The sequence below is a fragment of the Doryrhamphus excisus genome, linkage group LG9, assembly GCF_037039965.1.
Source record: "Doryrhamphus excisus strain RoL-2023G ecotype Guam linkage group LG9, RoL_Dexc_Guam_v1.1, whole genome shotgun sequence".
NCBI lineage: Eukaryota > Metazoa > Chordata > Actinopteri > Syngnathiformes > Syngnathidae > Doryrhamphus > Doryrhamphus excisus.
Window position 1 is genome coordinate 5,671,982 of NC_136365.1, and position 243,793 is coordinate 5,915,774.

General features: G+C 40.5%; 3 protein-coding genes across 12 annotated transcripts; 1 reads left to right on the forward strand and 2 right to left on the reverse strand.

Moving 5' to 3' along the window:
- Positions 1-21,495: 21,495 nt before the first annotated feature.
- Positions 21,496-178,479, reverse strand: adgrl3.1 (adhesion G protein-coupled receptor L3.1). 5 transcript variants are annotated; one of them, XM_058085624.2, is made up of 28 exons: positions 178,365-178,479; positions 176,632-177,172; positions 155,421-155,501; positions 132,443-132,559; positions 127,454-127,667; positions 108,137-108,246; positions 93,675-93,689; positions 92,060-92,848; positions 75,843-76,238; positions 75,354-75,457; positions 74,003-74,188; positions 70,794-70,832; positions 64,016-64,199; positions 56,256-56,378; positions 55,958-56,163; positions 54,046-54,222; positions 52,107-52,316; positions 45,961-46,181; positions 41,490-41,556; positions 39,239-39,330; positions 35,105-35,273; positions 32,120-32,296; positions 31,648-31,741; positions 28,128-28,256; positions 26,594-26,611; positions 26,049-26,105; positions 25,803-25,982; positions 21,496-23,829 (listed from the first exon to the last, which is right to left on the reverse strand). In XM_058085624.2, exons 4-28 carry the CDS (start codon positions 132,495-132,497, stop codon positions 23,189-23,191), a joined length of 4,653 nt encoding a protein of 1,550 aa, XP_057941607.2. In that variant the 5' UTR covers positions 132,498-132,559; positions 155,421-155,501; positions 176,632-177,172; positions 178,365-178,479; the 3' UTR covers positions 21,496-23,188. The 5 variants fall into 5 exon arrangements, with proteins under 5 accessions (XP_057941607.2, XP_078649414.1, XP_057941614.2 ...); XM_078793288.1 differs by lacking the exons at positions 26,594-26,611; positions 28,128-28,256; XM_058085631.2 differs by lacking the exons at positions 26,594-26,611; positions 28,128-28,256 and having other exon boundaries at positions 25,803-26,105; positions 32,171-32,296.
- On the forward strand, positions 177,962-218,650 carry LOC131137511 (multiple PDZ domain protein). 6 transcript variants are annotated; one of them, XM_058085563.2, is made up of 42 exons: positions 177,962-178,205; positions 179,510-179,609; positions 181,156-181,322; positions 183,306-183,524; positions 183,751-183,819; positions 183,893-184,015; positions 185,128-185,211; positions 185,373-185,477; positions 185,624-185,726; positions 185,808-185,899; positions 186,775-186,988; positions 187,190-187,264; positions 187,737-187,816; positions 188,255-188,401; positions 189,710-189,895; positions 189,995-190,156; positions 190,618-190,827; positions 191,422-191,586; positions 193,433-193,556; positions 195,503-195,701; positions 198,017-198,298; positions 200,315-200,461; positions 202,491-202,668; positions 203,966-204,076; positions 204,170-204,235; positions 205,062-205,146; positions 206,433-206,641; positions 207,156-207,247; positions 207,329-207,437; positions 209,798-209,872; positions 209,952-210,236; positions 210,434-210,517; positions 210,993-211,186; positions 212,882-213,029; positions 213,128-213,199; positions 213,339-213,462; positions 213,770-213,813; positions 213,966-214,088; positions 214,312-214,416; positions 214,837-214,931; positions 215,039-215,162; positions 216,146-218,649. In XM_058085563.2, the coding sequence occupies exons 2-42, from the start codon at positions 179,597-179,599 to the stop codon at positions 216,290-216,292; spliced, it is 5,436 nt and encodes a 1,811-aa protein (XP_057941546.2). In that variant the 5' UTR covers positions 177,962-178,205; positions 179,510-179,596; the 3' UTR covers positions 216,293-218,649. The 6 variants fall into 6 exon arrangements, with proteins under 6 accessions (XP_057941546.2, XP_057941556.2, XP_057941576.2 ...); XM_058085573.2 differs by having other exon boundaries at positions 213,366-213,462; XM_058085593.2 differs by lacking the exon at positions 198,017-198,298 and having other exon boundaries at positions 177,963-178,205; positions 216,146-218,648.
- Positions 218,651-222,169: 3,519 nt separating this feature from the next.
- On the reverse strand, positions 222,170-230,342 carry LOC131137571 (5,6-dihydroxyindole-2-carboxylic acid oxidase). The gene is made up of 9 exons (XM_058085689.2): positions 230,276-230,342; positions 229,452-229,810; positions 228,919-229,027; positions 228,346-228,559; positions 227,952-228,156; positions 225,279-225,446; positions 223,006-223,185; positions 222,783-222,929; positions 222,170-222,471 (listed from the first exon to the last, which is right to left on the reverse strand). The coding sequence occupies exons 1-9, from the start codon at positions 230,287-230,289 to the stop codon at positions 222,266-222,268; spliced, it is 1,602 nt and encodes a 533-aa protein (XP_057941672.2). The 5' UTR covers positions 230,290-230,342; the 3' UTR covers positions 222,170-222,265.
- Between the last annotated feature and the right edge of the window lie 13,451 nt (positions 230,343-243,793).

Consider the following 243,793-nt stretch of genomic DNA (forward strand, 5'->3'; position numbering starts at 1 on the left):
AGTAAAAAAAAAAACAATTCAAATAACATTTCTTAATTTGATGTGATCTAATGTTTAAAGTGCTCCTAAAAAAGGGACATGAGAACATACAGCTGATAGTATGACACTTTTACAGATAAAATTAGACAAGTAATTCAATGCAGAATGTTAGAATTGTAAGTATAAAATCGTGTTTGTGTGTTAAATATATTTTCTGGCCCCCCTGGACAATTTTGTTGACTCAAAGCGGCCCACGAGTCAGAAAGTTTGCCCACCCCTGTACTAGATACACCTCACAAGGCCCACGTGGCGTGAGCATGTTTCCGCACTTTGATTGGTTGATGTTTGAAAGCTTATTCGCCTACACTTAAAGTTAGCAGTGTGCTTGAATGCACATGAAGAGCACTACACTTAATTGATCCTGTTCTAATGCAAATGAAAGAGACAGACACAGACAGACAGACACATTCTGTGTGTGTTAAACAAAATAAACAAATAAGTGAATTCACCACTTCCACTGGAATCTTTCAAGCCCAGTGCTTACAAGTGAGTGTGAAGTCTTTCATTTCATTTTTTGTTTTTGTCACATTATAAGATAAATATTGATTCTGAACTGCTTGATGCAGTGTAGAGGTTTGTCGTTTGTAGTTGTTTAGAGCCAATGTTTTAAAGATAAAAGTGCTAACTGATTTGTTGCTTTGGTAATAATGGTATTCTGCCCCTATTCTGTGATGCACACATTGTTATGTCACATTTTTGTATATTATTGATGGTTTGTACAATTGAGGCGTGATAGTGGTGGCATTGAAGGGGACTTATTATGATCATATAGAGCAGCTACACACGATAATCAGCTCAAAAAGTGTTCCATATTTTCCAGAATATGCACCTATTCCAGCTGTATACACCCAAAGAAAGACTTCCTGTGAGCCATTGCGAACACCGTAAACACAGAAGCAGACCTTGCGGGAGGGTGGTACACAGAGCTTGGGGGAGGGCAGAGAGCTTATCTAAGGAAGCCCGCCCATGTGTGACATCACACACCTCCAGTTTTAGAAACGCCCTCTGAAACCAAGCGTTGAGCCATCCCAAACTTCTTACAGGGCTCACTTATAGGTCAAAAAAGTGTAAAAAGCATAATAGGTCCTCATTAAGAGATGCTTAAGTCCCAATTGAAGGCCCAGGTACTAAATGCACCACCACTGGCAAAACATACAGTAAAGTCTCGTTATATCGATATTCTCAGGAGTCTGAAAAAATACCGATATAACCGGACTATCCATATATCCGATCCTGCGCCGAACTGCATTAAAAGTGGGCGGATCTTTGATATGGCATGTAATTTTCTCCTTGAGTTCATGGATTGCGTATCTAGCATGCTTTTGTACTACAATACATTTTGTACTACAGTAAATAAAAATAAACTTACGCTGTAGTGATTACCGGTTACCGGGACATAATTCACCCCGGAACTATCGATAGGGAAGGTGTTGCCACCCGGAGGGGTAGGCGCGAGGGACGGGTGTTTTCCGCTGTGTGTGCTGCACTCTGGTGGTGGAAGTGTGAAAAATAAAGTTGACTGGAAGCAGCCGTTCGCCGTGTTCTTTTTAGGGCTCGAGCACTGACCAGTGCGAAAGCCCTATTGTAATCGTTCCGTTTTTTATTCTGACGAAAGGACGGCCATTTTGAGGGCCTTAACATGCCCGAAAACTCACCAAATTTTGCAAGCGCGTCAGGTCTGGCGAAAATTTCGATCTGGTGGGGGTCCCGAAAACAATGTTCCAAAATTGACTCTCTAGCGCCACCTTTAATTTTTGAAAAAATTGGCCCCCGCCACCAGTTTCACCTATCGTCACGAAACTTGGTGGAGACGTCTATCGTGACAGGACGGACCAAAAAGTCTCAAGAACCCATATTGGAAAACGAACAGGAAGTCGGCCATTTTGGATGGCGGCGGCCTTTTTCGTGCCAGAAGTTGGGGTCGTATCTCGACGAACTCCTCCTAGGGGGTTTGACCGAATGAGTCCGTTGTTGCATCAACGGACACTAGACGGATGGCCGACGTTAAATTGCGAAGGATTTTGGGATATTCCATACGATGTGGGCGTGGCACGCCCCCAAATTTTGCCCATTTTCATATGTCCGGGCCTTGCACGCTGAGCGTAACTGTAGACGTGAATAACTTGGCTCCACGTGGTCAGATCTTCATCATACTTGGTACATGTGATCATGGCCCCGCCCCGAAGGTCCTCGTAGGTCACTTCCTGATTTCGTCGCAGCGCCACCTATTGGCGACAGGCTAAAGGCGTGTCATCTACATGAGGCCTTTTCTGCCAGGAGATTCATCAGATGAACATCGGGGTCACAAGGTCACTGCCTGACAGCCTGGTGAAGCCTGTTGATGGACCATGATGCAGGAAAAGCGCACGTGGTGGGCGTGGCCTGGCGGCGAATGCTCAGGCCTCGCCATTTACATAGAAAAGGTCATCATTCGCCCGCAAAAGGTCGCATGGGCTTGAAAACTCATAGGGGGGGTCAGAATCCAGGCCTGAGCGGCCTGGTGTGGCCCCCATATGAAACCAAGCCAAATTGACTCACTAGCGCCACCTAGAAGTTTTAAAATAATTATCCCTCGCCTCCCGTTGCACGTATCGGCATGATTTTCGGAGGAGACATCACTCGTGACAGGACGCACAAAAAAGTCTCAATAACCCATGTTCTAAAACCAACAGGAAGTCGGCCATTTTAGGTGGCGGCGGCCATTTGGGGGCGGATGTATGGGTCGTATCTTGACGAACTCCTCCTAGGGGGTTTGACCGAATGAGTCCGTTGTTGCATCAACGGACACTAGACGGATGGCCCACGTTAAATTGCGAAGGATTTTGGGCCGCTCCATAGGATGTGGGCGTGGCACGCCACCAAACTTTGACCATTTCATATCTGGCCCTGCCTGGTGTCTGGCCTTGCCTTGAAGCAATGTACATCAAAGTCAATACACAGTTTGACTGACAGACTGATGATGTCAGTTGATGGACTATGATGTGTGTAAAGCACATGTGGGGGGCGTGGCCACGGCGAATGGTCAGCCTTCGCCATTGACCATCAAAAGGTCATCATTTGCCTGCAGAAGGTCACAGGCTGCTGAAATCTTAAACGTGAGGCCTTAATCCAGGCCTGGGCGCCCTGGTGGTGCTCCCATGTGACACCAATCTAAATTGACACACTAGCGCCACCTAGAAGTTTCAATTCATTATCCCTCGCCACCCGTTACACGTATCACTATGATTTTCGGTGGAGACGTCTATCATGACAGGACGCACCTAATGCTCCAGAAGCCATGTTCAAAACACAGCGCCACCAACTGGTGGAAATGTATATCTGCCGTAACTTCCTGATTCATGGTCAGATTGTCTTGAAATTTTTTTTGGTGTGTTGGGTCAATCTCTGGTCTGTTATACTGTGTGTACATAGACTCTATAGCGCCACCAACTGGTGGAAATGTATATAGCCGTAACTTCCTTCCACATGGTCGGATCAGGCCCAAATTTTTTCTGGTGGTCTGGGGTACCCTCTGGTCTATGACTGTGTGTGTACATACACTGTATAGCGCCACCAACTGGTGGAAATGTATATAGCCGTAACTTCCTTCCACATGGTCGGATCAAGCCCAAATTTTTTCTGGTGGTTTGGGGTACCCTCTGGTCTATGACTGTGTGTGTACATAGACTGTATAGCGCCACCAACTGGTGGAAATGTATATAGCCGTAACTTCCTTCCACATGGTCGGATCAGGCCCAAATTTTTTCTGGTGGTCTGGGGTACCCTCTGGTCTATGACTGTGTGTGTACATACGCTATAGCGCCACCAACTGGTGGAAATGTATATCTGCCGTAACTTCCTTACGCACGGTCGGATCGGCCCCTAATTTTTTCTGTTGGTTCGGGGTACCCTCCGGTCCGTTACCGTGTGGGCCAACCACTCTATAGTGCCACCCACAGGCGGAAACGTATATCCGCCGCAAGGACCTACCGCGTGGTCCGATCGTCGTGAATTTTTTTATGGCGGTTCGCGGTGTCGGACGGGACGTGACCGCGCACCCGCCTCGCCGCCGCTGTCGCCCCCTCCTGGCGGAAAATTGCAAGTGCCGTGACTCCCTTACCGCTTATCCGCTCGCCGCGGTTTTTCGTACGGCGCGTCCGCGCGCCCGTCCGGTCGCGCGCGCGACCCCGACCCGCGCGTACCCCCGACCCGCGCGTACCCCCGAGCGCGTCGGGGTGCTCGAGCCCGCTCATCACTGCTCGCAGTTTTAATTTGGTATTGAAATCCTTAAGCAAAGATTGATTTAAGCTGCTTTTGTATCGATATAAGCAGACCAAATTGGCTGGCGGGAGATGACAAGGGCATCGTAGTAACCGGATTATCATAATAACCGTGTATCGTACTAACGGAGCTAATTATATCATAAAAGACTAGAAATTTGCCGGGAAATGAAAATAGTATCGTAATAAGTAGTAATTCGTTTTAACCGATATCGATATAACGAGACTTTACTGTATGTACTTATAAATATACTGAAGTCTTTACATCTACTATATGAAGACATAATTGATTGACCATAAACGGCAGGGATGACTTTCACCGTTTTCTTGCGTTCCATTGGTTTAAGTTTTGAGTTCAGTGTGTATAGTATAGATAAATAAATACATAGGATGCCTTTCATGATAGTATTTGAAATCGGTGGGGGCTGAATACATTTTTGTCCTTCTGTGGTGGCATGACAGAAAATAATTGAGAACCACTGAAGTAAACCAACATCAGAGTCTTCCCGAAATCCAAAGCACAAGAATAGAGTGACTGGCTCCAACTGTGCAAAGTCTTGAAACCCTTTGTTAAACTCCACTTTTCTGTTTGCTTTGTATAGCGTGCAGTGAGAAAATGGCAACATGGTGGATTAGTGCTTACCACATCTCTGTTCCAGGAGATCTGCGTGAGAATCTCTTATTGCATGTTCTCCCAGCTCTTGAATCTGCAGGTACTCCGGCTTCAACTCATATCCTAAAAGCATGCATGTTAGGTAAATCAGAGTATTTCAATAGTCTATAGCTGTGAAGGTGAGTGTGAATGGTTGTTTTTCTATGTGTCCTGTGTGTACCGAGCTTCCCACCCAAAATTAACTAGGATAGGCTCCAGATCGGCTGCAACCTGATAGTATTCTATAGAAAATGGATGGGCAGCAAATAAGTCCGATAAAGTTTGTTAATGTGAAGTGGATTGCTCAATTTAACTAAAAGAGTAAGTAATTTAATGTCACCAGGAAGCAGCACCCGAGGCGGAATTAGAGCTTATCAATATGCAAACGTCTTTTCTGGAAAGTCTCTCTTTATCCTTTTATGTCATTCGCTGCCACGGAATCAGTCATTCTCCCTGGCTCCTCTCCGAGAATCATTTATTCAAAGCATTCGTCAATCAAAGGTTGAAATGCCCTCCCAGATTCAAGGCTAGGGAGCACATATGGGTGCATGTATTTGTGTGCGCATGAGAATGAAGTTCTTCAGGCGCATCAACCCTGAGTTTTGGTAAGGCGACTAATGGTGCGTGCAGTTGTCGTGGAAACCTTTGTTTGAACATGACAGTACAAGGATCTTCATTCCTGCACTCATACGTGCAGCCCTCTTCCTCTCTCCGTGCACTGTCATCAGAGCATACTTCTTGCATTACTGATTTGAAGAGGCAGCAGATACATAATGAATAGTGCTCCAGTAAACAGACACATTTTTAATCCTTTTCCTGCCTCAGGGTTGAATATCAGCTAGTGTCAGGGTGCCCCACTTTGGCCATGACCCGAGGAGATATATAACAAAGAAAAAAAAATGGTGGATGTTCCCTAAAAATGCACTTTAATCCAAATGGAGCGCATGTGTACAATACTTGGCACAATCACAGAAGTAGCACCTGTGTGACCTCATGCTGAGCGAGTGTTGGTAAATTGTTAATATTGTGAGGTGCATGGCGGCTTATACATTTGAATAGTTCTTAAATTACATTTTAAATTTAGATGAGCTGTTGCAGTTAGCTGACAAATGTGTTGTCCTGTTCACTGAGGGAGCGAGGCTGCAATTGGTGTTGTGGGTTTTATCAGCTGCAGCCGCAACAACCAATCAGAATTCACAATGTTATATTTCTGTTCACCTCACACATGAACACTCCTTTTTCAAAAAGTGTCTGTGTTTGTGTGTGTGCTCTTTGTGAGCTGAATGAAATTAATTACCAGCCTTTCATTCAGGCACATCCTTTATAGCAGGTAATCATGCCGTCAGAAATGTAATCAAATTGAATGTTTGATGATTCTGCTGCAATTTCATGTGCAAACTTCAACATTTACACACCCACTCCTCGCACAAAGTACCTGTTGGTTATTGTCAATACTCCACTGAACCCTCCCTGCTCACCCACTGACTCAATGCAAATAACCATGATCTATGCAAATAATGCGGGAACATGCAGGATTGAAATATGAGCTTGTAAATGTTTGTACCCGATATTCAGTTGCAGAACTACTGAGCCAAGCACTTTGAGGGGATGCTCAGTATTCACGCGGACGAGCTAAATAAATCCTTAATGCTCCTGAAAGCTGACTGGAGTTTTGATATTTACAGCACTGGTGTCTCATATACAGTATTTATAACGCAGAGAATGCATCACATTCCCCGTTGTACTGTTAGGTTAGGTTTTCATTCTGGGCTTGGGCCCAGTATTTAAAAATTCAGAGCATGTTGATAAATAGTTATAACAAAATATAATAGTTATTGGTCTTCAAAAATGAAACTAAACAGGAAGGGTGAGGTATAGGGTATACTGTCATATACTTATGACAAGTGATATACTGTAATACCATGTTTAAACGCATTGGGCTGCTGCTTCTTTTCAGTCTTACTGGTATTTATGTACTGTATTTATTTTCATTTTTGACTGTGCATCTACATTAACTGGTACTATGCAAGATAAGTAGACTTAATAAACTATAAACTGGTTATTGGTTACACACAGCGATGTAGAATGAGTTTTTTAATGTGAGGTTGCTCGTTAAGAGAACAATAAAAAATCACTTTTGTTTAAAAACTTGTTATGACATACTTTTTTGTCCCATTTCTGTATTTATTTTCAAAATTGAAAATTGATCTTACCTTTATTTATGTATGAAGTACATATGACCTATACATCTCCAGGAAAAGGTCTGATCACCTTCCTTTGAGCTTGAATATACAGTATGCAGTGGTTTTCACCTTTCCCGATTTCTTTCAGATTTCTGCTGTTTCAGATCATCTAACAAATGTAAATATTTGTCAATGCCAAAACGACTGAACACAAAACTATTTATTCAGTGAAGCATCTTTTTAAGGTCATGTCACAGCATCTTAATAGGATTTAGGTCACTCCAAAGTCTTCATTTTGATTTTCGTCAGCCAATCAGAGGTGGACTTGCTGGTGTGGTGGAGGTCACAAACAGATGGCAGGACATTCTTTCTCACGATTTTTTGGTAGACGGCAGAATTCATGGTTCTATTTATCACAGCAAGTCTTCCAAGTCTTGAAGTAGCAAAACAGTCGCAGACCATCACACTACCACCACCAAATTTTTACTGTTGGTATGATGTTCTTTTTCTGAAATGTGGCGTTACTTTTACATCAGATGTAAAGGGAGTTCCAAAAGTTTAACTTTTGTCTCATCAGACCACAGATTCCCAAAGATCTTGGGGATGATTCCTTGCAAAATTGAGACAAGCTTTAATGTTCTTTTTTGTTGGACAATAACGGTGATTGTACTGAAATACTGTCTTTCAGATTATGTTATAATCAGCCTGCATATAGATGTAACAGCTCAGCTACTGTAACTCATGTGATGATTTTTTCAATGCTTGCCTTGGTTCCTCGTGGCCTACAGTTTGACAAACTGAGATACTAAGAGCACCCATTTTTGTACCTTTAATCCACAAACGCAAAGCACAACTCTTGCAGCCTTATTCTTTCTTCTATTGTGTTTTGCATCTGTTGTGCAAGAAATGTTCCGTGAAATAAGCCTTCAAATAAAACTCCAGCAGTGAAGAATACTGCGTTTCTCTCCTCAACTAGCTTGTTCCATTGTAGTTGTAAAGACTGTTTCTTTCCTACAATGAGATGGCTAGGTTGTCATATTATTGGCAAGATACTTTACTTTACTTAACTGCACCCAGCGACCATCTGACACTACTTTCCTCAGCACCGAAATCCGACCAGAACTCAGCTCATATTTCCTTATATTATAGAGCAACAGATTTATGCAGCTAATGTTAGCGTTAGAATGAAAAAGTGTTTGGATGTTGCTGCCACTGAAGATGTGGCCTATTCCACCTTCAATTGAGTCCTCCACACATTTGCTTTTTTCACAAGGCACTGGCGAGTCAAGAGCTTTTCGACCACTGACAAAAGAAAGAAGTGTTGTGGTCAAAATTTCTCTTGAAGGTGTACCTCTTAGGCCGCTGTCATGTATTGTATCCATAGCAACAAGCAGCCGGGATGTCCTGATGGGAATAAGAAAAAGGATCAGTGATTCACATCCAGACAAAAGCCGGAGAATCCAAATATACTGAAGTAAACTGCCACCCACAGACTGTGAAGGCTGACAGCTTGCGAGGAGGACGAGGAGGAGGAAGAGGACATGCAGAAGAAAACAAAACGCATTCATTCTTCATTTGCTTCATCATGTGCTCATTGTTTTCATTGTTTGCCTCTAATAATCTCATTTGGACTTCGATTGACACACTGTGTGCTAAATTTATGACCACATTAAGGCATCAAAGTTGTCTGCAGCCCCCTTCATTTGGTGCACTTTCACAATCTTTGCCCATCGGAAATAAGGGAAAGAGGAATACATTCTCTGTCAGTAAAAATCCATCCATTTTCTATGCCACTTATCCTCACAAGGGTCGCAGGCATGCTGAGAGGCGGGGTACACCCTGGACTGGTTGCCAATCAATCACAGGGCACGTATAGACAAACAACCATTCACACTCACATTCATAATGTTGTAATTATTAGATTACATTAAGCTCCAAAGCCCTCCCCTTATCTCTTCAGTTGCCATTGTTCAGTCTCAACGAAGGAAGCTAATAAGCTAAATGCATTAGACACAAAATACAGGTCGTAGTTGCCACTAATGACAAAGTAAAATAAGCGATACAAAAGATGGAATCGTAGTTGCTACAACCGATTCCACCTCCCACTAAAGCAGTTATCAGTAGTACGCACCTCTGCTGGTCTGCAGACCGCTGGGTCATCCCAGCTAGCTGTCAGTTAGTACTGTTATGGATTATTTCTCTCAGCAACGGTGGAAAGAAGAAATTAAAATAAAAGAGCAAACCCACAATTGTCAAATGTAATAAGTATGCAGAAGACCATACAAAATAATATATTAAAGACTATTATTGACGAAGACAGGGATCATACGTATGTAAAGGAAGGATGGGATGGGATGCCATCTTTGTATTTTGCAATGAGTTCTTTGGCCCTGGGGGAGTTCCCTGGCCATGGACCCAAAATGCGGATGCTTTACTTGCTTTATGACATGGTGCTGGAACAAGCATTGTTCATCACCAAACTCTTCCTCTCAGAGTATGGGACCATTCGATATCCATGGCTATGTTCTATATTCCAAATTGTGAACGAGCCCATTCCTTTGGTTGAAAAGCAACCCCTCACATGAATGATTTCAGGGTGGTTTACTGCTGGCATGACTTTTCTTTTCCAGACAAGCTTTGCTCAGGATGCCCCAAACAATCAGAGAGGGGATTCATCAGAGAAAATGGTTTTACCCCAGTCTTGAGGAGTCCAATACCTGCATCTTTTTCAGAATGCCGGTCTGTCCCTGATGTTTTTGCACAAGAGAGATGGCTTCTTTGCAACCCTTTTGACAGCAGGCCATCTTCCAAAAGAATTCGCCTCTCTGTGTGTGTTGGATGCACTCACACATGCCTACCACCTGTTACCATTCCTAAGCAAACGCTGCATTGGTGGTGACCCACAGCTAAATCAGTTTTCGGAGACAGTCCTGATGCTTCCTGGACTTTCTTGGGTGCCTTCTTCAGCAATTAAACGACGATGCGATAAATGCTTGATTGAGGTGCAATCTTACTAACAGTAATATCCTTGCCCATGAAGGCCTTTATGTGCTAGGTAATGACGACTGCCTGTGTTTCCTTGCCAGTAACAACAGACACCAAGCACAACCCGCTTTTTAAAAATTTCAGTCTGTTATTCTCACTCAATCAGGATGACAAAGTTATGTACAACCTTTGTCCTTGTCAATGCTCTAACCTCTGATAACCATCAGTATGATGTCAACTAGTCCTTTTGTGGTAGGGCTGAAATGCAGTGGAAATTGACTTTTTAGGTTTCAGTTCATTCAACGGAGAGGGACTTCATCAATCATCTTATCACTCTTAACATTCTCTAACATTCATAAGTCATAAAAAACTGAGTCAGCAGGCTTTGTGACAATATTTGTTTCATTCTCAAAACTTTTGTCCATGACCGTACTTAACCTTGTATTAATGTACAGTAAATCAAAGATAATGAAGTTATATTCTCATCATAATAAAACACACAAAATGCAAGTCAGACTGTGTATACAAGACCCCTAAAACCACAGCCCGCACAAAGACACACATTCCCTGCCAATAAAAACATAACACATGGGCCAAAACACTTGTGAAGCAGATTTAGCAGAGCTGAGAAGAGCATTCTGAACCATAACAAGCAAAATTGAGATCTCACCCAAAAAAAAGGGGGTCCCCTGGTGCAATGCAGTCATTTTTGCCACATTCCAACTGCTCCTGCCAGGCATCAAGGCCTCCCACCTGCTGGGCTTGCTGTGATGTTTGCTGTTCATCATTACCAATTATAAGAACAGGGGGAGACCAGGATCCCAAGAGACACCACTTTGGACTTCTTTGGATGTCCTCATACTGTCTTGTGTTGTCTGTCTGAGATTCACACTTTGCTTGGGTAAGACAGTGAAAGACATTTCTGTTTCCATTTATTCTTCGTTTTTCCCTCATTTAAACTATTTTTTGGAGACCAATCTTATTTGAAAACCTTTGCCGCTGTCTCTCTTTTAAAACATCATCCTTTTTTTGTCTCTCTTGAAAATGAGTATGCCTCAACTTAAATTTATTCTTAGCAATGTTCTTAGCATCGGGGTCAAATGAATGCTTCCTTCCCACACACTTATTTTAAATGTGTTAATTACTGTGGGGAGTTATTCTAACTTTGAAAAAATATTACAGTACTTTACCCCCGTTATTTTTGCATTGAATGAAACATTAATGCATATCGCTTTCCAGGGAAAGGCATGTATCTGTGAAATTAAAATAGATTTCATGTGATTTTTGTAATATGATTTATGGAAAAACTTCCAGTGGAACTGAAATTTCCACTGAAAAGCATGTACTGTATTTTCCAAATGTTGTGAGTTTAATTTTTTCAGGAAAAAGTATTATTCAGTGGAGATGCATGCTTTGATATTCTACTGCTGTTTACCAAAGAACAGAAAAAGATAGAAACAAACTTTTCTTCTGATGAAAGTGAGAGTCCAATCATTTCAAACATGAGTGGTACCGAGAGGGTGGCTGGGATTGAATGAGTTCATATAGCAGCATAATTCACAATTCTAAAATGAACATTTATGTTTACATTTACCATCCTTTTAGACACGATTCCCAAAGACACAGTGTGACGGTGAGATTAACTCCATCCTATGCCCTTGCAACTTTCTTTGGCTCCATTTTGATTTATTGAGGTGAGAAAACATGAGCAAGACGGGGAGCCCAGTTTGTGCCGTAATTGGCTGCAAGTAACTGTGGCTGGTTGCTCGCCACACTGGGAACGTTTCCCCTTTGTGGCACTAGTCTTCTGTTTATGTTGTGTAAAAATATGTTTACTTGTGCAAATGTATGCCGGGATTTTTTAACAGTCCCACACTGTGCTCCTTCATTTAGAATTTAGTTAGGAATTGAATCCTCCCCTCCTTCATCTTCATCATCCTGTCCACCCCTTGTCTCACTGTATAGTGTGTTGCGTGTATGGATGAATGATTGCACGATTTCTCTAGATCGATAAAAGGGCCATCTCATTCAACAGAAAGAAATTATTAAATGAAGATGTGCTTTTATTTCATGCAAAAAAATATGTCGAGCATACAGTAACTAAGTGTTCAATTTTGAATAGATTTGAATATATATTGTTTTGTACTCATGTAGGTAATATGACAGGTAACGTAGTGTAATCTGTAGGCACCTTTTAAAGCATTTGTTAGTTAGCAGGATAACTAAAAAACCAGTACAAAAAGGTGTGCATCCAATAATGTATCCACCCTTAAGACTACTTTTCTTTAAATCCAAGTCCAACAATGAAGAAAAAACTCCCCTTAATGTTGTTTTCCTTTTTTTGGACTATACAATGTTACGTGATCAAATTGCCACTTGCCAGTGTCTAATGTTGTGAACTGTATATGGTGAAAAACAACCAAATGATTTATAGTTCTAAAAATAAGAAACGTATTTAATGTATGATTACTGACAAACTATAATAGTGCATTTTAAGAACCCATCGAAAGGTTGCAGACATGGGTAAAGTTGTGAACCAGGGCTTTCTCGCATTTTATGTTTAACATTACCAGACAGTTTTTCTACATTTCCTTCATTTATGTAAAACATATATTATCTCTGCACACTAACGCAGCTCCACTATGTTATTCCATCAAAGACAAAAATAGATAATGGCTACCACCTTACAATTACCTTCAGGGTACCCGTATAATGGGGTGTACAACTTATTATTGTCATAGGCTCGGCTTTTCTGGAATTTTTTGCTCACTCTCACCGCCGAAACTAAAACTAATTCCTTTTGTCTTTTAACATAACTTGTGGTAGATTACTAGGTTTGTTTTTTATCCTTTGATGTCTTCTCTCTGAGAGGAAGTCTGCTTTGAAACACTTATTACAAGGTAATATTGACATTATAAAGTCTTTGTAAATCATGAATAAATGACTTAGAAACAGTTCAACAGTGTCAACTCACTATTTGGTGTATTCTGTTAAAATTAATGTGATTTTTTTGGGACATTTGCATGCTATGTACGCTACCAGTTAAAGGTTTGGACATACATTTTTTGGGCAGTGTGTCCAAATGTTTGTAAATTACAGGACATCTACATTAAATGGGAGGCTATTTGGTAGGCTTGTAGTCAGTTCTGCAGCCACATAGTAAATGATCATAGTATTTACAATTTCTTTATTTTTTTTCCTGATTGAGACCATGTGAGGCTTTGATTCCAAACAAAAATAGAAGTCATTTCATACAGCTGTACCTGCACTCAACAAAGGCACAATGGCAGTAGGCCAGTCTATCTATCATACACACCTGACAAGCTCACACGTCCTCCACCTCCTCCCCCTCCAGCCATCCTCGCAATAGTCTAAATGTCAGTGTTTTTTGGGCTCCTAATGTGTTCCTGAAATAGCATCTCTCCATTGCTGAGGCGCCATGAAAAAGGTCCGCTGGAGAAAAGGCTTATAGTGAGTGTGACTCACAGCAGAGGCAGCAGAAACACTGTGCCATCCCAAAGCCAATTAAACATGCATGGGGGTGGATGTGACCTGGAAAAAAAAAAGGCAGGATTGATGTCCCCGTATCCCCCCCCCCTCACACCTTACCACCACCACCGGCTCCTGTGTTTCACCAATTAGAGTGAATTATTCAGGGTGGCCCCTCTCATACCTGTTAAGTGTTTTTCTTCCAATGCGCACTCTGATGGAAAATTGAGGTGAGGAGACAATGAGCGGGAAGTGACATAGACTGACACACACCCACATGCGCACACACACACTGGTCATTGCAAGCAGATGAGGTGGCATTAGGCGTTGCCATGCATGCACACAGAGCAGGGCGGTACGCTCGGGTCGGTGCTGGGAGCCCCGTGTGCATGTTGATGTGTTTGCACAGGTCAAAGGCCACACTGGCCATTCAGAAGCAGACAAGATGGAGCTCCCGGAAATACTAATTAGCCTTCTCCCACAGCAGGATATCTAATCAACCAAGGGATGGCCACAGGGTTACACAGACATGGATGTTTCATTTTAAACAACTAAATTAAGATGCAATTTCAAAAAAGAGGGGAAAAAAATAACAGCGTTACTATTGTTTTCCACTTCCATCCATCTATTTTCTATACCACTTATCCTCACAAATTTTGCAGGCATACTGGAGCCTATCCCAGCTGTCTTTGGGCGAGAGGCGGGCTACACCCTGGACTGGTCGCCAACCAATTACAACCGTTACTAACAGTGAAATGTGGCACTTTATCATTGTAGTGTCACACAGAGCCTTAATTCTTAATAGCCGTGGTCAGTTTCAACAACTTCAATTTTCTGAGTTCTAATCACACCACCATAACACTTCCTCATTCTCCACCAATCACAAGCAAGGGGCTTTTACGTAAATTAACATGTCATTCTCATATGCGCTTGTATGGTAAACCCATTGCATTTATGAAGGAGTAATTCTGTCGCTAATTAACCTAACATGTTTTTGGAATGTGGGAGGAAACCGGAGTACCATTCAAATTCCACACAAAGAAGGCGGAGGGTGGAATTGAACTTCAGTCTCTTAGCTGTGAGGCCTGCGTGCTAACCACTCGTCCACCATGCAGCCTATGATTATAACCACAGAACCACAAAACTTTCTGTCACAATGAGCAAGGTAGCCATAGTTGTAGTTTTGGACCCCAAACTTAGCAAACATACACAAAGGGGAATAAAAAAAGTCGAATAGAACAAAAGGAGTATGATAAACGTGAAAGCAAACTAAAAGGTGAACAAGAGGTGTCTACAACAAAAGGGAAAAACATGTAATAAAAAAAACACTAACACTAACAAGCAAAGCTAGGTGCAGCAAATATCGTACCGCAAGTGGCATGGAATGGCGTCAGCCTGCTGATAAAGGCCTGATTAGCTACTGGCAACAGGTGTGCAACAGGTGAGTGGCACGGTGACACAACATTGCAACATTGCCTTACCTCATTACTTTGAAAGGGAACTGCAGTTTTTTTTGGAATGTTGCCCATCATTCACAATTCTTATGTGAAACACAAACACATATTTCTTTCCCTTTTCTGTGCATTATAACACAATAAAATGAGTTAATATGAGCTAGCTAACAATGCATGTCATGCGCACACAGCTATTTTGACGCTTAAAAGTTCCCCTTTAAGTCGAGTGGTTAGCGCACAGACCTCACAGCTAGGAGACCAGGGTTCAATTCCACCCTCGGCCATCTCTGTGTGGAGTTTGCATGTTCTCCCCGTGCATGCGTGGGTTTTCTCCGGGTACTCCGGTTTCCTCCCACATTCCAAAAACATGCTAGGTTAATTGGCGAATCCAAATTGTCCATAGGTATGAATGTGAGTGTGAATGGTTGTTTGTCTATATCTGCCCTGTGATTGGCTGGCGACCAATCCCAAAGACAGCTGGGACAGGCTCCAGCACCCCCCGCGACCCTTGTGAGGAAAAAGTAGTAGAAAATGAATGAATGAATGAAGTTCCCCTTTAAAGCTTTATGATGGTGCCAGTTTGACCCCAGAAAAAAAAATTCCAATTAGAAAATTGGACGCTAAATTCAAACAAAATGGTAATGGTTGCATGCTGCAACTAAATGGGCTGAAGCTCAGTGGTCCCACAATAATTGAATGCCACAGATTCCAGTTTCAGTCCCAAATGGGGACAAAAATGTTCCATAATGCTTTTTAATGCTTAGTGAAGCCTTTGAGAGAAATGGGCTGGAAATCCTAAAATGTCAGTGTATATGGACACACTGATTTCCGGCATTGAATCAAATTCCAACTCGGCTTTTAAATGTCATAGTTGCCTTAATTAACAGGGAGAACAATGTCTTTGTGGCCTCACAATAGGGAGCTCTTGTTACCATGCCATTCTTTCCACTAGCACGGGACTCTGCTGGCATAGCTTGCATACATCAAGCCTTTACTGGTTTGAAGAAAAGGAGCTCCCACGGTGAATTCAAGTCAATTATTCAAACTTCACTTGCAGAGGAAAGGAAAACAGAAATATTATCAGAGAAAACACTTGTGTTTTTGTTGATATTATTTTGTATCCTGTTATTCAATTAGTGGATGTTTTCGAGCACCTTTCAATCATTTGGAGAGGCTTTTTGGAAAATGCATTATAATTAATGTTGCACAACTGTTTCCATTTATATATTGTGTATAATAATATAATACTGAGTCATTGAAGACATAAGATAATAGAAGACTGACAAGTGAGCACTGACAGTACTTCTTGGTGGTTACTGTCTTATCAATGTTACGTTACTGACACCTAAAGACCAGTGTAGAATACTACTACTACTCTACTGCGGCTGTTTATAATTAAGGAGAAACTCACGATGGGCGTCAATCTCTTTTTTAACAAGCAGAGAACACATGCATTGAACATTCACACAGGAGCTGCTGTCGGCCACTCTCTACTCAGCTAACAATCCACTCTAGCCATCCACTTTAGGCCCCGCTTCTTAAAAGGGACCTATTATGCTCATTTTCAGCACTATTGAGTTGTAGACTCCTATAGAGCAGCTACACACAATAACCAGCACAAAAAGCTTTCTAGATCTTCCAGATTCTGCACCTCTTTCTGCAGTGTTTCCATGGACTTCCTGCTTCCGACCTTTAATTTACTCCACCCCCCACCCCCGGCCCTCTTCTAGGTACACCCACTCTGCCGTGCTTGATCACACTCCAAAGCATGTAGTCATTTTTATACTTGAAATTGCTTCATTTAAGCCATGAATGCATATGAACGCTATATGCATAAATATGCATATATTCTGGTTCGAACTGTGATGTAGTTTTTTGCAACACAAGAAGTGAACAAACTATCAGTAATTGCTGAGGCATGGAGAAGGGGTAGGATTCAATATGCTCTGCTTCTTCCTACTCTTTTTCGGACTTTTCACACTTGTACTTTTGTTGTCAGGTAATGATAGCAGCTAGAAATGTTAGCTGACATTGAATCTATAGTAAGCTGCTATTGTGTATGTGTGTGTGTGTGTGTGTGTGTGTGTGAGGTAACAGACAGGTCCTCAAATACCAACAGCCGTGAGTTCTAAGCCATGAATGCCAATTATTTTATTGAGGCCAATAAAATTATTTACTGAGGTCACAATTGTGACATTGACAAACATTACCATTTTTGTGTAATTTATTTTTTAACTACTATATATTGTATGTTATCCGCTGTTGGCGTTCTTATATTTTTTTGGTTTAAAAAAATAGATTTACACATTAATGGATTTACACTTTAATAGTAGGCACACCTACAAAATCAAAGCAGTTTTTTTATTTTTTTTTTTGAGAAATATCTATCAGTGCGATGCGGGACACACTTAATTTAAATGAATGCAAGCAGTCGTCTGTGTTTTGTGCGTATGAAGCAAATCTAAGACACATGTCACCTTGTTAGACATCCTGAATGCGTTCCCTTGAAGGAAGGAAACAGAGTAACCGGGAAGATAACACAGCCAGGCACCACTAAACGATCACAGTGCTCCAGCAGAGATATGACCCACATAGACCACTGCTCATTTAGTCAGCCTGTGACTGGCAGGAGAGGAGACGGAGAAGGAAGGAGGTGGCAGAGGCAGGGAAACTGTTAGGGGCCTCTGGTGACTTTAAAGACAGCAAACGTTCATTCATTAAAAAAATCATTGAAATGTCATTATTTTATGGCAGAGTTACTCGCCAGAACTGCATCTAGAGCTATTCAATGTGTTGGTGGTGGTAGCTTAATGATCTCATTTGCATACGGATTATATTATTACAACATTGGTTCAACACTGCTGTGTTGTGCAATACATTTGTGAAAACAAGACCATGTGGTCAAAGAGCGTTGTTTTCCTTTCCACTTTCTCATGCACTCCTAATCATTAATAAAGTGCGCTTTATTAAAATTCTGGATTGACCGAGAGCAGTCATAAAAGCAAATACATCTTGGCAAATAATTTTCCCCACCATGTTTTAAATCAGGGGTCTCAAACTCAATTTACCTGGGGGCCACTGGAGCTAGGGTCTGGGCGAGGCTGGGCCGCATCAGGTTTTCCCAAAAAAAAAAAAACAACGCATTTATTAAAAACAGAAAAATGAATAAAATTTGCTTTGGTTCCGATTTTCTACAAGAAAAGCTCTGATAAAACATTCCACTGTTCTCAAATATCTTCATTTTTATTTTTCTACACAAAATAAGATCAAGAATAAAGAAAATCAATCAATCAGTAATAAATAAATATAATAATAATAAAACGGCAAATAATTAAAAATTAAGAAACCACATATAGTTGGTGGGTAGACAAATTATTTTTTTCAGATTAAAATTAACAAAGTATTATTAGAGCCCTGTAGACATGACAAAACACGACTATAGTCACATTTATACTCTTTTTATTTACAACATATTGCGCAACTGCAGGGTCTTGAGACACATGCTAACTCGCAAACTAGAGAGCTAGCAACCTAAATGGTAGCCTCCAAGTTATTTCCTTTAAACTTAAAAAGTGAAAAGATGACCACTTCCACACTGATAGGGAGGATAACTATTAACAGTTATTTAACCTTTAACATGAACATTAATCAAACGTAATATTTTTTTCTGGGTACATGATACCATACAGCATCCATATCAAACTTGCGCGGGCCGCACTAACATTAAACTTTCATATCAAGGCGGGGGCCTCAAACTAGTGTCCTGCGGGCCACAAATGGCCCGCGGGCCGCGTGTTTGAGACCCCTGTTTTAAATGCTCTGAAGTTGTGCGTGGTAACGAATTCCATCAACGGTCTGATGGGATTGACAGATTTTGCGAGCACAACCTGCTGCAAGCTGCGGCAGCGTGCTCAGACAGATGAAGGGCATACATTCCGGATGAAACCAGACAAGCGGAAAGCAGCCACCAAACAGCAGGTACGCTAAGTTCCTATTTTTGTACTTTGAACGACAGCAAGCTTTGAAAATAGTACAATGGATGTTCCCTGCTCTATTTTTATTTACTGTTCAAGCATTGAAAAAGTGTTTTTCAATTACTTAGAATGCCTCCACTACTTCCTGTGGAGGAACCTTGGCTAACCTTAAGGCCCACTTTCGAGTGAAAGGTCCAAAAACATTAGAGTCTTGTGGGGAAAGTGCGGCAATATCTTGCTCTGTGCCTGTAACAGGAAGTACCGGCGATGGGTTCCCGGATGATTTTGTCCAACATACTAATTATTTCTGAGAACCTCGGCTTCTGTGACCAATAGACAGACCAGGTCCTCAGCCATTTCTTTTTTATACGCTGTGTACATCAAGAGAGGATGCCAGGGGCTACTGATGGGCCATAGCTTATTTCCCCAGGAGAAGAGAGACGAGCGGCACAAATCACTATAGCTTTCATTGGACAGCTGCTCTGTCGCCCCATGGCTTGTAAATAAGCAGCAGAAAGGGCATAAATTATGATGCAATATGATCCAGATAGAAAGTAAAGTTTACATGTGTTGTTGTGATTTGTAACTATCTTTGCAAAGTGATAGCACAGTAGATATTTGGTCTGTTATAGAGTCTTTGTATGTACTGTATGTCCTTCGACTCAGTCAGGTGCCACTTATACAGTATATATATGCATATATATATATATATATATTCATACTGACTGGCATACTGATTGACATGTACCAATGAGTGACCATTACTGTTGACAGCTGTGAGAAGACGCTCTAGGCTTGTGACAACAGTGATGTGGAATGGTGTGCACTGCACCAAACATGATCTTTTCTATTGTGCAGTTGTGTCATCACCTCTTTTTTCCTCTTGTGTGAAAAAAAATGTAAAATACATATTAATATACATCTTTTCAGTAATTAATAAATGATGGCTGTTTTGTGGTTAAAACAGATCAAGAGGATCAAGAGACTCAGTTCAAATAATAACAAAATATTTAATGATGCAAAAAGTGTCCTCCTAAGAAGGGCTGACAGGGAAAAATACCAATAAAAAGCCAAACAATAAATTACTATAGTAGCCTTAGCAAAAAAAAAAATAATAAATAACAACATAACACCACTGGGAGAACCCAGCAGGATATTACTTACAAGGTACCACAGAGACAAAAGCCACAAAGCAAGAAAGTGAGCAGGTGAAGCTGGAGGTACAATCTGCCGCCATGCTTAAGAAGCCTAGGTGAATAATTGATTGCAGGTGTGCATCGGCCACACGGCCTGCATCGCAATAGAAGGACAGAAGCAGAGCGACAAACACAGAACATGACTGAAACTGAACTAAAATACAAATAGAGTTTAAGGCAATACAAGACGTTTATGAACTGCAGTCTACATTGGCCACTAGGTGTCACTAGTAACACACATAAGACTGCCAACATTCATTCATTTTCTGTACGACTTATCCTCACATGCTGGAGCCTATCCCAGCTGTCTTTGGGTGAGAGGCGGGGTACACCTTGGACTGGTCAGCGGCCAATCAGAGGGCACATATAGACAAACAACCGTTCACACTCACATTCATACCTATGGACAATTTGGAAACAGCAGGCTTTAATTATTTTATAATTATTCATCACACGATAGGTGCAATAGCATCATAATAACATCATCATGGCTACTGAATCCTCAACCTCACTTCCTGTGTACACATCCTGAAGACATTGATTGAAACACACACAAACACTTATTCAAGTCTTAAATGGCTTCTTTTTTCAGATTATATTGACTATATCTATATACGTTTATATCCATTAATATTGAATCCTACTTTGCAAAAATTAACTAATCGCAGCCAATTAACCACAATTAACGAGGGATAACGGTATGTCTGGATGAGAATAATTTGTCAGTGTTTTAAGACTTCAACAATTAGGGCAGAAATTTGTCAAAATATTCAAACAAATTTCCTTCAGACATGCTGGAATGAACAATACAAATGAACAGCTAGTCATACTTGCAGCTCTTTTCCATTAAACATTTTTCCTCAGTGCAACCTTTCCCTGTAAAATGCTTGCCTGGCTAAAAGCAGCAGAGTGTAAGGTGAATACTCCAGGCCACAACAGGCTACGTGAAACAAGATTACAACGAAAGCCCAGAGGCAGCATGACTCCTGAGGGGGAGAGAGTGGTCGCCTTGTAATCGACAGGTAATCAACGTCAACAAAGTGGGCGAGATATAACGCAACAATGGAAAAGTGCTGTGGGGAAAAAAAAGCATGATATAAATGCACTTGAACTCTGACTGCAGTTACTTTATAAGCACAAAGAAGCACCCTTTGCCATAGCATCCGTGTCATCTTCATGAAGGGATGGCAGAGCCCATTCGGAGGGGGGGGCAACAATGTTTACATTACATCTCCAACAACAAGGCGAAAGAAAAAGTCGCAGCGCTAGTTCAGTAATTTATTTGTTGGCAAACAACTTTCACTGTTACAACAAATATTAGTTATGAGATCATTCAACTTGGTAAACCATACAAAAAAGAATAAATAATCAGCAATAATATCGGAATAATCAACATGATCTTAATAATTTAAAAATAAAGAAACAAATCAAAAGAAAGCACTCCATGTGCCACTTTATTTACTCCTGCATAAAAGTCAGCTCTTTTTTTTTTTTCCTGCCTTCTTTCAACCGATAAACAGATAAATAAATAATTTCTCTCTTGGGAAACTTGGAAGCGGCTCTCGGGATACACGTGGAAGCTACACTTCATACAAACTTTTGAAAATGTCCCTCCTCAATAAGTAAACATTGGATTTAACATTAAACAGTGCTGCAGTGTGCAGAGTTCACATCCTCGGTACACATTGATGGTGTAAAAAATTAAATAAAAATAAAATAAAGTAATGGTATTTCTTTCAATTTTGAATAACATTCAATTCCCATTTTTTTTTAATATTTTATTTTGCACAATGAGTACAGTTAAGTAATGTCAAATGGTAGAATATTTGGCAATAAAAACAATATGCTTTATATATAAGTTACTCCAAAATACCTGGTGTGTTTTACCCACCCAGGTCCCCCCCCCCTTGTGCCTAAAAGAAAAATAAACTTCCAGAAAAAGTGTTTTCCATAGTAAGCACCGCTTTCTTTTTCCCTTCCGACTACACAGTGTAAAATATAGAGTAACAATTTGCAAAATGTAAGTGAGAGTGGTGTGGCTGTAAACGGATCAAAACTGTGCGTCGGCTAAATGCATATTAGTCAGAGTGCGCTAAGAAGTTCCTTACTGCTTCCGTCACCGAAATGTGGCCGGACAGTTCCCAACGGCTCCACAGACAACTGAAAAATAACAACTGGTCATATGCAACATCTGTATCTGTATTCTATACAATACATAGAAATGATTTAGTCACTTTGTCGTAATTCTTTTCATAACTGAAGACTTCTACGGAAGAAAGAAGACGACACCGGCCGCTTTTCGTCCACCGGATCTCCCGCCATTTTGTTATTAGCGAAATAAACAGCAGCCGCAGTCACAAGAACTTGCAGGAACATATGACACCAGCCTGGACACAACTCCCGTTGAGCAGATATGAACAGGAATTTAGAACGTCAGAAAAAGATACGGTTACAGTTTGCTTGCTGAGAGATTTTTATCATACATCCTCCACTTGATTGGCAGGTAGTGGGGGCGGGGTCTTTGTCTGAAGCCAGTCTATGTTGTGGCTGGATTGGCCTTCAAAATGTGTCTTTTAGAGTGAGATCCACATACAGAAACACAGACGATTCCTTGTTAACCAGGAGAGTCGGGGGGTCAGAACCTCAGTCGTGGTAATAGTGGAGACTCTGATCTGCTGGAGGTCCATATTGGAGAACTTTCAGGTCCGACACATAAAATTACACATCCCTCCCTGCTTCTCTCTCTTCCAGGTCCAAGGTTCTACTCAAGGTTTGATATTCACAAAGTGGCTCTCAGCGTCGCCCTCTGATGACAATACATTCAGCCCCTTTATTGTTGTGAACCATGATGAGAGTTACACGCAGCTCTTAGTCCAGGGGCGGACCCGCTCGGCTTGTCAGTTAACAACAGTGGAAGGTTGTGAGCTCAGGGAGGGACAGGAGTCTCTTGGTGGACTCTATAGACTGGTGACCAGGTGGGAAGGGTCCACAGGGGGCTCCTCAGGTGACGAATCAGACTCCTCCTTGCTGCCGGACACCATGTAGCCATCGCTACCTCCACGACCCATGTGGTAGTAGCTCTGCAGCTCGTGAAGGTGGTTCCTGGAGCCCAAGTTGGGCATGCTCTTGTAGTAGACGTCGTCTAACTCTGGCGCGGTGGCGCTCTTACAGGGCTGCAGTTCTCCGGAGCTTTCATCTTCGCCGTCCGTTAATCCATTCACCTGGGCGTCTGGGAGGTCGGTGAGAACCGGCATGCTGGTGTACAGCGAGTCTCTGTGGTTGGGCGAGTGTGTGTGCTCGTCGGTGTGCTCGTTGGTCAGCAGGGGGAAAAAGCTCTCGCTGGTTTCCTGCGGGATGCGGCGTGGTCTGGAGTAGCTGTGTGGGGGAGGCGGTGGCGGGTGGCTATCTGGAGGAGGAGGCCGCGGCGGTAGGAGCGGCGCATTGGATTCCTCACGGATGATTTCCAGGCCGAGGTTCTCCTCGTGGGGGAAGGCCGCAGGGTTGTCCAGCACCATGGGGCCTCCGTCCTCTTTACCGTTGCCCACACAGCCTCCGACTCCACTGCTGCTGGAGCTACTGCTACCTCCTGCCAGGCTCCCTGAAAGAAAACATGTGTGCTTAGGACTTTCACATTCTTCACTCTTTATAATGAAAAACATCTTTTGGCTTCCTTTTCCCTGGACAAACGTTTGCAGCTGCATTCGACATTTGAAACATTACCGAGGAAGTCCACGGGAATTATCAGACTATCTACATTTATCTAGGACAGAGGTGCACACATTTTAGGGCTCAAGAGGCAAATTTGGTTTATCAAACTAACACACAGAAAAAATCTGTACACGCTAACTAATTAGCATATCAGGATTTTAGAGGGGGCTAAAACACTTTAAAACAGGGGTCTCAAACACGTGGCCCGCGGGCCAAATGTGACCCGCAGGACACTAGTTTGAGGCCCCCGCCTTGATATGCTGTAGGGTATCATGTACTCAGGAAAAAAATATTACGTTTGATTAATGTTCATGTTAAAGGTTAAATAACTGTTAATAGTTATCCTCCCTATCCATGTGGAAGTGGTAAGTTTTTGGCTTTTTAAGTTTAAAGGAAATAGCTTGGAGGCTACCGCTTAGGTCACTAGCTCTCTAGTTTGCGAGTTAGCATGTGTCTCAAGACCCTGCAGTTGCGCAATATGTTGTAAATAAAAAGAGTATAAATGTGACTATAGTCGTGTTTTGTCATGTCTACAGGGCTCTAATAATGCTTTGTTCATTTTAATCTGAAAAAAATAATTTGTCTACCCACCAACTATATGTGGTTTCTTAAGTTTTTATTATTTGCCGTTTTATTATTATTATATTTAATTATTACTGATTGATTGATTTTCTTTATTCTTGATCTTATTTTGTGTAGAAAAATAAAAATGAAGATATTTGAGAACAGTGGAATTTTTTTATGTAGAAAATCGGAACCAAAGCAAAGTTTATTCATTTTTCTGTTTTTAATAAATGCGTTTTTTTGGAAAACCTGATGCAGCCCAGCCTCGCCCAGACCCTAGCTCCAGTGGCCCCCAGGTAAATTGAGTTTTGAGACCCCTGCTTTAAAAAGTCATACCCTAAGTAAATGTAAAAGATCCACTTGGAGAAGCATGGCTTTGGCTCTTTTTTTTTTTTTTTTTGAAGAAATGGAAGTTTAAATGCAATTATTAATAGCCTTTCTAGTGTCCTGTCATACAATGTCCTCCATATGTGCACCACCTGATTCAAATAGTCCTTGGTGTCTAGGCATGTGAATCCGTCTTCACTGTCCCTCGCATGTGTTGTTTCCTATTTTAACAAACATCTCAGCATGAATAGTCAAACTCTTAGATTCTATAGAAGCCATCTTTTGGATTTGTTGATTTGTTTTGCATGTACGTTTTCTAAATTGTAGCGCTGATCTATTTTGGAGCAAGCAGTAGATTTCCCTTCAAAATTCAATGACAGCTAACATTTTTAAATATTAGCTGAAAATAAATGTAACTAGTGTGTGTGTGTGTGTTACATCACCGTCTCTTACAGGATGATAATTCTATAGGTACATTTGAACGTTGGAGCCCTCCAGGCAGCTGGAGGAAGCGGCTGCTTACTGTCCCTTTAGACTTTGTTTGAATAGTTTAATGTTAATAGTAGCTAACTTTTTTTCTCCACTTGTATTTAAACAGTTTATAAAGGTTTTATGACTTTATGACAATTTCCCCCAGATGAGATTATTTACATGACTTCTTATGGAACACTAGCAACCACACCATCCTGGTACCAATTTATTGGCTGCTTATTGCCTCCAATTCAAGTCCAGAATACAAGTGAAGATATTTTGAGCAGTCTGACGGCTAATGCCACCCATGATGACAAATTGTTAACTGGGTGGGTGCTGACATACTGTAACTTAGCACGTAACCATCACCACCACTGAGTTTCAAACATGTAGGAGGTGAGGATGGCTTGGTTTCTCGGAGCCAGAATTTGTGTTTTTTTGCCATGCATACCCTGTCTAGGTAGAAGTGACCACATGCAACAATGAAAAGTAAGAGCTCACCTCCATTGGCCATGCTGCTGTTGACGAGCTTGTTCATCAGGTTGTGACTACGCTCGCTAGTGGCCCTCTCATGGTTGTTGAGATAAGACGGGATATAATTGGAGGTAAGCTCTTTCAATATCTTCTTTTCCAAAGTGGTCTCTTTGTGGTTGCTATGGGTGCCATAGCCGCCGCTCCGGTCTAGAATTTGCACACAGTCACTCAAGTATTCGCTGCTGGCCATGCTGTAGTTGTTGCCGTGGTTACCATTAAGCGGCAGCGTGTCCATAACACTGGAGTCTCTTGCGTTGTTCAGGATGCCCTCTGAAGTACAGTGAGAGATGAAAAATTGATTCAAGTCTTGCAGTGGGGAAAATTATTTTTTTATTAGGTGAGTTTGCTGAGGATTTAGCATTAAAGCAGGCTGGAAGCATCCATAATTCAATGTGCTAATTAGTGCAGTGACAAAAAACAAGGCTGTGACTTTAAGAGCAAAAGAAATTGTAAAAGTCACACTTAAGGTTCTTAAATTGAATCAATTTGGGACAAAACGAACGACTGCATTTTAATCCTAGCAACTCATATGTCTTTAAATCCGATCTACAACATTTCACACAAGTTGCACTTAGAAAACGGGCTTAAAGAGACAATAGGATATAGATTTCATACAAAATTAAATAAACCAATGAAAAGTTGCTTTGAAAAGGCTGACAGCCAAACAAAACTTTTCTTTGGCTGGAGAGAATAAAAAAAAGTTATGCAGAAGCCAGAGAAGAAAGTCTAAGTTATTGATGTAGGAACTGAACCCATACTTGTGTCTCGGTAAGATGCTAATGGACGGCATGAGGAAGAAGACAGAAAGAGACACAGATGTCAGTTTGCACATCAGAAACAACAGATAGACAGTAATTGGAGGAGTATCTCATTATCTGCATTTGGACAGTTGATTATTATGCTTGTTTGTGTTATTTCACATCGATATTAGACACATGGACGTTATACAAGACATGCACCAATGCAAAGTGAGCACAAACATTTCAGTGTGCAGACTCCCAAGATGTGCCAAACAAATCAACACATGACTAAGAAACAAATTAGGAAATGTTTTCTGTATGTAATTATTGCATTTTAGGGATGGGCATTTCCCCGACCATTTATGACCTGCTATGGGAAAAAAATAATGACAGATTACCGTACTGATCGTATTTTGTTGTCTTATATTCAGGGGCAATAAAGTGACAGCTTTATTATGTTTTAAAAATATTATTTTAAAAAAGCTGGAGAAAAGTCAACTTCCCGTAGCTGCTGCCGTGTACTTCTTTAGACAGCAAACTACTGCAGTGAAAAATTCATTATCTATTACCGTATTTACCCGAATACCGGTGGTCCTTGGTTTATGGAGTTCCGTGTTACAGTGAAATCTCAATTAGTGCACAATCCAGTTAGTGTATTTGGCGGTTAACGTAAAAAAAGCAAAAAAACAGATTTTGCCTCGGTTAACATACAATGTGGCTCGTGCAACTCTTGTTGTGTTATTAAATGTATTACATTTGATAATATGAGCTATTAAATTAAAAATGTCAGCATCATATTAGCACGGGAATGGGAACCAGAAATCCCCAAAACTTCTGTCACCTGTCTATGATGTCATCAGCGCTTTACTCTGTAGTTCTTTGCTAATTGACACAGTTAATCCATAAATCTCCGCTTTTCTTATTAAAAAATAACCCACCATGGAGCCAAAAAAAATGCAAAGAGGTGAGAAATCCCTTTACATGCATTTGAAATTGTTTTACATATGTAAAACTATAATTGTAAAACTATACAAAAGTTTTTTGTGTTCAAATGTTGGAGTGACTGGAATTATTAACAGGATTATTAATTAAGTGCATTTTTTTTTTAACCGGTTTGGTAGATATACGTATATGCTAGCCAACAGATGGCACAAAACAACCTTTCCCCAAGTGAGTCACAGCTTTTCTTCCAGTCACTCACACACACACCACTGATCTGAATGTTCTGCGCGCCTGTTTTCATGCCACTGTTGTATTGAACACAATAGAGGATTTAACTTCCCATAGCAGACTAAATAGTGCAGTACATTAGCCTCAATTGCTTTAAGACATGATTATCATCGATCAGTTCCATACAGAATTCATAATGATCGATTCCTCAATTACTACGCCCATCCGTAACGCAGAATGATCTGTCAATGGCCTCACTTGGGAGTCTTCACCACATCACCAAGAAGCCTGCATCACAATACAATCGTCATGCAAATTAAAAGTAATGTACTTCCATAACAATCTGCATGCTGTACATTTAGAATAGGAACATCAGGCACACCTTGGGTGTTGTACATGCCCGCAGCAGGGTTGTTATAGACTGCAGAGTCCCCCAGGAGAGTGTTATAAGGGTTGTTAGTACCATGGGGACGAAGGAGAGCATTAGTTATAAGATGATTAGCCATGGTTCCTGGTACAGGCAGATAGAGAAAGGAAGGAGGGAAAAGCAACAGCCGAGTCAAGAGAGAGGAAAAAAAACAGGAGGATATTTGGTGATTGAAGAGGGGGGGGAAGAGAGGGAGCATGTAGATGTGGCTCAGTGGGAGTAAGTACAGCGAGAAAAAGATGGAAAGTGAGTGTGTGGAAGAAAGAAGGAGAGAAGAGGACAAGTGAATCAAACAAGCCAACACAGTTCTGAGGTAAAAGCCTCAGCAAAGCTTAACAAGTCATTCTTGCAGCCGCCACCAGTCATGATGGGGGTCGGGGGTAGGGGGCGCACAAACACAATGGGAGTAGAGCATTGCTTGGGACAACTTGTTGCTGCACTTCAATATGCTTGGATTGTTTGTAATGATATAGAAGAGATACAGTAGATGGATTCAAACAATAAAGCAATATTTAGAGTATCCATCCATCCATCCATTTGCTATATACCGTGTGTCCTCACGAGGGTATGCTGGAGTCTATCCTAGCTGACTTCAGGTGCACCCTAGACTACAACGGCAGGGCACATATAGACAAACAACTATTCACACCTATGGAAATTTAGAGTCTTGTAACCTAAGATGCATATTTTTGGAATGTGGGAGGAACCTACAGAAAACACACAGGGACTACATCCAAACTCCACTGGAACCCAGATGTTCCACATCTCCCGACTGTGTGGCCAACACACTAACCACTATGCCTTATTTAGAGTATATATTTGATTGGAATTATTAAAATGAGGGGTTTGCTACATGCAAAAGTGTAAAAATGTGTTAAATCTGTATTGCCTGTGCGATAATTTTTCTGACAAATACACCACATCAGTTGGATGGACTTGAAATTTCTCACATAGTTCAATGCCGGCTACAAGCCACCCACTGTAACTTTAGGATTTTTAGCAGAATCATTGCAACATTGTGCTTGTGGGACTGACAAGCATATACTACGTATGTGTGTAAAGCTAGCATGTCTTCCAATGCATTTTGAGTAGAACCCATAGGGGGTGCCACAAATGCCACACCATGGGTTATACTAAGTTTTTCACGACTCAATATTATATTCCAATATTACATGATATTACTGTATTTAACAATACGACATGATGATCACTGCAAACATCTATTTAGGATCAATTATGAGTTAACGATGGACAAAATGAAGTATATATACAGTCCCTCTACTACTGTGCTGCAGCACAACTATAGAAATTTCTTAGCAGCCCAACTTTAACATGAATAATGAAAGTATTCTTCCTTTTTTTTCCACTTGCCAAACATCTACAATTCCAACTTCTATCATAATATCTCATTCTGCCTTTGTTCACTAATGCACATTTTTGAGAAAGTTAGGATGTGGCAGCTAAGCAGCTCTTCGCACCTTATTTGTGTAAAGTAATAGTAGGCGGAGGTTGTGTGTGTGTGTGTGTGTGTTAAGCCTTCCCTCAGAATGTGTGCGATAATTCCGATGCTGACACACTGTGTCTGCTTGAGCATCAATCTGTCATGTAACAGCATATTAGTGGCCAAAAGGAAGACAGGGCCACACCTCGACTTGAGAGACTTTTAAAAATTGGACTACGGGAGTATATTTCACAATTTGGATGTACTCAGTAGGACACACACTTCCTTAACAGTTTTACTGTGGCCTTACGAGGAGGGGGCGGTAATAGATATCTTTTAAACACCACCAACTACAGTCGCTTTCTGCTTCAAAACAGTACCTCAGGAAGCTGAGATATCCAAGCCATGTTTGAATGCATTCTTGGGAAGAGACACACACCATTTGACATCTTTTAATAAAAGAAGATACGGTGAAACCTCTGCAGAGAGGTCATACAATTTCGATTTTTTTTTTCAAATAATATACGGTGCAGCTTTAGTTACACACAACCTTGGCATATGAACTCAGAATAGCACAGCCCTTTCTTTGGCTTGTGAATTTGTTTTTACAGAATGGAGAGAAAAAGAGCATAATACAAACGAGTAAAGTGATGAAGTGGACTCACATAGCAGTAAAGTTAAGATTACGGCCTCTATTTCCATGGAGCAGTGCAAGGTGGCGCAGGGTGGCGCACCCTGTGCAGTGCAAATTTCATCCAGTTCACAATTTGCGCAGCCAATTTAGTAATCTGGTAAACGGGGCTGTGCCGAGATGGCCGTGGGAGCACATCAGGGGGAGATGTCCACATTTTTAGCTTGAATTTCATGACAAAACAGTGTGCCGAAGGTGCGCTGAACGCTTGAAAGCTTTGACCGGCACAGTAGTAAATTTGGCTGTGCACACATGTCACCACGTCGGGGTGGGGAAGGGTGAAAATATTTGTCCCCCAATGGGAGACATGACAGAAAGCAATTGAAGTTTTTTTGAGGCCTAAATAGTTTTTATAAGAAACAGTACCACATTTCATATAAAATAATAAAAGGTTTGACTGTACAAACCATGAATGAGCTCAAGAGTATTAATTTGAAGTTAAATAAAACTGAAATAATAATTTAATAATAATTTCTCTTTAGCAAAAAACCTGCAACAGGACATTGTTTACCTTTGAGTAGCGCCACAACTCTCCCATTAGCGGAAAATGTTGTTCTGCTCCAGTATCCAAACAATCCTTGGTAAAGATTGTTCATCATTTGCATGATGCTGTGCTGTAAATTTATGTGGTATGACGCTCGTAGATTTTTCATACTGGACACTACAGTTTCAGAGGATATGAGACATGCCGCTTTGGCACCGGATTCTGGAAAAATGAACACATTTGGTCCTTCCTATGACTTTTTCAATCAACGTCTTACTTTTGAGCAAGCCATGGTTCTAGTCGAAGATAAGTGGCACAAAAAAATGGATGGATGGATGGATGGTTCCCGGCAGGAACCAAACAATGTCCCTGGCTCAAAACGAGTGATGTCACCATGTTTGCTGTCATGTTAACTGTAGCGACTGAATTAATAGATAAGATAAGCTGCCTCTATGATCGACCCGCGCCTTTATTATATATATGTTATTTCCCAGTCATGTAATTAGTCACGAGTCCAGCAAGAGCCATCACTTGGTCTAGATCTGGATCGAGGTCCATCATTTGGCGCACTACACTACACTATCACCAACCCACATATGTTTATTACATTTTATATTAATGATAGTATTTGGAGATAACAAATGATTCCATTCTATGAAACACGATTACTATTATCAATCCATCCTCCAAGCATCCTTCCTACTGAATTGTATATACACCCTAGTCTCGAGTGGAACATTACGCTGCAGGAACCCAACCACTACTAAATGACAACTCATGCTTGACACGCTCTCTGCTGCTAATATATATGATACATTGACAGAGACGGGAATGCAAATGTGTGGTATCCCGCGGTTACCTCTGTTAAGCGTGGCGGAGCTGTTGATGTCTCCCGTGATGAAGGAGGACTCCTGTTTCCTCACAGTGTCGTTCCACATCCGCCTGATTCGACTCTACGGGAGAGGAAGCGGAAGGGAAAAGAGGAGGAAATGGAGCAGCCGTGGTGAGGGAAGGGAGGCGTGATCACATGAAAACAAAAGAGGAGAAGCAAAGTATAAACATAAAAGGGTGTGGTGCACAAAAAAAAAAGGGCAAATCAACAACCAGCAAAGGGGATATGGGAAAACATAACCACCCGTCAATTCCATTGACACTTTAAAGACCAGAATGCCAGCATCCATGTGCACAGGTGTGAGTCAAGGTTTGGGCTAGGTCCACTTTCAACTCCAAATGAACCAATACAACATCTCAGAAATCAATGACTTCATTTCATTTGCAGTTGAAAGCGAAGGACAGTAACCTCAAACCCTCATGGCGTGCACTGGCCTCACCTGAGAGTCTGCTGTGCTGTAGCGTCCAGGTGTGCAGGCAGGTAAGCTCACCTGTGAGCCTGTAGAGTAGCGGCCGGGCGTACGGGAGGTGGTGGTCTTGGAGGAGGAGATGGAGGTCTCTACGCTCTTGCCGCTACAGCAGTGAGTACGCAGACACTTGCCGTACTCTTTACGCACCTACATGGGAGGTGTTAGGTGGAGGTTGTTACTAAAGTATTGCATATTAAGCAATAAAGGCGCAAAATGGGGAGAATTTGCTGGAAATTTAAAGTTTAACCCATAATGGTAATGGTAATGGTAATGGTAATGGTAATGGTAATGGTAATGGTAATGGAAATGGTGATGGTTTTATTTCATTTGAACATGCATCAGATTACAATTGAATGCATCACATAATCAGTTCCCAGTTCCACATGTCTGAAAGGAGTAGGAAGAAGCAAAGCTTATTAAATCCTACCCCTCCATCTGGTACTTTTACAATCAGTAACTGTTACATTTGTTCACTTCCTGCTTTCCATAATACAGTTTAAGGTTTTCTAATCAATTATCATATAATCACACATGCATCAACATATTTTTCTCGACTTCAGTTCAGTGAACATCTGGGTTTTGCTTTTTCTTTGGATTATTTGTCACCTTGTATATATCTTGTATATTTAATGCCTGCATGCAACTTGTTAAACTGTCTTTTTTACTTATGCTACTTTTGTATACTTTTAAACTAGCTCTCCAATCTCGTTTTACATTCTGTATAATGACAATAAAGAACATTTTCATTCTGATTCTGTTATGCCACAGCCACCGCAGAACCCTATGGTTTGGGAAAAACAAATGTTGTTAGCAAGTGAGCAAACAACAGAAAAGGACTTGTGATGCTTATTTTAGAATAATGGCGATGAACAAAGCAGAGCTGTTGTTATTTCACTGAAAAATGAAACCACACTTTTAAAAAGATCGATATCTTTGAGCTTGTCTAAAACTGAAAGAAACTTTCTGAAAAACATGAATATTCAAGGCTGTCCTATACTCCGGTCAAGTTATTCAAGAACGTTTTTCATAGTACAGTGAAGCAAATTAATTTTGACATTGGAGGTTCCAGGGTAATATCGGAATATTGTGGTCCAAGTAAACACATCCAGTGATTAGCAGTGAGGAAAATCTGACCTTTATGTACAATACGTATGAAAGCTTGAATGATTTGACATTTTACCACAACTACCACTGGCAGCTCGCTCTTCTATAACTCTAAAACATGCCCCCCGCCCCTTGATATACACCTAAAACTGAGAATTGGTTGACAAATGTGCAGCATTGACAAAAAACCTTAACAGGTGGACCGAGGCCAGATCCTGCATAGTCTTGCCGCTTCCATGGGACCAAAACAATGTTGGTCTTAATTTGATATATTACCCTCTGGGCTGACTTTTCTTGCTGAGGTTTCTTGAACAAACATCGACTCCATCAAAATGTCCACGTTAAAGGATTAACTTTATAACTTCCTTCCCATTAACATGACCCGACTTTATTACTCGGATTTGTAATGGCGGTATTCCTCCAGGAGTCACATGATGCACTTGTACACACAGAACATCTGCATTTAGATCCCAATCAAGTTAGAACAAATAGCGCAGTAATTGCTTTTTAACAAGCTTGTTGGACTGGCAGGCCTGTTTTGCCACATGCTCTGTTTGAACAGCTGTGTGGTGAGCCGTGCCGTGCATCTTGGGAGAAACCACGTTGGGCTGCAGCCAAAGAAAACCTCAGCACGGTTCTGAGGACATCTCTCTGGACACCTGATCTGATGGCCTAACACATACCTTAAGTAGACTGTGGACACACACACACACATACATACACTCCCTTGCTGGAGTTTACTTGCTGTGCATTTAAAACTGAAGGCTCACAATGGGTCTGACGCCACATTACTATTGAGCATTTGATTAATCTTCTTGCCTCTATCTATTCTCCAAGGTACTGAAAGTGTGAGACTGTGGAAATACGACAGGATGTGTAGATTTCTTCTGAAAACCCCCGACAGTATAACTTCGACTTGGAAATATATGTGCTCTAATCTATGTGTTCATCTAATCCAGAAGGTCAGATAAACCCCAAAAAATGTGTGTGTGTGTGTATCTGTGGTGTGCTATAACGGCCAGCGAATCCTTTTCTGCTGGCCTAAACACGATCAACTTAAATCCTAATATTTGTTTCATGAAATTATATTTATTCCCAACAATCTATTATTTATCCAATCAGATTTCGGTGTCTATGTATTGCCTTGTCAATTGAATCTGTCCAGGGTCTTCAGGATCAGCAGCGATGGCCCATGTCTCTTGGGCTGTTTCTTTAACCAATCAGATTTCAGATTCACTTTGCTGGCTCACAAAAAAAACAGACCCTAAAAATTACCCTAAAATCACACATAGGAAAAAGTGTGATGATAAGGAGTAATGGTAAGAGTGGGAAATCAAACCACAACCCTAGCCTGGCTGCTAAGTACAATATGGCAACAGTTGATAGATAAAAAAAAAATACGAGGAAATGGGGGCACGTTTGTGTTAGCTCAGGCCAACTAAGAAGTAACTATACAAAGATAAAAAGCAACTGGGAACACTAATGTTCCCATGCCTTCCCCTATGAAATCCGTTTTAATTCTCTTACAGTGCCCAGGTGTGTCACCTATGAAAGAAAATAATAGGGTCTCCAATATTGCACAGAAAATATCTCGCATTTATTTCTCTGGCTGTTGGCAACCTGTTGATGTGTGTGTTTTTTTAAATTAACTCCACAAGTTTGCAGTATGAAGACGCTGCATTTGAAGTCTACTGTAATGAGTGGTCAATCATCTAGAAGCTTTGTTTACCTCTGCATGTGCTTTAAAAAGTTGTTAACGTCACCTGCCTCTTGTTGACTAACTTTTTCAAAGTCCCGGCTACAATGTTCACTGTGCTTAAGACATGTCTATCTGGTCTACATCTCGCTCACCTTCTTCTGCAGAATGCAGTGGAAAATAAAGATGAACATTCCCTGCAGTGAGTTGAAGATTGTGAAAAGATAGGCCATGATCACGGTGCTTTCGTTGATGTACATCAGGCCAAAAGCCCAGGTGAGACCCAGCAGACACAGCAGGGCTATGGCCCCAATCACCCAAGACCTGCAGGAAAGGAGAAGATCCGTGAGAAAAACACATTTTTTCCCCTCATGTTGCGCTCAACCAACTCTTTGAAAAGAATGATTATTCTCTTAATGTGTCCGACATAAAGGTCAGTAGTGGCCGTGATAATGGACGGCATGTGGACAGGGTACGTTTCAGCTTGTGCTACGCTAACCTTATCTCTTGCCCTCAATCAGAAAATGCTCTTCAGCCTACGGTGATGCATGTGGTATCATAAAGGATGAGAAAGGGGTGAGGATGGGTTCACCCAAATCCATGACACAGTGGGAGTGGGATGGAGAAAACCAAGGTAGGTATTCCTTAAAAGTACACACTCAGGGGGCATCAAACACCAAATACACAGACGAAGGTAGGAGAGGTGATAAGCGAGCTGATGTCAGTCACGAGAAGATTTTTTTTCCTGAGTGTTAAAAGTGTGTTTCACATTTTCACAAACTCACTGAGCAATGGTCCCACTCCATATTTTGTTCTATTTTTCTTTACATTTACTCCCATGTTCCTTTTTGCAGATATACATTCCTGCAGACCGAGGAACCTCGCTTGATTCATTTTCTGCACAGTACAGAAATGTGTTAAACAGTGACACACTTTTGTACATGTTTAAAATGTTGAACTGTTGTTCTACATGATGTGGAGGTGCCGTATCATGAGAACTTCACAAGAGTTCCACAAGATCTGATGGACTTTGGAAGTCTATTTTATTAACACAACTTACTATAGTGGGGACGGCACGCCGGTTGAGTGGTTAGCGTGCAGACCTCACAGCTAGGAGACCAGGGTTCAATTCCACCCTCGGGCACCGTTGTGTGGAGTTTGCATGTTCTCCCCGTGCATGTGTGGGCTTTCTCCGGGTACTCCGGTTGCCTCCCACATTCCAAAAACATGCTAGGTTAATTGGTGACTCCAAATTGTCCATAGGTATGAATGTGAGTGTGAATGGTTGTTTGTCTATATGTGTCCTGTGATTGGCTGGCGACCAGTCCAGGGTGTACTCCGCCCAAAGACAGCTGGGATAGGCTCCAGCACAGGCCCCGCGACCCTCGTGAGGAAAAGCGGTAGAAAATGAATGAATGAATGAACTTACTATAGTGCCCAACTGGGGTCCAATATCATCATAAAACTCAATGAAATGAGCAGAATCTCTTTTTTTTGTCACACTGGTGAACCTCACTTTCAACCAGTTTGTGCACTGAATAGATTATTTTAATTTCTTAGCTTTAAATGGTCACTAATCTGAATTTTTCTATGCTTACTGTATTGATACACATCGACAAACCCGGATCCATTAACGTTCCACAAAATGGCCCCAGTCCATATTTTACATTTCCTCAGTGGGGAACCAAACTCTCTTTTTGATTAAACTTCTTTTTTCTTTTTAGATTTATATTTGTCTCTATGTTTTTCTATTTATCTTTTCTGTGCATACTTCACTATCCTGGGGAACCTCACTCTATTCACTTTCTCTGTGGAATTTTTCCTGTTTTCCTTTCTTAGTGTTGCTACTCTGATTTTTCTCAGCCACCTGTTTAGCGATCAAAACAGAGAGCCTTGAAGTACTAATTGTGTCTACTGCTGATTTCTGCTTTGTAAAATATACTGCAAGTATATACCACTGTTTCTGTCCCGACAATGGTCACTAATATGATTGGCAGACTGAGCATTCATCAAAAGTCAAAATAGAGATAAATACACATGGGGCGGGGGACAAGGCAAGGATATTAGTGAGATATTAGAAGAGTCAGGAGGAAGGAGGAGAAAGAAAATAGGAGGGTAAGTGAGTGAGACTGCGATGATTGATTTGATGTTGCCCTCTGTGGCACCATTCAGGCGAGACATAACCGCCAATAAAGCCCGTCTGCTGACCCTCTCCAATAAAGGAGCATCTCATCCCTCTTTTCCTTCCCTCCGCCGCCCCCCCCACCACACTCCCCCTCCCTCCCGGTGCTCCCTTAAGTCAGGCTCTCAGCTGCTTCCCCTCACTCACATTTCACCATTGTAACATTTCAACAGCACATCGGGGCGAGTTATATAGGTCAAAGAAACAGCTCACAAATGTCACAAACGTTCAAGTAATTCATATTCCGCGGAGATGAGGAGGCACGTGTGGTTAAAGGAGAGAGGGGGGCGGTTTCTACAGACAAATAAGACAACAGCAAACCAATCAAAATGTCTCAGGGGGAGATGTCGGGGCATCTTGATTGGAGAATGGCCTTACCAGAACCAATCAGCAACAGAGACAATGTATAATCGCTTGGAATTCAAGAGACAAAGAAAACAACAAGGACGAACATAAATGAGACAAAAAAAAGGGCACAATTATGACTCACAAAGAAATGAGACATGACTAATAAAGCCTACTGATTAAAATCTATTCAACCTTCAGCATGCTCATAGAGAGAAAAAGTCATTTAAAAACAAACTGGGGGGAAAAAATCCCAAAGCGTTTATTCTTTAAACTGCTCTTTGATTTTTATCTTTAATCAAGCCTTTTGATTACATCCCCCTGAAAGGCACTGGAGCAATGATCGTGTGGTTTCGCCTTCATTTTTGAAATATTTCCCAGCGCCCTCGCCTAACAGATACGGTGGCCGCAGTGTTTAGAAGAAATAACAAAAACCATCTCTTCACTGACTTTGTGTGCCGCACGTCGGCGGGGCACCCGGCGCTGATCCGCCACATATTGTTCAAATTAAGACTCAAGCCTTTTGTCTCGGGCGCTGCCGGAATGAGAGAATAACACAGTCGTGATTAGTTAGTCAGGCAGACAGAGACACGGCGCTCGGTGGAAATGAAGTCATATTTTCAAGTAACATCCTCAGAGGGTCATATGCAGATAATAATGATGTGCTGCTCAATGAGAGGCATCTTGAGATGATGTCAGACAAAAATAAGACGTGTCTCATGCAAACATACAAAATAAAAAAGGACAATGGATGACTAGATCACATTCAGGCATTATTTTCCTTTGGGCTTGTGCTTTGTGCAGACGGAATCGACACTGCTGAGTCGAATATACTCAGAGCAAATAAACTCAAATGTCGGGCATGGACAGTCGGGGCGTGTACTTTTTGGTTTCTTTTTAGACGTGAACACTAAATAACATTAGATTACCCTAGTAACCTTAATTTAAGGTATGATTCGATTTAAAAATAGGAGTTTAATTTGCACTTCAATGACCTCACCGTTATTATGTTTGGTAAATACTCCATACTGTACTGGATCCCATTAGATCTCCATGTGTACTTAATGTGCTGGTGCTTCCTTAGGGTGTACCTTAAATTAAAAATCTTACTAGGGGTCTGCATTTTCTTTCAAAGCAGTCGTTTCTTTCTTCCAATGTGTTGCTGGGCAACAAGTCTATTGCTGTTTCAAAATTCGCACACTACCATACTTACGCTTAGCCTTTTGAGTGTATAATGTTGCACTCAAAGCTGTAAAAATGGCGAGTGTGCAGTGCTGGACACTTACCGCTCTCGATAGTCACCATCTTGGCTATGTAGCAGAAATGGCAGGGATTCATTTGGAATAGTGGCAGCAACAATGTAAGCTATATATGTTTTATTCTAGTTTTAATTACTGTAAAATGGAGACCTGGGAAAATAATTGCAAATATTGTCTATACTGATGACTTGAGTTATAATTCACCATAAATAGGAGACAAGAAGAAGAAGAAGAATTTACTGTTTAAGGAACTAAGTATACATTGAATACAGTATACTTGCAGTGTAGTGAAGGACAATACGTCTATTTTTATGGCTTCAACAGACAATGCATAATGTGTTAATAGCCTCTAAAGGTGCTGGTCAGGGGAAGGAGCAGTGCCAGCTGTTCTTAGTTCCTTTATGAGGTTAAAAGCTGCCTGTTGGATCTTGCAATATGCTGTACCTCACACTCTAAAAAGACAGTAAATGTCAAGGTGTCCGTTTATCAGGACAGAAACTTACTTGATGTTGTCCAGACATCCAGAATCGGGTTTGAGGATGGCGGTGTGGTGGAACATCTTATATAGTGCGATACCAAGGAAGATTACATTGAGCTGAAACACACAGATACAGTAAATAGATACATGTTATATAGTATGTGGCTCCCAGGTAATGCACAAGCCAACAGCAACTGGTTTGAAAACACAACATCGGTCCAGTCAATGAGTCTAAAAAATTCTAAAAGTTGTTACATCCATTCAGGATCACTATTGGAGCACATATCGGCGCTGCAGTCCCATCTGTTGATGGTTTAATAAAGACGCGGGTTTGCAGTGTCTCTGAGGCTGTATGTGCTACCGCTCGGTCAGATCAGTGATAGCCTCACTGGCTGGTACTTAAAACGATCCCTATGCACAGCAGCATGCATTCCCACAGTCGTCTAATTGGAAACATGCACCCGGCGCTATCATGTCTTAAATTGTGGTGTTTTATCCACATCTGGCAACAGGGACAACTCTATTTTCAAGGTACTAGATGAATGTTTTCTTTGTCTTTAACCTCCAGATAGTGCATGGATCTTGTTTAAGAGGGTTCTTGATTTGATATGGAGCAAAAGTTAATGCCATTTTGAGGCAGCCTGGTTGAAATCTGATTCTGAAATATTTCTTTGACCTGTGACCATCGTCTATTTGTTTACATTTATAGTTGTCTTTATTTAAGGAAAAGGGAACATGCATAATATGCATAATATGCATATTAATCAACATTTCTATATATATATATCTATGCCAGTGGCTAATTTCCATGGTTCGTCCCCTGAGGTTGACGTTAATTATAGTACCAATGACATTTGCTCAAAAAGAAGAGCATGAAGAATAAATAATAATAACCACAGATTTGGGGAGACACAAAGTGCTCAAGTGTTAAAGTACTGGATTATTAAAGTGCCTAAAGTATGAGAACTTGTTGATGTTATTACATAAGCAGAGGTGTACTTTTTCAAAGAATGCATTTGGCTTTTGGTCCTCCATTCCATCTTAATGTGCTTTATTGTTCAAAACCTGTATGATTTTTGCCCTGATGCCAAATAACAGTCAAAAATTAGCAGATGATTGTCGGAGGATGGTCCAGAAAACGTTTACATTTCACAGATTAGCCACCATAGCCCTCTAGTGTGGAAACTCAGTTAAACTAAAAGCATTTTTTTAAATAAGTTTGACATACAAAAGACAGAGTTGTCTTCAGAGGACCAGCAGATGTGCTCTGTAATGGACATTCCAGGCCAGGAGTTGGCAATGTCAGTAAAAAAAAAACATGCATATTAACTTCTTGATTTCCTGTTTGTCAGTAAGTATTGCAACTCTTTTGGACACTGTCCTGGTAAAGAACATATACATTATCTCATGCATGCCTACAATGAACACTATCTAGAAGCAAATAGTCGACTGTTGGTTTCGGAAGAGTCTGATGCAATTACCAACTTTGCAGTTGAATCGCATGAAAATGTCATGTGATCAAGATTGTACGCTTGAGTATGTTTGGGCATCGAGTACTAAATATTGTAGTGACCCAAACATAAATCAGTCATGAAAGACGTAGTATGATCGAGGTCTAGAAATATATACATGGAGGTGGGACCAAAAAACATTTCCTGAAGCAAGTTGGAGCTTTTCTTCCTGTACCTCAAATGCAACAGTGACTTGAAAAATTGGACCCACCGGGAAAAAAAGTGTCTCAGAGATTGATGAAGATAATTGCGATCAAACAATCCACCAGCTGTTATTTCACTGATATTTAAAAAGATCACTGTCTTAAAAACATATTTCTCAATCGAGAGGGGTTGTTTAATATTCCATACATCAATAAGGTAGTGCCCTTGCTTTGACAGAGAAATCCAATCCCAAAAATCAGAAGAAGTGTTTGAAGATTAAGATTATTTCCACTTCAATTATATTTCGGATGCTGTGTCGGCGAGCTTTTTCTTTCTTTCTAGACTCTGTATGGTTTGTCGTCGTTGATGACTTCAAAGATTTTCAACTGGTTGGAATGAATTCCATCTTGAGTTAATCCATGAGTGGGGAGGACTTTTAAAATGACACATTTTTACACTTTTCAGAAGCTGCGGCAAAGGAGGAGGAAGAGGATATTCAGCAACACCTTCACGTAAACCTGCACTAATAATATGGCAGCCAAGTTGACTTTTAACGTGAGCTGCTGCACTGACAGTGAACATTCATGCGTGTGTGTGTGTGTGTGTGTGTGTGTGTCTCACCATTATGATGAGTGTAGCAGGGCCTATAAAGCTCCAGATAAAGTATGTATCCAGTCGCAGCCAACACCTTAAGAAAGAGGAGAGATGCAGGAGGATTAAAATGTGTCTCAGAGGAATGCTGGCTAGCAAAGATTTACCAGCAGATGATAGCGTATGCATCACACACATACAAGCAGGAAGGAGAAAGAGTTATTTACATGACACTCGAATGCATCACGATAGACGTATAGGACAAAAGGAATCAGGAGAGATGTGCAAATGATGGAGCGAAATAGACGATGCACATGGCTCAAACATACATCAACACACTGAGGTTGAGATGGTGAGAGATGATGATGATCACCTGCGATAAATAAACCGTTAATCCCCCCCCACCAAGGGTGCGGATATATGACACACGACCACACAAACGATGTTCATTTGGATACTGAGTTATGGCTTATATGACTATTTATGGAGAAATGTGCAAGGGGAAGGGTGAAAGGCTCATCCTAGCATTTTTTCTGTCCACACAGAAGGTGGGATGTCACACACAGCCCCACTGTATGCAAATCATGCTCTCCCAAAGCCTCTTCTTTTGTAGCAGGTTAAGGATGAGAAAGTGTACCCTCCACTATGGGTGTCCGTGGGGGTCACCTCCTACAAAAAAAAGTTCCTCTGAAGCAAAATAGCCGACTGATTCACGGCCAGCTGCTTTTGAATTATTAATCTTTCCATTTCCACCACATTAGAGACCTCCTCCATTGGGGGGGTGTGGGGTGACACAGTAGCCTCCTTCTCTGAGTCGTTACCCCCGCCTTCATTACGGGACTCAAGCTTCGAATACGGGGACCAGGGTGACGCAGCAGAGGCGGTTCATTATATTTTGTGGTCAAACCGGCAAAAAAGCGGGTCCGTTTTCAAGGTAGTGGTTGATAAATGAGTCATATAACTCACCTTTTGCTCCAATATGAGATACTATACCATGACAATAATTGGATTTATTATCCAATCAATCTGGTTTACATGCGGGAACACTGGCTGTTTGGTTGAAATATTACACTCACTGGTACACCGCATCTAATGGGATCCAGTACAACAGCTGCAGCAAATATTCTGGCCTTACAAATTGGACCATGTTCAGTTGTGACTGACAGTTCTTGCCCAAGTGTTAAATTAGTAAGGTATTTCTAAATTAATAATTTTCTGTACAGTACAAAAGTGATAATGCCTCACTCGGATTAACAACAAATCTGACAAAATATTAAATACAAATTTTTTTTTTTTTTTTTGCCTGATGCTGCCAGAGATATTCATTTACCAATGTGTTTATTGTTGTGGTTGATGTTTATAATGGTAGTGGAATTAACTGAATCACACTGAGAAATTTCATTATTTATTATTAGTACCGGTACTATATTGGATCGTAATGTCTTATTCAAATGTAGGGCGTACTGTGGTGAATATTTTATTTTTCATTTATTTTGAAGGATTAATTTGATTTTTTCTATGTTTAAATTAGCTATTAGTAAACTTTAAAATACTAACGCAAAGTCTTGCATAGTATTTTTTTTTCTATTTACATTTTTAAACACACTCGCAAAACAACCGGCTAAAAAAAGCTCCTTGCGGCTAGCCAATAATAGTACACTGTTTGAACATTCATCTAGATTCATATTTTAATGATCACCCTGAGATGAAATATTGAACTAAGTGGCATCATCAGATCCAACCCTTTTCCACTTGCCCAACTTCCACAGAGTGATGTGCGCCTGGTGGGAAACTGAACTTTTATACAAACGGTCTCCGGAGCAGCAGAGTGAAAATGTGAATGATTTAACAGCTTTATAATGTGCTGTCATTGTTCACCGTCCGTAGGGGCCATTCAATTATGAGACACCCGTGTCAGAGATTGTAAATGTTTAACGTAAATGTGTAAAGTTTGCATTCAAAATGAAGCAATCATGCACCATATTATTTTCTAATGTCACATGCATATTATGTATTGAAAATGCATATGATCACTGTCTAATGAGAATAATCATATCATATTAGCATAACTTATAACAATACCACCGTACCTTAAGGAAAACTGCCCTTTTTTGTCATTTTGACCATCATCTACGATCCCTTTGTAGGACAAGGACACATCTTTTCCTTTTCTGTGTGTTCTAGATAGCATGTACGTACTTGCGGTTCACCTATTCGTCCTATAAAGTCCTCTAAAAAAGCCTCAACCTTAGGATGCTGTAACCATGTAGTAACCATGTAAACAAGCAGATTAATAATAACATGTTACTTTCGCTAAATATTTTAGCCATTTAAAGCAGCACCAAATAGTAAATAGTTATGTGTTTGCTGTGGCAGACTGTGTGGAAGCCCCCTTCACTGACTACTTCGGGACAAATGAGGAAGCAGAATCTGGTCTTTTTAGTCTATATATATACATGGGAGAATGAGCTACAGGTTTTAGATGCTCAGCGGGCAAGAAGAGAGGGTGAAACGTCCGGGCAGACGGGACCAGCATGACTCGGTGGCGTAAATGTGGAGCTTGCCAAGACATGTCGACAGAAATGAGCGGCACATATTGTTGCCATCAATGGGAAAAGGCTTAGTGTATCTGGCGAGGAGGACACTGCTCCAAGAGACTACAATACAGAAAAACAAAGAATAGTACATAGCACTGCAGTGCAACTACCCAAAAACCAAGCAGAAAAGATGCTCCAGACCAGCTGGACCAGACAGACTAAGTCACCATAGTGCTTGATTTCACAGACGTATACATAATAGATCTTGCTGTGTCAATGCAACAGAAAAAAGTAGTTCCTCAGTGTTAGCGCCTACAATAGCAATGTTGCTATACCTTGTTTAATATGGAGGTAATGGTATGTAAATCTCAGTGATAGATGGATGGATGGATGGATGGATGGATGGATCAACAAGGCCTCATCAACAAGGCCCGGAACCCCACCTGACACTCTTCACACCCCACCTCTGCCTCATCCTGCCACTTTGACACTTTCACTATATGCGTTACATTAACGCCCAGTTTGGACTTTTAGGAAAAACAATCAGACTGCACTTCCGGAATAACAAACAAAACACAGACTGTGTACATATATTTATACTGTTATTCTGTATATTTTGTATTTTTTCATTCTTTTTTAATAGATGTGTCTGCACCTACTATACCAAAACAAATTCCTAGTATGTGTTTGATCATACCTGGCAATAAACCCTTTTCTGATTCTGATTCTGATTCTGATTCTGATTCTGATTCTGGATGGATGGATGGATGGATGGATAGATAGATAGATCTCAGTGTCGTTTATCTCATCTCGTTTCATATTATCTGCATACTATATTTGTATATAACTCTGGGTAAAACTGTTGATTTTATTAATACTTAGGTTGTTTATTTTGTTTATTTTTCTATATTGTGTACTTTTGTACTGCTTGACTGATTCTGTACTCTTGCTGCTGTGCAATGCAAATTTCCCCACTAAAGGCATATCTTATCTTATCTTAAATGGAGCGTTGCTGGTGATTTTTGGAGGTTTTATATGCGAAATAGGTGAATCAATTATATGTATGGTTATTGACATACTTATCTACAATTGCATGTGTTCCTGTCTCACATAAAATTACCAAACAAGTGCAGGAACCTAGTGTATTAATCAAGGGCTCCTTTGCATATGAATCAAGCACCCCTCTGCTCACATATGGTATTGTCTGATGATCTAAGATAAATTGAACTAGGAAGTGACATGTTAACACAGAAGGACAGTCATTCTAGATAGCGATTTAGACTGACTCTGTCAAGTAAAGATTGTGTGACGTGTTCACACATTCGAAAACAATTCTATTTTCTATTTTTCAAATGTTCTTGTTCTTGTATGCTGCTGCTATTTTCACAGCCAAAGAAACAAGCAATGTCCCAATTGTGGGCTCAATAAAAGCTTATTCTTTTCCGTTCTATTGTGCAGATTTATGTAATGTTGCGGCCCAGATTAGTAATGTGAAAACCTCTTTTCCAAGTCATAGGTCACACATATTGCAACTTTCATGAGCTTCACTCGTGCATGTGGCGCATGCATATGTTTCATCTAAATGAGGTGTTGGCTGCCTTCTCTCTTGGACTCTCCCTGTGACTCAGTCGAGCATGCATGATTATGTCGTCATGTACGTTGAAGACTGCAAGTGCGCACTCCCTCCGGGGAATCAATCTGCTGCACACAAAGAGGCCAAGCTTTTCCATCCACACCCCTTAAAGCCTTCCACATTCACACGTGTTGTGATCCTGTTGTGCTGGCTCTCCCCATTCTTCAATCCTTCACTCCCTCTCCTCCCATCTCAAGTTCTCTACAGTGACTCTTCACAAGTGCTCATAGAGTCCAGTGCTACAGCCAAAACGACAGCAGGCGTTTTCGAGCTCCCTCCATCCCATCCTCCCTTCTTTTCACACCCCGCTATCCTTCTCTATATCGCTTACACTCGATCTGTGCCGTAGCTCCTGTAGTCCACAGCGGCCGAGACGGCCACTATGACAGCCGGCACGCCGTATCCTGCCAGGTAGAAGTACTTGGTCCTGGAGTGTTCGCTCTCAAACACCTCCACCAGCATGATGTACAGCTGCACCCCTTCCAGGAACATCCAGGTGAAGGCTGCCAAGAAGAAGAAATGGAGAAGGGCGGCAAAGACGGCACAGGCAATCTGGTGAGGAAAAAGAGGAGTGGATTTAGATTTTTTTTTTAAATACAAAACAAAACACTTACATAACAATCGAGATTTTGAATGCTTTATAAAGTTCTATGCAAGCACTGAGGCCATGAGTCACATTCCAAAAACACTCATTTATCATATTCAAAAACAAAACAACAACTGTGGGGGTTTGGAGATGGATTGTTGAAGGCAGGCTAAAGAAAAAAAAACACGCTGACAACAATGTGTATTATAACGACAATTGCAGATGACCCCAAATCAAAAAGACAACTCCTGTATTGTCTCCAGTATAAGATGTTATTTTTAATGATATGGTCAACTTTACTATTCATTTCTCACATGGCTATTTTCAACCATATGAATATCGAGCCATCCATCCATCCATTTTCTGTATCGCTTATCCTCACAAGGGTTGCAGGTATGCTGGAGCCTATCCCAAGAGGTACAACCATTCACACTCACATTCATACCTATGGACAATTTGGAGTCACCAATTAACCTAGCATGTTTTTGGAATGTGGGAGGAAACTGGAGTACCCGGAGAAAAGACACATTTGTAGGTTAAATAAAAGGCAAATAAAGTAAAGAAACAAAAAAGTGTTTTCATTTTCGTCCATATATATAAGTCCATATAATGCCATTTGTTTCATATAATGCAATTGCTTTGTTTCTTTATAATGCCATTGTTTTTTTCTTTTTCAGTTATATATATATATATATACATACATACACACACACACACACACACATATATAAATATACAAGCTTAAAGAAAAAAACATTGTGAGCCTGTACTCCCCCCCAATATATATATATATATATATATATATATATATATATATATATTTATTTTTTATTTTTTTTTATATTATATTTTTAATTTTTGGACTGAACTTCTAAAATATCATTGTCATATCCAGCACGGGGGCAGGAATACTTTAAGCCCTGAATATAGTAGCAGCAAAGGATGAGTAAGAGAAGCATCCAGCCTAAAACAGCATTAACAATTTAGATCATAGTGCAAGGGAAAAGAGTGGTGCTTAAGAAAAGCAGTGGAGGAAAGAATGATCTGTGAGATTTGTACCATCATTTCCACGGCCATCTAAAGAGTCGTTGAATGAAAGCACTCAAAGTGTGACTTTTTATAATGGAAGCGTTTGCAAAAAGAGACAATTACCTAATGTCTGCCAGACAATGAGTTTAGGGAGCCGGGGAGTCGCTCATTTCCATTTCTAATGACGGCATCTTGTGGCTTATGCACACACACACGCGCACACACACACACACGCACACACACACGCAGACATGCACATGCGCACACAGGTACAAAGAAAGAAAAAGTGCATGCTGCTTATGCAAAGTCATTTGGTTTTCCTGATGGATTTACTGGCTTAACTGGCTACAAGCTAAGTGACGCTGAAGATGTTAATGGGGGTCACGAGTAGTCACCGGTAATTAACAGGAGAGAGGCCTACACACGCGCAGCAGTGCGCGTACATACCAAGACACATGATCCTTTTCACAAAGCCACAGAGAAGCACACAATTCAAAAGAAACACGTTGTTTACGTCTCTCCCGTTGATAATTAGAAGCTTTTCCTAATGGATACTACTGAGATGCAAAGCCATTTCAAGGAGAAGAAAGAGGATGCTGCCCACGGTGGTTTTTTATCTTCCTCAGACTGACATGGCATCACAGGCAAAACTTAACACATGTCTCAAAAGCTTAAAACCATATTGGATACACAGTGCTGCAGCAAACTGACTAAAGTTCCACATTCGGGTGACCTTGCTCGGAGGAGTTGCCAGTGTGCCTGATTTTTGTGCTTAAAGTCTCAATCACTGACACATTTGCAGAAGTCTGACAAAATATTAGGGTCATGAACGATAAACGCAGCATTCTTCTACCAATATATTCACTATTTCTCCTCTGGACATGTCCGAACCATCTCAGTCTGGCCTCTCTGACTTTATATCCAAGGCCTCTAATATGTAATGTACCTCTGATGTACTCCTTCCTGATCCTATCCATCCTGGTCACTCCCAATGAGAACCTCAGCATTCTCATCTTTGCTACCTCCAGTTCTGCTTCCTGAACTGTTGACCCCAAGTACATGAAATACTCCACCTTCTGTATCTCTTCTCCCTGTAACCTCACTCTTCCACTTGGGTCCCTTTCATTCACACATATATTTATACATTTACTTTGAAATGTTGTTTCTTTTTCCTTGCCTTTCGCTATTTATTTTTTGGACACATTTTTGCCACTTTTGAAGGAATGTGTCTTTATTTGAGGGGTTTTGCACGATTTATTTATTTCCTATTATTGATTGGACTGCAGGCTGTTGTTTTTTCATTTATATATTTTATGTTTCTATGTTCATTCAGCAGGTATTTTTGTCAGTGCCTTACAGTATACTCGGGGATATGATGTGCTCTTTTACACATATGAAAATACTGTAAGTATACCACTTTCATGTAATTTGCATCTTCATTTCATAATGTCAGATTAATGTATACATCAACAAACATGAACCATAAAATCAAATCGAATGGTATAGTTTGTACACGCTATTGAATTGTTTTGTTTTTAAACTATATTACTTTGGCATTGTCTAAGAGATTTACACCACTACAAAATATCAAATATCAATTCCAGCCCTCCTCTCACCCGGAGACAGCTGGCATAGGTTCCAGCATGCCCGTGAGGATAAGCGGTATAGAAAATGAATGGATGGATAAAAATTGTACATGGTTATGACAAATTGAAAGGCTAAAGAACAAAGTGTGTCTATTCTTTTGTTATCATTTACTGCCACACATCCGTTCATGTGAAGAGTGTGATTGACAGACCACATAGTGACATGTTATTGAAAGTAATATAATTAACGTAATGAGGTGCTGGTACTTGACAGCAAGATGAAATCATCCTGCACGCTCAATAAAGCTTCATTTATTTTGTCTCATCATGATAGTTTACACATAGTGTCCTCATCAGGCTATCTGCCATTCAAATGAAATTCAAAAGAAATAAGTACTGGTACTTTATTGACACCGAATTTAAGACAAACTTTCCAAAGCCTGTTTTTAGCAAAGACTAAAACATGTTTAAAATGATTTGGTTTAAAATCATGTTATTGTTTCAAACTATTTTTCCAACAGGTCTTTGTCTTGTGGTTTCATCCCTAAGGTCACTGTGGTGTGAGTGACAGGAAGAAAAGCTTGGACTGTTTTGAGGAGACGTTGTTTGGCACCACCTTTTGGTTTGCACGTATGAATCTCTAGATCCTGAATATGTAATGACCAGTCTTTTTTTACATGGAAACATCCTGTCTTACATTTGGGTGTATAATACATGAATACGTTTCTCTTTTTCTGCAGTTTTTCCTGGTGATGTCTTCCATCTTGCAATTAAACATGAATCACTTCTACAATGGATTGACAAAGCTATTTTCTCTAAACCCTGTGCAAATGTTTGAATAGCAGATATCCTGATTTAGAAAATATGTAAAAACACTGTTGTTTATAATGATTATAATATAAAAAAAATCTTTTGAGATAAAAAGAAATATACTTACCATGTCATAATTTACCTATAATAATCTAGAGGTCAGACTGTCAAATTGTCTTACTTTTTTCAAAATTGTCATTAATACTGACCCAAATTGTGCAAGACATTAAAGACAAAATGTGAGTGTGTTGAATAAAATTTCATTGTTATATAATTTGCAGAAAGACAACAAATTTTCCCACAGAATCCACCACATTGAATGCATCTATTAATGTCCAATAAGGTTTAAGAACAAATGAGGTTGAAGCTTACATTTCTGTGAGCGCCGGACTGTTGGAAGTTATGTATGCAGACACACAAAAGTTAATCAGCTAAAATGAATATAGTTCAGTTGTGTTGTTTGTGTTGTTGTTAAATGCTGAATGTTAGGTCAGCACTTATAAGATAAAATAAATTCAACAATTCAAAATGCATTGATTGGGTTGGTCAAATGTATTAAATTGTTACATTGTTAAATTGGAATTCCAACGATCACTGCCTTGCATGATTCGACTTCAAACTTAACCCTTTAGTCTTTTTCAGTTTTGACCTTACTAAGTCACAAGGTTGTAGCTTGAAAACGGTTAGAGATAAAGGCATACTTTCAATTAGAAAACTCATCAGTATGACGTTTGTGAGGGGAGTAAATTTACTCATCTCGTGCGCATATTATGACATCAGCGGGCTCAGAATTTGTCATATCTCTGTCTCCACGATACCATCTCATCAAAATGTCTGATCCACTTGTGATACTCATCCTCATCTCTCGAGCACACCCAGCCATCATCATTGTCACTTCTTGAACAGCATTGCTATCTCTACAGCTATTATACATTCTAGTACAACATAGATAGATATAGAGTAAATATATATCTATTATGCCTGAATATTATCATTCGTGCAGGTCATTATATTCTTATTCTCAGGTCCAATCAATCTATGTTTTTTTTTACATTCTGGCTATTCCCCTCATGTCACATAATCAGTAATGCAGGGCTCACATGATTTTTTAGCATATGATTACTTTATTAGGAAATCATTTATTCATTCATTTTCTATACCGCTTATCCTCACGAGGGTAGCGGGCAAGCTGGAGCCTATCCCAGCTGTCTTCAGGCAAGAGGCAGGCCAATCGCCTGCCATTCACACCACACCCACATTCATACCTATGGACAATTTGGAGTCGCCAATTAACCTAGCATGTTTTTGGAATGTGGGAGGAAACCGGAGTACCCGTAGAAAACCCACGCATGCATCGGGAGAACATGCAAACTCCACAAGGAGTTGCCTGAGCGGGGAATCGAACACGGGTCTCCTAGCTGTGAGAGCCGGTGCAGTCGTATTAGGAAATCATTCATTCATTCATTTTCTACCGCTTTTTCCTCACAAGGGTCGCGGGGGTGCTGGAGCCTATCCCAGCTGTCTTCGGGCGAGAGGCGGGGTACACCCTGGACTGTTCGCCAGCCAATCACAGGGCACATATAGACAAACAACCATTCACACTCACATTTATTAGGAAATCAATGTAAGTAATTAAGAATGATAAATTGATTTTCCGTATGGCAATAAGAACATTACATACATAAATACAGTGAGAATGAAGAACTACATAGAACAGGTTTGACATTTGAAATTAGCCGACTATCATTTATTACTAATCATAATGAAGGATTGTTTTCAACGATAAATTATTAGAATCCCTTCAGCCCAGTCAATTGAGATCAGCTAAAAGTGTGGACAGCCTCAACCATTACTAATCAACTGATAGCATGCACTGCATGAGTGAGCCTGAAGAATCCGTGCATGAAAAGGTTCCAGTTCACATGGACACAGTGACAGATTAAATACATGCAAAATGACTTTTGTATTATTTGATCCGAAGTCCGATTCTCTGGTTTAATATGACCACAAATGACTTGGTGTTTGCATAATTTACACATTACGCATTCATCCCTTTCACATCTCAAACATACTTACACAATAAAATATATCTGTGAATAGAAAGTATGTGTACACAGTAGGTAGTAAAATCTAGGCTGAATTGAAATGCATACGTATATCAAAGCTCCTTGGCAGAACCAAATGGATTTTGGGATTAAAAATGAAATAAAATATATTCCTACTAGCCTGAGGGTGGAAAGCTAAACGAAGCAACTGAAGCAGGACTGGGACAACACATTATTAGAGGCTAAGCTAATACTTAATGTATGAGCCAGTTTGCTATGTGTTATATATGGGAATCTGGAGCTTTGAATTTGACCTAAGTTACTACAAAGTGACTTGTCTATGTTATTTAACTCCTTTGCAGCCATATTTCAATACAATACAATGCAATAGCGCTTAGTCCGGTAATATTGACTCGCTTACCGGCTGATCTGCTCGGTTGATTCCAACCAGGAAGAGCGACTCAGCAATGAAGAGGCTGATGCAGAGATTCTTATGGATGGTGTTACGGTCGCTCTGCAGCCCGCGGAAGAAGCAGAAGGTGAAGATGCAGATGAGCAGACAGACCAACGACAGCAGGATCCCAACCCAGGTGATCACGTCCAGGAGGAGGTCGTGGATGCTGTCTGCTTTCTGGAAGCAAAACAATGAAAAAAAGAACAGATATTTTATAAGTATACAGTCTGACACATGGTTCCCACTCCCTGCTGTGAATGATGGGGAGTCTGCCTGTGTGTCATTGGGTGTTCAGGGTGTTACACAGCGTTGCACAGGTGTTCCAGTTCTATCTATCAGTGTCTTGAAAGCTGGCAGGCCGAGCAGTGCTCAACACAGCAGCGGCATGATCGATATACTGCTCTAACCCCACATGCTGCATTCACGTACGGCTGCCAACCTAGCGAGCCTTGACAATGACCTCTTTTTGAAATAACAGTTGTCCTCTAGTTGAGAGGGCATCTATCTATCTACACTAGCTCACACAAGTGTGTATACCCCTCACATCCAAGCAACCCTTTTAACTACAGTATATGTCCTCATGGGACCATACCAAATACAAATTGGGATATAGTTTAGATATAGTTGGGATATAGTATTCATGCAGCTTGTATAGCAGTATAGAGTTACTATCCACTGAAAATGACACATAACCCAGCCACGATTTTATCAAAATAATAGATTATTCTGTGGTAGCATCATGGTCGGCACTATGGAACTAAGAATGGTTCAATGGTTCCAACCTGTTAACAACACTAAATTCGTTTGATGTTGTGTCCTTGCAGGTTGCATGCATGGAATGGCCTGAATGGTGGGTTCATAACCAAGTGGTCGTTTTTAAATTTGGTCATAGGTGTTGCGGAGCGACCACAGGATGCAGATAGATGAGACCCGATTGCAGGTCAAATGTTTATTTTTTTAACAATAGCTTTAATAATTAAAAAAAAAAAAATTAATAGTAGCTGTGCAGTGGCAATGAGCAGTAACAAATACAGTGATACGACACAGGAAGATGTGCACCTGAACTAAATAGAAGAATAACTAAAATTAGCAAGCGATAAAAGCAAACCAGGCAAAAAAATAAAAAGAACTACCAGAATAAGAGCATCAAAAAGGGAACTAAAACAGGAAAAGGGAACATAAACAAACTGTCACTTGGGCTAAATCACAGAGCATGAGTGTTACATCGACACGCTCAACACAGAATGTTACCAAATATAATGTAAATAGGGCTTGGTTGAGAAAAATATAAGTATAAAATAACTAAACAAAAGCAAAAACTACTATTGCCTAAAAACGTATTCACAAACAATACAATATACGTATTTGAACAACATGTGAATGGTTGTTTGTATATATGTGCCCTGTGATTGGCTGATGACCAGTCCACCAGGGTGTACCCCACCTTTCGCCCAAAGTCAGCTGGGATAGGCTCCAGCAGACTCCTGTGAACCTAGTGAGGATAAGCGGCATAGAAGATGGATGGATGGATATTTAAGAAAAGCACATGCGTGAACATAAACATATAATACGTGAAAAATATTGATCTCGTAATGCTGGTATCCATCTGATACCTACATATATTGGGTTACTTTGCACATTTTTACACATCTGATAAGGTGATCAGGATGACTTAATACCGTTTGGCAAATCAGCTGCAACCTTCCCTAAGTATGACATCTAAGCAGTGTGGCCTGGAGAGTGTAAATCCATTTGCCAGATGTTGTAGTTCCTTCACTTTGCTTCCTGTTTCCCCCCCTCATTTTTTTGAAAGATGTGTTATTGCAGCTTTTCCAGCAAATTAGATTATGTAGTGATTCACCACAGAACCCCCGCCGGCTGAGTGCGACCCCGAATCAATACCTACCTTCACCTCCACGTGGGCCATGAGCACGGCAAAGCTGGTGAGGTGTGTGCAGGAGCAGCTGGTGTGGGTGCGATTGGTGGCCAGCAGACGACAGTCCTGCGTGGACCAGAAGCCAGTCATGGTGCGTTTGGAGTAGCTCCAAAAGGAACAGTTTGGATTGAAGTTCTCTTCGGAATGCTGGGGCAGAGAGGGAAGAAAGAAGGAAGATTATATTTAAAGAGGTGACAGAAAGCAGGAGGAGGGGATGGAGCGGGGGAAATATCGGTGTGGAGTCCAAAAAATGTGAGAAAACATTTGGAGAAATGGGTAAAAACAAACAATAGAGAGGAAGAATTAGAGGCCGTCAAAGAGGAACCAGCGAAACAAACAGATGGGACAGAATGTGCGAGTACAGCAACAAATGTCATGTCGAAAGGTGACAGAGCTAAGGCTGTGCTCGCTGTGTCAGTGCTGTTGGTGTTGTGTAAACTGAGGAATCTGTGTGTGTGTTTGCTTTGTCACACTCCTCTCCAAATGAGCACCTGATGATTCTTTTACTGCCAACAAACTGCACTGGCATTTGCTTGCTGGATAAGCAGCAAGAACCGAGTCAATTCCAAAAAGATAGGCTTTAAATAGGATTTCCAATCATATCCAATGTGAACTCTGCAACCTAAATAAAGTTTTAGAAATCCTCCTCCTATTTGCCAGGATAATAATTCAGTTGGAATCATTAAAAAAACAACACAGAATCTTGTTTTTTCATTGCATTATACTATTATTTCCAATAAATAATTATTAGTGTACTGATAATTGTACGTATGTACCATGACTCCCATGGATCTTGTGGGTTCTATCTGTGGGATACAACCAAATAAGTTCAATAATGTCAAATTTTAACAATAATTGGCCAAAAATCTGTCTTCTGCTTTGTGTATTTAAATTGACAGCAATGGTTATCCTTAATAGTGCAACTGGTTGTAAGGGACTAAAAAACGGAAAGTGACATAAAATGAATGGAATATGATGCATATGATACAGTTCCGCACAGTACAGGAGTGGTTAGCGGGAAGCGTGCAGAGCACACAGCTAGGAAACCCAGGTTCGATTCCCGGCATCTCTGTGTGGAGTTCTCCCCGTAATCCGGTTTCCTCCCACATTCCAAAAACATGCTAGGTTAATTGCTGACTCCAAATTGTCCATAGGTATGAATGTGAGTGTGAATGGTTGTTTGTCTATATGTGCCCTGTGATTGGCTGGCAACCAGTCCAGGGTGTACCCTGCCTCTCGCAAGAAGACAGCTGGGATAGGCTCCAGCATGCTTATGACCCTTGTGAGGATAAGCGATATAGAAAATGGATTAATGATTGATATACAGTGGCTCAATGATTGATGTTTTGGTGTTTAATCACAAATAATTAGTGTATTATTATGACATTTGCTGGTAAATAAAACTTTGATGAATCAATATTCAATCAGGAGTAGAATATCTGTTTAATGTTGAACCCTAGAAATGTAGCAGTGCACTACAAATACTTACATTCATTTGTTCCTTTTTTAAAAATAAAATTATTCATCCATTTTCTTTTTATTTAACCTTTTACTGATTATCATTAACTTTCCTTGCTGATTGGTTGTGGCATCCACTTCAAATCAGGTTACCAAATACGCTTCAAACTTTGTAAGAGCAGTTTGAGGAAAGTTTTTCCTGTTTCTGTTCCCAGTGCACAAAACAAAGTCCATAAATAAGTGCTTTGAGGCATTTGGTCTGGAAGAATGTGACTGGATTAAATTAAAACAGGTTCAACATCAGTCCTGACCTCACACTAATTCCCACAGACACACATCAAAGGTCTTCCCAGCAGTGTAGAAGCTATTATAGTTGTTATAATGATGCAGTGTGACCCAATGATGTTGTGCCCTCCCTACTCACCTGTAGGTGTTTAACCGTGAAGATGACAGGCTCGGACAGGTAAACTTTATTGCTCTCCTTGTTGATGGATGCCGTGATAACGGGTGAGTTGACAATAACCGAATAGTTGGGATAGACGGCCTCACTGCTCAGTCTAACGCTAGCGTTCTCCGTGGAGAGATAGGAACCCAAATTCCTGTACAGGACGAAGGCCATCCTGATCTCACCTGTTGGGAAACAACACACACGTGAGTGGGAGCTAGCGTGAGAGATTTGTAGGAGAGAGAGAGAGAGAGAAAGATGGAGATTTCCCCGCTACCGTTTCTTCCGTGCTGTTTGAGAGTGCTGGCTGACAGCTGGATGGAGTTTCCATGTAGCTCTGACTGAGGGAATGTCAAGTCAGTAAGGCTCCCATCCGTGCTAAGCCTGGCCACTTCCAGCTCTGGAACACACACACACACACACACACATACATGCATTAGTTGTTTTATAACCTTGTCTCCAAATTGTTTTTTAACTAAGTGCTGCACAGATTTCATTTCTCAAACAATTCCCACTCACTCCAAACAATAACCAAAAAATGACAGTCATTAAAATAGAATAAAGTAGATTTAAAAACTAAACAATGTCTCCAGGTAGATAATCCTTACATTGTGGGAATCTAATTTGGCCTTCTGGGTTTGTTAGCGCATTCCTGATTAGGGGCTGTGTATCGTATTAGATCAACTTTCTAATTAACATCTAATTAAACCACCTTGTGTTTCAAAGCGATTTGATGATTTAGACATTGCTTTCATGGTGGAAAAAAGCTTCCCATATCAAATAAAAGCACACAGGGACACACTTAGATGAAACGAAGGCGTCGCGGGGGGGTCAAAGTGAAGCGCTGGAAAGGACATAGGTTACTTAGTGGAAATGGAATGGAGAAGTGATGGGAAACAAGCTAGGTGGACAAGGCACAGATAGATAGGAGGGAAGAAATGAATGTAAGTCATAGGTCAGAGGTCTTCGGACTTTTTCCAGCAAGGGCAAAATATGGAGAAATCTAAGGATTTGGGGACGACTTTGATATTCTTAATTTTGTAATAAGCTAAAAAGTACATATATTTAAAGACAAAGGTCATTTATTTGTTATTGGTGATAAAGTGTATTATTAATTATTGATATTACCATTTAAGCTTTTCCTTGTTCCTTCGCATCTTGATGCTCCTTTTTCCATTGTTGCTGTTGTTTTTTTTTTTTTACAGTGTGCAGCAGACCAATAAAAAGCAAGCTGTGAGCCGCAAATGGCACCCAGAGCGAACTTTGATCACCCCTGAGGTACGTGTATACAATACACTGGTCCGTCATTTGCATACACGTAAAATTAATGCTCCTATATTACAAAAAATACTTTTCAATTTAAACTCTGCACCTGTCCAATGCAGGAGATCACATACCACTCATCCTCACGAGGGTCACTGGCGTGCTGGAGCCTATCCCAGCTGTCTTCGGGCGAAAGGCGGGGTACACCCTGGACTGGTCAAACAGTCAAACAACCATTCACACTCACACTACAATTTAGAGTGGCAAATTAACAAACTCTGCACAGAGATGCCCGAGGGTGGAATCAAACTCGGGTCTCCTAGCTGTGTCTGCGTGCTAACCACTTGTCCATCTTGTTATCGCTGCCGTGAAAAATAACCGCAAGGCATATTTTCTGTATTATTATTTCTGTGTGTTTGAATATTGAAATAATTACCACCATTATTCACTAGACAATGTATTTCCTGTTTTAATGCTCTCGTTCTTGGTGAATTTCTGTCATTTGTGATGTACTTTTTTTATATTATGCCCGCTCCATGTGTGGGAGGCTTTTGCTGGAACACTCAAGGAGACAAAGTAAGCCTGTTCACTTTTCTAAAAGACAACATTCGCCTCGTCAGATGTTTCAACACTTTCCCACAGATGGAAATAAAAAGTCAAAAACCCCAAAAAGACGTTAGTCTGTGGAAAAGTGTGCCAAGGCGGCCGTAAGTCAATTCATAATTCTTCAACTAATATGCTCCATAGTGTCCAGCCCAGTGCTGGTGGCTTATGCAGTGTGGATTCCTAACTGACGTGCTAGCTAGACTAGCTAGCCAATGTGGTATCTGTTGGAATATGTCATTTTCTTCTCGCCGTGTTCTATTGCTAGTAAAACATGGCGTGATGTCACTTGCCTTTGTCGCTTATCTTACAGAGTCCATCTGTCAATTTCAGTAAGTAAATCCATATTTTTGACTCAATCTATTCTAGGTATCTTGGAATAATAGTATGGGGTTTCATACCAGGGCTAAATAAGGAGTGATAGCCGCTCACTGGTCTTTTATTTTGCTGTCTTTTGGTCTTTTACTTCTTCTTCTTCTCCTCCATCCAACCTTGTCTTCTGCATCTGGCTCTCTCACACCAAATATCCTCATGTTTTCCTTCACTAGTACATCCATAAACCTCCTCTATGTCTCCTACCTGGTAGCTCTAAACGCAGCTTCCTTCTACCAATATATTCACTATCTGTCCTCTGGACATGTCCTAACCATCTCAGTCTGGCCTTTCTGACTTTGTAATGTCCCTCTGATGTACTCCTTCCTGATCCTATCCATCCTGGTCACTCCCAATGAGAACTTCAGCATCCTCATCTCTGCTACCTCCAGTTCTGCTTCCTGTCTTTTCCTCAGTGGCACTGTCTCTAGACCAAACAACATGGCTGGTCTCACCACAGTTTTGTATACCTTTCCTTTCATTTTAGTTGAAACTCTTCTATCACACATCACGCCTGACACTTTTCTCCACCTGTTTCATTCTGGCTTCTTTTCACAATCTCTCTATAAAATTCTCCACCTTCTGTATCTCTTCTCCCTGTAACCTCACTCTTTCACTTGGGTTCTTCTCATTCACATCTGCAAACATCATCTGCAACATCAAACTTACAAGCATACACTGTGGCCATGTTTGTTATGTGTTATATCATACTCACCACAACATAATACTAATGAGAGTTGTGTTATCGTTATTATTATTGTGTATTTTATGATTTAAAAGTGAATTACATTTTACAATTGAGTTCTTTCTAGTTCCTTTTTTACTGTGGCTTTAAGAACAGAACCTACATAGGGTACATCCACACAAGCAGCAGCGGGATATCAAAACAAGCTGAGTCGAAGCTAATCAAAGCATTCTTCTTGTCATGACAATGCTCTTCTTAAGAACCACACTTGTTAATTATCGTTATCACACGTGTGCACGCTGATACCGCTGTGTTATCCACACCAATCACTGTATTGCCTTTAATAATTAATTCATTTGCCTCTTACGGAATCATGTAGCAGAGCACATTCCATAAAAGCACGTTTGTGTGGCTTTTTCACAATGTGTCATTCCCATTCCTGTTGCTCGCACCCATGAAAGGGAGACTGTAGGAAGGGGAGCTCGATGAGAGGTGCTATCAGGCCAGTTATGAATAAAAAGAAGAGATAATCGCAGCGGATCTGCCCACTGGATTAGCTGGGAGGGAAGATTAACGGCACAAAAAAAAAAAAAAAGAAATGAGCACACAACAAGATTATTTCCTGTTTTAAGTTCTTTGAAGATGAGCTAGACTCCATTTTGGGGTGTATGCGCAGCAAGCAGCACTGGAAAAAAAAATCCCCAAATGACGCAAAATGATACTGCGAGTGATGGGTGTTGATGAAAATGAAACATATTTAACGTGAAGTGGTTAAGGAGTGACTTTAACTGTTATGTGAGAAGCACATTATGTGAATAGCTGTGATTTTATTGCTTAGTGATGTGAAAGAAAAACCCTCAGAGCATCATGTGGCATTCCACCATGCGCCGCCATCAGCCTCAAGCACAGACTCATATAGTCTTCATTGCTTCAGCTTCGTTTCCCTTCCTGTGCTCCTGCTTTTCACCTCTGATAGTGTCACATACAAGCTGAGCAGGGGTGTGGGGAGGGGGGGGGTTGGGTTAGTGATTTGATTTGTGTCGGAAAATTTTGTAAGATCAAACCAGAAGCGGGGTAAACAGGATGAGGAGGGGAAACATAAGAGCGACACTGGATGCTGTGGGCGCAGATGAAACGAACACACAAACTAGAAAACGGTGTGTACTTTCTCTGAAGCTACTGCTGATTAGCAGTGAGCAAAGTCACCAACATTACCTTTGATTCCTCTAACACTAACGCTAAACGAGGGCTACAAGGGTCCAATAAGTGGTGACAACGCACATCTGACCTCAGGTGTTTCTGCCATTCAAAATTCATATGGTGTGTATGTTTTCCTTTAAAATACCTGTATGCAGTATCCACTTTTAATGGTTTTGATTTTTTTGGCAAATATGATATGTCTCGGTAGCTGGGATAGGCTCCAGCACCCGCGACCCTCATGATGATAAGCGGTAGAAAATGAATGAATGATATGTCTGGGTTTTTGTACACTTGGTTATCAAACAGTGCACCTAGGAAAATTATGCCAAAGAAAGCAGTCTCTGTAAAAAAAAAAATGGATAGTAGTTTTTGGGACACTATAGACAGATTACACTTCCTCCCACATTCCAAAAACATGCTAGGTTAATTGGCGACTCCAAATTGTCCGTAGGTATGAATGTGAGTGTGAATGGTTGTTTGTCTCTATGTGCCCTGTGATTGGCTGGCAACCAGTCCAGTGTGTACCCCGCCTATTCATCTGTAAAAAGTTGGGATAGGCTCCAGCATGCCTGCGACCCTTGTGAGGATAAGCAGTACAGAAAATGGATATATGGATGTTTTGTCTTAATATTTTTAGGTATTCAAAAATGTATTCATTATTTGTTTGTCTTAGTTTTCTGACCTTTGTCCACTAGATGGGTGACAGGCACTCCACAGAAATATGTGTATTTAAATATGTATAATCCAAATGAACTGATTATGTTCATTCATTCATTCATTTTTTACCGTTTTTTCCTCACGAGGGTCGCGGGGGTGCTGGAGCCTATCCCAGCTGTCTTTGGGCCAGAGGCGGGGTACACCCTGGACTGGTCGCCAGCCAATCACAGGGCACATATACACAAACAACCATTCACACTCACATTCATACCAATTAACCTAGCATGTTTTTGGAATGTGGGAGGAAACCGGAGTACCAGGAGAAAACCCACGCATGCCTGGAGAGAATATGCAAACTCCACACAGAGATGGCTGAGGGTGGAATTGAACCCTGGTCTCCTAGCTGTGAGGTCTGCGCGCTAACCACCCATCTGCCGTGCCGCCCGAACTGATTATGCGATGCACTCAATTGTAACCTGATGCATGTTCAAATGAAATTAAATCATTACCATTACAAATGTGTCTACATAGTATTTAAAACGTTTTCTGTACCACTTACCTTAGCCTACTATATAGGATATATGTATATATAGGATATACTTATCCTTATCCGACTATTACACCTTAAAAAATGTTCTGCTTTGAATGTCAAAAAAGAGTCAATGAAAATGTATTTGAAGGTTGGTGGACTATTGTGACAACAATCGTTTTGTGGATGTTGGGGTGCAAGGTTCAAACCCTATATAGTCCCATTACATTACTTTAGGATGTGAGCATGGAAACATGGAGGGTTTTCACCCTGCTGTATTTCACCCAACTGCTCAGGACAAAGGAATCAGTGGGGTGGGAGGTGAAAAAGAGAAAGCGGTGTGGACAACACTGTAATAACAAGCTTTGTTCTGGTTTGTCATTTTCTTGCCTAGAAATGTGTATGAGTGCGTTTTATGTATGGAGAAAAAGCAAGTGCATTTGACACATTCATTCCTTTGCCTTGGAAGCCTCAAGGTCATATTTTTGTGTTCACTCAGGATGAGTCTCAGTGGTGTCAAAAGCCTGACAGCATACACGCCTGCTCTGTGGAGCATGTGCGTGTACATGTTGTGTTCACATGACGCCTCTATCAGCCTTACACGTGCCGTCACAGAATTATTCTCGACAGCGTAAGATGATCTCTGAGAAAAAGCAATTAACTGTCTTTATTGATGATTTACTTTTATTTCGGCAGTTCAGGGACTGTATATCAAAGACAAAGTAGCTTTCTTTTTCATTAATGCTCTGATTTTGTTAAAACATTTCACGACCTAAAATTATCAACATTAATCACTTCACAATTGTTTGGGGTGTTTTTTTAAAAAATGATTTTGTATTACATTTTCAGTTCATGACTTATTTTAATTATGAGCTGAATCAGCCCAAACATGAGAGAACGTAACATACCACAGATAAAATGAATGTTGACCAGTAAGGCGTTTGATTGTATCGATGGATGGAAAATCTCTGATACAAACTGACAGATTTCAGCACAAAGTACACCGTGGATGCATTAATAATGAATAATGCAAGTGGATGGATTGGAGAAGGGTTTATAGGTGGATGGACAGTGTTGCCTCACTATTGTGGTTCACCTTTCACGGACTCGCTGTTTCGCAGATTTGTGTTGTGCAATTTTAACGCTCTTTTTTTAGGAAGACCATGATCAATCAATCTCCTTTGCGCTGCCATGTCTCCTGTGTCATCGCTTGATTGACCGACAACACCCACAATGTTGATAAAACATAAACATAAAATGTTGATGTTCTGCACCCAGAAGGCAGAGAAAGATGCTAACTATTGCACAAAAGGTTGGACATCTGGACATGCTACTACTGCACTACTGCAGGAATATATATTAACAAGTATACAAAAATGCTACAGTACAGCGGAATGGTGCCACGACAGAGGAGTGAAATAAGCATTAGTCATTTAATAATTTCTTGTGCCCAACCTTGTAGGTTAATCGTTAAAATTCAAACAAAGGTTTTTGAACAAGAGCGAAATCTAAGAAATCCATGCCTGTCTGCGAAGTATATGGCCGTATACTATATTGATTTAAAAACCAAACAAACAAACAAACAAGTTGGCTACTTTGTGGGGTATTTTGGTCACCTATCCCCTGTGATAAACGAGGGATACTGTAGAGACCAAAAGTTTGGACACACAATACAACGCCGAGGTCCCAACCCCATTAATAAGACAATAAATTCCAATAATTCCACTAACAAGGCACACATGTAAAGTGAAAACCCTTTAAGGGGATTGCATCATGAAGCTCATTGAGACAGCATAAATAAATAATAATATAATATGAATAAAATGTGTGAATAAAATATGTCAGGGCGGCACGGCCGTCGAGTGGTTAGTGCGCAAACCTCACAGCTAGGAGACCAGGGTTCAATTCCACCCTCGGCTGTGTGGAGTTTGCATGTTCTCCCCGTGCATGTGTGGGTTTTCTCCGGGTACTCCGGTTTCCTCCCACATTCCAAAAACATGACGACTCCAAATTGTCCATAGGTATGAATGTGAGTGTGAATGGTTGTTTGTCTATATGTGCCCTGTGATTGGTTGGCGACCAGTCCAGGGTGTACCCTGCCTCCCGCCCAAAGACAGCTGGGATAGGCTCCAGCACCCCCGCGACCCTTGTGAGGAAAAAGCGGTAGAAAATAAAATATGTTTTCATAGTTGCAGGCGGCCCTCTGAGGGTAAGCGTAACTCCAAAAGGGCCCATGGTGAAAACGAGTTTGACGCCCATGGATTAATGGATGGTTGGATAATGTGAGTGAATGGACAGATGTTGAAAATAAAGATGGGTAGATGTATGGGTTGATTGATGGATGGGGTAGATAGATTGATCATACAAGTGGCCGAGTAGATATTTTTTTTTTGGGGGGGGGGTCGTTGAATCAGTGGGTGGTTGGGGTGACAGATGTTGCCAAGCTAGACCGACAAATGAATGGATGGATGACACAAGCTCTAGTCAGTGGCTAATTCATGTAGTGTGAGAAAGGGTAAACCATCAGTCAAATGCATAATTGATAATCAATCATGACTAATTACAATTTGACATGGAATCCTCTTGTCTGATACATACACCAAAACAATGTCAATCAGTGTCTGTATGTAAAACAGGAGCTTAAATGTGTCAGACATGGAAGTCCAATCTATCCACTGTGTTTTGCAGCCTTGATTTGATTTTTTTGTACAATAGAAATACTACTCACGAATATTGTCAGTGGTTTCCTGCACAGTGTCCGTCTTGAGGAGGTTGTCAGCCAACATGAAAGCGCCGGTCTCCACCGTGTCGAGTAGTAGCGTGGCCGAATGCAGCTGCTCCCTGGTGGACAGCTCTCGCCACGCGGTCTGGGCTCGCGGCTGCAGCAAATTATTCACCGTCTCCACCATGGCCTGGAGCGAGGTGGCAAAAAAACATTGATGGAAGCACTTTGGTCACTCTTAATAAATGATTCTAGCATGGCCAGTTAATGCCAATCCATTAATAGTGCATGTAACATTAGTGTTCCGTGACAAGAGCAGTCAATAACATGGACGATGGGGAATGTGTTGCCCTCTCATTTATCATGTTGATAAATTATGCTTAGAAAAAAAAAATATGTTAAGATGCAAATGCAGCATTCCCATGCAGACACTGCAAAATAAACAAAACAATGGCCATCAACAAAAGGCAAATACACATTACTTGTGTGACTTTCACACAAATCAATTAATAGGTTTGTAAACGTCTGTCCGTTTTTTTCCCCCAAACAAACATTTTCATTTTTGAGTTGGCGTTTGTTGTGCTGGATAGTTTCAAGAAGAAGTAATATGAGATATCGTCTGCTGGGTCACTTCAAGCCACGCTGAACAGCCTGGAGTCCAAAAATATTAGCAGAGTAAACAGAAAGATAGTTGGCTCCCGCCTTTCAGAAACAATAGTTATTTTGTCTCCAGCCCACATTCCTTCATGCGCTTAAGAATTCACCTTATCATTTTCCAAACACCACAGACACATTTTGAAAAGACCAAGGGAGGAATGAAGAAACTGAGAAAGAATAAGAGGTGATGGAGGAGGGAAGAAACAGGAAGGGAGTCATGGGAGAGCGATAAAACAGTCCAATGCGTCCATGGTGACAGGCTTCCTCTGGGAGCGAATGCAGGTGCTATGAGACGCATACGTCACACACTCCCGTTCTGTCGCGCTCCTTGTAAAGCAACGTTGCGGCCATCTCAAACGGGTGTGTGCTGTTGATGTGCATTACTGTCGGACAATGTGAAAAAAGTGAACACGAGGAACCCCGCCAAAGTGGAACAAGTTACTCCATTTCCCAGTCTGTCACATAATGCATATATTGATGGCATGTGCAATAAAAAAAAAACACGACTTCTAAATTCAAACCCTCCTGTTTATTTATGACGGGGAAATGAACCACACATTGATATGCCATACCACACACATGAAACAAATGCAAAGTGGAGATGCTAAAATTATATCATAATTAGCTGTGTGTTGAAGGATGGCAACTTGTAAACATAACTAGTTATTCAAATTATTCTGTAGTAAAAGTAGAACTTGGACGTGTTATGATGCACGCAAACTGCATGTGTAAACACAATCAAGCGATTGATTTTTCCTGTCATCAATGTAGCTTCAGTTTAGGAAGATAACACAAACTCATAGGTGACTCATACCTTATATTAAAGCCCACAAAGATGGGGGCTTTCTAGATCTATAGTCAGTTTGTGAAGCTTGTGGAATGGAAATCTAATTTGTTAAATTAACAATTATTTTCTGTCATGCCCACCCTAGGGGCCGGACATGTTATGTCTCTCCAAATTGAAATACTATTGATGAACTGATAATATCCATTTTTTTCTGTACTGTACAGACTGTATTAAGAGTCAAATTGCATGTTGTATATGATACATTTGTACATGTCGACAGGTGTACAGTAACACTGAAAGTACTCCCTGCATCCCCCCCGACAATGTTTTTTTTTCAACAGTTATTTAACATGCATGTTGGGTTAATTAGCGACTCTAAAATGTCCATAGGTATGAATTTGATTGTGATGAATGTGATGTCTGATGTGGCCTGTGATTGGCTGGCGTCCAGTCTAGGGTGTACCCTGCCTCTCACTGTAGGTCAGCTGGGATAGGCTCCAGCCCAGCGACCCAAATGGGTATGAAGCGGCATTAAAAAAAAGGCCTGCCAAACGTAAAACTACATCATTTTTTAATTGTATAATCAAGATTGAGAGTGTTTACTGATGTTAGTTATTTAAGGTTCTGTATTAAAATGGAATTTAGTTTTAAATTTACCAATCCTGTTTAGGTTTCATGTAATAAAAACAAAACAATTTACTTGATTTACAGTTGTAAAGCTGCATTAGAATTAGATTGGTCTTCAGAAGTCATATTTTCTATGCTTAAAACCCAAATCGAGATCTCAACATGATCTCATTTTCAATTTTCAGGATTAATTAATTAATTTAGTTTTGCGTTGGAATGACAAGTTCTACCACGGAGTACACTTCTGGTTACGCAATGGGCAATGCCATATGGGTAATTTTTGTGGACTCCTGTATTGTGGTTCTTTTTTCATACTGGGACATAGGAAACATCTGAGAAACAGTGTGTGGCCGCCTTTTTGTTTAATATGCAGGTTTTACAATTGTATATGTGTGTGTGTGTGTGTGTGTGTTCATGTTGAGGGGGATCTAACGGAGAGGCTTTGCAGTGCATCATTCTGCTCCACTTGCTGAGACTATTCTCAGTGCAGGCTCATGCGAGAGCAGCACTACTGTTTTCCATTCCCTCATGCTGCACTTTGATGTGTTTCAGATAACCACCAACCGAACCATCCACCCACCCACCCTCCCGCCTTCTCTCATTAAACTTCTCACAGCTTTTTATTGAACTTTTGATAATCTTGCATTTTCAATTTCACCTTTTTTTTTTTTGATTGAATATCATTCTCCGCTACAGAGATGGTAAGGTGGAACAAAAAGGGGTGTGATTTCTTACAGGTGCTGACACACAATATAAATCGTGGATTTATAGTGTTATAGTGTTATGGCTTTAGTGACATCGCCATATGCACATTTACAATAACTTAAGGGCTAAAATGGTGACCTTTTTGAAGGGGCTCCTCTCTCATTCCGCAGGATGGGATAAGGGTGTGCATTTCTGCATCTGTGTATGTGCATAATGTGCATTTGTGTATGTCCACACACACACACATATACACTAGTAAATGGGGCAGAAGTGAAATGCTTTGAAGCGTCGGGGTAATCCAGCGTAAACAAGAGCGGTAAGACAGACGAGAGACGGCCTGTTCTACTTCTCGCAGCGAGGCGAGGGGTGTATGTGCATGCGTGGACGACGAGTGTGTAGTGCACTGTGAGGCGGACTTTTTCAACTGACAGCATTCAGATGTAGAAGGAAGGGGGGAAAAAATCTTCACTTGACTGTGCTTTTATCAGAGAAGCACGCATTTCTGTCATTTGTTGTTGACGTTCTGTTCCGTTTTTCCTTAAGGAATGAATGTGGCGCTAAATCAGGCTTTAAATTCACAGCATGCCATGTTTTGACCCACCATCCGTAAATAGAGGGCACATTAGACATTGTCACTGAGCATCACTATGTCTCCTCACTGCCCCTTTTATTGTTTCTTTTGTAAAAATCACATCCATTTAGATGTTTGCATTCATAATTTCCAAATAGATTGTTGTGTATGCATAATTAAGAGTGCACTACTCCGCTGCAACCACTAGAGGCGCTGTTGCAAGCAGTTTGAGGAAGACATATAGCATTCAGAGATGGGTCTCTGTAGTTGTGTGTGAACATGACACAGACCAGTATTAAAATTACAAACTATGCATCAGACGGGCTATCTCTCTCTTTGTACTGTACTGCATTGCAAGTTATTGTCACACACTATCATCATTCACATTTTATTTGGATTTTAATTTAATTTAACACCCACTCAGATCTGTACTATACAATCAACCGAATAATTGATCTTTAATTTTCTCCTTTGTCAATCAAGAAAATTGTGTCCCATACCCTATACTCTTTCCTTCCTTCAATGCACCTTGCACACTCAACCTCCCTCCATCAAGCAGCCCGCAGCATCAAAACCTCCCCAAATAACCAACTTCATCATGAATAAATTGCCAATTTAGTATACATGAAATGAGTCCCCAGTTCCCCGGACAAAAAATGTGTGTGAGAGTGTGTGTGTCTGACAAAGTGAGAGAGAAAGTAGTGAGAGAATTCAATTATTTTTCATCTCTATTAAGAACCCAAACCTCCTGCATGCTCTCCTCACTTGACAATTAGTGCTGCGGATAATTAACGAGGAGAGGGCAGCAACACACCACATCCCTAATCACGCACATTTCTATCTGGCAGACTAAAGGACCACTGGTATAATTTTGTTTTCATTACAGAGGCTAATTATATAATCGATCACTTCCACACCCCGCCCTACCCTGAACGTGTGTGATGTAATGTTTTGAACCTGGAAGGAGCCGTCTGAGGGTATGGAGTCGATAGATCGAAGGAAGGCATCAAAAACTGCACGCAGCTGTGATGTGACAGTGTAAGATCATCAGGGAAGTTATATTTATACATTGGCGACGTGTGTGCCGTGTGTTTGTCAGCTCACATACAGTTCTCAGCCATATTCTATGATGTGACATTGCTGACTAGTGCTGACGTGGAGACTTTTGCAAGGGGTGGGGGGTAGGCTGGGTTAAAAAAAAAAAAAGCCTGCATAAGGAGAAAAAGAGCTAGGGTGTGCGTGTGTAGGGGAGCAAAAATGAGATGCTGTGGGCAGATACACAGATGAGGCAGGTGTAGCGGTGCCTTATTCTTGTGTTATTACCTCCGCCAAGATGGTTTGTTAACAGGAATATGTAAAAACGGCCTTCCTGATTTTTATGACCGTTTTTAATAAGGAGTGTGAGATTTGTCAAAAAACTAACTCATTCACTTTTAGTGCAAAAACGATGTCATTCACAAGGCACACCTACATGTGGCGCTGCAAACAGACTTGCGGACGGAACCATGTGACACACCAAACCATGTTCCGCTTTCCAAGGCTCATCTGGACTTATGACAAAGTGGAATTGCAAATGCATCATATTGGGAGACCACAGAATACTGTGGTGAGTCATCACACTCATATATTAAAATATTATGATGGCTTGTCATCTAAACTGCGATAGGACGGGTCGGTGACGTCATGGTTTAAAAAAAAAAATGAGTGGATCGCTAGTCCATTCGGAAATGAAAGTCTGACATTTTCAGATTTTCCCACTGTGGAAGCCTAAAAAATACAGTTTCAAGACACTCAGAATGCCGCTTGCGTGTGAATGAGAGGCTAAAACAATATTGCCGTTTTGACCTGAAAACGTTTCTGCATGGATAGCTTAACAATATTCAGTTCAGAATCCACATTCTCGAGTGCTATTGTACTTTCTTTGTTCGTTTCAACTTCCACTAAACTTTTTAGTAGGGTGGAACAAGGGCCAATGAAGCATACATAAAATTTTGATGTGACACAGTAAAATGTTTTTTTTCCTCTTGCTGGCAATCCAAAAAGCTTTCTCTTTGCATCTTTTGTTTTTCTTCAGTGAATAGGCTAATCTAGCATTATGTTGCTGTTAAAATGTGACTGTAATGTTGTTATGTACTGTAGATCACATTGCTGTGATTATGTTGCAGATGTTTCTGCGTTTATTATTGGCGTGGAGGTTTTTGCCGGCGTTTATCTGTACGTTTGCGTTCAAAATCACTTGAAAAGTTTAGAATTCATTTGGATGAAATTTGAAGGAATTGTCGGAAATGGGATTTAGAAGAACTGATTACATTTTGGGGGTGATTTGGATCATTTTCTGGATCCAGGAATTAATTTTGTTAACATTGCAAGATAAGACCATGTTCAACATTCGTCCATATAACTTACAAAAATGGTCAGATCACTTGGAAAAAAATACAGGACACGTTTCCAACAGGTTCTCCAAAAGGTCAAAGACTGATCCAGATAATGTACTAATGCTGGATACTATGATCCAGAAGATAGGGCACCTTTAGAATGCAAGAAGACAACAAATGAAGCTCTAAACATGCAACAAACACCATAATATATTGCCACATACAGCAATGAATGACTTTTCTGGTAGGCTACAAAAAAAGCATTTAATTAAAAGTAAAAAAAAATCTTTCTGTGTAGCCCCTTTCTGTATACTAATTATGGCAATTCACGAGGTTATAGATCGATGCGACCTATATACTGATTGTACAAATCTTTTCTTTTCTACAGTACATTAAAATCAATGTTCCTTAACCCAAACCAAAGCATGCCACAATCAACAAGACACAAAAGACATGAACACTGAGCAAACTACACACAAGTTAGTATGATTTTAAAGCCGCGAGACCATGATCAGGAACTAGTTTGCAACAAACTATCCATCACTTCACTCTCTCTGATGCAGCAGCGGCAACAGAGACGACATTTCAATGAATGGAGATGGATAGCAAGTCATTTGCTTCCAGGCAGGCCCGTTTACAACCCAGCACATGGTCCTGCAAAATAGATGAGCTACTATTGATATTGATCATGGTCTCTTATCTGAACCACTGATTGCAAATGCAAAAGAAGAAAAAAAATGGAAAATGAAAACAAAGGAAGCAAACCCTTCGAGGAGATGAAACTATTGTCACCTGTGGATGCTTGATTCTGATGATTTATTATACTTCTGGACCAGAATGGAGACAAATTACCTTCCTCCTCAAAGGGTTTCAATACAAATTGAAAGACATCAGCTGCAGAGTACAATTAGAATCCAACATTGCACATTAGAAATGTGTGATCTCACACACACACAAGCTGCACATGCTGAGTGTGAAACAAACACACACTCTTAAAAAAAAAAAAAAAAAAAAAGTAGGGGGGTGGCAAAGTAATCAACGGATACCAGAAAGCGGAAATACCTGTGTGAAAAACCTGCAGGACCTCTCCCTCTTCTGAAGCTGTAAATTCAAACAATTCAGCTGTTAGCAATGTAACACCTCTCAGTCACACACACACACACACGGAGAGCAAGAACACACACACACCACAAACACACCTATAATGCCACAAATATAGACTTCGAGAAGTTGAAATGATTCATTATTGTTTCTCACTCTCCCTTATTTTCATTTTACATTCTTGTACATACTTTTTGTACCATTTATTTGAGACCTCTAAGTTACTTATAGCTACACTTAAACATTAAGAGATACATGGGCCCTTTAGTGTCATTGTTTTTGTTTTATTTTCAAGCCATGTTGGCTGTGATGAATGAATATACTCAAGGTCAACTTTGCCCGAGGGTATTCATTTTGAAAAATATTGTGTCATCTTTTGTCCTTAAATCAGCCTCAAGTGGCAAATAAACAGAAATGTCCATCTTAAAATAAAGTTAAAAATCAAGTTAAAATGAAATTAGCATATATTAATGTTATGGGGACCTATTATGCTCATTTTCAGCCCTTTGTATTGACTCTTATAGAGCAGCTACAAACAACATCCCACACAGAAAACTTTCTAGATCTTCCAGAAACTGCACCTATTCCAGCTGTATTTCCTTGGATTTCCAAAATGCTCTGTTTTAATTTATTGAACCAACAGCCTGCCTCCGGTCATGCCCACACTGCTGTGACTGGTCCCACTCAGCTTGTACAGCTTGTACCCGGGCATGCCCATATAAGTGAGTCACTGTGATGTGACGCCGTAGATACATAGCCATCACATGACTCACGTCCTAATGTGCGAAAGTCATAATATGAAACTTTGGCATAAACTACATTTATAGGTCAGAAAAGTGGAAAAAGCATAATAGGTCCACTTTAAATTTTATATTTGCCCACTAAAATGTCACATCTTTTACTGTTTAATGTAGAATGCTTCACTATTTATTTTTTTCAATAAATAAACATTGGAGTTGTATAAATATACTGGCCTTTTACATACAAATATAATTTACAATTGGACTGGTAAAAAAAACAAACAGAATATCTAACCATAAATGGGTTTAGTACATAACAACTTAGATTGGTGTATTTATATGTACAGTACACAAAAACAGCATACTGTATTCATAGGACCTTGTTGCTTGCGTGGCAACAAAATTAATGAGAACATCACCATGAGAATGAGATTTTCTGTCACTTTCCACACTCCTTTATGTCTCCTTTATCGTGCTGCCCACTACCCTTTCCTATTATTCCAGACACTTCCGTTCCCAGTCCCGGGTTGAGCCACGAGACAAACCAGATCCCACTTGCTAATCACTGCAGTTCCTAGGCTCTGTTTGAACTTCTCCGTGGAGCATCATCTCACATCTCACATACTGTTTATGCTTGATGACATCTTATAACCTCTTGGACTCGTGTAAGTTATAGGGTTACTAGCATTTTGATGTAGCTCTCCTTTAGCCTTTTTTACTTTCCTGGCTCCACTCAGCCCCGTTGCAGCCTTGCTGGCCTTTAACCTTCTTCTGCCTTGTTGGCCTAACAATATTACAGGAGTACACATTTTTTAAAAGAAGTAATTAATTCATAAATCATTCTGTATCGTAGCTGAAGACGTCCTATTATTAGTTAAAAATATACACATTTAAGCAAATGTATCATATTTTTTTCTTAAATTAAACATTTTCAAGCATAAAAAATGTCCAAATGAACCATAATAGTAATCTAAATATAAAACTGTGGTATGTAGTATTCTCTACTGGTCGTGAGGTGTAAAGCAAAAAAGGTAAACATCAACTCTGAACCCCTGAAATCACTTCCTGATCCCCGCCCACTCATCTCACCTATCAACACTTTGGCAGACGTTTTATTTATGTCTTAAATTGCTTCTTTTCTGGTATTGTATTTATAACATAGATTATGGGGTGTTCTTTCATATGTAGAATTTTTTTTTTTTTTTTTACAAAATATTACATCTCCTACATCATGGAAATTCACTTATCACAGTCTGGATTTGATTTTGTATTACTGTAATCTCAATCATCCACACATCATCTACCATCAGACAAAACCTTGACATTTCCATCATACAGCAACAATACTGTATGAATGACTTGTCTCATTGTCAGGATGTCACCATGTATTTCATTCAATGTCGGCGTCTACAGTAAAGTGCATTTTGGCTTTTAATCTCGCCCACTCAAACACGATAGGTCATCTAGCTAAAATGGAGTGATATTGTCAGGTAATTGCATCATTAATGAGATCAGGAGCGCGGCTTTTCTCCTCTTGTAGTGAGTACTACTTTTGTGAAAAATTCAGCCTTTAATAATAATAAGTAGCCATTTGGCCAACATTAAATCACAGATGAATAGAATCTACTCGCATGTGTTTTCATTCTAAATAACGAAAAAGCACGGCCGGTAGCAAGAAAAAAAATGGAAAAGTAAATGAGGTGCAGACCCCGGCCACTCAGAACGAAAAGTTTAAAAAAAAAAAGTGTGTGTGTGCGTGAGTGTACAAGAGTTGGCAGCATCTGCCAGTCTCGCTCCCCAAGTCGGCCTCTCACTGTTGACCTCAGCAAAGACAATCAACGAACAGTCTCCCATTAAACGAGTCAGCGAGTCAATTAGGCAACCGAGGAAGCCAGTCAGCGAGTCCCGAATGACTTGGCTGACTTTAATGAATGCCTACATGAACAAACTACACAACTAAATTCTTCCTTGTTCGCTGACGATAAAACAGAACCTCTGCATGCATGGACTTTTCCAATTATGTCATTTTAAAGTACAGGCTTTGTGAAAACCAGCTTTGGGAGAATTTCACTCATTACAATAATACTCGGCTATGATCAGTATTCATGTCACGATGTATGTAATTGTTGTTGTCATACTGAGATGTATTTCTAATATTGTGGATTCATACACCCTGGACTGGTCGCCAGCCAATCACAGGGCACATACAGACAAACAACCATTCACACTCACATTCATACCTATGGATTATTTGGCCAATTAACCTAACATGTTTTTGGAATGTGGGAGGAAACCGGTGAACATGCAAACCTCAGCATTAAAGAGTGTATTTGATACACACTGACTATTACACAGTCACATTTTTTTAGCATTTTTTGTCTTTTGGTTTGCATCCCCACATATCAATCCGAACATATTGACCTACTGTACCTTGGTGAGACTGCGGGCAGCGCTGTCCTTTCCCCCCGGTGTCAGGTTCCTGAGCTGAACATCGAGCAGCTCCACTAGTTGGGCCATGGCCCGCACCGTGGAAGGCACATCTCCTGGACGCAGGAGCCCTTTAGTCTGCTCTGCCAGTTCTCTTGCCACAATGGCTGCCGTCTCACCCGACCGGAGCTGGATGCAAACACGGAGCGACACAGAGGGGAGTGATAGGGAATGATGGATGGAGTTGTAGCAAGGAGAAAAAGTTACAGGGAAAGTTGAGGAGGATGGTGAATACAAATATGATGTTTTGCTCACAAAACACATTGGCTATAATATATTAGAATGGGGAAAAAATATGTTAGAATAAACAAATAAATAAAATCTATTGCAGGTCTGATTTGTTCAGATTTGGAAGTTATGGAAATAGAAGCCTCAATCATACACCTTTATTATTACAATACCAAAATTATTACAATTAAAATATTCAATAAGACGGTGTGTTCCCTAGAAAAAGTTTGAAAAAGACTTCTATTTTTATATTTATTTTCTATTCTATAGAGACCTACAGCTCTACAGATTTATACATGCAAACCAACAGAAGGTGCAAAGCGTTTTCTCCACACGAATCAGAGCTTTTCTCTCTGTCACTCACGCACACCCCAGTGACCTGAGATGCATTCAAGCAAGTTATCTTAACTCAAGGGAGTTAAGATAAGAAATATTATCTATTGAAATCTGCATTGAAAGTATGATTTAAGCAAAATTAATGCTGTAATTTTTTGACTTTCTAGTATAGTGTTTCACTAAATCCTCAAATTAATCACAATTAATGTCACAATTATATACTGCATATAAATACAACTATTACTAATATTGAATGATAAATGCAATTATAGATTGATACAAGGCTAAAAGGAAGGTAACTGCTGTTGATAACACAATAATAATGTGTTATGTGACATTTATTGATTTTGACCATTACTATTACCAACTACCTAATTATTTTATGGGGAAAAAATATGGTGAGATTCCAAACTTTTACGGTCTTATGAAGCTTGATCTTGACTGTTTTATATAGATTTAAAAAATCTAGATTTTTAGACCATAAGTGTAGGCAACTAAATAAACATAATTCAAAGCACAGTTTAAGTATGGTCAACAGTGACAACTATATTCAACATTGTCCATTTAAAGCACTAGTTAGCTTGTCAAATGGAGATGGATACATGTGGAATACATCACTCCCTGTGGTCACCGCATCTCTCTGCGTGAGAAATGACACTCCAGGAAACCACCATTCCGGGCATGCCTTCAACTCAAACTCACAAGGGCTGGCAGAAACATCCAGACTTACTTTCTGCATGATGTGGTTGACCCAAGGTGACGTGCAGTTGCTGAGGTCAGGGCCTTGAGGATCCCAATAACCCACATGAGCCATGCACATGTACGTGGCCACGCCTGCAAGACCAGCAAAACTAATAGGGTAAGACAGTGCTGACATTCACCCAAAGACACAAACACTTCATGTGGTGCCCACAGGGGAGAGTGGATGGGGGCCTTTGTCATGTAAGCAAATTAACATGAAGAATGTATCCCATGAAGGTACAGTACGTGTGTGCTGTGAGGAATATTCTATATAAAACACCGGGTCATCACTTTAGGGATTAGTTTACAGATTATTTAAAAAAATAATCCTTGCCTCCAAGAGGATTTACAATGCTACAACCTTGGTTGGAACATGTACATTTAAAAAGAAACTAATAAGTGGTAAAATCCTAATTAGTAGCGCACACTTTGAACATAAAGATTTCAAACAGTGTCATCATCCGACAACGTTTCTTACCAAGTGTCCCGACAGGGCACGGCTGCTTGGCGAGTTGGCCCTGCTGTGTCCGAGGCCATGAAATATCGGCTGTTACTCTTGGACTACAAAAGTCTTGGGGAGGCAACGCTGGGGGCTGAGGGGCCACCGGGGGCAACTGCACTGGAGGGTAGCGTCCGCCAGCTTTGCGGCTTGTGTCTGGAATCTGATTGCTGTCAGACGGTGAACCGCCGGCAGGATTTATGACAGGCTGGCGGACTGTTGTAGTGGTTCGGTAACGCTGGCCGGGCGAAGTCGTGAGGAGAGGCCGCAGGGTGGTGAAGTAAGGGGGTGAGCGAGTTGTGGTGGAAGAGGAAGAGGAGGTGGAGCCCCCACCGACTGCGCCTCTGTTGGGGGGGATCATAGGTGGGCGGAAGTCTATAGAGGAAACAGAAAGACAAAAGTAAGCACAACAAACACAGATTTCAGTACAGCGATGACATCAAATTTACAGTTTTATTGGCAGGATGAGTGGTTAACGCGCAGGCCACACAGCTAGGAGACCCGAGTTCAATTCCACCCTCGGCCATCTCTGTGTGGAGTTTGCATGTTCTCCCCGTGCATGCGTGGGTTTTCTCCGGGGACTCCGGTTTCCTCCCACATTCCTCCCACATACCATAGGTATGAATGTGAGTGTGAATGGTTGTTTGTCTATATGTGCCCTGTGATTGGCTGGGCGACCAGACCAGTCCAGGGTGTACCCCGCCTCTCGACTTAAGACAACTGGGATAGGCTCCAGCACCCCCGCGGCCCTTGTGAGGATAAGCAGTATGGAAAATGGATGGATGGGTTTTATTGACACAAAGTAACCAAATTATGGAATGGCAAAATAATAGGTTTGCATATGAAATATAGTACATGATGGATAGTTGTGCTCGACAACGGGGCTGCAAAAAACTTTCTGGAACAATGATAAAAAGCAACCCTTCCCACTTTGTTTGTCTATCCTTGAAAGCACCATAGTTGCGTATATGTGTTTACTTTTTCGACATTGCACAGATCGATTTATGTTTTTTTTTCCCTTCTGTCACCTTATCCTTGTTCCCAAAAATTGATGCTGTGTGTGAATGCATAAAGGTAAGGTTTGATGCTATTATGCCTGTTTTGAGCACTAATGTGTGTTTGTTCAGTGCACAACCTCAAGTTAATTAATGCTAGACTGCTGCATTCACCCACACAGCAAACAATGTTATAATCTCACTGAAAAAACAAACTCCAGACTCTGCCTTCATTTTGAGCTTTTAATGTGATGTTGTGCTTGTTTGTGTGTGACAGTTGGTTGTAAACCGCACTGACGTCTCAAAAGTCACGTTAGACATCAAGTTGACAGCTCTAGCTTTTAGGTTGATGGCTAAGCGTTCTGGACTTTCACACCGTTGACCCTGTTTCAGTCCCTGGGGGTGGGCAGAGATGGATCAGAAGGGTTACATTGGGTTTATACACAATACAGTACATAATAAATAAATAGCATTACATTACATTATAGTGGAAGAGCTACATCCACTATAGCACAACTCCTCTGGGCAGCTCATACTGTATATAGTATGTAGTGTATAGTATATACTGTATATAGTGTTGCACCAAATATTCTCATATTTTACATTACTATACACTATACTGCACTATACTGTATTCATATACAATACTCATTCCTGCTGTGTCATGCATGATTCATTCTAGGGTGACATCATGGGAGATTATGTGAGATATTTTCCGTGTCAAAGGAGGAAGGACCGCCTCTTCAAGTGCACATACTATCGCAGCGTGTCCCATCGTATCTCCTATAACCTGCTGCTGCAGCTCTGTGTGGTGCAAATCAATATTGCATTATGGAGCATTGGATAAAGAGGAATATTTACACAATTCCCTCATAGAGGCCTCGGCACAGAGAGGACTCACATGTTTAATTAAACATGCTCTTAGACAAAACCTTAACAGGGAGGACTTGTGCTGTCCCTATGTGTATGTCATCTTTAGTGCTGTTTTCACAAGAGATGTGTATAGGAATTGATGAATTGATAACAATTCTGTGGAACTGTTGATTTATTGTGTCTTGAGGAAATATTGGGTTGCAGCTAGAAGAGGCGCGGTTAATTTAATCGACCCACACAATGGAAATAGTCCTCCAGGCAGGATTATTCCATTCAATATACTGTATCACTGAGCATGGAAACAGGAGTTCAGAATATCCATAGTGTGATTCTGTGAAAATGTACTTTTGGGAAACAACTACAATGGCCATCAACTCAATGAGCTTTGTTCAAAGAAATCTATGCAAGGTCATCCAGTCTATTCCTTTTGACTGGAGCGCTTGTTACCATTGATTTAGTGATATTAGCACATTCCTTTGCTGTGAATAAGAGCACACAAAATAAGGAGTAGATCTTTGTTGGTCTTTATATTACATTATTTATAGTGACCATAAGTTGACCCCTTTTTTTTTGGACTTTAATGAAATCCACCTTCCTTCTCTGCTGCTCTCCTCACCCGACTGACAGCCGTGAAACATCCTGCTGTACATTCTGTACACTGGCTCCCTCCGCAAGTCAGTCTACCTAAACTGTGCTGCTGCCTGTTCCTGAATCATTGCTTCCCCTGCCGTATGCATTCTCCACAGAACATTGCCATCAATCATGAGTGTCAGCGGTGGCCTAGGGACGAGCTGTCAATCTTTTTGCGTGTGTGTATATGTGTGTGTGTGTCGAAAAAAAAAAGAGTCTGTGTGTGGGATGCACGATTAGGAGGCTTGCCACAACAGTAATAGTGTGAGTGTGTGTTTATGTGTGTGTCTGCTGAGGGTGATGTCTGCTGTCATTTGAGTACAAGGCTGAAAACACAGGGCTGGCAGCTTGGGGTGAGGCAACACAAAAGCCTGCGAGCATCATAGGCAAGGGGCCATCGCATCTGAGTCTTTTCTTCTCCTCTGCTGCTCTCTTGACATTTTCCACCTGACATTTTCAGAGTTGATTGCTCACTCGCAACTTTCTAACCCATACTTGTTCTTCTCACCGTTCCCATTTCTCCACCTCAAAACCCGACACTCTTTTGGTTGCATTTGCTCCCTTTTCCAGGTCTGTCATTTTGGGTGATAAAATACTTTGTAATGCCATGAATTAATCATTAGCGTGATTCAAGATGCTGTTAATAGACGCTACAGGGAAATAAGGGAACGTGACAAGACATCAAACTTTTATCAAGAAAAAAGCTATGGGCTGCACTCATGTGGACTGATGTTGCTAAAATAAATCAATTCACTATAGCTACGTACGTCATTAAGTCCTTGATTAACACTGATTAACACATAGGACTCTAATTTCACAGGTGCGTGCCACAATGCACGTCATGCACCACGTACGCCACTTCGTAGGACACGTCATCTGTTCCTGAAAGTCACAATAAACATCTTTACCACAAGCATTCCTGCTCTACATCCCCAAATAGGAGAACCGTTGATGGTATATTCATGGTATCTCCTTCTCAGTAAAAAAAAACTGAAAAAAATATATCCTACAGCCATATTTTAACAAACAACTTTATAATAATCGTTGTTTTTAGTTGTTGTTAATTATTAGTTGTCTAATGGGTCACTTTCTCTGTTTCCATGGAGATGAGTGCTTTTTTCCCAGCAGATTTTTCACTAAAATGTTGATTTGGTTCAAATGGTTACATTAAATAGTCGTTGCTGTCATTGTTTTGTGCACGGCACTCTGAAAAAGCTGCCTGGGAGGTTTTGGTGACGTCTGTGTATTGTGCGCCGGTCAGTCAATTTACCACTGAGCAATCTGCGCTTCACCTGCACCAAGCTGAAAATGTGGACATCTCCCCCAGTGCGCCGCCACGCCCATGTCGGCGCAGTCCAGTCTACCAAATTGCCTGCGCACAGTAGTGCACTGAACCAAATTACCACTGCATGGGCTGCGCCACACTCCGCCACCTTGCGCTGCGCCATGAAATTAGAGCCCAAAGAGTGTCAAGAACTCTTAACAAGCTATTAACTCTACACTATACAGCTGGTTGCACATTGGCATTAAGAAATCACAACTAGGACTTTGTATTGTTTACATATTATCCGTTACCAGTGACAACTGTACATTTGAAATTGTGGCCAAATCTGTACTCAAAAAAAAAAAACCATACAACTATTGTATAAAACCAACATCTTAGTAATTTAAAAACTTGGTACATATACTGTATTCACAATATATTGTGATAATTATCACAACAAAACCAGGCCAGCAACAGAACACAGGATATGTGCATGTACAGTGTGTACTTTAAGTGCATACATTGCATTGTTTAAATGTATACATTCAGCACAATTCAAGCAGAATGAGTGGAAGCATGCAGGCATAATTTCCAAGCAAAAACTAGCCCTTTTTGCTTTAGTTTACACTTAACAACTACAGTATAGGTGGAGCCCTCGAACCAGAAAGCCAAAAATCTATATATATATATTCCATTCAGTCTTACTTTTAAGACTGAACCTTGAAGCTCATTTCTTAATATCACATAGATGGGGCATTCTTCACACGCCTGGCAAAAAGAAAGGAAATTCATTCAACTGAACAGACTCTAACTGCTGAGTAAGATGATTTGATAAGATTAGAACCTTCAGATCGGCGGCTAATTATTTTTGATGAGATTGTTTCATCAACTATAATATTGCAGCACAATGTTTTAAAGCAAAGTTGAAAGAAAGTTGAAAAGTTGATATCACCTTGGGGTATTTATTCCAGGCTCTCAAGTTCAGCAGAGTATTGTATAAAAAGCTGCAAACCTTAACCCATATAATGACATTTCAATTCGATTTCAGAGCTGCTCTGCATCGTCTACAAATAGCCTGGGATCTTTATTAAATCCAAAGAGACACCTACATAGTGGCGGAGCTACAGGGTGAACAGGGGTGGTCGAGCCATCCTCGGTCACTCTCTGGCCACCTCCAGTGGCCACCCCCAGGACTGGGGAACAATTTTGACAAACGTAGACAAACTGCGGGGCAGAACATTATTTGAGCCTAATCATAATCTCTGCTTGGATGCATTTCAGAGCTGCACACAACTTTCCGTGCCTATTTTGTGGATGATCTGCCAATAAAACTGCATCTTGCATGAACTGCAAGCTTTAGGTAAGTTTGTCGATCGACATCCACTTTGATATGTCCTGCACAGGTTTCTCCTCAAACGAGCTATAGCTTTTCTTCCTTCTTCATTCACTCACACATTTGGTGATCAATGAAGCAGGCATCTGTCAACTGCTGAAGAGCTACCAGTGATTTCACAACGACTGAAAATATGATTTTTTTGTGTTTGATTTTTCTTTTCGGGGCGGCACGGCGGCCGAGTGTTTAGCGCGCAGACCTGACAGCTAGGAGACCACGGTTCAATTCCACCCTCGGCCATCTCTGTGTGGAGGTTGCATGTTTCTCCGGGTACTCCGGTTTCCTCCCACATTCCAAAAACATGCTAGGTTAATTGGCGACTCCAAATTGTCCATAGGTATGAATGTGAGTGTGAATGGTTGTTTGTCTATATGTGCCCTGTGATTGGCTGGCGACCAGTCCAGGGTGTACCCCGCCTCTCGCCCAAAGACAGCTGGGATAGGCTCCAGCACCCCTGCGACCCTCGTGAGGAAAAGCGGTAGAAAATGAATGAATGAATGATTTTTCTTTTCTTTCAAACATGGGTTGAGTAACGAGTTCAGGGTTGTCTTACGTTCTGGTCAATATGGTAATATATGACCAAATATGGTGTCTGTATCTTATTTACAATGCCTTATTATTTCCCATTGTTTTTGTGCTGACCTATATAGCAAAGAAGGGAAGACAAGACAATGGTAGACTGGCAGTAAACTAGTTCCTGGAGTTGTGTATCTGTCACCTCAGTGAAAGGGCCACACAGTTGCCGTCAGTCATCCTGAGAGGCAAACACCCAATCACCCGAAATGTAGACAGTGTTCTTGTGGATGTGTGCGAGCGAGGTTTCTCCGTGCGGCTATAAGATGGAATATATCTGCCTGCATGCACTCTGTAGCCTGCAGTGCTCTTGCCGACTTCTCACTCAATAAACAGAGTGCCTGCAAATCAACAACACCAAAAAGGCTGAAGGCGGTGGCTATCGGGGGTGAGAAAGTGATGGAGGAAAGACAAACAAGCCTGGCAAGTTTCTCACATTGACAGAAAGACAGAGAGTGAATAAAAAAAGGGGTGAATTAGTATGAAAACCTGAGTTGTTATAGTGGTCTTCACAATTTGCAGTATCCTGAATACTGGCTTCATTCTCTCTATCACAACACACACACACACACACACACAAGGACATACATTTCTTGAAGAGTAGGGAGTGATGCTTCCAAGGCAAAACGATAATCTAACTGGAGGACACAAAGCATTCGAGGCTGCTTGGTAACACAAACATTGGACAGGGCTGCATACTGCGATAACACAATGTCCCTATGGCTGGCACACGCACACACGCACACACATACGCATGCGCGGACAGCTTGTGGCGAGTGGCTCGAGTTTGCTGATAAGACAGAATGGAGCACTTCAAAGCAGCGATACTCTGGAGATAGAAAGCCACCTCAGCTAATAAAGCCTCCTTCCAAATGGCTGGCAGGTCCTGACAAGTTCGACTGCTAATTTTGGATGCAAATGATTTATTTATTTCAGTTTTGCAGACACATTTGCTGGATTTTTTTTTGGTTGCATAAGCATGTCATCTCGGAGTCAGATGTGGTTTGAGGGCCACCCCTTGCTCAAAGCAAAAGGTGAATGGGACCAACTATGTTTTGTTCTTTTATTTACCAAGGAACCATGACTTTGGTGTAGTTTCATAAGCTTACAGTCAGCATAAACATTGAGTCGTGATATGAAATGTATTTAGTAACATGTATACAAAATATACATACAGTCTGATGTTTAAACAGGTAAATGTAACTCATATCCCTAAAATGTATTGTCTTTACCTCTTTCAAAATGTTTACAATATAAACATAGAAATATAATAACATGTAACAAACATGTGGGTATCAATTGATGTGTTTTGTTTTTTAAAAATAAAGTTATTCTAAAAGGAGAGTGCTGAGAATAACATGAGAAACATAAGATCGTACACCAGAAGTTACATAAGGCAGTGATTTTCAACAACTGAAATCGTCAGGTGTGCCGTGAGGAATTATTCAATATCACTTTTTTAATTAACATGTATTAATCATTTTCTGCTAATATTATGTTATTGTTGCGTGTCATTGGTGTAAAGACTGGCAGAGCAATGTAATATTTGTCCGTGTGGCAACACGTAGATGATTGCCTCGTTCCTCTAACAGACTTAGTGATGCACGTGAGAGGTAGTGGTGACATTTTGTAACATTGTTGGTTAAATTAGTATGCGGATCAAAAGGATCTGCAGTGGCGAGTCCGTAATCAGGAAAAAGCTGAAAGAAACAAATAATGTTGGTTATTGGTGTGCCGCAAATTTTTTCCAACGTCAAAAACGTGCTGTGGCTCAAAAAAGGTTGAAAAACACTGACATAAGGTATACTTAATAAGGGTTAAGGTATTTTTACACTTAAATCATAATGAAAATAATTAAGAATGTAGCGTGTGTTCTGTTGTCTTTAAATAGCGCATACACTGTTTAATTTATTTTATAGAGTTGTACACTTAAGAATGTTAGTTAGCCATTCTCTACCAAAGACGAATTTATACACTTTTCAAATGACCGCTTGCTCCCAAAGACGTATTTATACGAAATTTGCTTATTTATTTTTATTTTTTTTTGCGTGAGAGGCACAAAGAGGTGATGTGCAACTCCAAAATAGAAGAAAGCATGTTGATGCAACTTTAAGTTGAAAAAACAGCCACAGGGTGGCAGAAGTGCATTTTGTAAAAACACGGCCTGCACCTTTTCAATTGAAATACCGGCTCCGCAGCAACCGGGAAGTCAAATGGCATCTCACTGTGTTGTGCGAAGGCGGTTACACTTGAAATGTATCTTCTCCCAAAATCTTTGCCCTTTTTTGTTGAGATATTTTGCTGAAACTTACTACTGCTGATTACTAAGAACGGCAAAAGGTAGAAACAAACTTTTTTTTCTGATGAAAGAAACAAGTAATCTTCTTTTTGGTATGTACCAAAATAGCCCAACAACACTTGATGCAATATTCTAATCGGAGCTGCAACGAACAACTGTTTTCTTAGTCGAATAATCTGCAGCTTATTGTTCCGTTTAACCAAGTAGACAGGCCAAATCATGATGAGCCAAATACAAACATTTATCGGTTTGGTCCGCAACATATATCAGAAAAGAAGCAACATTTACGATCATTGTTTTCATTGTTTGGAGTAAAACACAAAGATAATCGGTCTGATTTTATGGATGACTAAGGGAATTTAAAAGCTACTCACATCTGATAAGCTATTTACATGTTGAAACAAAACAACAAACACTCAAATACTCGTCGATTAATTCTAATATATATGTATTTCACACAACTGCTGCAGTAAGTTTGAGGCTGAGGTTTCCAATTTTCTTGACCATAAAAAATCAATGAAGTCCTGCGATCAGGTCGAAGGCTGAGGATGCATCATATAACTTACTACTATTGCTTCTACACCGTCGACTGGTTATAAGCTTGCAATACTTCCTTGTTTATTCGCATCCTGCAAAGCTGTGGGTTTCCCTCTCCACCCTGGTGTTCTGGATATGCCAGTTTAATTTGGCACCGACCGCTCACGAGATGGGGAAGTGGTGTGAAAGCCAAATGCATGCAGAAGGCCTGGCAGGGGCCATACAATCGATAAGGACACACTGCAGGCAAAGAACAGGTGTTCCAGACTCACTAAAGCCGAGTCTCTGGTGAGAAGGCTGCGTGTCGTAATCTGTTTAGCAGAGGAGAAGATGAGGCTGGGAGTGAAAAGAAATTGAAAAAGCTGCAATATAGCAAAAGACTGAACGTACATGGAAATTGAGAAGACGAAGAGAAGAAGTGAGAACACCATCAAGGCCCGTAGAAGAGAAAAGAGAAGGAAGAGTTGCAGTAATAAGGTGCTAGATTACGCTATCACACTTTGTGAGTTGGTAGAATTTAGATGCAAAACTGTTTTTCTTTCATGAACTGACATTTTTGACAGGGAGAGAAGTCGTCAATAGCAGCTCAAGGACACACACGTGCCCACACACACCCACACACACACACACACACACACAATTTTGTGTGACAAGAGCTGTGCTGAAGCCCAGTCTAATCAGTGATATGTTGAAAGGGGGTCTCCAGTCCAGCCATAAGCAGTGCTACTCTCCACTTAAGCTTGTTCCCAACATTTCCTGCTATGCTTATCCCTGCCGGCTGATTGCAATCAGGAAGCAGAGGAGGGGTGGGAGCTTGGAGGAGGAGGAGAGGGTCAGAGAAGAGGAGGTGATAAAAGGACAAGCGGCAACAGTGCAGCTGGGAAGAAGGGAGTAGGTGAGGACGGGAGGGCATAAGGGAGTAAATAAATGGCCATGGGGTTAGGACAATAGCTACTCCATGCTTGACTTCCCAAGGAAATGAAACACAGTAATTCCAGCCATTAAAGGGTTGAGAGGTCAACTCTAAATTTCCGCTAACTGACAAGAGTGACGACAAGGGCCAAGAAGAGGTCAGCCCTGTCTTGCCATCTTTATTAAACAGACTTAAAGGAAGTTTGATTATCATTAATTATGATTGAGGAATCACTTCTATCGGGATGGTGCTAATTGAGTTTTTGTGTACTTTCCTTTTAAAGACCTGACATAAAAAAAAAAAATACTTTGCAGGCTTCGGTAAAGTGGCAAAGAAAAACATTTGAACGCATCAATATTTGAAATGAAACACCACAATTCAAATTTGTGGGAACAGAGGGGACGTTTAAGGGAGGGCCTTTTTCTCTTCCTCGTGCACAACACATTATCTATAAAGTATGATTGTGACGGATCTAAAGGACATTTTCAGAACCTTCACCTTTTGTGTTGACGAAGCAACTATTTGTCAAAAGTTTCCCATTGTGCAAAATGTACTTTTTAATGATGTACGCACAGTATCATGCATCTCCACAGCCTGTTTATGAGCACCAAACCTAATAAAAGTCTATTATCTCTATCATCTCTCGCAGAAAACAGGTAGTCAAACACTTGATTTGGAAGATTTCACAAGGTCACAAAGAAACAAACACCTTCCTTATGGACATGATACCGCTGATCTTACCGCCATGTCTGTTAATTGGATGTTAAATGGATGTGCCTGTCTAACTTTTCTAATGGGATGTCAGCAAGTAAGAAGAATATCTGTTTCTGGCTAAGATGTGTGTTCAAAAATAAATGTGCATCTTGTATTTTTTCACTCGGAACCTTAGAATAAAGCCGTAAAACATAACTCATCGAGCCCGAGTCGCACGTACACAACCACATGAGTGTGCTAAACTAAGCTAGTACCCCTTGCTTGCATTCAATACCAACTTTCATCTGTGTTGATCACTATTTCAGCCTATTTAGTAGGTCGGGAGAGTGCTGAGCGGGAAAATAATGAAAATAATGTAGTGTCAGTCACAAGGGGCTGTACATTAGTGGTAAGAATTTGGTGAATTTGGTTAAAAAATATCCATCCATCCGTTTTCTATGCCGCTTATCATCACAAGGGTCGCAGGCATGCTGGAGCCTATCCCAGCTGTTTTCGAGCCAGAGGCAGGTACACCCTGGACTGGTCGCCAGCCAATCACAGGGCACATATAGACAAACAACCATTCACACTCACATTCATACCTATTAACCCAGTATGTTTTTGGAATGTGGGAGGAAACCCACACACTCATGGGGAGATCATGCCAACTACACACAGAGATTCCAGAGGGGACATTGAACCCGTGTCTCCAGGCTATGTGGCCTGCGCTCCACCGTGCAGTCCGCGTTTAAGAAAATATTTGTTACTGAAAAGATCAAGGCATTCAAGAAGTTGACTTATACATCAAAATATAATAAAATAAAGAAAAATAATAAAACACAAGCCCATACCAGACTAATATGGCTTCATTTAAAGTATTTTAGGCCCTGCAGGTAAACAACTCAATGGCTCTTTACGAAAAAAAAAAGGCAGGGTTTGTTCATTCATTTTCTGTGCATTTTCTGGTATGCTGGAGCCGATCCAAGTTGACTTTGGATGAGACGCAGTGTACATCCCTGGACTGGTCGCCAGCCAATCGTAGAGCAATAAACAAACAATTCACTCAGGTTAGATTCACGCGTCAGAATGCACAAACAACTTTTTTCACCTGATCCAGAATAGAAATTATCACTATAGAAAAAGCGAGAGAGTACGGTCAAATTGTACAAAAAACAGAATGTTGCAAAAGGAGCCAGATAAAACTAAGAAAGGATGCAGCCTGAATAATTTTTGCGACTTTGTTGGTGAAGGAAAAAAATAAAAAAAACTTTAGAAAGAGCAAAGGAAGCCAAGGCAAAGCATACTGGAAGTGTTAAATTATTCAAATGTTTCATCTACGCCATGCTGCTTGCGTAGGCCAGACCTCTATAATATGCATGTAAGAAAACGTGATGAAACACCTCCATAAACAGTTGGGAGTGTGCATCGGGGATGTTTGGAGAGCACGGTGGGAGAAAAGGGTGATGCAGAGAGAAGTGACTTTGACTTTAGACATTCATGTGTCGACTTCTAAAGCGTATACATCTGACGACGCTTCATGAGATAGACTGATGTGATCTGGCAAAAAAGTCTGCAACAGACAAAGAGGCTGCAGATTAAGAGGGGGATAAGGGCGGAAAAGAGGGAGAACAACATTGCTGACTTAAAGAGAAAGATATATGAGAAAGGAAAGAGGAAATTTTCAGATTCCTGCCATTGTGGGTGTTTGTGTGTGAGATGACAAGTGAGAGAATGGGGCATTGAACAGACAAAGACTAAACACAAACTGGCGTGGGACTAAATAAAACGAGGCAGTTCACTTCCCTCCTAAGTGCCGAGAGAGATGAGAAAATATGCATTCCGAAAAATCCAAATTTCTTTCTGCATTGGCAGTCTGACACAATCCATGTGGGTAAACATTTATATTTATGCCACCCTTTGCTTAACCTGAAGAAATTTCTTCCCTGTGATGTTTAAAGTCTGATTGTTAAGAGAAACCTTGTGAGTTCTGGAACAGCGATGGTGCATTTGCATTTTTTTTAATTCTTGGCAACGAGCTGTGGAATGTTTTGTTCTTTTTCCAACCCAAACCTTTAGTATAAATATATAAAAAAGTCTTATATATAGTAGATCAACCTGAATATAGTATATAATATAGATTTGGCAATCTATTTCCGTAATTTATTTTACATAGCAGGAAAAGGCTTAGGTTTTCCCTGGAGGTACCAACATAAAAAAACAACATATATTCTGCATTACCTGCAAAGCTAACTGAGGTAAACATTTTTTGAAGTGGGGTATTTGAAATAATCCAAATTGTAACAGTGGGGAATTAAGATTATGATTGTAATTCACTTGTTTAGTTGATTCGTAGCAAGGTGAATGCAAAAACTGCTTATGGTATACAGTAATCCCTTGTTTATCACAGTTATTTGATTCCACACCCAACTGTGATAAGTAAATTTAGGATTCCATATTTATAAATGGAATATTTTTCAGTTAGCGCATAGGAAACCTGCTTATATCCGACAAAATATTTGGCCATTCTTTTGTCTTCTTTTCTATCTCCTCTTGCTCCGGTCTGGATGCTCCAAATTTGCATAACAAAAAAAAACATAAAATAAAGGCAAATTTTTTACTGACAGACTGAATCTGTTCATAGCATGTAAGGGCATTTGGATCAATAATACTATCTGCCCCAATGGCTGGACTAAGTAAAAAAAAAAAAAATACAGTATATATATATATATGTCATTAGAGCCTTCTAGACATGATCTAACAGCTACAGTCACCTTTAAAGTCGTAATGCCCAATATAGTTGACAACATAAAAGTAAATAATCCATTTAAGACCAAAATAAGACTTACGCTGTACGTGTTACTGTAAATGTATTCCCTATGGGACCTGAACGAGACGTGGGAAGGGAGTGATGATGGGATTAAGAGGTTTAAACTTTGCATGGGTTACGGCTGTAAAAGTACCCCGTGATTTTATTCTTATCAAATATTATTGAGCCTGTCGTGAGATCATTCAAACCTGCAATAAAAGCCTGTTGTTCCGGCGATCAAGTCTGGTGATTGTGTGCCTCACCGAACATTACAATAATATTACTGACACATCATGAATATTACATCAACGTCTTTGAATGTGTCTTTTCTATGCCTTATGTAAGTAGAAAAAATCAAATGTAACATTTTCTTATTCTCTATTCTTGTTCTATTCAACCACAAACTATCATGATTTATTAATTAATATATTTTTGACAAAAGTGAAGCCGTGAAGTGAAGCCGCAAAATCTGAACCGCAATTTGGTCAGGGACGATTCAATTGTCTTTTAAAGACGCGGATTAATGTTGTACCTGGAGTTAGCTGACCGTCTTGTTATCATAAAGGGACAATTGCAGATAATGGCGCTCACCACACTATAGTCAGACAATCAGACACAAACACAATAATGTACCCCCCCCCCCCACGTTATAGTTAATACTTGGTGGAGGTACGCGATCAGCTGAGTACTGTTTTAGTTGAGTTTTGTTTATTTGTTTGTTTGAGCAGTTTAAGAAGCAAATCTCCAAGCAAACAAACCAAACTACTGTTCAAAAACCAGTAAGATGGACCAGCTCAAGACGTCTTTTTCATGTGTTACTCGGAATTTTGACCAGAGCCAATGTGGTAAAACACATAAAGCCAATAAAGCTGATTCTGATTACTTTTCCCTTGCTCATCCAATCACCAGTCAGAATGGTGTGTCGATGCATTCACGGACTTGCAGTGAGTTGGATATTTCATACTGTTTTTTAAAAAGGCAGGTTTCCTCCACTTTGTGGAGCCCAGCGTGGGAGTCGCAACAAGGAGGGGGGGGCTGAAGAGCTGCATGCGGCCTACACAGCATCTTTATTATAGGTACAATCAAATTTCAATGAATCTACTTGTCACCCATTCTCGGCAGAATAAGTAAATGATGCAGTTGAGGTAGCTAATTTATTCCTTGTCTTCATTGAACGATAGAGCCAAGGGAGTCAGAGCGTAAAGCAGCGGGGCTGCATTGATTGTAAGTATTTATCTCTCGCTGGTCAGCAGTCTGCCGTGTTGATGTGCACTGGAGGTCATTCTCCTCACTGAATCCCCATTGATCTCATCTTTAGAGCCTCCTGACATACTCAGGGCTCCATTATGACAGTGATCACACTCAAGTGTACACTGATAAACGTGCGTGCACAACTTGGACGGCGTACCTTAAGCACATTACTCGTTGCACGCAATCGCACATTTTTACAGTGTGGATCGGTACAAACCAGGTTTGATTCTGCCTCGCTCTATAATTCGTTGAACTGCACCTCCTAACTGCATGTAAGAGCATGTGCTAATTCAGACATCATTTAATAAGACAGGCATCCAGACAGTCTTGAACACTCCATTGAAAGGTGATGACAGACAATTACACCCACAAAATCGATCTTATGACCTTAGGCCTACACATTTATACATCCAGAAGAGACAAGTGTGGGCTCAACCATCAAATTAGAGTTTAAAGTCAGCCTCTTTGAGTTAGGTGATACATTTTGACCCTGCCTACTCATGCAACAACATCAGTTCATTCGTCTAGGCCAAGGGGTCCACATCGGTTATCTTTATTTAAAATAAATTAACTCTTTTTTTTCATCTTCTAGTTCAGTGTTTTGAAGTTCAAATCATTTTCCAGTTCAAATCAACAATGCAATACAATATACAGTAGTTTGATTATATGAATTATCAAGTTTTTGTATTGGACCTCTTTAATCCCTGGTCTCAGCCGCCCATTGGAGTTTAAAGTGCCTCTGATTACACAAGTATGCATGCATATTTACAACCAGATACCAGCTTATTATTGCTTCTTTCTTTCTTTGTTGTCTTCAACTAAACTTTGAACCAATCGAGACGGAACCTCTGCCCACACTGGGGGTGAAACAATGTGTTGTGTGGGTGGCTCATTGTCAATTCTGTCTGCTAGTGAGAAAAAAATATATATATATATATAAATAATAAATAAATAAAATTACCAAACAGTTGCTGTGTCGCACTAAAAACACGACTTAGAGGAGGCAAGTGCACATAACAATAACATGACTTATTATTATTATTATTATGACTCTTGGTACTGTATGCTTTGGTATATACATACATTTTGGTGGATGAAGTGGATGAAAAAGACATTTATGCTGGAATACAGAGTATGTTCCACATTAAGGGAAACTGATTGCTTATGGAAAAGGTGTTTGATTTCTGTCTCCAGCCACGGGGTGGGTGGAGCAGTAGTGTGAGACAGGACAGCCTCCAAAACCAGCTGCTCCGAACCGAAGCATGTCACAGTCATTAAAACACCCGTGAACTGTTTTAATCTGTGAATAAATATGTATATCTAAATAGTCTATCTTATGACTTTTGTAGTTATTGCACTTCAGGCCTTTATTACGAGTCTAAGGTCAATGTTACACTGACAAACATTATAAAAAAGTGCCATATGCCATCATCCTATAGAAAAAGAACCAAGACTCATCTCATCTTTTGACTTCTTTAGCTGTAATTACATATTTAAGGCAAGTAGCAAGTGGAATGCGGCATTAAAAGAGTTGTTTCAAAAGGCATGTTTAGGATGTAAAGATCAGAATAACCTGCATATTTTCTTTCAACTTGCTTTTGATTAGCATCAGAGAAGGCAGTGCAATCCAACTTTAAAAGTAATCACAGGTTTTTCTTTAATCACTAAAGATGCTGATGCCATGTTTGGGGGTGTGGAGGGGGGTCATAATTGCGTACCGTGTCGGCACAGATGGCAATTCTTTTTTTTTTTTTTTTCTTTATCATCTTTAGGGTATTTTTGTAGAATTAATTATTGGCAGAAGATTAGTAACGTATCCCTTATGACTCAACAAAAAGAGAAATGTATTAGTAACACGATATAAAAACAGCCTTCCTGAAGACTTATTCCTCTTATCACAGGTGGCACAAAGCCGAAAGCTACAAAGGGAACAGATTGACAGGGTGAAGCAGTGGGATTTGGAACTCACCATTGTTGCCGAAGTCGAGGGAGTACTTGACCACATGGTAGTTATTCCACACGTAGAGGAGGTTGTCCCTCGGGTTGTAATCCACTGCGGCGATGTACTGGTACGAGTTGGGGAACGGTATGTTGATGTTCACTTCCTTGCTCTTATCCGTGTTGTACATGTAGTCGATCTTGTTCCCTGTACCTTCATTGTCGTCGTCTTCATAGACCGTTTTTACGACATACAGAACCCCGCAGATCATGAAAGCGTTGGAGGCGGAGCGTTTGTCGTAGCTGGTGTCCCAGGAGCCTTCGATGCGTAAAGTGTAAGGGTTCAGCTGGCTCACCACAATGCGCCCGTTGTTTTGCTCCGTCGCATAGATCACCCAAAGTCCGTTCTCATCCACCGCTAAGTCGATATCCGACTTGCCCCCCCAGCGGTAAGGTGATGTGTCATGATAGTTGGCGTTGGCGATGATAGCCTCGCCGCTCTTGATGCGTGTGCGGAGGTCAAATTTGACAATGTTGCGAGTGCGCTCTTTGTTGAAGAAAAGCGCACCGTCGTACACGACAAAGCCGGTTCCGTCCACCCGATGCGGCAGTTTGTATGTTGTGGTGGGACGACCTGCAATAAAGTCCTCCTTAGATGAGTACTCAGTCAGGGTGTCTGTGCGGTAGGGCGTCCACGGCATGTAGTAGATTTTGTCCGATGCCTGCAGCGGGTCTTTGCACCAGGCTCCAGACTGGTGGTCGGACTCGAAGAGATGCTCACTTTGGTAGACACCACGTAGAATTCCGGGACACAGAAACACTGAGGGATGAATAACACCGTTTTCACATTAGGGACTTTTTTATGGGAACGCTGTAAAATGCCAACTAGCCTGACTATTTCCTGACACATTTTCATCAATTTTACATTATGTTTCAACTCGGGTCTTAGACTTGAGTTGTGAAGCAGGCGCGGAGATTGCAGAGCTCAGCAACAGATAATCCTATAATGCAGCAAAGACAAAACCTCCCTTTCACCTATTCCCACTTCTCCCTCCGACCACAGCTCCTCATTAGTCTCTTAGCTTCTTTCTTTTTGCCTTCCCCTGCTGTTTCTGCAATTGTTACAACAATTCATTTGCCACTCTCTGTTTGGTATTCCCATCACGGAATACAGAGGTCATGTTTTATGAGACATGTGAGAAAAGCACTAAATTGAGAGAGGCCAGTGTGACTACAGTTAGAGCAATAGCAATTTAAGTAATTTAAGTGGAATGTACAGATATGTTCATATGATCATTGCGGTTTTGCAATTCCTCTCTTCTCTCTCACATAACAGTCTCGGGACTATTAATTGAACTATGGCCGGATATTCAAAGCACTGGTGCCATCATATCACAGGAAAGAATATGAAATATTAAATGTCATAGCCATCCTTTGTTCATTGGCTCATCATAAAAATGTGCTTGACCCTTGGAGGGTTTGTTAAGTGACGTTCCAACCGATATCATGGAATAATGTTAAGTGCAACTAATGAGAACCAGTGTTTCTAAATTGCCTGGACATGCTGGAATCCGGCTGTTTTAATATAATCGCAATGACACTGATGGGCTTGGGCCAAGAATACGCTTAAAAAAACATGCACTTACCTTTTTGTTCAACCTCTGCCAGGGCCATTGGTGAAAGTTGAAGGAGAAAAAAAAAAACAGACCAAAAAAAGAGAAAGTAAGAAAGAGAGAGAGACAAAAATGGATTAATGATGCAATAATAAGGGAATCACCACAATAAAATATCTGATCTCCATAATTGTGCTCGTATTTCATCCTAACCTTATGAGAGTGTACGATGGCTAATGAGATTACATAAGAAGGAGACTGCACTACAGTGTCGAAGTGGATCACTGGATTTTACGTGTTATGCTCATACACATTTGAGATTTTGCATACATACACATCCCATCTTTCAATATATTGGAATTTGAAGGAGGCTTCAATTTGATACAGGAATTTTTTTTGTGGCTGTTTAGTGTGCAGGCCGCACAGGCAGGGTTCGATTCCCCATTCAGGTGTCTCTGTGTGGAGTTTGCATGTTCTTGCATGTTCCGTTACTCCGGTTTCCTCCCACATTCCAAAAACATGCTAGGTTAATCGGTGACTCCAAATTGACCATGAATATGAATGTGAGTGTGAATGGTTGTTTGTCTATATGTGCCCTGTGATTGGCTGGCGACCAGTCCAGGGTGTACCCCGCCTCTCGCCCGAGGACAGCTGGGATAGGCTCCAGCATACCCACGACCCTCGTGAGGATGAGCGGTATAGAAAATGGATGTTTTTTGCACAAATGGTCGACTGAAATGTGTAATTTCACTGCGAAACATACTTTGTGTTATTGGTTTATGAAGACACAAATGAGCTCTCCGACATAGCAAGTAACATTTTCACATTTCAGCAATATATATTTTTTCACGACTCACGGCAAACTGGAGCATACTTAAACTCAACTCAACCAGAGAAACCTGTTCTGCAGTCACCTATATCTGTCTTTTTTGGCTGTTTCTTGAACTTTTCCCCCTTAATTATCTTCTTAATAACTATTTTAGTAAATAACCTTTTTGACAAAATCCCTATTTAAACAATTTCACACATGCATGTGGCATTTTCGCTCAGATTTCATTTGACGTCTAGGTACGAATATGCTTATTTGACTCTCATCTGCTTGAGTTGGTGATGACTGCAACCAGATATGACGTCACATGCAACCCAGCAATAGTGGTCTATATTAGCTGTTCCTTGACAAGCCCTGCGGTCAAGTTACAGCAATCAGTCAAGATGGGCTCTCCACGGTAAGCATAATAAGCAACCAACAAGATGTGGTTGACGCATTTTAATTACGATGATGTGACCTGTACTGTGATATGTCTACTGAATCTGCTGGTGTAGTTGGATGTACTTTTGCATTTAATTTCATAGGCCATGAGTTTGATTGCCAGCCAGGTTTGCATCAGAAAACCAAAACCATTCGTGCGACTGACTCGCTGCGGCAACCCCGTGACAGCAAAAAGATGAAAGTGAGAAAACTGTGATATGTCTATTTAAATTCACACTCTTTGCACAAGATGTCAATTTGCATTGAGGTTTGTATCAATCCGAGTGATTGATGCATCTGTCTATAACGCTTATCCTCACGAGGGGTACACCCTGGACTGGTCGCCAGCCAATCACAGGGCACATATAGACAAACAACCATTCACACTCACATTCATACCTATGGACAATTTGCACCAATTAACCTAGCATGTTTTTGGAATGTGGGAGGAAGCCGGAGTACCCGGAGAAAAACCACACATGCACGGGGAGAACATGTAAATTCCAGCTAGCCAATCGCCAGCCAATCACAGGGCACATATAGACAAACAACTATTCACACTCACATTCATACCTATGGACAATTTGGAGTCGCCAATTAACCTAGCATGTTTTTGGAATGTGGGAGGAAACCGGAATACCCGGAAAACATGCACAGGGAGAACATGCAAAATCCACACAGAGATGCCCGAGTGGGAAGCCATTATATCAAGATAAAATAAAAAGAAAAGTTCCAATGGATAACTTCATAGCCCATGCAGCAATATGAACCTGCACTACAATTGCAAGCTTTTAATGTACATTAATCGCGACTGAACCACAAAACTGATGTGATTAAAGGGATTACATTTCAGCAGACCAGCCCAGATTGCAGCATGAAAAACACTCACTGTGGGTGAACTAATGCTTTGTGGACATCACCTCTACTGCATGACTATATCATTGTGATGCACTTATTGTGCTACTTCCTTGCTCCAATCCCTGCACCCAATTCCCTCTCTATTATAGTCAAAGCTCTCTTTGGCTGAGGGTTATTCACGTCACCCCCTCGGTGAAAATGCACACACTTGCTCAGAGCCTTTAAAACATATGAATTCCATTCCACCTCAGTCTCTAGGGGGCCCGAGTGGTTTGTGAACATGGCAGAAACCTAATCCTGCAGGCAGTTTCCCTAGTGTCTTTCAAGACTGTTAGATACTTGCTGAATGAAACTGGTCCCCGGGGAGGATAGCAGAAGAGGAGGGTGCCTTAAAAGGTAAAACATTTGGAAGGAGTTTGGACTTGTATTTATATACAGCAGAAAAAGCTCTACACATCTCACTGTGTGACCATAAATTCTTTAACACATTAAAGCCAAACTCATCACCGCCCTCAAACACGTGCAACACACACAACCAACACATGGATAAACACACACACACATGCACACCATTAAATCCTTAGCTCATGAAAAATGCATGGTAACTGGTGCGGCTTAGCGCAAGTCCTGATAAATAAGCAATCTCAGGAAGAAGATGGCGTTAAACTTAAAACAAGTGTCTATTTGATTGTGTGTGTGTATGTGTGTGTGTGTGCTGCTTGGATTTAAAATAGGTCTGACATAATCTTCTCCACAATGCTGGTCGATCTGTGATTTGTTCATATAACGCAGCGGCGTCAAAGTCATGCTATGGAGGGCCGAGAAACTGAAGGTTTTCTTTCCAAAGCAGCTGATGTTAATGATCAACACCACCTTCAATTTGTGGGAAGGAGCTCATTATTTAAATGCTTCTGCTCTTCATTGACACATGTGATATAATGAAAACACTTTTTGACCGGAAATAATGGAAAATCAAGATAAGTCAAACTGTGACTATCATGAAATGTATATTAACCAGGCAACAATGTAACATTATTTACTGTAACACAGTAGCCATGTAATGCAGGGTGTGAAAAATAACAGCTATGTAATCATGCCATAATCGTCAATGGTCGGTTTGAAAAACACACAATGTTGTCCACGATACAACATTGTCTGGTATTTATAGGTTATCACATGTTTTGTCTGGTATCAGGCCAGGTATCATGCCCCCAAGTGTCTTCGGTCGAGGGCTGATACTGGCACGCGGGGGCATGATACTGGGCCTGATACCAGACAAACCATGTGATGATCTTATTATCACATACTATTTAATCATGAGCTTATTATCACGTACTATTTAATCAAAAGACCATTTTGCTTCCAGAAAATGTTCAGTTTATTACATGTATTATATCTAAACAGTGTAAACACAACAATTGCAAAAATATTTCAACAATAATATTTTATCAACAGTCTTATCTTAATAATGTCTGACAATTAAAGTTCCATTAATCAAGTTTGGGTTTTTTGGTGACTGGAGAAGCACTAGGCACTAAGCACTTGTGTGCTGTTCTCTGATTGGTTGTTTCACAGGCACGATACCAGAGCAGTGCGCTCTGAGTGGACCGCTACGGGGGCTGATACTGGACATGGTTAAACTCTATATTTTATCAGTATCACTGCCCTGGGCTTTGAACACAGTATCATTTCGGCCTTTTCCCGTATCATTCATGGGCGGTTTCTAGGGTACAGGGCCAATTACAGTAAAGTCTCGTTATATCGATATCGGTTAAAACGAATTACTACTTATTACGATACTATTTTCATTTCCCGGCAAATTTCTAGTCTTTTATGATATAATTAGCTCCGTTAGTATGATACACGGTTATTATGATAATCCGGTTACTACGATGCCCTTTTCATCTCCTGCCAGCCAATTTGGTCTGCTTATATCGATACAAAAGCAGCTTAAATCAATCTTTGCTTAAGGATTTCAATACCAAAAAAGAACACGGTGAACGGCTGCTTCCAGTCAACTTTATTTTTCACACTTCCACCACCAGAGCACAGCACACACAGCGGAAAACACCCGTCCCTTGCGCCTACCCCTCCGGGTGGCAACACCTTCCCTATTGATAGTTCTGGGGTGAATTATGTTCCGGGGTGCATTATGTCCCGGTAACCGGTAATCACTACAGTGTAAGTTTATTTTTATTTACTGTAGTACAAAATGTATTGTAGTACAAAAGCATGCTAGATACGCAATCCATGAACTCAAGGAGAAAATTACATGCCATATCAAAGATCCGCCCACTTTTAATGCAGTTCGGCGCAGGATCGGATATATGGATAGTCCGGTTATATCGGTATTTTTTTCGACTCCCGAGAATATCGATATAACTTTACTGTAATACTGTAGTATGTGATAAAACACTGTACATCACCTCAAAAAACATTTCCTTTATGTGTAATGTTGCATTTATCAACAAAGACAATTCTTTGGACAGTGCACATGGATGAATGCCAACACATTCCTGATGCACATATAATACTTTGTGGTTGCATGAGCACATCCTATGACAGCCTCCATAAAAGGAAAAAAAATGTGTGAGCCTGGTTGCAGGCCACAAATAGACATACCTACAGTCGCTGTGATAACAAGTGTAGCAAATAGTGCATAAAATGTCATACAAATGCCATTCAATTGAATTGTTATTGCTTGTTTTGCTACATTAGTGGACGCCTACGTCAGTGAGCTCAGTGGAGGACATTTTGTTTTCTTTTCTAAGGAATCGCTCACATGTAATTTCTTCTGAAAGGGTGCAAAAAGTCTCACATGAATCAGAGGCTTTTTTTTATGTCAGAGCGAAGCGGATTGACCACACATACTGAGATGAGACCTCAAGGTTTTTTCAAGGTTAAATGTAAAATTGAGCTCTTTTGTGGTGCTGTACAAAGACAGAGGATGGACTCAATTAAGTATACATTTGGGATGGGTACAACTCATCCATAGTGCAGCTGTTCATAGTCTAATGGAATCCAATGGAACAATTCAATCATACAATCTGCCGTTCATTCATTTTCTATCGCTTATCCTCACGAGGGTCGCGAGCGTGCTGGAGAACATGCAAACTCCACACAGAGCGGGGGGAATTGAACTCGGGTCTCCTAGTTGGGAGGTATGCGCGCTAACCACTCAAGCACCGTGCAGCCGTGCCTTTACAAATATGATACAAGAAAACAATAAAATATATACTTCAATTAATACCTCTCAATAAAAAAAGAGTACTATTATATTTTTAAATGCACCTAACGATTTGGTAATGATGTCATTCGCCATCCTTGACTAAGCGACTTCTCAACCACTTCCACTGTGCTTTGGTATTCATTTGTAGTATTGTTTGCTAATATTGCCAGGATATAAATTCATTTTTTTGTGAGAATAAAACATGATGTCTGCTTACCCCCTGCCGCAATGATTTTCCCTTTGACGCAGTGTAAAGATAATTAGCATTTTTATTGAAAATGTATGGTTTATTAAGGGTGTATCAGACTAGATGGAGAGACGTGTATGTGTGTAAATGTAAGGTGTTGTGTTACACATGAGGCACATGTGTGTGTGTGTGTGTGCATTTCTGCAGCCGAGTGGCAACAGCAGCCTCAGCACGATTATCTCTAATCTCCAATCATACTACAATAGCCCAAGGTCAATTATGGACATTTTTTTTGTCTTTCTTGCTTCATTATTATCTTTTTCTTCCTCACCTGACATTCTGCCATTTCATTCTCTGCTTTTCTACTATTTGCCTCCCTGTCCACCTCTCCTCACGTCTTTTATCAGTTAATTCGCTATTTCTGCTCTTTGTCTGCTGGCCTCGTCTAACCTATTTCTCCCTATCTCTGTTTCGGCTGTCACTCTGCCTCTTTCACTCTCCTTCTGTTCTTTTGGTCTAGAAAGAAAACACACACAAACACACACATATAAACACAAATAGCCCTTCTCATGTCATCATGATGGAGTTCTTCCAAGGGTCCAATTTGACAGAAGTCTTTAATTGGACAGACAAGAAGGTGATTTTATCTTTTAATTAGCTTTCCTTTTGCGCCAAGCTCTATTGTCTGAAATAGACAGTGTGGGTATTGCATAACATATCACTAGATTTTTCTGATTAATACACTAAATGTGGTAGTAGGCTAATTGCTTCATAACTGCATTTGGAGAGCCACTGCGTGATTAAGATGAGACAATGGATAGACATTATGCCAATTGTTCCTATTTTTGAACATACCAATAATGATGCATATCATTATGGTTTCCTGTGCTGGAGCTGTAGAAGTGAAGCATGGTCACATATCAGTGCTGCAAAGGAGAAGCATTCTCCAGTGGTGCGTTGATGTGCAGATATTTATACTGGGCCTGCAGCACCACCGGCACCTCCAGTCAGTATACACAGTTGCTAATCGCGGCCAAAGCTCACTGGCTAGCTTGGCACACGGATGTCAAACACTCATGTTGCAGAGAGCCGGCAAGAGGAAGAGCAAAAAGAGAGGGAGAGCACTTGATTTTAGTTTTGGAAAAAGGCCAGAAATCCAGCAGAGCAGTGAGGAGAGATGAGGAGTTGCAGGATGTACTTCAAGCCAAAAAAAAAAAAAAAGACAAGAGTAAAGGCTGAGGATGATGGGATGATGGGGCAAATTTCCCTGAAAACTCAACCGTACATAATGTAATTACCTGTTTTACAACGCTCTTTGAGATTTGCTTACGGTAACCGCAAGGAGGCGAGCATACCTGCTGCTACTCTAACCCACGAGCCCGGGGATCGTGCACAGCAGCATGAAGGGGCGTCTCATTGGAGCGCTGCTCATAACCAAGCTCTGATTAACACCAGATGGCTTCAAAAGGTGATCACCAGGGGTCAAGTGTTCGCAAGCCACAAAACTGAACACTTTCAATGCGTCTCATGCGGGGGGGAGGTACAGTGTGCACCCCCTCGGCACAATGTTAACTTTGTTTCCTTTTCTATATAACAGAATGGTTCCATTTGGGAAGGCTCTTAATCTTACTTATAATCTTCGTAATTTTAGTAATTAGGATTTGCAGTGGTGACGAACTGCTACAAAGAGCTGTTTTAGAAAATTGTCTCTCATTATGCTAAGCCATATAGTAGTTTACAAAGTGACATTTCAGTAACCATTTTAATGACAGTATCTACGGTATTCTAATGGCACAATACTACTCTTGGCATCGGCCATTTTGCATGATATTGATATTGATTTTTCAAGGCAGGTGGCATATTGTGTTCTGGGGCTAGCTTTATATACATGGTAGTATATACCAAACCGGACTCTCATCTTTTACCAGAAAAAAAAAATAATAATAATAAAATAAAAATAAAAATAAAAATAAAAATAAAAATAAAAATAAAAATAAAAATAAAAATAAAAATAAAAATAAAAATAAAAATAAAAATAAAAATAAAAATAAAAATCTTACACCAGAAAAAAAAGGTTTGTTGCTACCTTTTTCCGTTCTTTAGTAATCAGCAATAGGGAGAAAATGTATTTTTGTAAGAAGATACATTTAAAGCATAACCTTAGCCATATATATTTAGCCAACATGTCTAAACAATGATGCCACAACATAAACAACACACACATTGTTGTTTTACATTTAAAAAAATATATATTTTGTACAAATATAACATTATTATGGTTGTTTGTCTATATATGCCCTGTGATTGACTGGCGACCAGTCCAGGGTGTACCCCGCCTCTCGCCCAAAGACAGCTGGGATAGGCTCCAGCATACCCCCGCGAACCTCACGAGAACAAGCGGTATAGAAAATGAATGAATGAATGAATAACATAGTTACAATTTTCAAATTTGCAATTAAGCTCTTTGTGTGCACGGGTTTGTGCACACATGCACACATGTGCGTGCTTTAAATTTCCCTTCGTTGGGTACTACTTGCTATTTCACTTCCTGGTTGCTGTGTATTTTGCTGTGTATTTCAATGGAAGATACGCAGAACAAGTTGCACTTCTGCCACCTCGTGGTCATTTTATTCATCTTAAAACAGCATCAAACAAGCTCTCCTCTTTTATAGAGTTGCATCATGACCTTCCTTCTGCCTCTGATGTAAAAAAAAAACATATAAGATGTATGAATCCGCATTTGGGAGCAAGCAGTCGGGTCTTGGATATATAATCAAACCTTGGTTTTCGATGGTAAAATTTTACCTCCGTTGTAGTTGTAGTTGACCTTTTGGCACATTAATTTCTGTGGTATTAATACATATGTGGATGGCTAGCATTGTTTATTAAGCCATCTTGGATGACCCACTCAATACGTACTTTACACAATATTACGGTACTCTGTAAGACACATTCATTTGGCAAAGTCAAATGAGAATGTTACACAAACTAGTCCTTTTGCCACATCAACAATAAGAAAGCGGGGGTCAAGGAAGGTGATGTTGAAGGGATAAATCGAGGTCACAGATGAAGATGTCGAGGAATTGTTGTTGGTGTGCATCCCATCCTATTTTTCCCCTCCTCTTTACCAACAAGAGCTTCCAATAAATGCAACAGTCATGTTATTTTGCATTGTTTTGTGATTTTAAAATTATAATGGGACTCTATAAAGTTGATTAATGTTGTTTTACCTTTCCTGTGGTCTTAGTAGTACCAGTGTCCAGGGTCTGGGACTGTGAAACTGCAAATTCTAACATGTACTTTGATGTTGTTAAGCATATCCCAATCCCCTGCTTTGGCAAACAGTTTTCAACATGACAAGCCCCGAACACACCACCAAGATGCTGAGTATCTGCTGAGGAAGCTGAATGTGAAGGTGATGGAGTGGACCAGTATGTAGCCACACCTGAACCTAATTAAGCACCTGTAGGGCATCCCCAAGCAGAAGGAAGGTGGAGGAGCACAAAGTGCCACCATTTCCACCAGTGATGTCGTCATGGGTGAGTGAGAGGATTCCAGTAACAATGTGTGTAGTTTTGGTGAGTTAAATATTAAGACCCAATTTGTATACGTACACTGTGAGGTGTATTCACTTGTGCAATTGTTATGCTTGAAAATGCATAAGGCAATTAAGGCATAACATGTGTTAGTATGCGAACCTTGATAAAATAAAGCTGCAAAATTCAAACTGCGTAGTGGTGGGGGGACGACTATATTTGTAAAAGAAGATTTTTTTGTACTAAATTTGTGTATTGGACCTCGTTAGATGGTGCAGTTTGACAAAACGATCTTTCTTTGGATGTAAACATGGCTTGTGAGTGTGGCGGTGTGAGTCCACTCGCACATATTTCACAAAAGGGACCTCTTTCATTGATCTGCCTTGATTTACAGCAACAATTTGGAGATATTTCACTGCTTAATGTCTCGTAAAATTTATCTGGCCAACAATGCCACTGACAGCATTGATTTGCTACGTCAAGCGCAGCGGTTTGATCAAAGACGGCTGGATCTCTAGACAGGAGTATCTTATTCAAAGCGCCACATATTATTGCGCCTTTCACAAGAAATTGATTTCATAAATATTTGAAGGATACAATAACAGGCGTTGTAGGGTTTGTGACAGTGACTCAAGCCGAAGGTTTTCTCGGGCATAAGAACTGTGTGTGTGTGTGTGTGTGTGTGTGTGTGCAGTCGTTTTGTGCAACAGTACTTCTCACGGCTGAACATTGCTGCCACAGCGAGGATATGTATCACACGGCTACCTGATACAGCCAACCACTTAGTTGCTTCACGTAAGCTGTAATGAAACATCAAGTGCTCTCTCTTTTACAAACTGCAGTGTTCTTTTCCCTTTTGCTTTCCTTTCCTTGAACTCCCTGACCCTTCTGGGAATAGGGTTCCAGTTGTTTTACAAGAGGTACTCATCTTGAAAGCACACCATTCTTTATCAGCAACCCACCTCTTCAACGCAGAGGCCACGTCCTTAATATATAAAACGTCCTAATTGAATCATTCATAAAACGTGTATTTTTCTATTTGCTTGACCTTAAGTCCACACAAAACTGCATTTTTGAAAATGGGTTTGAAGAGCTACTCAAAACTCAGCAGTGTGTGTTTTTCAAACTGAGTTTTTCAGCCAGTTCGGCAAGTTAACGCAATTCTTTAGGAATTATTTGTGCTCCTGTAGAGCAGCTACACACAATAACCCACACAGAAAACCTTCTAGATCTTCCAGAATATGCATCTATTCCAGCTGTATTTCACCTATTCTCGCCTCTGGGCACACTCACATGTCCAAAGTGCTTCCGAACTACACACTTTGTCGGAGGCGCTGTTGGTGCCGTGGAGAAGCCGGACGTTAGGGCGCCACGTTTACTAACATCGGTGGTCATTACATGTTTTTTTGAGGGACGACCACGAGCACTTTGGTTCTCTCAACCTCCGTGGACGCACAGCGTGTACAACATTAATGCACTTTTCCCAATGAGAGCGCATTTTGGTGGAAATGTCACGTTCATGTTCACAAAAACTGTTCTGTGTGAAATGCCATCGACGTTAAAAATATTTTTCTTTTGCTGGGAATCACCGATATCACCTACTTGTGACAACGACAGCAACATCTGCAGAAGCAGAGCTTAGGGGAGGACAGAGGGCGTATCTCGCCGACAGCCACGCCCACAAGGATCCCAAACGTGTTTCAGGGCTCACTTTCAAATGCGCCAACCTCATTATCTGAACCTTTGGCAACATTCAAACTGCATTTATAGGTCAGAAAAGTGGAAAAAGCATAATAGGTCCCCTTTAAGATAAAAGTCGGGCCTTGCAGCGGAAATTACGGTAGTTTTGTCCTTGATTCCCCAGTGTAACTCTTTCTATACCGGTATGTTGTTACAGGTTTTGTGCTTTGACGTCCACTTGACAGGCTGTGGATGAATTTCTATTTAGACGGAGATCATTTTTAACATGTAGTTGGCAAGGACAAAGACTTCTTTTTTACACTGGAGTGAAAAGTTTGAGTGTTTTGTTGCTTTAAGTGTCTTCCAAATGTTCTGTTCTTAAGTGGGCATTCATTCACGAGAATAGCTGACAAGTTTTAAAGGGAAAGGCATTAAAAAAATTAAACACACACGCACTTTTGATGCCTGGCATGTGTGTTGCAGCACGCCCAAGCTTAGTGGTGCAGTAAGTGGGTATCAGGTTGTGTTTCCATCTGCTCCAGAGAGGGCTCTGATAGTCCTATTATTTAATCTGCTGGTCATTCTAGACGCCAAGAGCGCAAGACCCGTTTAGTCAGACAAAATTGAATGTTTCAGAGCGGGCGATCACCTTGACCGTTTGGCTGGACTTTGGTGCCTGGGCTCGCTCAGGAAAAAAACAAAAAACAAAACTCCAAATAAGTATCGGGTATCCGGAGCACTTTGGGAAACGTTCAAATCACACACGTACATTTGTGGTACAATATTGGTGACATAATGTATTATGACCACAACCAAGCATTACCTAATTCTAACCCCAAACCCACCCACAGTCTGAACCCACCCTAGCAGCCATTTAACAATGTGTTCCATTTTCTGGAAATTTTCACTATACGCAATAACACATCATATCACATATGCACAAAATACAAATGTAAAAAAAAATACATATGTACCATAAATGTTCCTAGTTTATTCTATTTGATTTTATATTATTATCAATTTGCACTCACTATACAAAAGTGACTAGACATTGCCCTCATTTCAAAGCATTAGCGCGCAGGCCACACAGCTAGGAGACCCGGGTTCAATTCCACCCTCGGTCATCTCTGTGTGGAGTTTGCATGTTCTCCCAGGTACTCCGGTTTCCTCCCACATTCCAAAAACATGCTAGGTTAATAATTGGCGACACCAAAATTGTCCATAGGAGGGTGTACTCTGCCTCTCACCGGAAGACAGCTGGGCTAGGCTCCAGCCCCCCCCCCCGGGACCCTTGTGAGGATAAGCGGTACAAAATGGATGAATGAATGAATGGTTGGAAAACATGGCCACCGTCAAGCAAAACGCCATTAACCATGTGTTTAATGATAATAAACACATGAAGATATCTTTATTGCATACATGCTGGCATGCAACCTATAGGCGGTGCCACAGAAATAATTTACAGTGGTGAAAAAGATGTTTAAAATTCTACTAAATTCTCTTGAAAATGTATTGTTTTACCCAAGCATTTTGAAAATTATACTCAAATCATGCTAGTACTGCAAAAATCATAATTTATGATCCGACTATTGCTTTAATTGAGGATAGGAGAAATAATTGTTCCAGATGTGTAGGGATTGCTTTGAGTTGGACACAAGAAATAATAAAAAATAATGTACATACTGGAACATTACAGAAAAACATTATGTGCAGTAAAATGAAAAACTTTTTCAATGCACTCTTCAGCAGATTCAATGTACTCTTTCATTTCTTTAGTGGATAGCTTTTGTTCCTTGGGCAACCGCCGCTTCCTACCATGTAACACTATTGTCTGCTTTCTGACATATGGCAAAAAAAAAATCAAATCCATCTGGCGGGTGTGCAGCGGTACTTTTAAAAAATCTTGTTTGAAAAGTAAAGCACGGATGGAATCCATTCATAATTGCTTCATAAAACAAAAACAGAAGTTGCGGTGAGAACTGTGCCATTGGACAAACCCTCAAAGCTTGAGTGTGACAAGAAACATCAAGGACAAATAGATGTCTGTAAATCCAAAGAGGCTTTTTTCACTTTGAACTCTAAAATATTTGGATTTTGGAGGTGGGTTGAAAGATTACACAAAAAGGACAGAAAAGAAAAGAGAAAGAAAGTTTCAAATATGCCCTATGAAGGTTTCACTCCAGTGGATACAACCTCCCAGACTGTTATGGGTGGGTCAAAGGTCACATGGCCATCTGTCATCATTGAGCTCTCATACTTCCTCCCTCAGACTTTTCCCAGTGAGCACCAGACCGTCTTTATTTCCCCATCAGCACACTCTGGCACGAACATGCCGGGTTATTCAGGGGCAAATCTACATTTTTATGAATAAATAAGGGATGATGAAGGCATTTGCCATGGGTACTTATGATGCACATTTCACTGGCATTTACATTTTAGCTTACTTGGGAGAAATCAAATGTACACTCACGCATTCCCAAAAGGGGACAACTTTAATAATAATACTGATCACTTTTGATTAAAGGTGATGTCAAAACACATACAAACCACTGGTTATGTTATGTATGAAATGTGCAAAATTTTGCTGAATTTTATGAACAGAAAGATACATGATCACAAAGCTAAATGACGGGTAGGCCCTGTCATGATAATGGTCTGTAATTATGAGCCCACGATAAATTGACATATAAGTGTATGTGTGTCTGCGCCAACCGTCTGTGCTACACAGGTTGGATGACAACAGGGTTCACACTGCATGTGTGCATTGGCTCTGAATGAAATGAACACAGAAGCGAGTGAGCATCTTCTCAGATATTAAGCCTCTTTGTGCCAGTCGGCGGGCTACACGAGTGCTAGCAGTGAGCAAGCAGATGAAAATGAATGACGGCACAAAGGCCATAGTTCAAGTAAGCATTTTTACACTACATAATTGTTTGTGTTTGAAGGTTTTAATTTAAATATAAAACGGTCTATATAATGTTGCGTCGCTGGGTGTACTTTCTGTTTCCAATAGCGCTTTGATGTACAGTTTTTGTAAAAAAAAAAAAACAGGCTGGAAAGCACATGGTTAGAGCTCACATAGTAGTTGGTTAATATTCTGCACTATACATTGGTACTGTATTGTTTGTTTTTATCCACCTATCGTGTTGCCATGTGTGTGTAGTTCTTTTGAAACCAGGAGTAGTCATTGTGACAGGCCTAATGACAGGATACAATTACATATACTATATTTGTATGATTAACAGCTCCAAATGAACTGCAAATTTAACTCAAGCGAAAAGATAACACACGTGTCACAAACATTTGAATTGCACTTTAACCGTGTTATTATGAGCCTTGAAGAGTTGCGAGCAAGTTAAGTTGAATTAATGCTTTAAGTGTAGAGGTATTTTCTGGTAATTCCGAGCATACTTAAATGCATCAAATTGTACTTGTGCATTAAGAGTTAGTGAGTGACAAGAATATCCACTTATTGTTTGTCTTTCTGTTTAATTAAGACAATCATGGGATTTTCAGAGTGTCCATGAATGCATCCCGTAGCTGTCTCATGACACCATTATCATCGTTTGTGTTGCCAGCTACTGTATTTCAGAGTATAATATTTTCAGAGTATAATAAAGCTATACCGCTGTACACTGTCTACTCTCAACATTTCTCAATATATTTCCCTTGAGAAAATATGCTGAAAGATAAGGCATCTCTTCACATTTGTGAAATAGTCCTGTACAAGAGCAGCAAATATAGAAATATACTTACTGTAAGGAACACATTCATACTGGACTTCCAGGTACTTGTATGTTCCAGGACAAGGGTCAGGAAAAACATCAGGGCCGGCTACCACTGCACACTGGGTCCGGTTGTTACATCTACAGAAAAAAAACAACAATTGGGATGTAAACAAACAATATAAACAATATAAACAGACCTTGATGTGTCCTGGTGTAAACTCAGATGCATTGCAAGCACTCAAAACAATCCAACACATAGGCAGCAATGCATCAAAGGGCCCTTTAGATTGGCAAGAGTGCAGACAGAATGGCCTTGGTGGTAGTCGGAGTGAGCGTTCCGCTAATGGAATCATCCACTGGGAAAAGTCATATGCAAGGTGGCCCACAATGGCTCTGAAGAGCTGTTGCACAAGGACACTTCTGTGTTGTGTGTGTATGCTCTTGTCTTTTTTATCTTTGTGTGGCACATCCTTTGTTATTCCACTTTCACTGTCTGGTCCACGCAAGAAAAAATGGTAGACTCTATGTGTGCATGCAGGGACAATAACCTATGCTTTAAGAGTGTTTTGACACACACTCCAGATAATGAATTCCAATTATCGGGGGGGCTCTCTCCTCTGACACAAGGAAGTATTTATCTCTCTTGTTAACACAGGTTCCAAACGGCAGCACACATATTTACACTATGTCTGTGGAACAGCGCTCCCTTGCGTGCATCTGTGTGGTTAGAAAAAAAAGAAAAAAAAAACATTTCCAATGGCATGCATGACCTTTTAAATGCAAATGTTTGCATTACAATGTTTTCCATAGTCATTCATCACAACCAATAAAGATTTGTAGGGCAGTTGGATTTTCATCATTGATGCATGCGATAACACAAGCATATACCTCAGTGGCAACTCCTGGTCTTAAAAAATAATTAGTCAAACTATTTTAGTGAAAAATATGCACACATTGGGAAACATAAAAGCCTATTTTTACGGCAGCTGAGGAGGTATTCTTTCCTCTAGTGAATATTTTCTTTCAATTAGTACAACTGTTCGACTTCTCTGTCTTTCCCTCCCTGTGCACCTGTCAAACAGGCGACATTTACATTAAAAACATTCCCATCTCTCCCATTGAGATATTTTTAATGAGCATGTCAAACCCGCCTCAAGTCTCTTTTGCTACAGTGCCATTGTGCTATTTGCATACTGTAAAATGAAATATGCATGAAAGTTAATTTAATTTTCACCTCAATATTCACGAAGAACACACAGAACTAATGTAGGCATCAGGAATCTTGGAGTCGGGTGTGTGTCTGTTGCTGACTGGTGCACCTATGCCGGTGTTATTGCACTCTAACAGGACTAAAAGTCTGTTTGTTGCAATGTCTGTCATATTCTAATAACAATATCCTCCAGTCCTCATGCTTCTCAGCCTCCCTTCTTTTGTTTCGCATCTCTGCTTTTTAATTTCTTGCCCCGGTGCCTTCATCATCGGTCACCTGTCACTAGTGCAAGTCGTCGCCCGTGTGTGTATGTGTGTATGTGTGTGTGTGTGTGTGTATCATGGCATTGGGGTGACACATGCCATGAAAAGTTGGCTGAGACTCGAATGATTGGCCCACATCAGTGAAAAAGGGTCTTGTTTAACGTCCCGCTAGCTGAACAAATGCTCCCATAGTTATGATGGCAGAGATAGCAGCAACCTGTTGAGCCTCTTCTCAACAGAAATTAGTCACATTTGCACATAATGTACCACATTGCAATTAGTAGAACAATATATTTTTTGATTACTTGTGAAAAAAGTATTGTATTGTTATTAATGGATAAGAAAAAACAATATCTCAACTTATATGTCTCTCAAATTGTTGGCTTTATTGCCATTCTACAACCTCAACCTCAACCTCAACATGATGTGTCCCTAGTTGGCTGTAATAACCTTTACTATGATGGATTGTGGAGCCACATCTCATGGCATCTGTAAAGCTGCAGTTAATTATTGTGGAGTATAAAGATAATATGCCTGCTGTATGCACCCGCTAAAGATTTTAATATTTACTTCAACATAATGACCAACATAATTCTCAACTTAGCTAGAGGGGCTCGGAAGGAAGTCACATTACATTTTCATGTTTGATTATAATATACTTATTGTCATTATATGTCATATATGTATATACAATGTTTCAGAAATGTATTAGCTCCCATAACCAGCGAACTGGACTTTTCTGAGAAGTCAGAAATTTATTTTTTTTGACAGGAATACAAGTAAATAATTACAATGTTGCATTATAATCAATAAAGAAAAATGATTTTTAATTATTACTATTGGGGTTGTTGTGGCATAACCCTAATAATACATAATACATTTGTGAAACACTTTATTTATTTGAAGAAAATAGCTATTTTATTTAATATAATGATATAAAAATGCATTTTTAGTCCATATGCGAAAATGCAGACCAGTATAGAGTTATAGGCACAATATTTTGTCAGTGTAAAGCAAAATATTTTTAATATTTATACATTTTCAGACTGGGTTATTGCATCGTGTGTGTCTGGTTATTTTATCATCCCCTATTAAATGTTTATCAGCACACACTGGCTTGTTTTACTCAGGAGTCTGACTTTTTTTTGCTAACAAGTCTAGTACAAAACATGTACTGAGAAATCCAAAAAGAAAGTGAATGAGAAGAAGCTCTTCTGACACCAAAGTCAAAAGAATGCATAAACAAGTGCACCATATTAAACAAGCAACAATGCAGAGAGAAAAAAAAAAGATGCAAATATCTTTGAAGAGGGCAAAAATGGAGAACAATTAGAGTGCACATGAGTGTGTTTATTTCAGATTCTTGACAGCTTAGGTCCCCGAACTTTTCCCGACTGAGTCATAAAGCACTGAAGGTTATTGACTAGTATTTTAATTAGAGGGTTTTGAGCAAAGATTTGACATAATCTTCCCTGCGTGATCCATCTCTCTCCGCTATCAGCCCTTCCTTCTCTGTCTATTTTTGTCTGCACCATCTTCCTCATCTCTCTGTTCTCCACACGCTCTCTAAGCCAAGATCATAAACCAATTTCTCTTTCTGCCATTGCTTTTATCCTTCCTTCACACTCTTCTCATCTGTGTCTGTCACTCCGTCTGTCTGTCTGTTCATCAGTCTCAAACAAACTTTGCCGCAGCTTCAGTACTAGAATCCTATTGCCCACTTCGCTTGTTGTGTCTTCCCTTCCTACAGTACATCGGAGCGTCGTCGTCCTTCCACCTCCTCCCTCCTCCACAGTCGAGCTCATACTGACGTCACAGTTCAGTCTGAGCCAGCAGTCTGAATCACATCCAAAAATGACTCCCTTATGTCTCCAGCACACCCCCCCCCACTCCATCTCTCCTAATGTGTTCATCCAGCAAAAATTCACGAGTCGCATTTCAGCCTTTGATGAATTGAGGTGCGCGCATATGCACCCATCTTTTTCAACATTCTTCCAATCGCAGCGATGGCTCAATTTCCTATGTCTCCAGTGTTTTGCCTGGTGTTGGCAGAAAAGCCCGCCTCCGTTTTTTTTTTTTTTTTTTTTTAATTAGCATGACCACATCAAAACAAGGCAGTGACCTGGATACAGCCTTGCCTGCTGGCTTTCTTCCCTGCAACACACACACACACACACACACACAAACAAACTAGCAACAAAGCTGAGCTGTGGCAGACAGGCGAAGACAGAGCCGCGCTGCTGCTGCTGCTGCAGTGGGTGCTGCTGTTATCATCTGTGATGTTTTCCACATTGTTTGGCAGGCCTCCCTTCACTCCTTCTCTGCCTCGCTTCCTCACATAAACATGACTGACTAATGATTTGATGAGGCTGATGGAGCGTGCGTGCCCATGTTTGACGCACGTCCTAGTGTGTGTGTGTGTGTGTGTGTGTGTGTGTGTGTGTGTGTGTGTGTGGGAGCAGATGCAAAATGGAATAAATATTTGTGTGCGTATGCATTGGTATCTGCCTGCAAGTGTGTGCGCGTGCTTGTGTGCAGATGTGCTGAAGAACTATGTAATTACAGAGTAAGTGAGATTCCTAATCCTCATGTGTTGGGAGAGGCGTCTGAGAGTGAGTGAGCCACAAAGTCTCCGGAATCAACATTTAAATAGAACAGAGCAAGAACTTGATAACATACCGACGGTTCTTGTATTACTACTTTGTGCCCAAATTCTACTCAGCTCTACTCGACTCTACTGGCCTCGATATTCCAAATTTGATTCAAGGGGAGACTGAGGGAAGTATGAATACGTATAACTTTCATTAACTCCCACATTAGATGATTGGAAGTATGTTAAAATATACAGTTTAAAGTGCCACTGGGAACACGTTCTGTGTATCTATAGCTTTAGGGCTAATGAGCTGTTTGTCTACACCAGGGGTTAGTGAATGTGACTCTTCAGCACTTCTTGTTGCCGAGCTCTGGGGTTTTTTTAACACCTAAGTGGAGAAAATGTACATTTTTATAAAGAGTTAAAATATCTGACTCAGTGCATGTCGGTTAATGCATCTACATTGCGTTCTGAATGCTGACGAGGGAAGGGGGAGGCAACTCAGTGAGACACAAAAAAAGACATCTGAGAGAGTAATATATCCATATTACTTGACATGTGGTAATTAACAAAGAACAGAAATTAGCAAATAACAGAAAATGTAGTGTTGGAAGACGTTTTCAAAAACAAGCACTGGGCTTTTTCTGAAACTGCAGATTAAAAGAGTGATTTCAGAACTATTACAGAATGTTGAGGAGAACAAACATTCAAGATGTGGATGAAGGCTCCAAACTCAAACTCAGTTGCTATAGTGTTGTGGCTAGTGATGTGTGAATCCATACTGCAATATCGATACTTCTGAAACTGGCCATTCGTGCTCTAATAAAAATATTGACATTTTCTCTACTTGTGTGCTTTGATGTGATGTATATCGTTAACAGAAATACACTGGAAACTAACTGAATTATTGAGACCTTGTTGATGAAGTAAATGATTGGTGGGAACTATTTTTCCTTCCGCCTGTGCGTACTCATGCCATGCAGAAGTGGAGTCTGTCAGTCAGTCCAATCAAAAAAAAGGAAATTATTCAGAAAATGAAAGAAACACCTCTCTCTGCAAAGACAGTCAAGGACAGGACCAATAGAATAGCAACAAACATCATGTATGTATATGTATATGTATGTATGTATATTAGAGTTCTCTTTTGATGCTAAAAGTTGCCGATACCTAGTCTGCACGTCTCCAACAGAGTGTGTGGCGCTGGTTGTGCCAAAAAATTTGACAACATTAAAAAAAAAAATAGCTCAGATAACACATAAAAATGGGTGGGTGGGTTTGCATGAGAAAATGAATCGCTTCTTTTATTTCAACCTGTTGGAACTTCCCCTGAGCTCACGCGCAAACAAACATGACATTGATCACATGGGATGCAAATGTGAGATTCCTCATCTGCAAATGTTCTGCAATGTAAGAAAAAAAAAATCACCTGAACTACCTGAAACGACAACATCGCGACAAGGCCCAGGGCTTGTTCCTGTTGCCGTGGAGTTTGAAATTGAAGATAGCAGTTCAGTTTGTACTTGTGAGAATTGACAAATTCAACTTTGTCTGAGTCGTTGTTTTACCTCTAAGTGTGCACAAAGTACAGTTAAACCAATATATATATTTTTTTACATGTGCAGCAAAGCCTGCTTTACTTGGCCGCAAGCAGTAGAGCCACCCAACTAGCATGTGTCCAAAAGACAGAAATGCAAAATGTGATGTACCCATTGATTCTATATGAATAATTCAGTGCACACTGTTCATAAACAATTTAAATAAAAACACGGGAAGTTGAGCTACATCCATGCATACCAATACAGAAAAACAAGAACACACATACAATCGCCTGCTGACTGATCCTGGGCGTTCAATAGTGTTTTTTAATGACTTGGGTGACAATATGAGATGCATCACATTACGTATAAGATTGTTAGGCGGGGGGGTGTGTAATACAAGAAGACACCCATTACTTCCATCCACTGGTGAAATTACTCAGAGCTTCATGTGCTTCTATTTTATAGACTTGTCACTATGCACTGATGCTGTTGTCTGTCATATGGTTTTGGTCCTCTTTGAAATTGTTTCCAACTTCAATGTTAAAAATGCTGTTTGTTGTTTATTGGAGCTGCAGTCATGTCCCATCTTTAGCATTTAGCTGCCACATTCTACCGCATATTTACTTTGGTTTTTTTTTCTTTTCAGTTGCGAGAACATAATGTTACACAGATAGTTCTCAATGTCCATAAAATGCAACAAAGGCACTATTGACAAATCAGTCTTTTGTGAAGCCTTCAAACATTTCCCAAGGTTAAAATCAAGCCCATAGTGTAGCACATTCTGGAAACAAATTAAGCCACAATCTTCACACTGGGAAACATTAAAGTGGAAGGACAGAGCTGTTGGAAAAAACATAAAGCACAGTGCAGTTGGTGAAAAATAACAAATGGAAGGGAACAGTGTGATTATCCTCAAAATCTCCGGGCCCTTTGGGACTCCGGGAAAGCCATTTGACAGCAGACAGTAGATATTTACTGTATCCAGCTTCGGAATAACAGTGCAGTTAGGATGACCATACACTTGTTCTCTCTGTACACACACACTCACACACACCTGCAATGCTATTACCCTGGTGTCTGCTTTATTAACGTCCTGATGTCATGCCATTTGAAGATAGACAAATAGAGTAATGCATGTCAAACAGGAGGAATACACAGCGGAGCAAGAGGCACGGGTATTGTGATTGTCAGGTGTAAGAAAAGGAAAGTATGTGTTGTTGGTGCCTGTCTGGCAGGGGCTAACGTCACATCCTGTGCCAGCATCACCGAGCTCTACTTATAAAGAAATGACAGATCTCTCACACATTCAGAAACACACACACACACACAACTGTGTGGTCCCAGAATGTATTTCTGTCAGCTTTAGAACAGCCTGTCAGACAAGCCACAGGTAAAATAATGTTGTTTTCCACACTGGGAAACAGCTTTGAAATGTGTTCCATTATTAATATTTGGCTGGAGAATGTCACTCTCACAAGTTGTACCTAACTTATTTCTGAGCATGTCGTTTTTGACATACAACATGCAATGCATTATAGATTTAGTAAAGCAGGTATGTTGTTGTATCCCATGTGGTGCTAGTGCAAAATACATGACCTTTTTGCAGCCATGCATAAAGCTTGTGAATGCGAAAAATATGCCAAACGTATATCAATAAGGGTGTCAGCATCTAATTCAATTTGTAAGAGATGCACTCTAATTAAGATCATTTGTAGGCAATCTCCAACAGATTGTTTTTCCAATGCAGTAACTAATACAGGGATGCAAAATGATTAACAAGTGGGCTTATAGCCAAGTGTAGTTTTTGAGCTCCACCATTTCTCCTCCTCCACTGGTAACCATGGCAACCTCCACCTAGTCTGAATCAGGGCATACATAGTTTTCCTTCTCCTTCCAACAACTCCGTTGACATCACGGTGTCTTCTCCTTATAACGGTGTGTCTGTGCATATTTCACCCTCTGTCTCCACAGTTGGATCAGAGACCACCTGCTTGCACAAACTCTAAACCCCACTCCCCATGCTCAAATACTGCTAACGTGTCAGACTGGGAGGTAAGTAGAAAACCAGTGTGAGTTATATAACAGTGTCTTTAGGAATTTTTGTCAACCTGATACATGGGTGCGTCTTCCCAATTTTACGCCGTGGCCTAATTGTTCAGGTCATGTCAGCGTCAAAAGGTGTCAAGTCCATCGCCGTCTGCACGCCAGCTTCTCTGACTGGATGTGTCAGACTACACCTATCGCCACTTGATCCAATATATAAATTTACTTTTTGCAGACTGTGTATAAGTCAATTAAAAGGTATAGTTCTTCATATAAACATTGTCTCAAAGTTAGAATACCCCTCAGATTTACATTTACAGTATATACAGCATATCTTCTCAAGGGCTGAATCTTGGATATCATTTAGAGTAGTCAGTGTACAGCATGAGCAGTGAATTCACTATCCACTGAAAATGCAAGTGAGATATTGTTGCAACAGCAACAAGTGAGATATTAATGGCACATGCATGGCCGTTTGCAGTTTGATAACGAGCCCAAACACATCGCTAAGATGACAAGGAAACTGAAGGTGAAGATGTTCAAGTGGTCAAGTAGGAGATGCACCACAGGCATACTAACTTTCATTCATATTGAGAACGCCCTTTAAAATAATTTACGGTTATATGTTGTTCGTACATGCCGCATGGCGGTAGAGTGGTTAGTATGTTGCCCACACAGTCAGGAGATCGGGAAGACTTGAGTTTGAATCTCTATTAGGGTAGGTTAATTGGCGACTGCAAATGGTGAATGGTTGTTTGTCTATATGTGCCCTGTGATTGGCTGGCGGCCAGTCCAGGGTGTACCCCGCCTCTCGGCCAAAAACAGCTGGAATAGGCTCCAGCATACCCGCAATCCTAATTCGGATAAGCGGCATTGAAAATGGATGGATGGATGTTCATACAAGTTGATGAAAATGATGAATGCTAGCTACCGAACACAATGACATATTGATGTAGTATGAAGTATATACTGGATATTAGAGGTGCTCTGATCAATTCAGCCACCAATCGGTATCGGCCGCTATAAGTGAAAAAGGCACAGAATTGGTATCAGCTGATTCTTGCTTTAAAACGCCAGTCACACGTCAGACAGCTTTGTCTTTGTGAAAGTGATATAAGTTTTGCATCCTGCCGAGCACTTTTTAACTCAAAAAAGCATGCATGTTTGAGTATAAAATAATATGCAGACAGCACTATTCCATATTCCTGACTTGTTCTTAAGAGCTTTTAAAGCAACGTCGGGATGTTACCTCCATAGCCTGTTTTCTGCCGTGTGTCGTGAACTGGTATGAATTAAAAAATATATATATATTGAAAGGCATTTCAGGAAGAAAAAAGGAGAAAATGGTTAAATATAGTTCAACAACATAATGGGTGAAGCTGACATTACACCGTGAGAGGAGGAAGTGGTCACACGCACACACACTGACAAGTGAAAATACACAGGCGTGTGTGTCTGTATTGTATGTACTATGGTCTCTAATTACCACAGTGAGCAATGGTGACAGTGGGACCCCCTAGGATGCTCCAGGTCATTTGCTGTGAGGGTGGTGGCAATACACACACACATAAAAGACTATTTGAAATACAGAACATATTCTGTGTTCGGCATGACGGTTAATGGAGAGAGGAGACTACGAAGAACACGAAAAATATACATGCAATACTTTTATTTTTGTTCCGATCTTCCATGACTTGAACTGAACGATCTAACACTTTTTCCGCGTATATAATAGGCCTATTTCTGTCAAATATTGTTCACAGATCTGCCTCAATCTGTGTTAGCGAGCACTTTTGCTGAGATAACAATGCCTCAGATGTCCTCAAGTGTTGAGGTATGACTGCAGTTCCTGGATGTCACCGATTTGAGTGGAAAAATATTCCTATTCTATTGCATTTTGTACTTTGGAGAGGTGTTCTACTCAAATATGAATCCCAGGGTCAAAGACATCCAAAATATCTACTCAAGTGTAAGATGTTAAACCAATATTAGATTAAAAATCATATATTCTATGTAAAAATGAAGTGTCGAATAGTCTGCTATTCTTGAGCGTATGTGTATAAATAGTGATCTGTTTCAAATGTGTGCACAAACGCACAGAGCAAGGGTGCAAAATACAGTCAAAATGACCAGGTTCTGGAAATGATGCGCACCTCTTCATATTCCATATTCAGTGTGTACGTGCTTTTATGTTAGAGAAATAATGTGTGTGTGCATGCATGCGTTAAAAAGCAGGCATGTCCATGCATGCATGTACTTGCTCACTGGCGTGTGTACACACACACAAGTTATGTGGTTTTGAAGCGCCCGATTTGGTGTGGGGTCATGTGTGACTTTTATATTTTGTAAAGATACATTCCATGTGATACACCCCATAATAAGGCAACACACTTCAACGTCAGCCTCACGTTACCTCTAAGCAGACGGGGAAAAGAGCATGAACAACTGGAAATTCTAAGAATAGTTGACATTGAAAATAATTTTAAAAAATTGACAAATACAAATTTCAAGGAAATAAAAAAGGCTAATTTTGCTTACCTATTGTCAGAATGTATTGCTTGAAATAAGAAAATGTGTCTAATTAATCGGCAGGATGCAAGGACATGATGGCAGGCTGCTTTCAATAAATTCTTGAATTAACAAAAAAGGTCAGCTCACAAAGAGCGGCATGACACACAAAAAGGCAACGTACCAAAATAACAAAGAACGCTAGGAAGCACCGCCACAGCCAGCATAAAACTCACCATGGGACCTGGACACATGAATGCAACCCCCCAAAAATGAACTCTACGAGTAAATGGAAACACAGCTAAAAGATATGCAACTGAATGCATCCAACACACAGGTAACAATAGGCCATGGAAAACTAATGAACCGGCAAATAGCAGAAGCCCCTACTGAACTGAACAGAACCCTAATTACAAATCCAAGACAATTGTACCCCTCAATTCCCTCTCACCTGAGTAAATGTACTGCATTCAGTCCGATTGGAAATAGAGGTAAGGCAAATAAAAAGCAACACACAGGACATTGTCACAGAAAAAGTGATAACACATTTGAAACACCAAACTGTCATGTGGAACACGACAACCATAAAGTAACCAGAGATCCTGGTTACATAATAGACCCGTAGGATTAAACAACTTGAAAATGAAAATTGCTTTTTTTTCCAATCAAAAACTTCCACTATGTCTGTGAAAAGTTCAACTCAATTTAATATCTAAACTATTTCCTATTTACTAAAAATGTTAATGGCTTTATTTAATAGCATTGAGGACAGGGTGGTTTTCAATCCAATATGTTTTATATTTAATACAGATGATTTGATGTGGTTAGCGCGCAGACCTCACAGCTAGGAGACCAGGGTTCAATTCCACCCTCGGAGTTTGCATGTTCTGAATGCGTGGGTTTTCTCCGGGTACTCCGGTTTCCTCCCACATTCCAAAAACATGCTAGGTTAATTGGCGACTCCAAATTGTCCATAGGTATGAATGTGAGTGTGAATGGTTGTTTGTCTATATGTGCCCTGTGATTGGCTGGTGACCAGTCCAGGGTGTACCCCGCCTCTCGGCAGAAGACAGCTGGGATAGGCTCCAGCACCCCCGCGACCCTCGTGAGGAAAAGCGGTAGAAAATGAATTGATTTGATCGAAGTACAGTAAACCTCGGATATATCGGACTCGGATATATCGGAAATTCGCTCACAACGGACAGATAAAAAAGAACCGATTTTTCTGTAATGCATTTCCAATAAAAATTCATTGCATATATCGGATTTTTTATAACGGATTTCGCCTATTTCGGACAAAATCTCCAGTCCCGTTCCAATGCATTTCCATTAAATTTCCCTGGCATATATCGCATGGCCGCATCGTGGCGCTCCGATTCACTGAATCAGGCCGCTATACGACGTCATTTACAGCATTGCCTGCGCGATTTATATTCACGTTTATTATTCAGATTTAGGACAAATATAAAAGTGAGTGACGTCAATAATACTAGCACAGCAGTGAATGAGATCTTAACCTCACTATTTTCCGGTATACGCATATAACGGATTTCGCTTATATCGGACAAAACCAGGGGGACCAATTGAATCCGATATATCCGAGGTTTACTGTATTACCATTTACAAATGATACCTGTCAGTCAAGCATTCATTTGAGTATGGCTGATATGTTTTAATGAATCGATCAAATGGGGCAAACGTGGCCATGGCATTCCTTTCATCTAATTTTGTGACTGGTACCCTGCTAAAAACCTGAACTGGACTATTTGACAGCTTATTAAAAAGTGTCTTTTTTGTAGTTTGCAGCATTTTCAGGAATTGTTTGCAGAGGGAGCAAGCAGACAAGTGTGAAAGGACAGGGAAGGGAGGAAGAGCGCGAGGAGGAGACCTGAAGGTGACAGAAGGTGGGAGAGGCAACACGGGGCTGTCGAGAGGAAAAGTCTGTTTGAAGTCTGCAAGTAATTTCCTAAAACCTACTAGCTGTGAGGGAGGCAGCCAAGTGGTGTTTTGAGTGTGTGTGTATGTGAGTATGACTTCACATTCACCATCATGTCCACAATTTGCGCCTCAAGTGGTCCATCTTGAGAGAGGGAGCATGCTGAAAGGTGGCCATGTAGCACTCAAGAATTGGTAAGGGACAAGTCGTGCATTGTGAAGCGTATCCTTAGAAGCCATCAAGCTAGTTTTATGTCAACACAAGAGCATCACTTGAAGGCATTGCACCATTTCTGCTTGCAGCATTCCGCTATAGTTTGCCGTTGAACTGCAGCAAGCGCCACGCATCTCTGCCGCCTCCATACAACTGCCCCCGGGGACGATTTAATGTGCACCAAACCAATCTATGCCATCAGGGCTTCCTTGAAACACACTAGGATCTTGAATTACAGGAAATGAGTGTGTCGTGGAGGGAACTAAAAAAAAAAAAAAAAAAACAGAAAACCTCAATAGGCATTTTGAAAGAGTTGTCAGTGACTCACTCAAGTGACGCCTATATCCTGCCTTAAAGAAGATAACTTTCATGACTGCCGTTTTGTTTCAACCTTCAACCCAGCGTATCCCAAAGGGGAGATCATCTGGGAAATGCAGCGATATCAGGTCCTCCCTGGGTTGCCTGAGAAGCCTTGTGAGACCCTCTGGTGATATGAGGCTTTGATATCAAGACCAATTATGTGGTATGGGCGCACACACGCACACAAATACAACACATGCTCACACACACACACACACACCCACGCACACACACAAAGAGGCTATTTGGCCTTGGCCAGCCATGGAGGAGGAAACAAAGCGAGGATGTGATAGCGAGGAAGCACTGGGCAGGCAGAACATGCTCAGATTTTATCAGGCAGTTGAGTTGAAAGCCAAAGACGATACAGATGTAGAACGAGAGAAGAAAAAAAAATGGACCAAATGGAACTCAACCAGGGACATTTTGGAAAATAGAAATAAAAATAAAATAAAAAATCAAAAAGTTACATTTAGTTTAGTACAACCATTCACACTCACATTCATACCTATGGACAATTTGGAGTCACCAATTAACCTAGCATGTTTTTGGAATGTGGGAGGAAACCGGAGTCCCCGGAGAAAACCCACGCACACACGGGGAGAACATGTAAACTCCACACAAACATGCCCGAGGGGGAATCAAACCTAGGTCTCCTAGCTGTGTGGCCTGTGCGCTAATCACCGTGCAGCACTAAACAATTAATAGTAGTTCTGAAATATTACAGATGTCACAAGATTGTAAATTAGTCATAAATTAGATGCATTTCTGTATAAACCACAGAGTTCAAAGTTTAGGGGAAAAAAAAGTAGCAGTTTCCACCCCGGAAATTATATCATTGATTGTGACAACATATTCATGATAAATACACACATAGGAAGCAGGAGCTGTTTCTGGTCTGAGTCACCTCCTAACAGAGGTTCCCTCAAGATTATGTTTGGCCTCTGGCTCTGCTAATTGGAGCTTAAAGTCTGGCGTAGCCCCTGGGCAGTGAAAGCTGTGTGTGACACAACATGAATGTGTGTGTATGGTGAGCATGTATATAAATTATGGATGGCAAGTGCTGTAGGAAAAGTGGCCACACAAGCTGCAGCTGCGAGAGCGCGCGCTGAGGGGAAGCAACCCCAATCAGGGTGGCGTCACGTGACAAAGACAGGTGGCTAGATAGAGATATCATGCAGGGGTGGGGCGAGGATTGGAAAGTAGCACAAGTGAAAAAAAATAATAGGAGGGCGGGATGTGATGTGAGGAAATGAAGTTATTCATGGTGCCATAATGAATTAGTTCTGTTTGGACATCCTCATTACACACGGCATTGCTTTTTGTTTCGGCTATAATGTTGCAGTTACTTCACATCAGGACTCTTGTGATGGATTTACACTGCAGGTTTTAATTCCCAATTATGATTCAGTGCCACGATCCAATTTGTTTTTGACTGCCTATTTACATCTGCTTTCAAGTGACTCGGATTCAATATCACTTTGCTTACATTTTATGTATGTAGATAAGTGGAAGTGGCATTATGCAGCGTCAACACTGACTCTTCCCACCAGTTAACCTCAGCATTGCACTACTCAATTTCAAGGGCGTCCAGCTCGCAAGGACAGAGCGTTTCCTTTCTGTCAGCTTACATTGCAGTCAGATTTTAGATCAGATGTTCATCCACATACGATACGAGGGCTACGGTGTTAATGGTAACTAATTAACTCCATTAATCGTGTTAAAATGTTATGATGTCAGAAAGAGGCACAGTCTAGTGTGCCCCCCAGAGTCACACAGACTCTGACACTCTTTTATTTGACTTTGAACGTATTAACAGTAGTGCAATTCCGTCTGTCTGTTAACAACACTTCCACTTTTTCACTGTGCATTTACGGACACTCCGAACAGTGAACATCACAGCAACATCTTTATTATGTCTGTATGTGTGGTCTCAATAAACAGGAAGACAAAAACTAATATGTTATAGGGCATTTAAGTGTAAATCCCAAAAAATACACTCAAAACATGTGACGTCTACTTAAATGATGTGATGTCTTTGAACACAGCCCCTCATCACTCATAAGAACATAGTTATAATAAGTTCAGTTCTTTTGGTGCATACATATATATGTACATTTTTCATTTATCTTTCTGTTAATAAAATTTCATGAAAATGGCATAGTGGCAAATGGTGATAAATCATGATTAAATAATTTGAAAACTGTGATTAATATCAATAACAATTAATTTTTTGGCTGCCCTTACTATTCAAATTAATGTTGTTGTTATTGAAAGTATAGCAGTATTTGCAGTATCATCACTTATTAATTAAAAACTGCTCATTTTGTCATTGATTGGTCGACCAACAATGTTTTTATTGTATTACAGCCGTCCCTTGTTGGTTCCAGACCCCGCCGCAATAAGTGAATTTCCGCAAAGTAGGATTCAATATTAATAAATGGAATACTTTCATAGTTAGAGCATAGAAATCCAGTTTGTGATTTTATAAATATATTTTGCACCATTATTAGAGCCCTGTAGATATGAAATAACACCCCAATAGTCATCTTTATACTTGTATTATTCTTGTTTACACCATATTGCTAATGTGCAAACTACAGGATCACTGCATGGACACAAGAGACGGCCATGGTTTTAAACATAGCATGCTATGGAACTATCTAGTTTGGAAAGAGTTTCAAACGGAGTGAGAAAGAAAGACAAAGCAAAATGCCCAAAACCTACCACTTCCACATGGAATGGGAAGATAACTTTTTTTGTCATGTCAAACTTGGGAATGCAATGCCATCCATCCATTTTACCATTTATCCCAACGAGTGTTGCTGGCATGCCGGAGCGTATCCCAGCTGTCTTTGGGCGAGAGGCGGGGTATATCCTGGACTGGTTGGTAATATAATGCCATACATCAATGTTTTGTGACACAAAAAAAACATTCAGTGCAATGATGTATTACTCCAAACCAATAGGTGGCAGTAATGGACATTTTCAAGCATCTAATCAATTGAAGAAAGACAAACATGGTCGTTTGTTTTCAGTTTTCAGCACTAAAATTTTCTCCAATAAAAATCAGCTCCTTGGCGGAACATAATAGCTGAATGTTCGACCACATAAGTAGTTTGATTGTAGAAAGCGTTAAGTGAAAGTTCCAGTGTCCTCAAGGATGTGTTTTTGTTGCATTTATCATGCAGTCACAATTGTTTTGAGTGTAAACACTTGCCTTAGTTCAGGGGGAAAGATGATAATGGGTTCAGATGAGCGCTGCTGTTTATGCTCCCCCATGCACTCTTATCCACCACTGACTCACTGATGGACAACCAAAACAGTGTGAAGTGCCAAAAAGCAATGCAGAGATCTGCTTGCAAGAAAAGTGGCTATTATTTTTCAAACATCACAAATAGATAAGGTTGCTCTAAGGCACGATTTACATTCGTTTCCAAATCAGATTTGTCCTTTTTTTTTTTTTTCCTTGCATGCCATTTCTGCAGGGGTGACAGGACTATTACCGTGTTGTGACATTTTTTTATGCTGTTTGTTTGCCGTCACCTTCAGAACAGTTAGTTAGCATGTGGGAAGTGCAGTATTTGACACTGAGACTTGAAGAGGATGAATACAAAATGAGCAGTTGACAACGCGCTCACCACTCTCTCTCTCAATGAGACACATTTGTCTGTTTTTTTTTATGGCGTACATATCAGAAAAGACATTTAAACTCCCCCTGTTTTGTAAAAAAAAAAAAAAAACATTTAAGTAAGCTTGTATACCCACAGACAGTAACATACAATAAGTTGTCAGCCTACACTGTAAGCAATTGCTATTAATTTATGGCCAATTTCCAACAATAATATACTGTATTAATGCAATACGGTTTTGGTACTGTTGTTTGCAATGCATTGTGGGCTGGTCACTGTGAAGCAACACAGCACAGGCTTTCAAGAGTATGTTAATGTGATGAATTACAGTAAAATACAATAATATATATATTAACAGTGACAAACTCCTGAAGGAACGTTTTCCTGATGTGTTGCTACATACGAACAAGAACCCCTGCTTCCGCCCCACCTATTAACAAAACGTATATTTGTTTATACTCCAGAAGGATGCAACTAAAAAAAATAATACTGTTCAGCAAGTCATCTATTTCGTGAGTGTTTTTTATTTTTGCATTTGATTTTGACATGGTTAATTTAACTGCTCATCTTCCTCGGAAAAAGTGAAGACTGCTGCTCTGTTAATGCGCATGTTATGCAACCAGGCTGTGCCAGCAAGACGGAGGGTATGAAGAGCGCATCCTTGGAGAAATCAACAGACCAATACTTTGCACACTAACAGACATAGTTTGGATTTTGTAACATAAGTTGGTATTTATTGACAGAAACATAAAATCTGACTGAGATGAGAAATGAGCAGCAAAACATGGGCACTCAAATCCATCCGTCCATCTTATATGCTGCTTGTCCTCACTCGTGGGTCGTGGGTATGCTGGAGCCTATCCCAGCTGACTTAAAGCGAAAGGCAGGGTACATCCTGGACTGGTTGGCAGCACATGGAGAAACTCCGCACAAACTCCGCACGGAGAACAACAGAGATTTGAACCCAGATGTTCCTGTGTGGCCAACATGCTAACCACTACCCCACCGTGCGGCCTGGGCCCAGATCAGGTAACAAAAAGATGTTAAACCTCTACATAAAAAACACATGACCCCTTCAAATGAGAACACAACATGCTTGCTCTTCCTGTCCTCAGATGACACTGTCTAGAGGTTCCAATAGAAATATATGTGATTTTGCTCCAGTAGGTCAAACTTCCAAGATATAGAAAGATGTGATAGGAAAATCAAATTGCAAAATTACATTTTATGATATTACTACCAATTAATTAGTTACACCACGTTATGTTAGAGAACACATACAACCTAAGTATACTGAAGTTTTCCTTGAAATATATCTCAATATTTTGAGCTGTAGGATGATATAAAACAATATACAATTAAAATTCATTGTTGTTCATCGAGTGTTGCATAAAAAGTAAAAAAAAAAATCTTAAGCCATATAATGTCTCAAATTGTAAAACACATGTATTGGTAACAATATAATAAGAAAACACTGCTACAAAATATTCCACAAACTTTCATGTCTATGTACTTGTGATTAGGGAAGATGTAGTCACCCATGCAATTCCAACTGCATACGTCAATATTGTTATGACTCTTGGATAAACAGTTAAATGGCAAATGACACTTTACACTCTCTTCCCGTCTTCAAACAGAACCTGCAAGTCATCCTCGGCCATTGAAAACGCGTCTTACATTAAAGCGGTGAAGATATACTCATCCCATCCTGAGTAACACGAGCATTCTAAACCAAGCTAACCATTCTAGTGAGGTTCCAAGGTCCAGACCAACCTTTGGTGTTGCTTATCAGCATTTCAACCTGTTTAGTTCCTCGCCTCTCCTAACTGTGTGGCCAACATGCTAACCACTAGCTCACCGTGCGGCCACGCATCTCTGATCATGAAAACATATCATTTAAACATGTCTAAACAGAATAAAATGACATATACTTGCACTCACCAGCCACAACATCAACTGCACCTGCATAATCTAACGATCTAACACAAGAAGTAAATAAAAATGCTTTTCTTTTGAAATATTGTGAACATTATGCAGGGATTACCTAATGTTGTGGCTACAGAATATTCTATTTCTGCAGAGCACTTTGCACATTCACTTTCACCAAGGATGCTATGTTTTTATCACATGTAGAGTTTTTTTTTTTTTTTTTTTTTTTGCTGGACCAATCCAAATGAACCCTTTCGTAAAGACGGCCCAGGGACAAACCTTTTGCTTTTCAGGTAATTGAAATTTAATTCAAGAAATATATTTTTTTAACACTGTGAACACTTAAATTTCAAGGATTTTAACGCCAAAGAGATTAAATTAAAAGTTCAGTCCTTTTCTGCATGAACACAGGAATTCTGAATATGAAAATAATTTCTACAAATTTCAGCCATTTTTATGCCAGTTTAAAATAAGCCTTTGTGGAGGCTTTCTTCACTGGAGGTTAAGAATGGAAGAGTATCACCATGTATTGTTACTTTTTATATACTATCAGGTGGAACCTTTAATTTCCTACGGGGGATGCTTTTGTATGTTTTTCTACAATGTCGATTATCCTATGGCCAAACATTGTGCCTGACAAACTAGTCTGTGAAATCTAGGGCCTAAACAAAGCATCCACATGTTTGTGAGTGAGTCAGAAGAATGGATTGTGGTTCCTTTAGAGCTGGGACTCTATATAGATAATAATCATTTGATCATTTTCATTACGTGTATACCGCATACAGTGGTGACGCGTTCAGGAGCACTGAATATTTCTGAGTGTTAGATCAATCTGTGTGTGTTTTTTTTAATTGAATGCAGCTGCAGAAACCTAGTAACAGAACAGTAACAGAGCTTAGATAAAGAACAAGCGAAGAAGAAGGAAGTCATAGCAAAGCTCATAGACAGCATCTGTTATGATCGGGTTATCATAGGAGAAACTTCAACACAGGTCTTATTTAACGGAGACCGTTTAAAGTGAGCCGTTATGATGACTGTTAATGTGAACGAGAGCAGAAATGTAAGACAACAAACGGGGCCAATTATCCACATCCAAGCATTCATCGGACAGACTCCCACTCACCTGAGCGACATAATCTTGTAGGCATCGGGCAAATAGCACCGAGTGTTCTCCATTTGGGCAGGGTCCGAGTCACAGATCTTGTCGTCGGTGCGGCCGTAGTTGGCGCTCTCAATCATGATGACGTCAGTTCCAGGGCAGCGGAGTTCGATGGGGTAGGACTCACACGAGAGCTCCCGGCGCACCACTGCCATGGGGATGGGAGCGCGGCTGGAGGCTGCAACACACATTTATAACAGTACATGTTATATTTGGCTACATACGCACTCTTGTATTGGAGATAGAAGAAAAAAAAATTATCGTAGACATACATATTGTTGTCAGTTTCACAGTTATGATGCCAAATTATGCTGTGTGGCTGCAGATGCAATGCAAGCATTCACCCAACAGGAAAAATGTAATCAATCCCAGTGAGATTGAAAATGACTGATCTGCTCCAGATCTTCTTTTTGTGGCTGCTTTTTTAATTTATTGTATTGCTCACATTCTACTGAGATCTTTCCCAGTGTCATAATTTATATTGCTGATCGTCATACTTCCTTTTTGCCACCATGAAATGCATCTCACACATGTACTACCTATGTACCTATGCATTGCATATACATATACAAATAGTCAGTAATTAAGGTCTTGCATTAAAAAAAAGAGGCTGACAACAGCATCCCTAAAAAGCAAGACACAGAGGCAACTTTTTGCTCTCCCTACTCTTGTAACCATAGCAACCCTGTCGTCCCTCCCTCTCTCGGCTCTGCCAATGGGTGGACGAGTGTCATGGTTACACGGATGCAGCGACGAATCTGAATGAGCTCAATGACACGCTGCCCCGGCTCTGGTTAATGCTGCCCTTCATACACACATAATGTACATACGCACACATTTCAGTGCTGGCATATATAGACGTAAATTCATTCCCCCCCATTGCACTGTTATCTGCATAGTTCTTGAGGGCACTGCAGTGATAATGGCATTCGATGGCTTAGAGATATGACTGATATATAAATGACATTTACTGAAAAGGTCCTCTTCTAATGAACACGCTTGTGCACACACATCCATATAAAGCCACAGGCTCTAAAGCAACCTTAAGTAAAAACGCTGAAAAGATGTGTATTTTAACGGTGTCAGAAGCATTGTGTTTGTGTGTGAGAGCGACATAGTGGGCCAGTGGGTCATTACCGCGTTAATGTGCGTTTCCTTCAATGGCTCTATCATGTCTTTGTGAGAATGAATGTCAATTTTCAAGGGAGGGGTTAATTGAAGCGTGCAGGGATCAATACTATGTATTGTGAGGCTGCTGTCTAGACTGGCTCTGCCTCAGATGTCTTACAGTGTTGCCTTGCAGGGTCTCCACAGGGCACAAAGGCCACATTATAACACAAACACACAAAACTTACACACACATTTCAAATACGAGGTCTTGCAATTAATCTTGAAGCAGTAAACACTGTCTATTAGACACGTTTTTTTTATTAGCAGTCTAGCCTATAAAACTACTTGGTGTTTAACCTGACTCTCAAGGATTCGGTGGTTGCATATTTTTTGTCAGAGATTGAAAACACATCACACTTCATAGCCAATATTTATCTGTGTGTGCATGCGTGTGTGTGTGTGTGTGTGTGGGAGCACACATGCAGCAAGGTGTGAGTGCATGTTAATGTGTCTGCACCAGTGTAAGTGGTGACACAAACTTGGCAGCCACAGACGGCACAGACAATCTTATTCGGACGCTCCCGTCGCCTCGGGGGACTGAAACAAAAGGATATCGATTTAAACATTTGGGCCAAGAACAAGAGAGTGGCGGAAGGGGTGAAGAGATGGAAGGGAGAAGGCGAAGGTGAGAGAGAGGAGGAGATAGACTGAAAAGGTGATTCGCTTGCTTCAACTGCCAAAGTGTTTTGGCCGGTGTTAGTGTCTGAACAATAGATGCAAACACTGTGAAAGATATTTTAGAGGATAAATGAGGTGATAGTGTGTGAATACTGAAGGAGTGAAGCAATTGCGTGGATGTTATTCTCACTGGTTATTCACATAGGGGGCTGTTAAATCATTATAGTATGTATTTTAATATATTTTACTATAATTTCTGTGTGAAGTTCATATGTTGTCCCAGTGCGTGTGTGGATTTTCTCCAGGTACTCCGGTTTCCTCCCACAGTCCAAAAACATGCTAGGTTAATTGGTGACTCCAAATTGTCCATAGGTATGAATGTGAGTGTGAATGGTTGTTTGTCTATATGTGCCCTGTGATTGGCTGGCGACCAGTCCACGGTGTACCGCACCTCTCACCCTGAATCAGCTGTGATAGCCTCCAGCATACCCCTACGACTGTAGAGAGGATAAGCGGCATTGAAAATGGATGGGTGGAGAGCCGCATTTAAGTTAGTTAGGTAAAAATATGACTTTAAAAATCTGATTAGAAACCTCCAGTTCAGCAAAACTCAAAGGGCTGACTTGTTTTGCTTTTCATTTGACTTTTTTTCCTGTTCATGCAAGAAGCTTAGGGCATGATTCAAGAATGATTTACAAAAAATGTCTCATTCTTAACTTTATGCTAAATTTACTGTGTATCTAAAATTCTGCTTTGCAAAAAGTGACTGGTAAATCCTCGATCCAATATTAACATATCATCACCTTTTGTAAAATGTCTACTTCAAGGTAAAATTATGAAGAGAAATCAAGTATGTCACATCATCAAAGAAAGCTCATAGCACTTACTAATAGGGATGTCCCGATCCGACCTTCCTATCCGCTGTATTTTGAAGGTCGGATAATATTGGCTTCTGCTATGAGATTGGGCTCATTTGGTTGCCTTGTAATGTTCGCAACTCTGGTTCAGGCTGCAACGTCATAGGTGCGGTCATAGGTGTTTAATGCTTTGAAGAGCTATTTTCATAACCAATTCCACAAATATTATAAACAATATAAATTATATGTATAATTATAATATATCATAATTGTAAAATTATTATTTTTTTAAAGATTGGTACTTGAAAGGATGGGATAGGCAAGACTATAAAAATAATCGAATCGGAAGCCTACTTAACATCCAATCAGATTGATCTGTTATCCTCAGAGACCCTTGTGGGGATACTTGAATGGTACCTGAAGGTTTATATGTTATGCATTCAAGTGAATTGGCAGCTTCCCAGCATTCATTGTCTTCTGCTTATCTTGTTCAGGGTCACACGTAAACTACGTTTTATCCCAAAATAACCGTGCAAACTCCACACACAGAGGTCTGAGTTGAATGTCCTTGCTATCTGGCAGAGGCTAGTCAAATTCTTCACATCACAACATTTGCACCCATTTTCTGATGGAATTGCATTTTCTAGTTCTAGTTTCATTTTATTGTCAAGAGACGGGGGGATAAAAAAAAAAAAAACGGCAGTGAGTGAACTGTCTAACAAGAGCTAGTCTGTTCGTCTATGTCATGGACCAGACAATTTATGTGTGCTGCAAACTATACAGCTATAAAAGAAGAATAGTTTGGAGCTGTGGTTCAACATATTATAGAAAAACCATTCCTGCATTCCTTGTATGTGCACTTTTATAGAGGCGAGACATTTCTCTTCAGTAGTCCCAAGTGACTGAAACATTGCCTTGGTCCACGGCAGGAAAGTACAGATGCTTTTCCTTACATTGTCAAAAAACTGCTAAAATCACATAAATCAGCTACCCCCCCAGAAACACCCACAGTGTCATTTGGTGGTCACAGCAGCGACACTACTGATGCACGCTCCATCCTCATGCTAATTTAGCAAATCACCCCTGTCAAGTTCTTAGCTTTGGCCAAAAATTGCACATTGTGCTCTCATCAGAATGATAAAACATGGCTCGACTCAAACTGCTCACTTAAAAAAAAAAACACACAATGATTTATGACATGTCAAAGCAGTAGTTAAAACACAGAGGAAGGTCAAGGTTTAAGTAAAATAAACAACACTTTTGTGAAGGTTGTTAAAGTTGTACAACCTTCAGTGTCATGTTTGCAGTAATAAACCTGTTGTTGGTGTTCAGGGAATAATGACCTTTTGTTAAGGGAGTTCACTGTGGAGAAATGTGATTCCAAATGGAAGCCTTAAAGACACAGGATGACTCACACTTTGCTGATACTTCATCTTCAATATGTATACTATGTATAGTGCATTGATGTTGTTAATTTTAATGCAGTAGTACTGTCCCAAAATGATTACTTCCCTTGCCGGAAATGCCAATCACAATGTTTATCTGATTCCCCTTTAGTTCAGAGTATGCCCCGCCTCTCACCCGAAGGCAGCTGGGATAGGCTCCAGCATGCTTGGGACCCTCGTGAGGATATGCGGTACAGAAAATGGATGGATGGATGGAACTGGACAACAATTGGAGTATTACAGGAGTTGGCATGTGCCATCAGTATGTACAGTATGTATGCATCCTAAGGCCGATGACACTAATGACACGCCATGCAGTCAGTGAAGGAAGCACGGATGGAAGTCTCCTCAAGCTAAACAATCTTTGTTTCAACGAATCCCGCCCAAGTACAAACACCAGCATTTGCATAACTCCACATACTGTATTCTTTCAGACATTGATGCAAATACCTTTGACTGAACCTCATCTCTTGGTGTTAAATCTAAAAAGAAACCCCCAAAACGCCTGAGTACCTGTCTGTGCACATTCAGTGTTTGTAAAGGACCTATAAGTCTCTTTTGGTGGAGCACTTTTCATCATTTCAAGAACATCAGCGTCTTTACTGTCAGCACCTGGAGAGATATGTGCATGTGTGCACGTGCACGGTAGCGTTTCCTCACGACGGTGTGATTGACAGAAACCATTAATAGGATTAGGTCCAAGCAGGCCATAGCTCCCTCAAGAACACTTCATAGTGTAGTAGCTAAAGTCACACAGTTAAGAGTTCTACCACAATTTTCAACAAAACTATAAGACCATTGGTGTTGAATCAGAATGGGTATAATTGATCATGAAGACCACTGATGTTGATGATGTGTCTTACCGATGGCAATGGGAGCAAACAAGGTTGACAGGAAGAGAAGGCATCTGGTCCACATGACGTTCAGTTGACCCGGAAGTAGCGGGTAATGTACTTCCTGCTTCTTATCAGCACACAGGCCTGGAAATTGACATAAAAAGAAACATATTGCTTAAAACATTGCAAATCTAAAAATCTAATAAGAGTACAATCAATTACAACTGTTGGATGAGGTCATATGTTTATTATTATTGGCAATGGTGTCCAATGGCATGAGTATTTATAATTATGTTGATGTACCTCTTCAGGAAAAAAAAAAGTTTGATCCAAGCAATTGTAAGCTTTGAGGATTTCTAATTATTTTTGCTTGCTAGTAAAACATTACCTTCCATGCACTTCTAATCCACAGAACGCGTTTAGGATTTTTTAATGCATCGGTAAAGGGGAGAAAAGCAAATACTTATTAATATTTCTGCACTGAACTGTACAAACACAGAAACACTTAACAGCCTGTTCCGCTTAGTGTGTTTGCTTACAGCTGCCGCCCTCTCCTAAAGGAATTTGCTGTTTTATAACCTAATAATAGTGTGCAATATGTTGAATATCTACAGTACCTGGGCAGCAGAGGGTGTTTCAAGGGATACAAATCTATGAAAAGATAATCCGATTGACTCATCGGTTACTGCTAGGGGGTGTAATAGCTTATCTATCATTGATGGCAAATAAACTCATTCTGTCTTTGCACGGAGAAATACTCTGACATTGTTGCGTTTGCAGCTAAAATCTGGCTGGAAAACATTTGCTGAAACACTAATGAGAATACACACATTCCAAGAGGCAAAAAACAAAAAAATCTGTCTTCGGAAGTGCTGATTTCAGTTAAAATATCCACTGGGATGCATTTCAATCGGTGGTCCTAGTTAGCCTTAATGCGTGAAATGTATTGATGCTGCATCTCATTGTCCATTTCATGGTCTAACAACAATACAAAATTTATAAGAGAATGGTCGCAAAAATGTGTTAAAGCGGACTGTATGGCATCATTTTCTAAAGTGGTTAAATTGCTTGGATTTGTTCAGGAAACTCTGCAAACCATCAATGCAACATTTTCCTTCCTGCACTTCTGAATGCCAACTTTCTAACTAATATAATTCCACCAAGTTGTCTCTGCATCAATAAATTCAACATACCGTAATTGCTCCCTCATTCCAGAGAGTTTCCAAGTTGTGTCCATCAATACTACCATTTATGGGAGTCATTTAACAGTAACAGTGGCTAAAATGTTTGTGCTAACATGCCTCAAAGCTCTCGTAGGGGAGGCCAAATGAGGCTGAGATAAGTACAGCCAGGCGGGTGGGACCAATAGAGCAAAGCGGCAAGCCAGAGCCATGGGAAATGTATCATGTGTAACAGAGACTATTGATCATAGTGACCATACAGTTTGGATCCCAGCAGAGACGAAGAGACTGTGAGTGCATCTCCATCATGTCATGCAGTGTAGCCAAACCTAAGTCCCAGCATTACCTCTGCTGGGACTTACCTTATGGATACCACATTTTCATTTTATATATTTAAACTGTCAGGGTTACACACTGACCTGTAAAAACAAGGAACATTTTGCATATGCATAATGCATCCTCTGAGCATCTACAATGACAAAAAGCGTCACGCTGGAGACATATCAGGGACACATGTGGACACTAGAGGTTGTGGATCAGTGACAGCACACATAAGACACAACCAGGATGATCATCTGGCATTGGTGACACTGACATTGTTCTTTCAAGGAGGTCCAAATACATCTAAAAAAAGTCAAGCAAAAGCACAATAATTACTTAACCAAATGATCCTGCAAAGCAGATAAAGAAGAAAAAGGGCAACAATTTTGGTTATGGCATATTGTGAAGAGATTGTGACGTCTGTTCCGAGGAGCATGCAGTTGGCGGGAACCGTGAACCACTTCACTGACACTTTTTAAAACACTTTTTTTGCACTTCGGTGATTATCTTTAAAATCTTGGTAAGCATGACAATACACGCCTTTCAATGATGTATAGACAAATATATGCAACCTGCCTGTTCATACTGCATACATATCCGATTTATATCTACATACAAATGAGTATGTACCTGCAGTGTGAACATAGACTATGATATGTCTGTCAGCAATTGCATCATCCTTCCATCCATACATTTTATATCCTGCTTATCCTCACTAGGGTCACGGATATGCTGGAGCCTATCCCAGCTCGAAGACAGCAGGGAGGTGGGGTACACCCTGGACTGGTCACCAGCCAATCACAGGGCACATATAGACAAACAACCATTCACACTCACATTCATACCTATGGACAATTTGGAGTCGCCAATTAACCTAGCATGTTTTTGGAATGTGGGAGGAAACCGGAATACCCGGAGAAAACCCCACGCAAGGGGAGAACATGCCAACTCCATACAGGGATGCCCGAGCAGAGAATCAAACTGAGGTCTCCTAGCTGTATGGCCTGCGCGCTAACCACTCAGTACCCGTGCAGCCGCAAAAGTCATGCAAATTAATACTCAGTATTTTAATTCATTATTGATTAGCTTCAGTATAATATTATTAATATGGTTCTCATGGAAATACATCTTAATATATGTGGTCTTGGGAAAAACAGGTTTTGGAAGAACTAGGCGGTTGAGTTTTTTTGAATACTCATTGCAGTCGTGAAACATTACACTGTAGTGAGAGATATTGTCTTTATTTTCATTTCATTTCATTCAAACATCAAATTAAGTTATTGAAAGAGGCATTGGAACACACTGAAGAGATGTGCTGAAAATAGAGTCTCTTAAATATTGATGCAAATCTATCAAGGTCCATTCTACAACTTCTTAAAGGCTTGCCAACAGAAACTAAAAGAACGGCAAGCACTTCTTTTCATGCCTTAAACATCTATCGGTTGAATGGCGATGGTGCTTCAAAATTGTTATTATTTTTCAAAATTCTGTAACCTTCATGTAATATTGGAGTTATTCATGTCTAATCAGCTTGGGCTTATGTTAAATTATCTTAGACATGACCTCAAAGGCTCTGTCGACTCTATGACTTATTCAAGGTGATGTTTTCATTGTCGGCTCATTTCATATCTTCAGTACCTGACAAATCCCTAATGGCACCAACAATAGACAAGCGCGCTTTATTCCAGGCTCATTTAAACAACTCAACAAGCTGCCCCATTTTGATTGATTGCTCCCTAACTGGCTTGAACATGAGCAATCTGACCAGCTGTCCCCCAGTTAGACACAGGCGGTATACACTGACATATGGCCGGACGCCACCAGCCACAGCATTCCACTGTTCCATAATTCAAAAGCTATTCTATCACTCCGTATGCCGCGCCACCAACAATCACTCCCCCCCATCGGTTAATTAACCCTCTACATTTCCACCATGCTCACGCTTGACTTTGCAGACAGAAACAGTTGCGTGACAGCCTGGAGCTAATCTGACTTTAAATCATTCAAGTTTATAATTCATAAATACTCACATTCTTCCATATGCTTGGCTAATTATATTAAAGGTACATTGTCCATGTTGCATTCTAGATGGCCCAAAGCATTTTTTTTCATAATTTCATCATCCTAATGTGTTGATTGGTCAGTATATTACGACGTACACAGACAGTAATGGTCCTAATCATGCACGAAATATGTAATGTGTTTACACCCTAGGTTTATGGTGCACGTACACGTAGGCTTTAGCAAACATGGTATGCCTCATCTGAAGCTATACCTCGTGTTAAATTGATGAAATAAATGAGGTGTATATTTGCAATGAGTAACATTTCAACCCTGAGTGCGTATGTTGCAGAACTCACGCAGAGTAACAGTCGAATTTGTTGTAGGAAATATGAAACATAGATAATAGCTCTACGATTCAATATCACAGAAATTATGGTGTTCAACTTTAGAGGTCCTGTCTGTGTAACACACATCTGCTGGATGCATAAGAAAAAAAGAAAAAAAAACAATTCACGCTCTGAGCTGACACTACATAATCTGATCCCCGATAAATTGCATGCCTTAGAGAATTAGTATTTATGGTATGTCCCGTACATGTTCTGGCTCTGAATAATAACTTCTTGCAGGCTGTTGCCAAGGCCACAACACTGACAGCATAGATTGCAAGCATATATGAACTAATTGATGTTGTGCTTATTTCCTGCACCAAAGCAGTCTGACCCCAGGAGCACATGTATGCGCGCGTGTGTGTGTGTATGTGTGTGCGAGTGGCTGCGCGTGTGCATCCTATCCCCTAACGAGAGAGTCCTGTCTGTCGCAGCACTCCTCATTAGGGGATTCTCTCTTCTACTAATGAGCGTTGACCAGACTAGGCTATCTTGTCAACATACTGTAAGTCATGTGCATGCATACGCACATACAAGTTTTACACACATGCTTATCAATAGGAGACCAGATACCCTACCTCCCCAATCAGCCTTAAGGCAGAGATTCTCATATGTGCCCATGCTGTTTTGCAGCATACCCTGCAGCCATGAACCATGAAATAATAGCATCTGTGTTCGTGTGTGTATGTCCCAGTGTGTCAATGTCTCATAATATAAAATGATCAAAAGCTAAAACAAATTCCATTATTTAGTTGCTCATCTGTAACTGTATTTGCAAGTTTTTAATGAGAATTAAATCAAACAAGGCGGAAGTGAGTCGTGACAGATGCAAAGGGGGGAGCGGGCAGCAATGTTGGGGTGCGAGTGTGTTGGGGGGGGGTGTATAATTAGCAATGAACAAGTTTCTGAAATGAATGCCAAAAATATTTAGTCACACACTGCATATAATTAAAGCCTATAACAGAAAAACTGTAAGAGCAGCATTACGTAAACCTGCACGATCTATGAGACCCGCCTTATGCTCAGTATGTCAGCTTAGTCAGAGACGCATTCATTTATCAATGCAATGGAACCTTGGTTAGTGTCATTAATTACTCCGATTAAAAAAAAAATAGCAATACCACAACAGATGGACTTATGCAATGTATTCATAACACAATTAGAGAATCCATAGAACACTATGATAAAATTGTGGTGGAAATTTACAACATATACAACTGTTATGGATGTACCGCCCATGTTCTTCTTCTATTAGATGGACCTCCATCATCATTGGAATCATTTCCAGTGCATTCAGACCACTGTGTCAGAATATTTTGAGGGCCCCTGTTTTTAATTGGGCGGCACAGCGGTCGAGTGGTTAGCGCGCAGACCTCACAGCTAGAAGACCAGGGTTCAATTCCGCCCTTGCCCATCTCTGTGTGGAGTTTGCATGTTCTCCCCGTGCATGCGTGGGTTTTCTCCGGGTACTCCGGTTTCCTCCCACATTCCAAAAACATGCTAGGTTAATTGGCGACTCCAAATTGTCCATAGGTATGAATATGAGTGTGAATGGTTGTTTGTCTATATGTGCCCTGTGATTGGCTGGCCACCAGTCCAGGGTGTACCCCGCCTCTCGCCCAAAGACAGCTGGGATAGGCTCCAGCACCCCCCGCGACCCTTGTGAGGAAAAGCGGTAGAAAATGAATGAATGAATGAATGTTTTTAATTGACTTATTTGATGCAGTGTGAAGGAAATGTAATATAACATCATATCTCATCAATTTAACATCACTGTAACAATGTAACATTACATGATTAATTATAGGCCATAGTCAAACACAAAACTGAGCATTATTATCTTTCTAAAGAGAGAAGTGTAATGGATTCAGATTACATGAATTGTTGAGGGTGTGTGTTTACTTCCATACCGTAACGCCTTCTAACTCTGTAACGTGGCATTTGACAAGAAACGCATATTTTATTTCCCCCTCCTTCCCTCTTCTATCGCCACTTCCAGTCTTCCTTTAGACTGTCGCTCATTTGTGCTCCGATGGAGAGAAAAGTCTATGCGGGCCAAAGCTCAGGGGGCCGTGCGCTGTGTTCAGTAAAATGGCATGTGTCTGCCAAGCTATGGTAAATTACCTCCAGTTGCCTTGCTAGGGTGGGTTAAATCACTATGGACTATTACTGTGTGTGTGTGTGTGACAGAAAAGGATCGTAATGAGGTAATGTGAATAACACAAAGTGAGAGGGCAGTGATGCACATTATCCTGAGCGCCAGACAGGTAGAACAGCAGACATTTGATTAGAGTGACTCACACACTCACACAGGTAGCTGAAAGGAATCATCAGGACGGGTGGGTGGGCGTCACCTGGCCTATAATGGCCTGTAATGAGGGAGATGAGGCGCTGGCACACACAGCACAGATGGACACTGTGTAAATACACCTTGCGCACATTTGAACCACCATGAGTGATGTAGAATGGAGACCCCAACTCCCCATCCATTGTAACGGCTTTGTGATGATGAAGCCAGAGATAATGATTAACAGTGAGGAGCCCCTGAGAGGGACTGGAGGCTCTGAAAGACGGAGAGCGCAAACTGTCAGCTCCTGGTGACATGAATGTCTTGACGTGACGGACACAACATGTATCCATACTGTTGCATGTGTCTGGGTGTAGTACACCCTCATAACAAATTAAAATCACAATTAATTAGGTTATATGTTTTTCATCCTGTCACTTTACTCAAAGTGACAAACGAGGCACGTCAGCAAGGAGGTTCATTTTTGAATATGCAGCCTGATAACCGTAAGGTTGTATAATTTGGATCACATGATCACTTGAGCGAGAAGTTACAATTCCGAATGCATTCTCACTTATTGTCAAACTTGAAAATTATTGTCAAGTTATTTTTTAATAGTTAATATTTTAGCCTTTATACAGCGGTTACTTCAGAATGATTACTAATCATTTAAATACTGTGCCGCTCACGAGACAGTGAGGAAACGGTAGCTTTTTCTGTTGCAAGAGCTATCTCACGCTATAAGTGAACTCACAACGAGATTGTCAACCCATTGGAAATCACAGGAGGTCATTTCTCAGTATAACCATCTGATTCACAGTGATAAGGCTATATTCATCACACAGCAACTTAACACTCAAAAGGAAATATGAGTACCAATATGATTTAAAAAAACTAAACAGCTATGTTAAGTTCTTCCCATGATGTATTTCATTCCAACATAGCCTTCCATAAAAAGTATTTCAAAGATGATTCTTCCACCAGGAAGGGCCAGAGGAGGTGGAGGCAGGAGGTTCATGATTAGCTCATGATTGTCTCCTGTCAAATATAGAGCTGCCTGGTCCTCACAGACGTGTGCACGCCACAATAAGTCATTTAATGATGGGGGCGTGTGCATCTTATAGTCCGGTACGGCTTATATGTGTACAAATGTGTAGTTCTCTCCAAAATTAGTGGGTGTGGCTTACACATTGGTGTGTCTTATACACTGGAAATTGGGGTATTTTACACATGTATGGCAGTGTATTACCAGAGCAGGGGTTTCCAAAAGTTAATTTTTTGTCTTCACATTCTGCCCTTTTGCTACATTTTTTGATTTGTTGGGGTTTTTTGTGTTTCATTTTACTTATACATTGTTCCTGTGGCCAACGATAAACAAGCCAAGGGCAACAAATGCACTTTGGACACGCCTGTTCTAGACGATGTTCACGTTGCTCTAAATTCAGCTGATGTTATAATATCATATGAAATTATGCTTAATGCCACAAATGTATTGCACAAGCTATAGTCAACATTCAAATCATCATTGCTTAATTAAGCATCTGTTTTGTGAGAAAAAACACAAATTAATTATTTCTAATGTGATTAGACATTCCTGGAACAAACTACGGTATTCATATTTGTCTAATATCTTATGGGAAAAAAAAAAACATAGCAGAAGTCGACCAGCATTTAAAAAGGATTGTGTTCCACTCCGCACATTGGCGGGATGCAGCCTGCTGCAGTATATGTCTGCACCCTAAAGCATAAAGGCCCGCACTCATGCACATACACACGCACGCGCACGCACACACACACACACACACACACACACATACGAGTAGGTGGGTGAGGGGGCTGTTTCACTGTAGGAATGCACACAATTGTCATCGTGCCCTGAAGACAACTAACCGAGCTGGCAATTTATAACATACAGTGCTGCTTGTAAATCCTTTGTGTGGCTGTCCAGCAAAGAAGTGCAGGACTTTGTAGCCTTACAGCAATAGGTCACCCCTACATCAGTCTGTCTGACATGCTTTGGTCAGTTTAAAGTCCTCTGTGGTAGTGCCACAGTGTAATCCCATGTCCTAAATATGCCCATGTCTTTTTGATGTATATTTTTGATGCCTCATCTGAGTGCAGACAAGGACTTATACTAACATTACACTAATTTTACTATGTTTTAACTAAACATTTACATATTTGCTATTTTGCATTTAATTTTCGCAAAAACACACAATGCAAAGGATATTACAGCTTGGAAAGCATGAGCAGTCATACTAATTAAATTCTGCAGCAATAAATTGTTAAATGCTAAATTAAAGTGAAACTTCATTATAAATCCTCTGTGTTTGCAGAAATATTGGGGTACATTTCAATATCTTTTTGGCAATGTTTCTCCATTTCTGCAACTGAACAATATGCATGCCGGGCCAGTAATTGCTTGTACCTGCATGCACACTAATCATCAATCCTTAGCCTTCGTATCATACATGTTACATGTTAATAAAGACTTTTGTAAGTAAGTAAGATCCACTGTGGCAACTCCGAAAAATCGGGAAAAAGCCGAGAGGAACAAACTGTGGTGCACATGAGTCTGTGACGACCAGGTAGCAGGAGGTTGTTACTCAATGTAACAGTCCAACCTAACACCCAAAAGGTGTACCTAAGAAATATACATACAAGTACCAATACGAGTAAAAGTGTCCAACAGAGGGAGCCAGAAAAGCCCAGAGCACAGAGGGAGGTGACATCATTGCCCAGATGCAATGCATTATGGCAAAGCTTTAAAATAGTAGTATTTTTTCCCACTTTAAAATTGTATTGGTACTTGTTTGTATATTTCTTGGATACACATGTTGAATGTTAAGCTGCTGTGTCATGAGTTTAGTGTTGTTCGTAACACTGAGTCAGACTGTTACAGTATATTGAGTGGCACAATGTGCTGAGATACACTTAGGGATATGTAACAACTAGTCCTAAGAAAAATACAGTGTTAATTTCTCAACTGTTTTTATACATGCAGTTATCATGCTCATTAGCATTAGCAATAAAAATAGCATGTGCTCCAAATTGCAAAGCAATTGCTATATGTATATTTATGTCTAAGAAGGTTTCTGATAGGCATCTTACTCTTTATATATATGTATATGTGAAATGTTTAAATGTTTATTTCAAAAGATTTGTCAAATTAAAAGTCTGATGTGAAAATGTGGGTCACATAGTCAAGACTACACAGTCAAGCTCATGAGGCAAAAAGCAATGGTGTGATTCCATCATCCATCCAACTATTTCCTTGTCCTGCGATTCCATCACCTCAAAGCATTTTCTCAGCGTATTTTCTCAGTCGGCGCCTATAACATCCCATGATATCCACTAGTGCAGATTAACCAGTACATTTGTTCTCAATTCATTTCTGTGTGGAATTTTTGCCTGATGACAGAACCTCTCAGCATGCGTTTTCTAGGGCAACTGTAACATCTTGCAAAAAAAAGTAGATCTGTCCCTATAAAACTCATTTCCACCTCTGAAATAGTTCAAAGCTATGGCCTCAGCACACCCTCCTCCTCCTCTCATTCCTTGTTAAACATTCTATTGCCGTCAGAAAATTGCATCTGGGAGGGTTTCGGCATTGACCGGACCACTGCGGTTTCTGCATGGCTGCCTGTGACTGCTCCCGAGGACGCTCCCCAGAAATCCGATGGACCCAAAACCACCCTGTAAATCCACTGTCGACCTTATCTGTAAGGCGCTGTGCATTTGGATCGCTCTGCAGCGACACACAATGTTCTGCTCCAATGCGAACTTTCTAATGATCCCACCTAATCAACTCTACCCCATCCCTCTTGACCAGATGGTCATGGGAGAAGGGGACAAGGAGGATAAAAGAAGAAGATAACATATATGGGAGTGGGAGAGAAATGAAGGAGATAAAGAGGTTAGGAAGGAAATAGGCTGAGGAAAATTGAGATGGAAGTGCGGGATAAAGAAGGAGTGACAGAGGGATGGAGGCTGATGGGAAAAAGGGAGTCAGTCGGAGAGGGGGGTGCCAGACGCGATCAGAATCAACATAGAATCTTAAAGCTAAACCTTTGCATCGCTATACTTTTGTACTCTCACATACCCGGACACTGATATGTAGGGTAACACTTTAAGACCTTGCTGACCAGCACAAACAAATAATGAGGTCCAATGCAAGAGCTGAATGAAGATTATGAGGATGGAAAATAAACCTGTTTATCAATGATCAAATAATGGCTATTATTCAAATGCAAAATAATTCTTTAGGCATGTTCAAATATTGTGCTGAATGTCCTAAACATTGATAAACTCTTGACTTTTATTCTGTAAGGGGCGTTGCAAAAAGGGGAGAGCCAAACTTATTGGAAGGAGGTAGAGAGGAAGTGTCAATAACGAGCCTTACTGTACATTTCTTAGTTATTACTGTGCATTTCATATTATAAGATCATTTAACACAGGGGTGGGCAAACTTTTTGACTCGCGGGCCGCATTGATATGACAAAATTTACAGGGGGGGGGCAGACTATATATTTTACACGTAACAGTCCACCTGGTATTATTGTATCTGTAAAATTGTCATGCAATCTGCTATTATTATTTAATATTTTATATTTATATTTAAATATTTTAAAAATAATAAAATATTATAATAATTACAATAAAATTAAAATAATAATTGTTATATTATTATTATGTAAAATATGCAAATATAACAATGATATTATATATAATTAATATAATAATTGGCATTAATATAATAGTTATAATAATCATAATAGTTCTATAATAATTATAATAATCATAATAGTTCTAATAATAATTATAATAATCTAATAATCTAATAATAATAATTATTATTATTATGTGCTTGTGTCCCTTTTTTCAGGAACACTTTGTAAACAACAGACCATGTCAAAAAATGAAATTGATAAAACCATCAAAAGGTTGGCTCAGGCCATGATGCCAGGTTGTATGTTGAGTTTAAATGAAATACTTTGGAAAGATTGGGCGGGCCGTATTCAAACACTTGGCGGGCCGGATGTGGCCCCCGGGCCGTAGTTTGCCCACCCCTGATTTAACAAGACTACCATCTTTATCATTGATTATAGTCTCAGCATTTGAACGGTTTGCTTTGCGTTTCACTTTCACTGTTCTTTTCTTTGATGTGCTTCCCCCATAAGAGTCCTCACAGACAGGAGTCATAATGGAGAGTTTAGAAAGTTATCTTATCCTTCTTCAGTGTTGCCAAGTGCAACTAACATACATATTGTACATATTACTTCGCCTACGTATTTATCCCCCGCACGCACGTAATTAGTTCTGTTTTTGTACAGTATCAATAATTTGTGGGAGTGCGTTGTAACAGAAACCGCCGGTATATAGATTATGTTCAGTTTTATATTCAGAAGTGGACATTTTACCAAAAAGTCTAAATTTGGTATACTTTTTTTTTTATTTACAAGTGAAAAAAATGCTCTAAGTTGGAACATGTTAACAGTGACTACAAATCTGTATCATTATGTATTTATGAACATTTTACTGAACATAAACATTTACAGCTAATGCTATTTTAATTAGGGATTTCGCTGTAGAATATATTTTGATTAACTATTGTCTTGTCAGAATGTACTCTAAAATATTGAGTGTTTTGGGACTATGATATAAGAAAAATGCATGTAAGTATGTAATGGCGGTAAATTCAATCCTCCATTGTTTGCATACAGGAGCACCCAGTCATCTATGGCGTAATCTTTGGCTGCCGTGAGCCGAGAGTTAATGGTTGACAAAATTGCTTCTGATACAATCAATTATGTCAACTAGAAACGCAGCAATCGTGATCCCGATGCCACTGCCATTGTTTTCCTCCCTTTGATCCATCTGCATTCTGAATCACACTCGCTTGCTCACCCCCACAACATCGCCATCTTCCTCCTTTCCTCTGTCACTGCGCTCCAAACCCAGTACTGTCACAGTGGATCCATCAAAGCCCTGCCTTAAAGCCAGCGGCGGGCAGAGGCAAACTTTTGTGTGTGTGTGTGTGTGTGAGTGGGTGTTTGTGGATGAAAGTTGTCCTGTACAGTAGAGAACAGCCACCTCAGCAATGACTGATGCCGCACTGAAGTGGAGGGAGACCAAAACCAGGCACTCGTGGCCTAGATTTACACCCTCAGGAAAGGCCTAGGCCTTGGGAAGCGAGTAAATGGACTCGTGCTTTGTCCACATTATCAAGAATTTCTGTTAGCTTCCTTTCCTTCCATGTCGCTTATCAGGAGATGGCATTCTTGGACTCACTTTTGGAGAAGTACAATATAAATTTAAGGCCCGCCAAGCGTTTGAATCCGGCCCACCAGTTGCTTTAAAAGTACAGTATTTAATTTAAACATCTGGTAACATGACTTGCAAGTAGTCAGTCAGTCAATCTGAGACAGTTTTTTGATGGTTTAGATAGCTTTTACGCAGGGATCCAGACAACTACCTCATCTAGGCCTGTCACGATAACACATTTTGCTGGTCGATAATTCTGCTATTAATTATATAACAATATTCGATAATTCTGTCCTTGTAAAAATTGTAACAAACTATTATCATTAAGATTATCATTCAAAGATCATTGTGTTATGTCATGTTTGATCCATTCCTACTTGTGCATAATATAATATCATATAACAGTTATATATAATATTCACAGTATCCCAGATGAGACATTGAAGGAATCAGGAATTTCAAGAATGCAAGTCTGAGTTCAGACGCTCCTGTTTTGATTTGCTTGTGCTGAGATCAGTCATTTATCCTGGATATGTGCCCTGTGATTGGCTGGCGACCAGTCCAGGGTGTACCCTGCCTCTCGCCCCAAGACAGCTGGGATAGGCTCCAGCATGCCTGCAACCCAAGTGAGGATAAGCGGTATAGAAAACGAATGGATGAATGGTGTGTCCTGTTTTCATGCAACAAGCCACTGTAGGATCATTCTTATCAAATTTGTTTTCCATAGCTTATCTGTCTATAATTTTAAACTTTCATACTAAGTGAGTTATGCAACGTGTTCACATCCCAAATATGGTCCATAGTCATCTAAAGCAACAACTAAAAAAAAGGCTTCGCTTTGCAAACGTCACATTAATCTCAATCCTGACTTTCAGCCTTTTTTTTAATCCCATCCTTTGTATATACGCCGTTTTACAATCCATGCACCTCACCCTTGGAACGCCACAAAACAAGATTAAAAATGTTAGCCATCCGCAGGCTCCTTTCATCTATTGGTTTCCCTTTCCTGGTAAATTGAAACATCTGAAGATTCAGATGGCCTCAATAAAAATAACGGTGTTTTTATTTTCCCAGGAATACTGTCAAAGATTTTAAGTTAAAGTGGTGTGGATGGAAATTCCTCTGATTCAATTGTGAAAATGTGTTTTTGGATGAGATGTTACAGCCCCGTTCCTTGCTCCTTGCGTTACAGAGCAGGTAGGAACTGTGTATATCAGGGTGTTGAAATATTTATTCCAGAAGGCTCTTTCCAGACTGGGCCCTGTTCATAATTCAATAATGCATGAACACCAACGCTGGCATAAAACATCCACTTATCGCTGGAAAGTCTAACTGCTAAAAAAACTGCATCAGAAATATGGAAGAATCCAGCTCCGAGAAGAGTGCATTCATTTTGAACATTGTTGACTTGACTCAGAAGTAAGAAATTCACCAGTGGGTGCAAAAAAAAAAAAAACATTCTATTTGGTGGAATCGCATTAAAACATATTTTGGAGTCATTTTGACAGTTGTGCTGCACAGAGCAACAGTGTGCAAAAAAATGCCTCATGACAGATATCTGCGGTGATATTGGGAATATTTGTCAGCAAACGCGGTCATCAGATATTACATTTTCACTTCTATCTGCGCAAACAAATGGAAATCGGAGAATAGACTTTCTTCAAAGTATACTGGGAGTGGAGCGACGCTGCGGTGGTTATTCAGAAGTGTACCTGGAATATTATCAGATAAAAATCGCCTTTTGTCCCCACAGAGCTGAGTCTAAGCTGTTGTGTGTGCAACTTATGCAACTTGCAGACATATTCTCAAATTGAAGTTCAGATCTTCATAACCGTTAAGGCGAGAGCGGAAAGATGTCAAAAGATTTTATTTTTAGATAATATTATTCAATATTCTTCAAATGCATGCCTGTACCAATCACCCTTTCATGATTGCAGGACCATGTTATTATTGTCTGCATGAGCACCGACCGCACAAACTGTTGCATTTTTGATAAGCTGCATCCATCACTTTTCCTCAAATAGCACAAAACCGATGGTACAATGAGCTCCGGCAGGACATACGGCGAGCCATTTGGAAGCAATCAACGGAGACAGTAAAGGTAAACACGGACGCTAAATGTCAGCCGCGGAGATTGCACTGCTACAATATCACCTCAGGGCACGGGACCCAAATAACCGAAATCAATAATTGAATCATTTCATATTCAAATCACACTGAAAAGAGGTCTGGATCCTATTGCAGTCCCATATCCCTGGTGTGCTGATATATTCCAATCAGGAAAAGAGAGCCGGCATTGAAATTACAGTAATTCAAAGAGGCAGCGGATTGAGAGCAACTGTTAGGACCGCCTATATCCTACCCATATCATCTATATTGTCGGCTTTTATATTAGGCTATATGCGTAATACATAATACTTTACATACACAGTAGGTTAGTGTTTCCTTATATCATCAAAAATCGTTCCTTATCAAAAATGTGTGTTCTCTTGTTGTAATACAGAAGTAAGAGTCGACTTGATGACTATTACACAGTTAATACATCACAACACACAGTTATGTGAACACATAAGGGTATTATTGTCCTAATTTTTTCACTGCACTTTGTCATGATTCTAAATCACAAACTGCTATCGAAATCCCCATACACAATGCAAATACGTCCCTTCTGGCATCATTATGTTGCCCTTGCCTTTTTATAGAAACAGTCTGATATGTTCAACCGACATGCACTAGAAAATAAGAAAATAATCACAAAAATAAAGCAGAATGTAGCTACTTCATTTATTGAGTGTTTTAATATTTCACCAGGAGTACATATCATGAAAATATCTTTTCATTGTGTTGAACCCACAATGAAAGAGAACTGCTGTGTAACAGTATGTACACTGCATGTTTATCAATGTTTAATTGTGCAAGAAATATGTGATCAAAATTTAATAGCTGTGCTCCTCACATCATCTATGCCGTGAGCGGCTTGAGGTCTTCGATGTTCATTCCCAGTCGGGAGTAATTCTAGACAGTGAAGTGAGTGCATACTGACTTGATTTGATCAAAAAACACATTGTTTTGAAGATCATTTTTATATATCGGTGTAAATCCTTGCGCTGATAAAAAAATTGTGTATACTGATAGAAATGATAAACAGAAAGAACTAATTGATGACTTGTTTTTCCTGCGACTGCACTCCACAGCACAGTGTATTGACGCATTGGTGCTTTGTATCTACCACTCATATGGTCAAACGATGGCGGAGAAAGCAGAGAAAACAACAAAACAACCAAAAGAGATTCAGAGAAAATGGTGAAGGCGAGTAAATTGTTGGTGTAGGTACCAATGTAATATGGAAGTGGTTTGGTTTCGGTAGTACAGGTAGTACAGGGAGAACATACGTTTTTTCGGAGGAACACACTGCAAGTGAGTTGAAGGAGTTTCTCCATGAATGACACTTATGGCATAATTATGATTACTATTATAATTATATAATTCAAATTCATTATTATAATGATTCGGGTTAAGGGTTGTAGCTTTTTATACAAGACTCTGCCGAATTAAATTATATTGTCATACATCCCAAAAATATTGTGATGAATGCTAAGGCCCATATCACTCAACCCTAGTTTTTAAACAAGGGATGCTCCGATCAGGGTTTTATGCTGGCAATTCTGATACCGATCATGCAGGGACTGAAATCATCAGTCATTAAAGAGCATCAGATGTGAAAGCGGTGAAACACAAAAGGAGGACAAACAGCGGGGAGGAGTGAGTGAAACTGAACTCGCTTGTTTTGTTTCTCACAGGCACTTCACAAATAAGATGGCGCATCCTTCAAGGAATACAGTGAGCGCTAAATAGATGCTCTCTTCCAAGTTGTTGACAAAAGGCCTCTCTGAAGGCCATTTCCCTATTGTCAAGTGTATGTTTGCATGTGTGTGTGTGTGTGTGTGTGTGTGTGATGGAGCACTGTGTGCCTCACCCAGGTGGCAGTGTATTCATGTTCAATAAGGCATTGATGTGTGTTTGCTCCGCTGGTGCATTGTCACGATCCTTAGAGGGAAATTAAGGCTCCATGGGGGACAGGCTGGTATCTTTGGCACAGTCAACAGGATACTCAGACACATTGAGGGGATCATCACATCAACAATGAACAAAGCAAATAGGATCAACACTAGTCGGTCTTCCTGCCATGACTCAAGTATTGACAAGAGCAGAACTTTTACCTGAGGTAGTGTGGAGTAGGACCACGTTTTAAAGTTGCTGGAATTGCCATTATGTGTGAGGTCCAACGTTGTAATTTCACTTGAAACCCAAAAAGTCAGAACGATTGTGAGTGTGTGTGTGTGTATACATTTTTACAGTGCTTTACTGTACAGTATATTACTTATTTTTACAGTATTATTACTGTTATCACATGAAATCTGTGAATACCAATACTAATCATATGCATGCAGTGTATGTACTACTGGCTATGTTAGGGGGTCACCAAGGTTTTTTCTTGTGAGAGCTACTTTTACAAAATGAAAATGGCCAAGAGCTACTCATTTTAGGACCATTTATTTTCATAGCTTATTTCCAGCCAAACAAAGTGAATATGCTTGTTTTACCAGAACATTATCAAAATAACGGTATCCACAACTCAGGTTTTGTATTTCACTTATAACATTATTAATTGAAAACTCGAATAAAAAGCAGCATCCGCTGCCTTGTGAACCGCAGATGCAGCCGACTCCCTCGCCTTAGCATCCCGGAGAGGAGACAAAATGCCGGCACTCATCCGTCAGCTTGGCACCACTGCTGAAATCAGTGAGCACGTCAATGTCCTTGGAGAGCCGAACTGGGGAAGAGCCGCGACTGCCGTGCACCCACCGCATGCATGCTTATGGAGACAGAAGTGGTTGCTAAAAGTCACTAAAAGTGCTACATAGTGTCTGCATGCTCCCAAAACCATACTGAGGCAGTACTCGTCCCTGAATTGTGCCTTGCAGGTTAAGATCGGGGCTTTAGCCACTGCATGATAAATGATCACATTATGAGACTCAAACTCGCCACACCCTGCCAAGTGCTCGCCCCCAAATGCCACACCAATCTAAAGCTTTTTAAAGCGCCACCATGGTGAGACATTTTTGAGGCACGTTTTGCAGGGTGCAAAACTTAAATCACTCTCACAAAGACAGGAAGTTGAACACATGGCAGACATGGTTGTTCTGAATGCTGCAATGGGGGTGGAACTGATCGGTGGAGGGGCTCTGCTTTTTATGCCACAGTGGCCGATCGATGGGAGAATCCCTAATAAATACTGTATTGCTTTGAATTAGGGCTGCACGGCGGTCAAGTGGTTAGCACGCAGACCTCACAGCTTGGAGAATTGGGTTCAATCCCACCTTCGGCCATCTCTGTGTGGAGTTTGCATGTTTTTGCATGTTTTCTCCGGGTACTCCGGTTTCCTCCCACATTCCAAAAACATGCTAGGTTAATTGGCGACTCCAAATTGTCCATAGGTATGAATGTGAGTGTGAATGGTTGTTTGTCTATATGTGCCCTGTGATTGGCTGGCGACCAGTCCAGGGTGAACTGCGACTCTCGCCCAAAGACAGCTGGGATAGGCTCCAGCACCCCCCGCGACCCTCGTGAGGAAAAGCGGTAGAAAATGAATGAATGACTTTTGAATTGTCCAGTATACCAAAAGAGATTTCTGTGTACCACCTTCTAGTTTTCACTACATTCCACATTGTTGGACTTAAAAGCCAAAACAACGCATGATTATAAGCTCCCAAGTCATGAACCTCATTGAAGCCAGCTTATTGACCAAGATTTGTTGCATGAATGTCTGAGGGGGCGTAGGTTTTGAGAGGAATGAAAAGGTTGGCTGGCGCTCACACATTTTTTTTACCACAGTTGCACGTGGGAACTGCTCAGGAAAAGCTGCCGCTCCCCCACGCTATTGGCCACCGAGATGTTCCGCTGGAACGACGAAAGGTTAAGTGCGGTGAGGTCGAAGCCCTGATTGTAGCTGTTGAGGGATTTCAAGTGCCAAGATTTTCACAGCCGCCCGTACAAGGAGGATTCCAAAGCATGACCTTTCGGTTCCAAGCTCATTTCCTGCGAGCCTATCTGTTACTGCAGGTCAATACAAGCCCAGTGAGAGCTAATGTGGAGATAGAAGACTTACTGTAGATGTCCTAGCTGCAAGGGTGCATTTAGTCATTTGGGGGCCAAAGCAAACCTAGTTATTGTCCATGTAATGGAATGGCAAAAGTTTGTGGTTGTTGTTTTTTTTAAGCCATTTCCTCCTGCTTTTGAAATCTATTAAAGATATTTGTCAGGCTAAATAAATTGCAATATTATCTTACCCCCCCCCCTCAAAAAATGTGATTATTGTCTACTAACAAGTGTGAATATGAAAAAATGTCATATTTCCTTAACTAAATAAAGTCCTTTAAATACCTTTTTTCTCTCAATGTCTTCTGACCCTCCCATTTTTCGGAATCAATCTGAATAATCTGAATCAATATTGAATAGTCCATTGCATGAGATTGGAGGGGGGAGCAGTCAAAACAGTCATCATAGATTACACATTTTGATGTAGTTTTAAACACACATATTAGAATAAGATAGTAATATGTATGAAGAAAAAAACATCAATAATCTAAGAGGCACCTCCCTTTCTGACATATATGTGCCACACCAAACTAAAGCTCTACATGTCCATGTCATAAAATGCTATATTGTAGCCAAATATGCCTCCCTCTGGTTGATACAGCCTAAAGCTAGTCAAATATATTCTTTGTGTTTTCAACTGCAAAAACACTAGTGAAATATAATCTATATAAGAGGATATCTGTGCTATTTTTAAAGAATAAACTGGAAAAAAAAATGCTAGTCAAATATCCGGCAGCCCACTCATCTTTTTAAGGGTCTTCTAGCCAAAGATCATCTGTATAACATGACTGCAGCGCTGTTATTATTCAGACCTACTCTAAAAACGTTATTCAAAAAGCAAACCTGTGAGCCTTGTAGTGAGTATAGACTAGATATCCACGTGTTCCTATTTGTAGACACATGCATAGCCAGACAAACTTGATTGATTGATTGACTTACTCAAACGCTTACTTAACTGTAACTCACTCCCAAGTTTCCACCCCCATCACAGTATCTGTCAGGTGTCATTTTTCAGTAACATCTGCTATGCGTCCTGCTCTAAGTGTTTCTGTGCATATTTCTCTATGAGAATGCGTGTGTGCATATGTGTGTGTGTGTGCATACATATGTGCACACTCGGGGAATGGCTGTTTTTAATTGCACTGGCCCATCTGCTAATTCTTGAGAACAGGCTTGCATCATACAGAAACAAAGAATGTAGACAATACATACACACACTCACGCATGCACACACACACACACCACAAGTTCTTGCCTCAAAGCCTTCAACTTAGACCCTGCACAATCTGTACCCCTTCCTCCAGCAGCTGGAGGGACGGCATTGACTGGCAGGATTTGCAATATGGACCCTATTGTTTTAGGACAAAGGCCTCTCTACTCATGGCAAAGGTCACATTACTGAACAATAAGCTTGTGTTATTAGGGGCTGCTGGCAGGGGAGCAAACCAGCATGTAACGCATGTGTGTGAGAGAGAGATATCCAATAAAATATGTGTAAAGACTGCAAGAGCTGGCATTTTGAATTATAATAATATCATGCCAATGCTAATATACACTCACTGGCCACCACATTTGGTTAATTAGAAAGTGCTCTCAGCATGAAGCAGTTAACGCCATTGTAAACCACAATAATAAAACACATTGCTAAATGAATACATGTGAAAGTGTCAATCAAAGTGAAGGCTGACCTTTTAATGCTATACTCTTGTACTGGGCCTCATTAGTAACTTACATTTCTTCTCCGCAAGGTCACATTTAGATTCAGGAAAAGATCTGATAAGATGCAATCATTCCTTTCACCAAAGAAACGGATAGTGTTTAAGTGTGCTCTCTCGCTGGTAATGTGCCAAAAAGACGTTTGTGTAATTGTGTACACAGAGCGGGAAACACCTGCCTGCCACATATCCCCACACGACGACTGATATGTCCCCCTTCCTGTTGTTCTTTCTTTGCCTCATTGTCTTGGTGAAATGAAACCTTGATATCACTGGATTAGATTTCAAAAGAGAGCCATTCCGACTCATGTGAGAGCTAGGAAGGGAAACAGGAGGTGTGACAGGCCGAACGGGAAATGCACTTTTTGGGAAATTTACCGATGATCCATAATCCTTGTGTGAAAAAAATAGAAATAGAAATAGAAATAGAAATAGAAATAGAAATAGAAATAGAAATAGAAATAGAAATAGAAATAGAAATAGAAATAGAAATAAAAATAGAAATCTTGTTTTACCATATTATATATGTACATGATGTGATCATGCACTAACAGGTACATCCATGATTATATGCAATACTTACAGAAACATTACCGTAATAACACAAGCATAGCATTTGCATGTAACATACAATGCTAACATGACATCAGTCACATTTATAGCAACAACATGCAAGGTTAGCCTCGTTATTAAAAGCAAAATGATCTAACTAACAGCTGCCCAATCTATCGCTGACAGACTGTATTTTAAGATATGTAGTGAAGCCTGCTTTTTGTAATAGCTGGCCTCCAGGAAGTAGTGTCCGTATGCATAGGGCGGGCTCATCTATCTACGGCTGGGTAAAGGTTGCATCATGTCCACATGAGGAAACAAGCATGCATGTACTGCATGTTTGCAAATGTGTGGCAGTCTAAATAAGATATTTCAACAAGAAGATGTACACATTTACTTGCATTAATGACCTTCACCAGCAAATACAAAAGATATATACACAAATGCATGTATGTATTTAAAAAATCATGTCAACAAGGATTTGAAGGCCGTCTGACCATATATTCAAAGAACTGAATCTTCCTCCGTCGTCAACAAATTGACTGTGCAGTTCATCAGGCCCAACTCCCGAAGACGGTATTTCTAATTAAAAAGGCCCTCGTAAATTTGACACTTTACAGGCCTCGCTCAGCTGGTAAATACAGTGTAAATAAGTTGCACTGAGTGGCTTCATGGGCAGATGAAGGTCTGTGTTCGTACTATAACTCCTTTTGATGCCTTCAAGCCACATCAGTGACTGACTGAAATGAAACCAATATTGTTGTTTGTGTGTTATGCATGTAACGTTGGTCCTGGACCTGACTTGACATATTTACATCCTGATGTTGCCCCGTTACCCGCCTCCAGGTCATATTTAGAATGCAGCTTTTAGATGATGAACATGGTCATTTCAACATCTGCAAGCAGGCGCCTAAAACATCTGCGACCAATTATCAAATAGGTTGAGTTACTTCCAAGAGTTAACAACTAATGAACATTTATTGCCTGGCTGTCTGAGCTCCACATGGTGTAGCTTCTGTGTGTCAGACATTGCCTTTATTGAACCTAACCTGTATTCTTATATTACAATAAAATAACTTTGGTTGATTCACCTACAGTAAACGAGGCCTAACATGCAATCATTTCCATCATCTGCTTATTTATATGCTTCTATTGTATGGACGTAAGTCTGGAACAACCACTGTACATCGCACGCTATTTTGTGTCACACCGTCACATCTGATTGCATTACCAGTCTGAGAGGACACATTTGTCGTGCCAATTAGGGCACTTTCCGGCACAGATGGAACCCAGAAATCCCCAGAGAGAACAATGGGTCAAATTTAGGTCCTTAAAAAAATCATCATCATGCATAGAGTGGGTTTTGCAAAAAATAAGTACACCAGGTGCGTGGGTATATTCTCGTGACTATGCCTCGGGCCTACGCTGTACATGGGAGAGCATTGTGGCTTATCATCTCGGTTGAGATGATACAGTAAGTGCAGAGCTTTCACAAAAATTTTGAAGATTTTACACAATGTAATGCATTGTAATTAGTAGGGCTGTCAAAAATAATGCATTTGCAGCAATTTATTAAATTTTTTATGTTAACATTTTTGCCGTAATTAATGCATGCACATGATGGCATCCTCTGTGTTATGATGGCAGACTGAAGCACAGTGCAGAAAGTCTAAGTCTCTTTTTTAACATCAATTTGACCTGAAAACATCAACAACAGTGCAATTCCAACACCATATATGTACAGTGTTTTTTTTTATATGTACAGCAGTGGTTAGCGCGGCACACAGCCAGGAGAGCCGGGTTCGATTCCCCCCCGATCGGGCATTTCTGTGTGGAGTTTGCATGTTCACATGCGTGCTAGGTTAAATGGTGACTCCAAATTTTCCATAGGTTTGAATGTGAGTGTGAATGGTTGTTTGTCTATATGTGCCCTGTGATTGGCTGGCCACCAGTCCAGGGTGCCCATAGTTTTGTAACAATGTTTTGTCTTTTCAGTGCAGCATTTCTAACAAATTCCTAGTGAGTGCTGTGGTAGGTTCTGGCCCTTTTTTAGAGAGCATCTGAAAATCATTTTGCTGCAATAGAAGGCTGTGTGCTGCACAAACCTTGAGAGAATGCACAGAGTCACATTCTTACCTGTTACAGCGCACTTTGCTTTGTCAAAGTGAAATGAAACCCCAGGGAATCACATCTCACTGGCACCTGGACATCCAAGTCCTGAAGATAGAGCAAGAAAAAGAAGATAAAGTAAGGAAATAGTGGGAGGTTGTTGGAGCTCACTGAACTTAAGCTCAAGGCATTTTTCACACCAGAGACAGAAAGCCATAATGTGAAGTGAATATGGGGTGCACTGTGAGAATAATGGCACCCTCCAGATTGTTTGAATACCCATAACCCACTCACAGACAAGAACCATGAGGCCATTTTGGCTCCTGATTGCTTGTTTTAGTGTTTGCAGGGATGTGTGTGCACGAACTTGTACAGCTGTGTGTTCTCTGCCATGTAATGACTCCTTAAGTGGCATGGTATCAAAGTCCATAATGGCATAATGGTCTATCACCATGCTGAGTCTTTATCTCATGCCAGGTTTAAAAGGGCGCCATTTCACTGACAAACGCCAGAGTCCACTTGTCGGCTCTAGTCCTGCTGTACAGTGTAGCATTTATTGAGTTGGTCTATTTTATCTTTTCTATTTATGCCTTGTACTCTGTGCCATATTGCTCTGTTGTCGATCACTATGTGCATCTTTTATTGGTTTCTAAATGACAGTGGAACCGTGTTCCCCAGCTTACTTGTCTTGAGCTAAAGCTATGTAAACTCATTTCTCCAAGGTCAGCCTGGAAGTGAATGTGTCTTAATGGGAATGACACAGTGTGCACTCGCGTTGGCAGTTGTATAGCGTTGTTTACCACGACAGCAGAAAAATGTCTTTAGCCTTGGACTCACACGCTTAACAACCTTTGCCAACGTTCTATTCCAGATTTTGACAAATGTGCAAAAGTCTAGGAATTGCAACTCTTTCAGAAATTCTGTTGCCGATCATGAATGAAGGGAAGAAATTAATTCGGGACAGGTTGATCCAGGTTGGTGCATCACAGCATAACATAGCAAACCCCATACTATTAACTAGAGAGGCTCAATAGTGACTTTCTTACGAATTTTCTAGATGAGCACGTCACCTAGATATATTTCACAGTACATTTGAGAACATTGGAGGAAAAAAAAGTTGTATTCGGTCAAGGCTGCAAAATATAAACGAAGAAATTCATTGTTTTTGGTCATATCAAGATATGGTGATATCGAGACATCACAAATTGTGTTAAATAGTAAAGTACCCTGAGATTTCCAGCCCTACTTGTCAATGTTCTGCACTGCCAGTGTCACTGCTACTACTACTAAAGCAACAACTATGATGCAAAACATTAGCTCAGCTAATTAGCTGGAAGCCAGGCTAACAATGTCATGGTACCTACCAGCCTGTGCCCGGACTCGGCACACTACGCTTGAGCGATTGCCTGGTGGAAGGGGAGTAATGCTGCCCACTGATTCGGCCTCAAAGAAGCATCTCCATGCATATGAAATATACAGGTATATTACCACAGAGAGTGTGCTTTTTGTGTGAGTGAAGAAAATGTACGTATCCTTACATTTATTGATGCAATACATCACTGGACAATTTTCCTCAGTAATTCAGAAACAGATGCAGTTTAGCTAACTTGGGATGGATTTGGAATGCCCTACAATATCATCAACAAACTGTAATGCCTGTGTTTGTGATTAAGGAAGACATAATAAATATGCAATTCCAATCACCTTTTTAAAAAGTGGCAAAAAAAGTTGTAAACACACTCATACAGCCAGAGTCACACTGGTTTCTTCTGCTAACAGTTGATTCCGTTATTGGCCAATTGACAATGAGAAGTTGTTGTTATGTTTCAAGTCAAGTTAAGTTAAGTTTGGGTGGCATCCCTTCTCTTCCTCCCTCTGCACTCCTTACCGCTGCTCCCTTGCTGGCAACAAGTCCAAAGTACAAATGATGCCTAATGCTCATTTATTGTTTATATATATCTATACATATATATATATATATATATATATATCTAAATGTGTTTTTTGTGAATATTTTACAAATTCACAACAACTGGGTCAACTTTATGTTAATTGAGTTTCGGTTTCAGTTTCAATATCTTATGTTGAAATACTAAAGTGTATTGTTTTTAACTCTAAATTCAAACTGTATGTGAGAAACAACACTAAACATTATATCATTATCATATTTTATCTAAAACGACAAATATTTTGTGAATGCTTGTCTTTCAGTATTCACACGCTATAGTGCACATGTGCATATCCGCGCAGTGGACCCGTGTCAGTGCCACGACCTCCATGGAGCTTTCCAGCAGGGCTATGCAGTAATTGGTTCTATTAGGCAGTACAAGAGGCCATGAGCAATACCTTTATGGTTGGGTGGCCAGAGACTACAACAAAGGATGCCTTGGCTGTGTACTGTGTTTGTGCACATGCATGTCGTGTGAGTATGCATGTGAATGTGCTTATGTATGCCCCATGAGTGTATGCATGCACTTTGACAAGGAGAGAGTGCCAGAAGCAACAGATCAGCAAAAGAACTAAGGAAGGCGTGAAGCACACACACACACAAACCCCTCCCCTCACTGCCCATACGGCACCTTAATTTGTGTCTGGCCTCTCTCAGAACATAGAATACATTATTCACACTGAGCTGGTCAACAATTGTGGGAGATCAATGAAAGACGAATGGAGGAACAGAGGTGGAAACTGATCTAAATGCGTAGGTGTGAAAGGAGCAGGTTGGTACACGTTACAGAATAAGATTTTTTAGTAGGATTTGTTTCCATGAAGGAGTGAAAAAGCTAAAAGAGTAGATTAAAGCTGCAGCCATTGCAAATGTTCATGCATACAATAATTGTGTACTATTGCTTGGTTCAAAACATAAACAGAATTTGGACACTTTCTGCAGACAGAAGGCATAGGTCAATAGCGGTCTTGTGGTCTCTCATGTTGCAGCCACATACACCACCGATGTTTAAGGCCAATGCACTGTGAGTGTGTCCTCTATGCGGCCAACACATGGCAGATGGGCTTGTAGTCTGTCTATTTGTTGCACTGCCCGCCTGCACTCAATATACCGCAACTTTAAAAACAATTTATTTTTCCATAACCACCACCTTGCCCTAACCTTAACCTGCATGCACAGTTACTGTCGAAAAAAATATATGTCTCCACTGACTTTCCAGGGTTTTTCAATAATAAATCTAAAGGTCAGTTTTCTTTAATCAAACCAATGTGAGGATGATACATCGTCTCAATTTTCCCATTTGTCCCATTTGCCTTCCCAAAGGTCAAAGTCTTGCAGCCCAGAAATGGTAAACAAGAAATCATAGGGTTGAACATGTTATTCGATTACTGGCCAGTTGGCTAGTTGGAAAATAAAGACAACAAAGTGTCTAAAAATATAAATAACTTCATCTTAAACAGGCAACACCACCTCTTTGAAGCAAGGACTTTTTTTTTATCAGCAGAGACCCAAATAAATTGTGACAAGGGGGTAAATTCTTCAGCATTTGGCCCGAAAAACTTTTTTGAGTACAGTCGATGAAAAACATAGTCATGCATGTGAAAACAATTAAAATAAATTTGAGGTGGCCCTACAAATTGTGGAAGACATGTACCGATATCCTCCAGGTTTTATAATCATTACATGGTCAAATATTTATGGATCCATTACCAAGATCCGCCAATGCCCCTGCAAATGTTTTCCTTGATATCAAACCATTTTTTTCAACCAATCTTGTTTAAACTTACAGAAGCCGTGTGAGAAATCTGCCAATCTGACCTGTGGCGCCAGACTTTGAGGTTTAATAACAGCACAATGTTTGTTTGTTTGTTTTTTGTTTTTTTTTTTCCTTTGTGTTATTTCTACAAAGCGCTGCATGAGCCAATAAAATACAAGCCACAGGCCAAAAATGACCCCTGGGCCACACTTTAGACACACCTGCTTTTATAGCTCTTTATAAGGGTTAGAGCTGTGGGATGTGATGTCAACTTTGTGAGCAACCACAACTCTTGTCTATGATTTAGCTTTTTAGCTTCCCGCATCATGAGCCAACAATGGTGATTAAAGAGAGGGGGGAGCGCTATTTCAGCTGGAATTAATTGATGCTCTGCACCAGTCACTCGCAAATGTTGATCTGAAATCAGAGAAGGCTCTTGTATTGCACTATGCAAGAGAATTTTTTAGAGGGAAGAGTCTAAGCTGGTGTCTCAACACAGAAGACTGAACTTGAAACTTAACAACAAAGCGTCTTCTTAAGTATATTCAAGGGCCAAAATGCATGACAAGAATGAAAATGACATACATGTTGACATCAAGAAGTCTTGAATGTATGGAAATATTTAATGGTGATGACAGCGCATCAATGGGAAACTTAGCTTCCATCGTATTGGCGTCTCAGTGTGTTCTCTTTTCTTTTAGTAAAAGAATTTTCTTCTCCATTACTAGAGCTAGCGGTTGCATTGATGTCCTGCATGTCACCCCCATTTCTCGCAAGCTGGCTGTGTGTAATTAGGATGATGCTACAGCATGCTTTCATGACGCTGTTCTATGCACAACACCCTTTGTAATTATGCCTTACACAACAGATTGCACCACAAGACACCCGAAATGGCCTGGATGCCGATTAGCAGATTTATGCGGCGCGTTCCTTTATAGGGTGTGGTCCCGGTTCATTGTAAAGCCACAACTTTTACCCCTACACTTGGAAAGATTCAATATGCACTAAGGATAAGCAAAATGGACAAACTGTGTGTGTGTGTATATATATGGCCTAGCCGAGCGTAAAATTAAAGACTCTTGTCCCTGTGTTCCACATAAATCTGTGAAAGAGACAAAGAGCGAGGTAGACAGTGATTAAACAAAATTTGTCCGGCGATTGTGAGTCAGTGAACTGTAATCAACAGCACTCAGGCACCGGTACAATGAGACTTTTCAATAAAACGCCCACACACAATCAAATCAATCCCACTCTGGCTATAAACTATATAGACAACAGTATTGAGACACACCTCTAAAATCAATTACTGAATCATTTCGTCATCAGGCTAGACCTAAACCCTAATTATGTATCTTATAGACATTTTGGAATAATCTATGCTTCCAACTGAGTGGGAACAGTTTGTCAAACCGGATGCTCACTCGACACAGTCAGATGCCACAATGTGCCATCTGACCAGAGAATTACATTTGGGGCCTCTTTGGGGAGTTGGTCTGTTCCAACATGACTATGGCCCAGTGAACAAAGAAAGCTCCATTAAGACATGCTTGGATGACTTTGGTGAAAAATGTATCTTGGAATGTTCTGAACACATCTTTCCATGCAAGACTTGGATAAAGGTACTCGCCGATGTAGGTAAATTTTCTTGTCATTCAAAAATGATTTTTTTAAAAAGTGTCACTGAAGGCAATGTCCTACTACTCCTGCCACCCACACTCTCCTTGGGAACATATGTCGCAGAAAGTTCCTCGCAAACTGTCAGAACCAAAAATGTCTCTTTCTTCTTAGTCTCCTACGCAGAATCTAATATTGACTCCCATCGCACAAAATCCTCGAAATTGCACACACACTGCAGTACTCTTTACTTTGATAAACACACACAAATGTGTTTGGTGTGCTGTTGCAAAAGCAATTCACTTCCCGCATGCTTTGCGTTCACATTACCAGGTTACAATTTTTGGTAATGTGAACGACCACATAAAAATCTGATGTTAAAAAAAATCTGAACTGGCCATCATACCCTGCAGTGTGAGTGAAGCCGGAGGTGCACATTCAACTGCTGATATGCAATAACCATAAAATACTTACAGACAAACACTTTCTAAAGCTCAACAAGAGACTGTACCGATACATTCAACATGCAGACTAAAAATTGCTGTTGGTCTTCTTCAATGACAGCAAGTTTCATATCGCACTACTGACGCCTATAGAAGTATTAATAGATGATACCCTGCTGCATAAAAAAAAAAAAATCTGAATAAAAATACAAGTTGAGAATCACTGATTTGGACTAAAAATGTGTTGAAACTGAAGCAGCAGTGCCTCTGCTGGTTGCAGTCAAGTAGTGCCCTCCATTTTCACTCTTTTCCGATAAGATGCAACCAAACACTAACAATATTTTTCATATTTTTACTATTATGCCAATCCCTGTTCAGCATGCACTATAAGTGAAGGTCCTCTCTCGGGTCCAATATTTCTGACATTCAACAGCAGTGGTGAATTTTATTTTACATTTTATATTTAATAATGATAATATATTACTTAAAGACCCATTTTTTATTGTGCTAACAGTATGTCTGTGGGATAATGATTTAAAAAAAGCAGAATGATCAGCTTTATTCATCTTCAATGTCTTTCACTATATTTGCAGTTTTCTTTTCCATCACATTGTTGAAGAGTTTGAACATTGATACTTGCTAGACATGGTTGGGAACAAATGACCTCTATAACGGGAGGTAAATTTGGGGGCTATTTAGAGAGTTAGTCTAGCATGACTATGACCCCAAGCTTGGATAAGGTTCTGTGTTATTTTTAATGTGATGTGACAATCTGAGTGTCCTTCAGTTTTCATGCCAATGTTTTATTAAGCAGAATGAGGCTGCACGGATGCCATAGTGTGGTGTCTCAACTTCCCATCGCTGACGTCCTGTTGGTCTTCAGACCACAAAGGAGCTGAAACCAAGCGACAAAGTATTACGGCACAATAAAATTTCTAAATACTATATTTTTGAAGGGGACTTATTATGCATTTCCACTTTTCTGTCCTAATGCAATTAGAATGTTGTATTATCATGTTAAATGTCAAAGTTTCACATAATGAGGTTTGCGCATTTGGAAGTGAGCCAAGAAAGAGGTTTGGGATGGCTCTGAACGCTTGGTGTCAGAGGGCGTTGTGATGTCACATAGGACTCTGCTTCTCACTGCTTCTCAGAACTTATTGGAGCAAGAGAAAAATGGAGAAAAATGGAAAAAATGTTGGAGGAGCGTCTGCGGTGCCTATTCTTCGAGTTCATACACGATAAGTCAGGAGGTTTCCAGTCAGTACCGCAATTCGCTCTCCAAAGACTTTACTCATTCATTATCAACGCCTATATCCGCAATATTAGAAGATCGGTCCATTCATAGTTAAGAAGTATTTTGGCGTGTGACCAATCACATCGGTGGGGGTGTCTGGATGCAGGCCATGGGTATAATAAATTAAAACAGGCCGCTATAAAATATAGCTGGAATAGGTGCAGATTCTGGAAGGTCTAGAAAGTTTTCTGAGCAGGTTATTGTGTGTAGCTGCTCTATTCAATACAGAAGGTCACAATTCAATACAAAAGGTCAAAACCTTTGCATAATAGCTCCCCTTTAATTAATTATCATGCCAAAACCTATTAAGGAAATCAGACCCTATGTGGCTTTCAACATCATAAATGTTCTTTTAAATGAATAAAGAAATAAAGAAACCAACATTATACAATATATATTGTATTTTACCTTTCCATACCCAAAGGTTGGTTTTAAAATACCAAATGTAATTTGTCAAAGACGAGCTTCATTTGCTCTACAGGAAAGGTCCTGGTCCACTTCCCTCTTGATACATGCAATGGATGCCGTGTCATCTATCATGCATATGCACACTGAGCAACGAGCCAGTCAGGAGGCTCACAGTGCGAGCGCTCTCCTGGATAAACACGCATGCAATTTCTCACATGGTTAGAAAACACATGGTCCTTGCGAGGTACTGCCACAGGCCCGCAGGCCACAGTGGTGCTCATCTGTCTTGGTGTGACACTATCAGGCTCCTTTTACGAAAAAGAAGATACGTCTGAAACAACGTGACGGGCTCTGGTGCATCCCATGTAGAGGGCCGTGCTCTGATTTTTATCTCAAATGACTTGTGCTGTCCTCAACGGACGACCGACCACTGTGCTTATTTTAAAGTCACCTGCTAAAAGTAACCTGGCAGATTTAAACACAGATCTCTGCACACAATTATTCGCCAGATAGTCAAGGGAGATTTAACCTTAGGCCCAACAAGGTGCTATATTTACACTCCACATAAGCACGGTAGCCCAAAGGGGCCAAAACAACACAAATGATCATCAAAGCATTGATCACTGGTCTGATATTATATTTTGCGCCGTCAAGCATGACCGCCTGCTCCTCCTCATTCTCATCCACCTCAACCAATAACACTACGCCATCCACTAAGCTTCAGATCAATACTCCCTGGCACATATTCTTTCTCAAAAAGGCCGGGAATGAAAACACCACCCCGTCGATTTCTATCACTATCTCAGCGGTGCCACCATCCACCAACAAATAAATGAGGTTTTTTTTTTTCTTTTCAATTCATCTTCAAATTACATCAACATAAGTTTGACATATCAGCTTGTTTTCACTGAAAAAAAACAGATGTACAGAGTGAGGAAGATGTATGTAATGCAGTTAAAATAAAAGCCCAGTAAGCAGGAAATTTAAGAGGAGCCTGGGGATGATGGTATTACATCAGACGCTGATTGTGGACTCTTTGCTGAAGAAGGAAAAAGATGTGGAAAATGTCCGAGGTTGCAGTTGAATGGATACCCAAAAGGCAAGAAAACGCATGGAATAGGAGGAAGTTGAAGCGCTACAACAGTTTCTAATATCAATTAATCATTAATAATTTAAATTGAACAGGGTGTTAAAGAAAATGAAGTCAAATTGGATGCACTATTTGGCTGCAACCAGCAGAGGCGCTGCTGATTAATCTTAAAGAGTTTGCTGTAAAGCATAACACGACATGAGCTGATGAAGTTGATTGGGATCAATCAATACCTACAGGGCTCTACATTAAAAACCAAAATGACTTGCCCATAGGGAATCCTTAAGGTGAGAACTACTTGCCCGAACTTGCCCCATGTGAAATGAAAAGACTGCCATAATGATATCATGTAATTTTTTGTGGCATCACATGAGAATCTCAAATTAAAAAAAAAATAAAATAAATAATACTGTAGCGTTGCGTGTGTGTTGTATTCCGGGCTGTAGTTTCATGCATGGACGCTGGGGGGCAGTCATGTTCAGCTCGCGGTCTTGGAGCGGGCGTTTTGGGACCAAAGAAGAGGAACGAGAGGGAAAAAAGGAGAAGTTCGGTTGCCGTGCGCCCAGCTAGTTAGTTAAGTCTGCAACAGGCCAGTAAGTTGTTTTTCATGGTGCCTTGGAAATAAAAACCATGCAACGATAGAGGTTCATCACTTTTTGCTGTTTCCTTTCAGAATTAGACGATGTTGGCAGCGACGCCATGATGGATGTGTTCGTAGTCAAACGATCGCTGATTGGTTGATCGCAAACAACGGGTGTGGGTAAAACGCGGACTGTGGATTACGGACCGCGGTCTAAATAAACGATTCTGATTGGTCCATTGCAAGGATTGCTTTGCAAATTACCACCGGAATTACGCAGTCCGTGTTTTACCAACACCCAACAAGAACCGCTTTAAAAAAAAACTCTTGGCAGTATGGCAAAGTGCACTTGCCCGACGGGAATATCACTGATTAGATTTACTTGCCCGAATTTTGTTTTAACTTGCCCCGGGCCATCGGTACATCGTTATTGTCGAGCCCTGACCTATCTAAATGGAAGGAGTCTTCCTTGTTCAAAATACACTCAACCTGTATTTCTTTTAAGCATGATATCAAAATTAAGAATATCATTGATATCGATATAGACTGGACTTGATACGGAGGGCTCATGTTTCAAAATGGTACCACCCAGTAGCTGTTAGCTTTAAGCATCCTTTCGCTACGCGGAAGGATCGGATATCCCTCGGATATGGAGGTGGATGGCGGGAGTGAATAGCGGAAAAGACAGTATAAAGGTTGTATAAAAACGCCATCAACTATGTTTACCAGTTGTCATGGGTAACGTGAGATGGAAGCTCTAATGGTGTTAACCCGGCTAAGGAGACTACCGTGAGTATATTTAACTTTTTCTATGTTTATTTAAAAAACAGAATACACAATTTTATTTCAGTAGTTATTTTTCTACAAGATTGTTTACATTTTAATAAAACTTTGCACACATACTTGGCTTTGACTTTCATATTGGCTTTGACTTTCATTTGGTCCATATCGCCAAGCCCTAAGTCAGAGCTTTTCTTTCTGTCACCCACACACAAACCAGCGACCCGGAGACATGCAGTTATGACACAAAGAATTTTAATATAACCGTGATTAATGAAAACAGTCATCAAACAGTCGTGTAACAGCTAAGAAAAACCCAATCATGCACGGGAAGAACATGCAAACTCCACACAGTAATGTGTATAAATATATAAAGTAATGTATATAACTGTATGTATTTATACAGTATTTAGGTATCCAAGCACACTTTGTTTATGTTGTTTTGTCAAACTTTGTTCGTCCTCTTTCAATGAACCATAGTTGCTTTGAGACACAAAAGTGAAACATTGAGTTTAAACAGTAAATATTATAAAATTTGTATACATAACGACTTACTTAGTATAGTTGGGGGGTGCTATATCATAATACAACCTTGAGAAACAGTGAAGTATTAACCCATAAAGTAATCTAACTGGTGGTACAATTACTTGATCTGAAAATCAATAATCAATATTTTGTTCGTCGTTCCAACATAATGCAATCTGTGCAAAAAAACGTTATCGTTCAACATCTATTGTTTGAAGTCAAACAGCATAAGTTTATATGCAGCAGCAGCACAGCCAAACAATGCAGCATTTTCCGACTCTTGTTTCCTCCATTGATGGGAGACGCTGTTTTATAACACGGCATCAAGAGATTTATGCCCCCAGCCCTGCCGTGACCTCATTGTTCATTTCCCCATAATTCAAATCTGCTCTGCTGTGTTGCATCACATCGTGGATGACTCATTTCCAAGCTAAACAAGGGAGGCCTCCTAAGCATGCGATAGGCAACAGGAATCCCCCCCATCAATAATGTGGCCAAGGACTAGACAAGACATGCATGGGTGCAAAACACACACACATTCAGTTTAAATTGACTAAACTGGGAAGCGGGGAGAAGAGGGTAAGTGCTCTTTTAAATGATTTCCTGCAGAGACCAAAATAATCAGGTGAGCTTCTTGGACACTCATGGCCGACACTCATCCCGCAGTCAGCTGCCACATAGCACCATATATGTACTGTATGTGTGTGTGTGCGCGTGCATCACTGTACTATACTGTATGAACAGCTGGTCGCCACTTCCACATAGGGTTGTCAGAAATTATGTGTGTTTAGAGCAGGGGTCACCAACCCGTTGATCGCGAGCTACTAGTCAATCTTTGTGACTTTGCCAGTCGGTCGCAAAAATAGTAAAAAAAAAAAATATGACATCAGTGCACGCATTTTGACCACTGAACAAGCCCATAAGTCTCCAAAACCCGCCTAAAAACACAGGGTCCTGAGTTGTTTTTGCACATTAATATATCTCATTAATATCTGCATTTGCTACCTCAAAATTAAGCCACAAATATGATTGATATTGATGTGCACCCCTAAAATTATCTTTAAGCTGCGGGCTGACTATTGTAGCACTGGCCAGTCTTTCTCTTGCAACCATTAAAAGCCTGTTCTACCAGCGATCGAGTTCAATCCTTGTGTGTCTCAGTGAATATTACAGTCATACTCCTGACACCGAGTGACTAGTGTAGAATACTACATAGCATCACATCTTTGAATCTTTTAAATACCTTCTATTTGTATTTTAGTTCATTTAGACATTTTTATGCTTGAAAATGCTTGAAAAATAAGTAACATTTGGTTAAATATGCATAGTTTTTTACTCATACTAGACTGTATTCAAACACAAAAACATGAATTTCTGAAAAAATGTGAACGACTAAAACGGTGAAGTTCGAAACGTGAAGTGGCGAAAGACTAGTCCAGCTTTTTTTCACTGTATGGGGCACCATTGTTATATGTTTACTCACCTACGAATGGGAATCAATGCTGTCACTGTTAAAGCTAGACATTAAATCAATTCAGGGCTCAGTAAGGAACAAATAGAATACCAGGTTAATTGATTCAAATGACACCACAGAACTGTACACACATTTATATATACAGTATATAACATACTGAGGGGCTTTAAAATATGTTTCTATATGCATTAACTTTAGAAGAGGGATCAATTAATTGTTGTACCGCAGTGCCATATACTATGGGAGAGTAATACTTGCAGTTTTGCATACGCAGATGCTTACAGTGGTGTGAAAAAGTGTTAGCCCCCCCTCACTGATTTTTTATTTGTACGTTTCAGATCATCAAACACATTTAAGTATCAGTCAACACAACACAACTCAGCACAAAATGCTCCGGTTTCCTCCCACATTCCAAAAACGTGTTAGGTTAATTGGTGACTCCAAATTGTCCATAAGTATGAATATGAGTGTGAATGGTTGTTTGTCTAAATGTGGCCTGTGATTGGCTCGCCCGAAGTCAGCTGGGATAAACTCCAGCACCCCCACGACCCTCGTGAGGATAAGCGGTAGAAAATGAATGAATGAATGTATATTTGTAAATAAATAGTTATTTTGATGCAAAACAACCCTTTATGTGTTGATGCTGCGTCATCAGTGGGTAAATGTGCTAACTGTGTCAAAGCGCTTTGAGAGTGCCTTGGAGTTGGAAAACCGATATACAGTCAGGAAGTGATATTTTCCTGAAACTTACCGATGTTCTACTGCTGACTATTAAGGAACATGAAAAGGTAAAAACAAATTTAATTTTTTAATTCTGTGTGCCATCAGTCATAATGGTCTAAAATGGTCAGTACTGAAGGGGTTGTCTTTTGAAAAAATGTCTGGGATTGAATGAATTAATAAAAATTAGACCTTTACACATTTATTCTTTAATTTGTCTATTTTATTCATTGACAGAGTAATACACGCCTCAATTATTTGGCATAATTAAAGTCAAAGACGGTAATAATGTTTTGATGGCCAAACAAAAGACAAACCGTTGATTGGGCAATGCATCCCTGCAGATGTTGTTTAACAGTGTGATTACAGTTTCCTGCTGAACAATACAATCATTGAGCAGGATTACGGCGTGTATCACTCGCTGTAGTGCACAAACACAAACACACACACTTGTATACACACACAGGAGACAGCAAGAGTCTGGCCAACAGTTAACGTTCTCTCTAAACGTACCAAAGCTGAGACAGAAAGGTGAAGTGCTTTTCCAGGCTCCCCAACAGTTTGAGCTGACTAAGATAGTTTTCACTGAGGGGTCGTACTTGTCGAGGCCAACGGTGCAATGAGTCATTCCGAGCCCTGAGATTGGAAAGCCAGCCACGGAGTCCGGGGAGAGAGTCCAGCTTCACCCTCAACCGCTTTTAGCCAAGCAAACGTCTAATCAGGTTACAAAGTAATGACGTTGTCCTCTCACGCTGAGTGAACCTCTAATAGGGTTGAATTATAGACGTGGCGAGCTTCACACCATCGGAGAAGTGAAGTGAGTTGAAATGCAGGGAGACGCAGTTATTCTTTGAGGGGTAATAGATGCTCGAAGGAAGGATGTGTTAACACATGACCGAGTGCTTTCGCTGGGTGAAGAAGACCGTCAAGGATTTGGCCTCATTAATTCAATACAGCATAAAGATGTCGTCCTAGCTCTTGAAAAGGCAGCTTTTGAATTAGGTTAAAGTGAGGCTGCTGAGACTGTGAATGTGAACCATCATCACATTACGAGGTAAAGCGCTGAAACCCGGCCTCGCTTTTTCCTCATTGACAGTCTACTATAATCACAGCAAGGCAGTTTTGTTTCACGGCTTAAGCCAAGGGTGACTATTTATTCATACAGGAAAGGTTTGTTGTCTCCATGAGCCTCTGTTTATCTCCAAGGCTCAAACATTTATCTTGACGTGCACAATTTACATGAAAAAAGCACAGGAGCCAGCAAAGTACAGAAATCTTTAAAGAGATTCTTGATAAAAGTGTTTTTTTGTGGAAATCAGCCCTTAAGGTTCTTTGGACTTAGCATCTCCAGTAACCCTTGACTAATAAAATAACGCTTGGCAGAAGTTAAGATAGGGCTAAGGTTTTTTTTTTTTTTTCTTCCTTTTGCAACTGTCTTTCAAAGCGGCCAATCCCTTGTGTTTCTTTTTTTAACTTGCTGAGTTTAATAAGAATAATATGCCGTAACCCAAACCATCCCATTGCTTTGCATCCCGTCGTCATTGAATTACTGTCAAAATACTTCTAAGAGTAAACACAAAATAATGCTGATCAAGTTGAAGTTTGTTCTAAGGGGGGATGATAGATTCTTCCAATAAGAAAATGACTCATTCCGGTATAAATGATAAACGTAAACAAGCCAAGTTGATGACTGGGCAAATGCTGGCGAAAGTTGGTACAGTCTCCTCTAAAAGAGTGTGAATGGAAGCGAGCAAGGGTTCGCTTAGTTTTGCCCACTCTATGTGCAACTCAACGAGTATATTTTCACCCTGTTGTGTTTAACAGCTTTAACATAAATGTTTTACAATGTCCGATGACGGTGTGCGGGTTCTGAGTAAAAATAAGTTTATGATCAATTACTTTTTCTCTCAATAGTAAAACACGCCTTTATTTTAACAACGAGGGGACGCATGGACTTACTGCTTTGTTCACGTAATCTTAAATGTATTCAAATCTTTAATGTAAATGTAAATTTATTCTCCTCCTGACACCACCTCTTGTTGGTGCTTCTGTTCGGAATGAATGTTGCTCACTGCAATATGTTGCTTATTCCTCAAAATATTCGGTTTCAAAACCAAGGTTTTGGGCAACTTCGGGATTTGTAGGACAAATCTGGACAACCCTCAAATGCACTGGATAATATTACAGCATTTGTGATATTTCTTTTCTGACAGGATTTGCCATTTATTGCACTTGAATCTTGCACAGGCACAGTGACACTGCACAAGTTTTTTGTACAATTTCCCAGTAAATTCTCAAAATGAAAGCCCATCCACACTGTCTGATCTTTAGACCCCTTCATCATTGCCAATACCCAGTTTATGTCTTCCGTCACAATCTTATTCCCATTCTCTGATGCCATTAGCTCATTTTGAGTTTCCACTCCACACAATCGCTCAGCGCTCTTGTCACTTCCGCTTTTTGTCACCATCTACCATCTAGAGACAAACTCGAGAGCTTGCCAGGTGATGTAAATGTTTGCAAGGAGTCCTCTCTAATCAGCACAGTATTTCTGCTTCCATAATGTACACAAATCCCACACCGCTGCTGTGATGTTTGCAACAGCATCGAGTACGTCCTAAATTCCAAGCTCAGTAATGTGACAACAATGTAGAGCGAAGACGAGAAGCAGAAGGAGAAGAGGAAAATGGAGCGTGACAAACTGCACTGCAGCAACCCTCTCACTTCCCACCAAGTTAATATTGAGTTGCTGCTATGACGTCTTCACAATGTGAGTCGAGGTTGAAAGCTGTCGCAAGATCATTGCGTCATGTGAGAGATTGTGTTTCAGGGTCAGGCTCCACCCAACGGTGTTTTTTAGACATAAGACGACCCAAAAAAGACGAATGGAGGGTTGTGAAGAAATGAATGCATTGTTGTTCAATGCATTGAACTTGCACATCAACATCCCTATAGAGTTTGTTGAAGATGTTTTTTTAATCATGACAACCAACCGGACCATCCATCTATTGTCTATCCTGGTAAAGGTTGTGTGAAGATGTAGCCCACCCCAGTTGATTTTAGGGAAAGTGGCTGGTCTGGTCAGCAGACAATTGCAGGACACATGGAAACAAAGAACCATTCACGCTCACATTCACAGAAGTGAACTCATGCTTATTTTAAAAAACTCAATAATGACATGCCCTAAATTCAAATGTATTTTAAAGGGCTACTGTGTCTGTACCAGTGCCATATAGAACAGATGCAATAGCGGAGTTCTCCACAAACGTAACATTTCCAACAGCAGCCATCATACTGAATCAACTGCACCTTTGCTTGTTGCAAGCAAGTAGTGTGCTCCATTTTCCCTCGATTGCTTCAAGACACCATTAATCAATGACTAATCAATTCTACATAACAGAGCAAAGTAACTAACGAGCACTTACTCAATTAATCAATTATTATGCCCACACCTTATGTCGAGTGGATCGTCTGCACACAATTCACAATTCAACCAAAATGCTCCAGAAAAGGATGCCTATCTAATCTGCCTATCGTCTATCCTACATTCCCATTAGTTTCTGTGACTATAATGAATACAAATATTTTAACATTAAAACTATGCGGCTGCACGGTGGACAAGTGGTTAGTTCCAAATAGTCCATAAGTATGAATGTGAGTGTGAATGGTTGTTTGTGCCCTGTGATTGGCTGGCGACCAGTCCAGGGTGTACCCCACCTCTTGCCCGAAGACAGCTGGGATAAGCTCAAGCACCCCCCACCACCCTGGTGAGGATACAAAAGGTAGAAAATGAATGAATTAATTAATTAATTAAAACTATGACAAAACAAACCTTACTGCAAATTCAGAACAGCATGTCTTCTATGTTCGTGGAATTGTGTGCATTTAAGTACTACAAAATTCAAGCAAGGTTTTATCATTTATCCCAAGGACAGATCTGTGCAAAAAACATCCCCTAATGTTTAGACTTGCTACTCGCTACTATCCACATCATTATGGAAAATTTGTGCACGATTTAGCTATCATCTGCAATGAACATGCTAATGATGTCCATTGTCTCTTAAACATATTTTTCTCAGGTTCCACATTTTCCTTGTCTGTTGAACAGTCCGACATTGCCACACACAAGCTGAATGCATGCCAGCAGCTTGCCATGATATCCAATCGTGTGTGTATTTGTGTGTTAAAGTTGTCAAATTTTTACTTTCATTATCTGGAGGTTTCATTCAGACCACAAGACAACAAATGACGGTGGATCTCTTATTCAAATCACAGGATGCTTTCAGTACAGGGTTAATATTGTTAGATCACTCACCACAATGTCAACCAAATATTGTGCCGCATTAACAGCTCGGAAACAAACAAAGCTATTAGTCAATGAAGCAGAACAATGCGAATGTGCACAACCATCATAATTTGCACCCTGTTTCCCCCAACAAGCAGCTCCGTCTGCGCTGTGAATCATTACAAGTGAAATGAATCAGTGACCTAATTAAAGAAGCATGGACAGAAAAACAGGAGGAAGAGTGCTTTGCTCACACACATTCCTCTACAGTACACTGCATTATACTGAAAGTGCTTCCCATACATCCGCTATAATGTAATGCTTGTTGCTGTGGACTGTGACCCCCAAGATGCTGGCTGACAACACCTGCAAGGTGTGGTGCCGCACAGAGGCTTGTCAGGGCTGTCAGCAATGTTAAACTCCTGCAAGGATAGTGGGCATGGCAACCACAAATACGAACAAAACAGTAAAAAGATTAAAGTAGCCTCTCCAACATCTGTAACAAAGAATGGAAATGGAAATGGAAAATAAGTGTGTGAACAAAAGAATACAAGGCTTTAGTGACATTTATTCAATCAGATGAATTTTTAAGGCTCAAAGATGTTTTTGCTTGAAGAGGTTCTACAGAGAATGGGCTGTATGGGATAATAGAGATGTATGGATAGTTACAAAGTAGAATTGTGTTGGATTTTGTATTAAAAAAAATCCACTATAATGGATAGAACCAAGACAAATGAAAGGATCTCTTTTAATGGAATAACAAACTGTTTTGTAGTTTTATTTGTAGGGCCCTTTTTAGTTATCATTTTTTGGAAATTCCTTTTTTTTTTTACCTTATATGCTTATTTTACCACCATATAGTGTGTGATTTTTATGTCAGTGAATAAAATGTCCATGAATTAAATGCAAAAATCCTGACATTTATTGATGCAACACATTATTGGACAATTTGGCTCAGTGTTTCATAAACCGGTGAAGCTTCGCCGACTTTTCTAATGGGGTGTCAGCCTCTGCACACATTGTGACAAAATTCTCAACAAACTGTAATGCCCAGGCTTGTGGTTAGGAAATGCATAGTCGCTGATGCAATTCCAATTGCTTTATGAGTGGTAAAACACAACACGGTGTAAACTTCCTGAGTTGCACACACATCTGCTAAACTATGCTAACCCAGTTAGCTACACAGCTAACTCACCTGAGGTGATGAGTAAGAGCAGCAAAGAGTTTCTGCAGCTTCTGAATGAGCAGTCCGCTAGGGAAATATTTCCTGACAAAAACGTTCCTTCTCACAAGGACAGCATTTCATTAACGTTTTTATTGGCCAATTCCGCAATTCCTGTCAAACGTAGGGCCTTCCATTTAATTTTTTCCAAATTCTATTCAATTTTTTTCCATTATTATTTTTTTTATTCCATTTATTACCTTTTATACTATATATTTTACCAGCATAGAGTGTGTGTTTTATGGTTTTGTGAATAAAATGTCCATTAATTGATGCATTGATGCAATATGGGAGACCGGGATAGAGTTCAATTAAAAAATATGGTGAGTATATTGTTAAATAGTAGAATAAAGTTCAACTAAACTCACTGTTTTGCTTCTGTTGCCTTTTTTTTGTAGACTGTGTAGTGCTAGGGGGTTCGTACATACGTACAGTAATTCACTCCAGAACTATTCAAGTTGAAGGTTTAGGAAGATGTAGTCACCAATGCAATTCCAATGGCATTATTAATGGGTAATATTTTTATAGAATTTACAACCAGTGCTTTTGTGTGTGTTGAGAATGTCTGTTGACGGTTCAGAAAAGCTGGGCATAAGAATAAACCTGCACGTCGTCAGCAATCACCGTTAAATGCTCCTTTACATTAAAGCGGTAAAACAACACGGTGCCAAGACTCATCCACTCTGAGTCGCACACACACAGCCGCCCTAGCATGCTTTGCTAAACTAAACTAACCCCGCAAGCTTTCATTCACGCTTTGCAAGAGAGGAGTTTCCAAGGGTTTTCATCAACTTTCGTCGGTGCGTAAGGCAGCCGCTTCGAGGAGTCGGGTTCGTGATTGTGATAAGATTTTTTTTACAACATTAGGGCAATGGGTCACCTAATTATTTAACTGCGATTGTAAAGGACATCCACCGTCATTGTACATGCAAGTGCAAATCCAACATTCACTCATATGTTAAAGTTACCTTCACCCACTTCATTATTTTTCATAATTGTATTTAATTTCCTATGCCTATTAAAGCCACATACACGAGGTGAGCATCTTTGAATCTATCCATCTATGATCTATGCCTTCTCCCATCTGACTTCAGTTGAGAGGTGGGGTAAAACCTGAACCGATTGCCAGTCAATCACAGGGCAACAATGGCCACTTTAGAATCTCCAGTTATCCTATCATGTATGTTTTGGCATGTGAGAGGAAACCAGAATACCCATACATGAGCACAACATGCAAACTACACACAGAAATGCTCCAACGGAGATTTGAGCCCTCCATCGATGAGGCTGAGATGCTAATCACGAGGCAGGTGACATGTTTTAGTGCTATTTTTTCTGATTCTTTGAAATTAGTGAGTAACAGCCGCCTCTCAAGAGGATTAATTAAGGTTTCATGACCGACCTGACATGTTGGCATTATGTGCCATATATATTAAGTGCATTATTATATTATATTATGCAATGACGGCAATGCAATTTAGTGATGTTACTCTGATTTTGTATGTGTATTATATTTGGTTTTGAAGGACTCAAAGATGTGTTTATTTGAGTTGATTTATATAAAATTAGACTTAGCTTGTTGGCATGGTGTGCCTTTTCTTCGGTAAATTTAGTAAGATTTCATACAAAAATTAGTTGACTGCAATTAGTAGAAAATGGACCAGGCGATTGACCTCAGCAGATGTGAGCTTGTGCGATGGTGTGTTTGCCTGAGTGGTTATGTAGACCGAACTTTGCCAATTTAGTAGGATTTCACAGAAAAATGAGTTCACTGCAATTACTAAAAAAAAATGACAAATTAAGCCCCTGAACTGTAGGATTGCTTTTGCGTTACCAGATGTGCTGATGACAGATGTTTTAGCGATATTTATCTCATCCGCAAACATAATGATATCCTCAGAGACGGGTATGCGCTTCAACAGATGCCGCCAAAATGGCAGTCAAGCGAGTCTTTGGCGATAAAAAAAGGCAAAACTCTGGCAAAGACATCCAGACAAGTGCCTACACTGACCATTTCCCCGTTGGCTTTCCACACCTGACACTTTTCTTCCTTTTTAGCTGCAGCATTGACAGATGAGTCAACACATTGTCACCCACTCCAGCCTTAGCGCCTGCATCCATGCCGCCTTTGTAACACACACAAAGAATGTGCACACTACATCCAAGATGAGAGCCATTTGGATGCTGAGTGCAGATCGCCAGTGATTCACTCGTGTCAGTGCGAAAAGAAGAAGAAAAAAAAACACAAAAACATGAAATATACCAACGACAATTTCCAAGTGAGGGTCAAATAAGCATGGACGTTTTTGCTCTCCAATCCACATTTTTCCAGTCAAGAAGTGTTCTGAATAAAAGCATCAACAATGCAGCTTAAAGCTTGTTCGTGTTTCTTGCTGTGCTGCACCTCCAAAGATGCTGCCACCTTTAGTAGTTTTCAGCAACACATCAAGGTCATTTACAACCTAGGGCGCCTCCTCAGTAAATAAGACTCATAGCTTTCACTCATGAATCCGCATGATTGACATATCCCGGGGTGCGCTGGCCTGCTGGATGCCGCTTTGATTACAGAGTGACTGGATTTTGCTCTGGAATTTAAGACTTTCTCGCTCCACCAAAAAGGCAAGACATATTGCATCCCAATACAGTATGTTCAAATGACAGCTCGCTAACATGGGAGAAACGTTGAAGAAGATGAAGACTGCCTGTCATCCATCACTACGCCACAGAGCAGTGCACCCTGCAGTGAGGCAGACACATGCAGAACAGAATAATAATGTGCAGGCTCCATCCTCAACCTGGAATAATGTGATTACACTGCTTCTTCTTTTTTTTATCAGCATCTCGCATCATCCGTGTGACGCCCATGCAGCCACAAACCACTGTATCCCACATATACCAATGCTCCTTTACATCACATTACATCCCAAACCCCCCTCCTTCTCCTCCTCCTCCTCTGCGTCCATGGGGGCCAGTCAAGTGTTGCCTTACAGGCCACATTCCCATGAGAAAGTCAGGGTTACCATGCCTCTCGCATTGCACACAGGTTGATAAGAATAGCAGCATCGTTATAGCCAATTGATTAAATAAAAGCCTTACCGTGCAGTCACTTCCGAAGCACACTCGGAGAATAAAGTCTCTCATACAGTCCTTGGAGCGAATAGGTGAGAAATGATTGCACTGAGTCCTGGTCTTCTCTGGCAAAAAGAAGAAAACGATCGGTAATCTTCAGCGTGTTTGGTATCCCGATCCACGCAAGGGGATGGAGGGATGGAAGTCCACTGGAGTGTGCAGGAGAAGAAGGAGGAGGATAGAGGCGTATTTCTTTTCCGCCTGTCTCCTCCCGTCCCCTCGCTCTCTCTCTCTCTCTCTCTCTCTCTTTATATCGTTATCTTCCTCCCCTGCTTTTCTCTCTTCTTTCTGACTCCACAAGCCACGAATGAGAGAACTCTCCTATGAAGGGTCAGCGATGACAAACCATTTTTTTACGCAGACACTAAGTGGACGTTCGCTTGATGAGAGCGCACTGTTGCAAAGAAGGTTGGCACAGGCGGGCGGGGTGAGCTTGACGATGGGTGGGTGGCTGTTTTGGAGGGGCTGGGAGGTGGTGGTGATGATTTCTGCCTGCCAAGGGGATGCACTGGGAAAAAAAAGAGAGAGGAGAAGGGCTTGAGCAAGTAGGGTATCTGGTGGAAAACATGGAACTGGATTACACTCCGAGATGTCTGGAGTTAGGGCTCCACCTACCGTGTGCACGCAAACAAACGCACACAAGGAAGGAGGGGGTTCTGAAACTTTGGAAGAAGAAATAACTTTGTTTAAAAGTTTTCATTTCTTTGCATTCGTGTTAGTTTGCAAAGTGTAATTAACACACTTTGCATGAAAGTGTATCATGAACACGCTCATTTTTGGGGCTGTCATGAATATGCATGCATGGCAATGTTTTGCAATCAAGGAAAGCGCAGCAAAAATGCAACAAACACGGCGAAGTATCAAAGCAAAGGGTGAAAAATAAGTAAATGTCAATAAAATATCATTTTCCTGCAAAACCTTGCCAGAAAACCAATTGGAATTTATATTAGATTTATAGTAATTTGAAAATTGCATTGCAAATCCTATTGGTGGTTACAGCTTCAGTGTTAAAGGTCTTCAAATAATCATTTGGAAATTCTATATGGCCCGCAGGATATAGTTTGCCCACCCATGCATTTTGTGAACAAGCGGTAAAGAATTTTTATGTTTTTTTGGTCAATTTATAGCCAGATTATAGATAGAATAGAAAAGAAACCACAACAAAACCCCAAATATAATTATTAGACGAATATATCACTTACAGAGTCAAAACCTAGAATTATTATGTCTGCAATTGCCCAACAAGTAAAGTATTCGCTCTGAACAACGGCTGTTGTGTACCTAATGTTGTGTCCAGTCAGGGCAGAGAGGATCAGAGGTGGACATGCGCAGTCGCACTGGCAACCTCTCAACTGCTCTCTCAAATGCCAGACAATGCCTTCTAATGACTTGTTGCCCCTAGAAACTCTCTGTTTTGGTGTGTTTTTTCCTGCATCTAGCGATAAATTAGAGGGGAGTGCGACCGTCCAATATGTCGCGTCGTGGACCTGTTGCTTAAGTCTACTGATGGACCATCCAACGATGACCGTCTGTTCGTCACGGTAATGGACGCAACAAGATGCTATAGCTGTAGACGCTGCATGCCAAATTAAATAGCTAACGTGCCTGTTTAATTGATTTTAATCATGTTCATATTGATGTCGTCCCGTCAGAAAATAAGTAAAATATAAGGCATGAAGGACATGTAGGGCTTTACTCACCTATCTGTGGTCCTTAATTAGCTTTTCAATGAGTCGTTGTCCTTGGACACTTCATTAGGTACACCTGTGCCATATAATGACGTCCCAGTACAACCTGGTACTGAGAATATTCCACGTTTTCCGTGGACAACGTGACGTTTTTGTTTTTCAACACAGTTGTTTATATTGAACGTGTTCTTGTTTGAGGTAACTGCTTTTAGAAAATTACTATAATATCACAAACAGATATCAGTTGCACATGACTGCAGACTATATCCATATTAATAGACATCGTTAAATTAATACATTATGACAGTGTCAATCAAAGCTAAGCATTATTATGACCCCCACCCCTGTCACCATTTATGGTAGTTTAATTCAAACATTCTCAACAAAGTTGTATGTTTTCATTTCACTTGTACAAATCATCATGCCCGAAAAGGAGCAAGAAGAAGCAGAGCTTATTTAAGCAATAATGTGTGATTATGGATATGTTGCTCTTTATATCCCATACAAGCTGGTGCATATAATATTGTGAATTTTAATTTGGCTAATTACATGCTGATAGAGAGAAAATACTGTGTTTACTAGTTATCATTAGATCTAATATATGGCATTGTTTTGTATTATTATATATATTGTTTCTTCTAGTTTCTCCTTTGTAAATAATTTTCCATATATGAGAACAGATTCAGTACAGGTCAACACCACTGCAAACAGCAACCACCATATAACCATATTGTTCAATCAAAACGGAGCTTTATTGTTAGATTTATTGCTACAATGTGCAGGTGTACCTAATGCTGTGGCCAGTTGAGTGAGTGTATTATTCTATACAGGAGTGATTTGGAGTCAGTGTGTCAACATTAATTACCATCAGGACCTGGTAAAGCCTTTTGGTGATTTAAATCCTGCTAAAGAGCATTAGTTGACAATCCATTTGCCTCTGAAAGAATGGAAAAAATAATGATGTCAAGATAATGAAGCGTCTTGCAGAAAAGATGTGAAATCCATTTGGATTGAATATACTGTATTTGTTTAATTATCAGGAGAAGATTATGCTTGTGTGCAGTGGCAATAGTTGCTCATAAGATAGATGATTACAAGGATGCTGTTAACTTCCACAAAATAAATTACAAAATTATTATTTTCTTTTCTTTTTTGAGGTGTTCATGATGTTGGTGCCAGACAGACGATGACATTTAACTGAGACATAAAGTCATAAAGGAAGAGGTCATCTGAGCAAATCTGTGATGGAGATCATGGGTAAGTAGACTGTAGAGTTCCCTGTATGATATGACGCTGCCATGTTTAGAACTTTCTATTAGAGGTGTGTGTGGCCGCACAATGAATGGCTGGTGCTAAGCATGTGGACCACACAGTCAGGAGATCGGAATATCCTGGTTAGGTTTAGGCAGTGTGGAGTTTGCATGTTCTCTCCTTGCATGCGTGGGTGCTTCGGCTTCCTTCCACATTCCAAAAATATGCATGTTAGATTAATTGGTGACTTGGAATTATTCATAGGTGTGAATGTGAGTGTGAATGGTTGTTTGTCAATATGTGCTCTGCGATTGGCTGGTGACCAGTCCAGGGTGTAACAACATCCAGCATACTCCTGCAACTCTAGTGAGGATAAGCAGTATAGAGAATGGATGGATATTAAAGGTGTCAGGCATGGTTGCCATAGTAAAGACTACGCAGGTGTCTCCGTGTCACGACGCTCACAACTTTCTGGTGAAGAGCATCTTATCCTTCTGCCACATGCAATTACTGCAGTTGTGACACATGCTCATTAGCTGCGGCACCACTAAATACACCAGGGCAGCGTGACCCGATATAAAATTTCAGGTCAGCGTGTCTCCTCCCCAGCTGTTGTTTAATGTTGACGTTCACAAATACAGTAGAACCTGTTCCAGTCAAACTGTTGTCCTTTGTTAACTGCAGAGGCAATGTTTTAAGTAGCATAACAGTCTTAATGACCATACAAGTAGTATGTATACATCGGTGTTGTGAGTCTCTTGCTTCTGCCTTCTGTTGCTACTGTGGCGACCACCTCTCTTCATAACATACCTCATGCATCGAAGAGATCTGCTTGACAGTTTAGCGACATGGTCGCTATATTTACAGAGTAGGGATGTACATACATCAAGTGAAAGATAGGAAGTGTTTATTGTGTTATGCATTTATTTGGTCAAGCAGTCAACAAGTGTGAAGTAGAGGCAAGTGGGAGAAATACCAATGTGCAGTGTAGGTCTGAAAGCTGCATAAATCTCTCCACAATGCAACTCAGTCCGTGACCAACGACAGAGTCAAGAAGGCACACTCCTCCATTGCCCACCTGAGAAATAAAAACCCACCAAAAGAATAGAAAGATAGATAGAAAAAGGCATAAAGTAACTAGAAAAAGCTCAAATGTAGATACTAGTAACTAAGAAAACCACAAAGACATGTTTTTAAATATATGTATTTTTACAATTAGAAATACATATCAGAAGACAACTGGACAGCTCTGATATACTAAATAGACAAAGACAAGTGGATAAGACAAAATAGTGAGCTGGATTTGTTCAACTACACCACTAAAAGCCAGGATTTCAAGAAATGCTGCAAACATTTGACAGATAGTACAAATGGCCTGTGAGAAATACATGTTGGAAATTTTGCGACTTTACGGAGTAAAAGATGACTGATCATGTTTTCATTTATAATACCAGACCATGCTAAACATGGGTATTAAGGACACACAGCCAACTCATTCAGGAGAAACCATGTCGCTAAATAATATGCACACAAAAAACACATTTCTGTGCAGATACTCAGCGTGCCTTGGAGGCTGTGGAACGACTTCAAGCCAAACTAAAGGAGCGTGGTGAAGCTCCCGCGCAGGAGAAACTCAGCCTGCTGAAGACCGTTCTGCGGAGCCCCCTCTTCCTTCATATACTCAGCTTACAGAAGGCCCAACGGAAGCCCCCAGCCAAGGTACGACATGAGCGGAAGTGTACTGTGTGTGTGGGGTGGATGTTTGCTGAACATTGAATAGTGAAGAAGGTGCTGGAATCACTCCCAAAATACTGAATGCAGGAAGCAAACCGGATGAGTAATCAGCTTACCTTGGCTTACCACTAAAGCCTGAAGACATAGAGAAGGAGTGAGAAGGAGGGGTGAAGGAAGAAGTGGCTATAGTGTATGTCATGTCAAGGAGTTTTCAAGAGACATACATAACATTTTACAAACAAGTTTTTGTGTGTGTGGGATGTGGTCCTGGTGGGTGTGCTAACAAATAGTTATTGACAGCCATTAGCATTGTACCGTTTTCAGTGTCTTTTTGCATGGAATCGATCAGGATGCAGTGAAGGTCTTTAACTTATGTTGCTTGGCAGCTCACCATTGGCTTAGTAAGTGTGATTAACCCTTAATAGGTTAACACTGTGAGACAAACAGAGGCATTACTACGTTTGAAAGGGAGCATGATTCTGTTAGCTGTTTACTGCTCATATGCCAGAAGGTTTTAGGAGGGGTTTGGTCTTTGGTCTCACCTTTGCACTGTTCTTTCCTAATCCCAGTTGTTACTGATTGATCTACTCTGCCCCAATTATTGAATTGACACAAATATGAGATTATAATAACAAGTAGTTTTTCCTACAAAAAAGTCTGAAAAAGACCAGTTGTCTTCTATTGAGGACCTTGCAAACCAGAAGGTGGTCAAACGATTTCCCGTGTGAGTCAGAGCTTTTCTTTCTGCCACTTACATTGATTTGGAGAGATACAGTTTCAACACAGATACCGACTGGATAAGTGTTCCAAACATTGGGCAAGTCAGCAAACAATAGAGTTGATGCTCATTTGAGGATAACGGTGAACAGAGTTGTTAAATGACTGTACAGAATGAAGTATGAAATATGGTCTTTTTTTAAATGACAGTAACAATTTTAGTTAATTTTTTGATATTCAAAACATAATTTTAAAACAATGATTAATTTTGTCTTTTTGTCATGTCTTTGACAAGAGGACTCATCTTATATGTAGTTGTTGTCTTACATTCAAGTCAATACGATGGTGTACTAGTAATATATTTTTTTACACACATGGTTTATTCTGTTACCTCAAAGCAAAAAGATATTGTCTCTAATTTCATGGCGCAGCGCAGGGTGGCGCAGGGAGCGTACCACTGTGTGCAGCCAATTTGGTAGACTGGGCTGCGCCGAGATGGGCATGGCTGTTCTCCAGTTCATCTTGGCGCAGTGAAAAAGACCGCCAGCTCCAACCTGGTCTATTCTCGGTGCAGGCGAAGCGCACCCTGCGCAGTGGTAAATTGGCTGACAATAGGTGTTCCATGACATCTAAGAGGAGAGTAAATAATGGTAGTGAATGATTTTCTTTTCAGTTTTCACCTTGCTTGAGGTCAGTAGGCCTGGAGAATATCAAATTCTTAAATTTCTTCTCATGCACATCCCTAGTTTTACTATTGGCTGGCAACTGGCTTTAACTTAATACTGATGGTAGACAGAACGTTGCTGCTTTTCACCCAACAGTCTATGTGATCTTTTGCAAAACAAACCATCCAGTGTGTTACCAACTTACAATGGAATTACTATATCTGGAGCTGCAGAGTAACCTTCCTTTTTGCTTTCTTTTAGTTCACACATAAGTACTCTCTCATGTCGGAAATGTCTCTTCTGATGCTTTAGCTTTACTATTTCCATCCTTCAATTACATGTCACACTCATCTTATTTCTCTCTGTCTCCATATATCCCCTCTACAATTAATGTCTCCACCTCCACTATCTCCTTATCACCCCCATCCATTCCACTCTCGATCTTCCCACCCCACCATTGCATCGATCAATCCCTTTCTCGTTTATCTGTGCTTTTCCTATCACAGCCAATCTGTCTTTCCTACCTGAATCATCACCATGGCACACTCATCTGTTTTTCAATCCTCCATGGTTTTCTTACTACCAGGGGAAGGGCCTTTCCAAGTCAGTGTCCATGAACTGTGGCAAGTGCCAGGGCATGTGGATGGACACGAAGCTCAGTCACAGCGACTCCTACACGTGGGCCATGGAGAACCGAAGGCCCAGCAGGTCGCTCCACAGGGACGGAAGCGTCTCCTCTCTGGACTCGCAGGATCTGTCCTTTTCAGACATCTACCCAGACAACTGCATTCACATGGAATCACAGGTACTTCAAATATGAGTCATGAGCACACACTTATTCATAGTAATGGGAAGCAATCTTCTCCCATGGTGCTCACTCCATGAGATGATGCAACACATCGCTTTTCAAAATGTCAATTTGTTAGAGAATATTACTTGAAACGGCATCAGCTCTGCTGGGTATTAAATTGTGTGTGTGATTCTGCTCGGCTTCCTTGATGTCACTTCAGGTTTGTCTGTTTGTTTGTTAGTACTGCACACCCCCTCGAATATCCCGGACCATGTCAATGGGGAGAAATCTGTCTGCAATTGCTCATGAGGTAAACAAAAAAATAATGTTCAAAATAATGTAGTTTGATGTGTAAAACAGCATTCATCTTGTTATTCTTGTAGAGGCGTCACTTGGAGATTATAGAACTGACCAATGATGGGAAGGGACTTGGCTTTGGTATCATAGGAGGTCGGAGCACAGGGGTCATGGTGAAGACCATTTTGCCTGGAGGAGCAGCTGGACAGGTAATTCTTCCTGTATCAGGTGCTACTTTTATGGTGTATCTGTCTGTAGATAGTGCATACAATCGTCCCTCGCCACTGTATCACAGTTCACTGTATCACTGTTTTCTGGTTGAATACGGAAACCACTGCTGTAATGTTTGGTGAGATACACAAACGACAAACTTCATGGTCAGAACAACAGGCTTTTATTGTAGGTTTCAATTCACAAAAAAACTCAACTCTGAGCCCCGTTCTGTCTGCCACTCACTCTGCTCCCCCAGGGAACATATTTATAGCAACATACACAAGTCTTATTTTTGTCGTAAATGGTTTTGTTCCTGGTATTCTGTCTACTATGTTGGGTCATGCAAGTGTAAAGATGACTATAGGGATGTTAGTTGACGTCTAGAGGGCTCTAATAATGTTAAAAAAATAAATAAAAATAAAAATATTTGCATTATAAATACTAGAGAATCCTGCTAATTAACTTATCGTACGGCCAAACTGTGCCCAAACAAAGCATACAAGCATTGGTGAGTCAGTGCCTAGGAAGAATGGATGGTGGTTCTTTTTGTTATTGTTTTGTGTTAACATTTTTGGGTGTCTGGAATGGATGAATTGTATTTACATAATTTCTTATGAGAAAAATGTATTGTGGTTTTGGATGTTTTTTTTCTCTGACTTTTTGGAATGGTTTAATGATAACAACCCAGGTTAAACAGACATTTTCCAGCTTCTGATACTACCTCAAAGTTGCATATCTGAAAATTGCAGGATCAACTTCATTCCACCCATGCCCTGCTGGTGCTGTTTATAGAGAGCATCCACCCTGAAAAAGGCAGATAAATGGTGACTTTTACATTCAAGCGCGAACAAATGTTCCACTCAGCCCGTTGAAAAAATAAAAACCCTCTAACACTCATCAATGAACACCTGACAAATGTTAATTTCAGGTTTAAATGGAGTTTGGTATGATGTTTGTTTCTAATTTAAGCTCACATTCTGCTGCCTCCTGCTTCTCTTTGAATACAGATGTTTTCCTGTTTAATGTTCATGAGAAACCAAGTTCAATGTCTCACCTTTAATGAATTCATTACAGAAAAATGTGTTCTGATTAAATGTTGTCACCCCAGGATAAACGTCTGCGCAGTGGAGATCAAATCTTACGCATTGGTGACACAGATTTGGCTGGCATGAACAGCGAGCAGGTGGCGCAGGTGAGGTCTACTTTTGTCAAGATATGTTTGGGTTTTTCTCGTAAATTAGATAGTTAGATACTAGTTAGAAGTTAGATACTTTACTCATTACAAAGCCAAATTATTGTTTTCTCATTATTTATCTAGAAAGTATTTATTTCTTGTCTTTGCACTTGGACTAGGTGCTGCGGAACGCTGGTAGCAAGGTGAAACTACTCATCGCCAGGGATATCACCAAGGACAACCTGTCGTCTCCTGTCCTCAACCAGGAGTCACTTGATGGCAATGTGTGTTAACAACGACAACCTAAATAGTTGAATTCATTTCAACATATTGTTAAATCATTTTGAAAATTAGCAAATTGTTATTAATACACTTACAAGCACTGTGTGCTTATCAATGTAAACAATATTGTCTTTCTCTTTCTGTGCAGCCCAGTAACTCGATTGATGACTATGAGTACAGTGTGCAGTTCACTAAAAACAGCAGGGGGCTTGGATTCACTATCTCCAGCTACATAGGCGACCTAAACTCAGGTAATATTAATAGCTACTCGAGAAAATGAGCACAGCTAAAAATATGAGGTGTTGTGTTGAGCTTGTTCCTTTCCTCTTCAGTATACAGTGCTGGTGTGACAGTGAAGAGCATTGTGAAAGGCAGTAGTGTTGACCAAGATGGACAAATCCATATTGGCGATGTCATATTATCTGTAAGTAGTAAAACAAAATCAAATCATTTCATCTGCACTAGAACCTCTAAAGTTAACTATTTTTTCCTTTAAGAAATAATCTAAATACAAATAAACAGTCCCGATTTTAGCATTACATTAAATTTTAGCTGGAATGGTTTTCATACAATCTAAGTGTAATAAGGAATTAACCGTTATTACACTCACCCACTTTCAAATTGCTAATTAATATAATAATTATTATAATTTTTAAAAAGACGGACTATAGCATAGCATTGTTAGCCTACATCTTCTTGCATGTTGCTTCTCGAGATCTATTTGTCCAGCACATTTTGTACCGCAAGCTACCCTAAAGTGCTTTTTGCATACACAGAGAAGAGACAGGGAAGGACTGGGAACAAAGAACAAAAATAAATATTCAAACGCAAACAAATAGTTCTCCTGGCATTTGGTCCCACATTTGAGTAGCATCCAAGACCAAGTCAGCTTGTTTAGTTTGACGTCCTGGTAGAGCCGTAGCTCGGTTCGCACAATGTCACAAAATCAGGTTGGTCTTGATTACAACTGGGGTAGCAGCAGTATGGTTAAGCTAAAGCCTTAAAGAGATCTGCTGGCGGTTCATTGCAGTACATACTGTAAGCCAGCTTGAGAGGAGTGCTTCACCACATGATGTTTTGACATCTGTGTGTCTCAGTCTTGTGAGGCTTAAATTGCTATAGGGCTTAGAGTTGTGGTTCCCAAACTTTTTACAGTCTCATACCACTTAACAAACTACCTTGGTGTGAAAATAAAACTAAGGTTACTTTGTTGCCTCTTTGAACTTTTTAGTGCAACATTTTGTAGCATTTCAGTGCTTCATCTCTGTTTTGTCACTTGTGTGGTCATCCTTCACCCAGGTGGATGGGGTGAGCCTGCAGGGCTGCAGTGAGCAGCGTGCAATGGAGGTGCTGAGGAGGACAGGCCCTGTGGTCAGACTGAGACTCCTGAGGAAGGCCGTCCGTCTGAGTCATATCTTGCCCCCAGTACCTCCTTTACATCCCCTCCGACACTCGCACAGCTTCCACGAGGGCAATCCCTACAGAGTGGGCCTGAACAAGATCCATGAGACAGGTAGAAAAGTATCTGGGGCTTCTTTTTTAGCTGATGAACAAACACTACACATCTTAGACCCTTTACCAAGATAATAATGCTCTGTTTTGGCACATACCATCAGACAAATATTTTCAAACAATTCTACTGGACCTCAACTGTATATTTAGTGTATACGGATGGTGTGCACCGTTATGTATTTCATGCCGCCTCTCCTCTCAGGAATATGTTCGCTGCGTGAAATTTCTCGTCGTGCAGCATACGCCAACAGAAGACCCCGCCATGATTCCAGAAACGGTAAACTCCTCTTTAGCTCTGCTACACTGCAGTCTGGAAGTGGATGATGAGACTCGCTCTGATACTCTTAAGTAGGCTCAGGGAAAAGCAATGTAGCGGCGAAGCGTGCTCTTTGATGAAAGTCTATTTATAGTGTTGTGCAATCATGTGTTTATCCAACTCATTCAGCTCCTTCCAGATGATTTTGCCTCTCAGCCAGCCTGCCTGCATACATGGTTTTATTTAGACACTGATCTTTTGGCTTGATTGGGGAGCTCTGTTAAATAAGCCTTGATTGCTGTCATGCATTAAAGATAAAATATTTGCTTGCCAAGAAATCGGATGGTGGGTGTGATACAGCACTTGAGGGTCTTTCATGTCTGTGGACATCTTGCATTGCCACAAAGAGAGTTATAGTGTCTGTTCTGAAAACCTGATTATGATGTGTGTCCTTTAGTTAATTAATTGTGCTAAATGTGTCTTGTGATCACAGGAGTGAAATTGACACCAGCAGAGGAAAAAGACCTAAGGATGAGGTGGCAGCATGCAGTTGGACCAAGATATGAAGTTATAGTATGTCCTTATGTAAAGATGTTAATATTGTTATGGTGTGCATCGGTGTTGTTTTCATTTGATCAGTACTATATGAGTAAATGCAGGTGATTTGTGCAAATATTATCCCACCCAAGTTTGTTTTTGCCATACTACACTAAGTCATACTTTATGATGTTGCGTATTTGGGCGTTTATACTTGCTCCTTGCTACTACAATAGAATTTAATCTGCAAAACATTTGATTACCTAATGTGGGACTATTGTTTCATCACCTCGAGCAGTATGCTGAAAAGCAACAACAATGAGCCTCAAAAAAGTAAAACATGTCGAAAATGTCATAACCATCAAAACTGAATAGAGAGATACAATTTCTGCCCATGTTCAGATGCCAAGTACTGTTACAAACATGCACAGTTTGAATGTGGGAATGTTTACGTATCCACTATGCATACATTAGGTTTGTCAACTGGAGCGTTTCAGTGAGACAAGTGGTCTGGGCATCAGTCTAGAGGCTCGGGCCGGACATCATTACCTGTGCTCCGTTTTACCTGAGGGTCCTGTTGGGCAAAGTGGGAAAATCACAACTGGAGATCAAATACTAGAGGTAAGAAACACATATGTACATAAATATCAGTAATGCTTAACCTTTCAGTTTCTTTTGTTGGTCTGTTTGACCAAAGTAGCATGGCTGGTAATGTGTCAATGGAGGGCCGAAGCACTGCAGGTTTTCTCTCCAAACCACTTTCTCTAGCAGGTGGTTTAATTGATGAGGTCTTTCCCTCAAATCGAAGGTGGTGTTGATCATTAAAATGACCTGCTATGCTGACGGGATAGAAAGAAAACCTACAGGGTCTCGACCCTCCATGGTTTGAGTTTGACATTCATGATAACGTAGTGATTACAGTATATTTCTGCATTTTTGTCCTTATAAGCATTACCGGTGCTTCCTTCCTCCGCACAGTGATTTCACATAGCAACATAGAAACAAATGCTACTCCTCGCTTTAACTTCTCTAAACTCCATCCATTTCCTATACCGCTTATCCTCACTAGAGTCACGGGGATATGCTGGAGCCTATCCCAGCTGACTTTGGGCGAGAGGCGGGGTACATCCTGGACTGGTCGCCAGGGCACATATAGACAAACAACCATTCACACTCACATTCATACCTATGGACAATTTGGAGTTGCCAATTAACTTAACGTGTTTTTGGAATGTGGGAGGAAACCGGAGTAACCAGAGAAAACCCACACACAGGGAGAACATTCAACACTCCACACAGAGATGGCCAAGCGGAGATTCTAACCCAGATCTTTCTAAACTCCTGACTGTATGGCCAACATGCTAACCACTATTGCACTGTGCTGCAGGATGGGCAAGATTTTTAAAAAGTGCATTTTTCCTTTAAGTGGGTAGAGTTTGCACTGCTGCAGTGTGTAAGTTCATCAACCCATGCCTATCGATCGCTGCAAAAAGTGTTCCATGAACAATTCCTATTATCCAAAGCTGTAAGAGATTGGCACGGAACTCTACTGTCCTCCTTTAGTCCAAATCTGTGTCACAGTGCAACACTTTGATCTGTGCCTCACAATTTCACCATGGCAAAGCTGATTCTCCTCTCCATTTCTAAAATCAGGCCCACAATGTGCCTGTGTACTTGCTTTCTGAAGGGAGACACTGTAGTCTGTGACACACAGTTCATCTATTACATCCAGCTAGTATTTCCAGAAAGATTATGCAAAAGATCAGGTGAAACAACGTATTAAAAAGGTTTCAGCAATAGGTAAGTTTTCCAATTAATCATGAAATAATGAAATAACGAAATGGGAGTCCATCCATCCATTTTCTACTGCTTAGTTTTTTTTTTAAATGTGTCCTTAATATGACACACCGAGTATATCTTCTTTTTCAGGTGAATGGGATCCCACTCATTGGAGAGACACACAAAGAAGTGGTCAACATCCTAAAGGAGCTGCCTATGTTTGTTTACCTGGTGTGCTCTCGTATTCTACCCCCTGCCATTCCTGACAGTGACGAGGAAGAGGAGGATGAAGCCCAGCTCACCCTAAAAGAGCTGCTGGCTGAGTTCAATGACAAGGTGAAATATCTGAACGGGTAGATGTGTGGTAGGGAAGGATGACAATGAAGGGCTTTGCTTTTTACAACTAATGTGTATGTTCTCCTTGTGTTGTCCCAGTTGGACCAGGGCTGTGTTATTCCCTGTCCTACAGCGGAGGACATCACAAAGCGCGGTGTGCCCCCTATGTCGCCTCCTTTGGCCATGTGGGAGAGAGAGGCGCAGGTGGTAGAGCTGGAGAAAGGCGAGACGGGATTGGGCTTCAGTATCCTGGACTACCAGGTAATAGACATGCCCCTGAGCCTTTCTAAAAATAGATCAGACACGAATAAGCTGTAGTCTTAGAACATCACGGTGGCTTCTGTGAAGGTAATAAGAAAAGGCAAGCTCGTTTATGTGAAACTCTAAAAGAGAGCTCATCTGCAAAAATGGGCTAAAACTTTTTAATGAAACCACAGTTGCACAGTTAAGAATTTAAAAATGTCATAATCAAAACAACCCAGCTCTCACAGATAATTAAAAATAAATTTAAATTCTTCTTGAAAAAGAAGCCAAAGTCGAAGAAATCCCGGAGATCAGGTGCCTTAAATTGTAAATAAAAACCTAGGCCTCCTGTTTGTAAATCCTTCATGCATACTGTAGCTTGTAAGTGAGTGTGTCATCCATATACATATTCAGTACAGTACACTGCACAACTGTGCAATGACAATGAAGCCTATTTTATTCTATTCTATGTCTTGCAGGATCCGGAGGATGCCACCAAAACAGTTCTGGTCATCCGCTCCTTGGTACCAGGAGGTGTTGCTGACCGAGATGGCCGCCTGCTCCCTGGAGATAGACTCATGTTTGTCAATGAGACCGATTTGGAAGGCTCCAGTCTGGATTACGCTGTGCATGTGCTGAAGTCAACTGGTTACGGCCCTGTGCACATTGGTGTTGCCAAACCACTGCCGGTATGTTGAGAAAGATCTATTTTATGTATATTTAAAGAAGATATAGGCCAGATGCTAACAATGCTTAGTCTCAAGACTACCAGACTATCAATGTATTCACTGTAATACAAACCTTTTTGTCACGTTTTGTGACACTCTCACAGTGTCTATATGCAGTGTTATGGTGCAGTGAAAAAGTGTAAGTGACATGGAAATTCAGTGATGTCTTCATCACAGTCAGCTTCGGGATATCATGAATAACATACTAGTTACTGTACATTCAAATTCTTCTTATTATTTTTAATTATCAGAGGTAAACCAATTACTTTAATAAGTGCACTCTCGAGAATACTCTTTTGTTGTGGACTGTGGCCTAGAAACAAGGAGTGCGGGGTCCAGTTACAGGCCATCTGAATATTTAATGCCGCTCATAGGCCACACACTAGAAATGGAGAGGCAAAAAAGAGGAGGAGGAGCGATGGGTGTCTAATTTACTGCCACCTTCTTCACCCTACTTGCCTCTTGCTGTATAATTCTGTCACTTTTAGCCTGAGGAATTTATAGATTTTTTTAACAAGATTGTGAATTCTTCATTGGGATTTTGTGTGTTGTCAGCTGGAACTTTGCGGTGGCTTGACTCCCATCTCAGAGAGGAGCACGCGAGCGTCCTGCGATGACAACGAGAGCCACACTCAGGTCAGCCTGCTAGCTGAGGCAGCCGAGGCTGGCCCTTGCAACTTGGGCGACAACAACATCATCCGGCCATATTACAACAATACGGTATGTTCTAAAACACTGACTGCTCAGGAGTAATAGTGCCTAATATGCTTATATTATACATGCAAAACACCTTATATGCGATGCTATATATTATATAAATGCTGCAGTCACTGCACTGTGCAATGAGAAGTAATGCAAGACTTGTATCAAAAAATGTCCTTCAGGATAATCAGTAGCAGTGGCATATAATAGTATGCCACTAATCGAGATCTTCATTTATTCATTCATTCATTCATTTTCTACCGCTTATCCTCACAAGGGTCCGGGCATGCTGGAGCCTATCCCAGCTATTTTCGGGGCGAGAGGCAGGTTACACCCTGGACTGGTCGCCAGCCAATCACAGTCCTCAATTTATTGCCATGTGGCACACTGTTTTCCTAGTCTTCCACCTACAAACAGGCAGGAAGAGAGTTCACTCTGTGCATTGGTTTTAGCACCTTGGTGTATGAATTTGAGTGAGCCCTTTTGTCAGTCATAAAGTCACTTTGTGAGTCGGGGGCCGGTAGCATACACATATAGTGCTGAACGCAGTGGAAATTAAATTATGACAAAATATCATCAAATATTGTTTGATATTTTTTTATTGTACATTTCTTAAGAGTAAAGGTCCATCTCGTGGACCCAATCTCATGTATTGTCTTGTCTCTTGTGTCTTGTGACACCCCCAGTATACTGATGAAGAATTGCACATTACAGGTACTACAAACTACAAGCACATTAACCTTAAAACTGAATGTTGCTCTCTGTACCTATTGCTGTGACCGTTAAGGGTGTGTGATCCATGAGCAGTCCAAATTACCATGCACACCTTCTTTACAGTAATCAGATCGTAAGGTCTGTTCTATAGAGCAAGCTCAGAGCGAGCTGTGTCGCTATCATTGGGTCAGGTGTGGAGAAAGTGCTCCATGTAAAAGACTTGTGTCTCTGTTGTAGCAGCCTTTTATGCAGGACTTTACTTAATTGCCCGCAATTGTCTCTTGCTGTAATAGTGTACACGCTGATGGCACCTGGTGCAGCACGAGAACATGATCTACCCTTGTCTCACATGTAGCTCGCTGCACACGCAGTGAGCAGTGAGGTTTCTCATCAAAGATGTTGCAAAGGTAGTATCAGAACTTTAGTGCTGCCTCTGCTCTCTGTGAAGGTTCAAAAACTTCTCCTCACTGAACCTTTCTCTTGATGGAAGTCTCCACCGGGACCTGAGTAGTCTACCTTTGTTGGTGTGCTGCATCCTGGAAGCGCTCCCTAGGTCTGCGCCCAGTAAAGTTATTACTTTCTAAATTATTTTTTTGGTGTCATGCCAGGTTTCCAGTGCTTCTGATGCTGGTATTGTAGGAGTGGAGCTCTAAAAGCTAGAATGTTTATCCATAGGAACAGCTCAATGCTTGCTCTATTTTCTATGCCGTTGGTTCTCTTTAGACCTTGATAATTCCTGACCAGGCAGGAAAGCTCGAGAAAGAATCCTTCGACATCCCTTGTAAGCCCTCTCTAGGGTGCAATTCTCATACAGGGATTAAAGGGACCGGATAAAAGTTACATTTTTCCAACCAAAAGATATAAGAACACCACCACTAGCTCGCCTATGTTACCAATAGTTAACCTTGGTTAGCGTTGTTAATTTGTTCTAGAAGGTCCGACCAAAATGGATGCTAACCGAATACATTTTTCACATAAAAAATAATGCAAATCTAACAATTAATCCAATAATTATTTTTAGCCCATGAGCGGGACAGTTACAATTACAGTACTTCACTGCAAGTCGGTGATGTCTTGTCACAGACTTTTTTGTTTATTTTTAATCAGTTTGGTGATTCATTTATACGCTCTTTGTGTTCGACCCATTCAGGAAATCCAGCCGCATCAGCGTTTTGGCACCATGGATGACAACGACACGCAGCCAGCCCCTCCCCTACCCCCTCGCACAAACTTTGAGAAGACAATCACTGTTGTCCGGGGCAACCGTAGCCTTGGTATGTCCTCTGTCTTACTCATGGTGATGGTGTCTTGGTGTGTGTACATCGCAGGCATGGCAATAATGGCCATAATAGGTGGTGGTGGTGATGATGACCACCCTGAAGAGGAATGGTGAAATTATTCAGTTGTCATATCAGAGAGGACATTATCCACTGCACTGTGCTCGTGTTTGTGTTTGTATATATTCGCACGAGACCAACGCATTCAAAGTAATATTACACGATATGAAGAAGCAATATTAAACCACAGATGGAAGAGAGCCATATTAGTTTTAATGTTAATATATCTGTTTTTGCATGGTTGAGAGGATGTTGTCCTGATGCACAAGCAAGTTCAGTATATTTTTAGTATTGTCATGGCGCAGATAAACTCCCCACCAAAATAACGACACCATAGAATGTTCCAGTCACAGATATTATGTTACTGCAAGTTTGACGTTTTAGTGGAATCTCTAATGTCATAGACAATCTGAATGCAGAAGGCTAGTTGTCCTCTGATTGTGTCAAATTTGTCAAATAATGGAAATAGAATGAATCTAGTCTGTTGTCAAACTGTCACCATCAAAAAGTCAATACCATAAGTAATCCTGTAACAAATTAACAGTCATAAGCATTAAAAAACAAGTTAACCATGTTAAGAGTAAAATTGTATACTCACGCTTAAAAATGCATGGTGCAGGGGGAGTCTTTTCCAAAACTGCACTTGCACTGAGCAGCCTGGACAGCATTTAGCGCTTTCAAATGTCATTATAAACACCATTTTCTGTTCTATGGTCATCATCATATTTCATCACTGGTACCATTCTGTGTTGGAATCAGCCAAATCATTTGAGCACCACTGCTTGTTGTCTCATGCGATATTTGGAGATCTTGTCCACTCAGTACTTTTTTTGTGTATGCAAAATGACTACCAGGGCAACCAGCTTTAGTGGTTCCACTATAGATACTATGTACGTATGTAAAGCTCAATGTGTCTTTATAAATAATACATGTAAATGTAATCTTTATAAAATTGCATGGCTTCAGTATGGTGGCTCCTATAATACTACAATATAGTACTTTTTTGTGATGTATGGGGTGCCATTGAAATTATTTAGCAATATCTGTGTTTTGACTGTTGGAGATGAGACATTTATGTTTGGTTATTATATGGTTGCTTTGAGCAGATGGTTAAAATGAATGCTTTGGTGGATTTTAATTTGCTTTGTTTTGCCTTGCTCTTTAAAAAATAAGTCTATAAGCGTTCTTTTTTAGCAATAGTAACAACGGTATTTATTTGCAGAATTATACAATTTGTGTCGTAGCATTTCAACTCATTTATTACTGAGTCTTTCATTTCTCATGTTTGCAATTTGTTTTGTTCTGTCCGCTTTACTGGTTGTTGATTGTAATTTCCATGCACTATGATTGTATTGTAATTTGAATGCAATATTAAAAATATATATATAATAAAATATTTATTTGATCAAAAATAAATATTTGGTCCATTTCTTTGACCAGCTTCAAATTATGTACGACCATAGTGTGGTGGATGTGTCTTACATTAGACAGCTGTGTTTGTGTGTCCGTGTGTGTGTGTGTGTGTTTGTGTGTGTGTGAGAGAGATTTACCCACTTCTGTAATCAGCCTATAGCACACAAGTGTTTGTGGAAACGAGCATGTGTTACCCCTCTGCTCACCTGTGACCTATGAACCCCGTGTGTGTGTGTACCAGTGTGAGGGGTGATGCTGTGTGAATGTCAAGCATGTGTCCCCATGTTTGTGTGCTAATCTGCCTAGTGTCTGTCTCGATTATGCTGATTATGCCACTGTCAGGTGTCTGTTTGGGCAACTGTCTGTCTGTTTGTTTGGCATGTTTTCAAAGCAGCCTTAGCCAACCCTCCACTCACCTGGGTGTTTGTCTGTGTGTGTGTGGCTGTGTGTGTGTGCATGCATATTGGCAGGGATGTCGGTGAGCGCTATCAAGGACGGCTCAGGCATGCTGGTGCGCAGCGTGGCCCCTGGGGGCTCTGTCAGTCAGGATGGCAGACTTGGGGTGGGTGATGCTATCTTGGCAATCAACAATGAGTCTACGTCCAATCTGACCAACACCATGGCCAGGTCAATGCTACGTAGACAGTCTGTCATTGGGCCAGAGGTCAGGTGAGGCGCCAGTCACTGTCTGACATGACATTATATTTCAGAATATTTCAACACCTTAAACAATTTTCCACATTTCCATGAATCAAATGTTTCCAAAAGGTCCAAAATCTTTTTTTCAACATATTCTGGCACCTTTCTTTTAATGTACCAACCATAGTGGTACACCCCGATCAGGGTGGAGCAGGACACTGTGAAGTGTGTTGATTGGTTGACTTTACAATCCAATAATATTAAGTACTGTACAAGACTTGGCCACCTTAGTAAGCTATGGTAGGGTTGATAAACCTATACAGTAGGTATGTTGAATTGCTGCGAAATACAGTATGTTTAGTCACAATAAAATGGTCATATACTGTACATACTGGTCAATTAAGAGTTTGATTACATGGGTTTTAACAAGGTGAAAATAATAAGCTTTATGCTCAGTTCTCACTAACTGTTGTAAAATTAGAACTAGTCCATAGCAAAACTAAATACATCTAAAATAAAGCAAAACCGTGCACCCCAGATTCTATAGTTATTGTCAGAATTTTTGCTCTGTGACATCACTGGTGTCCTTCTGTAGTGATATCACGAAAAAGTGTCAAGTTGCATTATTAATATTTGAGCTTTTCACTGAGCTGAATTCTCATTTGCATGATAATGGTTTAACAAAACCATTAAACCATTAAAAATCTAAATTTGAATCTAAATTTTTAGGTGTTTAACTTTTGAGTTCCCACTGTTTACTTTACATTGGTGCAGAACTGCTTCATACTGAAAGTTGATTTAAATATGTTCATAGCTACTATAGTATGCTACTATATGTAGACATTGATATATCACCCATCTAATGTAACTAAAAAAAAAGGTCCATGTTACGTACTTCTTTTCAAGCCTGCCACAACAATCAAGTTGAGTTTGCTGGACATTTTCAAGAGCACTTACTAATTATTTCTAGCACTGGCAGTTGTCATTATGCTGATTGAAGATGGCCCTCACCTCCGTCACACTGCTGCTCTGCAAAACACCCACTCATTCACTTTTACCTGCTCATACTTGCTTGTATACACACTCACCCATGCACAGCCTTTCAATGGTCTAACCTCCCAAAACACCTTTTTTCCAGCTATGGGAAATATCTCTGAATAATTCATTCCTCATCTCACCTTGGAAAACTACGCTTCTGACTAAAGTAACGTTTTAAAGAGTTGCCCATAGATGCACGCAAGTTTAACACACATATGCCTGCATACAAATGCTCACACTGCCTCCTGCTGACTGAACCGCAGACAAAAGCCTCTCGATAGAAGACAGACTTGAAGAGGTGAGGGCATGTCACTATAAAAAGTGCCTCTGCTGAGACAAGCCAGACGGTCCACATGGCTCAGCCACAACAGTTTAGTAGCCACATATTCAATCTGCTGTCACGAAGTGGAACCGGGAAATTGGCCCGTTCAGCCGATTCAAACAGCATGTCCACTGGCAACAGGAAGGAAAGTGAGAGGGCGTTTTTAATGATGTCCTTCACACTCATGTTAAATGAAAGGACACTTGGATGGCTGCAGGGTTTCAAAATAAGACATGTAAAGCATTTCCGAGTCGTTTTGTGCGTTGCTTTCTGCAATTTAGTGTGTTTGTTGTACATGGTAAGAGGGATGAGATCTCAATGAATGTTTTTTTTTGTTGTAAAATCAGACACAAAAGGCTTGAATATCTGTCCTGCTTGGTTTGCAACATAACATGGATTTGTGCAAAAACAAAATAAGTCAACATGAGTCACAATAATAACATGTGGTACACATCGTAAGATGATTTTTAGAGTTTAATATGGCCTGAAATTGCCAAAAGAGAAAATGAATTTTCAATGAATGATGTGTCACATTTTCGGGAATTGTTTCTACCGCTTGTATTCTGGGATGGGGGAAGCTTCCATTGTAATCAATAGGCAAAATGAATCATTTTTTTTTTTTAACACCACAATTTAATAAGTTCTTGCTTAACACATGTTGTCATTAATACATTGCGTCTCTTCAACCACATGGACATCTCCATGGTAGGTAGTGCCCATGTTGTTTGATGTATTTGAATTTCCAACTTAAAGTGCTCATACTAAAATGTCATTTAAAAATAGGAACTACTGGTTTATGACTACTCGTATTTTTGTTGGCTGTGTTGACTTATTTATGTCAAATAGTAAATCTATACTGCTATACAAGCTGTGCAGTGACTTATCTAAAGCATATCCAATTTCCATTCCAATGTGAGTAATGCATGTGTTTTTGTGAGTACAATGTTTTCAATGTTTTCATCCCCCCCCCCCCCCCCACCCTTAGTATAACCTATGTACCAGCACATCGTGTGGATGACCATCGTAGCCGCCTGTGTTTGCCCCCGCTGGCCTCCATCCCAGAAGACGAGCCTTCCTCCCCCATCCCGTTTCCTCCATCCCCAGAACCATTGTTGGCCAGATCCCCCAGTCCGGTCAAACCGTCCTCCACTTCAGTCCAGTGTAAAACCGTGGGTTCAGGTCCAGTCCCAGACAAAACCTTCTTAAAAGTCCCATTAGAAGACCCAGCCGTAGTCCCTGGAGTGAGCCCCGCAGCTCCAGACTCGAGGTAATGTAAGCTCCCAGACCTCGCAGCCTATTATTCATGGTCACATAATCCCAGCCTAGCGCAAGATAAACCTGTCTCGGCTTTATTACTTTATTGGACTGCAAGGCTGCTGTTGTATCACATATTGATATGTTTGCTGCAGAGAGACTATGAAATGTGCGGCAATACATTACGGCCAATGTAAATTCTTTAATGTGTTCACCTTAGGAATTTATGAGTGTAACACATCTTAGAGCTTCACTTTCACTTGTGCTAATGCTCTGAGTTATTATCTGACACTTTAATTAGCCCTATCCATGAGTATGCTCACTGTGAGTCTCGAGTCCATATTTTCTCCTTTCCATCCTTTGTGCAAAGCATCCTCGCCCTCTCTCTCTCTCTCTCTCTCTCTCTCTTTCACTCCTGCATGTTGAATCTCTTGAGTTATATTTAGCTGTTCGCTTATGGATCTCATTGCTGACTGTCAGCGAAAATGAATTGTTTCGCTTCTGTCTGTCCCTGCTTTCACTCCGTCTCCCTGCCTCCCGTCCTCTTTCTCTCCATCCAACATCCTCCCCCGCCTCGGTCCCATTTTTCTCAGCAGCCTTTTCTTCACTCCTGTCTTTCAATACATTGTCTCTCCCTGTCGTCTCTCCTTCTTGCCTTCTCTGCTCTCTCTTTCTCTCTCTCTCTCTTCGAAATACCACCCTCCCTTTGGAAGTATTTGTTCTTCCTTCATCTGTATACGTTAGCTAGCTATAGGCTCACTATGTGCAGATAGCAACACTATCACTCACCTCCACAGGCTTAATACAGCCCTCCACTGTTAAATATATTCATGAAAAAATACACTTGCTGGCTTATTCTGTCTCACGCACACAAAGAAACTACTCGCAGTGACCTCACTGGTTGAAAATTACATGTTTTTTGGCTGTTTGCATCAGAATGCACAGTATCCTCCAATGCTAGTCTTTGAGGATTGCACAGATTTAGAGCTTCCGTTTTACATTTCTGACAAGGTTCAAAACTAAATTAGATATGTAGATTACCACCTCACACCTGTGCCTATAAGCGTCAATGATTTGTCCATCCATTTTCTATATCGCTTATCCTCATGAGGGTCGTGGGGGTATGCTAGAGCCTATCCCAGCAGACTTTGAGCAAGACTGGTCGCCAGCCAATCGCATAGACAAACCATCATTCACACTCACAGTCGGCAATTAACCTAGCATGTTTTTTGAATGTGGGAGGAAACCGGAGTACCCGGAGAAAACGCATGCATGCACGGGGAGAACATGCAAACTCCACAGAGAGGTGCCCGAGTGGAGACTCAAACCCAGGTCTTTCCATCTCATGATTGTGTGACCAACATGCTAACCACTTGCAGCCCTCGATTATTTTTCTAAATAGTTTGAAAAATCTCATAATTATGACCAAAACGAGAATAAATCCACACCAAAGTTTAATGGGTTATATTATACATACATTATAGTAAAGTTACGCATTTAAAGTTACCTAGTGACCAGTATAAAATACTACATATCATTCAGTGCCTTTTAATGCCTTATATTTGTATTTTAGTTTATTTAGCCATTTTATGCTTGAAAATGCTTAATTTAAACCCTGATAGACTGAAGCTGTGAAATTTGTACCGCAAAATGGCAAAGAACGACAGTACATGCCAATCAACAGGCAAGTCAGTGCATTTCTTCCTGTCACTCACACATACAGGTAACATGTAGAGATGCAGTCACGATAAACAACAGAGGTGCTACTTCTGAGATAATGGTAATCCATGTTGGCGTAAAGCATAGTTTTCCAAAATCAAGGGTGTTGTATTCAGTATTTTACTGGACAGAAAAAAGGACACATTAATTTACCATCAAAAATGTGTCTCATACTATTCTGCTTTGTGTTTGTAATTCCTATTACATCGAAAGTTATAGTTACAGAATCTCTGACAAAGAAGGGTCAACGTTACGTTTGCCAACATGCATGTTATTGTTTTTTCAACTAATCAAGTATTGTTCTTCTCAGTGGTCGGAATCCAAAATGCTTACCTCACAAGAAGGAGAAAAAGGAGAACTGTTTGGATGGTAAAGTGGTGAAAAGGGTGGATGGAAATGAAGAGGGAGAAGGAGATCTCCGTCCTCACCCCCCGTTGTCTTGGGATCACCCTAGAAGGTCAGTGAATCTGTGATGCTGCTTAATGTCCTCTTTCATTAATATTTATTCATTTTTCTCCCTTTTTTTCTCACATTCCTTTACATTTTCCCATGATGGTGTCGTCTGTATATCCCGCACACTCCCACTGTGTTGAGGTTATATGTTCGCAGCACAGCACAAACTAAACACATTCATAACACCCACACCAAGCTGTTCTTATGGTATTTATGACTGCATCCCACTTGGATAAATCACATAAGCTGCACTGTGTTCAAAGCACTCCTTTTGTGCATCTCTCCTCGGTACGTATGATATGCTATTGTTTTTGACTTAATCTCTCAGACTCCATCCTCAGCCCAAGGCAACGAATTCAGGGGGAGACTGAAAGAAGGGGAAGAGAAAAAAAAATAGCATTGGAGCAATGCTCCATGCTGTTAAAGTTTCAGGCCTCGTGGGCCTCCATCAGGCAGACAAGAGAAATGCATTCACAATTCCTGAATTATTCAATTTCATTGTTGTCGTTTCAAGGTTTGAAAAGTGCTGACGATGATATGCTAACCATTCATTTCACAGTAATTAGCTGTCTAATGCAATTTTATGCTCTTTTAATGCTCTTTTTAGATGAGGTAATAAAATAGAACATTTGGTTATAATATGGCTTCTTTCACATTGGCCTTAAAAGCTGCTTTTCTTTCTGTTTTTTGAAGCGGGCCACTGATGTATAGTGGTATCTCAGGCATAGCATAGGCGTCTAAAAGCGTATTCACCCGAAATGCCAAGGCCAGAGACTCACTTCTTCCTCCCTGCTGATGTTGAAAGTAATTGTTGCTGTGACTAATGGCAGGAATTGCTTTGTAAAATACCTGCCTGACAGCATGTCAGACAGGCAATTCTTGTGGTCACACTAGACATTGGCATGGGCTTTGCCAATTGCACCAATTTTGCAGTATTTCTGTGTGAAAGAGGGTTTATATGTAAAGATACTAGTAATGCCAGTCGAATTGTGGTCTTCATGAATTTTGAAACTATCTTTGCCAATCTAAATCAAATGAATATGAATACAAATAAAATGCATATACAAAAACTGTACATTCAAACAATTAAAAAGTCAGTACATGTAATTTACCACAGTTGTACGGTGCAGGAAAAGTATGAAAAAGTGGATTGTGAAGGGTTTAAAGTGCTTGAATTTGACCTCAGAAAAGGTGTATATACTGTAGATCAGGGGTCTCAAACTCAATTTACTTGGGGGCCACTGGAGCTAGGGTCTGGGTGAGACTGGGCCGCATCAGGTTTTCAAAAAAAAAAAACGCATTTATTAAAAACAAAAAAATGTAAAAATCTTTGCTTTGGTTCCAATTTTCTACAAGAAAAGCTCTGATAAAACATTCCACTGTTCTCAGATATCTTACTTTTTATTTTTCTACACAAAATAAGATGAAAAATAAATAAATAATACAGCAAATAATAAAAACTTAAGAAACCACATATAGTTGGTAAGTAGACAAATTATTTTTTTCAGATTAAAATGAACAAAGCATTATTAGAGCCCTGTAGACATGACAAAACACGACTATAGTCACATTTATACTCTTTTTATTTACAACATATTGCGCAACTGCAGGGTCTTGAGACACATGCTAACTCGCAAACTAGAGAGCTAGCGACCTAAACGGTAGCCAAGTTAGCCAAGTTATTTCCTTTAAACTTAAAAAGACAAAAACTTACCACTTCCACACGGATAGGGAGGATAACTATTAACAGTTATTTAACCTTTAACATGAACATTAATCAAACGTAATAATTTTTTCTGGGTACATGATACCATACAGCATCCATATCAAACTTGCGCGGGCCGCACTAACATTAAACTTTCATATCAAGGCAAATGCCTCAAACTAGTGTCCTGTGGACCACATTTGGCCCACGGGCCGCGTGTTTGAGACCCCTGCTGTAGATGCTGCATTCATCATCTTCATTGCACTTCAACTCCTGCTGGATTTGTTATCCACAATGCAATATCTATGTGTTTACTGCTGTGTTGTAGAGTGCGTCTCACTCGAGCTCCAGGCCAGTCTCTTGGTATTAGCATCATGGGAGGCAAAGGCATGGGCCAGAGGCTGAGTGGTGGCGAGATGATGAGGGGCATCTTCATCAAGCACATCAGCTCTGATAGCCCGGGAGCACATAACGACACCCTCCAGGTCGGAGACAGGATACTGGAGGTAGGTGCCTGTAGGTGTGTGTCACAGTGACAGAGAATGAGACACAATCTATAGACAGTATGTGCACATATACTATGTTGACACATATTATTCCTATGGTACTTTTTATGGTTGGTTGTCTTTTTCTTTTATCTTCACAAGGCCGCTTTCTTTTACCAGTAAATGGAATTTACCAGTCCATTATGTTGGTTCTTAGGTCATGTCTGAACTTTCACAAGGAAATATTGCAATGGTAATAATATAATATACCAATAATGAATATGACAAAGGCAGTCTGCAAAGAAAAAGGTATTAGTTTGTTCAAAGTACAAGGTTTATTTCCTGTTATACAACATGACCGGGATAAATCTGCACCAATACTAGTCTAAAGTAGCAGAAATAATAAAGAAGGATATATATGCTGATGTTTTGCTAATTCTTGCTAATTTTTCCAGCCATGGGCTTTTCAGTCCCATGACAGTGTGTACCAAATCTGGTAGAGCTGCATACTAAAAATCAAAGGATGCTGGGGGCCACTTTGATATTTTTATGTATTTTTTTCAAGTTGGTAAATATATATATTTATTATTTAAAAAACAAAGTTTAGTTTTATTATTTGTTATTATTATTATTTGTTATTAGTATCAACATTTCATCTTCTTTCCTTTATGCTGTATTTTTTGTTTTGTTTTTTCTACAAAGTGCCACAGGTGAATAAAAAACGACCTGTGGACCACAAATGGCCAGTGGTCCGCAATTTGTACACCACTGGCCTAAACACTTCAATTTGAGGTTTAATAACAGCGCCACCATGTGGTAAAATAGTCAAAAAAATAACACACACAACACATCCATCCATTTTCTGGACCGATTATCCTCACGAGGGTTGCGGCCATGCTGGAGCCTATCCTAGATGTCTTTGAGCGAGAGGCGGGGTACACCCTGGACTCGTTACCAGCCAATCAGAGCGCACATATAGACAAACAACCATTCACACTCACATTCATACCTATGGACAATTTGGAGTCGCCAATTAACCTAGCATGTTTTTGGAATGTGGGAGGAAACGGGGGGGGGTACCCGGAGAAACTTGCAAACTCCACACAGATATGCCTGGTGGGGAATCGAACGTGGGTCCACACACAACACAGTATTTGCTAAATACTCACACAAAGAACAGTTAGCTCACACAAAGGACATATTCAACAAAAACTAATCCATGATTATCCTCCTCAAGATTCTAATCTATTGATTGAATATCATCCTACTAAGGATTGTAGGTAAAACTGATGTCTTTGTAATGTGTCATGGCTCAAAGGTGTGTGGTATGGACCTGAGTGATGCCAGCCACGAGCAGGCGGTGGAGGCCATCCGCAGAGCAGGAGACTCGGTGGACCTGCTGGTTCAGTCCAGACAGCATGGAGCCCAGGTTTGATTGCAGCTTTGAAAGTGCATTAGCATATTTGGCCCATATTCACCCATATTTTGTCATAATTGTATCATAATTCCACTTTCCCCAAAGTCCCTTTTGCTTACTAACCACGAGAGACTTACCCCAACCCCGCAGACCAACTCCGACATCATCCAGGTAAATACCAGTGCTCTGATATTTTCATGTCTTTTATTGTAAAATATTTTTAAATATTTTAAAGTTCATGCCTTTAGAAGACAGGTAGTGATGTAATGTTTCTCCCACCCACGTTTGTGTTGGACTGTGGTGTACCAAGCACTGCTGTCTATATCGTGATGAGTCATTCACTCCTACATGGTATTCCTGACAAATGAAGATGCTGTGGAGGCTTTTTTTTCCCCGTTGCTGGTGATGATGCATTTTTAGAGGTGGTGTCTATGTGTCTCCCCTTATGGTCCTAGGCGGCACAGCCTCTCAATGGTATCCTCCTTAGTATTTCCCCTACAAACCACTTCATTCCTACTCCTTTTAAGGTTGGTACCTAGTTGTGTTTGTTTGTGTGTGTGCATCATCATGGATACTAAATAAAAGCAGTCATGCATTAGCATTTGCACCAAGCTAATTCCCCCCAAAATTTAATTCATGCACATATTTGTGGATCGAGCCCTTGCTGTTCAAAGTACCTCATAAACACCTTGTTTGCTGGAACCTTTTGTTTTTGCTCTTTGATGGAGATGCATAACTCGCTAAAATAAACAGTGCGCTCTTTTGAAGTAAGTTTGCATGCATTTGTAAATGCTGTTCAAAAAGTGATGCATGATTCTGGTCATCTTTCATGTTATTTATAACCCATGTTAAAATAGCATGCATTAATTCATCCTGGGCGTTAGTTTTACTCCCACAAGAAAACTGAACGGGCCTCAGAGGTAGTCCAACTCGAGCCTCAAGGACCCCCTGAGGCCTCTCCAACAGACTGTTCAATAATGCAAAAACATCTCCCAAGGTACCTCAGCAGACTCAACGAAGCCGCGTGACTGTCAAGGCACTAAACTTGGCGGCCAATGATGACGAGAACGACACTGGCAGAAGTAAGCAAGCATTGCTAAAACCACCAACATACACGAGTAGACCCCCCCCCCACCTATGTACTTAGTAAATGCTCCAATTAACACCCGTGTTTGATTAACCACCGAGTTTCTTATAAAATATTGATTGTATGATTCAGCCATTTTCGGTGGCCGAGTGGTTAGCATGTAGGCCACACAGTCAGGAGATCAGGAAGACCTGGGTTCAATTCTCCGCCTGGGCATCTCTGTGTGGAGTTTGCATGTTCTCCCCATGCATACATTCCAAAAACATGCGAGGTTAATTGGCGACTCCAAATTGCCCATAAGTATGAATGTGAGTGTGAATGGTTGTTTGTCAATATGTGCCCTGTGATTGGCTGGCGACCAGTCCAGAGTGTACACTGCCTCTCGCCTGAAGACAGCTGGGATAGGCTCCAGCATACCCAATTTTGTAAAATCTATGATTGTGCTGTTTACAATGAACTCATCATAGATATTAATGCCAGTTGAGCCGTTTGAAATTCTGGAGCATAGTCTAGAATAGACTGCTCGTATCGGAGTGCTGATATCGGAGATTTTAGATTACGTCCGATATCTGATATTCAATATCAATATCGGCTCTGGACACCCCCGAAAGCAAAAATAGTTTTTTTGTTTGTTTGTTTACTTTTGTACTTTTGCCTGTTGTTAGGCATTTAACTCCTATACTGTCATTGTTCCATCATAAAAACATATTTAAATATGCCTCATACATTGGTCCAGTAATATATGTAAAAATTGTTGACCAAGTATTGTGACTTTTGTTGTGTGTCTTTAAGCACTATCATGAATTCAAATAGATCTCCTTTTGAATAATTCCAACTTATTTTTCCCAAGCAGCAAATCATGCCATCACTTGCATTATATGTAGCAATGAATTTGTAAATTTTATTCATGAAAACATCGTAGAGCCACAATATATCCACAGATAAATGACTGTACACTCTCACACGGTCCAGTTTGATTACAATGATGAAGTGCATACACGCACCAGGACACGCCGGCATTTGTCATCCTTTATATGTGCATTCTGCATCGAACACAGTCATCCTTTAGCATTCCGACAGCTCATCTGACATCATCCCCTCCAGACAAATTGCTGCAACACACACCCACGCAAGTACCTCTGGAGTGCTGCTTGCTTCCTCTCCACATGAAGTGTCACTCATTACCTCCAGCATGCCATGCGTTTTTAAGCTTAACCATCATCTACCCTTTCTCCTAACAATCTCTTTTTTTTTGGTAACGCTGTCTCTCCAACCTTTCAGAAAAGATGCTTCAGCGTTATGGCAGCCTGTCAGGGAAGCTTCATATGATTGAGCTGGAGAAGCACCCTGCAGAACATGGTTTGGGGATACGCCTGGCAAGCAATAAGGACGGCTCCAGGGCCCGCATGAGTGTGTACGTGGCAGATGTAGACCCTCAAGGACCTGCTGGTTTAGATGGGAGGATACGAGTAGGGGATGAGCTACTAGAGGTAAGAAGAACAAATACAAAAGGGGGTAAAATGAAAGTGGAACTTCTAAGGTAGAGAACAAACCGTTGTTATTCACTTAGGAAATAAGGGATATAGAAATAATCCGGTCCGGTGTCAAACTGTCACCATCATAAAACTTTATTAACCTACAGTACAGACCATTTTAAACACCAGCACTGTTAATATTAAGATGTGAAAGCAATAAAACACTCAGGAATGACTGCGGTGTCAGAACACAAAAGAGTCCCTGTCAATTGAGTTTGTGCAAGATTTTTGCACAATATGCTGACATTTTGAGTTCAAACTCCCATTTATACAAACACACGGCCATTCCACTTTAAAGGTTCACTATACAGCATATAAAAATGTTGAAAACATGGCGGTACAAGTATGGTTGGTACCGGGTGAGATTGTATCAGTGAGCAGTCGAGGAACAGAGATGACAAGGAATTGACAAGAAAACTGGATGACATATCAGACTGGGAGTCAAATAAATGATTGTTTTCATTCATAGATCAACGGTCAGATCTTGTATGGCCGCAGTCATGAGAATGCTTCCACCATCATCGACAACGCTCCGGCCAAAGTCAAGATCATTCTCATCAGGTGACACACCTCCACAGGCATTTTCACAGTCACATATTGATCTTTATGACCAGGTGTGATCATAGATCATTGTTTCCACAGAAATAATGTGGCTCTAGGCGAAACAGAGGTTAATAACACTGTCAGCAGCAAGACAGACTTTGGAGATTGGAGAGAATTCTACAGAGACCAGAATTTCATCTCACTACAGGTATTGCCACATTAGGACTCCATGTTGTTAACAGCCAATTTACTCAACTCACCTAAAATGTTTAAAAAGCCATAAATGGCCATCCTTCAGTGGAGCTGCCTGCCTGTGTACTGGAAACTAATTGATGTGTGTGCTGGGTTGATGCTTTATACGAAAAAAAATAACAGACATGAAAGCCGAAATGAAACACAAATTACTTGGTTTAGGGTGCATTTATGTACAGTAAGTATTAGCAGCCACTGTCTCAACTCTAAAAGAACAACTACACCATTCTTAATAGTATCTGAAATACAAAAATACATACAACCAACAAAAAAGACTCATTTGGGAATATCCACTGACAGTGACAGTCAAGTCATGTTTATTTATTTAGCCATTAATCACAAAAGAGCCTCAAAGGGCTTAACAACACTCTTAATGCACGTAGTAATCATCCAAACTTACTTATTTGTTGATATGATGCAGGCAGGGTAAGGGCCAACTTGCCACCCTGTCTCCTTCCTGCTGTGGTCGCACTGTGAGGCATTCATGTCTACTTGTAATTTTGAGTGTTTGGCGCTAATTGTTTTTCATTTTTATTCACATACACACTATGGCAATTGACGTACCCCTGGGTGTACATGTACCCCACTTTGGGAACAGTGGTACAGTGATAAGAAATGATTATTTTTTTATAACACTATAAACTATTTACAATTTTCACATTTGCAACTGAACTGTGTGTGTGCACGTGTTTCTTTTTGATGCTTTTTGATGCATTCAAAGGGAAAGATGTAGGCAATGCTCTTATAAAATGCTCTTCCGCCACTTCATATTAATATTTTTCATATTAAAACTGCGTCAAATGTGCCGTCTTCTATTGTGGAGTTCCATCATTACCTCTTTTTGAGTGACCGATTCAGATTCAGCAGAGCGGCAACAGTAAGGTGCGGCATCCTAAAATGAATGTATAGCTTATTTATTTGACATTGCTTTTAATATTCAATCTATCCCGCATACTGAAGTTCTACAGTGTGTATGATTTTTTTTCCCCTCACTTTGGAATTAACCAGGTTTCGGATACTTTCACATAGCCACACAGTCAGGAGATTGGGCGTTTGCATGTGGCATGCGACATGTGGCGTGTGTGGGTTTTTTCTCCAGGTACTCCGGTTTTGTCCCACATTCCAAAAACATGCTAGGTTAATTGGTGACTCCAAATTGTCCATAGGTATGAATGTGAGTGTGAATGGTTGTTTGTCTATATGTGCCCTGTGATTGGCTGGCGACCAGTCCAGGGTGTCCCCCGCCTCTCCTTAATGACGTAATATGGATAAAAGTAATGAGACAAACATATGAATCAATTAAAGGGGACCTATTATGCTCATTGTCGGCCGTTTGTGTTGTAGACTCCTATAGAGCAGCTACACATGAAAGCTATGCACAGAAAGCTTTCTAGAGCTTCCAGATTCTGCATCTCTTTCAGCATCATTTCTATGTATTTCCTACTTCCCACCCAAACAGTGCCTTAGTTCTACTGTGTTTGGTCGCACTTCCAAGTGCTCCAGAGGACTTACGGATACGGATACAGTCATCTGTGTTTACTGAGTGCAGGCAATCTGCAGCCCATATAAGGAAGATTGTTTTCAGATCTTCAGAACTGTAGAACTGAGCGTGGAGAACCATCTAAAACCTTCAGGGCTCACTTCCAAATGCGCAAAACTCATTATCTGATGCTTTGGCATAGTTTAACAAGAGAATGCAACATTTGAAATACATTTACAAGTCAGAAAAGTGGAAAAGCATAATAGCACATTGGGAATGATAGAACCCTTAGTTGCGCCTGAATTTTCCATCTATGCATCAATTTTCTATGCCGCTTATCCGCCCACCTGAATCATAATAGTTCTTAACAAAAATCTGTTGTGGAAAATGTATGTGGGGTCTAAGTACTTTTGTTTGCAGTGCAAATGAAGGCCATGTTACAGTATAATGCATGCAGCTGTAAAGGTTCAAATGATGAGCCCACTCCCTTGTTATTTCCTGCAGTAATTCCACCAGATTGACCTTGAAGTTGCGGTTGCCTTGCACTACTCATGATGTCATCATGCACTAATAAGCTTTCATATTGAGCCCCAGGCGACTGTTTTTAACCAGAGGGTGTTTGAATTTTAATCTCAGTCTAGTGCAGTGGTCCTCAACCGGCAGCATGCGGGCCACATTCAGCCCGCCAAAGACTTTCATTTGGCCCTCCAAACAACAACCAAATAATGAAACCATTCATGGATATCATCTGGCCCTCACAGTGTTTGCTAGGGCAAATGCTGTAGTGTGTCACATGTTCATTCATATTGTGTCTTTAATTGTTTATTCTGTTGCAGGATGACAGAATGAAGGTTGGAGAAAGATTAAAAGCAGTTCTTGACGAGCCTGTGACCCGACTGTCTGCGGAGAAGGTGCAAAGACTCTTGCCACTGGAGAATTTCATCAAGTTTATTTGATTATTGACAGCGCACTCTTTCTCTCAAACACCAGACCGCTGTCAAGCTGTCTATCAGCCACCCCGAGGCTGCCTCCTCATCCTTCACATCAAAGCCTCACAACACAACTTTACCCTGCCCTGACTCTTGCTGCTCCTCTGACTCACCCCTCAGCGCTAAGCAGGCGTCTGCCAAGGAGTGTTCTGATTGGCTGGCATCCACTTCAAGATCTGACCCTCTCAGCTGCCCTGTTGTACCCGGCAGGGAAACCACCATTGAGATTTGTAAAGGAAATGTGGGACTCGGTCTCAGCATTGTTGGAGGATGTGACACTCTGTTGGTGAGAGCGATAAGAAATATTTTAGCCATGATTTGTCACATTTTCTAATTATTTGTTGGATTTTTCCCCAAAAAGTGTTCTAATGTTGTTAGGCATTCCCTTCCCTTCTCCCCTTTCAAACTTCCGTTTAAATAATGTAATCAGGACACAAGGAATTGCACTACAGGCTTAAATGTATTCCTAATATTTTCCACTAGGGGGCAATAATAATCCACGAGGTGAATGATGGAGGAGCAGCACAGAGAGATGGCAGGCTGCAGGCTGGAGACCAGATATTACAGGTACAAAACATATTCAAAACAATAGTAAATAAACTAAAGTTAAACTAATTTGTGATATTGTTTGTTTTTCAAGAGTGATATTTTGTTTGCTTTGACATTTTATACAAGTTCCATAATCCATGTAGATAATGTGTCTATATCTAAACCACTATGCCACAACATAGACAACATAATAAATTTGGGATTGGGCATTCAGATTAAAAAAATGCATAAATATATCTTTGGTAGTGAATGAATTGAGTGAAGAAACCCTTTTAGCTGCAAAGTGCAGACCATCTCTAAATTAAATTTAATTTACACATCCTATAGAAGTACAGTATATGTATACCACTAAGGGGCTCAAATGATGATAATTTCTCCAAAACTAACCACTGAGTTCAATGCATGGCCATGACAGACCCCTTTCTTTAACGAGAAATCATAATTTTCATTTTTTGTGGAGCATGGCTCAAGGAAATATGTCTCTTTGGTCTAGGTCAACGGTATCGACCTGAGACAGGCCACTCACGATGAGGCGATTGCAGTACTGCGACTGACCACCCAATGCGTTGACCTGCGTGTATTCAGGCACCAGGAGGCCTACAGGGAGGAAGATCTGTGGGACGTCTTCAGTCTGGTGCTGAGACCTCATCCCGTCAAGGGCCTTGGCTTCACCACTGTGGGGAAAAGGTATGGATATCAGTAAATATGCTCCCTCAGTAAATAGAGACACATTCTAGAAACTACCATAAATGCTGTAATTATAGCTGGGATGTTTATTTACCTAAACTGCAAAGTGGATGGGTTGTCCGTAGTATATAAAGCAACTTTTTTTAACTTTCTTTACCTATTAATAATGCAAAACGTGAAAAGGAAAATGTACTTGTGACCACATGGCCATTTATTAACAAGTATATTGCACAACACAGCAGCAACAGAACCAATGTTGTCATTATAAACTACAATAATACAACAACAGCTGAGTTAGCATTGTTTTTAATTATATTTCTGATACTAAATTTTATGTCAGTAGACATACATGAATAAAATACATGAATAAAATTTCCAAGGGCAACCAACATTTTAAAGTGCACACAGAGCTAGATAAAGCAGCTGGATGCTGCCCACTCATGATACTTCACACTACTGCCATCTTGTGGTTTTAATAACAACTACATAAGAAGGTTGCTTACATCTGTAGCTATTAATGACAATGTTTTTGTACAATCTGGAGATTTTGGTTTGTTTGTTTTTGTAGACCATGCACCCAGCAATCATAGGAGGCGGCGGCCAATTGGAGCATTCATGGTTCCTCATAACCTGATTGTTTTGTTGATGAAATTATATTGCTCTTATACAATAGAATATTTGTCTTATCTTGTGTCTTCGCATTTGACAGTGAATTTATGGATCCACGCAGACAGGTGGTAGGATGTCCTCATGTGGCTGGGTGATGGATTGTTTTTCTTGTATTTATGGGTTTCCCAGCTGTGTCATCTGTGATCTGATGAATGATGGCTCTGACCCAAAAACTCAATAGAACATTATTAATGAAGGTGTCTTCATAAGAAACAGATTCAGGTCTTTCAACATGGAGCCGACACTTTCCTTTACCCTTCTTTCTAACAGCAGACTTATACTCAATACTTATATTTCTAATCATTTTATTTAGTTGGGCTATGGCCCAATATATTTGAGATCTGCCTTTTGATTGAAATGTAACCCGCTCGGGTTTGCCCAGCCTCTTGCCCAAAGTTAGGATGGAGTAGCTTGTACATGACCCTGAGCAGTGAATGAACATGATATTTTTTTACTAAAATAAATTCTGAAAAGGATGAATTGTCTTATAGTTGGTGTCTTGAAATGAGTATATATAAACAAATAAGTAGCACTAAACCACAACCGTACTCCGGCAGAGTTTTTCTTCCTTTCACTCACACACATCAATGACTTGGAAATTCCTTGTGCTGAACACACTGAAAACTATGACAACAAGTATAACTTTTATTACAATAATTACAACATTTGTTTAAATTATTGTTAGACTAATACTTCTTTGATAGTATCAAACCTGAATCTGTATCTTGAATTGGATCTGAAGACTGCAATTCATCCTAATGTTAAAACTGGTAAATGTATTACTAGGTTATGTACATAATATATGCACAAAGATATAATTTAATCACATACAGTTTCAGCATCCTGTAATAACCGTAACACTAAAGGAGGCAAAACATGACACACTGCCGCGATGGCACGGGGCAAATTGTTTTAGTGCAGATTTTCTACGGTGTTTCACATATTTGCACGTTATGCAAAACAGCCCATCATTTATTATCTGTGCGTGGAACTGACACAGCTTTGACCTCTGTTTTCCTCCAACAGTAATGACACCGGCATCTTTGTGTCAGATATCATCAAAGGAGGCGTAGCGGATTCGGATGGCAGGTTGTTGCTGGGTGACCAGATTCTGTCCATCAACGGGGAGGACGTCCGTGGAGAATCACAAGAACATGCAGAGCGGCTTCTGCAGGTCTTTTAACTTGCACACATGTTGTATTCTGTGCACCGTCAGGAAACATACTTTTAGTGGAAATAAACAATTGTCATTTACTGTACTGTATATGACAGAATTGCAGTGGAGTTTTCCACCTGGAAATGGCTCGTTTTAAAGCTGGACTGCAGTACCCAGACCGGAATCAGGTAAACTGTTTGCCTTGCCAACTTGCCTCTTTTAATAGACAGACTTCTAAAATAATAGGATAATTACGAATAACAATATGTCTATTGTTGAACTATTACCATCATGTACTCTTTTAACAATGGTACTTTGTGAATGTAGGAGTACTTTAAGTTGTGTTTTATTCAGAGCGAAGACTCTGACTCCTCCACCCTGACACCCTCCAGTGGATGCAATACTTCTGTCAGCCAGCAGAGGAAGACAGAGAACAGAAAAGGCAGTCACAGTGAGTTTTACTTGTGTTTAAATTTGCTGCATCATAAAAATTACATATTTAGATTGTTTTTCTGTAGTGGGGCGATCCCACCTGGGGGGTCGTGAGAGGCATGGAGTACTTTCAGTGTTTCAGTGTTTCATCTCTCCATTTTGTGACATTTTTCTTGTTTCATTTTCAAGCTCAGTCTGTATAGTTCAGATGAATAAATGAAAAAAATAGATACATTTCTAATATATTTCTGTCCACTGGTGGGGGCATGACAGAAATAATTGAGAACCACTGGGTTAGGTTAACTTAGCTCTGTGTGTTCCCACAGCTTACGAAGACTACCCTGACTACAGAAAAGTAGTCATAAAAAAGGTGAGCGACATAACCATTTTATTCATATTTTTAAGGTGCTGCATTTATGCTTAATTCTTATATCATATTTTGGATTTTCTGATTTTAGTGGGAGGATAATGAGTTGAAACATTCAGCATAATGACCATATTCTTTGTGTGGCATCATCACAGGGTCCACATGACTCCCTCGGCATCAGTTTAGCAGGAGGAGTGGGCAGTCCCCATGGCAACGTACCTCTTTTTATTGCTACCATGGATACCAGTGGATCAGCTGCCAAAACACAGCAATTAAAGGTGTGTGTGTGTGTGTGTGTGTGTGTCGGTGTGTAAATGATCTAGTAGGGACAGACATCTGTTTATTGATGTCAAATTGTAGTGACTCACAATTTTGATTTCACACAAGGAGGTGCCGCACATGCATATTTATTATATTCATGACAGTTTGGAGATGAAAACTATTTCTACGCCATTGTTGTAATTCAATACTTTGCATGTTTGTATGCTGTTTTCCCATCAGCCAGGAGACCGGATCCTGAGTATAAACGACGTATCCATGGAGGGAATGTCTCACATCCAGGCCACGGCCTTGCTCAAGAACGCCATTGGTGCTGTCACCTTGCAGGTATAACATAACGTCTTAATTTAGCCTACAAAAGCCATAATCCAGACCAAGTTTTTTTTATTTTTCAAACAACTCATGAACCGAATTAGCGCGCAGGCCACACAGCTAGGAGACCTGGGTTTGATTCCCACCTCAGGCATCTCTGTGTGGAGTTTGCATGTTCTCCCCGTGCATGCGTGGGTTTTCTCCGGGTACTCCGATTAACTCCCTCACTCCAAAAACACATGCATGCTAGGTTAATTTGGCGACTCCAAATTGTCCATCTAAATAATTACCTGTTATCCCGTAGCCTGTGCATTAGTGCAATGTGTTGCAAACAAAGAACAATAGGAGCGTAAAGATGAATATGGGGTGTTTTTTCATGTCTACAAGGCTCTAATAATGTTAAAAACTCTTTATATTTATTTTATGTGTACATAGGTGTCATCAGGACGCAGCCCTCATGATCCCAGAGGTGTACATGAGCGATCATCAGGCCAGCCCAGCAGTCTGCCATGCTTTCACAATAACCTCTGGTAGGAGTCATTTAGCCTTGTGGTGGCCTCACGTTTTTGTTCCTTGAGTTTGTGTGCGGAGATTGGGTACACCTACAGAATATGAAGTGACATTGTTATGCCGACAGCGCTCGAATGTACAAGACAGTGAGTCTGGAGAGAAGCTCCTCAGGCCTGGGATTCAGCATCGTGGGAGGTTACGGGAGCCCTCATGGAGACCTGCCCATCTATATCAAAACTATTTTCAACAAGGTAATATGCACCGATTTTAAGATTAGCACTAATACACGGTGGTCTAGTGGCTAGCGCGCAGACCTCACAGCTAGGAGACCAGGGTTCAATTCCACCCTCGGCCATCTCTGTGCGGAGTTTGTTCTCCCCGTGCATGCGTGGGTTTTCTCCGGGTACTCCGGTTTCCTCCCACATTCCAAAAACATGCTATGGTTAATCCATAGGTATGAATGTGAGTGTGAATGGTTGTTTGTCTATATGTGCCCTGTGATTGGCTGGTACCCCGCCTCTCGCCCAAAGACAGCTGGGATAGTCTCCAGCACCCGCCGTGACCCTCGTGAGGAAAAAGCGGTAGAAAATGAATGAATGAATGAACAACATGAAAGGTGTCCTGGCTGGTCCAATGTCTTTGGTGTCAGTGCCTCACCTGTCATGAACGTCACCGCATGGCACAGTGTCAGCATTCTCCTTTTTAGTGCAGAAAATTTAAATTGACCAATTTTGCCTTTCACTTAACATATGTTAACTTAGCAGTTTCAGAAATGTTTGAAGCTGCTGTTGCTCCTTTTAAGCCATCTGGTGTGTGTGTGTGTGTGTGTGTGTTTGGGATGGGGTGGCTTGTGAGTGGATTGTTTTGTGCATTATGCCTATAAAACCACCTAAAGTCCATCCATCCATTTTTTATGTGATTATTATCATTTCTTATCTACAGATATACACCTCACAGAGTGTGATGGTTGAGATATGGGGGTAAGGTGTGGTGGACCCCAAGTGCAGGGAAGCAATGTATAGTGTTGCTCAAAAAGGGTTCAATTCAGCCGGGACATCCGAAACGGAAAATAGGAACTATCCTGGAGCAGACAAGTCCACATTGAACACAGATAGCAAAAACTACAACATAAACAACAACGTAACATAAGGAACCATAGTCCACTGCGCCATCATAGTCATGGATACAGTTTATAGTGTATGACCTGAATGTAACTTTACGTTATCATATGCAGGGGGCAGCCATTGAGGATGGTCGACTGAAACGAGGCGATCAGATCATTGCTGTGAACGGCCACTGTCTGGAGGGGGTTACACACGCTGAAGCTGTGGACATCCTTAAGAAGACCAAAGGGACTGTGGTCCTTACTGTTCTCTCATGAGATTTTCTACCATTTTAGCACAAAATTCATAGCAGAACTGCCTCACGTGGACCAAAATACTTTGGAATATAATCTTGTAGAGAGAACTTTTGTACTGTTTTAATTTAATGTGTCAGCTACCTCTAACTGCTAACATAGCATGGATAAATATCCAGTACATGTTCTCCAAATTATCACTGTTACATAGAGTAGTACTCCGTAACGACAATGCTTAAAATGGCTAAGAACAAATCTTTCTGGTTTTGAATATCCAACACAAGATGGCCTACCTGTGGTATGTATGGTACATATTTCTTGTTTGTACTCAAACTATCTTCTTGAAATTTCTAGGAGTTACTGTTCAAGGCAGATGATGATGTCTGATGCCATGTGGCTGAAGGAGCAAAGGTCAAAGTTCGGGTGGGTTGGTGCATGTTTTTTTTTGCATAATTCCAGGATTTGATTCTACAGATCTAGTAACTTTTATAGGTTTTACATGTACAGTCATCCACACTTTCATCATGGTTTTTCAATAATATATTCATAAATCATGCTCTTTCATGGTTAAATAGGGTCTAGAACAGGGGTCTCAAACTCAATTTACTTGGGGGCCACTGGAGCTAGGGTCTGGGCGAGACTGGGCCGCATCAGGTTTTCCAAAAAATGCATTTATTAAAAACAGAAAAATGAATAAACTTTGCTTTAGTTTCGATTTACAAGAAAAGCTCTGATAAAACATTCCACTGTTTTCAAATATCTTACTTTTTATTTTTCTACACAAAATAAGATGAAAAATAAATAAACAAATCAAGAATAAAGAAAATCAATCAATCAGTAATAAATAAATAAATATAATAATAATAATAAAACGGCAAATAATAAAAACTTAAGAAACCAGATATAGTTGGTGGGTAGACAAATTATTTTTTCAGATTAAAATGAACAAAGCATTATTAGAGCCCTGTAGACATGACAAAACACGACTATAGTCACATTTATACTCTTTTTATTTACAACATATTGCGCAACTGCAGGGTCTTGAGACACATGCTAACTCGCAAACTGGAGAGCTAGCGACCTAAACGATAGCCTTCAAGTTATTTCCTTTAAACTTAAATAGCCAAAAACTTACCACTTCCACACGGATAGGGAGGATAACTATTAACAGTTATTTAACCTTTAACATGAACATTAATCAAACGTAATAATAATTTTTTCTGGGTACATGATACCATACAGCATCCATATCAAACTTGCGCGGGCCGCACTAACATTAAACTTTCATATCAAGGCGGGGGCCTCAAACTCGTGTCCTGCGAGCCACATTTGGCCCACGGGCCACGTGTTTGAGACCCCTGGTCTAGAACATTTCATATTATATATTATTATATTATATATATATATATATATTCATATATTTTTTTCCCTAAATTAAGCATTTTCAAACATGAAAATAGCTAAATTACCTAAAATAATATAAGGAAGACTGTTGCGGCCGTAGCCCACACCAAGCTGAAACTCAACTCTGAACCCTGATGTCACTTCCTGTCTGACGAGCACTCTGCTCTCCTAGCACCGGAACACATTCATAGCAACACACAGCAGAACTAGTGTTATTTATGCATTAAATGGCTTATTTTGGCTTATTACGTATGTTTGGTAACTGAGTGTAGAGGCGGATATAGGGGTGTTGTTTCATGTCTAGAGGGTAGTAATGTTAAAACCACATTTAGAAGGACGTAAACAGGTTTTCATTGCTCTAAGTACAAAAATATTACATTTATAAACAAGGAATCCTGCTTGACGGTCAAGTCTAGAATGAATGAACTGTAATAAATGCAGGATTACTCCAGTTGAAGATGTCTGTGGTAGCTGCGCTCATTGCTTTTTTCTCAGTGTTGCATATGTTGCAACACTATGATTGCTGTCATTTTTTCCAAATCAATGTGTGATATGGAAAACCGCTAGGCTTTAAGTTGCCACTGATGCCATGTTAATGAAAAGGTGTGTGTTCCTTAAAGCTGCAACATGCCAAGTGTTACTGCCAATCTTTTATATGGCATTAAGGTGGATGGACAGGAAGTGTGTTGTGTTGTGTCGTGTTTGATGACAACTCCAACGTTGTGCAGCTACAGTGTGTGGATAGTATTGTGTTGCTAGTGTTGATCCATGCGGTTATTGTGTCATGTGCAGGCATTGCTTAGGAAGTATACTGATGATGATATACTGTGTTTTCTAATTATTTATATATTCTTTTCTGTATTGTACTGCATTTAATATGTGTCATACACACAGGTTGGATTCATGTTACAAAAAAAGTTGCTGTAAGTGTTCTTATTAAAATGAACATTTGTTTGTAAATGGTATTCTCTTGCACAATTTTTGAAATGTGGATTAAATTGTTATGGTGACAATTGGATTATATCACTGGATGAACTTCGCTTCTTTTTTTTCTTTGACTGTATTTTTTGGTTCAGATTTGATTAACAATAATAATATCTGATAATTTCCTGAAACTGAAGTACGCCTCAAGTTTAAATTTTACAACAATATGTTAGAGAAAGGGCTGCATGATGGTCGAGTGGTTAGCGCGCAGACCTCACAGCTAGGAGACCCGGGTTCAATTCCACCCTTGGCCATCTGTGTGGAGAGTCAAGTGAGGATAAGTGGTAGAAAATTAATGAATGTTAGAGAAAGGGGCCGCACGGGAGGTGAGTGGTTAGAGCATAGGAGGACAAGGTTCGATTCCCTGCTTGGGCATCTCTGTGTGGAGTTTGCATGTTCTCCTTGTGCATGCGTGGATTTTCTCCGGGTACTCCGGTTTCCTCCCATATTCCAAAAACATGCTAGGTTAATTGGTGACTCCAAATTGTCCATAGGTATGAATGTGAGTGTGAATGGTTGTTTGTCTATATGTGCCCTGTGATTGGCTGGCGACCAGTCCGGGGTGTACACCGCCCAAGGATAAGGGGTGTAGAAAATGAATGAATGTCAGAGAAAGGCACAGATAAACAGTGAACTTTGTGTGTGTGATTAATTAGTAGAGTTTCTGGTGACAAGATGACGTGGTGCAATACAGTACATTTGCACACAAATGGTCTCCTTTAAGAGCTCCCTGCATTTAATCAATGCCATCTGTTCGCATGGCAAGCTTTATCGAGAGGCAGCCATGGCAGTCTGCTTCATCCCTCTCCAGATGAACAATCAACTGTGAAGAGCCTTTTAACATGGATAAATGCCAACATGCTTTATGCATTTAAATGTGGTGTTTTCTGCATTTGAATCACTCTTCTGAAGTCAAAATTGGAAAAGAATGTTGTGTGTGTGTGTGTGTGTGTGTGTGTGTGTGTGTGTGTATTGGAAGCAATGCGTGCACTTTTGATTTAGTGCTATCACGTCCATCCAACTCTAGAAGTCTTTCTACTCAATCATTAGGCAACAAATTTAGGGGGGGAAAAAAATTGAGGCGGGACACTCACTTATCACACAATCCCTTATGATTCAACGCCTCTTCTTTTGTCTTGAAAAAAATGTCTGCCATCCTGCTGTCACAGCTGCAGCTATTTTTCTTCCCATCATAAGAACTCATTTGACATAGAAGGCAGTAATGATCCTCGCTCAGGAGGGTGCCAGGCGTCGGACGATTGACTGTCACCGGATGCGACTGTCACATCTGTCACATCTCGGGATGTAAATAATAAAATAAAACATCAGAAGTGTTTGTAGCTGCATGTGCAAAATATGCTCGTGCACAAACTGCAGCCACCATTTGATCAAAAGAGGAAAATAGCTTCACGTCCAGCTATTGACACGAATTGTGCATCATGAGTCAGAAACTACAAACTACAATCACAATAATAATATATTATATATAATATAGTGTTACACACTTAAAGTTATGACTTCTGGATGCTCGTTTTAAGGTTGTGTTGGGTGTGTTGTGGGAAAATGAACCCTCAGAGAAGCATGCTTGTCATGTGCCATGAAAAATTGTTGGAGTAATAACCTGAAGCCAGTGACATTTAGACAAAGTCATGTGGTTACAGCAACACAATCTACACATGATGCCGTTCAAAATAGAATCTGGTGGGATTATTCCTTTATTCCCCAGTGCTGATAGCAATGAGTTGTGTCGATTCATTCAGTATATAAAGTACATTCTTCCACAATGTGTGTATGTATCGTCTTCATTAAAGGGCACTATACTGCCAAATTATTAAGCACCCTAATAAAATACAGTAAAGTCTCGTTATATCGATATCGGTTAAAACGAATTACTACTTATTACGATACTATTTTCATTTCCCGGCAAATTTCTAGTCTTTTATGATATAATTAGCTCCGTTAGTACGATACACGGTTATTATGATAATCCGGTTACTAGGATGCCCTTTTCATCTCCCGCCAGCCAATTTGGTCTGCTTATATCGATACAAAAGCAGCTTAAATCAATCTTTGCTTAAGGATTTCAATACCAAAAAAGAACACGGCGAACGGCTGCTTCCAGTCAACTTTATTTTTCACACTTCCACCACCAGAGTGCAGCACACACAGCGGAAAACACCCGTCCCTCGCGCCTACCCCTCCGGGTGGCAACACCTTCCCTATCGATAGTTCCGGGGTGAATTATGTTCCGGGGTGAATTATGTCCCGGTAACCGGTAATCACTACAGCGTAAGTTTATTTTTATTTACTGTAGTACAAAATGTATTGTAGTACAAAAGCATGCTAGATACGCAATCCATGAACTCAAGGAGAAAATTACATGCCATATCAAAGATCCGCCCACTTTTAATGCAGTTCGGCGCAGGATTGGATATATGGATAGTCCGGTTATATCGGTATTTTTTCCGACTCCCGAGAATATCGATATAACGAGACTTTACTGTAGTTCCTTAAGAAGAGAAAAGTCAAGGGCCTATTACGGGAGTCAATATAGAGCTGATTGACTAGATCACCAAAGTGTGATAGGATATGTGCACAGACTGTGTTTTTAGAGGTGTTGAATAAATACAAGATGCCTCTTTTTCATGACAAATTACCACAAAATAGTACAAAAACAGAATACTATTTGAGCAGGGATCTACTTTTCAAATAAAGTACAATGAAATGTTGTTATACAGTTGTATAAATAAAACTGATATGTTTCATCTCTGGGCTGCGCAGTGGTCGAGTGGTTAGCGTGAGGAGGTGACCCGAGTTCGATTCCTCCCACATTCCAATGTATGAATGTGAGTGTGAATGGTTGTTTGTTTATATGTGCCCTGTGATTGGCTGGCGACCAGTCCAGGGTGTACCACGCCTCTCGCCCGAAGACAGCTGTGATAGGCTCCAGCACCCCCCGCGACCCTCGTGAGGAAAAAGTGATAGAAAATGAATGAATGAATGCTTCATCTCTGGGCTGCACAGTAGACGAGTGGTTAGCGTGAGGAGGAGACCCGAGTTCGATTCCACCCCCGGGTATCTCTGTGTGGAGTTTGCATGATCTCCCCGTGCATGTGTGGGTTTCCTCCCACATTCCAATATGAATGTATGAATGTGAGTGTGAATGGTTGTTTGTCTATATGTGCCCTGTGATTGGCTGGCGACCAGTCCAGGGTGGCGTTGTTGCGTGTGTCCACACCTTTGTACTCTTTATCAAGTCAAGTACATACAGTATCATTCATCAAGGGCAATAATAACCTTTGGCCACATGATGGCAGTGTGTGTACTCTTTTCCACATATGATCTTGTAAAGCAGCATTAGTGTACTTCTTAATCCATAAGGCCTGTCATATATAATACAGCACATTAATCAAGTGTTTGTTATTATTTAGACACGGTTGTCTTGCACGGTAAATGAAAGATACATTTTGAACACAACTGAGAATAAGAGAAAAGTGATGCAGGGTCAGAATGTTGGTTTTAAACCAGTGACTCTTTATTAAAAGATGATGTGGAGCTTTCTTAAAAAATGCATGAAGATGTGAAGGCCTCTTTTAGCAAGGCATTGATTTAAACAACAGACTGTGATTTATCCAACCTCCGGTCATCCTCTGAGTATCGCCGGAAGGTTTCCCCCAACAGAGGCTCCAAGGCCTCGGCGGAGCGGTATGACCGGGCGCGTACGGCACAGGCGATGACTCCACCCACCATAGCCACGACCAGGACAGCCGCTACGACGGCGATCGTGATGATCTCAGACACGGTGTAGGCACGAACTGAGTAGGAGGAAGAGGTCAGTAAAGGGGTCCTTGTTTTATGTTCAGTATGTACAATACAGGTGGTCCTCGTGGTTACGTATTTGCTGCCATAAATTTATTAAAACTCTGGAACTAGTTACTAGTTATTAACTTTTTGCACTTCATATCTCCCAAGTGGGTCACTGAACATCATTAAGGATCAAGATCGTATCCTATGAAAGTGACAGTAGCAACTAAGTGCGGTGGTCTCATGTGTTCGGAGTACAGAACTCGTGTTGGAACAGAACTCGTACACAACCTGAGGATCACCTGTACTGTCTGTTTCTCACCTGGCCATTGGACCTCATAGGAGTAGCCCAGGTTTTGAGGAGCAGGGACAAACATCTCTGCATTAGTGACAGGAGGCCAAAAAGGAACCATGTTGAACAGGCGGTTGTGTCCAATAGGAGCGTTCTCCTCAGGGTAGACTATCTCCCCTGGAAAAAATGAAGTTTATGTTTATTCATCTGACTGCTTTTGTTTCTGGGATGACTCTTGAGGTTTTAATCTTACCTGGCTGGTGTCTGCTCAGCCATTCGTCGAAAATGGCGTCAGTGAAGGTGTGCAGCAGGACGAAAATGGGATCATTCGGAGAGAGGTGAGTCTGTCCGCCTGTGCCGTTTAGGAAAAGGTGGGCCAGGTTGTGGAGGCTGCGGATGACTGGATCGTACATCCCCTGGGGAGCACTGTAACCTTAAAAATGGAATAAGAATATTAGACTCTTTGCATTGTTGTTTTGGGAGTTAGTCACATGACATGTAACCCGGCTTGGAACTTTGGAGCTTTGATGTTCAATCCAATGAACAAAAGTGATGGTGAAACAGGACTAAATGGGTGGTGCTAAATGCACCATTATCATTTCCTGCTTTTGCCTGGACAAGATAAACCTAATACAAGCCTTAGTTTTGTTCTATGTTCAGTGGTGTACCCCTCGGTGCAGTACTTTGGCCACTGTTTACTCTCTGCTGAATGATGTCTAATCTGCAAAAACAATAGTTGATGTTGGTCATATTTAGTTTTTTTTTGTGCAAAAACGTATTCAGCTACACATCTCATCTTGCTATACCTTAAAACGGGGTTATAAGGGACGGCGGGGTAATAAGGGACAATTTTCGGAAAAAAAATTTAAATGTAATTCTGCCTTTTCATGTTAAACAGGAAGCTGCATAGTGTTGTTTTTTTTCAAAGAAGCATATATTCTTGAACAAATTGTTCAAAAAACATTTTCCCAAAAATTGTCCCTTATTACCCAGTCACCCCGTTTTACGGTACACTGGACCACAGAACCAAATAAAAGTGTATATTGTAAAGTAGTACACTTTGAAAATAAATATAATTTACAATGAAGACTTATTATGATGCACAATTATTAGTTTTACACACCTTCTGGACAGTCATTGTGCACAGTGGTGTACCCCTTGGTTCAGTACTTTGCCCACTGTTTTCTCAATTGCAGAGCACAAGCACACCTTATCTACCGAAACAACAATTGCTGATTTTAATTATGTACTTGGGTCACATTCGTCGAAACACAAAGCACGTTTTCTCTCCAATCAGTTTCTCCTGCAGGTGATTTAATTCATAAATTCAGAAAACATGCAGTGTCTTGGCTCTTTATAGCATGAGTTTGACACCCCTGACTTGGAGGCTGCTGGTTTCACCCAAAACATCTAGACATCTGTATTCACTCATTATGAAAAAAGCATATATTTGTAATTTTTCATTATGCATACAAGCATACAATTCTTCAAGCAATATTATTTTCTACCCTTGCTCCCAGAGCCAGCTGGCCCATTAGGCAAATAGGAAGATGGTAAGGATGCAGTGGCATCCAGGGGGCACCAAAAATCAGGAAAAGAGTCACCTTCAATATTATTGTAAAAGTAGTTATTACTATTCATTCATTCATTCATTCATTCATTCATTTTCTACCGCTTATCCTCACTCGGGTTGTGGGCGTGCTGGAGCCATTTCCAGCTGTCTTTGGGCAAGGTACACCCTGGACTGGTCGCCAGCTAATCACAGGGCACATATAGTCAAACAACCATTCACACTCACATTCATAACTATGGACAATTTAGAGTCGCCAATTAATTTTTAGATGAAGTCTTAAAATGAAAAAGCTCACATTAATTCAAATGTAAAACAATTTCTATTACTACAAATAATAACAAATACGTTTCTAACGGCCATTTTTTTGTAGATAGTTTTGCATAGCACATAGCATTTGTATATACTGTAGTTATTTTGTTTTTATACATAGTTATTGCATAGTGTAAATGTAGCTTTTATACAGTTATTGCATGCAAACTATGTGGCTATCTTATGGTGTTGTAGTATTTATTCACTTTAATCGGATATGTATTTTGTGATGATGTTATTTATATTGTAGTACATATTTTTTTTTTATTCGTAATTTGTTAACCATGTCTATAGGGTGAAAAAATAGAAATTAACAAGAGTAAAACTATTTCTTTTGTAAACTGCTGATGGAGGCGGGGTGCCACATAACATTTTGCCTAGTGGCAACCAACTCAGCTTGCTCCTTTTAGAGATTTCTAAGGTCCAGACAGAAGACCTTTTTATCTATGCTTAGTATTATACTTTTGACCTTTACTCTCAATAAATATACGACTTTTGCCTTTTAATATTACTTTTGTGGATGATGTTTTATTTATGTGAAAGGTGCAATGCAAATGAAGTTCACTCCGTCCTGCTCCTGACTTTATGCAACCAGCCTGTCACCGTGCTTGGTTGAGAAGGAATCATCATGTATCAATGCTCACCTTCAATGGAGTTTCTGAAGCTCTCTGAGGAGGTGGAGTAGTAAGGGGGCGTGTCAAACGTGTTGAGTTGCAGACAATCCAACACGTCTTGCGGCTCGGGCAGCCTCTGCACCATGGGCCGTGCCACATTGCCCGCCGGGTTCCTCCTGATGGGACTGGTCTCTGTGTCTGGAAGTAGAAAGTACAAGGTCAGTGTTTTCTAACAAGCACTACACAAAAGAAAACCATCTCGCTGGAAGCAACGATTGTGTTCAAGGATTTTTCGAAAGAGAGACACTCAAGCTGCAGTTCAGATCCAGGCCAGTGGTCCCCTTGGAATTGGACCGAAATGGGATGAGATGAGTTATGTTGTATTATTCAACAACTTTCTAATTCTATGTGGGAGACTAGACTAGTTTGATCAGCCTTTAACATGACAGCATAGTAATTGTTCACTAAATCTCAACAACATTGAGTGGGAGCTCTGTGAAGTCTCGCTGCAAGTATGACCTCCTTCTTGTTTCCTCCTTTATGCCCCTGTTCTTCCCCTCCATCACGCACACACGCACACGGGTGCAATCAGTCAGCTCCGACGCAAAGTTTTTGGTCTGATGATGATTCAGATCAAAGAATGCCAGATTCCTGTCTCTGACAAGTGTATGCACAAACGAGACAACCCCTTGTAACCCAGTTAAGGAGATGTTGCTTGTTGACGCAGGAAATACCGAGCCTGTCGTGGTTCTCCGAGGGGGATTAACCAGACACATCAGTCACACCTTGGCCGCTCACGTCCTACATGTTTGACCTCCTTGCAAATCCTTTGGGTTTTCTTGCATGTTGGCAATTGTTCCAAAAGACCCAATTATCGTTACATTCAAAGAGGATTGATATTCGGGATTGTCCTACAATACAACTTGAAAAGAGAATATGTTAAAACTGGCTTGGCAGTGATTTGGAGGGGGTTGGAAATCTGGTACCAGGGTCACGCGAGCACCAATCCCTGAAAATCTGATCAACTAAATCTGACTCATTACAGTGGGTCACACAATTCCTTTTATTCTCGTCTTAAATCTGGAAACTATTTGCAATGGCCTCTTGCAAGCACAATACAATGTTCCATCATGTCATATAAAACGTGAACATCAAATCAAGGCTTCACCTTTGCTCCAATCAGCTTTGGATGTATCCCAGTTGTCATTGGGGTACCCCTCGGTTCAGTACTTTGTGCACAAGTACACTCAAATTAAGCTTTAATTGAACAAACTGAACAGAAGAAAAAAAAACCTTGGTATGGTAAAATGCTGTTATTGAAGTTTGTGTTTTCTACACTGAAATGAAAGCCAAGAATAAGTCTAAATATTTTGACTTTTACTCAATGTTTGTATATTGTGACAAGGGTGGTTCTACTAAACCTAATAGTAGGCTAGGGACCAAAAACTTTCATTCATCTGACTGCACTTCCGGAATAACAACCAAAAAACAGACCGTGTACATATATTTATACTGTTATTCTGTATATTTTGTATTTTTCATTCTTTTTTTATCGTATTTCCTAGTATGTGTTTGATCATACCTGGCAATAAACTCTTTTCTGATTCTGATTCTTTCTGATTTCTGATTCTGATTCATTTTTACCACTTAGAATTAATTACAATCAGATGGAGCCTATCCTAGCTGACTTTGGGGGGAGGCAGAGTACATCTTGGACCATCACAGAGCACAACCATTGACATGCACATTCACACCAATGGACAATTAAGAGTCTCCGATTCACCGAACATGCATGAACACAAGTACAGGGAGAACATGCTAATTTTAGAGGAGAGGCCTAAGCTGAGATTCGAACCCAGAGCCACCTCATTACTAAATTGAGATGAGTTTCCTTTGCAGGGTGTGTGGGATAACCCAAAGAGATACGGTCATGCTCTGAGTAGAACTGATCTGGATGCCTCCCTAGAAAGACATCCAACCAGGTGGAAAATCGGTCTAGTGGTTAGCGTGCAGACCTCACAGCTAGGAGACCAGGGTTCAATTCCACCCTCGGCCATCTCTGTGTGGAGTTTGCATGTTCTCCCCGTGCATGTGTGGGTTTTCTCCGGGTACTCCGGTTTCCTCCCACATTCCAAAAACATACAAGGTTAATTGGCCACTCCAATGGTTGTTTGTCTATATGTGCCCTGTGATTGGCTTGCGACCAGTCCAGGGTGTACCCCACCTCTCGCCCTAAGACAGCTGGGATAGGCTCCAGCACCCCTGCGACCTTTATGAGGAAAAAGCGGTAGAAAATGAATGAATGAACCTGGAAAGACTATGTCTCACAACTCTCCCAGCGGAACTAGGATCAGTGTAACTAGGGGAGTATGGGCAGTCCTTCTCAGACCTGGACCCGTAGCAGGAAACTAATGATGTATTTGGCTGCCGGGGGAAGGAACCACATTTCTAACTTTCTAACTGAAAAAGTTTGGGTACCCCGGGTGTGGAATAAGTCTTAAACTTGAACAAATGGAGTTTCTGACAGACTGTAGCAACAGTGGAGCAATTTCCAATCCAGCGCAGCAGCAAGGGGGTAATATTTATAGCAACTTATGTTCTACATGCTCTATTTATGAGTTGGATGCCCTCTTTTTTTGCTAGCATCAACACAACTCCCTAACATGCTGTGGTAAAGCAAAGTGAGCATGGGATGGTCCTTACTGTTGCAGACGGTGCCCAGAGTGTCGTAGTCTTCCACACTCTCACAGACCACTCTCCACTGGGAGAACACCGAGTTGGCACTGATGGAATTCAGGTCGAAAGAGCTCCTGGCTCCCAAGAGGTCGTCTGTGCAAATGTCGCATTCGCTGCCTCCGATGGCAAAGTTCCAATAGGGCAGTGCAAAGGAGGCGTCGCCCAGCATGTCCTAAGTATAATTAGTGCAATATGAATTTCTAATATAGACTTAAGCTATATAAAAACTGTATAAAAAAAATTGCTAGGTCTATGACCATGCATTCCATGTATTCTTATTAGATTTTGCAGCAGCACCTAATGTGGTTTTCTTCATCCATTTCCTCATCAAATATTCCCCATTCTCATGCATTTCACTCACTTGCATGTCTCTTTCCAGTTGCAGCAGATGAAAGCGGTGCCAGGTAACAAAACCGGGGCCCTCGTGGGAAAAGTCAACTCCTCCAAAGCTGGCCTGGCCCGGCCCCAGGAAGGTCTTACTGACAGAGTAGTAATGGCTCCAAACAAAGTAGTTGTAAATGGTAATGTTCTCAAATTGAGGTGTGTTGCCATCTGGTCCCAATATCTCCTGGTACCTAAAAACCAGCAGGATGCAAAAGAAAATGAGTTTTGTCTCTCCAATAGTGCCCTCCGTTATTGTTACCCCTGTGCATCTTGGTTTGGTTATGTGATTTTTAGCAACACATTTAACCTCCAATGTAGCTGCCAATGGCACATCTGGGACCGGGACTGGGATGTCTGGGTGTGCAGTCAGTGGGGCTGCAGTTGAGAATAGCTTAAAACATTCATGCACTGTTACTCCCCGAATTATTTTTCACCTACTTCCACCTAGCACAGACACATCCTTTCAAAACAATCACGTCCAATGATGACTTCATGTATAACAATGGATTCACACAATGACTCCGACTATGTTAAACATGTACATAATTACCTTCGTGTACAGATGACAAGGTCGGGGTGGATTGTCCTTTTTGCTTGGTCCAAAGCACTGATGAACGCTTGCTTGTCAGCTGTACTCATTTGCATTAAATTCCTCCTCACTGGAGCAATGACAATGAAGGCAGAAGTGACAAAGTAAAATATTAGGGGGTGTTAATATAGTATCAGGCATTGATTCACCGATTAATAATGATACATGATTCCAATAATATATCGCCAGAATTCATTCATTCATTCATTTTCTACCGCTTTTCATCACGAGGGTCGCAGGGGTGCTGGAGCCTATCCCAGCAGTCTTCGGGCGAGAGGCGGGGTACACCCTGGACTAGTCGCCAGCCAATCACAGGGCACATATAGACAAACAACCATTCACACTCACATTCATACCTATGGACAATTTGGAGTCACCAATTAATAATGATACATGATTCAAATAATATATCGGCAGAATTATTTTTTTAAATGTGTTTTTGTGACTCCCATCATGTTTTTGGCCACTATTTGAGGAAATATCTTCTCTCTTACCAACAGATATCCTCTGGTCACAGTTGGCCCCAGTCAGCCCATGTCTACACCGCCCACAATTGTAGCCACTGAAGTTCCCGTTACACTGACAAGTACGGTTGAAGAATCGCAGGGGCCACCTCTCCCGGTCATCCCTCCCAGCATATGGGTACTGGGGTCCATGGCGCCGATTATCTGCAGCAATGGACACACACTGCCCCCGTCCCGTGCTGGAGCCGCATTCATCCCCAGCTTGGCCTGACAGAGAGGGGCAGCACTGGCCACTACGCAGGCCCTCAGGGGTGACGCACTCCCGAGGGAACTGGGCCAGTGTTAGGGTGACACAAAGGGTCGCCACCAGGAGACCCGCTCTCCAAACGCTGTCGTGGGAAAAAGGTGAGGCAGAAATGATGGGAAAAGTGAATGTAAAACGAGAATAGACCTCCGCAACAGTGGTTACTTGTGCCAAGAAGCTAAGAAAATATTACTGCACAAAATTCCCAAAAAAATCCAGCATAGCAATATTTAGTCTTTCTTTAGTTATTTACAGTATGTCACATTCAAAATTTCTGAAAGTCAGGGATGCTGAAACCTATTGAAGGATGCAACAAATTCTACTCCATATGTTCTCCTGTGATGGTTTATTGTCGTAATTATTCCGATTTTTTTTTTTTTTGTGCGTACTTTGGAAGTGATCACATGTACTTTTAGACTTTTTTGGAAAATTTTGGATTTGTCAAAATCAGTATATAAGAGATGTAAAAACATTGAAGAAAATGAATGAAGTAAGATTTATAGATTATTCTAAAAAATATTTTCCAATAACATAACTACATTTTCCCTACCTGTTAGTGTGCATCTCGCTCCTTTTGGTATGCCAACTGTAGAGCCCCAAGAGTCAGTTCATCCAGCTCGTCTGGCTTAAATAGCCATGGAGCGCATGACCGAGACCTTCTTGGCGCATGTATTTGCACACACCCCTACTCTCACACACACACACACACACACACACACACACACAGTACTGATGGACTATCAGAAAGTTTGGAGGGCCTGCACCTTGTGATCATAACTATCATAACTGTGGAGTTTATTCATCCTATTTTCATTTGGATACAATGCACAGGGCACAGCAGACATGTGACTAAATTTGAATTTTGTATTCAAAATTACCGCACACACAGCAAAAGTGGGACGCAATGACAACTTAAACACAAATGCATCCGATAAATAAATCAGTGGGCCATTAATAATACAGTTTTTTTTTTCAATTGCTTACACATTGCTTACACATATCGGTTTTTCTCAATCTTAATCTGTCTTCTTTTTTCTACATATCCATGCCATAGGTTCTTGACTCTGTCACAGTTCATTTCTGATGTGACCTTGTACAGTTGCTTCATTCAGACCTGATTCCCAATTGGAGGATACGATGTATTGTTAAATCTCTCGGATTCTAATGGTGTTGTTTTTCCAAAACTATAGTCACAGCTGCAGTCTCATGCTCTTACACAACACTATACGACTTTGTCCTCCATGATACTGTTGTCTTTCCACTCTGGAAACAGTACAGTGTAGTGCAGTACGTACAGTGGATGTTTTGAGCTACAATAGAATACATGTATTTTACAGCTATGACTATGATAGGTATGCTTGTGAGTGTGAATGGTTGTTTGTCTATATGTGCCCTGTGATTGGCTGGCGACCAGTCTAGTGCAGACCTCACAGCTAGGAGACCAGGGTTCAATTCCCACCCTCGGCCATCTCTGTGTGGAGTTTGCATGTTCTCCCCATGCATGCGTGGGTTTTCTCCGGGTACTCCGGTTTCCTCCCACATACAAAAGAAATAGTTTTACTGTTGTTAATTTCTACGATACCAAGTCACCCTATAGACATGGTTAACAAATTACAAATAAATAAATAAAAATATGTACTACAATATAAATAACATCATCACAAAATACATATCCGATTAAAGTGAATAAATACTACAACACCATAAGGTAGCCACACAGTTTGCATGCAATAACTGTATAAAAGCTACATTTACACTATGCAATAACTATGTATAAAAATGAAATAATTACAGTATATATAAATGCTATGTGAAATACCAAGATACAACTTGATGCAAAACTATCTACAAAAAAATGGCCGTGGGAAACGTATTTGTTATCATTTGTAGTAATATAAATTGGCCATTGCTTTACATTTGAATTAATGTGAGCTTTTTCATTTTAAGAGTTCATCTAAAAACATGCATGCTAGGTTAATTGGCGACTCCAAATTGTCCATAGGTATGAATGTGAGTGTGAATGGTTGTTTGTCTATATGTGCCCTGTGATTGGCTGGCGACCAGTCCAGGGTGTACCCCGCCTCTCGCCCGAAGACAGCTGGGATAGGCTCCAGCACCCCCAGCGACGCTTGTGAGGATGAGTAGTAGAAAATGAATGAATGAATGAATAACTTAAACCACTAATCTAATGTTGAAAGATTGGCTCCTCCAAAAAATGAAGCAAAGAAACATTTTGATTTTAAGTGGTCAGTGAATGAAGACACAGACAGCATTGTTCTTTAAAATCTATATTGGGCAAATCTTACAAGTCAAGTTGAAGCAAAGGCCAAGAGATACAAATTCCAAGTTTGAAACTTTAAAACTTTAAAAAAATTTTTGGCCTTGGTTTTGGTTTGCACACAATAAATGAATAGTTGAAAAAAGGTGAAAGTGTCAGATTCACAACACAATCACACGTGCAAAACGTGTCAATGTGCACTCATACACACACAACCATCACTCTTACACATCACACACAAACTGGAGTCATTCTTGACAATTTTTGAAGACAATTAATTGGGTGTCTGGGGGACAAAGTGGCTATTTGGGGGGGGTTTATGCTACAAAACAATGCAAAAACAATAAGACCATCTTAGAGCATCGAAGTCCTAAGTAAGGAATCTGGTCCTGGTCCAATATTGGCTGATTCCTCCGTGGAGCTGTCTGGGAGGTTTGACATGTTCATCACATGCTCCCCTTTGTGCAATTCAGTGTTTTGTGCCACGGTCGTTGCCACATCACATTGGTTTATTGCCAAAATCCTGTCAAGAAAAAAAGCAAAAGGTTTTACAGCGTGTACATAACACAGCAGAAGAGGAAAAACGCATTAGAGTGGAACACCCTAGAGCAGGGGTCTCAAACACGTGGCCGGCGGGCCAAATGTGGCCCGCAGGACACTAATTTGAGGCCCCCGCCTTGCGGCCCGCACAAGTTTGATATGGATGCTGTATGGTATCATGTACCCAGAAAAAATTATTACGTTTGTTCATGTTAAAGGTTAAATAACTGTTAATAGTTATCCTCCATATCCGTGTGGAAGTGGTAAGTTTTTGGCTATTTAAGTTTAAAGGAAATAACTCGAAGGCTACCGTTTAGGTCGCTAGCTCTCTAGTTTGCGAGTTAGCATGTGTCTCAAGATCCTGCAGTTGCGCAATATGTTGTAAATAAAAAGAGTATAAATGTGACTATAGTCGTGTTTTGTCATGTCTACAGGGCTCTAATAATGCTTTGTTCATTTTAACCTGAAAAAAATAATTTGTCTACCCACCAACTATATGTGGTTTCTTAAGTTTTTATTATTTGCCGTTTTATTATTATTATTATATTTATTTATTACTGATTGATTGATTTTCTTTATTCTTGATTTGTTTATTTATTTTTCATCTTATTTTGTGTAGAAAAATCAAAAGTAAGATATTTGAGAACAGTGGAATGTTTTATCAGAGCTTTTATTGTAGAAAATTGGAACCAAAGCGACGTTTTTTAAATTTTTTTGTTTTTAATAAATGCGTTTTTTTTTTTTTTTGGAAAACCTGATGCGGCCCAGTCTCACCCAGACCCGAGCTCTAGTGGCCCCCAAGTAAATTGAGTTTGAGACCCCTGCCGTAGAGTTTGCCCAATTTTTTTCATACCTTGCACAAAGCTAAGTCCTACATTTATGCTGTCCACCCAACTTCCTGTGTAAAATGTGTTTTTCCTTTGTTTTTTTTCCAAGCGCTCATATCTTTAACCTATTCATGCAAGGCCTGAAGGCATCACATGTGACTCTTGTGTGGAACAGCAGTGGGTTGCCCCTGGAGTGTATGTGAGCTTATAAAACAGTTGCACGGGAATCAGCTGAGAGGTCCATAACTGCTTTTTCTGTGAACCATATGTGCACAGCTCAGTGCACTCAAGGGGGAGGGGGGGTCGGAACACAACAAAGTAACCTAACCTGTTATCCGCATCACTGCACTGTAATGAATGGCCAATTTACATGATTAATTAGGATTTACCAACACCATGATAGAGGCAGAACTGCCAGCCTTGAAAAAATTGCTCCCTCCATATATACTGTATACACATACACACGTATAAATATATTTATCCACAAAAGCACACGCAAATCTACAATATAAGGTTCTTCAATGCACAATTATGTAATGTTTATATTTGAACATACTGCTGAGTGTCCCCATTGACAGCAGGAAGTGTATCATCGCTGCAGTCGCCGGCAGTTGTGGCCTCTGGTTCCACAGAGCCTTCCTCACATGAGCGTTGTCGAGCCAGGCTGCTGCATGCAAATACATTCACAAAATATTGTTAACGCAATAAAGTAACAGCAAAATATTGGAGTATATCAATCTTTCTATTAGTTTTATCAACAATATACCCTCAATATTTTTATTTTGCACTATGACCCATCTACCATTGCACTAAAATTAATATATCTGCAATATGTCTGCTCCTGCATATGCTCCTGTGCAATACTATGTGTATATTTTGGATATCTTATATATATCTTGTTAAATTGTCTTTTTTACTCTACTTTTATATACTTTTTTTATACATCTTGTATAATGACAATAAAGGCCATTCCATTCCAATATACTTATCTATTCATTATACAATATTTGTCAATTGTACTCCTGTTATTATTTTTTCCATTTGTTTTATTTAATTAAGGTATTCTTTAGCAAATATCCTGCACTTACTTAATCCTGCATAATGTTACTGTGCATTTTTAATCCTTTGTTTATGTCATCTTTACACAATGTGTAATTGTGATATCCAGCTACAGATGCAGTCACATAGCACCGCTGCACACAACTGAGGCACATTTGTGTTATGTTGCTACAACTGTTACAAGCATACAAAGTACTTTGATGTGTTTGGTGTTAATGTGAATGTAAAGCCTTTATCGTTATTTATTATTACTACCAAAAATACACATCGGTCAGATTGTCTCCAGTAGTGCAAAGAAGATACGTGCTACCTGTTTTTGTTCCGACATTTAAGAATATAGATGGCGATAATGGCTGTTTCCAAAACCAGGAAGACTGCAGTGATAATGGCACAGATCTTCCATGCTTCCAGGCCCATCTCTTGCGTGTTGTCACATACAGTGAAAGACAAAAAAGAAAAAAAGACAGGGTCAGTGATTTTTTTTTAACATACATGGTCTACCTTGCAAATAACTTTGGATAAGCATTTGCATATACAAAGAATATAAGAAGCATTTTAATTTTAATGTCCTAGAGAGAGTGACTTATATGACCAGTGGACCTTTGGATTCCTTGGTTGGGTCTACTGATGCAAACCTATTATTTTTAGGAAGCAGAAATCAAATTTGATGCTTGGAACTTATTATTCATCATCTGCATGTACAAGGATCATAGACAAAATGAGCCCAATGACCGTTCTCTATTTACCCTTCTTTCCAGCGCTATCTTCTTCAAAATCATTAGCCTCTCCAGATTCTTCTCCTCTTGCTTGAGGGTGGATCACCAGATCATCCCTCACAAAATAATCCAGTGTCGGATGAGCCATGTTGGAGTCCTGTGCCAGAAGGTCATTAGTCGGTGTGAGGATCTCATTGATGTGGTCCAATTCCTCCACTGTAAAGACGTTTTCGCCATCTTCACTGAAGGATGGGCTCAGGTTTGCAGTTTGGTTCTCCGAGCTTTGCTCTATGGCGGCTTCAGCATCGTGTTCAGCTTCTGGGGTAGAGATCAGCAGCGTTTCTAGAAGTGGGGGGTTGGTATGTGACACACAAATGAAAATGAAACCAGAGGCCAAGGTTTAGGGTTTGTCGAGTTGACATATGGAATGTAGAGATGAGTAGGAGGTTGTTAGATTGTGGTTTGCAGGCCTTGAAGACTTAAAGTCTGCGGTGTACATACTGCTCTTGGTATGACTAGGATCACTCGAGGTGTAGGTTATTCATCAATGTCAGCTTGAGCAAGTCACCAATTAAGATGACAATACTAACAATTGGAGAGTATTTGTACCTTGTACCGAGATAAGACCAGCACATTTATAATTGTCATATTGCAGCATTCATGCCATCATTCACTCTACTATATTTTATGTCTTACCTAAATCTTCTGTTTGACTATAATTTGAGGTCTGTGATGCGTTATCTTCTTCTGCAGCCTGTTGGTCAGCCCCACCGTTCAGCAACAGTTCTGATTCCGTCTCCATGATTGTGTCTTCTTCAATCTCACCTCGTTCGAAATTGGTTTCTGCACCCACAATCCCAATATCATCTATAGCTTCTTCCTCCAAATGCTCATTGTCTGACTCGTTCACTGTCTTATTCTCTTCCGCCATAAATGACTCTTCCATCACGGTTTGTGTTGCCTCCGTACGATGAATATCAGATGTGAGTGTTCTCACCTCACTTTCCAAGCCATCTACCTGAGCTTCTTCCTCCAGTGAATCTTCTGCCTCCCATACAGTCTCTATCTGCTTGGTGTCAGCCCCCAGGCTCAGGTCAGAAGCTGAAATGTGCTCTGGTTCAACACCAACTTCTATCTCTTGGACAGCTGGAGTTGTTTCTGTTTGTACTTTGCCTTCTAATATTGCAACCTGCTTGTTGCTGTCCTCTGTCTTTCCGTCAAATGCTAAATCGACATCTCCCTGACCAACTTGAGCACCTATGGATCCACCTTCCTCCGTCCCTGTAGTTTCTACAGATGCTGGGATCTTCTCCTTAATATCAGCCACCTTTTCCCAATCTTCCTCCTTGGTTTCACTTTCTTCTTCCCCACCAACATCCATCCCGACCACAACCTGCTCTGACAACTCAGCGTCAGTCTCGCCTCCTTCTTCAGCGTCTGCTGCATTGTCTGCAGGATCACCTCGTTTCCCTTCCACCTGTCCCAGAGCTGCTTCCACCACCCTTTCCAGAAGCTCCTTCAGGAGTTCCTCAGCCGCATTGCCCTCTGCCTTCTCGGAGGCTTCCTGTACAGCTTGATGCACCTCTTCCAGGCTTGGTGGCGCAACCACGGGCACCACCTCATCTGGAAGCTGCTCTGGTTCTGGAGGAGAGGTGAATGCATCTTCAAGAGGAGCTGTGGGCTGGATTGAGGTAGGCAAGTCTACGAACATAATGAAACACTTTGGTAAGACCTTAAATCAATATACAGTAATTATTGCTAAATTGGTGATGATGTTAATGCATTAATTTGTCTTTTATCCTTTGGACTTGACTCATTTATCCCTGCTGTCCAGTAGACAGTGTTGGGGCGCCGGCCAGGAACCAAACCTATGTTAGGTGCACATTACGCAGCAACTGTATGGTCTACATGTAATATAGTTCATCTTGTGATGGAGCTGCAAGGCAGAATAATGTTACCCTACCATCAGATGTGCAGTGGTGTATCAAGAAAAGCACGATAAATCCTTTTAAAAATATGTACTCCATTGTTTCAGGAAAACAATCTTCGAGGCATAAAATACAATCCCAATCTTCCAGTTAAACCCCGTTGACTCTCTATGGTTCCGGCCAAATGTCAAGTGTGTGCACCCACCGCAAGACATGCACCAAGTGTGTTAGCTCTCGATGGTTGGATAGCAAATTGTTTGCAGGGAGGGCAATGTTAGCAGGTAATACTGAAAGGAGGGTAGGTGAAGAAACAAGCAGCGCCATGTTAAATATTGCCACCTCCGGCTGCCCTCGCGCTTGCAGGTGTTTCCATCAGAGACGAGGTTTGGCAGGACGGGGTAGAGTAAAGTTGCACCTCATTGTTAAGTGTATTTGGGACCCTTACAAGGGCTGTGGTGAGGCCCTGGCGGCATGTCGCACGCACAGTGAACTCTGCAGAAGCAATTATAGGTGGGCTGTGAGTTTGAATTGGGAGTGATGCTGCCATGGCTTGACGTAGCGCTAAGTAAAGTAGGTCTGGGTGTAATACAGAAACAAAAATCACTATGTATTACCATACCTGCTGAGATTTAGACTAAAGTGTTATTTAGGATTTGAGCAGGGGTGTTTAGAATATGTCATAGTCTTGACTAGAACCAGGAAATGTGACCATATTAGTCCAGTACTCAGGTCTCTACACTGGCCTCTTATTGCTCAAAGTGTATACTTTAAAACAGCTCTGCTGTTAAAAGTTTTTTCATGCTCTTCCGCCAAAGTACAGTACATCTTTGGCATCTCATGAGCAATCTTTGGTTCTGAGAAACTGTCGCCAGGAAAGGTGCATTAATGTCGGACATACTATGCGTCCATGCGATGCACCTCCATTGCACCAACGGTGCCTCTGACAAAGTGTGTCTGACAATTAGTGTTCCTCCTCGGGCAGGCGAGGTTGTCACAGTACCCGGTAAGTCAGGGGTCTCCAGACAGTAGATCACGAGCTGTCAGTAGCTCCTAAACACTTTTCAAATTTAAGGAAATACAGCTGGAATAGGTGCAGATTCTGGAAATCTAGAAAGTGTGGGTTGTTGTGTGTAGCTGCTCTATCGCTCTATAACTCAATACATAGGGTCAAAAAATGAACATAATAGGTCCCCTTTAAATGATTTTAGTTTTCTCTTAATTAAAATTTATTTTTGTTTTATTGAATGATTTATGGAATTTGGCTGCACGGTGATCAAGTGGTTAGCGAAAAGGCCACACAGCTAGGAGTGTGGTTTTTTTTTTTTCTCCAGGTACTTCAGTTTCATCCCACATTCCAAAAACATGCATTTTAGGGTAATTGGCAACTCCAAATTGTCCATAGGTATGAATGTGAGTGTGAATGGTTGTTTGTCTATATGTGTTCTGTGATTGGCTGGCGACCAGTCCAGGGTGTACCCCGCCTCTCGGCCAAAGATAGGTGGCATAGGATCCAGCACCTCTGCGACCCTCGTGAGGATAAGCGGTACAGAAATTTGTTTTTAATGGTTTTAGAATGATTTTCTATTTACATAATTGGGTGATTTCATAATTTATAATTATTAAAACTCAAACAATTGTTAAAAATTATGATGTATCTCCAATCCACTGTTGCCTGTGTTATGTATTGCAGAAGATGCTCATTTTGCGTCTTTTCGTGTTGTGTTTACCGTGGAAACACATTAGGATGTTTTTGGAAATCCAGTGTCCACTCCAGTACGTGTATTGCCAGAGGCTCCTAAAAATCCCAAGCTGAGTTTTACTGAAGTAGAGCTGTTTATTTATATTCCGATCCAGGTTAGCATTACAGAGACTGCTCTGAGTGTACATAATAATAAAGGATGTTTTGGATTTATCTCAAGAGAAACATGTAAAACTATTCCAATGGCCTTGCCAATTCATAGGTAGATAAATGTGCGACAGTAGAAAACTTATGATTTTGAAATGATAGCTTTAATGAAATCACAGGGGACTACACCGTGTACTGGTTGCCAGCCATGAATAGAAGCATTGAGCAAAATTTACTTCTTCCAACCACACACGGCAAAGGCCACATATTCCGTGGCGTAGTCGTGGTAAGAGTAAAGTGTAAATGTTAAAGTAGGCAGAAGTATAACAAACATGGCGGCAGAGAGGTAGGTCCAAGTAGTTGAGCTGTTTTGTTAATACCAATCCTACCATAGTAAAGTTAGCAAGACAGGGCTAACTTGTTAGCAACGGGCAGTGTTGTTAGCAAATAGCGTCTTCTTTTTATTTTAAGACAGTCTGGATGCCCTGTGGCACACTACTCCCTCTCACAGGTAAGTCCACGTCACGTTTCAGGGTCTTATTCCAATCTGTTCTATTTCATACATTTAGAAAATACCATCAATTTACAGTATGAATTAGGTTAATAGCAACTTGAGACACAGAGACACAACAAGAGGTTATTCAATGCTGGCATGAATGAGCTAGCATAAACATATTAGCATTCAGCTAAATCACAATGGTCCATCTTTACCAAGAATGGGATTTTTTTTTCCTTTGAGATTGTTGGCATTTGACTGCTATCATCATTGCCCTGTGATCGACTTTTCTGAGGGTGGGGGGCTTTTTACTAAAAAAGCAGCTGTTTGTAAGCAAAGGCTCCATTTATTCCCATGTCAGAAGACCAGAGTGATAAAACAATACAAGTACAGTGTTTTGCCCAACCAGGAAGCTTCTTGCCTTAACAGCAGGTTTGCTCGTAGGAATGCTGACTAACTTCTTGCAGTTCAAAGGTTAACAGACAAAGAGAGGACATTGTCCCAAGTTGTTTTAGCTTCTTTAATCATGGCGGCTGAACAATGAACCCAGCTTTTCACTTGAATGCTTCATAATTCCACCCCAAATATCAATGAGGCCATTAACAAAATACAACTGAAAAATGTTCTTGTGTTCTTGTCTTGAGAATTCATGTTTGTAAATGTGTTTGATGACGACTGATCCTCCTCGCTCTCTCTCATTCGTGACTGCTGAGGATTAGGTCCGAAAGGCTAATACAGTCACATGAGCTTCACATTGCGCTTTGTGCTACCAGGCAGTAGCACTTCATACAAAGCTTGTGACTAGGTTGGCGCGCAGGATTATCACAATGAAGCTTATTGTGCACAGCCACATACCTCACACATATCTGGATATGCACTGAGATTATATAGTGTGGATTTAAAACTAAATGTACCTAATTGCATCTTTAGGTTTGACATTACTTTTATTTTGAAGCCCTAATCCAGGGCTCCTCAAATGAATCACTTGTTTAGGATATTGGCTTACAAAACAAAAAATCTCATGTTTCAAGAATAATTTTAGATTCTGTGCTGTACGACTGGCACGACAAAACCGGTCCCGCAGTTTTTGCAACTGAATGATTGCAACCTGGACACGGCCTATCATCAACAAAGCTTTTCGTGTTGTTGCATTCATGCAAGTTTCTGATTGTAGGCTGGGAACCGTCAGTATTGCGTAATGTGTATTTGGTCCACTTTTGCACAGACCGACCCATGGGTAACAAACAGTGACAACATGACCACTCATCATTATTTCAACTACCCGAGCACTAACTCAACAATAATATAATTACAACCCTCCTACATACGTACATTTCTACCTCAGTAGAAAGTAGACTCAGTATTTAAAAAAATGCATTTTCATAATTCATTCATTCATTTTCTACCGCTTATCCTCACAAGGGTCACGGGGGTGCTGGTGCCTATCCCATGTGTCTTCGGGCGAGAGGCGGTGTACACCCTGGACTGGTCGCCAGCCAATCACAGGGCACATATAGACAACCATTCACACTCACACCTATGAACAATTTGGAGTCGCCAATTAACCTAGCATGTTTTTGGAATGTAGGAGGAAAGCGGAGTCCTTTGAGAAAACCCACACATGCATGGGTAGAAAATGCAAACTCCACACAGAAATGGCCAAGGGTGGAATTGAACTTAGGTCTCCTAGCTGCGAGGCCAGTGTGCTAACCACTAGTCCGCCATGCAGCCGCATTTTCACAATATACTGTGATTAATAATGATTATTTGTGTTGTTGGTGCAATTCACAACATTGTCTTCGGGGGGGAAAAAAGAATAATAAACCACAACAGATTGTGACATAATGTGGTTTTCCTATTACAGTATGTAGCCTACTTACTGTAAGTGGTTGGCACCACGAGCTTCTGCATAAAACCACTGGGTGGTTTTATTTTTTATTGGTTTTCTTCTTTGAAATGTGGGTTTCCTTGAATTGAATCACCATGGTTATTATTTTTAAAAGGCAAAGTTAGTTTTGCAGTGTTTGGAGTCAACAGACGTAATTGCCTATGCAGTATAACATAACAGTAAAGTCCATAGGAGTTGCTGCCTGTATGTCACACGTCAATGTTGGAATTTCAGATGTGTGCTCAATGAAGAGAGGGCGGTGGGGTTCATGTGGTAACTGGGGATGCGCCGATCGATCAGCCATCTATCAGTATCGGCTGAAAAATCACATGATTGGGATCGGCCAATAAATACCTTTTCCTTCACAGTGCACAGGCGTGCAAAAGCAAAAACAATCAAACTTAAGTGCCAACACATGCCAAGTTAAAATGCTTAAATTTACTACGCCGTTTGAAAAATGCTAATCATCAGTCAAATGACAGCTAAACCAACCATGTGAACAAGACTTCTTCATACGTGCGTGATAGTCAGAATTGAGTTTTGAGTTTATTGAGTTCATTGAGTTCCATCAATGTAGTCCCACATCCAAAGTCTACTTAAATAAGGCGCCTCATTCTCTGTAAGTTTCATGACTCGTAAATAAGTCAATTGTGTTTTTTGTCTAAATTGCTGTGATTTTATGGTTCCTTTATTCATATTATATAGCCTATAGCAGGGGTGCAGCTATAGATATAGGAATTCTGGGTCCCATGAAGAAGTCATGTTGGGCGGCCACAAAGGGACCTTGGAATTATAATAACTTTTACCTTTGTATTGAATATTGAAAAATGTATAACTAGTCCATGTGATCAGTATCGGTATTCACCCATTTTAATCCCGGGTGATCGGAATGGGAATCAGCAGCATAAAACCCTGATTGGAGCATCCCTATAATGGTGCCTAATGCTAAGCACTAACATCCCTACTATGAAAGCATCCGCCACACTGTGCATATATTAAAGTCACTGTACATTCTCGAGATGATGACCGCCTCTCGAGACAAATCAGTCACTGTTTAATCACTCACTCAAACAGTCAGGGGTCAATCATACAAAGGCCACCTGGGTTTTCAGAATAATAGAACAGGGATTTCTCCAGAGGGGGAAAACTGATTGGAATTCAGCTGTGGCTTAATGTTGGAAACCACTGAAGCTAAGTGGCTTAAAGGTTGTTAAGACACACAAGGTCATGAAGACACACCACCAGAGGGGGCTATCCCCTCTAAATCGCTATTAGTGTTGATGTATAGGCCATCATCCTGGTCATGGGATCAGCCATTGATATAATGATCCAATCACTATTAGCATTGTGTGACCTAATCACCCTGCAATTGCTAATATAAATATAAAAAACAAAGTGCAGCAATATTTAAAAAAAACAAAAAGCAATGGAATTAACAATTAGATTAGAAAATCCTGATCTTATTCACTTTCCTCTTGTGTGTCACATTTTTGCATCTGTAGTTTCAAGTATATTCAAATAGGATGTTCCCAAAATATCTGGGCCATCTTTTTAGGTCACAGTTAAAACTTGTAGTGAAGTTACCTATTTATTTTCCTACATGGAGATCTGAGACTTTCTGTCGACACAAACAACAACAACATCAACCAGTAGCAAACAGCAGAAATAATGTATGCTCTCATTATTATTCCTATTTAGACATCTAATTTATGCGGCCTTAGTGGGGGAACAGGCTTTTCAAAGGAAAAGTGGCGTGTTGGTAAGGCGTGGAAGTTAGGTCGAATTATTCAGTCTTCTCCTCATTTTCTCTTGTGGAAGAAAACATGAATTCATACACCAGCGCATCACGTCTTGACAATTTACAATTAATTAGGAAGAATTCCAATTTTCAGGCATGATTATGCTTCTGGAAAAGCTCTGATCAGTAGCTCAAAGCAGAGCTGCAAGGATAGAAGCTTAAACACGGAATTAAATACTTCCCCTGTCATGTCATTATATTTTTTATTATTTGTTTTATATTATTAGGCTGTATGTGCACAGCTTGTAGTGTATTTTGTGCAGGAAACAAATGGGGGGGGAATAACAGGAGGAGCGCATTTGTTCAACACAGACTCTTGTGTTTTCATGCTATGATTTGCCAACATACAAAAAAAATGCTCTTGTAATGTGAACTCAGAAAAAAGGCAACAATACCTCCTTGCCTCTCCTTGTAAATGGAACACTTATATAAAGGCACCACTGCGGATTACATAAATGTCTCGAAGTTATCAATATTTCATCCTCTGTGCATTTGATGTGTCTCTAATTGGATATTTATGTTGTGGGCTTCCTGTCTTCATTCAACGAGTTGGGCATGTAGCCTATGTCCAGGACGTACGGCTCATTTTATATTTTTAGCATGTGTCAGGATGCAATCACGCATACAATGTCTCCATTTGCAAATTGGAGGACTTTGTTTGTCGAGGACGCCATGCGGATGTCAGATACGTA

Coding starts and splice junctions, on each gene's coding strand:
- LOC131137511 (XM_058085563.2), top strand. Junction 187,265..187,736: donor CCGCCATGATTCCAGAAACG/GTAAACTCCTCT, acceptor TTGTGATCACAG/GAGTGAAATTGACACCAGCA. Junction 195,702..198,016: donor GTCATTGGGCCAGAGGTCAG/GTGAGGCGCCAG, acceptor CCCCACCCTTAG/TATAACCTATGTACCAGCAC.
- adgrl3.1 (XM_058085624.2), bottom strand. CDS start 132,497: ATGTGGACCAGATGCCTTCTCTTCCTGTCAACCTTGTTTGCTCCCATT. Junction 56,379..64,015: donor GGAAACCACTGACAATATTC/GTGAGTAGTATT, acceptor TGTGTGTTCCAG/AGCTGGAAGTGGCCAGGCTT. Junction 52,317..54,045: donor TGGCCCACGTGGAGGTGAAG/GTAGGTATTGAT, acceptor TTTTGCTTCCAG/AAAGCAGACAGCATCCACGA.
- LOC131137571 (XM_058085689.2), bottom strand. Junction 225,447..227,951: donor TCTGGGCACCGTCTGCAACA/GTAAGGACCATC, acceptor TTCTACTTCCAG/ACACAGAGACCAGTCCCATC. Junction 222,930..223,005: donor GCTGAGCAGACACCAGCCAG/GTAAGATTAAAA, acceptor CATTTTTTCCAG/GGGAGATAGTCTACCCTGAG.